We start from the raw sequence: 288,358 nt of genomic DNA, 5'->3' as shown, positions 1-288,358 counted from the left end.
AATTCATCTTGCAAGTAAATTGGCTCACAGATGTTATTAGCTCTGTCCACTAAAGTTGTTATGACTCCTCTCTTCTGCCTAGGATGATGATTAGAATTCTTATGTAGGTAACGATCAGTGTGTGTGTCTTTCCTGTATACCTTGTGCCTTGTACCAACGAAGTGACAATCGATTACCTGTAATCGAGAGAGATGGCACTAGCCAGAGATAGTTTTAAAGTCGAAAGCACGTGACGAGAAGTGGCGCCATCTAAGCGCTCTACGAGGTGCATTCAAGTTCTAAGGCCTCCGATTTTTTTTTTCCGGACGGCAAAGAGATAGAAACATGCGCATTGTTTTAAAATGAGGCTGCGATCATTGTCAATACGTCCCAGAGATAGCAGCACCGTACGGCAGATGGAATTTTACCGCCAGCGGCGAGAATGAGAACTGTTTTAAATACTTAAAATGGCGACGTTTTCCTTACTTGAACAGTGTGCAATCATTCGTTTTCTGAATTTTCGTGGTGTGAAACCAATTGAAATTCATCGACAGTTGAAGGAGACATGTGGTGATGGAGTTATGGATGTGTCGAAAGCGCGTTCGTGGGTGCGACAGTTTAATAAAGGCAGAACATCGTGTGACAACAAACCGAAACAACCTCGGGCTCACACAAGCCGGTCTGACGACATGATCGAGAAAGTGGAGAGAATGTTTTGGGGGATCGCCGAATGACTGTTGAACAGATCGCCTCCAGAGTTGGCATTTCTGTGGGTTCTGTCCACACAATCCTGCATGACGACCTGAAAATGCGAAAAGTGTCATCCAGGTGGGTGCCACAAATGCTGACGGACGACCACATGGCTGCCCGTGTGGCATGTTGCCAAGCAATGTTGACGCACAACGACAGCATGAATGGGACTTTCTTTTTGTCGTTTGTGACAATGGATGAGACGTGGATGCCATTTTTCAATCCAGAAACAAAGCGCCAGTCAGCTCAATGGAAGCACACAGATTCACCGCCACCAAAAAAATTTCGGGTAACCGCCAGTGCTGAAAAAATGATGGTGTCCATGTTCTGGGACAGCGAGGGCGTAATCCTTACCCATTGCATTCCAAAGGGCACTACGGTAACAGGTGCATCCTACGAAAATGTTTTGAAGAACAAATTCCTTCCTGCACTGCAACAAAAACGTCCAGGAAGGGCTGCGCGTGTGCTGTTTCACCAAGACAACGCACTCGCACATCGAGCTAACTTTACGCAACAGTTTCTTCGTGATGACAACTTTGAAGTGATTCCTCATGCTCCCTACTCACCTGACCTGGCTCCTAGTGACTTTTGGCTTTTTCCAACAATGAAAGACACTCTCCGTGGCCGCACATTCACCAGCCGTGCTGCTATTACCTCAGCGATTTTCAATGGTCAAAACAGGCTCCTAAAGAAGCCTTCGCCGCTGCCATGGAATCAATGCGTCAGCGTTGTGAAAAATGTGTACGTCTGCAGGGCGATTACGTCGAGTAGTAACGCCAGTTTCATCGATTTCGGGAGAGTAGTTAATTAGAAAAAAAATCAGAGGCCTTAGAACTTGAATGCACCTCGTATATAAGCGGGACCACCAGCGCCTAGCAGCCAGTCGCCGACTCACCTCAGAAGATGTTTCCCGCAGTAGGCAACGAAACGTCAGGAAGGAGAAGAAGTTTTATATATGGACTACGGCAATTCAGCCTGGAAGTTTTAATTAATGAGTGATGTAGAATGTTAGTAAACTTTTTTATTTAAAAGCTCTAAGAGTTTTCACGTAGAACATTCGGAGGCATTGCTTATCAAGACGCCCTCACAGTTTTAAGTATAGATTGTCAGTATTTTCATTGAGTATTAAATCTGGCTGTCGCTTTTGGTTTCTCTATATTTTAATGAATGCATGACATTTAGATTTAAGTCCTTTCATGACTTGTTATTGTGTACGCTTTATTCGTATGTTATTTTGTCTCTCGTTACGTGCAGAAGGGTTGCAACAGCTGAGTTAATGGAATTCTTTAATCGAGAGGCTGCCAAATATTTACAGAGTCAAATATCAAAGGCTCTCTCTGTGCCACGTTTTTATGCTCTTTTTAGATCAAAATACTGGCTTGTAAAATAGTCCGTTTTGCCGCGTTGGCACGTCGAATTACGTCGCCAATAAAGTCAAACGCTGACGAGGAAAATGTTTGCTACCAGTGGAAATGGAGTCGGCTAACCTCCAGCGGAACGCAAATGCAAAACCGCCGTCTATCAAACTCGGAACTCGGTCGCGGCCGTGGGCGCTACGTCGGCGTTGCGAAGAGTCTGAGTAGGGGAGGGAGGGAGAGAGTGTGGTGGAGGGGCTGACAGCGTGTCGGGCCGGGCAGGGGGCGCTGTCGAGCCGTCCGGCGCCGCTGTTTAAGCATGCGCTAAACTCGCTACCAGGGGCGCCGCACCAGCAGCTCCAGCCCCGCACTGCATAAAAATGTCACTCACTCCCCTGCACGTTAGACGCTGGGCCGCAGATAAAGTTGTGGAATCACACGGCCGTGTCTCTCCGGCGCAGGAACAAAGACGTCCCACTCACTGCTTTGCACCGTTCAACTTCCCATACTACCGGTCGTACATCCGCTCCAGACTCCTGACACGTGCGACGCAATTAATAATCAACCCATCCAAAAACTTCATTAATCAAAGAGATCAAAGTCAGTGCGAACTCTTGTCTGTATCGACCTAGAATTAGCACTCCACACAGCAGGTACATGGCGCAGGCGGGCCGTGAGCTAGGGATGGGAAAAACCGTCCAGTTAAAACCAATACCGGTATTTGTTCTGAATAACCGATATTTTTCGGTATTTGTTTGGTCTCGGTTATAAATGCTTTTGTTATTTTTTTACTAATAACCTGGTAAAACAACCGAAATATCATTTAGCCATAGCAGCAGGCTAAATTTTTTCGTTTTTAAATAAACCTTTTTTAAAGAACTGCAGTGTCGCGGAATAGTAAAGAGTTGGAAACGTGGAATATTGTCAAAGTTTCGTTGCCTATGCCGAGAGCTAGAGGCAGTAGGTTAGCCAAGAGGTAGGAGGATTGCACATATATCTGAATGTGTGGTCACGCAGGGGCAATGGCCTGGTTACACACAACAGGCGAGAGAGAATTGCTTAGCACGCGGGGTTGTGTTAGACGGAGACTTTAGTAGAGTGCAAGACAGAGGTATACCGTCAGCTGTACTGCATTTCACAACTTCCAGTAAGTCTGCCATAACAACACGTACCTCTGTCAAAAATGGCTCAAATGGCTCTGAGCACTATGGGACTTAACATCTGTGGTCATCAGTCCCCTAGAACTTAGAACTACTTAAACCTAACTAACCTAAGGACATAACACACATCCATGCCCGAAGCAGGATTCGAACCTGCGACCGTAGCAGTCACGCGGTTCCGGACTGAGCGCCTAGGACCGCTAGACCACCGCGGCCGGCGTACCTCTGTCGCAAGAACACCTAAGGGGCGAGTACGACAGATGAATCAGCAGTATAAGTGGAACGAATGCGTTCATTACAAACGAGCATGACGTCAGGACGTCGCTCTTGCTTCCTTTAAAAACGACAGCTTTGATAGAAACAAGGCACTCACAGTTAGACTTGCAGTTGTGTACTGGGTCGCTGCGTAGCGCTCAGCTCGGTGATCGACACGTTAATCTTTCTTAAGGAGATGTTGCAGTAAGGGCAGCCGATCCAGCAGCAGATGGGAGGGGACAGTACCAGCTCTGGTCCTCTCTGTTGCCGCTGTCAGTCATCAACCCAGGACTAGCAGACATCGCGGCAGACTCACTCGCTGCCAATACTGACCACATCAGGGAGCCGTCGTCGAGATCGTGCGGGGCCTAGGCCCTGTGCATCCGCCATCACAACTGGGTGAGCCGACGACGCTGGGGGACTGCAGCCCATTCCCCACCACGGGCGAGCCACCAGGAGGAGCATGGAAGAAGACAGGGTGGGATAGAGTACACTCGGCACTACGAGAACGTCTCTCGTGCCGACAGCGCCAGGACTCCAACCCGGAGCCTCATATGCACAGCGGCCTGCTGTCCACAAATGAGCCAGCCGGCCAGCCAGGCGCCACCAGCCACGCACAGCTGAAGTACGAAGTAAGGACATTCCTTCGCTACGTCACAGCACGCAGCGCTGCGCTAGCAAGACTGTGCGGCCCAGAGCTGGTGTCATCGCTACGAGTCAGCGAGGACTTGGGGAAGGTCATTGATATCACCAACCCACATTGTACTCAGCAGGAATAAAGGTGTTATGAATTAATAATGTTTCTTTGGCGTTTCTGATGCGTCCTCAGTCATTTCCTAGCATCCTGACAACTGGAGAGGTCACCGCTCGGCCTCCAGTCCACCGTAGGCGACCGGGACCACCGGGGCGCCTACAGAACGAGTAATTTTTATTTGTAACATTTGCATTGCTTTGAAATATTGCGTTATTATGTAATACAGGGAAAAGCGGTCACTGCTATTTTAATAGCAATGTCGACAGAAACGAAGCAACAAATATATTTCATAGAACTGGTACAGCATTGCTGGCCAATGGTGTACCTGTTACCATGTGGTATGGCCTATTAGATGGTACTTGTGTGCATTCAATGTGCAAGACTTGCCCCATCTGTCTATATGGCAGGTTCTCGCTATCGTTGTTATGATGACGACGAACGAGTCGTCGCCATTGTTGACTGGTGGCCAATGCTAAATAGAAAAATATAAATCACAGCAGGTTTGTCAGTGACATTGATAAGGTGCTGGCTGCATGGTCTGGATCTAAATAATTAGAAGTCGTTGGTTAAAAATAATATATATTGTACTTAACTGGTTGTACAGGATTCTTGTTGGCCGCATACATATAATTATAAACAGATAGCTATTGAAGCCTCACTTAGGCTATACGTTACTAAGCGCCTTGTTAGAGGTTACTTCCTATCAGCTGAGGACTATGCTATTTTACTACTTGACGTCCCGAGCAAAAGTGGACGAGAGCTCGCTAGAAATTTGATACAAGCTGCGGAGTGGCGCTGGCGGCGCTGGTCGCGACTAGCGAGTCCAACGATAGATACTGATACGGACCGCGGTCGATAACTGCAACCCATAACAAGTGTGGTATCGAACGTTGATACCACAATAGTCATCAGAAATCAGTTGTATCCCTAGTCTGGAAGTATTTTACGAAGTGCGGTAGCAATAAAGTACAATGCTCTACTTTCGCTAAAAGATTAAAAACGAAAAAAGCTACAACAAATTTACGATATAATATAAGGAGAAAACTGGACAGTTCATTCATGGTTTGCAATAAAAATAAAAAGTGGCTGCTCTGCTACTTAGGTCTACATAACAAGGCGTTTATCTGCCTGTAGCCCTTGAAAACGGGCAAATTAAGTCAAAATAGAGTTCTTTAAGCTCTGTTCAAAAATGGTTCAAATGGCTCTGAGCACTATGGGACTTAACAGCTGAGGTCATCAGTCCCCTAGAACTTAGAACCACTTAAACCTAACTAACCTAAGGACATCACACACACCCATGCCCGAGGCAGGATTCTAACCTGTGACCGTAGCGGTCGCGCGGTTCCAGACTGAAGCGCCTAGAACCGCTCGACCACTTCGGCCAGCCAACCTCTGTTGTCACCCGTTAGTACTGACTTTTCGTAAAGTCCAAATAGTCATAAGATCCCCGATGACAACACGATTTTCGAGCAGAGTTTCAAAAAAATTAGAATCAGTAGCAGAAAACTGATGGTTTCACTGTAGTAGTCAAACATTTATCACTTGCTGAGAGAAGCAGCGAATGGTGGAAGGACAAAGTTTTTTTTTATTTGCCTATTTAATTTAATATTTTAATTCTATGTATCTTGAAATTGAGCGTCTCAACATTTTTCAATCTTCGTTCGATATCTCTGTTCAGTTACAGGAAATAATAGAAATAAAAAACCGAAAAATCTGTCGTTTCAGAAACCGGTTATTTTGAGAGTTTTTAATAATCCGACTAGGCAACGGCCTTGCCGCAGTGGATACACCGGTGCCCGTGAGATCACCGAAGTTAAGCGGTGTTGGGCGTGGCCGGCACTTGGATGGGTGACCATCCAGCCGCCATGCGCTGTTGCCATTTTTCGGGGTGCACTCAGCCTCGTGATGCCCATTGAGGAGCTACTCGACCGAATAAAAGCGGCTTCGGTCAAGAATACCATCATAACGAGCTGGAGAGCAGTGTGCTGACCCCACGCCCCTCCTATCTGCATCCTCAGCTGAGGATGACACGGCGGTCGGATGGTCCCGGTAGGCCACTCGTGGCCTGAAGACGGAGTGAGTGCTTTAATAATCCGACTAAACCGGCGCTGAAATAAACAGATATAACCGCAGACCGGTTGCTTCAGCGATAACGTTCGTAGCGTGAGCGACGCACACTCAGGTGGCGCTGTCAGACAGGCTCTGGACGGCCGTGCTACCGCTGTCGAACCGCCGAATTCCTTGTTGCGGCGAACAGCAAGCGGAGTGCAAAAGCTTTGAAATACAGTAAGTTTGCGTTTTCCCAAGTGCAGAAATTCACAGCGTGCTGCGGAATAAATACTCTTGCGTCTTCCGCTGTCCGATGTGGGTCGCAGGACGCTGCGTGTGACGTTTTCCTAGCCGCAGGGCGGTGCGCATCAAACGTGAAAAGTGAAAGTGGTGTTTTTCATAATATTCCACTGTACGTAATAGAGTGATACGAGAACTACCTTCTGACGCCTTTTTTTACTACAAAGAAAATTTTGTGCTTCTGAAATAGAGAAATATTTTATCTTTTAAGGAAAATTGATTTTCTGCGCTACTGCACATCTATCACGCCAGATACCCTAAACTACGTGAAGTATAAAAACATAATTTTATAGTGGCCTTCAGCAGTATATGTCAATACCTTCTGCATACTTTCTAGCAACTAGTCATTAATAATGAAATAATAAATTAAAGTCTCACTTATGGAGCAGTACTTCTACCAAACCAATGTCCTAAATGTAGTAAACGACAACATTTCCCTTTTACATTTTTGTCAGGGATGACAGCGAGAAAAAGATCGAGAAACACTTGAATTTATTTCTACAGTTTGTTGGATGTCGGTAGATGCTACAGTTTCTCCTAGGCGACAGCAACACCGTGTGGTTCATTGGGACGATGTGAGTTCCAGCGCACGGGAGGAACATTTTGCTAGGTGGGGGGCACTAGCGGAGACAGCGAAAGCCAAACATGCGTCGCAGCGCTCGATCTAAAAATAAAAAAAAATAAAAAAAACTATTACTAAAAGTACACGGGAGTAAGCATCGCAAAACACGAAAGTTTTCAGGAGGCATGAATATTATCTACTCCATATTTAACTGGTGTTTGGAGTGACATCTCGTAGCAATTATGGGAGAATATCATGAGGTAAGTGATCTCTCTACTACCGATGTAAGTATTCCGTGCAAGCCATGGGTGTACGTACGTGTGTCATTGGATATATATTTCAATTTGTAGCATTTCACATAGTGTCAGTGACTTATGTTTGAAGGCCATAAAGAAAATAAAATGAAAGAAAAATGTCTCATGTAAACGTGTGACATCACTACTGTTGTAAAGCTTTGTATGCATTGCTTCATTCTTGAGACTCACTGTTGTGATTCTTATCACAGACCTTTTATTTCAGACTTCGTTGCCCTGACACTCAAAGAATCGTATTCAGACGTATGTTTGAATAAAGGAAAGCAGCAGTGCCAGCAGGTGATCACGCGCTAATGTGATATAGCAGATTGTAAATGTCGCCATTTTTCTTAGAACGCAAGCCAAAAGTCGCACAAAAATTACCCCATTGTTTTTCGAATACATCAGACGTAACCATGGTCTGATGTGACGTCATCCCTGCCAGCATTCAGAGTGCTACGTTGTTCACAGCACCAGGTGAGAATTTTTCTTTGAAATTGCATGTAAAGTATTGTGCAAGCAACATCACTGATTCTGTAGTTGATCTACTAAAGAGGTTATTTTTCAATAATAGCTTAGGAGGAGATAGTGAGAGTTACCTACTCCAAATTTAAATTTAACAGGGAGAGGGCGTGGGACAGGAATCCCCAATTTGACTCAAACTATGTGGCTAGAAGCTGGTAGATGCATGTTCCAAGTACCTAGAATATTTCACTCGAGTGGGATGTAGCAGATCCAATGGCCTTGCCACAGTGGTAACATCGGTTCCCTTCAGATCACTGAAGTTAAGCATTGTCGGACTCGGCTAGCACTTGGATGGGTGACCATCCGGTCTGCCGAGCGCTGCTGGCAAGCGAGGTGCACTCAGCCCTTGTGAGGCAAACTGAGGAGCTACTTGATTCAGAAGTAGCGGCTCCGGTCTCATAAATTGACATACGGCCAGGAGAGCAGTGTGCTGACCACATGCCCCTCCATCTCGGCATCCAGTGACGCGTATGGTCTAAGGATGACACGGCGGCCGGTCGGTTCCGTTTGGGCCTTTATGACCTGTTCAGGAGAAGTTTAGTTTTTTAGGCGGTAGGAAAAAGAAAAATGCTCTCTAAAGTTTTACAAGTAGAATATGAGAGATTTTTTGCAGTTTTTCGCTTATCGGTGCCATGGTGCAGAGGACAAGTGCATAGACTGGCAGCTCGTCGGCTCGGATGCAAATTCCGCTGCTACCATCTTTTTATATTTTATTTTGTGCCTCACAGTGTTTAAGTATTAGTTACAAGATTCTGAATATAGAAAACTGATTTCGCAACATTAAGTCGCGCCTATCATGTTGATAGATCATGGAACACAATTTGACTATTTTTGCAGCAATGTAGGACACGTAAAATTTTGCATGAGCCGCCAATAAAAAGCACAAAGGAGAAACCTGAAAGCTGCATCATTTGCTGCGTTGCTGAAAAATTTTCTTTATGTAGGCAAAGCAAAGCTGGATCCCGTGGTGAAACACTTTACTTTATGCACAAAAAACTGAAAAGCGCCGATTTTGGAATCGCATGTTGTTCACTGTACAATTGTTCTGAGACAATTGCAATCGACTGGACGTCACTTAGGTGACTTGTGTATCCACAATCATTTATCCAACCAATGAAGGTGGACCTATAGTGTAACGAGGAATCAAAACCACGTTTCGTTTCTGGCGAATGTCTGCATCATCGAGAGATAGTCTGACAAAAAAGGTCTAAGTGGGATTAACTCCCACAACCTTTCACTAACCACGAAGGTAGTTTATCGCTAGATCACCAGACCCAATATGCAACTTGTTTAAGCTTTGTTGTTCTGACGAGTCGCTTCTGCTTTCTAGAGTTGTAGCGGCTGGAACACTAGGTGGCAATGACATTGTTTTCACAGCGGCTTGTATTTCAATTCATGATAGTTCAGACAATTTCCAAACCTTGGTTCAAATGGCTCTGAGCGCTATGGGACTTAACTTCTGAGGCCAGCCGGAGTGGCCGAGCGGTTCTAGGCGCTACAGTCTGGAGCCGCGCGACCGCTACGGTCGCAGGTTCGAATCCTGCCTCGGGCATGAATGTGTGTGTTGTCCTTAGGTTAGTTAGGTTTAAGTAGTTCTAAGATCTAGGGGACTAATGACCACAGCAGTTAAGTCCCATAGTGCTCAGAGCCATTTGAACCATTTTTTGAACTTAACTTCTGAGGTCATCAGTCCCCTAGAACTTAGAACTACTTAAACCGAACTAACCTAAGGACAACACACACATCCATGCCCGAGGCAGGATTCGAACCTGCGACCGTAGCGGTAGCGCGGTTCCAGACTGTAGCGCCTAGAACCGCTCGGCCATCCCGGCCGGCTCCAAACCTTCATCGTGAATTCGTGAACCTATTAGTCAAAACCTGTTACTTAGATTAGTCCGAATATACAGACCGAAGAGAGAAAGCGACTACAATGTATAGATACAGGGAAGATACTGCATCTCTACAGCCAGAACTTCCGTGTCGGCGAATTTTATTACGTGGTCCCACTTGCTATGTCGGGAATATACCGTATAACATGCTCATGCGGAAAAGTTTATGTCGGAATGACTGGACAATCAATTAACACCAGGTTCAAATAGAATACGTGACATTGCAGGTTGGGGCAGGTGGAGAAATCGGCCGTGGCAGAGCACGCACTGAGTGAGACCGACCACGTAATAAAATTCGCCGACACGGAAGTTCTGGCTGTAGAGAAGCACTATCACAAGCGCTTGTTCAGAGAAGCTGTAGAAATACAAAAACACGCGAACAGTTTCAACAAGAAAGAGGAAAGCCTTAAGGTAAATGGATCCTGGCTTCCCGTACTGCAGCGAACGACCGTCGCAGGTAGCAAGAGGAGAACCGCACCGGAAATGACCGCGGAGAAGCCCTCGGACGGTGGCGCGCTAGCACCGCGAGCTCGGAGGTTTTTTTCCCACGGCACGAGCCTTGGCACTTTTTTCCCCTCTGCTCTTCGAATTGCTACCCTCATTCGCGTTTCGTCCACTATCTATCAGCTGATGGTCCGTGTTAATGCGAAGTCTTACCCAGACGCATGGATAACATCACAGCCCAGCATCCTGTGATCCACTTACTAGATAACTAACATGTTGACGGAGGTGACAGTAGAACTTTTGGTTTGGTCACCACGTTGGTGCGGGCGTGGAGGGGCCCCATCTCTCTTCTTTAGTTCGGCTCCAGTTCACCACCGGCAATAGAGGGTGATGCTTTGTCAATGCCAGCCACTCTTGCTGGCGAAACGTCTCTAAAATAATTAGATGAACGTCGGCCGAAGAACCCGAGACAGAAGCCAATAGGCAGTTTGTCAAAAAATGGCCACGAAAGCCTTAACAATTGGTGACTGGTTATTTTTCCTCCTTCGTGTAAGAAAACAGCCTGTGTCCTTATACACTAAAGGACTCAGTAAGTAGCACCAATGACACTGTATAAATCTGGCATTGTTTCAGTGTAAAATTATGGTGTCTACAAATCTGACAAACACGAGACATGCAAATGTGGATACATACACTACGGTCCTATACGCCAGTGGTTAGACGCTGGCTGCCCCAGTTGACGCTGGGCCAAAGCAAGGTGCGGCGGAGCGGTCGCTGTCAGCAAGGCGTGACTGACACCTGCCGATAGCCCGCGAGCGAGCGACGCTATGCACGCCGGAGGCTCGGCGCAGCGCGGCGTCTGCGCCTCTGCTGTGCCATAATTAACCAGCCAAGTCAGCCTGCCGACAAGTGCCTGACGGACAGACGGCGGACATGCGGCGATCCGAGCGTTCTCGTCGGAAGGCACCGGCCAGTGGGATACGGCGGCGTTGCACGCATCCGAACCAGCCCCCAAAGCTGTACATCAGCGTGAAGCGTCTGGTATCGAAACCGGTCAAGACATGGATGAAAATTCGCCTGCCGCCGTTGGATAAGCAGCTGCAGCAGCAAGTCGTATACTCCTAGCTCACTCATTTGTTACATAGTTTAATTCTTAATTTCTTTGCGTGTTTTTGGTACTTGCATTGTTTAATTCATAAATTTCGGGCGTATTATAGTATTTGAGAGTTGTAGCATCGCGTTTTAGTACCTGAATAGTGTAAATTCGCGTAGTCGTCTGTCAACTGTTTTTGTTTTGAACGGCCAGTGTCGGTTGGTCACAGTCAGTGTGCTCCCTGCCGCCGTTGGATAAGCAGCTGCAGCAGCAAGTCGTATACTCCTAGCTCACTCATTTGTTACATAGTTTAATTCTTAATTTCTTTGCGTGTTTTTGGTACTTGCATTGTTTAATTCATAAATTTCGGGCGTATTATAGTATTTGAGAGTTGTAGCATCACGTTTTAGTACTCGAATAGTGTTAAATCGCGTAGTCTCCTTCCGCTGCCGAGCAGTGTGTCAGCAGTGCACAAGTGGCAGCATTACTGCATTTACTAGGCAATCTTGTATTTTAATAACCGCTTCAATTTTGTGTCGTTTTGTTTGCGCTCTCTGTAGATTAGTTCAGACGTTCTTTGCACAGTTTTTAGCATGGATAGGGACTGCAACTGCTGTGTTCGGATGCAGGCTGAGTTGGCATCCCTTCGCTCCCAGCTTCAGGCAGTGTTGGCTTCGGTCACACAGCTTGAGGCTGTTGCCAATGGGCATCACTGTGGGGGTCCGGATGGGGGTTTGTCGGGGACGGCCAGCTCGTCCCACGCATCCCCCGATCGGACTACGACTGTGGTTGCCCGGGATACTGCCCGCATTGAGGCTGATCCCTCACCTGTGGTAGAGTGGGAGGTCGTCTCAAGGTGTGGCAGGGGGCGAAAGACATTCCGGAGGGCTGAACGGAAGGCCTCTCCAGTTTGTCTGACGAACCGGTTTCAGGCTCTGTCTCAGGCTGATACTGATCTTCAGCCTGACATGGCTGCTTGTCCTGTTCCAGAGGTTGCCCCTCAGTCTGCAAGATCCGGGCAGTCGCAGAGGGTGGGCTTACTGGTAGTTGGGAGCTCCAACGTCAGGCGCGTAATGGGGCCCCTTAGGGATATGGCAGCAAGGGAGGGGAAGAAAACCAAAGTGCACTCCGTGTGCATACCGGGGGGAGTCATTCCAGATGTGGAAAGGGTCCTTCCGGATGCCATGAAGGGTACAGGGTGCACCCATCTGCAGGTGGTCGCTCATGTCGGCACCAATGATGTGTGTCGCTATGGATCGGAGGAAATCCTCTCTGGCTTCCGGCGGCTATCTGATTTGGTGAAGACTGCCAGTCTCGCTAGCGGGATGAAAGCAGAGCTCACCATCTGCAGCATCGTCGACAGGACTGACTGCGGACCTTTGGTACAGAGCCGAGTGGAGGGTCTGAATCAGAGGTTGAGACGGTTCTGCGACCATGTGGGCTGCAGATTCCTCGACTTGCGCCATAGGGTGGTGGGGTTTCGGGTTCCGCTGGATAGGTCAGGAGTCCACTACACGCAACAAGCGGCTACACGGGTAGCAGGGGTTGTGTGGCGTGGGCTGGGCGGTTTTTTAGGTTAGATGGCCTCGGGCAAGTGCAGAAAGGGCAACAGCCTCAACGGGTGCGGGGCAAAGTCAGGACATGCGGGGACCAAGCAGCAATCGGTATTGTAATTGTAAACTGTCGAAGCTGCGTTGGTAAAGTACCGGAACTTCAAGCGCTGATAGAAAGCACCGAAGCTGAAATCGTTATAGGTACAGAAAGCTGGCTGAAGCCAGAGATAAATTCTGCCGAAATTTTTACAAAGGCACAGACGGTGTTTAGAAAGGATAGATTGCATGCAACCGGTGGCGGAGTGTTCGTCGCTGTTAGTAGTAGTTTATCCTGTAGTGAAGTAGAAGTGGATAGTTCCTGTGAATTATTATGGGTGGAGGTTACACTCAACAACCGAGCAAGGTTAATAATTGGCTCCTTTTACCGACCCCCCGACTCAGCAGCATTAGTGGCAGAACAACTGAGAGAAAATTTGGAATACATTTCACATAAATTTTCTCAGCATGTTATGGTCTTAGGTGGAGATTTCAATTTACCAGATATAGACTGGGACACTCAGATGTTTAGGACGGGTGGTAGGGACAGAGCATCGAGTGACATTATACTGAGTGCACTATCCGAAAATTACCTCGAGCAATTAAACAGAGAACCGACTCGTGGAGATAACATCTTGGACCTACTGATAACAAACAGACCCGAACTTTTCGACTCTGTAAGTGCAGAACAGGGAATCAGTGATCATAAGGCCGTTGCAGCATCCCTGAATATGGAAGTTAATAGGAATATAAAAAAAGGGAGGAAGGTTTATCTGTTTAGCAAGAGTAATAGAAGGCAGATTTCAGACTACCTAACAGATCAAAACGAAAATTTCTGTTCCGACACTGACAATGTTGAGTGTTTATGGAAAAAGTTCAAGGCAACCGTTAAATGCGTTTTAGACAGGTACGTGCCGAGCAAAACTGTGAGGGACGGGAAAAACCCACCGTGGTACAACAACAAAGTTAGGAAACTACTGCGAAAGCAAAGAGAGCTTCACTCCAAGTTTAAACGCAGCCAAAACCTCTCAGACAAACAGAAGCTAAACGATGTCAAAGTTAGCGTAAGGAGGGCTATGCGTGAAGCGTTCAGTGAATTCGAAAGTAAAATACTAGGTACCGACTTGACAGAAAATCCTAGGAAGTTCTGGTCTTACGTTAAATCAGTAAGTGGCTCGAAACATCATGTCCAGACACTCTGGGATGATGATGGCATTGAAACAGAGGATGACAAGCGTAAAGCTGAAATACTAAACACCTTTTTCCAAAGCTGTTTCACAGAGGAAGACCGCACTGCAGTTCCTTCTCTAAATCCTCGCACCAACGAAAAAATGGCTCACATTGAAATAAGTGTCCAAGGAATAGAAAAGCAACTGGAATCACTCAACAGAGGAAAGTCCACTGGACCTGACGGGATACCAATTCGATTCTACACAGAGTACGCGAAAGAACTTGCCCCCCTTCTAACAGCCGTGTACCGCAAGTCTCTAGAGGAACAGAAGGTTCCAAATGATTGGAAAAGAGCACAGGTAGTCCCAGTCTTCAAGAAGGGTCGTCGAGCAGATGCGCAAAACTATAGACCTATCTCTCTGACGTCGATCTGTTGTAGAATTTTAGAACATGTCTTTTGCTCGAGTATCATGTCGTTTTTGGAAACTCAGAATCTACTATGTAGGAATCAACATGGATTCCGGAAACAGCGATCGTGTGAAACCCAACTCGCATTATTTGTTCATGAAACCCAGAAAATATTAGATACAGGCTCCCAGGTAGATGCCATTTTCCTTGACTTCCGGAAGGCGTTCGATACAGTTCCGCACTGTCGTCTGATAAACAAAGTAAGAGCCTACGGAATATCAGACCAGCTGTGTGGCTGGATTGAAGAGTTTTTAGCAAACAGAACACAGCATGTTGTTCTCAATGGAGAGACATCTACAGACCTTAAAGTAACCTCTGGCGTGCCACAGGGGAGTGTTATGGGACCATTGCTTTTCACAATATATATAAATGACCTAGTAGATAGTGTCGGAAGTTCCATGCGGCTTTTCGCGGATGATGCTGTAGTATACAGAGAAGTTGCAGCATTAGAAAATTGTAGCGAAATGCAGGAAGATCTGCAGCGGATAGGCACTTGGTGCAGGGAGTGGCAACTGACCCTTAACATAGACAAATGTAATGTATTGCGAATACATAGAAAGAAGGATCCTTTATTGTATGATTATATGATAGCGGAACAAACACTGGTAGCAGTTACTTCTGTAAAATATCTGGGAGTATGCGTGCGGAACGATTTGAAGTGGAATGATCATATAAAATTAATTGTTGGTAAGGCGGGTACCAGGTTGAGATTCATTGGGAGAGTCCTTAGAAAATGTAGTCCATCAACAAAGGAGGTGGCTTACAAAACACTCGTTCGACCTATACTTGAGTATTGCTCATCAGTGTGGGATCCGTACCAGATCGGGTTGACGGAGGAGATAGAGAAGATCCAAAGAAGAGCGGCGCGTTTCGTCACAGGGTTATTTGGTAACCGTGATAGCGTTACGGAGATGTTTAACAAACTCAAGTGGCAGACTCTGCAAGAGAGGCGCTCTGCATCGCGGTGTAGCTTGCTCGCCAGGTTTCGAGAGGGTGCGTTTCTGGATGAGGTATCGAATATATTGCTTCCCCCTACTTATACCTCCCGAGGAGATCACGAATGTAAAATTAGAGAGATTAGAGCGCGCACAGAGGCTTTCAGACAGTCGTTCTTCCCGCGAACCATACGCGACTGGAACAGGAAAGGGAGATAATGACAGTGGCACGTAAAGTGCCCTCCGCCACACACCGTTGGGTGGCTTGCGGAGTATAAATGTAAATGTAGATGTAGAAAAACTGTGATGGTCACAGAAGTTTTCCTGCCGTAGCTAGACCCTTAATGGTTAAATATACACAACTGGCCATTAAAATTGCCACACCACGAAGATGACGTGCTACAGACGCGCAATTTAACCGACAGGAATAAGATGCTGTCATATACAAATGATTAGCTTTTCAGAGCATTCACACAAGGTTGGCGCCGCTGGCGACACCTACAACGTGCTGACACGAGGAAAGTTTCCAACCGATTTCTCATACAAAAACAGCAGTTGACCGGCGTTGCCTGCAAAACGTTGTTGTGATGCCTTGTGTAAGGAGGAGAATTGCGTAACATCACGTTTCCGACTTTGATAAAGGTCGGATTGTAGCCTATCGCGACTGCGGTTTATCGTATCGCGACATTGCTGCTCGCGTTGGTCGAAATCCAATGACTGTTAGCAGAATATGGAATTGGTGGGTTCAGGAGGGTAATACGGAACGCCGTGCTGGATCCAACGGCCTCGTATAACTAACAGTAGAGATGACAGGCATCTTATCCGCATGGCTGTAACGGATCGTGGAGATACGTCTCGATCTCTGCGTCAACAGATGGGGACGTTTGCGAGACAACAACCATCTGTACGAACAGTTCGACGACGTTTGCAGCAGCATGGGCTATCAGCTCGGAGACCATGGCTGTGGTACCCTTGACGCTGCATCACAGAGAGGAGCGCCTGCGATGGTGTACTCAACGACGAACCTAGGTCCAGAATGGCAAAACGTCATTTTTTCAGATGAATCCAGGTTCTGTTTACAGCATCATCATGGTCGCATCCGTGTCTGGCGACATCGCGATGAACCCACATTGGAAGCGCGTATTCGTCATCGCCATACTGGTGTATCACCCGGCGTGATGATATGCGGCGCCACTGTTTACACGTCTCGGTCACCTCTTGTTCGCATTGACGGCACTTTGAACAGTGGACGTTAGATTTCAGATGTGTTACGACCCGTGGCTCTACCCTTCATTCGATCCCTGCGAAACCCTACATTTCAGCAGGATAACGCACAACCGCACGTTGCAGGTCCTGTACGGGCCTTTCTGGATACAGAAAATGTTGGGCTGCTGCCCTGGCGAGCACATTCTCCAGATCTCTCCAGAAAACGTCTGGTCAATGGTGGCCGAGCAACTGGACCGTTACAATACGCCAGTCACTACTCTTGATGAACTGTGGTATCGTATTGAAGCTGCATGGGCAGCTGTACCTGTACACGCCATCCAAGCTCTGTTTGACTCAATGCCCAGGCGTATCAAGGCCGGTATTACGGCCAGAGGTGGTTGTTCTGGGTACTGATTTCTCAGGATCTATGCACCCAAATTGCGTGAAAATGTAATCACATGTCAGTTCTAGTATAATATATTTGTCCAATAAATATCCGTTTATCATCTGCATTTCTTCTTGGTGTAGCAATTTTAATGGCCAGTAGTGTATGAGTTGTGTTGTTTTGGGAACTCTTGATCATAATGATCCCATTTTTTTATTTTATTTATTTTTGTTAATTTAGGCTTTGAATAGTTCGTCCACAAGGGACGGCATTATAAGGGTTGCGACTGTTGATAAATACAAATAAAATAGTTTATGCGTCATTCATTTGTTTATTTTGCCACTACTGCGTTTCGGCGGTTCACACCATCATCTTCAGGCGGAGAATTGTTCATTTACAAGGCGGTGTTGGTGAAGAATACAGATCAAGGGCAGTGTAGGTTATTTTGCGTCTTTTAAGGGATGGTGGAGTTGAAAACGTCTGCATGCTGTTGTCTGAAGTATGTCCTCTTCACTTCTCATTACATTTACATTAAATGTAATGTGCAGCGGAGAGGACATAAATCAGGCAACAATGTGCAAACCTTTTACAACTATACTGGCCGTCAAAAGACGCAAAATAACCTACACTGCACTTGGTCTGTGATTGTGAGAAGACGTCTGTACTCTTCACCAACGCCAGCCATTTAAATAAACGCCGCGCGTAGTGGCCGCGCAGTTACAGGCACCATGTCACGGATTGGGCGGCCCCTCCCGCCGAAGGTTCGAGTCTTCCCTCGAGGATTTATGCGTGTGTGTGTGTGTGTGTTTGTTTTTAGCATATGTTCGTTTAAGTTAGTTTAATTAGTGTGCAAGTCTAGCGACCGATGACCTCACCAGTTCAGTCCATTAGGAATCCACACAAATTTGAACATTTGTAAATAAACAATTCTCCGCTTGAAGATGATGGTGTTAACCATCGAAATGCGTAGTGGAGAAATAAACAAGTGACTGACGCAGAAACTGTTTTATTTGAATTTAAGTTTTGGCCTGGCGGGTTTCGTTGTGTTTTTATACGATTTTAACATTTTCTATAGATCTATTCGCTTTCTCTATTCCAAATTCTTGTGAAAAAAGCTAATAAATGAAAATAATGTGCCACTGTAATTTCTTTTCTTGACCCAATAAAAAAATTCAAACTAAATTGGATAATATTACATCAAGAAGAATATCAGAAAACTAAAGAGAATTCAAAATAGGATTTCGCTTAGTAAAAGTTTGTAGTTCAGTTATTGAAACTTGAACACCATAAAAAGAAAATTATCTGCATATAATCAAACGCGTTAATTAAGTCATTAGTACGGTAGATACCGTTCGCACGTACTGAATAACATTATTGTTTTAAGGCTTCAATTTGTTCTCATTTAGATCACAATACCGAGCATTTCACGTGAACCACTTCAGAGACGGTGTTGGAACACTCATACCAGTAAAGGTTGTTTCATTAGCTGTTAATATTATTTGAAAAACTGCGATCAGTCAAGATATTCTCATATTGGGTCAAAGTGTCTCTGCAGGAGATTTTTTTATGTCTTTTGGTTCAGAGACACGAACGAAAGGTCTGTAAGGATGTCGTGCCTTCTGAATTATTTTTCATTCTTCCCAAAAGAGCGGTCTGGAGGTAGAAATGAATGGCCTACAATTGGGAAAATTATCTTTTATTTCTGTGACAACAAGAATCCCGCGAATACGGAGATTAGTGCAAAAGATTGGAGTTGTCAATGTACAAATGAAATTTTATGACTTCAAAGAATGTAAAATACAAGAAATTATTTTGCCTACTGATATGGTCACATTGTTGCGTAATCTAACAACGCAAGATTCCAGACAAAAGAGCTGCGACTTGAAGACTGTTCCTCATTCCTTGACGTGAGTGCTCTGCCTGCAAGACTCGCATGACCGAGAATTCAGTGCTTTGTAACACGAGGACATGGCTGATTTTGAAACGTATTTTTGTTTCAGCTGATTGTGATATACTTCTACCTTAAATTGATAACTTTAACTCATTTTCCTAAATTTGGTGACTTGGACAGGATTCATAGTAGAACTTCATATGTGATGGGCGCTGCTTCGTGGAGGGTATTTCCTATCAGTGTTAGCGGTTTCTTGTGCTACTCCGATACACGCCAGAAAAATATTTAAGGAAACGTAAGCCGAAGATCCAGAGACGAAAGCCAACAAGTAGAGTTGCACTCTACCAAAAGTACGGTTCGGCAATTTTGATGTACTGGATAAATGATGTAGGAGACGGTAGGATTACGGTAGTATTGGTAAGAAAAGAAACGTAAATGAATGTGTAATTGAGAAATTGGGAGCCGACGATATCTCTCTCTCTCTCTCTCTCTCTCTCTCTCTTATGTAACCGAAACAATTACTTTGATGCAACTACTGTCTGCGTGCATAAATATAAAATTATATATAATTATTGTTGTTATGTTGTTCTCAATGGAATGTTTTTATGAGGATAAAAGGGAAGAGTTTCCACTTACTATCGATAAGTGTGAAAGTTTTTTATGAGTAACAGAAACATGTTTTATAGATCATCGACGAAGCAATGTTTTATGTATTTTTGTTCTGCTTTTTTTTTATTTTACTTTTTTGTTGAGGAAATTGTGTTTTCTAGCTCTATATGATAAATCTTTATTGTTTTGTTTGTGCTTCAACACCCTTCTGTACCTCGTTAGAAATCAACAGTTTTCCAATAGAACCTGAATTAAACATTGACAGTTTCAGTTTTACTACAGACATTGTTTATTTTTAAGTAACGGACGGGTTACCCAGGGCTTTATATATTCTCGCGTAATTTTTAGACAGTTCATCGCTTCCGGTTTTTAGGGGAATCTAGCAAATCACTGATTGTATACATAAAGAAAGCGATGGGTATGATGTAACGCCCGAGACGTATGCAACATATCTAACATAAGGTAAGACGAGTACGACCTTAAGTGACCAAAGCTATGTATTCTATTGTATTTTTTACCAGTTGCTGGCTGGTTAATGAATTAGCGTTTTTAATTGGAAATAACTGTGAAGTCATAATTGGTAGTTAATGAAATTCCTTTACGCGGCTGCCGAGCAGAGACCATCAAGCATATCTGAAATAAACTTTCTAGGAAATATAAAAGTAAATGTCCTTAGTTGTATTTTCTTTTCTGTGGGAAACTTCACCTCTTGTTTCTACTGCGATAGTCGCCTCGAATGCAGCCGCCGTAGAAGTTACTAATAGTTGACCGTGTCGCGTAATGAACGAAACTTATATTTCCATGCGGCGATATGAACCGTTTGCCAAATAAATGGAGAGGCACTGTGTTTCACTTCATTTTTATTTGAACCCAAAATACAAATTATTCAGAAAACTGTTACAACGCTTCCTCTCTTCATCAAAATATACCACAGACTACTCTTTCTGCCCCCTTAAAAAAAAATGACAGTTACATCTCTTTAATGTAACAGCATCTCTGCTACAGCCCATCGCTTCCTTTTTTATCTCTTTGGAAACATTAAACCTAACTAACCGAAGACAGCACACAACACGCAGTCATCACGAGGCAGAGAAAATCCTTGATCCCGCCGGGAATCGAACCCGGGAACCCGGGCGTGGGAAGCGAGAACGCTACCGCACGACCACGAGCTGCGGACGTGAATGCCCGGTCAACGCCAGCTTGTGTAGTGCTAACAGTAAATTTCAGAGGCGGTGTTATTATGGTGTGGTCATGTTTTTCATGGAGGGGACTTGCGCCCCTTGTTCTTTTACGTGCCACTATCACAGCATAGGCTTACATAGATGTTTTAAGCGCCTTCTTGTTTCCCACTGTTGAAGAGCAATTCGAAGATGGCGATTGCATCTTTCGAGCACCTGTTCATAATGCACGGCCTGTGTCGGAGTGGTTACACGACAATACAATCCATGTAATGGACTGGCCTGCACAGAGTCCTGACCTGAATCCTGTAGAACGCCTTTGGGACGTTTTGGAACTCCGACTTCGTGCCAGGCCTCACCGACGGACATCGATACCTCTCCTCAGAGCAGCACCCCGTGAAGAATTGGCTGCCATTCCCCAAGAAACCTTGCAGCATCTGACTGAACGTATACCTGTGAGAGTGGAAGCTATCATCAAGGCTAAAGGTGAGCCAACACCATACTGAATTCTAGCATTACCGATGGAGGGCGCCATGAACTTGTGAGTCATTTTCAGCCAGTAGTCCGAATACTTTTGATCCCACTGTGTACTCTATCAAGCCATGCAGTTTAATTTCGTCTCGTCTTCCCTTTCTGGGTGCTTCCCTTTTGTCATGCAACATACACAGTAAAGAAAAGTTGGCGCACTCGGACTTCGTAGCACGGTTCCTGACATACTAGCAATACAGAATTTCGCTCTGCGCATATTTCGGGCAGTAAATGGACGTTAAAGACAGGCAGTCTGACAACTCTACAATCACATGTACGATAGCTGCCTCTGTCAGGACAGAGCTGTAGTGCTGGCATACGGTGTAGTAGATAGCGTTTTGCATTAATGTTCAGGAGGTCCAGCGTTCGATTTTGGGTCGATGCTTATTTGTTTTTATCGGCTAAATACAGTCTGCGTGACACGATATCTGGCGTCTTAGTCGTCATACAGCGATTACAATGGATCTTCTACAAAACATTTGCAGTTACGTACTACAAACACATAAATAGAAGTACAATCGTTTTCACTTGTCATCTTTAAAAGAAGCCTTTTGCACCTCGTGGACACAAATTATTTCCCACCACTGCATCTACTAGATTCCAAACCTGTCTTAAATGTACCCTTCCCCACCTGTCCCATTGAAATTATTTGCAAAGCACATTGCTAGATCTACTGGTGACGTAAGGCTCGAACGAAATGTAATGGACCTGAACGTGGCAAGAATAATAGTTGGAACTAATCGACGGGGACACTGTATTAGGGTACGCATAAAACAGATCTGGAATCTAGTAGATGCAATGGTACGAAACAATTCACGTCCGCGATGTGCAAAAGGCATCTTTCAAGGCTTACCCATGAAAACGATTATACTTCCATTTCTGTGTTCATAGTACGAAATGCAAATGTTTCAAGAAGACTCACTGCAATCGCTACATGACGATGAAGACGCCAGATGCCGTACTACGCAGACTGTATTTAGGAAATAAAAACAGACGAGCCTCGACCCAGAATCGAACCCTCGCCCTCCCGTATGCTAATTGAAAATGCTATCCACTACATCAACCGCACAGTACTACTCCGGCATGCTGACAGAGATAGTTAATACAGATGTGATTACAATGTCACCAGACTGCCAATCTTTAACGTTCATTCACTGCCAAAAACATGTGCAGGACGAAATTTTGAGAAAGACAATTTTGTATTACTATCATGTGAGGAACCACACTGCGAAGTCCGAGTGCGCGAAGTTTTCTTCACCCTGTATATTGTCAATTTATTACCACAGGTCATTCACGTTCGTACGCAACACACTCAAATGGGACATGACTAGGCGCGGTGTGGACGGGATTCGGTACTGGTGGAGGTGACGGGAATCTGTTTTATTTTCCCATCTTTCATCGTCGTTCTTATCTTATCATCATATATCAACTGGAGTCCGGTAAGTTTTTGTCTCACTAAATATGTGGAAACTAGGCCTCTGGCGTATTAAGTTACAGGGTGTTTCAAAAATGACCGGTATATTTGAAACGGCAATAAAAACTAAACGAGCAGCGATAGAAATACACCGTTTGTTGCAATATGCTTGGGACAACAGTACATTTTCAGGCGGACAAACTTTCGAAATTACAGTAGTTACAATTTTCAACAACAGATGGCGCTGCAAGTGATGTGAAAGATATAGAAGACAACGCAGTCTGTGGGTGCGCCATTCTGTACGTCGTCTTTCTGCTGTAAGCGTGTGCTGTTCACAACGTGCAAGTGTGCTGTAGACAACATGGTTTATTCCTTAGAACAGAGGATTTTTCTGGTGTTGGAATTCCACCGCCTAGAACGCAGTGTTGTTGCAACAAGACGAAGTTTTCAACGGAGGTTTAATGTAACCAAAGGACCGAAAAGCGATACAATAAAGGATCTGTTTGAAAAATTTCAACGGACTGGGAACGTGACGGATGAACGTGCTGGAAAGGTAGGGCGACCGCGTACGGCAACCACAGAGGGCAACGCGCAGCTAGTGCAGCAGGTGATCCAACAGCGGCCTCGGGTTTCCGTTCGCCGTGTTGCAGCTGCGGTCCAAATGACGCCAACGTCCACGTATCGTCTCATGCGCCAGAGTTTACACCTCTATCCATACAAAATTCAAACGCGGCAACCCCTCAGTGCCGCTACCATTGCTGCACGAGAGACATTCGCTAACGATATAGTGCACAGGACTGATGACGGCGATATGCATGTGGGCAGCATTTGGTTTACTGACGAAGCTTATTTTTACCTGGACGGCTTCGTCAATAAACAGAACTGGCGCATATGGGGAACCGAAAAGCCCCATGTTGCAGTCCCATCGTCCCTGCATCCTCAAAAAGTACTGGTCTGGGCCGCCATTTCTTCCAAAGGAATCATTGGCCCATTTTTCAGATCCGAAACGATTACTGCATCACGCTATCTGGACATTCTTCGTGAATTTGTGGCGGTACAAACTGCCTTAGACGACACTGCGAACACCTTGTGGTTTATGCAAGATGGTGCCCGGCCACATCGCACGGCCGACGTCTTTAATTTCCTGAATGAATATTTCGATGATCGTGTGATTGCTTTGGGCTATCCGAAACATACAGGAGGCGGCGTGGATTGGCCTCCCTATTCGCCAGACATGAACCCCTGTGACTTCTTTCTGTGGGGACACTTGAAAGACCAGGTGTACCGCCAGAATCCAGAAACAATTGAACAGCTGAAGCAGTACATCTCATCTGCATGTGATGCCATTCCGCCAGACACGTTGTCAAAGGTTTCGGGTAATTTCATTCAGAGACTACGCCATATTATTGCTACGCATGGTGGATATGTGGAAAATATCGTACTATAGAGTTTCCCAGACCGCAGCGCCATCTGTTGTTGACAATTGTAACTACTGTAATTTCGAAAGTTTGTCTGCCTGAAAATGTACTGTTGTCCCAAGCATATTGCAACGAACAGTGTATTTCTATCGCTGCTCGTTTAGTTTTTATTGCCGTTTCAAATATACCGGTCATTTTTGAAACACCCTGTATGTGATGTGAGACACGTGTATGGTTGTGAAGCGGTCTTTGAATGTAGTGTTTATGGTCTTTGGCGATTTGGGTATCGCGATGTGCGGTCAGCCCAGCTGTTATCAGAATTTGATGGAGTCGGCAGCAGACAGCATGCAAAATCGCAGAGTGCTGCAGGCTAGAAAGGGACTGTCACAAAGCCGATTCACTTGGTTCATTTTGTTTTTTTAGAATCGGTCGTATTTGTATCCTAAACTTTACCCAGTCCAATTTTCTAAAATTTGTATTGACTTGTGAATTATCAGCGCTATAGTGTGTGTATAAAAAGAGGAAGCCCGCATCTCGTGGTCGTGCGGTAGCGTTCTCGCTTCCCACGCCCGGGTTCCCGGGTTCGATTCCCGGCGGGGTCAGGGATTTTCTCTGCCTCTTGATGGCTGGGTGTTGTGTGCTGTCCTTAGGTTAGTTAGGTTTAAGTAGTTCTAAGTTCTAGGGGACTGATGACCATAGATGTTAAGTCCCATAGTGCTCAGAGCCATTTGAACCATTTTGAAAAAGAGGAAGAAATCAAAGCTCATCAAAGTAGTCAGAGCATATGGACTAATCTATTCATGTCTGATGATTAATGTTATTAATGTTGAAACAATGCAGGCACATCACACGATTTTTTTTGCGGAGGTACCTTGTTTTAGTTGTTAATGGATTTACTTAATTGTTCAGATCTATAGAGTGCGTGACATGGACTCTGTACTTTCCAGGGTGAGCTTAGGTCAGCTGATGTTTTGTCAAATTTATAATTTTTAATAGTCCATTTCTCAGTAGTTCGATATAGGTATGTGCTAAAAGCAGTTTTTATTTACTTGGCGTGTTCTTTGTTGTGACTAAGTGGGTCTCATGTTTAATGGCGATATAATAGAAAAATGAACGTCTATAGTATTTTGTAGTTTTATTTGAAATCACTAAATACGGTTCTCGTATCCTCTGGTTATTCACACTGGTCATGCATTTAGACCTGCATGTAACATTCCACTTTAACCACGTTCATTAAGCCAGCCAGTGTGGCCGAGCGGTTCTAGGCGCCTTAGTCAGGAACCACGCGACCGCTACGGTCGCAGGTTCGAATCCTGCCTCGGGCATGGATGTGTGTGATGTCCTTAGGTTAGTTAGGTTTCAGCAGTTCTAAGTTCTAGGGGACTGATGACCTCAGATGTTAAGTTCCTTAGTGCTCAGAGCCAAGTTTATTAAGAGTAGGATAAAAAGACAAGTGTGCACTTCAGAGCAAAAACGGCAGTGAGCCCATAGCAGCACCACATGAAATGTCTAAACTGATTACAAGTGTAGCGTATGTGTTGGTTTCATTGGTGCACAATTTATCCTCCGGCCCTTACTGTACGTAATGCGGTTTGCCGCGTTTAAACGTAGATTTAGATGGAATCAACAGTGTTAGTACTTCCTCGTTGGTAGTACAGGGAACATTCTTAATCATGTAGTTACTTGGCTCCTCTTGACTAAATTACCTAAATAAATCTCGAACGGAATAATTGACAGAGTTTTTCTCTTCCCGTTGTCAAATTTGGAGGAGATGTTGTTACAGTCTTGACCTATTTTTGCCCTTTGGTAATGATCCACTTGATTTAGTTTATTGAACCATAAAAACTGAACACTATCAGACAGTGTAAGACTATTCTCTGTTATCAACGTGGTTTAAATAATTTAGAAATTATACTTTTGCTTTTCAGAGAGACAACGCTCTTGTTCATGAACCGAAGACTGTAACTAAGACATGAAGAAACGGGGCTTTATGAAGGCGGACGACTGTCCTGAATTCATAGCACACTTCAACCGACCATCTCAACGGAAAAGTTGCCGCCACAACTGATCCAGTGCAAACTGTCCCACAACTTCAGATATGTTCAATATATCACAGGGTCGTCTTAGGCAGAATAGCGATATGCCCTCCTCGAATGGTAAACAAATAAGAAGCCCGAATGTGGGGGAGTGTACATTAACAGTGAAATTCTACATCTGTCTATAGAGTGTTTCTGGGGTTCACATCAGATAATAAGAATTGATTTTCCAGTGAGTTTATACATAATAAAGGCTATTTAATCACTGTATTATTCATTTAGTGTGACACAAAAGAAGTACAAAATGTTTTAAGCGGACTGTAGCGAACAATATTTCGTTCTGTATGCACCAGCTTTTCCAGAGAGCCTCAACAAGAGAAGAAGCGTTTCATTGTGGAGCATTTCCCATTGTTTCCAGTGTCCAGAAGACAGAATAACTGATCGCAAGGTACTGACACGAAATATTTATAGGAGAACACAAAAGCTGTTAGAAAGCGACTTCGTGGATGACCAGTTTGAATTCGGGAGAACCGCAGGAACTCGTTAGTCAATACTGGTTCTGCGTCTTAGAAAACAGAAGAAAGGAAAACCTACGTTTATAGCACTTGTAGATTTAGAGAAACATTTGACAATGTTGAACGCAATACACTCTTTGAAATTTTGAAGGTGGCAGGGAGCTAACTCTGACGGTAGTTATTATTTTTGAAGGACATGACAGGGAAGCGATAGTTGAGAAGCGAGAGAGGGTCACAGTCTTTCAACAGTATTATACAGTGTCTACATTGAGTAAACCATAGTGAAATTTTGGATAAGGATATTAAGTTCAGAAAGAAGAATTAAAAACTTGGAGGTTAGTCGACCATGTGGAAATTCTGTCAGAAATTACAAAGGACTTAGAAAGTGAGCAGAATGGTATGGGTAGTGTCTCGAAGAAAGGTTATATAAAGAACATCTACAAAACAAAGGTAATTGTCTGTAGCCGGATTAAACCAGGAATTAAATTATGCAGTGAGACACGAAAAGTACAGTGGTATGCAAAACTTAAGGACGAAAGTAACTTTCAAATGATGTGCCTCTAGATCGACGAAACTTGCACCATAGCACAGCATAATACAGGAGATAACTGAAAGAAATCCGCAATGAGACGAACAAAGACTATCGTCACACTGAAGCCAGCGCGGTTTATAATTATCCGCTGGGCCTTACCGAAGATGGGATACGATTCTTGATAAGTGTGTGATCACTACAGCCGGCAGTGTATGCTCTGCAACGTACTCACACGGCGGCCACAAGGTTGGTAAGGAACTCTTGCGGTAGGGTAGACCATTCCTCCACCAGCGCGGCTAACAACTGCTGGATGGCGTTCTGTGTATGTGAACGTGCTGCATTGGATGTCCCCTCTGCATCCCACAGGCGCTCGATGGGATTTAAGTCGGGGGAAAGGGGACGCCAGTCCCTGCTCCACTTGTGCAGTGCGGTGTGGTCGCGATTTGTCGTCCATAAAAGCGAAGTCAGCGTCGAATGCACCCTTGAAAGCAGTACAGTGAATTTACAATTAAATCAATACAATGAAATGAATACCCTTAGCTGCATACAGGCGTTGATATACGCCAACGGGAACAGTTGAAAATGTGTACCCCGACTGGGTCTCGAACCCGGGATCTACTTACATGGCAGACGCTCTATCTATCTGAGCCACCGAGGACACAGAGCATAGTGCGACTGCAGGGATTTATCTCTGTCACTCCTCCCGTGAGACCAACATTGCCAACTTATTGTCCCGCACTATATTCGCAGCGCCCCTGCCCATTACACTCATTACTCGCGTCCTTGCCGATTCCCGTAAGAGTTCGGGAAATGTGTATGCATCCGCATATAGTGAAGGCTCACCGGCCATTTGACCATCTTCTGTGCGGATGCACACACATTGCCTGAATTCTTACGGGAATCGGCAAAGCCGCGAGTATTGAGTGTAATGGGCAGGGGCACTATGAATATAGTGCGGGACAATTAGTTGGGAATGTGGGTCTCACGGGAGGTGTGCCAGAGATAAATCCCTGCAGTTGCCCTATCCTCTGTTTCCTTGGTGGCTCAGATGGATAGAGTGTCTGCCATGTAAGCAGGAGCTCCTGTGTTCGAGTCCCAGTCGCGGCGCACATTTTCAACTTTTCCTGTCGACGTTTATCAACGCCTGCATGCAGCTAAGGGTATTCATTTCATTGTATTGATTTAATTTTAAATTCATTCTAATGAGCTGCACGTTCGCTGATGGTATCTGTTCTTTCGGACTCATATATAGAGCAGTACAGTGTCACGAAAACGCTGACCGGTGAGTGTACTGTGTTCAGATGATGATGATTTTTGGTTTATGGGGCGCTCAACTGCGCGGTTATCAACGCCCGTACAAATTTCCAACCTTTGCTCAGTCCAATATCGTCACTATCATGAACGATGATGAAATAACGAGGACAGCACAAACACCCAGTCATCTTGAGGCAAGTGAAAATCCCTGACCACGCCGGGAATCGAGTCCAGGACCCCGTTCTTGGGAAGCGAGAACGCGACGGCGAGACCACGAGCTGCGGACCCGTGTTCAGAGATGTGGATTTCAGTATGATCATGTAGCATTATGCCTCCCTACAACATAACATCTGGACACTGTTGCATTACGTAGTCTCACTTCTCGCCATACGAGTGTACGTCCAGGGTCACTACTCGACTGGAATCGTCCGAGGAAAGAACGCACCACCACTACTAGTTGGTCCAGTCCCTGTGTTCTTTACACCACCGAAAACGGTGTCGCCAATGTGCGGGTGTTAACGGAACACAACGTGGGAGTCGTCGGGCAAAGAGACCACCAACATGGAGCCGCCGCTGCATCGTGAAGCGCTAGATTGCGTACGGTGCAAACCCGTTAAATGCCGTTGCAGCTGCGCCCGCTGTTTGACCTCAGTCCTTTCTTCTCTCTTGCAGAATGCAGCGGCGATATGGAGTTGTAGCTGACCGAGGTCGACCACCGCCTCTCCTTCGGGTAGCAGTGCGTGCAGTTCGGGACGCTCCCCGAGACAATGAAAGAATACTGTGAGCAATACCAAACTCCTGGGCGACACTCGTCTTCTAGTTTCGTCGTTCTTTCAGTTTCTAGACGATTGTTCACCTTCTGACATCGTCCAGATGTTGTCTCCGCGCCATGTTGTAGTGAGAACACCACTACAGCACACTGTAACTGCTCACTGACTAACCTCGCTGTCTTTTTCTGTTCCTTCAACTGCCTCGTGTTGTGAGCCGAGATACATCTGGCATTATAGTCACTCTGACCTCTCCCCATGTGGCGTCCAGCTTTCTGTGCACGACTGGGAGACCTCTAGCAACGAGCTTGGGCACTTTCTGTCACTTCCAACGAGGAGTTAATGTACACTACTGGCCTTTAAAATTGCTACACCAAGAAGAAATGCAGATGGTAAACTGGTTTTCATGTGACAAATATATTATACGCGAACTGACATGTGATTACATTTTCATGCAATTTGGGTGCATAGATCCTGAGAAATCAGTACCCAGAACAACCACCTCTGGCCGTAATAACGGCCTTGCTACGCCTGGGCAATGAATCAAACACAGCTTGGATGGCGTGTACAGCTACAGCTGCCCATCAACACGATACCACAGTTCATCTAGAGTAGTGACTGGCGTATTCTGACGAGCCAGTTGCTCGGCCACCATTGACCAGACGTTTTCAGTTGCTGAGAGATCTAGAGAATGTGCGGGCCAGGGCAGCAGTCGAACATTTTCTGTATCCAGAAAGGCCCGTACAGGACCTGCAACATGCGGTCGTGCGTTATCCTGCTAAAATGTAGGGTTTCACAGGGATCGAATGAAGGGTAGAGCCACAGGTCGTAACACATCTGAAATGTAACGTCCACTGTTCAAAGTGCTGTGAATGCGAACAAGAGGTGACCGAGACGTGTAACCAGTGGCACCCCATACCATCACGCCGGGTGATACGCCAGTATGGCAATGACGAATACACGCTTCCAATGTGCGTTCACCGCGATGTCGCCAAACACGGATGCGACCATCATGATGCTGTAAACAGAACCTGGATTCATCTGAAGAAATGAAGTTTTGCCATTCGTGCACCCAGGTTCGTCGTTGAGTACACCATCGCAGGCGCTCCTGTCTGTGATGTAGCGTCAAGGGTAACCGCAGCCACGGACTCCCAGCTGATAGTCCATGCTGTTGCAAACGTCGTCGAACTGTTCGTGCAGATGGTTTTTGTCTTGCAAACGTCCCCATCTGTTGACTCAGGGATCGAGACGTAGCTCCACGATCCGTTACAGCCATGCGGATAAGATGCCTGTCATCTCTACTGCTAGTAATACGAGACCGTTGGATGCAGCACGGCGTTCCGTATTACCCTCCTGAACCCACCGATTCGATATTCTGCTAACAGTCATTGGATCTTGACCAACGCGAGGAGCAATGTCGCGATACGATAAACCGCAATCGCGATAGGCTACAATCCGACCTTTATCAAAGTCGGAAACGTGATGGTACGCACTTCTCCTCCTTACACGAGGCATCACAACAGCGTTTCACCAGGCAACGCCGGTCAACTGCTGTTTGTGTATGAGAAATCGGTTGGAAACTTTCCTCATGTCAGACACGTTGTAGGTGTCGCCACCGGCGCGAAGCCTGTGTGAATGCTCTGAAAAACTAATCATTTGCATATCACAGCATCTTCTTCCTGTAGATTAAATTTCGCTTCTGTAGTACGTCATCTTCGTGGTGTAGCAATTTTAATGGCCAGTAGTTTATTATGTCACAGTATCCGTTGTTTTGCAGAGCGGTGTACTAGATGACTTTTATTATTTGGGCAGTGAAATAACGGATGCTGGCATAGGTAGAGAGGATACAAAATGACAAGAAAAGCTGTTCTTAAAAAGAGTAATATTTTAACATCAAACATAAGTTTGTGAAGGAATGTTTCTGCAAGTACTCTGTGTTGTACAAAGTTAAACTTGGAGATAAGCAGTTCAGACCAGAAGAGAATAGAAGCTTTTGAAGCACGGTGCTGCAGAAGAATGCTGAAGACTGGACTGGTGGATCGAACAGCTAATGAAACTTAGTGGATCAGAAGGGAAGAGGAATTTATGGCACAACCTAAGTAAGAGAAGGTTCAGTTAATGGGGCGCATCCTGAAGCACCAAGGCATCGGCAGTCTGGTAATGGACGGACCCTTGGCGGTTAAAGATCTAGACGGAGACCGAGGCAGGAACATATTAAGGAGGTTCAAATAGAAAAAGAGGCTTGCACAGAAAAGACTGGACCGAAGACAACAACAGCGTGGGAGCAAAAGAGACGGTGAGTAAACTGGTGACACCGCAAAGTAGTCGTCATGTCGGTTTGCCCAGAACACGCCACGCGGCTCCTTTTAACGTGCGTAACACTCCAGACGCGAAATCACCGTCAGTAGCGAAGGGCGGACGTGTGATATATTGACGCCCTAACAGATAAGCGCACTCCTACAGGTGTCTGGCCGTTAATAGCACAATAGTGCATGTACGTAGTTGTAGCGGATGGGTCCCCAGGCACCTGTCCGATCAGCGGCCGCGTGCACGGCGGACCATTTGCGCGCAGTGTTTAGCCAATCAGGTGCACGAATGAGCTACCTTCGTTGAAGTGCGACTGCAGACAAGTGCAGAGTACATCGAAAGGTTCCAACGGAGCCAGAAAAAGCGGTAAGAAAGGAGTACTTTCATTTCTGACACACAACTTTATTTTCTGTAACTGCATGATACATTTGCTATACGTAGTTTCTAAAACGGGCTTTGCTATTGCCTCTTAATTCTGTTTATATATATATAACAAAGCATACTTCAGGAATTTAATTTTATTAAAATCATTCTACTATATGTCCATAAAGTCTCCCCATCAGTTCAAAACATTACAACATGGAAATTGTTAGAGACAAAGAATATGCTTTGTTGTAAAACGTTTAGAAGCTCTCAAAGTTTTTTCCCTTTGTCCTTCGTTGCAGATTTGAACTGAAGTTCATTAAAATGGGATGTCAGACCAGAAGGTGAAATGTGTCAGCTGATATGCAGAATCCAAATCTGTGACAACAGTACAGTGAAATTAACGAGATCAGTATTGGAGGCCAACAGCGACACAAACCAGCATAATGAGGTAGTTAAAGACTTTAAAAAGACAGGCAGTGTCAAAGACTTTCATCGGAGCGAACGTCACCCCGTGTCTCAAGCACGTGGTGATAGAGCTGCAGTTCAGCGCAGCCCCCATAAGTCAGTTCGTCGGCAGCAGCAAGACCAACTGTCCATAAAGTGTTACATAACCGGTTATGCCCTTAAGCATACAAAGTGCAACTTGTGCAAAAATGTTCCAGTTAAGCGATCGTCTTCTGTGGTATACATTCGCGTAATCCACGCTGACCTCCACAGACGCTGATTATGACTGTTTTCAAATGTATCAAAGTCCAACATTTCAGCATATTTGAATCGCCACACAAAAAGCTTGAACATATCCGTGATACCCGATGCTTAATGATTGCTGTAGCTTGATGCACGGCGGCATGGGAAGCCCATCTATCTTCGGAGAGAAAATCATAAAGGAAAATGTTTATTTCGACATGCTCTAACAGTTCCTAGGGCAACGGCCTTGGCACAGTGGATACACCGGTTCCCGTCAGATCACCGAGGTTAAGCGCTGTCGGGCGTGGCCGGCACTTGGATGGGTGACCATCAGGGCCGCCATGCGCTGTTGCCATTTTTCGGGGTGCACTCAGCCTCGTGATGCCAATTGAGGAGCTACTCGACCGAACAGTAACGGCTCTAAGAAAACCATCATAACGACCGGGAGAGCGGTGTACTGACCACACGCTCCTCCTAGGCGCATCATCAACTGAGGATGACACGGCGGTCGGATGGTCCCGATGGGCCACTTGTGGCCTGAAGACGAAGTGCTTTAACAGTTCCTGCTACCATAGATCGAAGAGATGCAGCCGTCCATCATGTCCCTGCTTGGAGGTGCACGCCCGCACTGCAGTTTGAAACGTGTATGATGTGGTAAATCACACATTTCCGGAGAGACGAATGTTCCGTAATAATTCCATCGCATGGTCCCTGCGTTCTCACTATGTCACGCAGTTAGACTAGTTTTTTAGTGTGCAAAATACCAATCAATGACATTGCTTACTCTTTGCGCACGAATGGTTCAAATGTCTCTGAGCACTATGGGACTCAACTGCTGTGGTCATAAGTCCCCTAGAACTTAGAACTACTTAAACCTAATTAACCTAAGGACATCACACACATCCATGCCCGAAGCAGGATTCGAACCTGCGACCGTAGCGGTCGTGCGGTTCCAGACTCTAGCGCCTTTAACCGCTCGGCCACTCCGGCCGGCTTTCCGCACGAATTAACGAAGCAGTCAGAGCTGTTGATGCTGCAATGCTAAACTGTAAATCGACAGAAATCGAACGTCGCCTCGATGAAGTGCGAGTGGGGTGCACACTGAAACTTTGGCATAACAAGGAAAACCTTTGAGAGCTGCTACAGATTTCACAGCAAACCACTATTCACTATCTGTAATAGATTCCCCGTTATGGTTTTTTGAAATGATACTGGGATTTCAGTGAACCCCTCTATTACTTCCATCTATCCATTTGGGCGCTTACCTCCATGAGATGAGTGACCAACCCTATCATAAGAAAGCGAGCTTCTAACGTCTGAAACTGCTTCCTATTTGATTCAAAGTGGAATACACGTCTTAATTAACCACTCTAATGAAGCATCTACCAAACTGAGGCTATCGAAGTTTCGAGTAATTCACGCAGTTACGTAAAAAATCAGATATCTACCTAATCATTGATTCTAATCCAACTTTTACCTCTAATTTTAGGTCCAACAGATGAATCATTGCAAAGATAAATGCGAGAAAACAAAATCATTAACTGCATATTTTTGTCTATACGTGAAATTCTTCAACAGTGCTCACAGGTACAATGTTCTACATATTTATAATCCGTACAAGACTCAAGTCAGCATTTTTCTTATTTATGACACTGTATTCAGTTGTCATTAAAATCACATCCTCATCTTTGACAAATGCATATTTTTGTGGAAGCAGTTTTCTGAGGAGCTTTGAGCTATCTCGTTTTTGTACAACAAGATTTCTTCTGTTCCACAGTCACGTTTTCTTTCTCTCTCTCTCTCTCTCTCTCTCTTCCCTTCACTTTTCCTTCTCGTCGTTACACTTCTGTTTCTGTTAGACAACATTCTTCATTGGTGATGCAGAGAAGATTTCCAACTTTTGGGCCTTCTGCCTCTGTCAGTCAACTGACGACACTTTTGACAGATATCAGAAGTAGGCGTCTGCGCTTGGACGCTTCTTGCACTAAGTTCTAGCACTCGTGCAGAAGTTCATGGCTTTCTTCCCTGTATCACTGTATCGAGTCGTGTTACTGCTACTCGATGATATAAACTGCAGCTTCGTAACACGAGGAGAAAAATCCTCTATCGAATAAACATTAGAATTTTGTGAGAATATCCCCTTTACTTCTAATGCTTATACTGTCTTCTGCGCCGTTACTGTCCCGCAGTAGATGCTTCTCAATAAACCATAGCAGAAGTGAATACTCGTGTTCCAAAGTTCACAAGTTGACGAATGTATCGTCACACTGCATGACAGACAGGCAAATGGTTCAAATAGCTCTGAGCACTATGGGACTTAACATCTGTGGACATCAGTTCCCTAGAACTTAGAAATACTTAAACATAACTAACCTAAAGACATCACACACATCCATGCCCGAGACAGGATTCGAACCTGCGACCGTAGCAGTCGCGCGATTCCGGACTGAAGCGCCTAGAACCACGCGGCCACCGCGGCCGACTGACAGAGAGGCAACTGCTACTGCGTGGACTTGTACAATTAGCAGCTAATACAGTAAATTAAACTGCAGTTGCTGGTTAAAACCCCTTAAATTACGAATGTTAACTGCCATTATAACAAAAATTATTTTGTTATCTGAATAACTAGAAGGACTAGAGGAGTAATGACGAACTTTTGCCCTTATGACGCTACACACTGCTGCAATAGCTATCCAATACCTATTTTCTGCCAAGTGCTGTCAACATAGAAAAACATAAAGTACTTTCTCTTACACAACAGATATTCCTGAACGAATTTCGGTTTTTAAGATAATTCTCATTTATTGTTCCGTCTCAGTTGCAGACTGTGCAGTTGCATAAATATGCAACTGAGACGGAACAATAAATGAGAATTATCTTAAGTATCTATACAGTCGCTGAATCTCTCAAGTAGATTATATCGATTTAAGCGAATTTTCCCCTATCATAAATAAGAGTTATGATATAAATTGATAACAGTATATAAAACACGTGCTAATAAAGTTGGGAAAGTGGGGAGGCTACTTTGAAGCTTAATTCTCCATTCCAAGATTTTCACGATGCCAAGTGCAGCCTATCTTAGTCTTTTTGAAATCTGTGCTGTTGAAGCGTCAATTAACTCAGAGTTTTAATTGTTTTCGCTTATGTTCGGCACGTGTCTGACATATACTGTCTCCCCAAACAGCCAAGTTGTGCGGGCATAGGGCACTCAATTTTATATGTCGAATAGGTGTATGCCGGCCGCGGTGGCCGTGCGGTTCTGGCGCTGCAGTCCGGAACCGCGGGACTGCTACGGTCGCAGGTTCGAATCCTGCCTCGGGCATGGGTGTGTGTGATGTCCTTGGGTTGGTTGGGTTTGAGTAGTTCTAAGTTCTAGGGGACTTATGACCTAAGATGTTGAGTCCCATAGTGCTCAGAGCCATTTGAACCATTTTTGAGTAGGTGTATCCAAAGCGGAAATACGAGGACTGAAACTTTAATAGCGGCAACTATTTATTTACAGCTCGAACAAAATAGATACGTGTTTCAAAGTTTTACTGACCTTTAGAGTAGTCAGCAGCATTGTGTATAACCCGTTGCCAGCGATGTGGAAGTCGTAGGATACTCTTAGCAGTGCCAGTTGTGTTGACAGCTCGAGCGTCGCGGTCTATTGCCCGACGAAGCGAATGCCGTGAAGTGTTTCCTTCAGTTTAGAAATCGAGTTGAACTTACGAAGGCTTAAGTCAGGGGAGTGCAGTAGGTGGTATAGGAGTTAGCAGCCCAATCAGTCAAACAAATCAGTAATAGCTTGCACTGTAGGTGCTTGAGCATTGTCAAAAATGGTTCAAATTGCTCTGAGCACTATGGGACTTAACATATGAGGTCATCAGTCCCCTAGACTTAGAACTACGTAAACCTAACCAACCTGAGGACATCACACACATCCATGTCCGAGGTAGGACTCGAACCTGCGGCCGTAGCAGCAGCGCGGCTCCGGACTGAAGCGCTTAGAACCGCTCGGTCACAGCGGCTGGATTGAGCATTGTCCTGCAAAATGATGGTCAGGTCCTGCAGAAAGTGTCATCACTTCTGTCTCTATGCTGTTCATTTTTGGAACACAACCTACGACCAGCTCTGTCTCAATTTCCCGTATACAGAAAAAACACCACACTAGTACATCCATCCAAAAAAAAAAAAAAAAAACCTCAAACAACCCTGTGACACAAAAACAAGCCTGTCTCTGATACAAGCTACACAGGTTGATTAAAACTGAAGTTCAACGTCCTTCATCTAGCGATGGGTAAACTCGAGAACTGGAACACTCTTCTGAAGAACCAAAAGGAGTCGAATATATAATCAAAAACTGTTGACTGTTATGAGTACAGCGTAATTGCTAGGGACCCGCATCCAACTGATCCGTCAGTCCTCGGTTCTCCGATGTGTATCCAACATACTTGTATCAATAAGGCCAGATTTGATGCCATATGCTGTCTGAAATTGTATGGGATTACTTTAATTTTGTTTTTCTAAATATATCTTTCAGTTTATCGTTCTTTTTTCTAGAAAAAGTGAAAGTTGCCAGGATTACCGTAGTAAGAGGCAGCTGGAAAAGGAACGGAAACGAATATACTTACGATAATCGAAAACTTTTACGAGAATAGCCAGCAACTGGTCCAGATTGCGGCCGAAGCGAGCTGGTCGTCAAGGCGTAATGGGAGGTCTCCACACCCACGCCTCCGCGTTTCCCAGCTGAGAGCCATTCCTGGCTGTCACCCCCTTACCTATTTCGAAAAAAATTCCATTTTTATACACGTGCATAACAATAGAATAAGCTACTCAGCATAACGCCCGAAACTGCATCATTACTCAAGTATGCCTAGAAAACTTGAGAGATCAGGACAGAAGTCCTTATCTATAAACATTTATACAAAATAAACAGCCATACAGGAAAAATTGTTATTCTCAGGTACGTAAAACAACCAGAATTTCTCAAAATGTCAGTGGAAAATACCTATCATAAAATTAATGATTTTTAACCAGTATGCTACGTACGGCGTATCTGCCGATTATAGACAAAATAGAAATAATACGGAAGAAGCTTTCGAAGAACCAGTTGCGACATCAGTTGTAGAAACTGAGGAAGAACATATGATGTCCTTGAGAACTGGGGTAGGTGGAAATAGGAGAAATAAAAGAAAAAAGACAGTTTATCTGCTTCGTAAGCACTGCTAACATTAGAACTACAATAGAAATGCTCATGAACGGAACGTGATATACACGAAATATAGCTGAAAAATAAGTTATTAATGAGAAATACCTCAAAGATTAATTGTTTAACTAATAACACTGCATCGCTTGATTACTTTCCAGATGCGCTATTGAGATGACACAGTGGTGAAAAATTCGTTTGTGGCAGGCAGGGTTAAATCCTGTCCAGCTCTAGTGTTTTGTGTTCTTCTGCACTGAAGGCTGTAGACAGAATAGTTACTCAAAATAGTCATAAGCGGATCCTGCCCCCATCCTTTTTCAGCTGATTCAGTGCTCCGTCTCTAATCACGCCGACGTGGACGGGACTACGCTTTCTCTCTCTTTCTCTCATTATTAACGCCGAATGCAGATGCCATATTGTTCTGCTTTCAAAATACAAGGGAGTACAGTGCATCGTCCATTCTGTTGCCACATAGGATCTAGTCTAACCGTATTGTCCAGGGTTCTCTTAATCATTTTCGTGAATCCTTCAAATTTTTCAAATTTAATTTTTTTCTTTACGCTTCCCCTCCCCTTCTCTGCCCCCGTCCCCTAGTTTGACTCCATCCCATTAAAAGTTGTGTCTGAACACACAGTGCACTGAACACTCCCAATGATGGGCCTCCACAGCCGACGCCCCATGCATGCGCCAATGTTGACACCATGATATCGGCAACTACGAAGGAAATGAGCACGTGACCATCGGCACTGTACGTTGGCGCAGTGGTAGAGCGTTCCATGGTCTGATTAACCCCGATATCTTCATCGAGCCGATGGGAGGAAGCGAATCCGTCATCTTCCAAGGGAACAGCTCCTTGACACCTGTACGGCAGGAAGGAAACTAGCTAGAGGCGACTCCATTATGCTCTGGAGAACATTTACGTGGGCATCCATGAGTCCAGTGGAGATCGCACAAGGTATCATGACGGCCAAGAAGTATCGTACACCGATTGCAGACAACGTACACCCCTTCATGACTGTCATGTTTCCCGACGGCAGTGGCGTTTTTCAGCAAGGTGCCAACTCCCTCCAGCGATCTACCAAGGATCCATGCCACGACGCGTCGCCGCTGTTATCCGTGCCAAAGGTGGACATATCGTCTATTAGGTAGGACGCCATAGCGTTCTGGCTGATCAGTGTATACGGATATAAAGGCACAAACTGCTACATTTTCGTACAAAGCATATTTTCTGTGCAATATACGAGGTGCATTCAAGTTCTAAGACCTCCGATTTTTTTTCTCCGGACTGGAAAGAGATAGAAACATGCGCGTTGTTTTAAAATGAGGCCGCGTTCATTGTCAATACGTCTCAGAGATGGCAGCACCGTACGGCAGATGGAATTTTCCCGCCAGCGGCGAGAATGAGAACTGTTTTAAATACTTAAAGTGGCGACGTTTTCCTTGCTCGAACAGCGTGCAATCATTCGTTTTCTGAATTTGCGTGGTGTGAAACCAATTGAAATTCATCGACATTTGAAGGAGACATGTGGTGATGGAGTTATGGATGTGTCGAAAGTGCGTTAGTGGGTGCGACAGATTAATGAAGGCAGAACATCGTGTGACAACAAACCGAAACAACCTCGGGCTCGCACAAGCCGGTCTGACGACATGATCAAGAAAGTGGAGAGAATTGTTTTGGGGGATCGCCGAATGACTGCTGAACAGATCGCCTCCAGAGTTGGCATTTCTGTGGGTTCTGTGCACACAATCCTGCATGACGACCTGAAAATGCGAAAATTGTCATCCAGGTGGGTGCCACGAATGCTGACGGACGACCACATGGCTGCCCGTGTGGCATGTTGCCAAGCAATGTTGACGCGCAACGACAGCATGAATGGGACTTTCTTTTCGTCGGTTGTGACAATGGATGAGACGTGGATGCCATTTTTAAATCCAGAAACAAAGCGCCAGTCACCTCAATTGAAGCACACAGATTCACCGCCACCAAAAAAATTTCGGGTAACCGCCAGGGCTGAAAAAATGATGGTGTCCATGTTCTGGGACAGCGAGGGCGTAATCCTTACCCATTGCGTTCCAAAGGGCACTACGGTAACAGGTGCATCCTACGAAAATGTTTTGAAGAACAAATTCCTTCCTGCACTGCAACAAAAACGTCCGGGAAGGGCTGCACGTGTGCTGTTTCACCAAGACAACGCACCCGCACATCGAGTTAACGTTACGCAACAGTTTCTTCGTGATAACAACTTTGAAGTGATTCCTTATGCTCCCTACTCACCTGACCTGGCTCCTAGTGACTTTTGGCTTTTTCCAACAATGAAAGACACTCTCCGTGGCCGCACATTCACCAGCCATGCATCTATTGCCTCAGCGATTTTGCAGAGGTTAAAACAGACTCCTAAAGAAGCCTTCGCCGCTGCCATGGAATCATGGCGTCAGCGTTGTGAAAAATGTGTACGTCTGCAGGGCGATTACGTCGAGAAGTAACGCCAGTGTAATCGATTTCGGGTGAGTAGTTAATTAGAAAAAAAATCGGAGGCCTTATAACTTGAATGCACCTCGTAGAAGTAAAGCAGAATTATTGATTTATCAATTCACACCATGTCTGAAACTTAATGAAATTAAAAACATAAGCCCCATATTTAAAAGGATCTCAGAATCACAGGATCAGCGCTTTCAACACATGCTGAACAGTGAGCAAATTAGTGATAAAGCACCTACAGATTTTTCCCTACGCTCCTAAGGAAATAAACATCGCTTTATAAAGGTGAATGTCTTTGCTAAAAGACAGCAGAAGGTGACTGAGGGAGTCATTAAAAATTTCTGATCGTTCACTATCGGATTTGAGACACGAAAATAAGATGGTTTACATCAGCGTTCAGCTCAGAATGACACTCTCACGCTGGGTAATTCATAAAGGTCCAAGTCTGTCCTTATAAAACACCATCTTGGAGGATTTTGTGGTTGTAACACCACAAAATAACCACCTTCAGTTTGTTGGAACACGTTTCACATTTCTTGCTAGCGATGTTGACCCTAGCTCTTGATCGTCTGTAAGTTGTCTTTATACGGTAATTTCAAATCAAGAAATGCTCCTATAGTAACAGCTTTCTTTGTTAAAGCGCCAACTTCCTTATTACAGCGGACACCAGCGTGGGAATTCACCCACAGGAGGTGGATCGTAGGCACCCTCCGTTTACTACGAACATATCTCTGTACCACATACAAAATATAACGTTTGGTGGTTGTATTCTACCTCCGGTGTTGAATATTTTAAGGAATCTGGGAGCCAGACACAGGCAATATCTTCAAAAATAGAGTTAAACATATAAACTTGACAGGTTCGATAAGTGCCACTGTCTCCGCCGTAAAAACATGTGCGCTTGTAGGCAGTTTAAAGACTTTGTTGACTAGAATCTGAGGACATAGAAAAGCGCATAGAGTATACTCTTCTTGTGGTATTTTGGAGCCACCGGTATATAGGGTGTTTCACTAAATGTGTTGGCCTCTGTAAGATACGAAGTAATAGGTGAGGGAAATATTTAGTGCGGTAGGTCACCATAAGAAATGTTACACTGTCTGCGGAACTATGAACATAGTTTATTGTACTATTATCCAAGGAGCTACAGCAAAAAGATACAATTTTTTAAATGGAACAATAGTTGTTTCTATCATGCACTGGAATCAATTTAAATTACATTCCTAACATTTTTAGTTTGTGAGCTACAACCCTTCAAAATTTCAGGGGCAGATACCACACACGCTGCGCATAACACAACGCGCCTTCTAAATGTGGTGCGGCCGAGTTGTGACGTCTCCGGTGTCACGGAACGAGAAACTTCCTCGATGCGCTTTCGAACTGCCGACTGTCACCGCACACGGCCGTTTACCCGACAGTTCGTGCCACACAATTGAACGGGGGCTCAATATAACACAGTTACTGACATCGGATGAAGATGGCATACACGAACAACGAGTACGTTGACATGTTTCTGATGCTCGGCGAGTGCCGACACGATGCCAGTGAAGCAGCCATGGCGTTCGCCGTGAGATATCCTAGGCGAAGAGCTCCGGCAGCCATTACGCTCTTACGTGCCGAACAACGACTTCGGGAATCAGGTAGCTTGGTAATGTGCTGCAGTAACAGACGAAGAACTGCAAGAAGTGAGGAGATGGAGGTGTTTGTTATAGCTGCAATACACCACGATCCTCATGTGAGCTTATGAGCCGTTGCTGCAGTCGCTGGTATCAGTCTCACATCTGTGTGACGTATAGTACACGGCCACAGGTTTCACCCGTACCGCCTGTCACTGACCCAGGAACTACATGGAAACGATTTCCGTGCGAGAGTTACATTCTGTGAATGGGCCATGCGTAATTTCACGCTGGAGTCTTTACAAGCTTTTATGTTCTCTGATGAGTCCACGTTCACAAATTATGGTGCAGTGAATCGCCATAACGTGCACTACTGGTCCGCAGACAATCCTCGGTGGGTACGACCTGTCGACCGTCAACATAGGTGGTCTGGTAATGTATGGTGTGGAATACTTTGGGATGAAATCATCGGTCAACACTACTTCCCAGGTACACTGACAGGTGAGTTATATCGCGCTTTTATAGCCGACAGTTTGGGTGGTCTCCTTGAACATGTGTGTCTGCACACGAGAGTCAATATATGGATGCAGCACGATGGTCACCCAGCCCATTCTGCGCGTGCTATTGTGGAAGACCTAAACAACAAGTTTGCAGGAAGGTGGTTGGGGCGCCATGATTCTCATTCATGACCCGCAAGGTCGCCCGATTTAACACCATTAGATTTATTTTTGTGGGGATATCTAAAGGATCCTGTTTATGTCACTGAGCCCACATCCACAGATGATCTAAAACGGCGCATCGAGGACGAGTGTTGCTCTGTGACACCGGTGATGCCGGCCGAAGTGGCCGTGCGGTTCTGGCGCTGCAGTCTGGAACCGCGAGACCGCTACGGTCGCAGGTTCGAATCCTGCCTCGGGCATGGATGTGTGTGATGTCCTTAGGTTAGTTAGGTTTAACTAGTTCTAAGTTCTAGGGGACTAATGACCTCAGAAGTTGAGTCCCATAGTGCTCAGAGCCATTTGAACCATTTGAACACCGGTGATGTTACGTCTCGTCCGCAGATTCTTTAGAAGGTGCATTGCATTGTGCATTCAGGAACATGAACACACATTTGAACATCTCATTTAAATCAACTTCCCACCGCCAGAACATCCATCACCCACCACACAGCCATGTATTATGTACAGCGTGTGGTATGTGCTCCTGAAACTTTGAAGGACTGTTGCTCCCAAACTAAATCCCATCTAAAAAATTGTATCTTTTTGCTGTAACTCTTTGGATAAGAACACAATAAACTATGTTCATAGCTCCGCAGACAGTGTAACGTTTCTTATGGTGACCTACCGCAATAAATATTTCCGTCGCCTATTACTTCGTAACTTACAGAAGCAAACACATTTAGTAAAACACCCTGTATATATACAGACAAAATAAGGCCAGTAAGCTCCAACGGGACTAATAAATCCGCATAGAGGTTAACGCTTAGTATAAGACTGTAATCTGGAAGGTAAGTATGTCAAGGTCGAATCAAATAAAGGCACATGCGAAGAGAATAACGCCACAGCAGACGAAGTGGCGAAGCTGGTACCGACAGCGGGAATTTTATTTCTTCTTTCGGAATCGGCTAGTAATCGGTAAATGCAGTCTCTACTTTTAATGGCTGAACTATCCACGGAGGTCATGCCTCCAATGTAAACATCTAACGTTCAAAGGCATCTCCCATGCCTCCATGAAAAGGGCGTAAGTGGTCGTCCAACGCATGGTTCCAAGACAGGTACGAATGAACCTTTATTGAAGAGCGTATAATTTTTCGATATAAACCTTAAGCACCGTGTGATACAGTCCAGGCGAGATCGAATAATCCGTCGATACATGGTGGGTAATATACTCTGATGCGCTCCCCACACACGCGAATGAGTGAGCGAATGATATTTAAACGCTCTTCTCACTTAGTAACTGTAGATCGAATATAAGGTTCCTAGCTTAACCATAAGTCAAATGGAAAATATGGGAATTGTAAGTCCGCCTTGGTGCGAAACACTTTTGTTGTTTATTTACGTAATACAATTTTCATAGCCTTCTCGCAATATACGATACATTTCTCGCGTCACACGCGAACAGCAAGATGGCGTAATGTTTTGGATTATGCGCGAAGTGTGAAAGCTATGTTTTTCTGTGCGTAAAAGTAGCTGCAAGCCGTCCAACGCCGGTGAGTACACGTGAAACTAGGTAACAGCCTAGCACACACCAAAACTGCGTCCACAACACTATCACAATCCCAATTGTATAATGCTGCGGTACGTTACGTTCACATTTTTGTTTTTGTTTATTAACAGCCATCCAAACAGTTGCTGATGACATGATGCATGCCGAGAAAAACGACAACAGAAAAACAGAAAATATGCTGCGAACAGCGACAACAATCTTAAACTCATGCTGTAATGTATAATAAATAAAGTATTATGAAAGTATTCACAGAAAACGATATTTGAAAAACAAACACTACACATGTAGTAATGTTTTACGGTTTTTATACCTATGCTATTTTCTGCAGGTTTTAGATTTAAAGAACCAATGATGATGGCGATATTTGTTGCTCAAACTAGTTTGTGGAATAAATAAATAACAAAAGTATTTTGCATCAAGGTGGACTCACAATTTCCATATTGTTGTTTTTGTATGCAAACACAGACCAAATGGAAGAGTTCCAAGATAAAATTATCATAAGTCAAATATCACACTCAGGAATCAGCGTGAGATTTTATCCGGAAAGCATAGTTTCCACACGTTGCGTGGACGCCAATGCGGCCAGCGTTCGATTTGCAGGAAGGGATGACCAACGTTTTTTCAGCAGCTATATCCAGTCCGTTGGCAGACAACCACTCATCGACGTGTTCATGTTAGTGAGTAACACCATTTTGGTCTGAAGATACAAGTCTGCAGCTGAATAAACACACATGCATCATCTGCTTACTGCAATATGTTAGTCGGGAGTGTGAGTACACAGAATATATAAGTGGGGACTTAAAATTGCACCCTGTGCCGAGCCGTGGGAGATAAGAAAAGACACGAGCAAGTTCCCTTTTGTTCTTTGAGTAACCGAGGTACTGATACAGTAAATCATCCTCGACAGAATACAGAGTTCCGCCATATCGTCCAAGAGAAAGGTATCTAAACGTGATCTTAAGCTCTCTTAACGTCAAGAAAAACGGCGACGATATTTTTTTTAATACAAATTGTCCAAGGTCCCTCTGCCTTACCGTATTTACTCCGAGGCATCAATTATTATTTTGAAAGCACCATTCCCGTCTCCTTTTGACGATTCACACCAGCGTTTTGCTATATTGAGGACAACTTGTTCGGTCGATAATTCGAGACCATATTTCAATATTTCCCACTTTTCAGAACTGGGGTTATACCTTGCGTCTTCCATGTTTCCATGACGTCCTCTTGGGTTCAGTACTGATTAAAAATGAATAGGAGCAAATGTTTCTCCCCCACGGGTAGATTCGCAAGCATAGAATAATGAATGAAATCAACTCCAGGACAGCTTTACTCGATGGTTTTATCGCATTATTTAGTTATTCTTTAGAGACGGGACGAAGCAGGACATGATAAAAATCATCTTCAATAGGAAACGGAGCATTCTGGAATTGGACAGTGGAAGGAGCGAGCCTCTAGGTAAATTCCTCTATCCAGGAGTGGTAGTAGGAGCGGGGGAATGCAGTCGGTTGTTTCGAAAAGCCTTTGTTTCATTCCAGATGACATACACATTGCCTTGTTGAGCAAAGAACAGAACTTAACCGAACTATCATTTTTTGATTTTTTCAGGAATTTTTCAACATACGCCTTTGCTTTTCGCATTTCCAAAAAGTTATTCCAGTTAGATTTCTGGTGAAAAGGTTTCAAAGTAAGTCGGCGTTTTGCAAATTCTCTAGAGCGTTCGGTTCTCTACCAAGGAGAGGACTGTTGCTTGATGACAGTGAACTCCCTTTTTTTTTCTTCGAAATGCAGACACCTGGCGCGACTTCCATAGAGGAAGATAAAGTGTGATACGCGTCTTTGTCCTTTTTAGTATTGCCGCTAACTTTCGAGATCCCAGTCTAACTGGGTCTTTATATTTGTCCCATTTGACTCCCACAATTTTTCATTTACTATTGGTGTACTATAATTGTGTAGTATCAGCGTCTATGTTAATGTAGAACACCGTCGGGGTGTCTCACTGAGTCTGTTTTAATACGCTAATTAGAATTGTTAGCAAAACAGGGGCAGTGAAGTGTGTCATCTATTGCTGAACGTCTACGGAAGACTGGAAGAATCTACAGTAGAGATTCCATCGTTGACTATCACGAGCGTATTGTCTTCAGTAGCATCCATCAAAGCACGGTAGATTCTGTCTCTTTCTCCTCCACGTGCTATAAGACGGGAATTCGGGTCTCCCCCTATTGTAAAATGAGGCCGAAGCTGGCTTATTACGCATCTCACATCATCTGCCACAATACTACAGTGGTGAGGTTTATGTATTGAAACAACTGCCGACCAAAGTGGCCGTGCGGTTCTAGGCGCTGCAGTCTGGAACCGCGAGACCGCTACGGTCGCAGGTTCGAATCCTGCCTCGGGCATGGATGTGTGTATGTCCTTAGGTTAGTTAGGTTTAACTAGTTCTAAGTTCTAGGGGACTAATGACCTCAGAAGTTGAGTCCCATAGTGCTCAGAGCCATTTGAACCATTTTTTTGAAACAACTGTCGGGTATTGTGAACAGATTGTATTCACACAGCAAACAGTTTGATGTCGTCGTTTCTTACATGGAGCGAGTATGGTCCACCTTTCGCATAACATGACTGTATCAGGCTGACTTATGAATAGTTCTCTTTGCAAGCTTTGTGTTGGAGTTAGCTGAGCGTGCGTTCCACTATAATATATATTTTTTGACTTCGTAATTTATCAGAGAGGGAATGAAAGATACTTATGACAGGATTCCGTACGCCAGTATCGTTCATAACACTGTTTTGCCGCATATTCTGAATTACAGTCCCGGTAATATTTATTATCTTATCGATCAGTTCAGTGTGAACTGAAAACTGTCGTTGATTTGGCACTGTGGAGATCGATCCTTTTGGCACCAAGCTAAAAGGGGTTCTGGCTTATCGGTGGGGCCGCATGTTGCGTGGGATATAGCAGGCTTGCTATTGAGACCACTCACGTACGTTACTGTGTTTACCTACTTCCGCCTGCCGCCTGCGGTGTTTGCCTGCCGAGGCACATCCGCACAATGAGTTTCCTTCCCTGCTCCCTACAGTTGACCCTGAATGCTGCTGCTGATCACTACATGAGTGGCGCTTGTGCATTAAGTGCCTGAGTAGATAGGAGCGTGTTGTCTGAAAGACATTCCCTCCAAGCCTAGGTATTTATTTATGGTTGCTATTTACCAGTTTGTCCTATCGTTTTAGTATTTTATTTATGTTCATTGACGGGCAAGATTGCCGGAGTTTATTTATTTATTTGATTTTCTGTTTTGTTTGTTTTATTTACTTGTTGTTTATTTTGTCTTATTTATTTATGCTTGCTTTTCATTATTTTCATTATCCTGTTTTATTTTTATTATTTCTGTATATTTTTACTTTTGTTGTATTTACTTTTTTTCCTACTTGTGCTTTTAGTCTATGACTAGAATTTTATTTTCTTGCACATAAATAATGTGTAGTAGTACTGACAAAGTCCAATGATTATTTAATTTTCGGATCGTTCTGACTGAATGCTTTTGTAATGACTTTGAATCTGTCTAAAAGCTCCTGTACCGCTGTGGCTTCATGTAAGTCGGCAGTCGGTAATCTGTGGTCCACATGAAGTCCTCTCTCTACAGTGCTCGGTTTTGCACTGTTTGTAGTTGTTTCAGATGGATTTTCGCCGCTTCTCTCCACATAGGGAACGCATACTCTACTATTGGCCTTATCATGCGACGGTAAATGCAGATTCCTAGTTCGTCTGACAGTCCACGACTTTTATTTAATAGTGGCCAAGAATACGCCTAACCTCGTACTCACTTATCTTCTGAGGCTCTCTGCGTGAGTCTGCCATGGGAGACGTTTGTCCGTGATGACTCCTAGATAGTTCACATTTGGCCTCCACTACAGATTCCTCCCTTGAAATGTTAGTACTGGTGTTCGGCGTCGTAGAGATAGTCTTTTTCCTAGTTTTTTGTGAAAGTGTTTGCCTGCCTTTTTTCCTGTATTCAACGTGATTCTCCAAAATGCTTGCTGCGGGTAGCGGCTGGAAAAGTTGTGTGTTGTGATAGTCAGGAGCTCTAAGCTTTGCTGGAGCTGTTACGATCGGCGCAGGCAAGAAATGTTGATATCCCCAGTGATGGACGTATAGGCTGGCGTGTGAGCAGTGTTCAGAGCATACCTGAAGTCAGTGTTATTGAGTGTTGCTAGTTCTTGAGCTCATCACCGGGTACCCTCGTGATGACTGGGTGTTGTGTGTTGTCCTTAGGTTAGTTATGTTTAAGTAGTTCTAAGTTCTAGGGGACTGATGACCATAGCTGTTAAGTCCCATAGTGCTCAGAGCCATTTGAACCATTTGAACCATCACCGGGTACGATATTCAGAGCAGAGCCGATCTCTGCATGGGTGTTGTCTGCCACAGTAAGCACAAACAGCAATAGCTCAGGCGCTGTATTCAACAGACTGGGACCCACTACTTTTAAGGCATCTTTTCTTATGCCGGCATTGTTTGCTGATTTGCCCGTAACGTAGGCATTTTAAGCACTGACAGACAGTTGGCACATAAAGATCTACACGACTCTACTTCCATGAATAGACAGAGATTTCGGTAGAGTCTGAGAGTCAATTTGTTCATCACCATGCAGTACGTAGCCCTTAGTGATCACCTATAATAGGGAAGACAGGCTGGACAACTACCAAGATCTCCATTTCGTCAAGTTCAGTATTAACTTTTCTTATTACTCCCTGTTTGTGAACAACGAAAGAATGTATGTAAACTTCTATTCTTTTAGATTTAATACATCACTGTTTGCTAAGAAATTAGCCTTATCTTGAAATTTCAGTTCAGCCTTCTCTTCGCTTTTGTCGACAGACGAGATATTAATTGTAGCATTCTTGAATTCTCGCAATGAAAGGCACACAAGTTTCTCAAGGGCCACAAGGTGCAGACGGCCATGTTTTTGTCCAAACGGTCAACATAAACTACGTAGAGACCACGATTTGTAAGCTTCTAGAATTTACGAGACTACTGAGAAGGTATCGTCCTCATGAGAGAAGTATTGACAATATTTTGTTGGTTAGGAGCAGAACCAGGAGCTACTGTTATACGGTGAGCAATTACATTTGCATCAGTAACAGCAGATGAAACTTGGTTAGCTTCTGCACTGAAGGTAAGGGAACTCGTCGAGTCCAGACTGACAACACTTGGCCGCTTATTTCTCGTGCTAGCGAAGCACTAGGAATTCTGTTCTGACAACTCCATCTTCTTTTCTTCCAGATTCAGCCCGAACGACCGCTAAAGAATTACTGATGGCATCCATCGTGTTGTCCAATGTGGTTCACGGAGGCGCTGAGAAGGGAATTTTATGTTGATGAAGTAGCTGGGGAGCCGGTTACTGTAGATGCTGATCATCAGGGGCGACGAAATCTCCACCCCGTCGCCATGTACCCAAACATACGTGGCGGGCATTGTCGCCACCGAAAGGAAAGTAAAATTTTATAGACAACTGTACCAAACTAAAAATCAGTGTTCCCACTGTATAAAGAAAACTCATTTATCACACGGAAGTAGCACGTCTTAAGATTTCTGTGTCCGCGATCTAACAGCGTGACAGAACTAGTCACACGATTCGTGACGTAAATGTAACGAGAAAACCACATTTTTCTGTTAATAATCTTTAGTCTCTTTTTTGTGTCCTGGAAAATTATCGTGACACACAGATACAAGAGGAAGAACATATTGCTTCTGTTTCCATTTTTTATGACAGCAGTCCACTATGATATTTATGCCTCTATAAGCTAGATTATTTAAAAACCATCTGTTAATAATCTAGCTGTAGATTGTTGGCGAAATCTTCATTTTCATACCACTGTAAAGAATCTGCGTTAATTAACCCACCACTCAAGTCAAACCTGATAAAAACTAGTCCCGTTTTATTAGCAACTGTACGATTCCATTACTGACCATTTCTGTGTGTGTTCTGTTCTTACTGGAGCCTAATTCATATCTTCGTCTGATGACGCCGCCTCGCAGTTCAGTGCATTCATAATTTTTATTTTTGATTCAGAAGACAACTAAGGTAATTCGCCAGCCTACTGTTGCCAAACACAGGCTCATAAACAAACAAACGACTATGTTTGATGAAACGGATTGTATTTACCGACTGTGATTCTGTCAGCAGAAAAGCCTTTGAGATAAGGACGCGCAACAATAGCTTTGACTGGGACAGCAATTATATCCTTAGCGAAGCGTGAGAACGCGCTCTTGACGCCAAATTCTGCAGATAAATACCGTGAATTGCCCACCATCTAACGAAATCAGCACTGCTACCTATGTTCCTCCAGCATAGACAGTGACACAACATATGGTAGCATATGGTTGTTTCGTGACTTCGTTACGTCTCCATGACTTTTTTTTTCAGCTCAAAGTACCACACTGTCTACAGGTAAGTCCTGGCTATGACGACAGAGGAAGTCGTTGTAAGCACAAGTAATCCGTGAAACACTTACCGAAAAATAAAAATTACTCGAACAGCCGCAATATCTGTACTTTTTAAAATTAAATATCAAATATTAGACAAATGACCGACGGAAGATGCCAGAAAGATTAAACCTAATCATACAGTAGTTTCGCGTATGCTATTAATATTCATACAGAGTAAGGCAGCTAAAACAGGCCATCTAAATATATCCAGAATTAATAAACATACCGAGATGCGGTTTCCGCCAAGTTTTAGTCGACGACATGACGAATTTCCTAACGTTCGCAAATAATTTTTATAGTGAATAGTAGCCAAATCATGTACCGACTTTGTGTTTTTCTAATGAAACTATGTATTTATTCTGCGGCATTTGAGGGAAGCTTCTAGGAGAACTTTAACTACATAACACTAATCAGACTTGATCAAATCGGTTCAAGATAACAGCGCAGGAAACCTCCGTCCCGCCGTCTAGAGAAGACCTTCCACAAACGTCTATCCTATTATATCGGATTTTATCAAGCACGTAACTCAGGTACTCTGCAATTAACGGCAACACAGGTCAGTGTTATAAGACATTTCATGCCTTTGGAAGTCGTCGGTGTTTCATAATAGACCACTTGTTTAATTTTTCACCGTAAATGAAAGTATAGAAATGGTAAGTTTGGTGCGCATGTAGACCATTTTGTTCTTCTTGAAGAACCGTTCCAATGCTCTCCTCTTATGACAGTCACTACATGTGCGGAATGGGAGGGGCATCCGTTGTATTGGTACCACACTGATTTTCTCACGTCCAGTTGTTTGTCTTTCAATAACTAAGGCAGCGGCAAACACTACGAACTAGAGGTATTTGAGTGTATTTAGATCCCCATCAATAAAACGGGGACCAATGATGATGGGCTTGGAAAACATGTCCAAACTCCGATAGACCAAGAGCGTTGTTTTCATCCACTTCTTTGAGTCATGTAGATTTTCAAATAACTGTTAGTGCAATTGTGAAGATTGACTTGTCCATGAATTACAAATCTTGCTTCTGCCTTAACAAAAATTTTGCATAGGTATCCACATCACTTTGCATTTTTCGTAGATAACATTTGGAGAACTGTAACCAAATTTGAAAGTCAGTGCCATGAAGCTGTAGATGCAGGGAAATGTGAAAAGGATGAAATGCGATGAAATGTAGTGTTAGCAGGAAACTAGTTCGGTTGATCCCTCTCGTACTTTAGAGATGCCTCTTAGTGACATTTGCACTGTGTATTATTGCTGATAAAAAGTTAGTTTCATTTATTTCATCAGTTACTCTTCTTTTTCGTTGATTTATTTTATTTGCCACATTTGTTTACAATCTTTACAAAGAAAGATTGTGAATTTTTGGCACGATTTGGATATTCTACAGCATACAACAGCACTGCCGCTCTTACCCGAGGGCGTGCTGATGAGCAAGGCCTGCGAATGTTTTACGTGAAAACTCTTAAAGGTTTTGAAATTAAAAATAAGTTATTACCATTCTACATATTTATATTTCTTCTTCATGACTATATATTTATTTCTCAACGTAGTCACATTGGTGCCGAATACACGTCTCCCAGCGAGAGACCATTTCGATGCTACCGTAACTGTAGAACGCTTGACTTTATTGACGGAGCCATAACCTCATCTCTTCCTGCACAGTTTCATCATTATCAAACTGAAATACTCGAGGGCGTTTTCTGTTTAGGAACCAGATGAAAATCGGATGAGCTCAAGTGGGGACTGTATGGAGGATGATCGATGAGAGTGAACCCAAGGCGTAAAAAAATGAAACACCATCAGCCGTCGTTTTGATGTGTTTATATTACGTTGCAACCAGTTTCGGTGACTCGGTACATAATCTTCAGCCCGGTATGCATAAACAGTAATGACAGCATCATCATCTTACCAACCACCCAAATACAATGACAGAGTAAAAAATAAATAAAAATAAAGGGCAAAACTATATAAGTGAATTTACAGTAATTACTTGATAAAAACCGACAAACACATCCATTGCCACATACCTAAAATTGAATTATATCTGGTATACCACGAACTCTTTCCACTTTAGACGTTGTAAAAATGTATTATTTATTAATAAGAATCATTAATTAAATATTCTATGATCAAAGACTGATTAGTTAAATGACACACTAAACTGCAAAATCCTGATGTAACCTACCAAACTACAAAAATAATTGTTGAAAATGATAGATGTATGAAAGAAACTGCAATAACTCCAGAAATAAGTAAATAAAAGAAATATACATCTTTGTGCAAGTAGTCCTTGCAAGGACAGTATCAACAAACTCCAACTGTAAATATAAGTAAAGCTATAAAAATGACAGTATAAGTATATCTATATGTCACATCGATGTTATAAAATGCTCAGCTAAAAACCATATATGGCCATATTTATGTCATATCCGTAAAATGAATGTCCATATCGTGTCAAAAGACCAAATTTAGCAATTCACCTATGTCATAAAATCTACAGATTATATGAAAAAACCCCACAAGGTATTATTAAGGGTGAAGAACATTTACATATCAATGCGTCCTTATATCAAGTACTGCCATAAAACAAAAATATCATACATGAAAAACTAACTGTGTAAGTGTCAGAAACTAATAATATACATCCACATAGCATATAGTATCTGTAGATCATATGATACGTTACCAATAATATTAGTGAAAAAGAGATTCATACGAATGCAACATTATATCGAAGAATTAGATATAGATTAAAATCCACATTGTACCTAATTCTGTGTAAATAATCCATTAACTAGTGTTATCGATACAAAAAGCTCAACAGCCACAAAGCACAAAAAATATACATGACTTGTCCATATACTATGTTTCGAATACAAATAGAGCCTGGATATGTGAAGATAATATTTACGTCGTAGCACAAAAATATGGATTACCTATATGAAACCTACATAGACCACTGCGTAATGTTGCATATGGTGTAACAGTGCAACACAACCACTTATACCAAACTCAGTGCGACTTGTTTAACCAGGTAAATAACTAGACAGTACTATAAAGTCAGAAAATCTCCCAGTCATTAAGGTTACACATCAATAGACAAACCAAAATAGAGGACAGATATGGTAGATATTCTGTAATAATTGTGCCCACTGGAAGGCACACCGTCAACATCTACGTTATACCTTACCAAAAATAAGTGGTACTAGCCTGTATGTAACGTGTAATGTTAATGCCTCTTGCATTTGCTGACGTTATAGCATATCACTGTGTGGTTGTTTACTTGATTACACAAGTCGCACTGAGTTTGGTATAAGTGGCAATATAAAATGTTACACTATTTGCAACATTACTCAGTCATGAGTGGGGCTTTTACACAGAAACTCCATGTTTTTGTTGTTTTATGAAATGGATATTTTCTTCACACGTCCAGACTGTATCTAATCGTACACAGTGCAGGATACGTGGATAGGTCATATTTATTTAGTTTCTGTTGCCCACTTTACCTAAACATGAACCAGCTAGTGATTTATACGTATTCTATACACTATTCGGGAGAATACACTATTTTATTGTATCAAAAACACACATCTGCCCATGCTTGTTAGCAATGATTCATCACTCTGTATATTTTTCAGCGTGTTATATAAGTTGGAAGTAGTCGGTTTGATGACGCACGATCGCTCGCCATTAACCACATTTATAAGTCTCTAAGTTCCCCACTATGTGTTTCAGTATGAAATTTAGCCCAACTTTTCCTCCCACTCCACAAAAAAATCTACGTATTACCAAAAATATGTACTCACAAACTATTATTCATCTTAAACTCGTAAGCTAACCTTTGACTAAGCAGAACCTAAATTGAAGTGAACTGTAACTGAACTGAATACAATTTGTCTTTGTATTGGATGCGCAATTATCTGGCCCTTACCAAAATTTGCACTTATCTCGCGTCTTGACAACATTGTTGCGATCTTTTCGAAAGCACAACAGCAGATAGCAAGTAGCAAATTTCCAAACAGTATTCAAACTGTTGCATACCATATGGTGCAATGTGGTAATGCGTAATGATATACCTTCTTTAAACAGTGGGACGGGGAGAGTAACTAATCCTATGAAATGATATTCCAAGACAACGATTTTAGAATGATGTGCGTATTCAAAAAGACAGAGTAAAATTTCGCGTTATCTTCACACATAACATTGGTCTGAACAATACTATGGTTAACAAGTGAACAATGATTTGAAAATCGTGCAATGTTAACGGAGAATTTCTATAAAAACCAGACAGCTTAACCAGTTGATTCTTAATGCGTGACTCAGGGTGGTCTCCCTTTCAGCTCTGAGCACGTTAACTAGCTGACGATAATCATTCCGACAAAAGTGCTGCGCGGTATTGCAGTCTTACCTCATACTTCTTCTCTTCTAAACGAGTAACTTTATTCAAAATTTATATTATTTTCGCATTCCAATATATACACGTAAGTATGTATGTATTAAACTAGAAACGACGGAGAGGCTTCGTCCCGCCGTAGCGCCCAGTGGTTCACAACCCCACAACAGGCCACAGCAGTCCACCCACCCCACCGCCGCCCCACAGCGAACCCAGGGTTATTGTGCGGTCCGGTCCCCAGTGGACCCCATCTCCCTCGGAAACGTCTCATACCAGATGAGTGTAAGCTCAAAAGTTTACGTGGGGTGTACGCGCAGCAATCAGTGTAACTGAGGCGGAATAAGGGGTAACCAGCCCGCATTCATCGAGGTAGATGGAAAACCGCCTGAAAACCCATCCACAGGCAGGCCGGCACACCGGACCTCGACACTAATCCGCCGGGCAGTTTCGTATCGGGGACCGGCACGCCTTCCCACCCGGGAAGCAGCGCGTCAGATCGCTTGGCTAGCCGGGCGGGCTTCCAATATACACAAGATATCATAATTGCTGTCCTTTACAATAAATGTTTCTGCATCTGACAGATAAAATCACAAGTCAACACAGCACCAATACACACCTCCATAACCTACCACACTTCAACTAAGAATGTAGCTGATGGCGCAGAGGCAAAGACCGTGCCACAACAAGACCAAAGATTGTTTAACAGTAGAGTAACTTGCTCCCTAACTGACGTGCACATCCTTAATTAACAAAAATCAAAATTAAATTTCCATTTTGCGAGTAGAGCTTGCAATTATAATGTCTTTAACGAAGTCTGATAAATATTGTTATCATCGTGCAAATTATTTCATTGAAACGTAGCATTAACAAGGTTTGTGTCACCTTGCTCCTCGCTTAACGACGACGGTTTGTGACATTGAACTATCCATCAGCATAGTATTCGATGCAGAAAAACCAGGCACCAATGGAGCAAGTATTTCACTTAAAGATAAATGACATCATTCTGGATTATACACATTTTTGCGTATTAATCATACACCACTGCCGACTATATAGTGCTGAGTCCCTTCGTTTTATTTTACTTTACTGCTTAAAACTTTAACACGAAACAATCAACTTAAACGGAGAGTCAGCAATATAAGATCCGTTGCAGACAAAACTTGGCCTGTAACTGAACACGTTGAGTCATAGCAAACAGAGTCGCACGTTACGGACCGTGCTGCTGTAAATTTACAGCCTCTCTCAGCGGGTGGCGGAAGCTACTGGAGAGATTGGCTTATAACGTAATAGACGAGATTACAGTGAGATGGTAACAGTTTCATTGCCTGTGGTCCGCTGTGGGCCCATTCGTATTTGCGGCGAACAAGTTCGGCCCAGTCGGCGGCGGTCTGAGTTATGGTATCAGATAACAGCGGATGTACGAGTTTTAGCAGGACCCGTGGTCGGCGCTGCCGGTCTTACAGTGTGCGCCACAAAGCCGTTTAATACAATCTCCTGCTGGGAAATCGTTGAGAACGCTGCAGACATTACTGAATAAAATGCTCCATAGCACAAAATGTTGGCACAATCGAAATATTTACAACAAAACTGTTTCTGTCACAATTATGACTCAGAAATATTACTCCTATTAACCTCATGCTCCAAAGCTTGAACGTATCAACCAGCTGTGGATAACGATTCTTTCGCAATGCTGTCGTAGACGTAATGAATGTAAGTATTGAAATTGTGGGGACAACCTCACAAGTAACAGTGAGTCTAGGCTTACCACCTTAGAGAAATACGATAACTGCCTTGTAAATTTATTTCTACAGGATGATTTATCATCGCTATTTTGTCGAAAACTGGCATTCAGCCGCAAATAGAAATATAAACCCTTTAGTGACCAGTGGGAACTATAGATCCCACTTATTTGTTTTCGCTATAAGTTCAGTGGTAATCCGTGTTCCCACTTCTAACTTGTGCTACAATCTCTGTTAGAGTGTGCTAACTATGTGTAGATTGTCAACGGTTAGGCGAAAGCTGTTGTATTTCTACCTTATGAGTCAATCAATGCAGAAGCACAGTTCCCACGTGAAAACGAGTCACTGTTTCGACCGCTACAGCGTTTTTTGGTTAGTGTGCTTTTCTTTTGCGTGTGAACTGACTTGTGTTGTATTTATCTACTTTTATATTTATGAGGGAGATAGTATTCGTGTATATTTGCTGGATTTGACTGAAAATTACATAAATATTACAAGGTAAGTTAGTGGAAGCAGAAGTGAAGTATTCTGCCCATTGGCTGTGGCAGAGTATTATAAAATAATGGAAGGAGTGGATGGATTCGATCAGCTGCGTGAAACGTTATGCTGTAGGCCGTCGTTCATGGAAGTGGTGGCACAAACTGCTTTCTTTCTTGTGGGTTTGGCAGTTGTCAATTCCTACGTTATGTGGAAGCTACAGAAGACAGAAGCAGACCAGCTAACATTTAGACTGCACTTGACAAGGCAGCTTATCTCTGGCTTCTCAAGCCGCAAGAGAAGAGGAAGGCCTGTTCATTTTCAAACACCAAAAAAAGTTGTGTCTGGAGTATCAGATGTAGTTTGTCTGGAGAAAGTTGGAACTCATTTCCCTACAAAAGGTACAAAAAACAGAAGATTCCGCCAATGTAGCACCAAGAACAAAGAAAAGAGAACAAAAATAACGTGCAGCAACTGTAATGTACCTTTGTGTGTAGCACCACACTTCTCTAAGTTCCATAGTACATCACCTTAGTGAACTCAAAGGACAGTATGAACTAATACAAATATAAATGTAATGTTTAAAATGTTTTCCTACTAAAAAATAAAGGAAATACATTTTTTTTAAATTAGCAAGTGAAGTTACTCCAGAGTACGGCGTGAACAATAGTTCCCACTAATTTTTTTATGCTCGTAGGCTAAACTCTCACTTTCAAGATTTAAACTATGATTTTATGAACAGTTTCTTAACCAAATAAAGTGTTCATAAAAGTCTACAACTTCTGGAAATAATTTGGTCACTAAAGGGTTCAAAAAGGTAGGAAGATTTTTCTGTTTAGCAAAAGTGACAAAAAGCAGATTTCAGAGTACCTGATAGTTCAACACAAAAGTTTTGTCTCAAGTACAGATAGTGTTGAGGATCACTGGACAAAGTTCAAAACCATCGTACAATATGTGTTAGATGAGTATGTGCCAAGCAAGATCGTAAGAGATGGAAAAGAGCCACCGTGGTACAGGAACCGAGTTAGAAAACTGCTGTGGAAGCAAAGGGAACTTCACAGAAAACATAAACATAGCCAAAGCCTTGCAGACAAACAAAAATTACGCGAAGCAAAATGTAGTGTGAGGAGGGCTATGCGAGAGGCGTCCAAAGAATTCGAAAATAAAGTTCTATGTACTGACTTGGCAGAAAATCCTAAGAAATTTTGGTCTATGTCAAAGCGGTAGGTGGATCAAAACAAAATGTCCAGACACTCTGTGACCAAAATTGTACTGAAACAGAGGATGACAGACTAAAGGCCGAAATACTAAATGTCTTTTTCCAAAGCTGTTTCACAGAGGAAGACTGCAGTGTAGTTCCTTCTCTAGATTGTCGCACAGATGACAAAATGGTAGATATCGAAATAGACGACAGAGGGATAGAGAAACAATTAAAATCGCTCAAAAGAGGAAAGGCCGCTGGACCTGATGGGATACCAATTCGATTTTACACAGAGTTCGCGAAGGAACTTGCCCCCTTCTTGCAGCGGTGTACCGTAGGTCTCTAGAAGAACGTAGCGTTCCAAAGGATTGGAAAAGGGCACAGGTCATCCCCGTTTTCAAAAAGGGACGTCGAACAGATGTGCAGAACTATAGACCTATGTCTCTAACGTCTATCAGTTGTAGAATTTTGGAACACGTATTATGTACGAGTATAATGACTTTTCTGGAGACTAGAAATCTACTCTGTAGGAATCAGCATGGGTTTCGAAAAAGACGATCGTGTGAAACGCAGTTCGTGCTATTCGTCCACGAGACTGAGAGGGCCATAGACACGGGTTCCCAGGTAGATGCCATGTTTCTTGACTCCCGCAAGGCGTTCGATACAGTTCCCCACAATCGTTTAATGAAGAAAGTAAGAGCATATGGACTATCAGACCAATTGTGTGATTGGATTGAAGAGTTCCTAGATAACAGAAAGCAGCATGTCAATCTCAATGGAGAGTAGTCTTCCGAAGTAAGAGTGATTTCAGGTGTGCCGCAGGGGAGTGTCATAGGACCGTTGCTATTCACTATATACATAAATGACCTTGTGGATGACGTCGTAAGTTCACTGAGGCTATTTGCGGATGATGCTGTGGTATATCGAGAGGTTGTAACAATGGAAAATTGTACTGAAATGCAGGAGGATCCGCAGGGAATTGACGCATGGTGCAGGGAATGGCAATTGAATCTCAATGTAGACAAGAGTAATGTGCTGCGAATACATAGAAAGAAAGATCCCTTATCATTTAGCTACAATATAGCAGGTCAGCAAGCAGTTAATTCCATAAATTATCTGGGAGTACGCATTAGGAGTGGTTTAAAATGGAATGATCATATAAAGTTGATCGTCGGTAAAGCAGATGCCAGACTGAGATTCATTGGAAGAGTCCTAAGGAAATGGAATCCGAAAACAAAGGAAGTAGGTTACAGTACGCTTGTTCGCCCACTGCTTGAATACTGCTCAGCAGTGTGGGATCCGTGGCAGATAGGGTTAATAGAAGAGATAGAGAGGATCCAACGGAGAGCAGCGCGCTTCGTTACAGGATCGTTTGGTAGTCACGAAAGCGTTACAGAGATGATAGATAAACTCCAGTGGAAGACTCTGCAGGAGAGACGCTCAGTAGCTCGGTACGGGCTTTTGTTGAAGTTTCGAGAACATACCGTCACCGAGGTGTCAAGCATTATATTGCTCCCTTCTACGTATATCTCGCGAAGAGACCATGAGGATAAAATAAGAGAGATTAGAGCCAACACAGAGGCATACCGACAATCCTTCTTTCCACGAACAATACGAGACTGGAATAGAAGGGAGAACCGATAGAGATACTCAAGGTACCCTCCGCCACACACCGTCAGGTGCCTTGCGGAGTATGGATGTAGATGTAGATGTAGCTGTTTACAAAATATAGGTTGACTCTTGCAGAGAAGATAAAGCAACCAGCCACATTTTATAACGAAGTTTATTTATTCAAATAGTGCCGTTGACTGTTTCGAACGGACAGGTTCACCATCAGGCGGCTTGCTCACGTTAAGATATATTTTACATTAGCTTTCATTTTTTTTCTGCCAAATGATGAAATTTCCTCGGGATGGTGGTGCCGTTGAAAAATCCGTGTCATTACGTTCCATGTGGAGAAACTTACTGGTGTGTGAGTAGCGCCTTAGATTATGTGTATCGATTTATATAAGGAAAGTGCTTCATACAGTCTTCGCTGCTGCATGAACAAAATCAGTTATGCTGGAACGTAAAGGCGTGAAATTTTCATCCCCAAAGAAATTTCATGATTTGAGAGAACAAGAAGAGAAAGCTAATGTAAAATGTATCTTAACTCATTTTACTAAGGTTTGAAGCTCCTCTTTTCTTTCTTCCGTGTTTGCGATTTAAAAACTGGGTAGTTTTGGATATCAACCTTATGCAAACACAATTAGTTTATTTTTTATATATACCCAGACATGTTTCGACACCAATGTGTCATCTTCTGTGGGTCAATTTTGTTTATTACTGTAATGTACAATATCACATTTGTAATAGTTTAACTGCTGGAGGCCTAAAAAATCACTATTTGCAATTTGCTTCGTTTTGTTTGGACACTCACCTTAAAATTACATCGCTAACTGAACTGTATTATTATACATCGATTTTAGTGTTCGTTTTCGTCGATTTTTTTGACAGCATTTCATCTACAATCTAGCCATGAAGAAAATTATTACGTATTTGTGGAGAGCTGTTTCGAGGGTAGAGGATATGTACGTTTCTGTACTTACATTTTCCGTATCTTAACGTCAATAAGCCGTCTGGTGATGAACCTGTCGGTTCGAAACCGGTAACGGTGCTATTTAAATAAATAAACAACGTTGTAAAAACTGGCTGGTTGCTGTTATCTTCTCTGTAAGAGTCAACCTATATTCTTATTAACGTTTAAAAGCATCCGAAGCGACGTAGACGCAGTAGCGACAATTTAATGCAACACACATAGGGCCGCAAATGTCCCAAACGTGGATGACAACTGTGGACCACATGACGTCACCAGATGACGTACCTCGCCGCACGTGCAGCGGTTGGGCTGCTCGATCCTACCCTCGCCGGTAGAGGCCAGTGCAACACATTGCTGCGCAACGGTGCGAATTTCTAACACCTTTTACAAATGTGAGTTGTTGTAAATGTAGAAGTTGCAGAATTATTGCCCTCGTTGTAACCAAGCAAAAGCTGTTCTTATATGTTTTTCTTTTCTTTTGGCCTTTCGTTTTTTGGATACAGACATTATTTACTAATAAAAACTGGTAACGATGAAATTCAAAAGCTTATACTTGTTTCATTGTGACGCATCACGGCCCTTTTTTGATGTACTGTACATTGCAATAAACCAGCGGAGACCACCAGACCAGTAAATAAAATGATCTTACTTCAATGTAAACACAAAAATGACTAACGCAATGTAAAAGCACTGCCTGTAAGACGCAAGACTCGAACCCTCAGCACCATGCGTCAAAATCGTGTACGTAGGTCCGGAGGCACACCGACTTGAACACTTGCTTTGGGTTGGAATGATCAGGTGCGGCAGACCGACGCCCACTAGAAAGACAATACGCGGCGCGTACGTCACATTACGTGAGATTGCAGGTCTTGCGAGTTCCAGCAGCTGTCTCCGGCGAGGAGGGAGCATCTATTTGAGGCGAGTTTAGTAATACTTGACTGCGTGTTTAAATGTAAACAAGTTCTCGATAGCACACGACAAAATTGAGACCTTTGTGGATACCTTTCAAATTACATATTAATTTCTCGTGTGCCTTGCTCGGAGCCGGCGTTTGCGAAGTGTGGTGGACAAGCCTACTAGTGTGACGTCACAAGTTCCTTGCAGGGCCCGTATACCTCGTTGGACAGACCGACAGGGTCAACCGCTGCACGTGCGCCGGGGTACATTATCTGGTCTGGTGACGGAACGTGCTCACCATTTGTCAACCATTTTTGGAGTATTTCCCGACTTTTACGGCCCCATTTATCCTATATCAAATTACTTGTCTTACTACGTCGCCTCGGTGCTTTTTAAACATTAATAGGAATAGTTCTGTATATTTCAGAATCAGATGACATAAATGGTCTCACAACCAGTTTCGACTTGCCACCAAGAGCTCATCAGATGATCTGTTTGAAAGAGAAAAGAGGGAATAGCAAACTACTAGGATAAGAAACAATAAACCAAACTAATTTCTATACCAGTGGTGTCTCGCCGTGAAGGCTAATACCATCATTCAGTGCAAAGCACTCTTCGTTCAAATTCGTGCGGACTTCGCGTAATGCGACGAGCAAAAATGAGGAAAAAGCTAGGGGACACTACTTAGGTAGTTTGTGACAAACGTGAATTTGGACTGAGGGGGGTTGAGGGTGACGCGGGGAAGGGGGGAGTGCTTCGGTAGTCCGTGTAGTTGTGTCAAAACACTGTGCCAAGACGGCGCATATGGATAATGCATCTGCGTAATATCCAGGAGTACCTGAGTTCGAATTCCACCCTTAGTACAAATTTTCATTTTTCGACAATGCATTCTTTGCCGGGCGGTGTGGCCGAGTGGTTCTAGGCGCTTCCGTCTCGAACCGCGCGACGGCTACGGTCGCATGTTCGAATCCTGCCTCGGGCATGGATGTGTGTGATGTCCTTAGGTTAGTTAGGTTTCAGTAGTTCTAAGGGACTAATGACCTCAGATGTTAAGTCCCATAGTGCTCAGAACTACTTGAACCATTCTGAATGCATTCTTTCATTGCCCGATTCCGGCAGTTCGGAATGTCTCCTTTCTGAACACAACTAACTTCCATACCTATCTCTACGTATAGTCAGAAGCCGTTTATTCGAATAGGGTGGAACCATAGCGCATCCGCATAATCCGGAAGTCCAAAATATGGCTTGGATTAAATAGTATAAACACAAACTTCATATTTTTACCGATTAAAGGCATGAACTGTATGTTATTTTCGCATAAATGTTGACCGGATACTGGAAAACGGACAATGAGTTTTTTTGCACTGAAATAATCAATAATTTCTTTTTGAGCCAGATTCGTATGTCATTTGTGCTGAGCAACCTCATATAGGCGTTTCGCCAGCAATATTTCGGCCAAAGTTGTCGCCACAGTTTATTTCCGTGCCTCGTAGAGTACGACCGCGCCTACAACTGCGCTCTATAAGATGCGCAACTGGTCGCGTTCAGATTAATTTGTGTTTATCTGTGTTAGTTGGCTCATGTGTTAGTGTTCCACTTCTTCAGTGTGCTAACATGTTATGGGGAAGTTGGTACCGCTAAAAGTGAACTGCTCCTGTCAGCTGGCCGTTGTGGCCGAGCGGTTCTAGGCGCTTCAGTCTGGAACCACGCTGCTGCTACGGTCGCAGGTTCGAATCCTCCCTCAGGCATGCATGCATGTGATGTCCTTTAGTTAGTTAGGTTTAATTAGTTCCAAGTCTAGGGGACTGATGACCTCAGATGTTAAGTCCCATACTGATTAGAGCCAATTGAACCATTTTGCTCCTGTCAATTCCGCACCAGGCCATAGACAACTCCAGACCAACAAGGGACGCACTGGTTGATGTCCTAGTAGTGGCACATCAGGAACAAATAGTGTGGAAATGACAGAAATCTTTGGTGATGACATCGAAAACGTCGACACAGTTATATCAAGAGCTCTAACAGAGAAGCGTGCCAAGATTCATGAAGGAGTAGGAAGCAGCAATCACAAAATAATGAAAACGGCGGATTGTCCTGAGGCAACTTGACAACAAACAGCGAGCATAGCGGCGGCTACATCCGTCAGTGACAATCAACAGCTTTACCAAAAAAAAAAAAAAGATAGGAAGCAATATGGAACATTTCTATGTACAGTATAGTGTTAGCCCTTACACTGTATTCATTGAACGTGTGCAAAAAGAGAAAACCGTTTGGAGGTTACGTCCACTGTCCACAGGTCGGCTAATATCTGAGTCCGCACGTCACTAACAGCGTTACGGAAATTGCATCACCTGACCGTAACCGCGTTAAAATCGAATTAAAGGCCGCAGCAGCTGCTAATTATATCGTTCAACATGATGTTTTCGCGCATGAGGGTCTTGAAGTATATCTCCCAAATTGCCATACCAGACTCTAGGGAATATTAAAAGATGCAGTGACTCAAATTTCGGAAACAGAAATTTACACTCCTGGAAATGGAAAAAAGAACACATTGACACCGGTGTGTCAGACCCACCATACTTGCTCCGGACACTGCGAGAGCACTGTACAAGCAATGATAAAACGCACGGCACAGCGGACACACCAGGAACCGCGGTGTTGGCCGTCGAATGGCGCTAGCTGCGCAGCATTTGTGCACCGCCGCCGTCAGTGTCAGCTAGTTTGCCGTGGCATACGGAACTCCATCGCAGTCTTTAACACTGGTAGCATGCCGCGACAGCGTGGACGTGAACCGTATGTGCAGTTGACGGACTTTGAGCGAGGGCGTATAGTGGGCATGCGGGAGGCCGGGTGGACGTACCGCCGAATTGCTCAACACGTGGGGCGTGAGGTCTCCACAGTACATCGATGTTGTCGCCAGTGGTCGGCGGAAGGTGCACGTGCCCGTCGACCTGGGACCGGACCGCAGCGACGCACGGATACACGCCAAGACCGTAGGATCCTACGCAGTGCCGTAGGGGACCGCACCGCCACTTCCCAGCAAATTAGGGACACTGTTGCTCCTGGGGTATCGGCGAGGACCATTCGCAACCGTCTCCATGAAGCTGGGCTACGGTCCCGCACACCGTTAGGCCGTCTTCCGCTCACGCCCCAACATCGTGGAGCCCGCCTCCAGTGGTGTCGCGACAGGCGTGAATGGAGGGACGAATGGAGACGTGTCGTCTTCAGCGATGAGAGTCGCTTCTGCCTTGGTGCCAATGATGGTCGTATGCGTGTTTGGCGCCGTGCAGGTGAGCGCCACAATCAGGACTGCATACGACCGAGGCACACAGGGCCAACACCCGGCATCATGGTGTGGGGAGCGATATCCTACACTGGCCGTACACCACTGGTGATCGTCGAGGGGACACTGAATAGTGCACGGTACATCCAAACCGTCATCGAACCCATCGTTCTACCATTCCTAGACCGGCAAGGGAACTTGCTGTTCCAACAGGACAATGCACGTCCGCATGTATCCCGTGCCACCCAACGTGCTCTAGAAGGTGTAAGTCAACTACCCTGGCCAGCAAGATCTCCGGATCTGTCCCCCATTGAGCATGTTTGGGACTGGATGAAGCGTCGTCTCACGCGGTCTGCACGTCCAGCACGAACGCTGGTCCAACTGAGGCGACAGGTGGAAATGGCATGGCAAGCCGTTCCACAGGACTACATCCAGCATCTCTACGATCGTCTCCATGGGCGAATAATAGCCTGCATTGCTGCGAAAGGTGGATATACACTGTACTAGTGCCGACATTGTGCATGCTCTGTTGCCTGTGTCTATGTGCCTGTGGTTCTGTCAGTGTGATCATGTGATGTATCTGACCCCAGGAATGTGTCAATAAAGTTTCCCCTTCCTGGGACAATGAATTCACGGTGTTCTTATTTCAATTTCCAGGAGTGTATATATATTCTCGTATATGGTGTGCGCTGTTCTGTTGAACCGTACGTGAAACCTGTTCTGTTTTGCTTGAACTGCCTACCGTCCACTCACCTTAGTAAACAATGTAGTATTGAACGCTGTACTCACTGCTCTGGACCTCACGATATTCACTAGTATGACAAAAAACACCTTCTCTTACATGCATGGTTTGGATGGCTTCTATCTGATTCTAGGGAGGTTCGCAACTCAACATCGTGACGTATGCAGACGTATTCACAGGAAACTTGACGCCATCCTAGACGCACGTACATTCGCAGCCTAATAATGCTCATCGATTGATATATGCAGACAACACGACACCACATAATGAAATCAACAATTTCCCCGCACGGAAGACGCTTCAGCACACACCTCATGTTTTACCGATGTCGGCGTCATACACCAGTGAACGGCTTACAAATCTTAATACTTCAGGAGTCAATAATGAAGCAAACGGGGCTCAGGCGTAGACAATAGCGAAATAACAGAGCACTTCGTGGGAAAAAGTTACTGCGGTACTAAGTAATATGTTCAAAACTTACGGATGGCAAACGGAGTTGAAACAATTCCTATCGGAAACAATCCATATCCAGCGCCGCCCCACACCCTTCAGGTGAGTTAAATTGTTCAAGATCATAATTGTTCAAGATAATAATCAATGTAAGACAGATAAATAGACGCCCATACGTAGGCTCGGTCCCCAGTAACGCAAATGAATTCGTTGGAGAATCGCTAGTGGGTATGGGATTGCACAAAGACAAGATTTGTGCAATACCTGAAACAAGGCTACTGCCAAATGAACTGTTTTTTGTTTCCTGTATTTAATACAATTAAAGCTGACAGACGATGGATATTGGCCAAGTGCACTTTCCAGAAGAAAAGATATTCGTATAAAATTCAAACAGATGTGATGCAAGAGATGAAACTTAAAGCTGCTGCATCTACATTATAAACGAACGGAAATGAAACAAACATAACGTATGTTTGCAGATCGCAAAGAGAAACCGTAATGGGACAACAGCTGAGGATGTTGATTAATTCGATAGTACATCCGCAGACAATATTTGATTACAATACTCATCGCCTTTATGCGGGCTCAGACCGAGAAACCAACGTCAGTAGAATGATAGCAAGGATTGCCGACGACAGTAACATAATCGTTTTAAATGAGAGTTCCCTTACGATGATAAAAGCACCATATCAACGATTGAGCGCTGTATATGGAACGTTTCGTATCAGCTAGTTTAACATTAGACTTGAGGAGATCTGATCATCTACCCAACACACTTACACGTGACTCAGGAGTGATATGAGGTGTCATATGGCCAGCCTGCTAATGGAATGTTCGGAAAGGTGGCAGAAGCCGGAACACAATTATGCTTTCGGAGGAGTTAAAGAAGTTTTCGGGAAACAAGAACAGACTTCACGAATTTTACAGCTTGTATTGAAAAAGCTACAACGGTGTCTGTCCTGAAAAAAAAACCTTTGTTCCAAAAACTGAAGCATTACCAGTATAGTGAGAGGAGGAAAGTAATAATGCATTATTGAAGCGAAGGAACGCTCTAAATCTGTACAGAAGACACTGCTCGGAAGGGAATTACGGAAGGTTAAATACACTGTAAGACAGGAAAAAATACGAAGCACGAAGGGATTATCCGAATGGGAAAGAAATTGATAGGTGTGATGTTCATATACACCTAAACAAATGATTACAATTTCAGAAAAATTGGATAATTTATTCAAGATAAAGAGGTTTACAAATTCAGTAAGTCAATAATACGTTGAGCCACCTCTGGCTCTAATGCAAGCACTTACTCGGCCTCGTATTGATTTATCGTTGCTGGATGCCCTCGTGAGGGATATCGTACGAAATTCTGTCCTATTGGCGCGTCATATCGTCAAAATCCCGAGCTCGCTGGAGGGGACTGCCTTTATTGCTACAAACGTTTTCAATTGGGGAGAGAACCGGCGACCTTTCTGGCCGAGATAAGGTTTGTCAAGCAAGAAACCAAGCAGTAGAAACTCTCGCCGAGCGCGGGCGGTCATTATCCTGATCAGGATGGCCTGCCACGAAGGGCTACAAAACGGGACGTAGAATATCGTCAACCTACCGCTTTGATGCAAGTGCGCCGCGGATGACAGCCATAGGTCTCCTGCTATGGAGTGAAATGGTACCACAGGGCACCGCTTTTTTTTGTCTTAGACTGTTATATTGTTAATACTTCTAATCATTTTCCCTCAGTAGCTACTACAATTAGATTTATCACACGTATAAAAAAAGTTCCATCTACTGCAACTCGATGTTTTATTTGTGTCTACCAAGTGTGTTTCACCTATGCATGCTAGGCATCTTCAAAGGTCTATAATATAAAGAACATAATTTAATTATACATTTTGGTGGGAGATCTGGGAAGAATCGGTATGCCAATCAGGCACATTCGCCTTGAGCGTTGAGACAATCAACCCACCTGCGCACCGGGTTCAACATAACTATTTGGAAAACACAGTGTCCTGCTGAGTGAAGAAGTCCGTAACTTCCTGCTACACCTCCTCTCCGGCAGTAGCCACAGACGCTTTGAAGCCTTTTTGAGGGACCGAAGGCGTGATGGGGAGATATCAGGACTATAGAGCGGGTACTCCAGCGTATCACACTCGAGTTGGCGTAACTTTTGCGTCATGACATTTGCGATATGGGAATCTGTTTTATCATGAAGCAGCAGCACCCCTTATCGCACCGATAAACAATAATGGTTTTCAAGAGACATGTTGCCCATTCTTCGTTCCCCGCTGGATGTCTATCGGTGTTTGTTCTTCGGGAGCCAAGAAAAAAGTAACAGTATGTTGGTCGCATTTGGAAACATTTGGTAATGAAATGAAATGTGTGGCTAGAGCCTCCGTTCGGCGAGACCAGTCGCCTGGTGCAACTCTTTTTAGCTGAAGCCACTTCGGCGACTTGGGCGTCGATGGGGATGAGATGGTGGTGACGAACACAACACAATACCCAGTCCCTGAGTGGAGAAAATCCCAGAACCAGCTGGGAATCGAACCTGGGCTACTTGGCATGCCATTCCTTCACACTGCCCACTTTTTTTTCTGATCTCATCATGTTCGTTGCATCTGCTCGAGGTGGACGTCCCATGACACCCGTTCAAGTTCATCGTTGATCCGTTCACTCAGTTTCTTTATTACAGCTAACCCCCTGACCGAACACGCTGAGCTACCGTGCCGGCAACCACTCAGCTATCTAGGCGGACACACATTTGGTAATAACGGCGCCATAGTTCATATGTCCGCCATTTGTCACATGTAAGTCCGAACACAGTAATCCCTAACCTGCATGTCGGTCCTTCAAATATCAACACTTCGGAGTCGCGCCGTATATACGATGCAGTAACGCCCTCAAACGGAACTCTTTTGACCGCTACTCATAATTTAACTACACACATAAAAAAAATTCCATCTCCTCGATTCCGAGAGTTCCGGAACCTGTACAAAAAATTGGAATAGAGATGAACATAAACATCATTTCCGCCCTTTTTATTGCTCATGAAAACCACCAGTTGCATCTTTTACCACCATACAGCGAGACCTTCAGAGGTTGTAGTCTAGATTTCTGTACATACCGGGACTTCTTACACCCAATATCACGTCCTCTTGCACTGATGCAAGCCTGTATTCGTCCTGGCATTCTGTCCACAAGCTCATCAAGGCACTGTTGGTCCAGATTATCACACTCCTCAACGGCGATTCGGCATAGGTCCCTCAGAGTGGTTGGTGTGTCACGTCGTCCATAAACAGCCATTTTCAATCTATCCCAGACATACTGGATGCGGTTGATATCTGGAGAAAATACTGGCCACTCTAGTCGAGGGATGTCGTTATCCTGAAGGAAGTCATTCACAAGATGTGCACAGTGGGGGCGCGAATTGACGTCCATGAAGACGAATGCCTCACCAATATGCTACCGATTGGTTACACTATCGGTTGTAGGATGGCGTTCACGCATCTTAGAGACGTTACGGCGCCTTCCATGACCACCAGCGGCGTACATCGTCCCCCACATAATGCCACCCCAAAACAGCATGGAACCTCCACCTCGCTGCACTCGCTGGACAATGTGTCTAAGGCGTTCAGCCTGACCGGATTGCCTCCAAACACGTCTCCGACGATTGTCTGGTTGAAGGCATATGCGACACTCGTTGGTGAAGAGAACGTGATGCCAGTCCTGAGCGGTCCATTAGGCATGTTGTTGGGCCCATCTGTACCGCGCTGCATGGTGTAGTGGTTGTAAAGATGGACGTCGCCATGGACATCGGGAGTGAAGTTGCGCGTCATGCAGCCTACTGCGCACAGTTTTAGTCGTAACACGACGTCCTGTGGCTGCACGAAAAGCATTATTCAACATGGTGGAGTTGCTGTCAGGTTTCCTCCGAGCCATAATCCGTAGGCAGCGGTCATCCACTGCAGGAGTAGCCCTTGGGCGACCTGAGGGAGTCATGTTATCGACAGTTCCTGTCTCTCTGTATCTCCTCCACGTCCGAACAATATCGCTTTGGTTCACTCCGAGAGCATTCGGGAGGACGACGGTTCAATCCCGCGTCCGGCCATCCTGATTTAGGTTTTCCGTGATTTCCCTAAATCACTCCAGGCACATTCCGGGATGGTTCCTCTGAAAGGGTACGGCCGACTTCCTTCCCAATCCTTCCCTAATCCGATGAGACCGATGACCACGCTGTCTGGTCTCCTTCCCCAAACCAACCAACCAACCAATCACTCCGAGACTCCTGGACACTTCCCTTGTTGAGGCCCTTCGGGGCACGAAATAACAATATGGACGCGATCGAACCGCGATATTGACCGTCTAGGCATGATTGAACAACAGACGAGCAGCGTGCTTCCTTCCTGCCGGTCGTTGTGGCCGAGCGGTTCTAGGAGCTTAAATTTGGAACCGCGGGACCGCTACGATCGCAGGTTCGAATCCTGTCTCGGTTATGGATGTGTGTGATGTCCTTAGATTAGTTAGGTTTAAGTAGTTCTAAGTTCTAGTGGATTGATGACCTCAGATGTTAAGTCCCATAGTGCTCAGAGCCATTTGAACCATTTTGAACCTCCTTCCTGGTGGAATGACTGGAACTGTTCGGCTGTCGGACCCCCTCCGTCTAATATGCGCTGCTTTTGCATGGTTGTTTACATCTTCGGGTGGTTCATAATGGTTCAAATGGCTCTGAGCACTATGGGACTTAACTTCTGAGGTCATCAGTCCCCTAGAACTTAGAACTACTTAAACCTAACTAACCTAAGGACACCACACACATCCATGACCGAGGCAGGATTCGAACCTGCGACCGTAGCGGTCGCGCGGTTCCAGACGGAAGCGCCTAGAACCGCTCGGCCATCGTAGCAGGCAAAACACTAAACTCACAAGTAAGTCATCAAACAACGTGTAAACTCCCAGTGCTAATTTGTTCCCCTTAGATGTCACGCAGATGACCGAAAAAGACTAGATATTAAGTTGCTGTCACTATTGATTGTTTCGTAGAATTTTTATTACGTACTTGACATGACTGAATGCATCCCAGTAACTCATTTTAAAGTCAGCAAACTCTTAATAACTGCTAGAGAGTTCGTGGTATCAAGAGCCGTCGAGTGATAGACTAAAACAGAAGCTGACACAAAAGGAAGGTGCGAACACGAAGCCCTTCAGGCCCCCGAAGCATTGAAAGTCCTCGAAGTAGATGGAACAGCTTCGCAGAATTTCCGCTCAGCAAGTTTCTCACAGGCTTTGGTATCTTTCCACGAACAGAGGCACCGCCTGAGATGCAGATGAGGGTGGACAGAATCGGAACCAATCACTGGTATTGTGTACCACGGACAGCGCCTGGCTCTCTCCACGGGTTCACAGCGGCCTACCTCCAGCAATCGTTACGAGTATTCGTATTTCAGAGACGCAGCGTACTTCACATACACTGAAGCAACACAGATCGACTTCCGAGAAACTACTTCTGCACCTTTCAGTGAGTAGCTCTGCACGTCAGCACACAACAGTGCAGTTATCTCAGTGCTTCTTTGTTAGGGTTCCACATCGTGAAGCGCAGGGGTCCCCAAACTATTTCGTCGAACGGAACACTTTTAAAACCCTGGTACGTTAATGGAATATCTTGCTTATTTTTCAGGTTACTACAGTGTTTAAAAATGAGAAAAACTGTTTTATTCCTTGATTACTTCAATGTTAAATCATAACCAATAACAGAGAAATAATTAAAAATTTAAAAATTAGTATCATCAAAATGTCGATAAAAAGCGCCGTGTTATTAATAGTTTTTCATGGAGCACTTATTAATATCCCGCTGAACATCTAGGTTCTTCACAACAGTATGGTGTAGTGTAATGTTTTGTCAGTGTAAAACTAGATTTTCGTACGAATTTTAAAGAAAATTCTGAAATAAAGGACATCTTATCTATACAATAAAAAACACTGTGTACTGTTTTCAAGACCATGATATTCTGAACTTAAGGCAGTCAAGCTTGGTTCACCACAGGGTTTTGTCTTGTATCGCTTGTTCTTGCTAATAAACAAAAACTAAGCTCACTGGTGAAAAAATTAGCCACCCCTACAGAGATGATTACACGTATCATGTAAAACCGTGTAATTCCGGCCTTGGACTTGATAACCGCCTGGATTGGATTAGAAAGGAGTCAGCAATGGCGTGCAGGTACGTCGCACCCAAGTTTAGCCACTCGTTGACGAGCTGACCGCGCAGTTCCACCAAACTGCTGCGATGCTGATGTCGGCATTTTTCCCGCAGATTTTCTATGCGGTTCAATTCAGGTGATTTTACAGGACAGTCGAGTTGGAATATTGTGGGGAAGTGTTCAGAAACCAGTCACATATTCTTGCAGCCCGATGAACTTCCCTGTTGTCGTCTTTTCGCGCCTGTGTGCACAGTAGCCTCTTGCGAGATGACCAATTCCTAATATTCAGTGAATGCAGTTCCCGTCCCAATATTCACTCGCTAACGTATCCACACGACACGTGGCCGGTACTTGAAAAATTGTCATGATGATCTCTCCATTGGCAAAAGATTCCGGAATAGTTCCCCATTCGGAGGTCTGGTAGGAGACTGCCAAGGGGGAGGTGGCCATGAGAAAAAGATCGAATAGTCAACGAATGGATAAAGTTCTTTGAGAGGGAGCGCGCAATGACAGAAGTATGAACGTGGTAGGAAAATTAGAAAATCTGAAGTTCAGTCTAGATATAGTAGGGGTCTGTGAAGTGAAGTGGAAAGAAGACAAGGATTTCTGGTCAGATGTGTATAGAGTAATATCAACAGAAGCAAAAAATGGTAAAACGGGAGTAGAATTCGTTATGAATAGGAAGGTAGGGCATAGAGTGTGTTACTGTGAACATTTAATTTCAATGATAAGATTGTTCTTATCAGAATTTATCAGAATCGACAGCTAACCAACAGTGACATCGATAGTTCGGGTATACTGTAGGGGAAAGGGTAGAAGAAAAGGTTACTGGAGAATGTGTGCTTGTAATAAGGTATGAGAGGGGAGAAAGACTAATTGAGTTCGGTAGTAAATTTCGGCAAGTACTCTGTTCAAGAATCACAAGAGGAGGAGGAAGTATACTTGGGAAAGACTAGGTGGTACGGGAAGATTTCAGTTACATTACATCATGATCAGACAGAGATTCCGAAATCAGATACCAGATTGTAAGGCGTATCCTGGAGCAGATACAGAATCACATCACAATATAGTAGTGATGAAGAGTAGGATGAAGCTTAAGAGATTAGTCAGGAAGAATCAATACGCAAAGAAGTGGGATACGGAAGTGCTAAGGAATGACAAGATACGCTTGAAGTTCTCTAAGGCTATAGATACAGCAATACGGAATAGCTCAGTAGGCAGTACAGCTGAAGAGGATTGGACGTCTCTAAAAATGGCAATCACAGATGTTGGAAAGAAAAACATAGGTAGAAAGAAGGTAATTGCGAAGAAACGATGGGTTTTTCAGTTGGTCCATGAAAGGAGGAAGTACAAAAATGTTCAGGGAAACTCAGGAATACAGAAATGCTAGTCGCTGAGGAATGAACTAAATAGGCAGTACTGGAAAGCTAAGACGAAACGGCTGCATGAAATGTGTGAAGAAATCGAAAAAAAAAATTATTGGAAAGACAGATTCAGCATACAGCAAAGTCAAAACAATCTTCGGTGACATTAAAAGCAATGGGATTCTATTGTTAAATGCAGAGGAGAGAGTGGCTAGGCAGAAAGAATACATTGAAAACCTCTATGAGGGCGAAGATTTGTCTGATGTGATAGAAGCAAAAAGAGGTATCGATGTATAAGAGATAGAGGATCCAGTGTTAGAATCAGAATTTAAAAGAGCTTTGGAGGGCTTAAATCAAATAAAGCGGAAGGGATCGATAACATGCCATCACAATTACTAAAATCATTGGGGGAAGTGGCAACAACACAACTATTCACTTTGGTCGGTAGAATGTATGAGCCTGGCGACGTACCATCTGACATTCGGAAAAATATCATCCATGCAATTCCGAAGACTGCAAGAGCTGACAAGTGCGAGAATTATCGAGAAGAATGGAAAAAAACTGAGGATGTGCTAGATGACAATCAGTTTGGGTATAGGAAAGGTAAAGGCACGAGAGAGCAACTCTGAATGGCCGGCCACTGTGGCCGAGCGATTCTAGGCGCAGGTTCGAATCCTGCCACGGGCATGGATGTGTGTGATGTCCTTAGGTTAGTCAGGTTTAAGTAGTTCTAAGTCTAGGGGACTGATGATATCAGGTGTTAAGTCCCATAGTGCTTAGTGCCATTTGACCCAGCTCTGAATGAAATGAACAGAGTATGGATTCAGAGTAAATCGTAGAAAGGCGAAAGTAATGAGAAGTAGCAGAAATGAGAACAGCGAGAAACTTTAAATCAGGACTGATGATCACGAAGTAGATGAATTTAAGGAATTTCGCTACGTAGGCAGTGAAATAACCAATGACGGACGGAGCGAGGAGAACATCAAAATTAGACTAGAAATGGCACAAAAGGCATTCCTGACCAAGAGAATCTATTGCTATCAAACATATGTCTTAATTTTAGGAAAAAGTTTCTAATAATATACCTCTGGAGTACAGCATTGTATGGCAACGAAACATGGACTGTGGGAAAAACGGAAAAGAAGAAACTCGAAACATTTGAGATGTGATGCTACAGACGAATGTTGAAAATTAGGTGGACTGTTAAGGTAAGGAATGAGTAGGTTCTGGGCAGAATCGGAGGGGAAATGAATATGTGGTTCAAAGTGGTTCAAATGGCTCTAAGCACTTTGGGACTTAACAGCTGAGGTCATCAGTCCCCTAGACTTAGAACTACTTAAACCTAACTAACCTAAGGGCATCACACACATCAATGCCTAAGGCAGAATTCGAACCTGCGACCGTAGCAGTAGCGCGGTTCCGGATTGAAGGTCCTAGAACCACTCGGTCACGGCGGCCGGCAATATGTGGAAAACACTGATAAGTAAAAGGGACAGGATGGTAGGACATCTGTTAAGACATGAAGGAATGAGTTCCATGGTACTAGAGAGAGCTGTAGAGAGCAAAAACTGTAGAGAAAGACAGAGATCGGAATACATCCAGCAAATAACTGAGGACGTACGTTGCAAGTGCTACTCTGAGATGAAGAGTTTGGCACTGGAGAGGAGTTCGTGGCGGGGCGCATCAAACCAGTCAGAAGACTGATGAAGAAAAACAAAAGGTTGTGGTGGACGTTTCATTCGCTGCCTGTAGCAATTGCTGTCGGGTTTGGAAGCGACTTTGATTCACAAGCCGGGAAACGCGTAATCGGTCCTCTGCGTCAGGATCTCTTTCCGACAACAATTCGGTATTCGTGCTTCATGGCCGCGGGTGTTACATCGCTGCTGGTACACACGAACTAACACCAACAAATCCACCAACTTCACACACCGTATGGCAGAGCACGATTGCCCCCTTTTCCCACTCTGCCGTGTCCTTCATTTACTTATGTTTACATACAACGACCACTTGAAGCATAAATGTGCAGCGAGTGAGAGCCGGTGGGCACACGGCATCAGGCGTGCAGTCTGATGTGCCTGCTGGCGGTCTCGCGACGGTCAACGTGTTACGTAACATGTGGTGTGCCCAAGGGCAAAGTAGTTACTCACTGAACTAGAAGAATAGTATCTACATCTACATCTACATCCATACTGCGCAAGCCACCTGACGGTGTGTGGTGGAGGGTACTTTGAGTACCTCTATCGGTTCTCCCTTCTATTCCAGTCTCGTACTGTTCGTGGAGAGAAGGATTGTCGGTATGCCTCTGTGTGGGCTCTAATCTCTCTGATTTTATCCTCATGGTCTCTTCGCGAGATATACGTAGGAGGGAGCAATATACTGCTTGACTCCTCGGTGAAGGTATGTTCTCGAAACTTCTACAAAAGCCCGTACCGAGCTACTGACGATCTCTCTTGCAGAGTCTACCACTGGAGTTTAACTATCATCTCCGTAACGCTTTCGCAATTACTAAATGATCCTGTAACGAAGCGGGCTGCTCTCCGTTGGATCTTCTCCATCTCTTCTATCAACCCTATCTGGTACGGATCCCACACTGCTGAGCAGTATTCAAGCAGTGGGCGAACAAGTGTACTGTAACCTACTTCCTTCGTTTTCGGATTGCATTTCCTTAGGACTCTTCCAATGAATCTCAGTCTGGCATCTGCTTTACCGACGATCAACTTTATATGATCATTCCGTTTTAAATCACTCCTAATGCCTACTCACAAATCATTTATGGAATTAACTGCTTCCAGTTGCTGACCTGATATATTGTAGGTAAATGATAAAGGAACTTTCTTTCTATGTACTCGCAGCAAATTACACTTTTCTACACTGAGAGTCAATTGCCATTCCCTGCACCATGCGTCAATTCGTTGCAGATCCTCCTGCATTTCAGTGCAATTTTCCATTGTTACAACCTCTCGATATACTACAGCATCATCCGCAAAAAGCCTCAGTGAACTTACGATGTTATCCACAAGGTCATTTACATATATTGTGAATAGCAACGGTCCTACGACACTCTCCTGCGGCACACCTGAAATCACTCTTACTTCGGAAGACTTCTCTCCATTGAGAATGACATGCTGCATTAGTATTAGTTGCAATCTCAGAATTTTCCCGGATGACATAGTTATCTATAAGGAAATTACGTCCAGTAAAAACTGCAGTAATATTCGTTCAGATCTGGCAGAATGTAAGTCTGGAGCGAACACTGTTAAATTGCTCTTATCATAGAAAAATCTAAAGTTATACACTTCATGAAGCGTAAAAGCGTCCTATGTGTTGACTGCAAAGTTGACGAGTCATAGATACAGCCATTTATAAGAATATTTGACAGTAAACTGTGTGTGAATGTGAATTGAAATGACAAAATAGACTTAGTGTGGGCACATTAAACAGTGAAACAGTGGGAAACTGGATTTAAGTCTTCAGTAGAGATTACACAGAACAGACAAAACTCAAAAATAAGATAAATCAAGAATGAATAAAATTAGATGTACCACTGTAACATGTTCGACATCGGACAAGCAAAACGAAAATTCGGAACAAGATACAAAGAACATAAAACAAATGCGAAAACCTTTCCACACTTAGTACGCAACTTAAAAAAATTCGAAACTTTACAACAGACATAAGCATTAACCATTCCTTTCTTCACAGAGCCGAAAAAGAAAGCTACTTCAACATCTCAGGGGAAACACAAATCTGGATGTATTTGGCAAAAAATTCTAATAACGTTTAAAACGAACAAACAGAAATGAGGAATAAAAATATATACTGAGAACTTTTATGAACTTCTTATAGATTTTCATATAAAAGCTAAACACCACCAGAACAGAACTTGAAGGCCCATAAAAGATGTAAATTTAATAAAGACCATTTCTGAGACACATAATCGATACTATAACAGTCTTGAAAGACATGACAAAACAAAGGTAGATCATAACTAACAAGTAACATTTAAGATCTCATACCACAAGCTAAAATTACATATATATGCCGATAACAGCTTCATTGTATCCAGGTGCCGCTTCAGAATGAGCCACCGCTGGAAACCGGTAGTGGTAAATGAAAAATAAAAAACAGCTCTAGTGGATTATTATTACAATAGTATGCATTTGATACAAATATACGTCTCTTGCATGAATACTATCGGCGGAACCCACTTCATTTTGGACTAAAAGGAGATATCTATTATATACAATGATGCGAATGGTCACAGCCATGTTTGAGTGTCATGTGAGTATAACAGAAGTATTGAAAATTCGTAACTTAGTGACACTTCAAGAAAGAGCAGCGTATTTAGCAATATCATAATTAGAAATCTCCACGAGCGCCATTTACGGCAGAAAATACGAACATTCTCCAACACCTACGTATCTATGGTGTCGAGATCGTGTAGGTAAAATTCGGAGACAGTCCTCATAAATATGTACAATCAACCATTCTTTTCACGCTCCACTTGTGAGTGGAAAGAGAACAAACCCTAATGTATGACGAAGTAGCCAAGGCTGGTCGTCCCAAATACATTCAAAACGAGTAAATATGTCGAAGTGACTTTTTCCCTGAGTTACAGCGGACTATATGGTAAATTTTATTACGTTCGCAAGTAATTTTTAATGTTTATAGGTACCGACAGGTTGCAACATTTAAAAAAATTACATCCACTGCAAACTGAAAGGGTAAACAAGACGGAAATGTAACACAGGATATATAGAGGTAATATGCTTCAAAAATACTACTGGTAACACAATAAGAAATGATAAATCGCCATAGGAACACATTTGGAATATTCTCAGTTCAATCGATTTTAATAACTATGTACTTAAATCAGCAATGAAATGCTATTTTGTATTTCCTGTAGGGATTGCTACCAAAGCTGCGGATAGGGAACTAAATATTTGTGCAGGTCTATAAATACCATTTAGACAGAACAGGAGAGTTTATAGATACACATACGTATAGACATATAGGTAAGCATACACGCAGGCTGCACATACTGACATATCCTGCTCACAATGGCAACTGCCCATCGCGCCCTCCTTAAATTTAGTGGTAAGAGGGCCTCGTGGACAGTCCGTCAGAAACTGAACACAGATTAAGTATGAAAACAGGGAGAACGTGTACTAGACTATGCAAAAAAGTAAAATATAAACAATAAACGTGCAATATAGAGTAACTAGAAAGAGATACGGCGTTGTTAGACTGCCAAGCGGGTGAGCTATGTTCAAGGCTCCCTCGGGCCAGCTTTTCTGCCCCACTATTTGCTCTATTTAAATTTGTGTCCGTGTCGTGGTTAAACGTCCGTTTGCAACGGCGAGATGCAAGGAAGGGACCTATAATGAAACTTGATTCTGCACAACTATTCTGTTAGTAGCGAAAAGGGACTGGCTCTCGAATGGGAACCGCAAACGTTTGATGACATGGTGACAAGTTGGCAGCCCTGCAGCCAAGCGACAGCTCGAGTTTTGGTGTTCTCGTAAAGGTAAGTCATTTTAGATTATGAAACATATAGTTTACTACTGATTACGTGGTAAATAGGTGTATTAGTGTGCCTTTTAAGTGTACCATTAAAGATTTAATTTTTTTTACGTAATGCAGCAGAAAACGCGAAAACATCGTACAGTCGTATTTTCTGTTTACGTTTTGGCGCAACAAATCTATAGAATTTAGTTGTTCTTTGCTCTCTCCAGCAATTTAACTGTAGCTTACCTCTTCATTATTTAACTAGCATTTCCGGAAAGTGGCGTAAAGTTTATGTTGTTGTTTCAGAAACTTTGCGCTGTTGTTTTATTTACACACAGTTGCGTATAGTCCAAATTTGTAGAACCATATTTTCGTATTTATCTGTAATTTAACTGACTTATTATTAACAAACTATTACGTTTATTATGAGTGAAAAGTGCTTGACTTGCCGTAGAGTTGTTAGGTCGGGGCTTTGGTGTGATGGGTGCTGTAGTTTTTCCATGTGGGTGACTGTAGTGGCGTGGGAATAGGGGAAGTAAATGAGACTCATCAGTGGTTTTGTAGGATTTGTACTAGAGATAGGAAGATACTAGAACAGGAGGGGAAAATTGTCACCCTTCAGGCTGAGTTAGACAAGGCCAGGGGAGATCTTGACAGGTTAAGGAAGGAGAAAGGTAAAGAGAGGTGGGAAGTGGCAACAGGCAACAGGAGGAACAGGCCTAGAACTTTGTCTGATAGCTTAGTGGTGAATGTGGAAAATAGATTTGACCTGTTGCTTCAGTTAGAAACTGGTGAGCCTCAAGCAGTTGTAGGTGTAGACAGGGCACAACAAACTTTCAGCAGCAAATTGAAAAGTAAGAAAGTAGGGAAATCAGTAAAGAGAAAGAAAGTGTTGTTGTTAGGTAGTTCCCATGGAAGAGGTGTTGGCCAACTTTTGCAGGATGAACTAGGATGAGAATACCAGGTCACCAATTTTTTGAACCTAGTGCTGGTCTGGAACAGGTGACAGAGGATTTAGGATCACTTTGCAAAGATTTCACTAAGGAAGACACCGTGGTTATAGTGGGTGAGGCAGGTAATAGTATTGACAGAGATCTTGTGTACAGTATAGAGCGTGACCTGGGAAAGATTGCATCATCATCGAAGCATACTAGTGCTGAGTTTGTATCTGTTCTTGGGTGCCATGACCGACCTCATTTGAGCTCCTCTGTCAAGAGAGTTAATTTGGAGTTGGAACGGTTGCTTATGTCGGGTGCAGGGTCACACGTAGGGGGATATTACTAGGCATGACCTTCACCTCAACAGGAAGAGGAAGGGTAAAGTGGCTGGGAAAATAGCAGGAAAGTTAAAGGGGAGAGGCACTGACATTAGTGATAAAATACCAGTGGTTAAAGGGTTCAGAAAATACCTTTTTTTAGGGTAGTGAGGACAGAAAGAAATCAAATTTTAAGAGAGTTTAAGACTGAGACAAACCTTCAGTTTGAGAAATAAACCAAAGAACATAATTCTAGCTTATTACATTAACATAAACAGCCATTGGTTAAGAATTTTCAACAGTCAGCAGATATTTAAACTCTACCCAATTTTAACTCAGCCAATGTTAAATGTCAGCTATCTTTATTGCACCAAAATATTCGAGGACTGAGAAATGAAATTAATGAATTAATTATCTGCATAGATGAATTAGAGTCTTCAAAGTCAGCTGACATAATCTGCCTCTCTGAACATCACGTGACCACTGGTATAGAACTTTTAAGTGTTACAGGGTTTAGGTTATCATCTCACTTTTGTAGATCAGAAATGGAGAAAGGAGGAGTCGCCACATTCATCAGGAACTGTCATAAATTTAAGAACATAGACATTCATAAATTGTGCCTAGAACAGCATATGGAAGCATGTGCAACAGAAGTAGAATTTCACAAAAAATCCTTCATAATAGTAAGTGTATATCGAGCAGCTGCAGGTAACTTTAATCTGTTCGTAAACCACCTTGAAGCTGTACTGGCCCATTTAACAACCAAAAACAAAGAAACAGTGGTTGCTGGTGATTTAAATGTAGATTTCCTTAAAGACTCTCCAAATAAGAACTTATCTGAGTTAGTAACACTATCATTCAACTTCATTATCGCTCTAAAGTTCCCCACTAGGGAAGCAAATTGCTCACAAATAGCCATTGATAATATCTTTATAGAAAAGTCCAATGAAGAAACTTATATTACAAAACCAATAGTCAATGGCCTCTCAGATCATGACATGCAGTTCCTTCTGTTAAATGTTAACACTGAGTAGGATATAAAATCTGTTAAATCTGAGATCAAGAGGGTAATCAATAAGCCAAAAATTGATTATTTTAGGACACTCCTCAAAGACTTTCACTGGACTGATGTTTACAGTGCTCATGGTATGAATGAAAAATAAAACACTTTTGGTAATAAAGTGCTTACCTTATTCGAACACTGTTTTCCCCAAAAACTTACCAAGGTTAGAGCAAAGTCTACAAAAAAGTCATGGATTACTCAAGGAATAGGGGTATCTTGTAAAACAAAAAGAAAACTGTATCTGTCAGTCCGAAACAGTTCTGATGTTGATGCTATAGCACATTACAAGAAATACTGCAAAATATTAAAGACTATAATACGGACATCAAAGCAAATATATTACAAGGAAAAGATAGTCATATTAGATAACAAAATAAAGACAATATGGGATATAGTGAAGGAGGAGACCAGTAGAACCAGACATGAAGAGTGACAAATAGCATTAAGAGTAAATGATACATCGGTGACAGATGTATATAGTGTTGCAGAACTATTTAACAAATATTTCATAACTGTTACTGAAAATATGGAGTTGTCAAGTTCTGTAGATGCTGCTATGGATTACCTCAGACCAGACATTTCAAGTAACTTCCACAATATGAATTGACCCTCACTACCCCAGCAGAAATAATGTCCATCACAAAATCTTTAAAATCAAAAACATCTAGTGGGTATGATGAATTATCAACAAAGCTAATTAAAGAATGTGATTCTGAGTTAAGTAACATATTGAGCTATCTGTGTAACCAGTCGTTTATCAGTGGAATATTTCCTGAATGGTTAAAATATGCTGAAGTTAAGCCAATGTTTAAGAAGGGAGATAAAGAAATAGCATCAAATTTCCGTCCAATTTCACTTTTTCCAGAATTCTCAAAAATTTTAGAAAAAGTAATGTACAATCGGCTTTATAACCATCTTATCTCAAATAACATACTGTCAAAGTCATAGTTCGGATTTCTGAGGGGTTCTGATATTGAGAAGGCTATCTACACTTACAGTGAAAATGTGCTTAATTCATTAGACAAAAAATTGCAGGCAACTGGTATATTTTATGATCTGTCAAAGGCATTTAACTGTGTAAATCACGATATCCTTTTAAGTAAATTAGAATATTATAGTGTAACAGAAAATACTGCAAAATGGTTCAAATCTTATATCTCTGGCAGGAAATAAAGGGTGTTATTAGGAAAGAGACATATATAGAGCTATCAGGCATCATCCAACTGGGAACTAATTACATGTGGGGTCCCACAAGGTTCCATTTTAGGGCCCTTACTTTTTCTTGTGTATATCAATGACCTTTCATCAGTAACATTACCAGATGCCAAGTTCGTTTAGTTTGTCGATGATACAAACATTGCAATAAATAGCAAATCAAGTGTAATCTTAGAAATATCAGCTAATAAAATATTTGTGGACATTAATCACTGGTTCCTAGCCAATTCCTTGTCACTAAACTTTGAAAAAACACGCTACATGCAGTTCAGAACTTGTAAGGGGTGTCCCACGAATATATGCCTAACATATGATGACAAGCAGATAGAAGAAGTGGTCAGTGTTAAATTCTTGGAATTACAGCTTGATAATAAACTCAACTGGGAAAAGCACACCACAGAACTGCTGAAGCGTCTTAACAAATCTCTATACACCCAGCTCTTTAGCCAATAAGTTTGAAAATACGTAAGGATAAATTAGTATAAAAAGTTAAACATTTGCATATGTTTTAAAATTAGTAAATAGATGTATTTATTTTATTGCGTAAATATAAAATTAAACTCAATACATCCTCGTTTGCTAATGTAAACGAGAAAACAGGTAAAAATAAAAAAAAAGATTAAAAGATGTTTTGGACAGTTGACGATCTTAAAATGAAGCGCTGCAGTTTCACTAAAAGTTAAATCGTGTGCACCATGGAAGAATGTTTAGGCGAGGGAAATCTATAGGCCTTCTGAGAGAATGAAAGATTTTAGCATGTTGGTCCAAGCAGAGGGATCCGCTGAGTTATAACCACGGAGTTGAGTGTAGGCCTTGGAGTGCACGGTAGTAAACAGATACGGGGTAGAAGAGTGGGATGTTGGCAGGGATACAGCATGAAGAGAAAATGAGATATACAAAGGTACAGAGAAAATGGGGAGAGAAGTCTGGTGGAATACTAAGAAAACGTTATATCTGGGCTGATTTCATTGTCTGGACGAAGGAGAAGGTTTTAAGTTTCATTTAAAGAGAATACGGAGTGTGTATAGGTGCAGAGTTGGTGGAAAGCCTCGCTATAAGCGCGGCAGTATACCAGCATTGGAAGTTAGAGGGGAAATAACAAGGTTGTTAGAGTTTAGTTATTGGCATGGAACGTTCAGTTTAGGCCTTTCTGTTTTTCACAGAACATGGAGTTCTGTAATAGTGGTTTTTAAAACTCACTAAGAGGTATGGTAAGTTTCTCAATGTTGGTGGAACAAACCCGGTAACATAAGGATATGTGTCTTTGTATTGTCACGGTACTTCTGCTCATTAAAATCCCACTTGTCGTTGGAGTGTTCCCAGTAGGAGCTTCCCGACGTTCCCAGTGGCGCATCCATTTCCTGTTCGTTGGCAGCGGTGAAGTCCGTAGCGTTGCGTGTGCGCAGCACAGGCGCCACCTGAATAATAAGCCAGTCACATCGACTCGCACTTCGCCGCCGAACAAACGAACTCGTTTCCACCTGCGTGACGCAAGATTCTGTGACACAGGACAGTCATCTTCGATAATCTTGTTAGGGAATGAGCAATCCAATTTAACTTGACACAGAGAGCGACAACACTAGAAAGAGTAATTGAAGAAGTTAATTACAGTAAGCAGAAACTATGACCCCAGATGTAGTTTTTCCCTTTTACTTGTCTGCTAATGACGGGCAATCGTACCTCTATAGTCTGGTTGTTACGTTACGTTTAATCTGCGGTCAGGCACACTCCTTACAGTCGCAGTCGCCAGTTTGACCAAAGGAGGAAAGTTGTGTGCGTCTGAGGTCGGTCTGCGTATCACGTAAAAGATTAAACGTAAATACGAGGGTTGTGGTTAAAATGGTTCAAATGGCTCTGAGCACTATGGGACTTAACTTCTAAGGTCATCAGTTCCCTAGAACTTAGCACTACTTAAACCTAAATAACCTAAGGACATCACACACATCCATGCCCGAGGCAGGTTTCGAACCTGCGACCGCAGCGGTCGCGCGGCTCCAGACTGTAGCGCCTAGAACCGCTCGGCCACCCCGGCAGGCACGAGGATTGTCCAGAAAGGAAGTTCCGACCGGTAGCTGAATGGAAACCACAGTGAAAATCGAAAACATTTTATTTGAAATAGTTAGCTACACTTTCCAGATACTTCTCTACATAGTCGCCACTCCGACTTAGACATTTGTCGGAGCGTTGCACCCAATTTCCAACACCATCGTCATAAAAGGCAGCCGCCTGTGCTTTCCGATAATTCTCTACGCTGGTCTATAGCGTATAGCCCGCTCCCGAGTGTTGTCTTCGTACTCAGCGTCTCATGTGAACAGAGATGATACTCAGGACGAGCCAATTAGGGCTGTGTTGTGGGTGATTGAACACTTCCCAACGAAAAGGCTGCAGGAGCGTCTTCACTGCACCTGCACAGTGTGGCTGAGAATTGCCATGAAGAAGGAAGTGCGTGGCAGTTGTGTTAGGTGGGCTGCATTCATTAAGGCGAAGCCTCTGAGCGGGCCCTCCGACTTGGCGGGAGACATCGTTGTTCTAGGCACCTTTACTCACTCACAGTGCGATTTCAACTGGAAAGAGCGTCTTGATGCGATCGACGGTCATTCTAGAGACACTGCCCAACACACCTGTGCAAAACTTCATAGGGTTTTCACTGTGGTGTCCATTTCGCGACCGATCGGAACTTGCTTTCTAGACAACTGTCGTAAATGAACAGTTTTCACAGTGAAAAATCTGGTTCTGTTCTATTCGAGGAGAAAATAAGTTGATCCTGGGGTTGCTCGGTATTTCTAAATAAAATAAAAGACAAGGGATAATGTAAGAGCCCGCATCTCGTGGTCGTGCGGTAGCGTTCTCGCTTCCCACGCCCAGGTTCCCGGGTTCGATTCCCGGCGGGGTCAGGGATTTTCTCTGCCTCGTGATGGCTGGGTGTTGTGTGCTGTCCTTAGGTTAGTTAGGTTTAAGTAGTTCTAAGTTCTAGGGGACTGATGACCATAGATGTTAAGTCCCATAGTGCTCAGAGCCATTTGAACCATTTTGATAATGTAAGAAACGCTATGTAATGACTGCTAAATGTTGATCGATGCGTTTGTATGTGGTTATTTTCATGAGTAAATAACTATTAATGAAAAAGTGTATCGAAATTCCGCCTTATGCAAGACGCCACTCGCCTAGTTCTGTTTTACCCAAACATTTTTCGGTGCTTTCTGTGCTATTTTCAGTGTGTAAGCCTATCTTCTTGCTGCACTGAACAACACAGTGTGGCATAAGAGTCACACTTGATGGCGTTCACAACGCAATAGCCTATCACTGCCTTTCTATCTTAGCACATTTCCCTAATATTTTAAGAAAATTTGAACGTCAACATTAACAAATATTATATCACTAGAAAGTCATTAAATACCCTGTATGCATATCTTAAACAAAACACGTATTTATTTGAGGATCTACGTTGATACAACAGGTAAGTGCATTACCCGTGGAAAAACGTACGCAACTTTCTATCTCCTACCATTTTTTAAAAGCTGCTTTCAGTATTTTGACCGTTCACGAAATGAAAGTGGTTCAAGTTTAAGGCGAACCATGCTGTAGAATAAGAGCCCTCACTGAACCTTGAGACTTTGACCAACCAGTTCACTATTTACGTGATGTAGCATTTATATCCTAGTAATCATGTAGCTAATATGCACAAGCTGCCATAATATAAGATAAATTTGAAACAAAATAAGCATGTACTAGATATCTCACGAAAGAGTTCAGAAAGTTTGTAGAAATAGTACAGATCAGAAATCTAGTGATGAAGTATCAGCTACATAAGACAAACACCTCTTTGATCCCGGTTTTGGGTCGAAATATGCTACACTAGCAATGGGATTACGCCGTAGATCACGCGCGCAGCAGCGAAATTGGTACCCCAATTAAGTGGCCGAAAATAAATCGTCTGCCGGTAAATACGAACGTGTTCTCATATTTTTACCAGACAATGTCAGTTTGTTATATGAAATTAAACTATTAGCGTTCCACTATAACATATACATTAGATTATTAGAAATTTCTTTTCTGATAATGTAGCGCTGGAGGAGAATTAATTTGGGGACATATTACGATATTTTGGTATTTTTACACGTTACTCACGTTTTGTTAGAGTTCCGTTTTCGTCCCCAAGTCTGACACCATCTCCGCAAGGAACAGTTTCAAATGCGCGACTTATCCCCTCCCCATCGTGCCGTACATATATTGGTCATTTATGTAAATGTAAACAACGATATGGCACGTTGCTATGCAATGAACTCGCGATAGTCTCGTGTTTCTTACTGAGTTCCAACGTTATTATTGTACAGTTGTGTTTTTCTGTGATTGCGTTGGTTGCTTTAAAAGAGAGCGTGTGCTGTGTTTTATTCGTATTTTAGTTGTGAAGTACAAAGTTCTACAGTAGTTTCATGTGGGTGCTTTAATCGGGTAGCTAAAAGCTGACATAAAGCGTTCGGTAGACTTTAATTCATTCATTCATTTATTGTGTTTCGTAGATCCTATACAACGGAGAACCTTAAGAAATGCGGAACGGATCAAAGTATACAATAAGAAGAAAAGCAGCTGTTGGCATTGATGGAAGCATACAGTAAGGGAAAGAAGCAGCTGTCGCAAAGGTATTCTATAAACGGAAACTGCAATTAACTATCATGAATGCGTTCTTGTAACTGCTAAATTTACGAATTAAAACTAGTTATAATAAGTTAAAGTCCATTAAAAAAAGTTTAATTCTCAGTTCATTACATAGCTACCGTTTACTTGTTACTTCATATTTGTTTGCCCATGATTACACTAATGTTTATCGAAGTACAGTGGTCGTCTACATGTTGTATGAAGAGAACTTTGCAAAAAAATAAGGTTGTTCGGTTTCATTCTAGTAACAGAACTTTCTTGTTCCTACTACAAGACAATTAAATATTTTTCAGGAAAGACCTGTAAGATGCAGTTTCAATTTTGTTTTCAATGTGCAGAAATGTCAGTCTTTCCTACTTAACATCTGTTGTCCATGGTTAAAGACTCTTGTACCAAAAAAACAATCTGTACTCTATACTGGAAGCTGACACGTACATAGCAATTGAATCGCTCGTTTTTGAAAAACACTAAATCCAGTTTTGAAAGTTTTGAAATAACGACAAAAAAATTTCAGCTTTTGTAATGTGAGACGTAATTGTTTGAAGTGTAAAGTGCACACATGTCGTTATAATAAAGTCAAAATAGTATTTGTCCGTAAGTTACTAAGCTTTTACTGGCAAAATAGGTAAACGGGCTTAGTTTCTTTCAACATGAAACGAACAGAACCAGTAAGCGATCAATGACATTCACATTCGTGGTTTATTTACATTATTTCTAAACGAATATATTCATAAGCAAGCATGAAAATAAAAGATAACATCAACAGTTTAAATATTAATTTCTTCTTACAAATCATGGAATTGCTTATTATATTCTTATCCCGTATTTGTATATAACCCCCCTATCCATAAAACAGCTGCACTATAATCATCGATACTGAACAACAAAACTGTTATTAAAACGAGCCACACTGTTAGGAAAGGCAGGTAACGCGTTTTCATTGTCACAGACGTTCTAGCAGTCCATCAGAGAATGCTTTACTGCCTCAGAAGTCGTGACATAACGATGAACGTCCTTGAGATCACCCTGTTTCGTTGATTTGATTGCTACTCGTCCTTGCTCACATGGAATGTATGATGGACTGTGCTCCCAATGAAGGGACGAACTGGAACTCGGAGAACGACACAGGAGCAGACAGCACCTTCGCACTTCTAGGAACGTCCTATCCTGATGATCCATCACTTAGAGTTATTTACCTATAATGCTTAGGTAGCCACGCATCCACATCAATAATGTCAGGTCCCTCCACCATTTTTATTGTAACATAGCTTTTTTCATTACCAATGATTGGACAATTTTCTTGGAATGTGGATTCTGTCGAATGACTTAAATTTTTTCTTGAAAACTCCAAAATCCCTATCGCTAGGCTGGAAGGAATGACCTCTAATAGGGAAGCGGTGAATAAGTTCCTCTAATCGTATATCTTCGACCAAACACATGCAGAAACGAGTAAAGAGGTGATTATTATTTTGGCCCGGACACGCGTCCGAGTGCAAGTGAAGTTTCTTCGTGCCTGATTTAGTTCCACTGGCGAGATAGTCCAGTATGAATGTTCGCACTTCACTGGCCTCTTTCTTGGCCTGCGCCTCATATACACATACACTTTGGAACTATTGTCTTGGAGGTTGTGTGTCGTAAATAAATGTACCCACAGCTGCATCGTGTAGAATATTTCCTGAACAGGTATATGAGGTAGAGGCAACGGTCTTGCCGCAGTGGATACACCGGTTCCCGTGAGATCACTGAAGTTAAGCGCTGTCTGTCGTGGCCGACACTTGGATGGGCGACCATCCAGTCCGCCATGCGCTGTTGCCATTTTTCGGGGTGAACTCAGCCTCGTGAAGCCAATTGAGGAGCTAATCGACCGAATGGTAGCGGCTCCGGTGAAAGAAAACCATCTTAACGACCGGGAGAGCGGTGTGCTGACCACACGCCCCTCCTATCCGCATCCTCAACTGAGGATGACACGGCGGTCGGATGGTCCCGATGGGCCACTTGTGGCCTGAAGACGGAGTGTATATGAGGAGGAGGAGGAGGAGGATATTGCTGTTTAACGCCCCGTCGACAACGAAGCCATTAGAGACGGAGCACAAGCTCGGATTAGGGAAGGATGGGGAAGGAAGGCGGCCGTGCCATTTCAAGGGAACCATCCCAGCATTTGACTGGAGTGATCTAGGGAAATCACGGAAAACCTAAATCAGGATGGCCGGACGCGGGATTGAACCGTCGTCCTCCCGAATGCGAGTCCAGTGTGCTAACCACTGCGCCACCTCGCTCGGTAGTGTATATGAGGTAGAGGTAAATTTTGCATGTAGTAGCACAGACTGTACCATCGGGCTGGCAGGATTCTGAGCAGGTTTTCTCAGACGAATAAAATTTGCGACTTCTGCGCTTGAGAATACTTAGCTCACTTGCTGCTACTAATTTAAGATTTTATGGTAAGTGTGGAGACTTTGTTTTGACTTGAAGTTCTTCGCAGGTGTTACACACGTCTATTCGGTGTCTACAGAATCTGTAGCCAAAGTTCTTATCGAGATAATCAACATAAAATGTATATTTTATTTCAAGGTTAGAATGTTCCTCTCAAAATAATTCATGCATTTTTATGATTCAGCCTTGAACCAAAGTAATTTGCTTCTTTACTCCGTAATGAGATATTTTGACAGGAAGCTTGAGAATGCGGCCCCGAAGTTCAGTTCAGATTTCACGTGATAAAGCATGCGTCTTCTGATCGAATCCACTCTTGTCCACCAGGCCTTCGGCTTTAGCAATCCTAAGTACACGCTTCTTCGTTATTCAGTGTAAGATAACGAATACATTCATACAGCCTGCAGACGCCCCTGATGACTAATTACGAAATATATGTACGCAGATTCACGTTCTAATATTGATCGTTCTCCGTGTTGACTAACAGCCACAGAACTTCGCCTTTTAATGGGTTACCATTCAATCAGTCTCTGTACTTGGATATCCTGTTCATTGTTGGTTTCATAATTGTAAAAGGCACTAAATATCTCCAGCCTCTCTTCTTCTTGAAATATGTTGAACTAGTGACGATTACACCTGAAATAAACACACAAACTACCTAGATAAAATCGTTGTGAGTTAACACAACTTCAGTATCAACAATCGTTCCAGTCCCTTTTATGGAAGTGAAATGGCTGAGTTGATGATACTTAGATAAAAACGATAATTTCCATCATAACTGTCGGGAGATCCGATGCTTTTCTGAGGAACTGCCTTTGCTAGATAGCTTTTATATGCAGTACGTTTTGCCCTTGATTGCTTTACTATTGTTCCAGGCGTAATTTTCTTCTTTGCGTTAACGTTTCTTTCCTGCCACAACATGCAAAATCACATGAAAACGAATTTGTCGAAAAAGTGCCTTTCGATAGCGTCAGAATCAATTATTTCAGTGTCTTCTTGGTGGGAAATATATGTGTGTGGGGCGAGGGGGGATGGAGAGGGAGTGGTAAAAATCGTAGAGGGAGACCAAGGAATGAATACAATAAGCAGGTTAAAGTGGATGTAGATGGCACTAGTTATACAAAGATGAAGTGGTTTTCAGAGGATGGATTAGCGTGGAGACATGCATCAAACCAGGCGTCGGACTGAAGACAATAGCAACAACCTGGTTGTTGTGCAAAACACACTTAATGTGAAGCTGATCTTTTCATTTTCTTATAACAACAACAATAACATTTCAAAATGACGACTACCTAGTTGATATCGATTGCTGCGTTCTGAAATTCTTTTGTAATTGTTGTAGCAAGAAAATAAAAAAGACGATTTTGTCAATCTCTATTTCGCCATTGAGTGTATGGTTGGTAGAATCCTTGAACAGGTCCTTGCAAGATATTACTCTTCATAATATTGTTATTACTAATTGTTGCTGACTAAATAGCGTATATTTTTCTGCATTGCCCGAAAAGTAAACCTTAAAACGTAGTTGGAAGCACAAGTATGATTAAAAAGTTAGCATCAGTGTCTCTAAGGCAACACAATGTTAGATACTTCTAAGTACAATACACGTTGAACTTAATTTGGCTCTAAGCACTATAGAACTTAACATCTGAGGTCATCAGTCCCCTAGACTTAGAACTACTTAAACCTAACTAACCTAAGGACATCACACACATCCATGCCCGCGGCAGGATTCGAACCTTCGACCGTAGCAGCCGCGTGGTTCCAGACTGAAGCGCGTAGAACCGCTCGGCCACAGCAGCCGGCCGAACTTAGTTGATCGTCATATTGAATTGATTTCTGGTAGGCAATTGGTCCTGAAGGAATTTCTCATATTGAGTTTCATTTAACACGTCACAGTTAATATCTGATTTCAGTAACTGGAGGACATTCTTATTTGTTTGAAACTGTACGACATAAGTGTTTACGATATTAAGACTTAAGATGTTGGCTATGAACCAGCCTTTTTAACAATAAATCTTCATTCTGTATAGGACAACTTCACGTCTTCAGCTACACCCATCTATTTAACACTTCTTGGACTAGCACTCTGCCCTGTGACACACAGCTTCCTTTTCACAATGTAATTACACAATAATCAGATTTTTGTAATTTTTTATATTATATTATGGTACGTGAAGTTGAGAATTCAAATATCGGTCAACCAAAGCAGTTAGATGCAACTCTCAAACATTCTAGAGAAAATCGACTTTGTAGTTTTCCGAGTGTCTTTAACAACCTAAAGCAAGGTCGATTTTTCAACAAGCAGCATTGGCGTCTAGTAGAACGCTTGCCTTCCATGTGGAGGGTGGGTGGAGCTGGGAGGGGGCGGGGGCGTGCTAAATTCAAGATACATAAATATGAGAAAAACTGTAGCGTTCGAGACTGGTAATCGCTGGAGTCATTAAATGTAACACTTTCATTTTTTATGAAAATGCACGTCTTCTTATTTGTAATTACGTGTCGCACACAAAATTCATTTTTCTTTGCAAATACAAATTTTTAATTACCAATCTTTTATAAAAGTTTCTTAATAAAGACCTATAAATTAAAGAAACATTACGAATTAATTTTTTTCAGTTGTATGTACATTTCAGAAATCGAAATTCAGCTGCCCGCCTTGTTAGCTCAAGTACCCAGATGTTGAAAATGCCACACCATAACTCAAGGGACCTGAGTGACTGCAATATCACACGCGCTGTTTGGATCCTCCCACCTGAACTTAGTTTCCATAAACTCCGGAGATGGGCACTTGCATTCCGACACCCTCCTACATTAATCTCTGTTAACGTATCTCCACTCTATCTTTTTAAATTTTAGGTTTATATACAGATGAGGAGGGGCAAAACAATTTGAAAAGCTTGTAACGGTGTTGCAGGGTACATTTATCTGAGAAACAATTGTTAAGAAAAAATTCTGTACCTTGCACCGTTTTCGAGTTGCAGGCGCAAATTCAAGTGGCACGTGGACCGTTGCATAAATAAACTTGTTTTAGGTTATTAAAGAAACCCGTAAAACCTCTAAGTCGATTTTCTGGAAAATGTTTGGGAATTGCATTGTTCTTCATGCACCATGAAGTTAAAAAAAAAAAAAAGCCGATCGCTGTGTGGTCACCACTTCAGACTGGAAGACGCGCAACTTTGTGGTGCCTGTGGCGTACTGAGTACAGATCGCTAAATTTTAATTGACCGTATTTTATACCTTGAGAGGACGGCATAAGACGGTTTATTAGCAGAGCTCCCCTCAATTTTAAGTGACGATGAGATGACTCTGGCCCAATTATTGAGACTTTCTGTTATGTGCAACGTCCTACATAAAGTGTTGGGCACGAGACTTCAGTGCTTCAAGTTAGTCTGTAAGTGATCAGTCAACCAACATTTCCGTACTCGCTGTTACGTGGTATTTCGGGTCTATTAAATCACATTTCAATAGTTCTCCTTAAGACACAGTCGGAGTTAACGGTTTCCAGTTTTGTACCGTAAAGAGTAACTCTTTGTCGTAGTATAAGAAAGAGTCAGGTAGAACAAATGCGATCTTTACTAGGTTTTTGGCATGTGTGCATTTTATACAAGAGCGTGACACGAGGGTAATCCCAAAAATAAGGTCTCCTATTTTTTATAAGTACATAGACCTGTTTATTTCTACAATGGCTTACATCAGTTTACAGCTTGAACATTTAGCTGTTTTTCGTCAAATGGTTCAAATGGCTCTGAGCACTATGGGACTCAACTGCTGTGGTCATAAGTCCCCTAGAACTTAGAAATACTTAAACCTAACCAACCTAAGGACATCACACACATCCATGCCCGAGGCAGGATTCGAACCTGCGACCGTAGCGGTCGTGCGGTTCCAGACTGTAGCGCCTTTAACCGCTCGGCCACTCCGGCCGGCTGTTTTTCGTCATAATCAACATTTCTGTCTATGCATTTTTGTAGACGCTGTGGCAGTTTTTGTATGCCCATGTCATACCAGCTCGCCGCCGTGCTGTTCAGAAGGTTATGAACCTCTTCCTTCACCTCGTCTTCGGAGCTGAATCGCTTTCCGGTAATTGTTCTTTTAACCTAGGGAACAGGTGATAGCCACTGGGCGCCAAGTCAGGACTACCGGGTGGGTGAGTGATTATGTTCCACTGACACTGTTGCAGGAAAGCAGCGGTTTGCCGTGCGATGTGTGGGCGAGCGTTGTCATGGAGAATGTGTACGCCCTTGCTCAACATTCCTCTTCTCCGGTTCTGAATTGCCCGTTTGAGTTTTTTCAGAGTCTCACAGTACCTGTCAGCGTTAATTGTGGTTCCAGCGATTCAGCTCCGACGACGAGGTGAAAAAGAGGTTGATAACTTCCTGAACAGCATGGCGGCGAGCTAGTATGACATGGGCATACAAAAACTGTCACAGCACCTACAAAAATGAATCGACAGATATGGTGATTATGTCCAAAAATAGCTAAATGTTCAAGCAGTAAACTTATCGTAAACCATTGCAGAAATAAACAGGTCTACGTACTTATAAAAAAATAGGAGACCTGACTTTTGTGATAACCTCGTTCAGAGTAGTGTTTTCGAATATTTTATACGTAAACTTCTGAAGCTTTTTAACCAACACAGACGTTATTAACATTCTTCATCTTCGTTCTTTATGTGTACAAATTTGTTTCTCCATACAGTCACCCTGGCCACGAACCCAACGAGAGACGGCTTTGTTGATACCGTCACTGAAGAATGTTGCCGCAACTTCAACTTTACTGCCACCGTTTCATCACTGTTAAAACGAAATCTTCGAATATGTTCTTTAATTTTTGGAAAGAGATAAAAATCGAATGGGACCAAGTTGGGACTGTATGAAGGACTACCAACGACGGTGAACGAAAAGCGTTGGATTATTGCAGATGTCACACCACTTGTGCGCGGTGTAGCATTGTCATGCTGAAGGAGAGGATGCCCTATGTGTCGACGAGATCTTCGAATTCGAAACTCGTTTGCACCACGTTGCTTCTCACGCACCGACATGACGTTACGCACTGCCATTTTACGCGTTATAATTCAGAGCTCTCTGGCGGCGGAGGACTGCAGACGCTCGTGTGTAGACACAAAGAATAAAGGCACAGAGTGATAACAACGTTTACCTCATTTAAGAAGCTTTGAGAGTTCAAATAAAAAATTCAGAGGCATTTATTTTCAGCACGTCCTTGTATACTTTAACAAGATCATGTGGTATTTGTAGGGGCGCTAATGACGGCGATGTTGAGGGGTCTGAACAGCAACAACAGCCTTAACCAAACGGGCGAAACGCGCCACTCTTCGTTGTATCCTCACCATCTTTACTATTAAGGGGGGTAGGACGTCAAACGGACCGACTTGGAGCAGGAAAGGCACCACAGAACATTTTAAATTCCACTGTCTATACTTTTACAAAAAAATTCATAAAACTTTGTCAGCATGACCAGGAAGGATTCAGAATTCACACTCATAGCAGTGGAAGTTCGAAAACATAACGAAATAATTTTTTTTTACATGTGAAATTTCATCATTTTTTTCACTTACTGATGGCAGTGTTTGTTGTTATAGGTACACTTTTCTTCATAAGTAAGAGAGATTCTTGGATGAATTGTGCACAGCATACAAACCATAATTAAAGATGTATGAAACTCTAGATTTTTCGAAATCTGTTAATAACTGTGGTAAAAATTGAGGTAATTAACTATAAAATTTGTGTTTTTCCTAAAGATGAAGTTTAAAATATAACAGTCCATGCGTTTTTTCGTAAATTAAATAAATTCTAGAGTTTCATACACCTGTGAGTATGGTATGTATGATGTGCAAAATTCATCGAAGAATCTCTCTAACTTATGAAGAAAAGTGTACCTACAGCAACAAATGCAGCCATTAGAAATTGAAAAAATGATGAAATTTCACACGTAAAAAAAATTGATTTTGTTATGTTTTCGAACTTCCACTGCAATGAGTGTGAATCCTGAGTCCTTCCTGGTGATGCTGACAAAGTTTTATGAATTTATTTGTAAAAGTATGGACACTGGAAATTAAAATGTCCTGTGATGCCTCTCCTGCACAAAGTCAGGCCGTTTGACGTCCTACCCCCATTAATCCTACCCGGTAATGGTTCCAGACTAAAAGGCATTATTTAAGAATCGAGTGAACAAGTATTGTGGATGAATTTGGTCCTTTATTAGTATCCTACGGTCAATAGCAAATACCTTACAATTTTTTAACACTAGACTGAAAAATGAACCCATATTCTCGTAGTGCTTTATGTCAGTGTGACTTTTTTTCCCCTCGAACGTCCTGCCACAGTCGCCAGTCGTCAACAGCACACGAGGAATGCACCTGTCGCCGCCAGTGAGGCTGGGAAGGTGCGCCCCAGCGCTGTGGAGGCTCCCCTCCGATCCCTCCCCCCGCGGGGGTGGTTTGTGAGTGCTTTCCTGCAAAACCGCGATACGACACAGCGGCGCAGCGCAGCGATTTCCGAGTCGACGTGTTGTCACGTAGCCGGCGGGGCGAGGAGCGCCGGCACGCCGGGCCAGATCAATGGGACGTGGGCCGTCCCCCGCGGCCGACAAGGCAGCGGGACGGTACAGCCGCGGCTTCGGGCTGCGCAGGTATTGAAAAATAGCACTGCCGGCTGCCTCACCCCAGAGAGCGTGTCTGATCGCCTATTTGTCTGCTTTGACATAACGGAAAGATATCCGCTAGGTATTCCTTCTCAGTTCAAGATAGCACATCACCATAAAAATCTGTGTTCCCCAAGGGTCGGTGCTAGGGCCACTGCTGTTTCTTATTTATACAGGCTGTTACAAAAAGGTACGGCCAAACTTTCAGGAAACATTCCTCACACACAAAGAAAGAAATTATGTTATGTGGACATGTGTCCGGAAACGATTACTTTCCATGTTAGAGCTCATTTTATTACTTCTCTTCAAATCACATTAATCATGGAATGGAAACACACAGCAACAGAACGTACCAGTGTGACTTCAAACACTTTGTTACAGGAAATGTTCAAAATGTCCTCCGTTAGCGAGGATACATGCATCCACCGTCCGTCGCATGGAATCCCTGATGCGCTGATGCAGCCCTGGAGAATGGCGTATTGTATCACAGCCGTCCGCAATACGAGCACGAAGAGTCTCTACATTTGGTACCGGGGTTGCGTAGACAAGAGCTTTCAAATGCCCTCATAAATGAAAGTCAAGAGGGTTGAGGTCAGGAGAGCGTGGAGGCCATGGAATTGGTCCGCCTCTACCAATCCATCGGTCACCGAATCTGTTGCTGAGAAGCGCACGAACACTTCGACTGAAATGTGCAGGAGCTCCAGCGTGCATGAACCACATGTTGTGTCGTACTTGTAAAGGCACATGTTCTAGCAGCACAGGTAGAGTATCCCGTATGAAATCATGATAACGCGCTCCATTGAGCGTAGGTGGAAGAACATGGGGCCCAATCAAGACATCACCAACAATGCCTGTCCAAACGTTCACAGAAAATATGTGTTGATGACGTGATTACACAATTGCGTGCAAATTCTCGTCAGCCCACACATGTTGATTGTGAAAATTTACAATTTGATCACGTTGGAATGAAGCCTCATCCGTAAAGAGAACATTTGCTCTGAAATGACGATTGACACATTGTTGGATGAACCATTCGCAGAAGTGTACCCGTGGAGGCCAATCAGCTGCTGATAGTGCCTGCACACGCTGTACATGGTACGGAAACAACTGGTTCTCCCATAGCACTCTCCATACAGTGACGTGGTCAACGTTACCTTGTACAGCAGAAACTTCTCTGACGCTGACATTAGGGTTATCGTCAACTGCACGAAGAATTGCCTCGTCCATTGCAGGTGTCCTCGTCGTTCTAGGTCTTCCCCAGTCGCGAGTCATAGGCTGGAATGTTCCGTGCTCCCTAAGACGCCGACCAATTGCTTCGAACGTCGTCCTGTCGGGACACCTTCGTCCTGGAAATCTGTCTCGATACAAACGTACCGCGCCACGGCTATTGCCCCGTGCTAATCCTTACATCAAATGGGCATGTGCCAACTCTGCATTTGTAAACATTGCACTGACTGCAAAACCACGTTGGTGATGAACACCAACCCGTTGATGCTACGTACTGATGTGCTTCATGCTAGTACTGTAGAGCAGTGAGTCGCATGTCAACACAAGCACCGAAGTCAACATAACCTTCCTTCAATTGGGCCAACTGGCGGTGAATCGAGGAAGTACAGTACATACTGACGAAACTAAAATGAGCTTTAACATGGAAATTAAGCGTTTACGGACACATGCCCACGTAACATCTTTTCTTTATTTGTGTGTGAAGAATGTTTCCTGAAAGTTGGGCCGTACCTTTTTGTAACACCCTGTATAAATGATATGCCTTCTAGTATTACAGGTGATTCAAAAATATTTCTGTTTGCTGATGACAAAAGCTTGGTAGTGAAGGATCTTGGGTGTAAAATTGAAACAGTATCAAGTAATGTAGTTCATGAAATAAGTTCGTGGCTTGTGGAAAATAATTTGATGCTAAATCATAGTAAGACTCAGGTTTTACAGTTTCTAACTCACAATTCAACAAGAACCGATATTTTTATCAGACGCAATGGGCATATTATAAGCGAGACGGAACAGTTCAAGATCCTAGGCGTTCGGATAGATAGTAAGCTGTTGTGGAAAGCCCATGTTCAGGATCTTGTTCAGAAACTAAATGCTGCTTTATTTACCATTAGAACAGTATCTGAAATAAGTGACAGTTCAACACGAAAAGTAGTCTACTTCGCATATTTTCATACGCTAATGTCATATGGTATTATTTTTTGGGGTAATTATTCTGATTCAAAAAGGGTATTTTTGGCTCAAAAACGGGCTATTCGAGCTATGTGTGGTGTAAGTTCGAGAACCTCTTGTCGACTCCTATTCAGTAGTCTGGGAATTCTGACATTGCCCTCACAGTATATATTTTCTTTAATGTCGTTTGTTGTTAGCAATATTAGCTTATTCCCAAATGTTAGCAGCTTTCACTCAGTTAATACTAGGCAGAAATCAAATCTGCATGTGGAATGCACTTCCTTGATTCTTGTGCAGAAAGGAATACAGCATTCTGCTGCATCCATTTTCAATAAGCTGCCACAGTAACTCAAAAATCTTAGCAGTAGCCTAAACACTTTTAAGTCTAAACTGAAGAGTTTCCTCATGGCTCACTCCTTGAAGAGCTGAAAAATTAAGCAAATTCCAGTGTTACATTGTTGATTTTCTTTATTTAAACTTACGAATTGTCGCCTGAATATGTTACTTATATTTCATTTTATCTGTTTCTACTCTCGTGTTATAATTTCATGTATTGACTCGTTCCATGACCATGGAGACTTCTCCTTAATTTGGTCCCACGGAACAATAAATAAATAAATAAATAAATAAAAATCTGTGGAACCTTCGTATGTTCAGTCACTTCGCTATACCTCGCAGAATATGTTTTACTTTCACGCGTACGACTGGCGTTCAATAACTAATGCAACACACTTTTTTCTGGGCCAGTTTCGGTCGAAAAAACGAGGAATTGTGGGACATCGTGGTAATATTCTCGCTTCACCCCCTATAGTTTCAAAAAGTTCCTGTGAGTGGCAGCGCTATACATAGGCTTCGAAGAGGTATCTGTAACGCAAGTGCGTTCCAAGCAGAGAGCTTTCATTCAATTTATTTTTACGGAAAACCACAGTATCGCAGATATCCATTGGAGCCTGCACATTGGAACGACCGAAAGCTCCACAGGATTGGAAGAAGGTCCAGATCATAGCAATCTATAAAAAGGGTAGAAAATCGGATACACATAATTAGCGGCCAATTTCACTGACGTCGATTTGTTGTAGAATCATGGAACATATTTTGGTTCAGACATGTTGACCCTTCTAGACTCTGAGAAACCAGCACTATTTTAGGAAACAGTGATCATGCGAGACACAAGTGGCCCTCTTTGTGCATGATATACAACAGGCTCTAGATACCAGCTCCCAGGTTGATGCCTCGACTTTCAAAAGGCGTTCGACTCAGATCCGCACTGTCGCTTGCTCCAAAAAGTGCCCGTTTACGGTCTATCCTATGACATATGTTGTTGGATAGAAAGTTTTCTAACAGACAGGGAGCAGTATGTCGTCCTGAATGGGGTGACTTCAACAGAAACAAGCGTAATTCCAGGACTGCCCCAGGGCAGCGTAATAGTTCCGCTGCTTTTTATGATTTACATAAACGATCTGGTTGATGGTATTGACAGCGGCATCAGACTGTTTGCCGATGATGCTGTAGTCTACAGGAAAGTAGTATCACACGAAAGTTGTGAAAAAATCAATGAGGATTTGCAGAAAATAAATGCGTGGTGTAATGAGTGGCAATTATCTCTCAATATTAATAAGCGTAACCTACTGCGTATAACAAGTCTAAAATCCCCATTAATGTATGAGTACAAAATAGATGATCAGTCTTTGGGAGCGGTAACATCAGTCAAGTATCTGGGTGTGACTATTCGAAATGATCTCAAGTGGAATGACCAGATTACACAAGTAACGGGTAAGGGGAACTCTAGATTGCGGTTTATTGGTAGAATCCTGAAGCGATGCAGTCCTTCAACAAAGGAAATACCTTACAATACGTTAGTTCATCCAGTCTTAGAGTATTGTTCGTCTGTATGGGACCCTTACCAGTTGGGTCTGACTCAAGAGATTGACAAGGTCCAAAGAAGAGCGTCAAGATTTGTTACTGGTACATTTACCCATCGCGAGAGCGTTACAAGTCTCGTAGAAAGTTTGAACTGGGACATATTTGCAGATAGACGACACGCTAAGCAGAAGGAGCTGCTCACTAAATTCCGAAATCTAATCTTCACCATGGATGTAGAGCATATATTATTACCGCCAACTTTCAAATCGCGTAATGATCATCATTCAAAGATAAGGGAAATAAGAGCTTGTACTGAGGCGTTCAGACAGTAGTTTTTCCCTCGCGGGATTGCGAGAGGAACAGAGGGGTGCAAATATGACTTTGGCGCAAATTGTGCCCCCCGCCACATACCGCTTGGTAGCTAGCGGATTATATATGTAGATATGTCTACGGAGACCTGGCAATGAACAAAAGCACGGTGATCCGTTGGGCGAGACGTCTGTCATGATCGCAACAATGTCCCGCAAACCTGTCCGATCTTCCGCGCGCCCGAAGTGATCGGTGGATCAGAAACACGTCGCTGCTCAAATGGACGTCTCCATTGATAGTGCTGACACACTCGTCCACCAGTTGGGGTACTCAAAGATACGAGCCCACTAGGCTTCTTGTCCCTGATAGAAGACCATAAAGAGGAATGAAGGACTATCTGTGAAGACTTATTTGCGCATTACAAGGCTGATCGTGACAATTTTTTCTCATACATCGTCACATACAATGAAACATGGATTCATCGCTTGCAACCAGAAAAAATAACGGCAATCCATGGTGAGACCTGGTAGTCAAGGAAGACAGAATTCGATTACGATTGTGGACTGGGCCCGAATCAGTTACTGTTGGTTTGCTTTTGGAATTTCACACACTTATTTTAAGACGATAATTCCAGACTCAGCAATTAACAAAAAAATCACACCTAAATGAGAGGGAAGGAACAACTGTGTAATTAATAGTACTTTGAGTACGTTACAATTTAGCAGATGAGCATAAAATACAAACACAGAAAATGTTTTGAAAATTAGAATTTTAAGGCAAGTAACCACAGTTTCGGCTTGGCTTTTAACGCCAAGAATGGCAATTATTAAGAAATTCAGAAACACACAGTAAAACAGCAAATATAATAACAAAAGTTAATTCAAACGACAAGCAACTGATCACCAAACAGGTGAGACAAATGATGGTAACTAGGTAATATAATAATAAAATAATAGCGATAATAATAAAACACAAGGGCCAGTCACAGACGGTGCTCCAGGAATTGACCTCTGAGTAGGTCAGGCCAAAAACTCTTTCGCGAGCGATGAGAAAAGTAGCCAAGAGTTGCTTTTCACATCACAAAATGGTAACTAAGGTTAGTGGCAGTCTAACGAGTAATTAATGATAATCTTGGTGACGCTACCTGACTTCCAAAAAAACCAAATGCAAAGATGTAAAAATACGTCAAAGCCAGAACCGGCGGTCTGGACTCTGCCCGCAGTTTAATGTGCTTAGAGCGCCTGTAACAAGAAAGGAATCATTACCACCAAGGTAGAAGAATCGCCAACCAACCTACAATCAAGCAAGCTGTCAAACTTACACGCCTCACCGGACAGCAGCGGCAAGGCGAGAAAACGTACACTGCCGTCATGTACACTAACCGCCAGGGTAGGTAACTGGGGCGTTAGTGGCCACCAGGCAGGAAAATACCGCTGGTTAAACTTAACAAATTGTAACAAGCTGAAGGTAGTACATAGTGATTAGAAGCGTAGGAAAGCTCATCAGATCCGCCTTCCCCAAGCACTCCACTCGCTGCTCTTCGCCTCTGCGACACCACGAGCAGCAACACGAACCCAAGTCACTGGAGAATCGCGAGATTTCACAATGGTGGAGGTTTCTCTACTCGAATTGAAATGCACTCAAAACTTGCGCGATCCGGTTTCGACAAGGTCGTGCCGCCAAATTTACTACATACCGATAACGCCGCTGCTGCCACAACGGACAGGCAGCGCTTGCGAAACCAAATGGCGCCAGTCGACACAAGAAGAAGACAAAAAACCGCAGCCCTGTCATCTAAACGATAGAGTCTGGCCTCCAACAGAGGACAGAAACCTACAAGAGCACCAATCCGAGCAGCAGCACGGCTCACATGGAGTGGCACCACGCCACCTCTCCTCTGAAGAAAAAGTTCAAAGACGTACCCTCAGCCAGTAAAGACATGGCGACAGTCTTCTGGTACTCGGAAGGGGCTATTCTCTTTGATGCCCTCCCTCTCCGTGCAACGATCATCTATGAAATACGAGTATAGTGTGCTACCCTCAGGAAATTGAAGAAGCGACTTCACCGGGTTCGTCGTCACAAAAATAGAAACAAACTACTCCTTACTCCACAACAGCGTAAAGCCTCACACAAGTCTGCGCACCCGAGAGGAGCTCAAGAATCTTCACTGGCCTGTTCTCCCTCAGCCACCCTACAGCCAGGGTGTCGGCCTTCCGACATCCATCTGTTTCGCCCACAGGAGGTTCACTCCGAGGGAAGCAGTATGTGGATGATGGGGAGATTATTGATGTAGCAGACGATGGTTCCGACGTCGACCAGTAGAGTGGTACCATGCAGGCACACAGGTCGTTGAAATGGCTCTGAGTCCGCAGCTCGTGGTCGTGAGGTAGCGTTCTCGCTTCCCACGCCCGGGTTCGATTCCCGGCGGGGTCAGGGATTTTCTCTGCCTCGTGATGACTGGGTGTTGTGTGACGTCCTTAGGTTAGTTAGGTTTAAGTAGTTCTAAGTTCTAGGGGACTGATGACCATAGACGTTAAGTCCCATAGTGCTCAGAGACATTTGAACCATTTTTTGAAATGGCTCTGAGCACTATGGGACTTACCATCTGAGGTCATTAGTCCCCTAGACTTAGAACTACTTAAACCTAACTAACCTAAGGACATCACACACATCCATGCCCGAGGCAGGATTCGAACCTGCGACCATAGCAGCAGCGCGGTTCCAGACTGCAGCGCCTAGAACCACTGGGCCTCAACGGCCGGCTATACAGGTCGTCCCAGTAAGGTGGCGTAAGGTCGTCGCACTCAACGAACGTTATGCTCAGAAATAGGGTTATAAAAAGTACCTGCTTTCAAGAAAAAAGTATATTGCATTACATATTGAACGCCCTTCGTTAATGTAACAAATGAACGTTAAATAACTGAAAAATGAATTTTCTTAACTCTACGACTTTCTCAGGTCATGCCCTGAAACATGATCCTTTCTCCTTCATAAACGCTCCACATCAACCCTCTTCCGCTTTCCGTCACGTTTCTCAAGTCCGTTAAGTCGTAATCAACCCTTATTTGATTCTCAAAGTACTTCCCTATCCCAAGGTTCCAACCCATAAAATCGTCCCCCCTTGTAAGACCTCCCTCGTGCGTCTACCCACTACCACCCCTCCATTCACACTACCCGTAAATCTTACGAAATCGAAGTTAGTGCCACTTGCGATAACACACATGTTACTTATCAGTTAACTTGTTTCCGTTACCCAGCGTTTTAAATTAGCGTTGTCGTCACTAAATTGGTTGAACAAATGACAGGGGATAAAAAGCCGCCCGCCTTGTCAACGCCCAGAACCCAGATGCTGATTACAGCATAACTCAAAAGACCGGAATGCCTGTTACACCACAAGCGCTATTTTGATCCTCCCACCCGATCTTTGTTTCCCTGATTTCTAGAGAAGGGAACTTCTCCTTCAATATATCCTTTCACCCCCGTACCTTCCTTCACTTAATCTTTGTAAATTTTTTGTCACAAGAAGTGTGAAAAGCTTGTAAGGATGTTGCAGGGTAGGTTTGCTGAGAAGTAATTGTTAAGAAAAAATTTTATACTTTGCGCCTTTTCCGAATTAATTAGTATTGAAGTCAGCCAGTCATGCCGTTGCGCTCAAATTCAAGCGATCCCTCAAAGACGGAGAACGACTGACATAAATTATATCTTGAAGGTCGCTTGAATCTGCGCGTGCAACGTCCTCATTGGCCAACTTCAATGCTAATTTACTCGGACAAGGTGCAATGTTTAGAATCTTTTTTCTTAACAGTTATTTCCTGCAACACCCTTAAAATATATATACTGCACCGCAAATATTGTGGAAATGGAAAGTGCTATTAATGTTTGGTTTTCACAAAATGGATTAGTGCTCAGGGGCTCGTATTGTTAGCCAATAAACGAATTGTAATAACACTTACAAAAAGTATTTTTTATGCAGCCATACTCTTTTTTAAATAGAACAATGCCTGTTGACATTAAAAGATTAGAGTAGGGTAAATGACAATGTCAGTGGTGCTTGTTGCCGGATACTACTGCGAGTAATTTACGAGATATCACGTTTTGAAAAGTTTCCACACCGACGTTTGTTTGTGCCATTCGACTTGCGTAGTTTCTAAGTACGATGCTGTTATGTTTCCTTACAGTGTGCTTGTGCGTTCCTTGAGTGCATTGCGACTGGCTACTCAGTCAGTGTGTGACAGTCCAAACAATCCAGAAGTGGACGATGGGATTTAGCAGTGCAGAAAAAGCCAATATTCTCATGGTGTATGGAGAGTGAGGGAGTATGCACTTCGTTCTTCTGCTGTGTATGCGGCAAGATACCCCCATAGACGTCAACCATCTCGGAAATTATTTATCAACTACTTCAGCCAATTACGAGGGAGTGGTAGTGTGACAGCTAGACAACTTAACAGAAGTTGCAGTTGATCCGCACGTTAGCTTCCACTCAGTTGCACGAGGAGGTGGCATGAACCAGGCAAGTGTCATACGCATTCTCGATCCCTATCACATCTCTCTACCAAGAGCTGCATGGACACTACTATGAGAATCGTTTCAACTTCTGTGTACGGGCATTAAGATGTATCATGTATCTTGTTTAGTAACGAAGCTATATTTATCAGTGGCCGAGCGGTTGTAGGAGCTTAAGTCCGGCACCGTGCTGCTGCTACGGTCGCAGGTTCGAATCCTACCTCAGGCATGGATGTTTGTGGTGCTTTAGGTTAGTTATGTTTAAGTAGTTCTAAGTCTAGGGGACTGATGACCTCAGATGGTAAGTCCCATAGTGCTGGGAGCCATTTGAACAACATTTATCAGTCATGGCCAGGTAAACCACCGAAACATGCACTGTTGGTCTGATGACAATACCCGTTGGCTTCGTCCTGTGGAACGCCAGCGTCCGTGGAGTGTAGCCGTGTGTTGTGGCATAGTGAACTATCGCCTCATAGGCCCGATTTTCATAGACGGAACTCTGAACGAGCACAAGTTTCGCAGCCTCTTAGCAAACCATCTTCCACTTACGCTAGAAGACGTTCCCCGGCACACTAGGAGGAACTTGTGGTACCATGTGTGCAGCAGTCGATCCATATCAGCCTGAAAGCGTGCACTGTCGCTGCAGGTAGTCATTTTGAACACAACCTGTGATGGTGAGTTGTCTTGTTACTGGCCAGAATCGACGTAAATGGTGTACACATTTGTGTTGCTCCTTAGAGTGTGCTGCCACAGATATTCTACAAGTGTCGGTCAATTGTCTCTTCACTAACCAGAATGCACATAACTAGTGTATGCATTTGTGTCGTTCTTTATTGTGTGCTACCACAGGTGTAGTACAAGTGTTGTCGTGGGAACTTCTCAAAATACAGTATCTCATATACAACTCGTACTAATATCCTTCAACAGACACCCCTGACATTCTAATTTACACTAATTTTAGTTTCTTAATGTCGATAGGCACTGTTCCATTAAAAAGCGCACGTTTTCACAAAAAATACAGTTTCTAAGTATTATTACAATCTGTTGATTGGATAACAGTACGAGCCTCTAACTACCAACCCATTCTGTGAAAACCACACATCGGAAACAGTGGACCTAGGGATGTTTAGGAATGTGGAAATCTCGCGTAGAGACGTATGACACAAGTGACACCCAATCATCACGTTCGAAGTCCGTGAGTTCTGCAGAGCGCCCCATTCTGCACTCTCAAGATGTCTAATGACTACTGAGGTCGCTGATATGGAGTACCTGGCAGTAGGTGGCAGCACAATGCACCGAATATGAAAAACGTATGTTTTTGGGGGTGTCCGGATAATTTTGATCAAATAGTGTAAATCGGCTCGTACTGCCGAGTTGATTGTAAATTTGATTCCATCTTGTAATTGCTACAATAACACCACACACGCTCTAAACCTGTGAAGTTTGGTTTCGTTTCCTCCCCTCCCCCCCCCCCCTTTACTGGTTAAAAAAAATGGCTCTGAGCACTATGCGACTTAACTTCTGAGGTCATCAGTCGCCTAGAACTTAGAACTAATTAAACCTAACTAACCTAAGGACATCACACACATCCATGCCCGAGGCAGGATTCGAACCTGCGACCGTAGCGGTCGCCCGGCTCCAGACTGTAGCGACTAGAACCGCACGGCCACTCCGGCCGGCCCTTACTGGTTACTTCACACTTTTTATCAGACAGTGCATACATTATTTGTTGAGATTTTTTTGCCCTTGTATTCAATGTAAACTGTGGTATACAGTTTGGTAAGAAACATAGTTTAACACAGTAGTGTCTTTAATATCCGCTCACAACATTGTTGTTGTTGACAACAGAACTAATTTTGCAACTCACTACTTTGTAAGATATCCCTTCTGCTTTACAATCGCTTCCAACCCTCGTGCATTTTAGCAACGATTTTTGCAGTGTTCTCAGGACTAATTCGTTCCTATTATCCTTTCACCTTCCATATCAGATCTTCTAGCAAATTCATTGTATTTCCCTTGGCCATTGTATCGCTTTCGTCCAATAAATTATCTCTTGGGATATAGTCTGGATACTGAGGTGTGTCTCAGTAACTGAGGGACAGATATTAGAACCCATTCTTTTACAAAACACGATGTCCGCTGCGGACCATTATCTTGGAAAAAATATACGTTTAATATGACGCCCGTTTTTCCTGCGCTCCTATGCATATTTCGCTTCAGAGTGTTGCGATGCCCCTCCTTGTTTAACACGCTGTCAATGAAAGTAATTTTTCCACACCAGATGACGAAGTACAGCCCCATTCCAGAATATCTCCGCCACCCTCCACCGTGTTTTGCAAATATTCAGGATACGGCTCGTCCCTTGGATTTCGGTACACCACAGCTCCTCTGTTTGTTGAAAATATGTTGAATTTCCTACCATCACCAAACATAACACGATCCACCAGTCCAACGTTTTGTTAACATGGGTCCTTGGGTACCAGAGCCCTTTGCCTCGGTGCACTTGTTCACGTGTGGCTTTTTGGGGTACCTTTGTACTTTAATCTACTTACCACACTCCTACAGCAGCTGGACTGCAATTTTAGGAGGACCGAACAGATGATTTTGCTTAATCTTTCTTATGATTAATAGTCCATCTCTACCATTTAACTTCTTTAGCTGCCATTTTAGAGGAACATATTATATGCGATACTCTTTTTCAAGTCACCTTATAATATCCCCAACTGTAATTCCGGATATACTCGGCAAACTAGCAACAGCTCTATGACTACAGGTATACCTACGGTGAAAGATGAAAAGTTTTACTGTTCAAACACCGTGTTAGTTCCATTAAGCGACAATGCACCTTGTAGACTACGCAGCAGAGCACAACAGTGACAAGTGAATCGACAGGTATAAACAGGGTACACCACATCACAGTCATCGCGCATTTATGCTGGGGAACTTATGACATGCTCTTACGTGAGCGAATATTAAAATGTCATTACCTTAGGACACTTTTATATTTATTTTTTTAAAATAATCCGAACAAGCGCGACTAGGACTAGCACACCGAGAGCTCCGTGCAAAATTAGGTATATAGATGGTTCATCCATGCCGGTAAACGAGAATTTCACGATTTTGCGTGTTATTGATAACGATACTGGCAAGATATCGAAAAATGTGACATAAATGGGCGTATCTTTTGACTGCCTCTACGTAGAATCTTAAATGTTTTACACCGCCAAGAGGCCACAGACTTTAGTATGTAACATAAATTTCAAACTGATATGTCTATACGTTCTTGAAAAAATGGGGTTCTGGACGGAGAGACATAATCGCAATAATATGTCAAAAAATATTTGTTTCTCGTGATATAATTGAAATTCAACAATTTACGGATTTTTTTCGTTTACTTCTACTATAAAATCTCAGTTCTTGCCAAATTTCATGATTCTAGCCCAACGGGAAGTACCGTCTAGGTCTTGAGGAATGAGTTTGCGGGCATCAGAATATGTGACTTAAATGGCCGTATCTTTTGACTGCATTGATTTGGAAGCTTAAAGTTTTTACGTCGCCAAGGGAACATAAACCTTAGAATGTGATAGAAACTTATAATTGATACTTCTGCCTTTTCGTGATAGAAAGGGGTCTTAAAAAATGGACAAACGGACTGTCGGATAGCGAATGACAAAAAAATGTTTTTTTCGTGTGATATAATTACAAATAAACAATTTTCGGATCTTTTTTCCCTTACCCTCTACTTCCTGCCCAATGTCATTATTTCAGGTCAACGGGAAAAAATGGTTCAAATGGCTCTGAGCACTATGCGACTTAACTTCTGAGGTCATCAGTCGCCTAGAACTTAGAACTAATTAAACCTAACTAACCTAAGGACATCTCACACATCCATGCCCGAGGCAGGATTCGAACCTGCGACCGTAGCGGTCACGCGGTTCCAGACTGAAGCGCCTTTAACCGCACGGCCACACCGGCCGGCGGTCAACGGTAAGTATAGGGTTCTATGTGTTTGCGAGTACCAAAACACGTGCCATAAATCGCCGTACTTCTTAATATGCGACATAAATTGCAACTTGTAAGTTTACCTGTTCCTGAGAAAAATGTTTCTTAACAGTCGGATAGACAGGCAAATAGACAGACAGACAGACCAGAAACATAGACGGGGAACAAAGTGATCCTGTAAGGGTTTCGTTTCTACCGACTGAGATACGGAAGTCTAAAAACAGTTTATTAGCATTCCACTGTGCTTCAATGACGATTTGGTATTTAACAGCTCTCTCTCGCTGTCTCTCTCTCCTTCTTTCTGTCTCTCTCTCCCCCCTCTCCCTCTCTACTGCTCCACTGTTTCGGAACATTTTGTGTATCCATCATGCGGAATCACTCAACTGACACAGAAAATTACTAAAAACAGTGCTTGACCGAATGTTAATGATACTCGTTGTGCTCTTCCAATCTGTGAATAGCTGTGAAGTTCATGACAGAGGTTAGTTCCCATTGTAGCCGTAATTACTGAACAGTCACCGGAAGCAGCGATATTCATTGAATGTCTGTGATCGTGGGTATGGGCCGTTTTAAAGTGGCCAGATCACATAAAGGAGTCGTAGAAGAGGCAGATGCAGATTCGTGGAAGAATCCTCAGTAATTTTAGCCCAGCCATGAAGGTGGTAGCTTACAAAACATTCGTTCGACCGGTACATGAGTATTGTTCGTCCGTCTGGGACTGCGCCTTTCGTCACAGGTTCCTCTAGTACCACGCATAAGTGATACGGATATGCTCCTCCATCTCCAGTGGCAGACTTTACAAAAGAGGCGTTGAGTATCACGGAGTGATTTATTGTTTAAATTTCAAAGCCGTGTAATCCTGGGAGAGTCACCCAATATATTACTTCCTCCTACTCGTACTTTGCGAACAGATCATGAAGATAAAATCTGAGAGGTTAAAGTTCACATGGAGGCTTACCAACAACCGTTCTTCCCGCACTAGGAAAGTAGAGAAGTGACAGAACACGAAGTAACCCCTTTACACACAATAAAACATCTAGATGTAGGCGTAGACGTATCATACACTACAGTTCTTTCGCTTTCCATTCGGGGATGACATCCGAGAATAATGACTGCTTAAATGTTCCTGTGAGTGCTGTGGTTAGTCTAATCTTGTTCTCGTGGTCACTACGATAGCGATACGTAGGTGGCTATATTATGTTCTTAGACTCCCCACTTTACACTTTTCTTTGAAACTTTGTAAGTAGGCTTTCGCGGGATAATTGACGTCATCTAGTTTAGAAATTACCACATTTTCGTGTCGCTTGCCTGCGAGTTAATGATCCCTGTGACCATTCGTGCCACCAATCTCTGTAAATGTCCAATACCCGCTGTTAGTGCTATCTGGTAAGGGTGCTACACAGTTGAGCAATAGAGAGGTTGTGTCCTACGAACGTTTTGTACGGAGTCTCATTTGTAGACTCATTGCATGTTCCCAGTATCCTGCCTGTGAACCGAAGCCTACCTTTAACTTCGACTGAGTCATGCTATCGGCGTTTTGCGCCCATACAATCATTGCACCCCGACATACCGGATGGTTATAATTAAAAAGTGCAGCTACTCACAGAGATCCACTGCGGCCTGTAATTGTAGTATAGCAGCGGAACTAGGTAAATATTCTAATACGTTAATGCGGGACCGATTTAAGTTGGAAAAAATTAGTTCCAATTTTGCCCAAAAGGTGCAAATCTGGCGCAAGAAAGACGTATAAAAATGTTTCCATATGTAATGGATTAGGAATGGGACATCGGCAGAAAATATGAAACAAGCGAGGAAAGTGTAATATTGATTTTATTATTTACCGCCGCTTACACTATTTGTTCAATATACTGGAGACAAATGTTCAAATGTGTGTGAAATCTTATGGGACTTAACTGCTAAGGTCATCAGTCCCTAAGCTTACACACTACTTAACCTAAATTATCCTAAGGACAAACACACATACCCATGCCCGAGGAAGGACTCGAACCTCCGCCGGGACCAGATACTGGAGGCGTCGACGGGATGGTGTACAGCGCAAGATTTTCACCTGGTGGGCACAATTCGAACTAATTTATTTCCATCGTTAATGGGTGCAACATTAATACGTTAGCTTATCTACCAAGTTTCGCTGTCATACGATAATTACAGCCGACGCTGGACCTCCGTGGGTGCTGCACTTTAATTATAGCCACCCAGTATTAGTATGAGGTGACTGATTCTAATTGTAACTGCTGTTATATTCCTAGAATACCATGTTGCTGGAGTTTGTAAAGTGTGCAAGACTACATTCCTGAAAAATTAAAGCAACTTTCCAGTCTTGGCACCGTTTTGAAATAATGATTTATCAGAGCATTTGAGAATCTTTTTGTCAGATAGTACGTAATTATAGATAAACGCGTTATCTGCAAATAGTCTGAGGTTACTATTGATGTTATCTACCATGTCACCAACATACAACATTAACTGCAAAGTTCCCAACGCACTTACCAGGGGTAGAGAAAAAGTCACTTCAACATCTGTTCACGACGCCCCATCAAAAATAACGTGTTTCGTCTTCTCTACTAAGACATCTTCAGCCGAGCGATAAATTGTCTTTTTATTTATTTTATTTATTTACACGTCAAGTTCCGTAGTACCAAATTGAGGAGCAAATCTCCAAGGTCATGGAACGCGTCAGTACATGAAATTACAACATAAAAGTAATAACATATAAAAATAAAATGTTTATAAACCTGAAAAAAGTAAATCCATAAGTTTAAGTAAACGCAATCAACAATACAACAAGAATCAAATCATTTTTTCAAGAAACTCCTCGACAGAATAGAGGCAGTGACTCATGAGGAAACTCTTCAGTTTCGATTTGAAAGCGCCTGGATTACAACTAAGATTTTTTAATTCGAGTGGTAGTTTATTGAAAATGAATGCAGCAGTATACAGCGCACCTTTCTGCACAAGAGTTAAGGAGGTCCGATCCAAATACAGGTTTGATTTCTGCCGAGTATTAACTGAGTGAAGGCTGCATATTCTTCGAGATAAGCTAATATTGTTAACAAGACAGTAAGGAATATAATTATATATTGAGAGGCCAATGTCAAAATACCCAGCCTCTTGAACAGGGGTCGACAAGAGGTTCGTGAACTTACACCACTTGCTGCCCGAAACGCCCGTTTCTGAGCCAAAAATATCCTTTTAGAATGGGATGAGTTACCCCAAAATACACTCCTGGAAACTGAAATAAGAACACCTTGAATTCATTGTCCCAGGAAGGGGAAACTTTATTGACACATTCCTGGGGTCAGATACATCACATGATCACACTGACAGAACCACAGGCACATAGACACAGGCAACAGAGCATGCACAATGTCGGCACTAGTACAGTGTATATCCACCTTTCGCAGCAATGCAGGCTGCTATTCTCCCATGGAGACGATCGTAGAGATGCTGGATGTAGTCCTGTGGAACGGCTTGCCATGCCATTTCCACCTGGCGCCTCAGTTGGACCAGCGTTCGTGCTGGACGTGCAGACCGCGTGAGACGACGCTTCATCCAGTCCCAAACATGCTCAATGGGGGACAGATCCGGAGATCTTGCTGGCCAGGGTAGTTGACTTACACCTTCTAGAACACGTTGGGTAGCACGGGATACATGCGGACGTGCATTGTCCTGTTGGAACAGCAAGTTCCCTTGCCGGTCTAGGAATGGTAGAACGATGGGTTCGATGACGGTTTGGATGTACCGTGCACTATTCAGTGTCCCCTCGACGATCACCAGTGGTGTACGGCCAGTGTAGGAGATCGCTCCCCACACCATGATGCCGGGTGTTGGCCCTGTGTGCCTCGGTCGTATGCAGTCCTGATTGTGGCGCTCACCTGCACGGCGCCAAACACGCATACGACCATCATTGGCATCAAGGCAGAAGCGACTCTCATCGCTGAAGACGACACGTCTCCATTCGTCCCTCCATTCACGCCTGTCGCGACACCACTGGAGGCGGGCTGCACGATGTTGGGGCGTGAGCGGAAGACGGCCTAACGGTGTGCGGGACCGTAGCCCAGCTTCATGGAGACGGTTGCGAATGGTCCTCGCCGATACCCCAGGAGCAACAGTGTCCCTAATTTGCTGGGAAGTGGCGGTGCGGTCCCCTACGGCACTGCGTAGGATCCTACGGTCTTGGCGTGCATCCGTGCGTCGCTGCGGTCCGGTCCCACGTCGACGGGCACGTGCACCTTCCGCCGACCACTGGCGACAACATCGATGTACTGTGGAGACCTCACGCCCCACGTGTTGAGCAATTCGGCGGTACGTCCACCCGGCCTCCCACATGCCCACTATACGCCCTCGCTCAAAGTCCGTCAACTGCACATACGGTTCACGTCCACGCTGTCGCGGCATGCTACCAGTGTTAAAGACTGCGATGGAGCTCCGTATGCCACGGCAAACTGGCTGACACTGACGGCGGCCGTGCACAAATGCTGCGCAGCTAGCGCCATTCGACGGCCAACACCGCGGTTCCTGGTGTGTCCGCTGTGCCGTGCGTGTGATCATTGCTTGTACAGCCCTCTCGTAGTGTCTGGAGCAAGTATGGTGGGTCTGACACACCGGTGTCAATGTGTTCTTTTTTCCGTTTCCAGGAGTGTATATTAACATACGACGTAAGAGAATGAAAATAAGCAAAGTAGACTAATTTTCGTGTCGAACGATCATTCACTTCAGATCTGGATTCACGCTGGTTGGCATTTAGGAGGCTAAGCCTTTTCGAAATAGAACATTATGTTGAACTCAGATTATGTTCTAAGATGGATGTCAATCACACTGGTCCGTAGCTTTTTGGATCACTTCTATTTCGCTTCTTTTAGAGTGTTTTGACTTGTGCTTTATTTCAACCAGATTTTTTATGGTCCATGGAACTACGAAATATTATGGCTTAAACAGGGCTAACTTAGCATCAAATTCTGTATATAATGTGATAGACATTCTATAGGACTCTGTGACCTTGTTAAATATTAATGATTTCATCTGTTCCTCAGCGCCACTGACACTAATATCTGTGCCACTCGTCGTTACAGTGGCGCGACTACTGAACTGGAGCAGTACTACTGTTTCCATCTTTGTAAAATAACATTTTAAGACGTAGTTCATTCAGACTTGTGGCGTGTCGGTGCCATGGATCGGCCCAGCCGAGCTTCCCGTGTACCTGGTCCAGCCATTAATTATCTCGACTATAACAAAAGGCTTTGCAGAACCATATTTGTAATGGAACTGCCACTAAAGTTTTCTAAGCAGACCTGCGAGCTTGCGGCTTAAAATTCGTTCTCGTAAGTGCTTTACGTTGTTAGTCTCAAAAGTTCTCGGAATGGAATAGAAATAAACGACGTAACTCAGCAAACTTTTTATTTTCCAATGTAGCCTCCGAGTACACTAATGCACTTCGTCTAGTGACGTTCCAGCGCCTTGATCCCATCCCGAAAATTAGGTTCCTTCGGGTCTGCAAAATACCCATCAACTTCGGCTATCAGGTCTTCGTTTTAAGAGAATCTTCGCCCACTGAGAAAAATTTTGATATTGGGGAAGTGATGGAAGTCTGATGTAGATAAATCAGGCGAGTGAGGTAGGTGTGGCAACAGTTAATATCGTAGTTCATTTAATTTTTGCCATGGCAAAGGCACTTCTGTTTAGGTGCGCTTTGTCTTTACGAAATATGACTTCCTTCCCCTGTGAAAAATGGGCGGTTCTCAACTTTCTTTTGCTGTAGTTGATCCAGAAGATTAGCGTAGTGTTGGCCAGTGAGAAGATAATCTTATCAGCAGAATAACATCCCAGAAAACTGACCCGATGACCTTTCCAGCGGCTCAATTGCCTTTCCTTTCTTTGATGGTGGTGAATCAACATGCTTCTACTGCTTTGACTGTCGATTTGTCTCTGGAGCATATTAAGGGACCCAAATTTCATCTGTGGTCGCAATCCGGCGCAAAAAATATTGTTGATTGCTTCGAAAACGGGTCAAAAATTGCTCGGACATTTTCATTCTGAAGCAGAACCCATCTTGTAGTTTCTGGAGTAATGGCACGTCTTGGCCGACCGCTACGCTATCATCATCTAAGTTGTCCGTACCAGATTTAAACTCGTTACTCCACTTGGCAATAGTTGAATATAAAGGAAGAGAGTCCCTCATTGTGCAATACAAATCGGCATGAATTTCCTTTGCTTTCATATCATTCTGTATGGGATACTTAATCACTGTTTGAATATAGATTGTTTCCAGCTTCACTAATCACTACACGGGATTAGCAGAAACGTCCGCAGTCATAACACTGACGCGATACGTGCATACAAAGGACACGGGAACTTCGCTGCACTAGCAGTGATATCTAGTGGTGACTCCACGAACTTTGGAAACTGTCCTCGTATTTTCAGCGCCCGTCGTTAGAATTCTATAAAACCTTGAAACCCACAGTCAGGAGTTCCTCAGTACCTGTTTGCGTGACTTGGAACTTCTTTCCAAGCTACTCAGGACCACGTTCTCCATGCTGTAATTACCGGTCCGCTTAAACCCAAATGTAGATTTTCGTAATGTTCCTTCTAAAAATGATGGATTCTCGGCCCACAGTACATGCTTCTGAAACATGTGGTGTAAATCTGGAAATATCATCTATACGCTCCACAAATATTTCTACCCTGAAACCAGGTAAAAGTCCAATAAACTTTAGCAGATAGTCTTATGTAGTAGAAGCAAGCCATCATCTAAGATATTCACTTGAAATCATAATCTGCTGGCCACTTGTATGATTTTAGCATTTTGTTGCGGCTGGGAATTGAAGCCATCTTAGCTGCCCGGATTTATTTGAGGTTAAGAAACCAACAGCGACCCATCCGAGAGATCGATACTGAGATAACTGAGCAAAGTCAAAGATGAAATTTGCTCACTGGCGGTATACGCCCATTCTTTATAATTGATTTTTCATAATACTTCTCCTTCATTTGATTTCACTTACTGCTTATTGGTGTGTAGTAGTGCAATACTGTAACTGATGGACAACTAGATAATACAATATTGATAAAATTTTCTTTATTACAACCCTCGTAAATTTCAGTGGAATATTGGTCATGGTACATGACTATGTTGTACCTTGGAGTATGTTTTCACAGTTTGGGAAACCTTAATTTTCCAAACTAATTTTTTCAATATTTTTTGAAAAGGGCTACATCACATAAAATTGAATGGCATAATTTTAAATGGATTAAAAAAATATAATAAACTTCTGTTACCTACCTGGCTAGCCTCAACACTATACTGCACTTTTTAAAGAGCAAAAGATATTCATTTTTACGCTCTTCTTAAAGAAATGCTTTTGTCGACCAGCGAAAACTTGATGAATAATATTAGTGCCCTTGTTTCCTTCAATTTTGTCTATATAAGGATTTGTAAATGTTTTATGCAAAATATATTTTAATTATCGAGTCAGCTTTGGACTCTCCGTGGTCTAGAAATGTTTTGTGGCCTTTCAAAGTCACCAGCATCCCCACGATTATTCTTAATTAAATAATGTCCCGTTGACTGCTTAATTCACACCTGAGTGTAGACTTGAGTACGATACTTCCGAAACTTCACGGAAAGGAAGTTCTTTCTTTGGCTTCAATATACTCGAGGCACTAGCAGATAAATCAGATATATCACCGCAAGCTTAACCGTTCCAGTGGTTCCGGTGGTTTATACCTGAAACTACCTTCACAAGAAACCACCGATGCTATTGCAAGACAGAGACGAGGTACAACGAGGCAGTCCTACGAATGTAATGCATTATAGGAGTCACAATGTTCAGCGCAACAGTCAGCTTGAAGATTGTGCTATGTGGCTGTGGGAGATTGACACGGTTTTCTTTAAAAATAATAGTGGTCAAATTGAAAGAGATCATTGACAGTGAAACAAAGTATGCCTAAAGTAATTGTAACCTAAAACGTTTGTACTACTGCCGTCACGAGTGGTTTCAAAATGAAACTATGTAATTTTTATGTAAGTTTATTAGATTTCGAGCCCATTTTCGCTTGTTATTTAGGTCTGTAAATTAGTTTGGGCATTGTGAGTTCCTGTGAGTTCCGAGATGCGGGTCCGGAGCTCATGGTCTAGTGGCTAGCGTTGCTGCTTCTGGATCACGGGGTCCTGGGTTCGATTCCTGGCCAGGTCCGGGAGTTTCTCCGTCCATGGATTTTCACAAATGACACATGACTGGGTGCCACAGTTTGTAGGGATATGAAATAGGATGATCATACAGGCTCAGTCATAGGTAAGCTAGTAGGTAAAACAAGGGTCTGTGTCTGTGTTCTCCCCAACATCTCATCATCTTCGACAAGTGGCGTTACTGGAACCGGAAACAATGGGAACTTGTACGGGCGCTGATGATCACGATGTTGAGCGCCGCACAAATCAACATCATCGTCATAATCGAGATGTGGGACTGTGTCCAGAAAACATGCGAAATTACTTTCAAATATACCTCATGAAGTGATGAGTGGTTGAAAACTGTGTGTTCCAGTGGTTCCAAAGTGAATCACAACTTTAAAACAATTGATTACTCACTTTTTGCCAGTTTCTTCTTCTATTCGTTGCTTACTATCACGGTAAAGATCAATTTTGTGAAAAGTTGTAACATTATTCTTTTTATATTCTTGGGACTCAAAGGGTTAAATGAACATACGAACTGACCTAGTTAATGCAAGCCGATTGAATTGTAGAACAAATGGTTTGTCAGCTGCCTTTAACTGAAAGCAATGAACTCACCGAAATTAACTGAAAGTGACAACTACATAAGAACTGGCGTACATGTAATTTTTCCTAACTTGTTCCACTAATGCCCCAATTAGGACGATCTACAATACAAATTTCTCTATTTGCAAGCCTTTAATTAGAATGAAGCGTTAAATTATTTTCGTCAAGCTGATTACATACATTTATATTAGTAGGATTTCTCCGGACGGCGGTCATTCCGCTGCCACGCTAAATTCCCCGGCACGTTTGTGGCAGCCTCGCGTGAATTAACCACTCGACCTGCGACGGCGCAAAGTTTCGAGGGCTAGACATCAACCCGGCTGCAGAAACATTCTGCTCCCTCTCACGTAGCCCTCGAGTGAGCATCGTAACGGCGGGCTAAGAGAAATGAAGTCGCGTGCCGAATCGCTTCTCCCGAGCGCGCCCCGTGGCCGGAATAGGAAGCAGCGCGCACCTCTCACCTCTCCGGGCACAAATACAGCCGTCAATGGCGACCCGACAGCGGACGCAGAGCAACCCAACCACCAGCCCGTGCTCCGCTTCATCCCAACTGCCTCACTTCACAGTGGCGCAGCGTTTCCGAAAACTTCACACTCCTTCTGAGATGCCTAACGCAAGTGTTAGTGGATGAAAGGCAAAATTTAGAGATAGATGTAGCCAGACATGCGCTACCGACCTTATACAGGCTTCTGCAGTCTACTTTTTTATTGAACTCCCCCCCACCCCTCCTAGTACAAAATGGCCATTGTTTTTATCTTAACTACGTAGCAGAAAGCAGGGTATTTCATACCTACCACAAACAATAGCCCCTTAGAACGTGAAACAATCAGTCGTGGGTACCACAGGGTTTTACTTTGGGTCCACATTTGTTTCTGATCCACATAAATATTCTCCCGCTCCCACTGTCAAGAGTTGCAAATGTGATCCTTTTCACAAATGACACATGACTGAGTGCAACAGTTTGTAGGGATATCAAATAGGATGCTCATACAGGTTCAGTCATGGGTAAACTAGTAGGTGGTACACTGTGGTTCGTTGCTCGGATATTGAGGAAACTCAATGAGTCTACAAAAGCTTTCATACAAATCATTTGAGCGTCTCATTTTAGAATGTTACTCAGCTGTGAGGGGGACATACCGAACAGCAGTAATGGAGAATACTGAACGTATACAGAGATGAGGAGCACCAATGGTCACAGGTTTTTCCCACTCTGAGGAGAGTGACACCTGAGCTAGTGGACACTTGAAGACAGACAAAAATTAGCCAGTCAAATCCTACTTACAAAATGTCAACAACCATTATTAACTGAATAATGTAGCGATACTCTTTGGCTCCCGACATATCGCTCCCTTATGGACCATGAAGACAAAATTACACTAGTTACTGGTGGCACAGATGCGTTTAAACAGCCATACTCCTGTGCTCCATACGAAGAATCCTAACATTTGGTACCATGCTAAGTACCTTCTGTCATGCATCGTGTGTATAGAGATGTGTATGATACAAGTGAAAGAGTAAAAAAATAGTACTGAAAAGGCAGAAAATAAAATAATTAATTCTAGAGGATCATCTTTCTTGCAATACGACAACTTTTGTTTTGCTTAATCCCCGAACCATATTGAAAACAACCACCAACCACACCAGGGGCGTAGAAACAGACCTATAGATCTTTAAAGATAGCAATAATCTATATCATGTATTAACGATAGAACAAAGATACAACATCCAAAAAACCGTCATCCAAGCCAAAATAGTAATCAATGACAGTACTACGCAAGCGAACTGTCAAAGAACACGTAATGAACTCGAGTATGCGCACGAGCACAACACACACGCACACAAACACACACACACACACACACACACACACACACACACACACGCCACAGATTTCGCCCATTAGCACAATAAAATGTAAGTGAACACTGTTATAATTCCGCAGCTCAATCTAAAAAAGAGTACACACACCATGAAATTTTCCAATCCAAATCATCACGAAATTTTGCCGATGCGCAAAGGTCATTTCAAACATAAAAACAACACAATCAGCAGGCAAATTATTACTAAATCCAGCTGAAGACATGTAAACTACATCGGCAAGGCTCATTACACACAGTTCAGTACTTCTCAAATTATCTCACATGTTGTTCTAAAGCAGCCCACCCAAATAATGAAATACGAGAAGGAAGCAAGGTTTAGTTTTAGGGATTCCAGACTGTTCACGTCATTAGTTAAAAATCCCACCCTCTGGAAGAAGCGCTTCACTTAAACTACATTTGCAATATCATGTTACCACTGTTGGTGATTTAAAAATGAAGAATCTAGTTTATAGAGCATATTTCCATTCATTGATTAGTTAGTTACTACGTTAAATGTAGTGTTAGTCCTAGAACATCCTGCACACACCTCTTCAATAAATAGGGTATTTGGGATACTGTTTGTCACTGCAGATATTTATTAATGTTCTTCACCGTTACCGATATTTCTTTCTTCTGTAGAAAAAAGTGTAAAGTATAAATACATTACTGGGACAAAAAGGTACTACGTTTGCATATTGAAAAATGTAGCTGAAGTGAAGTGCTTTTTTCAGAGAGTGATATTTTCAAGTAATGACGTGAACAGTCTGTAATCCCTAAAACTAAACCTTACTTACTTCAATTGATTAATATAATAGAAAGGAGTTAAAGAGAAACAGCTGGCCAGAAGATAATTAAAATATTTTGTAAAATGTGGTGGACTTTAAGACTAAATTAGGCAACTTAATGTTGCTCAACTCCTTCTATTCCATTGCAGAGCTTCTACACAGAAATTCTTAAAATTAAAGCTATGGGTTACTTTGAAATACTATGAAGACTATAATGTAATATTTCATAATGTCAACTCATTTCATTGTTGCTTTTTGTAATATGTACTGCAGTTTCAGGTCACACAAATTGTATCATTAATGGTTTCTACTTATTACCATATCATCATCAGATGATCTGTTAAAAAGTAAAGAAAAAGGAGATAATAAAATACTAGGAATCTAAGTGATAATGAAACTAATTTCCATGTAGAGCTCTACGTACTTGAATATATTACAAATTACCTTTTTAACTGAGAAGACTCGGTGAGGCACTGATGATGTAAAGGTATCTGTGTTCTGATTGATGGCAGTGAAATCCACAGTTACCTATGTTGTTATAAAAAAATATGGTAAATTTTAAATCGCGAACGTAAGATTAAAATATTGACAATATACTCGTCAAATCTGATTGTGAAGGAAAGCGTTGTCAATGTGGAAGCTAGTAAAAAATTATTTAACCTAGATGTGAGTTAAAAGCAGGACAGACGATAACCGCCTGTATACGCATATAGCAAAGTAATAGCTAGCGGTCGAAACTGTACACACAACTGAGAAATAAACTCTTAGACAAATGTGAGTCCGCAGCTCGTGGTCTTGCAGTAGCGTTCTCGCTTCCCGCGAACTGGGTACCGGGTTTGATCCCTATCGGGGTCAGAGATTTTCTCTGCCTCGAGATGACTGGGTGTTGTGTGTCTTTCATCATCATTGACTCGCAAGTCGCCGAAGTGGCGTCAGCTAAAAAGAGGACTTGCAATTTCGGCGGCCGAACACCCCGCAATGGGTCTTCCGGCCAACAATGCCGTACGATCATTTCATTTTCAGACAAATGCGAGTCGACTGATACAGGAGTCCCTGGAAAACAAAAAGGCAACGAACAGGGAGAGAAACAGACATCATAAAAGATTATAAGATACAGCATTCCTTGGAAGCATAATGACAAGTATCAAGACGTTGATCTAGACAATTTGCTTTATTCTCTCATTTTTGTTTAAGTGAAACCAAAGGCTGCTTTATTACTACCTGCGTTTCAACGTTCTTTGCCACGGACATCAAAAGATCGATTTATCTCTGTACGATTTCGGAGAACACCAAATTTTGTATGCATACGTTTTTAAGTATTTATTATAAACTACTCTTTCTTTGTGTCGTATTGTGTACCGACACTGATTGTTATTAAGGAAGCCTAATCATTTCAGGCGTCTATCCTCTATGATATATATATATATATATATATATATATATATATATATATATATATATATATATATACACTCCTGGAAATTGAAATAAGAACACCGTGAATTCATTGTCCCAGGAAGGGGAAACTTTATTGACACATTCCTGGGGTCAGATACATCACATGATCACACTGACAGAACCACAGGCACATAGACACAGGCAACAGAGCATGCACAATGTCGCCACTAGTACAGTGTATATCCACCTTTCGCAGCAATGCAGGCTGCTATTCTCCCATGGAGACGATCGCAGAGATGCTGGATGTAGTCCTGTAGAACGGCTTGCCATGCCATTTCCACCTGGCGCCTCAGTTGGACCAGCGTTCGTGCTGGACGTGCAGACCGCGTGAGACGACGCTTCATCCAGTCCCAAACATGCTCAATGGGGGACAGATCCGTTGATCTTGCTGGCCAGGGTAGTTGACTTACACCTTCTAGAGCACGTTGGGCGGCACGGGATACATGCGGACGTGCATTGTCCTGTTGGAACAGCAAGTTCCCTTGCCGGTCTAGGAATGGTAGAACGATGGGTTCGATGACGGTTTGGATGTACCGTGCACTATTCAGTGTCCCCTCGACGATCACCAGTGGTGTACGGCCAGTGTAGGAGATCGCTCCCCACAGCATGATGCCGGGTGTTGGCCCTGTGTGCCTCGGTCGTATGCAGTCCTGATTGTGGCGCTCACCTGCACGGCGCCAAACACGCATACGACCATCATTGGCACCAAGGCAGAAGCGACTCTCATCGCTGAAGACGACACGTCTCCATTCGTCCCTCCATTCACGCCTGTCGCGACACCACTGGAGGCGGGCTGCACGATGTTGAGGCGTGAGCGGAAGACGGCCTAACTGTGTGCGGGACAGTAGCCCAGCTTCATGGAGACGGTTGCGAATGGTCCTCGCCGATACCCCAGGAGCAACAGTGTCCCTAATTTGCTGGGAAGTGGCGGTGCGGTCCCCTACGGCACTGCGTAGGATCCTACGGTCTTGGCGTGCATCCGTGCGATGCTGCGGTCCGGTCCCAGGTCGACGGGCACGTGCACCTTCCGCCGACCACTGGCGACAACATCGATGTACTGTGGAGACCTCACGCCCCACGTGTTGAGCAATTCGGCGGTACGTCCACCCGGCCTCCCGCATGCCCACTATACGCCCTCGCTCAAAGTCCGTCAACTGCACATACGGTTCACGTCCACGCTGTCGCGGCATGCTACCAGTGTTAAAGACTGCGATGGAGCTCCGTATGCCACGGCAAACTGGCTGACACTGACGGCGGCGGTGCACAAATGCTGCGCAGCTAGCGCCATTCGACGGCCAACACCGCGGTTCCTGGTGTGTCCGCTGTGCCGTGCGTATGATCATTGCTTGTACAGCCCTCTCGCAGTGTCCGGAGCAAGTATGGTGGGTCTGACACACCGGTGTCAATGTGTTCTTTTTTCCATTTCCAGGAGTGTATATTTCTTTTTGTGTTTTACTTTTATGATCCATACTGTTCCTCTACTTCTTAGTGAATTGCTTCTGTAAAATAATGACGTATTTTGCTTCATAACCGTTAGTCACAGCCACTTGTTTTAAAATACAAAGTTCAGAAATGTACTCTACCCGATTTAGAGATACACTGTGTAATTTGTGTATCATATCCCGTAAATTTCATTGCGTTGGACTCCAAGACGTATAGTCTTAACTTCTTTCCACCTCCTAGAGGACACTCTTCGCGGGACCCTTCAACTACGACTGATATAATCTAAAGATGTAAAAACTCAATCTTTTTTCATTTGTTCCTTTACTATGACCGTCATCCAAAATATGTCAGCAGGCAATAACAGGCTCACTTTATAATTTCATTCCGTAATTAACCATCCTGCTGGTCCTGTTACGCACGCTTGTCAAAGCGAATAAAAAGAAACAGAGAGCGACTGCACTGAATTTCATCCTGGGCGTTGATGCAGATGTGATCTCTACTGGTTTCGCTGTAATTCGAACTGTAAATCCCTTAACTATTCTCGTTGCTAGCAGCACGAAAGGAAGTACGCTAGATTTATGAATCTACTAGCTGAATGCCAGGCGTTGCCTGCCTGTGTATTTATTCCTATCTTCCATTAGCCCACCTCCTGCTGCCCCCTCTCTCTGTCCATTTCCTCCTCACACTCTCTTCCCATCTCTTCATCTACATCTACATCCATACTCCGCAAGCCACCTGACGGTGTGTGGCGGAGGGTACCTTGAGTACCTCTATCGGTTCTCCCTTCTATACCAGTCTCGTATCGTTCGTTGAAAGAAAGATTGTCGGTATGCCTCTGTGTGGGCTCTAATCTCTCTGATTTTATCCTCATGGTCTCTTCGCGAGATATACGTAGGGAGGAGCAATGTACTGCTTGACTCCTCGGTGAAGGTATTTTCTCGTAACTTCAACAAAAGCCCGAACCGAGCTACTGAGCGTCTCTCCTGCAGAGTCTTCCACTGGAGTTTATCTATCATCTCCGTAACGCTTTCGCGAATACTCCGTTGGATCTTCTCTATCTCTTCTACCAACGCTATCTAGTACAAATCCCACATCGGTTCAAAAATGGTTCAAATGGCTCGGAGCACTATGGGACTCAACTGCTGTGGTCATAAGTCCCCTAGAACTTAGAACTACTGAAACCTAACTAACCTAAGGGCAGCACACAACACCCAGCCATCACGAGGCAGAGAAAATCCCTAACCCCGCCGGGAATCGAACCCGGGAACCCGGGCGTGGGAAGCGAGAACGCTACCGCACGACCACGAGATGCGGGCCCCACATCGGTGAGCAGTATTCAAGCAGTGGGCGAACAAGTGTACTGTAACCTACTTCCTTTGTTTCCGGACTGCATTTCCTTAGGATCCTTCCAATGAATCTCAGCCTGGCATCTGCTTTACCGACGATCATCTTTATATGATAATTCCATTTTAAATCACTCCTAATGTCTACTCCCAGATAATTTGTGGAATTAACTGCTTCCAGTTGCTGACCTGATATATTGTAGCTAAATGATAAAGGATCTGTCTTTCTATGTACTCGCAGCAAATTACACTTGTCTACATTGAGAGTCAATTGCCATTCTCTGCACCATGCGTCAATTCGTTGCAGATCGTTCTGCATTTCAGTACAATTTTCCATTGTTACAACCTCTCGATATACTACAGCATCATCCGCAAAAAGCCTCAGTGAACTTACGATGTTATCCACAAGGTCTTTTATATATATTGTGAATAGCAGTGGTTCTACGACACTCCCCTGCGGCACACCTGGAATCACTCTTACTTCGGAAGACTTCTCTCCATTGAGAATGACATGCAGCGTTCTGTTATCTAGGAACTCTTCAATCCAATCACACAATTGGTCTGATAGTACATATGCTCTTACTTTCTTCATGAAACGACTGTGGGGAACTGTATCACACGCCTTGCTGAAGTAAAGAAACACGGCATCTACCTGGGAATCCGTGTCTATGGCCCTCTGAGTCTCGTGGACGAATAGCGCGAGCTGGGTTTCACACGATCATCTTTTTCGAAACCCATGCTGATTCCTACAGAGTAGTTTTCTAGTCTCCAGAAAAGTCATTATACTTGAACATAATACGTGTTCCAAAATTCTACAACTGATCGACGTTAGAGACATAGGTCTACAGTTCTGCATATGTGTTCGACGTCTCGGGGAAACGGGGATGACCTGTGCACTTTACCAATCTTTTGGGACGCTACGCTCTTCTACAGGCCAACGGTACACTGCTCTTTGTCCACCTTCTCCTCTTTCCTTTCTCTGTCCATCTCCACCTCTCTCTTCTAGCTGCTCATCTCCTCCTCTTCCCTTTGGGTCCATTCCCCCTGCCGCTCTCTGTCAGTCCATTTTGCCCCCATTCCTATTTGTATCCATTTCTTCGTTTCCCCCTCTCGGTCTGTCCATATCCTCCTACCCCCTTCTCACACCGCTTTATCATCTTTTTTCCAAAACCACTACGAGGCTGACAGTTATAACACCAACAGTACTTATACAGTACACATAGTAAATGATGTGTGTATCAAGTTTGGCTGAAATCGATCCAAGGGTTTTGCAGGAGCTTTCTACTCGTGGCTTTGCCGGTGTACGCATATGTTACATATATTTTGCATGTATTTATCTTATTTCACCCGTATTTACACACATGCTTCACTTATACCTCTAGCGAATTTCACCCTGAAGTTTCGTTTTCATGCAGCTTCTTCTATATGACGTCATATGTCCTCAGATGGGTGTTGCACAATGATATTATTTTGCACGTACATCTAGCAGTATATGTTGATACTGTTGAAACGCGTACGTTTCATATTCAGCGATGGCGAGCCATGAGAGAATCTCTGACCAGAGAGTTATTTATCGTTGCTAGTCTGCGCTTGACTGCGCGAGAGTTCAGTTCAGTTGCGAATGGAGTCGCGAGTGGAACGCAGTTGTGAGTTAGCTGTTGTGTGAGGAGTCGGCGGGCGTCGACATGGACTCTGGTCAAGATTTAGGACGAGGTGTATTTTTTAAATAAGGTAATGAAGCAGCATTGCGCTCATCTGATAATATAATGTAAATTAACTGTAACTAATTTGTTCAAGAATCGCTCCAATAATAATTTCTTTTTTAAAGCAACCATTTTTAACAAAGAATCCTTTTTTGAAATAATATTTCCGTTGCATTTCCTTAAAGAAAAGTTTCCCTTAAATTAAAAAAAAAATATATTTGCGATGCATTTCCTCCAAGCTATGGCGAAAAATAAGAGCAGATGCAGTTTTACTGAGGTAAGAATTTGAGTTTAATCAGGGCCTAAAGATCGACATTAAAAAAAAAAAAGTGTAACCTCCCAGAGAAATTTTGTAAAATGACAATAATTGAATGTTAACGAGAATAGAACCTAGTGTAACCTCCCCAAAAAAAATGAAAGTCAATTTAATAAGAAATGAAATCTCATTGACAACGAAAATGTAAATAGACCGAAACGTCACGCATGATGCGGCAGTTTTTCAACATCTCAGTGTTTATGGCGTCATATCTCCAGAAGTCCCTCTCGTAGAACGATATATTTTTGCAGTTGCAAGTACAGTCAGTAGTATACGGAATACTAACTGCGAAATCTGTTCCAAATACAGTTAGCAGTAACGAAATAATAAATGAGAAGGTCAAGCCTGAGATGGCAGTTTTACTGCATGAACGGTGAAAATGTAGTAAGCGACAAATTACCGGATAGTTTTGTTTACAGTGCAGATGGTCACAGTGTGAGCTGTAATTATCTTATGGCAGCGAAAATTTGTAGATATGGTCATGCGTTAATGCGGAACCGATTTACGGTTGAAAAAATTAGTTCCAATTTTCGCCACTAGGTGAAAATATGCGCTGTACAGCATCTCGTCGACGTCTCTGGTGCTTATATTGTAAAAATTGCGTGAGCGGTGGTTAATAATATGCCTTTCTCACTTGTTCGGTCTTTCCTGCCCATGTCCCGTACCTAATCCGTTACACAAGGAAACGTTTGTATACGTCTTTCATCCATTCACCTGGTGGGGAAATTTGGAACTAAATTTTTTCCAGCATAAATCTGTTCCGCATTAACGCATTAGTATATCTACCAAGTTTCGCTGCCATACGATAATTACAGTCCACATCAGATCTCTGTGAGAAGCTGAAATTTAGTCATAACTGGCCAGTATTGTCCTTCATCGGTTTTGTGGGGGGTGTCAGTGAGAAAATGTCTTTTAAAGTTACATGCTGGTCACGAAGTGCTCTCCATAGCTGATGCTGGCTATTTGCGCGCCATGATCTACAACGCTTTTTTACCTACACTACAACGCCTTTGAGTTGTAGGTCAGTGTTAAATCCGCACAGATTCTTTCCGGACAATAAGTGATATATGAACCAAGTTTTGTTAGAATCGAGCCAGCGCTTTAGGAGGAGGTGCAGAACATACATACAAACACGCACTTTTGTAATATGTATGGATTCCACGTACTCACACGGATTGAGTCCACCATTTGTTTTGTGTGTTAATACTCGCGCAACTAACAGCACCGTCATCCTCATACGTTCAGCAGAGACGCTGGCCCCGTTTTTTTAATGTACTTCCGGGTATAATGGCGATAGTTGGTCTTTGCGCCGCAGCGGGAACGAAGGCGGCTTGAAAAGCCGCGGCGAGCTGCTTGTGTACACAGGGCGCGGCTTTGCGTGAGAGCGGCTGTGTGTGGAAGCCGCGCCGGCCGGCGACGCGAGCGGCCCGCCGCCTCTTCCTCAGCACCCGGCGCACAAGCTGGCCGCCAAAAATACTCCGCTTTACCCAGGAAAAGCGTTCAAAATCTATCGCTTCGTTGCGGGTCGAAGAAGAGCATTAACCTCTGTTGTTGTTGTGGTCTTCAGTCTTCTGTATCGAAGATATTGCTGATTTCGCTTATATTTTTTAACTTTACACCTAACACATACAGCACTGCAACCCAAACTTCTATAGTAACTCTAATCATAAGTATGGAGGTAAGTCAGGGCTCCTTTGGGAGTGGATAATAATTTGGCCTGCGCATTTCAGTGAAGAAATAATGAGAATAAAAAGAGTGCGAAATTGCTAGGTTCAGACTGTAGTACATAAAGAACACTCCACCATACACTGTACGGTAGTTTGCAAAGTACAGATATTGTTGTTGTTGTTGTGGTCTTCAGTCCAGAGACTGGTTTGATGCAACTCTCCATGCTACTCTATCCTGAGCAAGCTTTTTCGTCTCCGAGTAACTACTGCACCCTACATCCTTCTTAATATGTTTCGTGTATTCATCTCTTGATCTCCCTCTACAATTTTTACCCTCCACGCTTCCATCCAGCACTAAATTGGTGATCCCTTGATGCCTCAGAACGTGTCCTACCAATCGATCCCTTCTTGTAGTCAAGTTGTACAAAAAATTGCTCTTCTCCCCAATTCTATTCAGTACCTCCTCATTAATTACGTGATCTACCCATCTAATCTTCAGCATTCTTCTGTACCACCACACTTCCAAAACTTCTATTTCTTCTTATCTAAACTATTTATCGTCCATGTTTCACTTCCATAGATGCCTACACCCCATATAGATACTTTCAGAAAAGACTTCCTGACATTTAAATCTATACACGATGTTAACAAATTCCTCTTCATCAGAAACACTTTCTTTGGCATAGCCAGTCTACATTTTATATGCTCTCTACTTTGACCATTTGCTCCCCGAATAGCAAAACTCGTCTACTACTTTAAGTGTTCCATTTCCTAATCCATTTTCCCTCAACATCACCTGATTTAATTCGGCTACATTTTATTATTCTCCTTTTACTTTTGTTGATGTTCATCTTATATCCTCCTTTCGAGACACTGTCCGTTCCGTTTAACTGCTCTTCCCAAGTCCTTTGCTGTCTCTGACAGAATTAAATGTCATCGGCAAACCTCAAAGTTTTTATTTCTTCTCCGTGTATTTTAATTCCTACTCCAAATGTTTCTTTTGTTTCCTTTACTGCTTGCTCAATATACAGATTGAATAAGATCGAGGTTAGGCTAGAACCCTGCGTTTCTACCTTTGCAACCATTGCTTCCCTTTCATGCCCCTCGACTCTTTATAACTGCAACCTGATTTCTGTACAAATCATAAATAGCCTTTCACTCCCTGTGTTAACCTCTAAAACTGACAATTGGGACAGGACTTAGAAGAGGTATCAGAATTTATTTCTGTGGGAATCTAGGTCAAAAAGAACTTCCTGATACACTAAAACTGAGTGCGAACCGGGTCCAGAACCCGAACCCGTACCTTTGGCGACCATTGCTCATACCGACTGAGCTATCTAGGGTTCAGGGACGATTGACGAACCGCCGTCGCACCTTTACTTCCGCCACTGCCTCTACATCTACATGGAAACATAAAAAACGTGCGGTTCTAGGCGCTACAGTCTGGACCCGCGCGACCGCAGGTTTGAATCCTGCCTCGGGCATGGATGTGTGTGATGTCCTTATGTTAGTTAGGTTTAAGTAGTTCTAAGTTCTAGGTGACTGATGACCTCAGCAGTTCAGTCCCATAGTGCTCAGAGCCAGTTGAACCATTTTGATAAATACAAGTCCTGTATGGTTTTGAAGGGAATCTTATACCAATCTTTCTGTAAAATAGTGGCAAGTTCAGATACTGTTGATGGAGATGAATACCGATCATGCACCCTTCTCTCCAAAGTAGACCACAAGGGCTCAATAATATTGCCATCTGACGACTGTGATGACCAGGTGAAGTGCGACAATTCGTCCCCGTGCTCACCAAACCAGTCCTGGATGGAGCTAACTATGTCAACAGGGGTGCTGCCGTCATGGGACACGGCATCACCATTGTGAAAGAAACATTGTACCGTAGGATGGACCTCTGTTTTTTGTTTCTTATCATCAGTCTTCTGACTGGTTTGATGCGGTCCGCCACGAACTCCTCTCCTGCGCTAACCTCTTCATTTCAGAGTAGCACTTGTAACCGACGTCCTCAATTATTTGCTGGATGTATTCCAATCTCTGTCTTCCTGCAGGTTTTGCCCTCTACAGCTGCCTCTAGCACCATCGAAGTCATTCCCTCATGTCTTAACAGATGTCCTATCATCCTGTCCCTTCTCCTTATCAGTGTTTTCCACATATTCCTTTCCTCTCCGATTCTGCGCAGAACCTCTTCATTCCTTACCTTAATTTTCGACATTCGTGTGTAGAATCACATCTCAAATGCTTGTCTTTGTTCCGTTTTTCCTCACAGTCCATGTTTCACTACCATACAACGTTGTACTCCAGAGGTACATTCTCAGAAATTTTTTCCTAAAATTAATGCCTATGTTTTATACCAATGGACTTCTCTTGACCAGAAACGCCCTTTGTGCCATTTCTAGTCTGATTTTGCTCCGTCCGTCATTGATTATTTCACTGCCTATGTAGCAAAATTCCTTCATCTACTTCGTGGCCATCAAACCTAATGTTAAGTTTTTCGTTGTTCTCATTCCTACTACTTCTTATTACCTTCGTCTTTCTTCAATTTACTATCAATCCATACTCTGTACTCATTAGACTGCTCATTCCATTCAGCAGATCATGTAATACTTCTTCACTTTCACTCAGGATAGCAACGTCATCAGCGAATTGTATCATTTATATCCTTTCACCTGAATTTTAATTCCACTCCAGAACCTTTCTTTTATTTCCATCATTGATTCCTCGATGCAGGGATTGAACAGTAGGGGCGAAAGGCTACATCTTTGTCTTACACCCTTTTTAATACGAACATTTCGTTCTTGGTCGTCCACTCCTATTGTGGTGTCACCGCCAGACACCACACTTGCTAGGTGGTAGCTTTAAATCGGCCGCGGTCCATTAGTACATGTCGGACCCGCGTGTCGCCACAGTCAGTATTTGCAGGGTGGTGGTGGTTAGTGTTTAACGTCCCGTCGACAACGAGGTCATTGGAGACGGAGCGCAAGCTCGGGTTAGGGAAGGATTGGGAAGGAAATCGGCCGTGCCCTTTCAAAGGAAGCATCCCAGCATTTGCCTGAAACGATTTAGGGAAATCACGGAAAACCTAAATCAGGATGGCTGGAGACGGGATTGAACCGTCATCCTCCCGAATGCGAGTCCAGTGTGCTAACCACTGCGCCACCTCGCTCGGTAGTATTTGCAGACCGAGCGCCACCACACGGCAGGTCTAGAGAGACGTACTAGCACTCGCCCCAGTTGTACGACGACGACTTTGCTAGCAACTACACTGACGAAGCCTTTCTCTCATTTGCCGAGAGACAGTTAGAATAGCCTTCAGCTAAGTCCATGGCTACGACCTAGCAAGGCGCCATTAACCATATCTAGAGAGAGTCTCCCTTGTATCATCAAGAATACTGTATACAAATGATGGATTAAAAGTTAAGTATCACATCAGCTACGTACTTTTCTTTATAGCATTCATTACATATCCTGTTCCAGACTTCACGCCAGTCGGCGTGAGTTGACGCGTGCCCTTTCGGTATCCCCGCCTTGTGTCTAGACACAACACCTATCATTACCCATTGGCTGTTGTATATATTGTACATGACCCGTCATTCTGTAGTATCATTGCCACAGATACAACACAAGGTTGGCAGCCCGTCGTCTGCCGAGCACAGCGCACTCTAGCGGGCTGTGCAGCTCGACGGAACTGGAGGTTCCCTCGTTCACTTCTTAGCTAGATTCAACCTAGGCAGACGCACTTTCGTAATCGGCCCTCAGCCAGTTCTGTAATGCTTGCATTGATTCTCTGAAGAGGGCCCATCAGGCTTAGTCCCCGAGAATATGTTGTATTAGTTCGTGGTATTCCATGTTACGAGATTATCAGTTCATAGCCGCAGCTGCAGTCCTACAAACTACTGAAGATAAGTAATTTCATTGTACTGTGTGTTTCTTGAATAATAATCCTTCTCTCTAACAGTGTGCCGTACCGCATATTATTGCAAACTAGACTCCTTCAGCTCCTATCAACTCGGCCTCCCACTTATTTGCATTTAGGAACGAGCTGAAAACACCCACGCGTTTTGTACCTCTAAACAGTGAGACACAATACTTTCCCTGTAGCTTACCTCTACTTTTTTCAGAATTTCGAATATCTTGCACCATTTTACATTGTGGAACGCTTTTTCCGGGTCGACAAATCCTATGAACCTGTCTTTATTTTTCTTTAGTCTTGCTTCCATTGTTAACCGCAATGTCAGAATTGCATCTCTCGTGCCTTTACCTTTCCTAAGCCCAAACTGATCGTCATCTATCAGATCTTCAATTTTCTTTTCCATTCTTGTGTATATAATCTCTTGTAATCAACTTGGATGCATGAGCTGTTAAGCTGATTGCGCGATAATTCTCGCACTTGTCAGTTTTGCCGTCTTCGGAATTGTGTGGATGATGTTTTACCGAACGTCAGATGGTATGTCGCCAGGCTCATACATTCAACACACCAACATGAATGGTTGTGTTGTTGCCACTTGCCCAAATGATTTTAGAAATTCTGATGGAATGTTATCTATGCCTTCTGCCTTATTTGATCCTAAGTCCTCCAAAGCTCTTTTAAATTCTGTTTCTAATACTGTTCCCCCTATCTCTTCTAAATCGACTCCTCTTTCTTTTTCTATCACATGAGACAGATCTTCCCCCTCATAGACGATTGAAATATATTCTTTCCACCTATCCGCTCTCTCCTCTGCAACAGTGGAATTCCCGTTGCACTGTTAATGTTATCACCCTTGCTTTTAATGTCACCGAATGTCGTTTTGACTTTCCTGTATGTATGATTTGTTCACATTTTTCATGCAGCCATTTCGTCTTTGCTTTCGAGTACTTCCTATTTATTTCATTCCTTAGCGACTGGTATTTCTGTAGTCCTGAGTTTCCAGGAACATTTTTTTACTTGCTCCTTTCGTCGATCAACTGAAGTATTTCTTCTGTTACCCATGATTTCTTCGCAGTTACCTTCTTTGTACCTACGTTTTGCTTCCCAATTTCTGTGATAGCCCTTTTTAGAGATGTCCATTACTCTTCAATTGTACTGCCTGCTGAGCTATTCCTTACTGCTGTATCTATACCCTAAGAGAACTTCAACCGTACCTCGTCATTCCTTACTACTTCCGAATCCCACTTGTTTGCGTATTGATTCTTTATGACTAATGTCTTAAAAGTTCAGCCTATTCTTCATCGCTACTATATTGTTATCTGAGTCTGTACCTGCTCCCGGGTACGCCTTGCAATCCAGTATCCGATTTCGGAACCTCTGTCTGACGATGATGTAATATAACTGAAATCTTCCCGTATCACCTGGCCTTTTCCAAGTGTACCTCTTCCCTAACAGAGTATTCGCTATTACTTGCTGAAACTTGTAACAGAACTCAATTAGTCTTTCTCCTCTCTCATTCCCTGGCCCAAGCCCATATTCTTCTGTAACGTTTTCTTCTACTCCTTCCCCTACAACTGCATTCCAGTTCCCCATGACTATTAGATTTTCATATCCTTTTACATACTGTATTACCTTTATTACCAGCGCGGAACGTTACAAGGCAGCCTACACGGCGCGGCTACCCCGCGGGGCATTAAAATGTGTATTCCTTATATTTCAATAATAGTAACATTCAGCCTTACAGTACCACATATCGACTGTCTTTCTGCAGTGCTGTTTCTAGAGTGGAGATTATCATCTTAAGAATTTAATGACACTGCGGTACGTCTAGACTATTTTAAAGAGTTGAGCTTTATCCAGTAAACATGCTAGAAAATTCCTGTTTAAAGGAACTAAATATATTTATTAAATTGAAGAACGTCTAGTTTCGACTGTTCAGCTGATATCGTTATCTTCAGCCAATTTAACCAGCATCTGCACCCTGTAACACAGCAGTTATTAGCTGGAGCAACTTAGTTTACCTGCGCATTTGCTCATCGTCTATTGGTTATCGGTTTTTTGGCCGTACATCCGCAACGGTGCGTTTCCGAGCTATTGGTATCTGAAAAATTTTTGTCGGCTCGATACGTTATGAGGTAGTTCTTCTTCGCCGTGTAACCGGACCTGGTATTGCAAAACAGAAGCAAAAAATATAAAATTAAAAGGAAACAGTAAAACAGGATATATCACTCATTTATGGACCTAAAGAAAGACTTCGATAATGTGAAGTAGAATCAACAATTTGAAATTTTTGGGCGTAAAAAGGAGAAATAGAAAATTTTTTCTCTAGTGTTTACATAAACCCTCCAGGGTTAACGAAAGTGAAACATAAAAAAACATTAAAATGACATTGAGTAGGATAAAAAGTATGGCTGTAGTTTATCGCCACAGTTGTTTTAACTTGTAACTCGAAAATGTAATGTCTGCGACGGTAGAAAAATTTCAGATGATGAACTATACGTGTAAGAGCACCAATTTTGGAGTTAGTTGAACGCAGGGCTGGACGGGGTTGGACAAGGAACACCGCGAGAAATGGGTGCTTGTACATGAATGCAGATGCTGGGCAAGTTTGCTGGCTGCGCCTTTGTACTTGACCACTAACGGCACCTGTGCAACGTCATAAATACATTGCAAGTTTCAGTCCTGGCCAAAACAGTCTCTGTATGGTTGTGAGTGCATTATGTCGGAGCTAAGTGGCTTCCCTGGGCCAGTTGTTGGCAGTCGTATGGTGGGTGCTGTCGTAATCAAGGCAGACGAAGTATTTGGTGTTTCAACAGGCACCGTGTCGAAGATTTATGCCGCATACAGTGAAAGCGGAGAAACATCATACGCTGAGTCATAATGCGGACGAAATTGTGTGTTGAGTCGTCGTGACAGAAGCTTACCGAAGATGGTTGTGAAGAAAAATGGAGGACACCAGCTGCAAAAATCACTGCAGAAATGAATACCGCAGTCGCAAACTCTGTCAGCACCAAAATAACGCGAAGGGGGCTCTATAAGAAGAAAGTTTCAGGGCGACAGAATTTCAGAACCACCCACCATTTGGTCGGATGTGTCTTGCTTCGCTCTGTTTCCAACGTCTTGTCGAATTTACGCCCCAAGGGTGAAACAAGGCGGGTGTTCGGTGATGATATGGGAAGCTATACAGGGTGGTCCACTGATCATGACCGCGCCAAATATCTCACGAAATAAACGCCAAACGAAAACACTACAAAGAATGGAACTTGTCTAGCTTGAAGGGGGAAACCAGATGGCGCTATGGTTGGCCCGCTAGATGGCGCTGCCATAGGTCAAACGGATAGCAACTGCGTTTTTTTTTTAAAGGAACCCCCCTTTTTATTACATATTCGTGTAGTACGTAAAGAATTATGAATGTTTTAGTTGGACCACTTTTTTCGCTTTGTGATAGATGGCGCTGTAATAGTCACAAACATATGGCTCACAATTTTAGACGAACAGTTGGTAACAGGTAGGTTTTTTAAACTAAAATACAGAACGTAGGTACGTTTGAACATTTTATTTCGATTGTTCCAATGTGGTACATGTACCTTTGTGAACTTATCACTTCTGAGAACGCATGCTGTTACAGCGTGATTACCTGTAAATACCACATTAATGCAATAGATGCTCAAAATGATGTCCGTCAACTTCAATGGATTTGGAAATATGTGTAACGACATTCCTCTCAACAGAGAGTAGTTCGCCTTCCGTAATGTTCGCATATGTATTGACAATGCGCTGAAGCATGTTGTCAGGCGTTGTCGGTGGATCACGATAGCAAATATCCTTCAACTTTCCACACAGAAACAAATCCGGGGACATCAGATCCGGTGAACGTGCGGGCCATGGTATGGTGCTTCGACGACCAATCCACCTGTCATGAAATATGCTATTCAATGCCGCTTCAACCGCACGCGAGCTATGTGCCGAACAACCATCATGTTGGAAGTACATTGCCATTCTGTCATGCAGTGAAACATCTCGTAGTAACATCGGTAAAACATTACGTAGGAAATCAGCATACAGTTCACCATTTAGATTGCCATCAATAAAATGGGGGCCAATTATCCTACCTCCCATAATGCCGCACCATACATGAACCCGCCAAGGTTGCTGATGTTCCACTTGTCGCAGCCATCGTGGATTTTCCGTTGACCAATAGTGCATATTATTCCGGTTTACATTACCGCTGTTGGTGAATGGCGCTTCGTCGCTAAATAGAACGCGTGCACAAAATCTGTCATCGTCCCGTAATTTCTCTTGTGCACAGTGGCAGAACTGTACACGACGTTCAGAGTCGTCGCCATGCAATTCCTAGTGCATAGAAATATGGTACGGGTGCAATCGATGTCGATGTAGCATTCTCAACACCGACGTTTTTGAGATTCCCGATTCTCACACAATTTGTCTGCTACTGATGGGCGGATTAGCCGCGACTGCAGCTAAAACACCTACTCGGGCATCATCATTTGTTGCAGGTCGTGGTTGACGTTTCACATGTGGCTGAACACTTCCTGTTTCCTTAAATAACGTAACTATCCGGTGAACGGTCCGGACACTTTGATGATGTCGTCCAGGATACCGAGCAGCATACATATCACACGCCCGTTGGGCATTTTGATCACAATAGCCATACATCAACACGATATCGACCTTTTCCGCGATTGGTAAACGGTCCATTTTAACACGGGTAATGTATCACGAAGCAAATACCGTTCGGACTGGCGGAATGTTACGTGATACCACGTACTTACACGTTTGTGACTATTACAGCGCCATCTATCACAAAGCTAAAAAAATGGTCCAACTAAAATATTCATAATTTTTTGCGTACTACACGAATACGTAATAAAAATGGGGGTTCCTATTTTTAAAAAAACCAGTTGATATCCGATTGTCCTATGGCATCGCCATCTAGCGGGCCATCCATAGTGCCATCTGGTTTCATCCCTTCAAGCTAGAAAATTTTCGTTCTTTGTAGTTGTTTCGTTTGATGCTTACTTCGTGAGATATTTGGCACAGTCACTATCAATGGACCACCCTGTAGAAGGTATTCCACGTGCCCATGATTTCTCTGCAACGTCGCATTACCGCCATCAATTATGTGAATATTTTGGTTACTCGGGTCAATCCCTTGGCACAATGATTATTCTATATTGGTGATGCTTATTCCAAGGCGACAGGTCTACTATTCACATCACTAGCATTGTCCAGGACTGCTTGGGTGATCATGTGAATGCATTGTCGCATCTCTCCTGGACACACAGTCACCAGACCTCATTATTACTGATCCTTTGTGGTCTTATTTCGAAGCAAGGGTGCGTAATCGCTACCCATTTCCATCATCGTTATCTGAGCGTGACACTATTTTGCAGGTAGACTAGTATAAGACTCACTTGCTTCATGCAGGACCCGTATTCATCAGTTCCGAGACGACTGGGAGCTTTTTTTAATGCCAACTGTTTTACTACAGCCTATTAAGTATGGTAATGTGATATTGGTAGATAGATAGATATTCAGCGAGCACAGGCCCTGCAGATTCTAAAAATAACCCTGCAGATTCTAAAAATGACCCCAAAAAATTTTGGTCGTACGTAAAATCTATGAACACTACAAATAATTCAATACCTTCTCTTGCTGAGAGTACGGGTAATGTTACTGATGACGATAAACAGGAGGCCGAAATTCTAAACCTTGCTTTCAAAACCTCGTTTATGATAGAGAACTGCAGCACCATTCCCCCTTTCAATTATCGAACAAACGAAAGGATAGCTGACATAGTGTTTAGTGTATCTGGGATTGTAAAACAGTTAAGATCCTTAGACGCCAGAAAGGCATCTGGCCCAGACGGTATCCCCGTAAGATTTTATGTTGACTATGCTACAAATATAGCACCATTCTTATCCGTCATCTATCACAGATCATTGGAACGGCGGAAAGTTCCACGGGACTGGAAGAAGGCCCAGGTCATAGCAATCTATGAAAAGGGTAGAAAATCAGATGCACATAATTACCGGCTAATTTCACTGACATCGATTTGTTGTAGAATCGTGGAACATATTTTGTGTTCAGACATAATGACCTTTCTAGACTCTGAGAAGCCCATCTGCAGAAACCAGCACGCTTTTAGGAAACAGCAGTCATGCGAGACACAGCTGGCCCTCTTTGTGCATGATATACAACGGGCTCTAGATACCGGCTCCCAGGTTGATGCCATATTTCTCAACTTTTGAAAGGCGTTCGACTCAGTTCCACACTGTCGCTTGCTACAAAAAGTGCGCTTTTACGGTCTCTCCAATGACCTATGCGGTTGGATAGAAAGTTTTCTAACAGACACGGAGCAGTATGTCGTCCTGAACGGGGTAACTTCAACAGAAACAAGCGTAACTTCAGGTGTGCCCAAGGTCAGCGTAATAGGTCCTCTGCTTTTTCGATTTACATAAACGATCTGGTTGATGGTATTGACAGCGACCTTCGACTGTTTGCCGATGATGCTGTAGTGTACAGGAAAGTAGTATCACACGATAGTTGTGAACAAATCAATGAGGATTTGCAGAAAATAGATGCGTGGTGTAATGACTGGCAGTTATCTCTCAATATTAGTAAGTGGAGCCTACTGCGTATAACAAGGCGAAAATGCCCATTAATGTCATTAATGTATGAGTACAAAATAAATGATCAGTCTTTGGAAGCGGTAACATCAGTCAAGTATCTGGGTGTGACTACTCGAAATGGTTTCAAATGGAATGGTCAGATTACACAAGTAACGCGTGAGGCGAACTCTAGATTGCGGTTTATTGGTAGAATCCTGAAGCGATTCAGTCCTTCGACAAAGGAAATAGCTTATAATACGTTAGTTCGTCCAGTCTTATTGTTCGTCTGTATGGGACCCTTACCAGTTGGGTCTGATTCAAGAGATTGAGAAGGTCCAAAGAAGAGCGAAAAGATTCGTGACGGGGACATTTAGCCATCGCGAGAGCGTTACAAATCTGATAGAAAGTTTGAAGTGGGACACACTTGCAGATAGACGACGCACTAAACAGAAGGGGCTGCTCTCTAAATTCCGAAATCCAATCTTCACCGAGGATGTAGAGCATATTATTACCACCATTATTTTTCCCTCGCGCGATCCGTCAGTGGAATAAAGGGGGGGGGGGATATGACTTTGGCGCGAATTCTCCCCTCCGCCACACACCGCTTGGTGGCTAGCGGAGTATATATGTAGATGTAGATGTAGACCACACGCTGCTTCCACAAATTGCCTCCATTCCGCCCTGTTTCGTGCCCGGTTCCTCCAGGTGTCTTCAATTCCCAAGGCTGCTGGGTCCTTCGCCAGGTCGTCCATCCAGCGCTGCCTTGGTCGTCCACGGGGAGTTTGGTTTCCCCGCTAGTGCCATCTTCACCTGTCTTCCATCTGCCATACGGGCTACATGGCCCACCGATTGTATTCTTTTGCTCTTTATCTTCTGTAGGATACTTGGTTGTCGTATGAGAAGGTAGATTTCCTCGTTTTTCCTCCTCCATTCTCCGTTATCTGAAACTGGTCCCCATATCTCTCTCATTACTCTTCTTTCAAATATTAATAGCTTTTCCCTTTCTCGCTTTGTGATGCTCCATGTTTCTGAACCATACGTTACTGCTGGGCATGTCACTGTGTTGTACATTTTTATCTTAGTGTTCACTGAAGTCGATTTAGAGCCAAGCGTCTCTCTGAGGGAATGCATGCATTTCATTCTTTGCCCGCCGGAGTGGCCTAGCGGTTCTAGGCGCTTCAGTCTGGAACCGCGCGACCGCTACGGTCGCAGCTTCGAATCCTGCTTTGGGCATGGATGTGTGTGATGTCCGTAGGTTGGTTAGGTTTAAGTAGTTCTAAGTTCTAGGGGACTGATGACCTCAGAAGTTAAGTCCCATAGTGCTCGGAGCCATTTGATTTTGCTATTCTTTCTTTGCTGTCCATTTTTATGTTGTCCGTGGTAAATCAAGATCCCAAGTACTTGAACTGGTGTACTCTCTTGAACCTCTTGCCATCTAACTCAAGAAATCCTTCCTGCTCTTGTCTTCTTCGGGCAACGACCTCGCCGCAGTGGATACACCGGTTCCCGTGAGATCACCGAAGTTAAGCGCTGTCGGGCGTGCCCGGCACTTGGATGGGTGACCTTCCAGCCGCCATGCGCTGTTGCAATTTTTCGTGGTGCACTCAGACTCTTGATGCCAATTGAGGAGCTACTCGACCGAATAGTAGCGGCTCCGGTCTAAGAAAACCATCATAACGACCGGGAGAGTGGTGTGCTGACCACACGCCTCTCCTATCCACATCCTCATCTGAGGATGACACGGCGGTCGGATGGTGCCGATGGGCCACTTGTGGCCTGAAGACGGAGTGCTTTGCTTGTCTTCTTCCCAACTGCATGAACTCTGTTTTGTCTCGATTCACTTTGAGACCTACCTTCGGTGCATAATTGTCCATTTTCTGGTACATTTCTTTCAAGTCGTGCTTTGATTCACTTAGTAGTACTATGTCATCTGCATATGCGAGACAATTGAAGTGACCGCCCATCTCTACTCCAGCCCACTCCTGTTGCCTACACTCTTTTATTACTTTCTGTAAGATGACATTGAACAGAACACACGAGAGTACATCCCCTTGCCTGAGGCCTGTCTCAGTCTCGAATATTTCTGATGTGGCTCCTCGGAAACGTACTGCTGTCTTTGACCCTTCCATACATGCTTGCACCATTCTCACTAGCTTCTCAGCGATTCTGAAGTCACGCATTGTATTGTATAGGCTATTCCTGTGGATGCTGTCATATGCACGTTGAAAATCGACAAACAGGCGGTAGATATCTTTATCGTATTTCCAGAGTTTTTCAAATAATTGTCTTTGTGTGAAAATGTGATCTATTGTCGATCGGTTTGGTCGAAAGCCAGCTAGGTACTCCTGTATGTTGTTCTCTATGAATGGTTGCAATTTCCAGAGGGTAATAATGGACAGCACCTTATACGTTACATTCAACAAGCTGATTCCTCTGTAGTTACCGCATTTCATTTTGCTTCCCTTCTTGTATATTGGGCATACTATAACCAGTTTCCAGTCTTCTGGCAGTGTCTCCTTCTCCCATATCAACTGGATCAGTTTATAAATATTTCTAACTGTAAGCTCTCACCTCCTTCCTTGATTAATTCTGATGTTATTCTATCCTCCCCTGGCGCTTTGTTGTTTCAGAGTCCTTTGATTGCGATCTTCAAGTCTTGCTCCCTAACTTCCCATTCTTCTTCATCTTTCCCCTCCTCCATAGTGTTTGCAGGTAATGTCTCATCTTGGTCTGGGCGATTCAACGGTTCTGAGAAGTATTCTTTCCATCTTTCTACAATTCTTTCCTTGTCGTTTATCAAGTTGCCGTTCTTATCTCTAACGAAAAAAGTTGGACTCTGAAATCCACGTTTCCGATATTTTATGTATTGGAAGAATTACCTTGAGTTCTTGTTTTGGCTCTGTGCCTCAAGTTGTTCTAGCAAACTGGTTAGATATATTCTCTGCTCTTAGGATTCGCTTTGTCTCCCGTCTGATATTGATAAAACGTTCCCTTTTCTGCTCATTCTCCATTTCAGCTAAACACTTCTCCCTCATCTCCCTTCTCTTTTCTGTAGCCTTTCGGCATGTATCGTTGAACCATCTCCTGCTCTTCTTTATCTTCTTTTTTCCCAATATATCCTCCGCTACACTTAGTACCGTGGACTTTATTTCTTTCCACCTTTCCTCCACGTTGTGATATTGGTATTTCCTATTTTTGTCCACTTCTTGTATGTTCAACGGTGAAAAGTATAAATACTTTTGCAGACCTGTTGAATAGGGCAACGTGGTACTTAGCAATAATGTGAATTAAGGTCAAAGAAACTAAAGAAAGTAAGGTGGATAAGGATTTAGCGTCCAGTCGAAGACAGTGTCATTAGAAAAGGAACACATATTGGACAGGACAGGATTGGGTAAGGAGATCGGCCGTGTCATTTCTAAAGTAGCCATCACGCTATTTTCCATAAACGACGAAAAAAAAGAATAACCCTGGATGGCCGGACAGAGATCTGAAAGCGCTCATCCCAAATGCGATTTCGGTTCCATAACTACTGGGCCACATAGGGCGGTAACAATACTCTGATAAATTAGGTTTCCAGTAGCAGAAACGAGTTCCTTAATATCAAAATTTGATTAATGTAATAACAGAATAGGTGAGAGAAACTGCGATACATCACGCGCTTCCACCTACTTCAACAGGGATCATTCCAGTCAGATAACCGTTTTAGATCATTTGTATTTTATTCAGAGTTTGTTTAAAGCTCATATCTTTGCTGCGATATCACATTCAACTAGAATGGAAGTGGTAACCGGTAGAGAAAGGACGCGTCTGATAATCGGTGCTAGTTTGTGTGGATCATTACCAGCTGAATAATAGAGCAGAGCTTTCATTTACAGTTACGCTGTTCCGCGTATTTGTTTCAACATTATACATGTGAATTATTAGTGCTTCGTTCGCGTGCCGAGATTAGCCGACGTGATCGTCCTGCATTATTAATTATGGGGAGGAAGTGTATTTCGTAAGCATACAGCGGCGACAGCTTTCATTTACGGAACTGACGAACAGAATACAAAATCTTGTATCTAGGAAGCCATACCACATTGCTTTTATGACATTTATTTTATCTGGGAATCGATCTGTATGCTAAAATATATGTTTTTAATTTTTAACTTATGTTTGTTATCTGTGATGTCGCGTGGTGCCATGCGCTATTACACTCAGGATGAGTTGTCACGACTTGCACTGTAGATAGCTACACAGTACTATTTTCGGCCATCGTAGCTACGTTCGAGAACCGTGACTGTGTGGGATGATTATTTATTTGTAATTTTTGCTAGCAGTCACTTTTATTTGCTTAATGTTGCATGTAACATAACACAGAGCGTTTCGAACATGTTCTGTTCATCATCAGGCGTTTATACGTACATACAGAGAAATGCTACTTAAAAACAAATCGTCTTAAACTAAATTAACTTATAACTTTTTGTCCATTGTCCGTTACTGTAGTGGCTGGAGTGGCATTCGGAGGGGGGAGGAGGGTGGTGGATGGCCATCCACTGCTCCCTCCCACCCTCCACCCCACCCCTAAATGACACACCAGCCATCACACCAGCAACAGCAGAGGAACTTTTTACAAGGGAGAGAGGGGATGGATAGTTATTACGAAGTGTGGGACATACCATCGAGGGTGCTGGGCAGACATAAAAAGATTAACACGAAAAATAAATAAATCAAGGAACACATCAAACCAGTGGAGAAAATATTTGCTTTAATAAATCAAAAATGTGAAAATTGATCGGTATACACCTACTGTGAGCAGAAAATAGACGTGAGGGTGAATTTAGGAATGTTCTGTTGTTTTTATATGGCTACAAGTTTTCGTTGCAAAGAAATTAGCTGCAACTATATTACGTCATACGTCATCGGAAGAAACGAGGGAAAAACTGAAATCATATGCTTCTTCGAAAACCAGGTGAAGAATATGACAAGAAGTAACTGGCGCTATACGAGACTGAGAAACTGAAGATTATCTGTATATACACTACTGGCCATTAAAATTACTACACCACGAAGTTGACGTGCTACAGGCGCGAAATTTAACCGACAGGAAGACGGTGCTGTGATATGCAAATGATTAGCTTTCCAGAGCATTCACACAAGGTTGACACTGGTGGCGACACCTACAACGTGCTGACATGAGGAAAGTTTCCAACCGATTTCTCATACACAAACAGCAGTTGATCGACGTTGCCTAGTGAAACGTTGTTGTGGTGCCTCGTGTAAGGAGGAGAAATGCGTACCATCACGATTCCGACTTTGATAAAGGTCGGATTCTAGCCCACCGCGACTGCCGTTTATCGTGTCGCGCCCGCATCTCATTGTCGTGCGGTAGCGTTCTCGCTTCACACGCCCGGGTTCCCGGGTTCGATTCCCGGCGGGGTCAGGGATTTTCTCTGCCTCGTGATGTCTGGGTGTTGTGTGCTGTACTTAGGTTAGTTAGGTTTAAGTAGTGCTAAGTTCTAGGGGACTGATGACCATAGATGTTAAGTCCCATAGTGCTCAGAGCCAGTTGAACCATTTTTTTTATCGTGTCGCGACATTGCTGCTCGCGCTGGTCGAGATCCAATGACTGTTAGCAGGATACGGAATCGGTGGCCGTGCTGTATCCCATCGGCCACGTATCACTAGCAGTCGATATGACAGGCATCTTATCCGCATGGCTGTAACGGATCGTGCAACCACGTCTCGATCCCTGAGTCAACAGATGGGGACGTTTGCAAGACAACAACCATCTGCACAAACAGTTCGACGACGTTTGCAACAGCATGGACTATCAGCTCGGAGACCATGGTTGCGGTTACCTTTGACGCTGCATCGCAGACAGGAGCGCCTGCGATGGTGTACTCAACGGCATACCTGGGTGCACGAATGAGAAAAACGTCATTTTTTCGGATGAATCCAGGATCTGTTTTCAGGATCATGAGGGTCGCATCCGTGTTTGGCGATATCGCGGTGAACGCACATTGCAAGCGAGTCTTCGTCATCGCCATACTGGCGTATCACCCTGCGTGATGGTATGGGGTGCCATTGGTTATACGACTCGGTCACCTCTTGTTCGCATTGACGGCACTTTGAACAGTGGACGTTACATTTCTGATGTGTTACGACCCGTGGCTCTACCCTTCATTCGATCCCTGCGAAACCCTACATTTCAGCAGGATAATGCACGACCGCATGTTGCAGGTCCTGTCGGGCCTTTCTGTATACAGAAAATGTTCGACTGCTGCCCTGGCCAGCACCTTCTGTAGATCTCTCACCTATTGAAAATGTCTGGTCAATGGTGACCGAGCAACTGGCTCGTCACAACAAGCCAGTCAGTACTCTTGATGCACTGTGGTATCGTGTTGAAGCTGCATGGGCAGCTGTACCTGTACACGCCATCCAAGCTCTGTTTGACTCAATGCCCAGGCGTATCAAAGCCATTATTACGGCCAGAGGTGGTTGTTCTGGGTACTGATTTCTCAGGATCTATGCACCCAAATTGCGTGAAAATGTAATCACATGTCAGTTCTAGTATAATATATTTGTCGAATGAATACCCGTTTATCATCTGCATTTCTTCTTTGTATAGTTATTTTAATGGCCAGTAGTGCATTTTCGCTCTGTGTCAGACATTCTACCTTGCTTCGACTAGGCACCATGCATTAGACAAAAAGCGACCGTCTTGTAAAACTCAGTTTTCATGTACATTGCGCAATAGAGTCATAGAATCACTTCTTCGTAACCGCATGATTCCCACCCATTGCGACTCTAAGTTTAAAATCTGGCTCAAAGATGCGAACTACCTTCCTCTGTAATTGAGCAAACGCATGGGGAAAAATGGTCTCTTCGACATTCTCCGATTCCGGATGGCTTACTGTCAGGTGCAATAGCAGCACTCTGGTGGCGGAAGAGTAGAAGCGAAGCCTGCCTGCAGGCGCACTGGGGGTCTCATCTCGGGTTCTGTCTCGACAGGCGCATTTTTAAAATTTTTGTAAAGGAGGCTGGGTGGCACTGAGGATTTTGCCGGACTGAGGGACTTAGAGATACGTTTCGCCATTTTATTCACGCATGTCTCAATGTCACATCCGACGCTGATCACGCCGCAGAAGGACACCAAAGTAGGACCGCTGAAAAAGCATAAGCAATCTTTTCTTCTTCTGATCAGGTCCACATTTCTCCGAATGGTTTTGAGCGACCCCTATTGGCTCCAGCCTGTACACGAGAGCAAAAACGGCGGTCTTTTCGTGCCGATTCTGAGCGGCGGTTTGTCCGGCATGTTTTCCTCTTCCGCTCATAAGAAAACCACGTGATCGCAACGCTGGGCGTCGCGGTTCCGACCTCCATCGCAGAGGCGTCAAAGGAAGCTGTGAAATGTGGGTAAGAGGTGCTGTGGCGACCTCCCCACCGTGTGACGCGTCCACGGTGGCGTTGGGTAGTATTGTGGTGAAATTTGGTGTCAATTTAGCACCCACTTTACACGTCACATGAACTTCTGAGCTGCGGCTTTTTCCGCCTGTCGAACCCTGCTGCAGACAAATGCAGACTGAGTAATCGGAGGTCTGTACACTCGTTATAATACCTCGCGCGTTCAGGTATCACTGCGCGAGTGTGATTCGCGAGGAGAAAAGGTTCTACGTTAGCAGCGATCTCATTGACTGCGTTACATATTAATACGCGGATCGGCAGAAGCAGAATTTGGTCCGTCTCTAAGGCAGCGCCATCTCGTTGGGCGGAGACGGACGAGCGCTGCGCCTGCGCTGTTGTGCTTAGCGGGGCGCGCTCTAGTGGGAAAGTTGTGTACGCGCTGACTACACGGAACTACACTCCTGGAAATTGAAATAAGAACACCGTGAATTCATTGTCCCAGGAAGGGGAAACTTTATTGACACATTCCTGGGGTCAGATACATCACATGATCACACTGACAGAACCACAGGCACATAGACACAGGCAACAGAGCATGCACAATGTCGGCACTAGTACAGTGTACATCCACCCTTCGCAGCAATGCAGGCTGCTATTCTCCCATGGAGACGATCGTAGAGATGCTGGATGTAGTCCTGTGGAACGGCTTGCCATGCCATTTCCACCTGGCGCCTCAGTTGGACCAGCGTTCGTGCTGGACGTGCAGACCGCGTGAGACGACGCTTCATCCAGTCCCAAACATGCTCAATGGGGGACAGATCCGGAGATCTTGCTGGCCAGGATAGTTGACTTACACCTTCTAGAGCACGTTGGGTGGCACGGGATACATGCGGACGTGCATTGTCCTGTTGGAACAGCAAGTTCCCTTGCCGGTCTAGGAATGGTAGAACGATGGGTTCGATGACGGTTTGGATGTACCGTGCACTATTCAGTGTCCCCTCGACGATGACCAGTGGTGTACGGCCAGTGTAGGAGATCGCTCCCCACACCATGATGCCCGGTGTTGGCCCTGTGTGCCTCGGTCGTATGCAGTCCTGATTGTGGCGCTCACCTGCACGGCGCCAAACACGCATACGACCATCATTGGCACCAAAGCAGAAGCGACTCTCATCGCTGAAGACGACACGTCTCCATTCGTCCCTCCATTCACGCCTGTCGCGACACCACTGGAGGCGGGCTGCACGATGTTGGGGCGTGAGCGGAAGACGGCCTAACGGTGTGCGGGACCGTAGCCCAGCTTCATGGAGACGGTTGCGAATGGTCCTCGCCGATATCCCAGGAGCAACAGTGTCCCTAATTTGCTGGGAAGTGGCGGTGAGGTCCCCTACGGCACTGCGTAGGATCCTACGGTCTTGGCGTGCATCCGTGCGTCGCTGCGGTCCGGTCCCAGGTCGACGGGCACGTGCACCTTCCGCCGACCACTGGCGACAACATCGATGTACTGTGGAGACCTCACGCCCCACGTGTTGAGCAATTCGGCGGTACGTCCACCCGGCCTCCCGCATGCCCACTATACGCCCTCGCTCAAAGTCCGTCAACTGCACATACGGTTCACGTCCACGCTGTCGCGGCATGCTACCAGTGTTAAAGACTGCGATGGAGCTCCGTATGCCACGGCAAACTGGCTGACACTGACGGCGGCGGTGCACAAATGCTGCGCAGCTAGCGCCATTCGACGGCCAACACCGCGGTTCCTGGTGTGTCCGCTGTGCCGTGCGTGTGATCATTGCTTGTACAGCCCTCTCGCAGTGTCCAGAGCAAGTATGGTGGGCCTGACACACCGGTGTCAATGTGTTCTTTTTTCCATTTCCAGGAGTGTATGTACACAACAGGGGCGCTAGTGCGACGTATTCTTGAGTACCACTCGAGTGTTTGGTATCCATGAAACCTTCCTGTCGAATAAAATAATTTAAATAATTTAACTTACTTTCCATCTAATGAAAGAAAGAAAGAGAACTGATCTTTTTGTGCTTTGCAGCTTTCCTGTCTGGACTTGCTTTTGACAACGTGTCTGACCTGATAGTCTTTAGCGTACGCTTTGTGCCTTTATTGGTAACAATACTATTGTGACTGATCAAAAGAAGATTATTTCGACGTGAACACACAAGCTTACGCCATGGCCCTTAGTACTGGTTGTCTATGCAGTGAATCTGAATACATACATATTTATTTTCCTTACCTTTTATTTTCCTGGGTCGCCTCTGGATAACGTCATCTGACTGCATGTCTGCATATACTCACTCTGATCTATTGTTGATAATTATTTGGGTTGGCATTACTAGGAATGCATATATGTGAGCATAACTTTTGTTATTATTCATTTGAATTGTTTTATTGAAATTACTGCCGCAAAATACAGTGTCATTATTAAATAAAAAAAAGTTGAGAAAACTCAGCAAAAGTTAAATCTTGTGATTACTGGGTACAATGAAAAATAATACGGTTTGACTGAGATAAACTGATCTATTCTGAAAATGATTGAATATAAATTTTTAACTCTTTATAATGATTCAATTTATAAAACTTTAGTTTGGGGATCGTTTACATAAAACAGATTAAAAATGTAACAACGAACTTACAGTATGCAGTTAGCGCTTAAATACCTTTGATGTCTTCATGACGTCGATTTTTAATTATTCATAAATAGTTACCAATTATACAATTATAGTATTCTTCACGTAATATGTACACTACTGGCCATTAAAATTGTTACACCACGAAGATGACGTGCTACAGACGCGAAATTTAACCGACAGGAAGAAGATACTGTGATATGAAAATGATTAGTTTTTCAGAGCATTCACACAAGCCTGGCGCCGGTTGCGACACCTACAACGTGCTGACATGAGGAAAGTTTCCAACCGATTTCTCATACACAAACAGCGGTTGACCGGCGGTGAAACGTTGTATTGATGCCTCGTGGAAGGAGGAGAAATACGTACCATTACGTTTCCGACTTTGATAAAGGTAGGATTGTAGCCTATCGCGATTGCGGTTTATCGTAGCGCGACATTGCTGCTCGCGTTGGTCGACATCCAATGACTGTTAGCAGAATATGGAATCGGTGGGTTCAGGAGGGTAATACGGAACGCCGTGCTGGATCCGAACTGCCTCGTATCACTAGCAATCGAGATGACAGGCATCTTATCCGCATGGCTGTAACGGATAGTGCAGGCACGTCTCGATTCCTGAGTCAACAAACTGGGGACGTTTGCAAGACAACAACCATCTGCACAAACAGTTCGACGACGTTTGCAGCAGCATGGACTATCAGTTCGGAGACCATGGCTGCGGTTACCTTTGACGCTGCATCACAGACAGGAGCGCCTGCAATGGTGTACTCAACGACGAACCTGGGTGCACAAATGGCAAAACGTCATTTTTTTCGGATGAATCCAGGTTCTGTTTACAGCATCATGATGGTCGCATCCGTGTTTGGCGACATCGCGGTGAACGCACATTGGAAGCGTGTATTCGTCATCGCTATACTGGCGTATCACCCGGCGTGATGGTATGGGGTGCCATTGGTTACACGTCTCTGTCACCTCTTGTTCGTATTGATGGCACTTTTAACAGTGGACGTTTCATTTCAGATGTGATACGACCCGTGGCTCTACCCTTCATTCGATCCCTGCGAAACCCTACATTTTAGCAGGATAATGCACGACCGTATGTTGCAGGTCCTGTACGGGCATTTCTGGGTACAGAAAATGTTCGACTGCTGCCCTGGCCAGCACATTCTCCAGATCTCTCACCAATTGAAAACGTCTGGTCAATGGTGGCCGAGCAACTGGCTCGTCACAATACGCCAGTCACTACTCTTGATGAACTGTGGTGTAGTGTTGAAGCTGCATGGGCAGCTGTACCTGTACACACCATCCAAGCTCTGTTCGACTCAATGCCCAGGCGTATCAAGGCCGTTATTACGGCCAGAGGTGGTTGTTCTGGGTACTGATTTCTCAGGATCTATGGACCCTAATTGCGTGAAAATGTAATCTCATGTAAGTTCTAGTATAATATACTTGTCCAATGAATACCCGTTTATCACCTGCATTTCTTATTGGTGTAGCAATTTTAATGGCCAGTAGTGTAGCTGGTGCCAAGCAGCCATACCGCTCTGTCTCTACACAGAACTTCGCTACACAAAGGTTGACTCAAGAGTGTTCTGTCGACAATGCTGCGCGCTTCTCGCCGCGCTCCCTATGTAGCATTGCGCGGGCTCTCCCGCCAACAAAGAGCTTGGTGCAGATACTTCACTGTCACCATCGATATGCAACAAACTTAAATAAATTTTACAAAATAATTTTCTTACCATTTTCCTTGCACACTATAATTCGATTTTCTATTGACATATTTCATCCGTACCAGGTCGAATTAAAGGAAGACATGGAAGCAATTTGGAGGAGGGCTCTTAGGTTTGTTACCGGTAGCATCGAACAACATGCAAGTGCAAAAGAGATGCTTCGAGAACTCAAACGAGAATCCCTGGAGGGGAGGCGTCTTCCTTTCCGAAGAACACTATTGAGAAAATTCAGAGAAACGGCATTTGAAGCTGACTGCATAACGATTCTAGTGGTGCCAACCTACATTTCTCGTAACAACCACGAAGACAAAATTCGAGAAATTAGGGCTTATACGGAGGCAAATAGACAGTTTTTCTTCTCTCGCTCTATTTACGAGTGGAACAGGAAAGGAAATGGCTATTAGTCGTACGGGGTATCCTCCTACACTCGCAGTACAAGTGGATTGCGGAGTATCTATAGATGCAGATTTAGAACCTGGAATGATGCTCTCGGGTGCTATATATATTTTTCTCTTTTCATAGCACGCCCCCTTTGGTTGTCGTCCGCAACACCCTTACAACACAATGGTACGTCGCCCATATTCTAAGCCCCGTTTTGTTGCTCTTCATGGCAAGCCATCCTGCGCTTGCATTTCAGCAAGACAATGCCCGCAGGCACAAGGCGAGAGTTTGTATTGCTGGTCTCCTCGCTTTCCAAACCCTGCCTTGGCCAGTACGGTTGCCGGATCTCTCTCCAGTTGAGAATATTTGGAGCATTATGGGCAGGGCCCTCCAACCTGCTTGGGATTTTGAGGATATAACATACCCTTGAACAGAATTGCACAAGATAGCCCCCAGGAGGACATACAATAACTCTGACAATCAGTACGAAGCCAAATAACTGCTTGCGTGAGGACCAGATATGGAGCAACGCGGTACTGACTTACTAAAGTTATCAACTTCTTTCTTTGGACTAAATCATACAATTTTTCTGAAATTGTAATATTTTTTGTCTGTTCATGTACATCACATACACTAATTTCCGTTCCATTCGGAATGTGTAAGTAGGCTGTTTAGGTTTTTATGTTGGTAACGACATGTAGCACTCCGTATAAAAATCGCTGAGTGCGCTATGTGCAGTCTGTGGCTGGTTGGACTCGTTGTTGGAAGTTATTCGCCAGTGTAGTGTTGGGCGGTTGGATGTGAACAGCTCGTAGCGTTGGGCAGTTGTAGGTGAACCGTCAGCAGTGGTGGATATGGGGAGAGAGATGCCAGAGTTCTGAGATGTTAATATGAGCGGACGATCTGGACGTGTGTCCGTCAGAGAAAGGAAATTTGTTAAACTGGATGACTTTTGGACACTATTAAGGTAAATACACGGTTTGTTCTCCATCAAAATCTTTCATTTGCTAACTATATGCCTATCAGTAGTTACTGCCTTCAGTACTTAGAATATTTTATTTAGCTGGTAGTATCGGTGCTCGCTGTGTTGCAGTAGTTCGAGTAACGAAGATTTTTGTGAGGTAAGTGATCCACGAAGGATATAGGTTATTGTTAGTCAGGGCTAATCCTTTGTAGGGAATATTAAAAGTCGTATTGCGTTGCGCTGAAATACTGTGTGTCAGTCTAGAAATGATCAGAATAAGTAAAGAGAAAACAGTCTCAGTACGTTGAGTTTCACTCTGTAGTTTGTAAGTCAAGTAACGTACAAGTTTTACCAGCACAGTCATTCTTTACATTCAAAGGGGAAGTTTCACATGTATTTTGATAATGAGGTGCAACAAATGTCTTTTTAAGCCTCCGTATTTCATATACACTCCTGGGTATGGAAAAAAGAACACATTGACACCGGTGTGTCAGGCCCACCATACTTGCTCCGGACACTGCGAGAGGGCTGTACAAGCAATGATCACACGCACGGCACAGCGGACACACCAGGAACCGCGGTGTTGGCCGTCGAATGGCGCTAGCTGCGCAGCATTTGTGCACCGCCGCCGTCAGCGTCAGCCAGTTTGCCGTGGCATACGGAGCTCCATCGCAGTCTTTAACACTGGTAGCATGCCGCGACAGCGTGGACGTGAACCGTATGTGCAGTTGACGGACTTTGAGCGAGGGCGTATATTGGGCATGCGGGAGGCCGGGTGGACGTACCGCCGAATTGCTCAACACGTGGGGCGTGAGGTCTCCACAGTACATCGATGTTGTCGCCAGTGGTCGGCGGAAGGTGCACGTGCCCGTCGACCTGGGACCGGACCGCAGCGACGCACGGATGCACGCCAAGACCGTAGGATCCTACGCAGTGCCGTAGGGGACCGCACCGCCACTTCCCAGCAAATTAGGGACACTGTTGCTCCTGGGATATCGGCGAGGACCATTCGCAACCGTCTCCATGAAGCTGGGCTACGGTCCCGCACACCGTTAGGCCGTCTTCCGCTCACGCCCCAACATCGTGCAGCCCGCCTCCAGTGGTGTCGCGACAGGCGTGAATGGAGGGACGAATGGAGACGTGTCGTCTTCAGCGATGAGAGTCGCTTCTGCCTTGGTGCCAATGATGGTAGTATGCGTGTTTGGCGCCGTGCAGGTGAGCGCCACAATCAGGACTGCATACGACCGAGGCACACAGGGCCAACACCCGGCATCATGGTGTGGGGAGCGATCTCCTACACTGGCCGTACACCACTGGTCATCGTCGAGGGGACACTGAATAGTGCACGGTACATCCAAACCGTCATCGAACCCATCGTTCTACCATTCCTAGACCGGCAAGGGAACTTGCTGTTCCAACAGGACAATGCACGTCCGCATGTATCCCGTGCCACCCAACGTGCTCTAGAAGGTGTAAGTCAACTACCCTGGCCAGCAAGATCTCCGGATCTGTCCCCCATTGAGCATGTTTGGGACTGGATGAAGCGTCGTCTCACGCGGTCTGCACGTCCAGCACGAACGCTGGTCCAACTGAGGCGCCAGGTGGAAATGGCATGGCAAGCCGTTCCACAGGACTACATCCAGCATCTCTACGATCGTCTCCATGGGAGAACAGCAGCCTGCATTGCTGCGAAGGGTGGATATAGACTGTACTAGTGCCGACATTGTGCATGCTCTGTTGCCTGTGTCTATGTGCCTGTGGTTCTGTCAGTGTGATCATGTGATGTATCTGACCCCAGGAATGTGTCAATAAAGTTTCCCCTTCCTGGGACAATGAATTCACGGTGTTCTTATTTCAATTTCCAGGAGTGTAATTGATTGTGTCTCCTCCGAATTAAGAAAAAACAAAAAAAGAGATATTGTGAGGAAAGTGGGAGTGTGTCATTGTCATAGAGCACCAGGTACACACACAAAGGCGCGCGCGCGCGCCTTGAAATGGAGAGAGAGAGAGAGAGAGAAGTAGGCAACAAACACGGGAAAAATGCACGAGTTGCTCTTTCCTGCATGGCATCACATAGGAGTCAGTGTCATGGGTGAATAACACTTTCACAAATGGAATACGCTACGTGAGCCGGCGCCGTGTTGGGGGACGAGGGCCCGGCGCGAGTGCTGGCAAAGAATATGGCAATACGTGCCGGCAGTTAAAGTAGTGCACAAGAGCGAGTGCGCCTTTGATCTGCGGCCGCAGTTACTTCCGCGGAACGCCAAACGAAGTGGCTGACTCTGTTATATTAAATTCGACAGACTGGGTTCAGACAGACAGCAATCATTGCAGAAGTTCCACCGCGCCCGAGTACTTGAAGGTGCGAGATGAAATGGCAAAAAGTTGCCTGCGCAGCTTCTAGCCGGAGAGTATTGGGGGGATGGGGAAACGATGAGGACGACTAAGAAACGTCGCAGCAGCCGGTAGTTCATACTGTAGTAATTACATTGATGTTTCCGAACGTAAATTTTCTTACGGTTATTGCATTACACTAGAAGTAAGGCAGCTGGGATTTCAGTGCAGTTATATTGAGTGCTGCGGATCGTCGCTCGCCCTGGGATAGAAATCGGATATTTTATTACCTTCCTGCCTGATGAAAAAATGAAGTAGTGCGTGGATCATTTATCAAAATGTACCTCGAGGAGCTGCGGTACTACTCTGCGCAAATCTTGTCAGCCTCGACCCGTAATTAACGAGTGCTGCGCAGAACAATTTGACATCTAAAACAGAAAGCACAAACTGTGTATGATCTACGCTATTGACAGAGACTTAAATCCATGAAGATGTGGCGTGGTTTCTTGGTAATTGGCTTTCACATGGTTTCACAATAAATTATTAATTTGCAACTATTACTGTTCTGCGTCATTTGTTGATGATTTTTATAACAAATGTATGCTTACAGGAAATTAAAAGCAATAAATCCTACCATTAATTTATTATTGAATATTAAGGCACACTTTCCGTTATTACAGGTATTTACTTTATCGACAATTTAGTAATATTTGAAATATGTGGCAAAGTTCTTTTTGTGATTATTTATAGTCAACAATGTGTCTTTTAAACTACTTGCATTGTTACCTCAGTTGGAGTTATATTCATTGTTTTCCATTGTTATAAAATTTGGTGTACTCGAAATAGGACACTGGGACTTGGTGTTATCATTTCAGTTATTTGTATTGCTGCACGTTCGAATATGAAACTCTGCTACTGCGGATGTATTTTCTTGTTAGAACGTGGTAATTTTACCATATTTTGTTTCTGAGGTAAGTAACGACCCCTCTTTTATAAATATATATTACAGGATATGAAGTTACTTTGAAATTTACAGCGTATTATGTAAGTATATTTACTAATACGTTACCCATTAGTAAATAATACAGTTCCAGATGCACAGAGGTATTTATACATTCCCTTTCCTGTAGTTTGTGATAATGTATTATTCTTTCATTTCACTTTATTTTATTACATTTTATTTCATTTTATATAGATTATAATGGCCTTCAGACGAGATAGATACCTCAATAACGGAGAAATAGAAGAAATAATAAACAGTGACGCATTCTATAATGTGGTGTCAGATGATCAGGACCATATTGATATCACCGTATGTCCTCCTGAAGTAGACTGTATGACCAACGAAGAAGAAGGTCCAGACGATGTTACTGGAACCGTGGAAGTCTCAGACAAACCAGGGGCTATTGAATTACATTATGTTGCATCAGAGAATAACGAAGAAACTGTATGTAAAACTTCCCTGCCAAGTACATCCCAAGTTTCCAGAAGTAAATCGAAGAATGGCCCTCGTAAATGTCTGGCTCTTCTACAGACTAGTAAGTGGGAAAAATGCACTGGATTTACTGGATTTCAGACGTGCTGTTAGTTACATACCTGAAATTAGACACTGGAAGACCGAATATTGGATGTCCAATGGAATACCCATAAAGTCAATTGAGAGTGATACCAGACATCAGGTTTGATGGAATTGGCCATATGATTGACAAAACAAGCATGCAAAGAAGATGTGAAAGAGCTAAATGCAACGGGAAACCAAAAACATATTGTGTTAAATGCCGTGTAACACTGTGTGTGAAGTGTTGTGTAACATTTTACATGAAATAAATAGTTAAGACTTGAATACAGTTTAGTATGCTATATGATTCTGTCAGATCCCAGTGTCTTATTTTGAGGAGGGCCCTTATATCAGCATGTATAAATGTTCTTTGGCTATTTTTGTACTTATTGTGGTTCATACACTATGTAAATTATAATTAAGGAATAAAAAATTCAATTTTTGTTTAAATTAATTTGGGACTTAATGTATAAGTATAGCTGTGAGTCCGTAACTTTAAAGCTGCCCTCAAGCAGCCCTGATTTCCCGCAGCCATTGTACGAACACTAAGATGGTTAGGACCGCGGAAGACTGTCATTTAGATCTGGGACTAAAAACCCGCTGATTTTGAGCATGAGCACTCGCGTCTAGTCACGCACTCGCTCGCGGGCAGAGAAGTTGCGACGTGTTGGGGAGAGCGGGAAATGCGCGGTGATCATATGGTCGCTACAGCACGGGAGCAGAACAACTCTAAATTTGCTGGAGGCTCAATTTTGACAGCGGTGTCACCTAATAACAATGGTGAGCAGGCATTGTGTAACAGCGATGGCGTTTTCACGTATCAATGCGCGGAGCGAGGAATCTTATTATCGTACAAAAAAGATGACTTCTAAAAACGTATATAATATGGTAAGAAACTGAATATTTTCAGAAAGACACTAAACGTTTTACCGCTCCAGACAATATCGAAACGGAAAATACGAAGTACCTGAGACTGTACAAGAGATTTTAAAACTTAAAATGGAGCTCTCTGAAGAGGAAGAAGAAAACAGAGAAAAGAATCAAGTGAGCGTACCGTTTAGATGAGCTACAAAACTGCATCACTCTTAACAAAGACAGCGTCCTATCACGGATGGTAGTTGCACCTGAATCTTTACGTCGACTTCAAGTAGAACAATTTCACGTGGTGCCGTTATCAAACATGTCAGTCAAGCGTCCCACACAGGTTATGGCAGACAACGTTCAGAGATAGCTTGAAAAACTTTTGTAAAGAGAGTGTTGCTTATTCTGTAGCGCTGTATGGACATGTGGATATCGCAGGCACACAGCTGTGACATTCATTGCAGCCTTGTAGAAAGTGTGGAAAATGTGTTTGCCATCGAATTTATTAGTTTATGTGTCTACAGATGTAGCGCCATTCATGTTCGAGGAAAAAATCAGAAATCGTAGCCCAATTTAACGGAAAAAAGAAAAAGCTTCCAGTACTCTATTTGCGCTGATCTGCAGCTTGATCCAACTGATTTGTAAATCGGCAAGAAACACAAAGACGGTCTAGATTTCTCCTATCATTTCCCTCAGGATCGATTTCCTCTTTTACACAAGTCTCCACACCTCTCCCCATCTCATTCCCTGTGCTTGGTTATTCCCCTGAGAAGCAACAGACAGCAGGCATTCTGCGACTTTCGTATGCATTTTATATTGGCTGTCATCCAGTCATCTGCCCCATGTGGAAGGCAATCGTTCCTGATTGGCTATAAAATATCTTTCTCTTCTTAGAGATACTCGTTCTTATAGTTTTCTTGTTGTAAATCACTAACAGTTTACTGGGGAAGGGACTGGATGGTTATAATTAAAGTGCAGCTGCTCACAGCGGTCCAGTATGGGTTGTAATTATCGTATGACAGCGAAACCTGGTAGATATTCTAATGCGTCAATGCGGAAGCGATTTACACTCGGAAAAAATTAGTTCCAATTTTCGCCACCAGGTACAAATCTGGAGCTGTGAATGCAAGAAAAACGTATAAAAAGGTTTCCATACATAGAGATTAGGAATGGGACATGTGCAGAAAAGGTCAAACAGGTGACAAAGGCATTGCGTTTATTTTATTATTAACCACGGCTACACAGTTTGTTCAATATGAGCACCAGAGGTGTTGATGAGTTGCTGTACAGCGCCCGATTTCCACCTGGTGGCCCAACTGGAACTAATTTTTTCCGATGTAAACCATTCCACATTAACGTATTAGCAAAGCCATCAAATTTCGCTGCCATACAATAATCACAGCCCACACTGGACGTCTGTCAGTAACTGCACTTTAATTATAACCACCCGGTAGTAAATCGCACACCTGATTGTTAGGCCTCGCTAGTTCAGTGAAATCTAATGCCCCAGGGCCAGCGAATTCTAAAGGACGCCTAGCGTCGCTTGGAAGCGTCACCGAATATTTTGTCCCCGACGAAAGTTATTCCCCATTACCTGATATATCACCTCTAGACATTTGTCGCAAAGACTTTGAAACGTCCTCTATATAAGTATTTTCTTCAATATTATTTCAGTTCCTCGCCCACCCCGAGCGATTGCTATTATTACAATGCTGCATTTGACAGCTATTATAAATAACACAACAGGGAAGAGTCAACATTAATTTATCCTTTGTAGTAGTTTTATACCATATTAAGAAATAAGCAACCAGCCACTTTTCTTATGTATTTTTATTTATGCAATGTGTAATACATATGTAAATCTTCATTTAACACATCACTAAAAACATCGATGCATACAGCATCCAAATTGCTCTCACAGTTTCTAATAGTGTTTTAATTGAAGATTCAGGTATGTATTACTCCAACTGAAGATACGCGAAAGTCCGAAACGCGTGTTGGCATAAATGACAATACATAAAGAAAGGTGCTGGTTGCCGTATTTGTTAAAGTGTGCCATGAGTTCGTAATGTTCAAGTTGTCACCAATCTGAAAGTTCGTTAGAACACCACAGTGCTCTAGTGGCAGAGCCCTATCGAGGTGATCCTCTCAGGAATGGCCGATTAAACTGCAAGTAATCCATTAATAGTCCTGGTCATCAGTTACGGACGTGCCGATATTTCTTTCATGTAAATTAATTTTTAGTAAACGATTGTTCATACGATTAATTATCGATTGCAAATTTTCGTTTCAAGATCCCTTGGCAGTAAATGCCGTCATTAGCACGTTAAACAGTGTTATTCAGCAGATGCAGGTACAGAAAAAGAACCGAAGTCGAAGAATCACATATTCAGTTACCGGCTTCCGCAGATGTTTTGTGGAGCATTCCTGAGGCTTCGGTTTCAATACACCAGCTGTATAGCTCTACTAAAGTCAGGACCAGTTTAAGGTCGAAGCGACACAAGCCACTGCAAAGGGCGCAGATCGGCGAGGGCTGCCAGGGGGGACCAAGCGCAAGATTTGTATTAGGTGCGCATCACAGTTAGTAGCGAAAACTAAAACGGATGAAAGTGGACAAGGGAAAAAGGAGGAGGATGGGCGCCACATGATAAGTCGCTTGTGTACAAAAATGTTGCAGAAACGGCCCTGGCCACAGTAAAAGTACAAAGAATGCAGTCGCTGAAGTTCAACTGTATTTACCCCAACCCGTAATCAGTCGAAAAACAACTTCTCTGCGTCCGCAGCTCATGGTCGTGTGGTAGCGTTCTCGCTTCCCGCGCCCGGGTTCCCGGGTTCGATTCCCGGCGGGGTCAGGGATTTTCTCTGCCTCGTGATGACTGGGTGTTGTGTGCTGTCCTTAGGTTAGTTAGGTTTAAGTAGTTCTAAGTTCTAGGGGACTGATGACCATAGATGTTAAGTCCCATAGTACTCAGAGCCATTTGAACCAGTTGAACCAACTTCTCTGCAACTCTGGAAAGACAATAAGGCAGCATATCCTGTTCCACATAGTGTGGTTTGTAAATATTGGGATAGTGACTACCTCTGTTCCTTCTGCTTGTTATCTAATGCAGGATACACAGCAACAGATTGGCATTCGAGACTCACTGGAAAACTATTACATAAATTAGTGCTCCTCGATTCGCATACTGAAAAATTTTCGTGTTGTAAGCATATTCATTACCGTATATGTGTTGAAAACAACTGTATTAATTAGCTTTACTTGTAAATGTGAAATAGGTATATGTTTCTGGTAAAAATAAAAATGGTAATTACGTATTTCATAGAACAGAGCAACTACTGTTATTTCCAAAAAGAAAAATATTAGGTGATAACATAGTTTTACTTTTTGTAGAACACTTTTTTCATAAGAAAGTCATTTTAGAGGAATGCGTTACAGATTAAAAATACCTACGATAATATTAAGAGAAAAATCGATTATTAGTATACAACTAATCGATACAATTATTTCAGCTCATTTAAATAATTGAAAAATGCCATTTAATCGACTCATTTAAAATCGCCCATCCCTGGATCGTGCGCCCCTGACAGAACTGCCTAAGATGCGTCTCTGCCCTCTCCTCCTCCCCCTGTAGACCACTTTTCTGCAATTTTTTCTACGCGGGTTTACCAAAATATAAAATATCGTAGCTAGGGTTAGTAAAAATGGAGCATTATTGAAAATTAATATTCAAATCGACTACATGATATAAAGTATTGCACGCAGCAAATTAAACGTATGACTGTAGCAAATAAATGACAAGTTGTATGGACTTTCCAAACGAATTGAAAGTATAACAAATTCTACAAAATTGTTGATAACAAATTCTATTTATCTTACTGTTTATGGCAGCTACTGCACATTGGTGTTGGTATGAGAAATAACAAAAAATACATTTGATTGGCTCCTGATAAATTATTAATAGTGGATAAATAATTAATTATAAATAAAAGAAAAGAGACTATAATGAGAATGTGTCCTTCTCCACGAATTACGTTTTTATTTTAACTTTACTTTGCATTTCCTTTGCTTTATGCGAAATTCATTGAATGATCGTTACTGCGCGTGAACAATGCTAGACCATATGTAAGTTTACAGTAGGGTACAACTCATATGAATATAGCTGTCAATAGGCGCAACTACTGTAATATTATTTTTCCATCACAGAAGACTTATTCTTAATTTCGTTTTTTGATTGACAAAGCAGATCGTACCAACCAAAACTTGTGAGCAGCAAAAATACTGATAAGGTGCAAGTAAATTACATAGCCCATCCACCTTTTTCCCTTGTCTCCTCTACCATCACGTCCCATTCTAATGGCGAGTCAGTAGCAAGAGGCAGAAATCGGAAGCTCTACGTCAAACAGCGTATCTACTTTAGCATCCGCTCATCGACCATGAAGATCCTACAATACTGTAGCGAAATAGCGACAAGAATTCCTTTGTTGGAGGTGAGCTAACCGGGTAGACGGTTGCTGTGTGAACCAAGCGCACTGTTTCCACGTAATGTTAGACTTCGGATTCTGCGGTTGGAGTTTCTTTATGGTGCTACCGAGGCGAAACGACACCGTAGAAAAGACTCTGTGATAAGAACGCGTGTTTACAACCGCGGGCTTAGAGAAGGGTTTCTTCTCGTAGACAGAAGATAGGGACACAAGGGGTAGGTAATCCAGCGTACCTCTTTCTTTAATGTACATTTAAAACTACGGTGTAGTTTTGCATTTTCTTACATTAAAAAAGCATTGGCAGAAGCTATAAGAGATAGAAAAAACACAAGGACTGGCTGAGGATTGAGCCCCGTACTTTTGAATTTGTAGTATGGGCCAACCCTCTAAGCCACTGAGCAACACTAAAGAGTTCTCAGTGAAATCTAATAGTTTAAAGAATAGAACTGTGAATTCATAAGGGTGTGTTGATGCGTAATGGCACTGAACTAAATGAGACAAAGTTGTTGTTGATTTTCTCTAAACTGGTTTTGTTCACTCGTCATCAACAGATAACTGGTACCTTTGTGTGTTTCTGTTTGCTGGAAGCATCACAGTATGGGCAGAGGATGGAAATGATTAGTAATCAATGGAAACGGCAGGAGTATTCTGGAAAGGAAAGATGAAGGAGAGAAATACTTATCTCTCGCATGTAAGAGAGTACGGATTGGATTTCGGAGTAAAGGATTGGGTCTGGGTGAATTCATTACCTGAGGAGGAAAGTCGATCAAAGCTTCATTGTAAACGGACACAAAGTAAATAGAACTACAGAATAGATTAACGTGATGATAATGGAATCCGACAGTATTGAATTTTGAGATCATGGTCGAAACGCAGGGATCACTGGTGTTATGTTTACAATAGTTCCAGGAAATTCATGAACTCTATGTCAACAAGGAGACAGCGTACTAAGAAACGCTACAGAAATATTTATATTGACAGATCAAAAAGTGAGATTCAGTGCAGCTGATTAAATATGTAACTTATACCAGCTACGACCAGCTACGATAAACTGAAAGACCAACCTAGGAAAACAGAAAAGCCAATCAGAGAAGTAATATCAGCTACACAAACGCGAAGAATGTGTTGGGGAAAAAGTAAAAATAAGAAAGGGAAGCTTAGGATTAATGTCCCGGGGACGACGAGATCATTAGAGACGGAGCAGAAGATCGTCTTGGAGAAAGTGGAAAGGCAATTCGGACGTGTCTCCTTGAAAGCAACCGTTCGAGTAGGTACCTTCAGGTGACAAAATCGAGTTTCAGCATAACAATAAAATAAAAGTCATCTACTGTTTGCGAATAGCAATGCATAAACTTCATCAGTTTATTATGCAATTCCAAGCCTTCCACCCGCGGGACTGCTACGGTCGCAGGTTCGAATCCTGCCTCGGGCATGGATGTGTGTGATGTCCTTAGGTTAGTTAGGTTTAAGTGGTTCTAAGTTTTAGGAGACTGATGACCTGAGATGTTAAGTCCCATAATGCTCCGAGCCATTTGAACCAAGCCTTTCACGAGTTAAGAGATGACAAATATTAATACCAATAAGTCCGGGGAAAAACGTTACACACGGTAATTCCAAAAGTATAATAGTGGTACATGTATTTACCAATATTAGTTGAACGGTTCAGCGGAAAGCCTAAATTTCCATAGCCTGACGGGAACTGGAACTCCAGTCCTCCAGAATGCGAGTCCAGACATGAAGGCCGCTTAAGCGTAAGGAAGGCTGATTTGGAAAATATTTTGTAAATCTAGAAGGAGGCATAGGCACGCATTAACATCTTCGCCAAATTAGTAATAGTTGCACCTTTTCTACGTACGTACCGTACATTAATTAGAGTCCTTTTTATGAGTAGACGATGGAGGGGCAAAATGGTTCAAATGGCTCTGAGCACTATGGGACTTAACTTCTGAGGTCATCAGTCCCCTAGAACTTAGACCTACTTAAATCTAACTAACCTAAGAACATCACACTCATCCATGCCCGAGGCAGGATTCGAACCTGCTACCGTAGCGGTCGCGCAGTTCCAGACTATAGCGCCTAGAACCGCTCGGCCACTCTGACCGGGGCAATGTGATATTTAAAAAAAAAAAATGACAGAACGTACTGAACACGGTAAAACAAGCAATCACGGCGAGGTGAAAAGCTAAATCGCAAGACAGAACGAGAAGAACAGGGACGTAATGAGAATAACTAAAAATCTAACGAAGCTACATTCGGCCCTTTGTAAGGATATCAAATTCCGTATCGGTAAAGTAGTGGGGAGAAGCTATGCAAACCAAATATTCACTGATTACGTGGCATCGTCACACGTTTGAAGCTCCAGCTGAATTTCAAGACTACAAGAGACGGTGAAAGATGTATAACTCAAAATTGCCATCTGGGCCAACGAATAACCATTATGTTGTTTCTAATAGGAAAGCGCCGACGCATATTAAAGAACAAATATTCTCACCGCATCACCAGGAGTTAATGGTATAGTCGAAACTAGAAGCGTTATATCTCTTGCGATTAGTTTCCTGCGGAACATATAACTATATGACCCACAATGTACATATCGGGGTGTCCCAGCAGATATGACAGGGACGATCATTCGAATCAAAAACGTCTAGAAAACATGGGTCTAAAATGCGTAACTTCAGAGCTATGAGCACTTTGTCTTCCACACTGTAAAACAAATTTCTTCTACTGCAGACCTCTTCTTTCCATATCTTGAGAGTTTGTAGTATACACTGAAACAAGAAAAAAATGTCCAGTAAACAAGGGCCCTAAAGTGCACACCTTAAGAGATATGAATACCAGTTCATCTTGGCTACTGTGAAACAAGTGCATATCGCTCTTAAGGTATGCATTTCAGAGCCAGTGTTTACTAGCTTCCTCCTTCGGTCCCCCTCCTAAGAACCGCCAGGCGCATTTTCTCTGATATTTCAGCGGATAATTGCTGTTTCGTTTTTGCCTTGTGTACCTGAAATCAGCATATACATACGATAGAGTATACCACAGATTTTGGCCTATTCGCCTGATCTTTATGCAATTAAGAAACAGTCTAACAGTTGTAGAGTTAATTCCGTCTTCTCTCCACCCAGTCCACACCAGTGGGCTAGAGTCGATTCGATGTGGGTGATACAGGGCCCAAATTTCTTCACATGCTCAATGACAAAACGCAATATCACGCTATCACAGGTTGCACTCGAGATAGCCTTTGAGGGGCAAGTGCTGCTGTGGGCATCGAGAACATGATGCAAGAGCGTCAGGGCCAACTAAAATTCGACGGCCACATGTAAGGCTAGCCACAGTGCCTCTTGACACTTTGTACATACTCGTATTATTGTGTATGAACATCATATCATAGTTATTATGTTATCGACTTGAGCATAGACCTTAATCAGTTGTTCTCCCTATTTGCTATTTCCTGAAGCCGAGTCATGCCAACTGCCGCTAGTCAGTAGGAATCATTCTCTTTTCTTCCATTACCCGTATCTGTATCGAATCCCGCCAGCCTGAGCTGCCTATGTTGTTATGAAGCTATCTGGGCAAAAAAAAGAACTGGAAGAGGCAGACGAGGTGCAGGTTCATAGGTCAGGTTGATCAAAGGAAAAGGAAAAAAGAAGAAAAGATGTAGTCTTACGAGCTGAAGGTCCAGTTCACAGTTGGGTCCTTAGAGATAGAGCATAACTCAGCTAGGCAAAAATAGTCATGAACATTACAATTCATTCAAAGTAATTTCAGCTAACAACGGAAAGTCTTATTGTGGGTGGATTCAAGGGAATTTGAAACTTGCTCCTTCTGAATATGAGGGCAGTGTGTCAACCATTGGTGAACCTCCACCAGTAAACAACTACACAGGGACCCCTTAATCTGATCAACGGATCGGCATCAGCAGTTTCCTCAGGCCTTGCTCTCCATAACAGACTTTCTAGGTCTAGATTTAAACTTTCTATTTCTCACAGTGTTGGGAAATAAATACCGGAAAGGACGCACATGACAGAACGCATACGATGTGGATCATCAGTATCACTAGACAAAGATGCTTTATCCAAGCAATTACGATAGACCGTGATTAATTTCTGGTCCTAGCATAAAATTCGCAAGTGGAGTGTGTCGTTATGTCACGTTGTAATAGTGGTCACCGCTCAAAACATTTCTAATTTTTGAAGGACAGTTGTGCTATGACGCAAATGCTCCTCCAGCTCATCAAGTATCTTCATTTTGTCATCTCGTCAAATAAACTGCGATTTCCTTGGCTCGTGAATTAATCAATAAAGCGAGACAAGTATTTCGTCCTGTTCCTTAGAAGGTTAGAAGCAACGAGAAAGGGGTCAGTGATTAAGACATTGGACATGTATTTGAGACAACCAGATATTAATTTCTCGTCTAGTTACCTGATTTGAACTCCCGAGAGTATCCAGAATCCCTTCAGGCGGAAATTGAAATGGGTTCTTCAAAGAGACTGTGACCGATTTCGTCCTCCATCCGTGTCCAACTGAGCAGGTGTTCATAGGCTGCCCATTGCCTCTTGCGCCGGCACGAGTAATGTTTCGTTAGCGCAGCATATACTTTTCACGGATGTGCGTTGAGAATTCGACAGAGGACGGCGGCCCAGACTGTCGCAACTGCTGGCAGCGATTGGCCTATTGTGGGCAGCGTGCCCTCCCGCTGGAACAGCACACCTGCCGATTCGGTTGTCTTTCGTCATGACGGTCAGTGTGCCGTTTGTCGGTATGCGGTTCCCCCTTACGCACGTTATCTGGCTCTAAGTACGAGGGTAATCCCAAAACTAAGGTCTCCTATTTTTTATAAGTACATAGACCTGTTTATTTCTACAATGGCTTACATCAGTTTACAGCTTGAATATTTAGCTATTTCTCGACATAATCACCATTTATGTCGATGCATTTTTGTAGACGCTGTGGCAGTTTTTGTATGCCCATGTCATACCAGCTCGCCGCCGTACTGTTCAGAAAGTTACGAACTGGCGTGATTTTTGCTTGGCCTCACGTGTGGAGTGATATGCCCACGTTTCGTCAACCGTGATAATTGAATCCAGAAAGTTGTCCTGTTCGGCTGCTAGGCGGTGAAGAAATGCGCGGAAGCATCAACTCGTTGCCGCATGTCGTCCTCAGTCAGCATGCGTGGCAACCATCTTGAGGACACCTTCCGGTAGTTCTACGTTTCCGTTAAAATTCTGTGAGCGATGCTTCGGGAAGCCTCAGGAACCAAAGTGCAGAGATCATCCATGGTGATCCGCCGATCTTCACGCATGCTTTGCTCATACTTCAACATTGTTTCCTCAGAAATTGACAGTCTCCCGCTTCTTTGTTCGTCGTGAATTTCGGTCCGACCATCCGCAAACTCTCTACACTACTTACGAACATTTTTGACATCCACGCACGACTCACCATACAATTCCGTCAATTGGCGATGGATTTCAATCGGCGCAGTGCCCTTTGCGTTCAAAAACCGAATAACTGCACGCAGTTCGCACTTGGCGGTAACATCCAACGGGAACTCCATTCTCAACGGCTGCCAAGTCGAGACTGAGCGCCTCAACGCGGTGTGCGCATGTTTACACACAGCACGTGAAGCACTCTTCATAATAGTGCGACCAACTGTCACACAAACAGAGTTCTGTACTTATAAAAAAATGGGAGAACTTACTTTTGGGATTACCCTCGTAATTTTAAGCCGAATGACTTAAGTACACACTCTGTGGTAGTCGATATCAGTGACCGTACCCTCTATGACTTTAATCTATGCTTTTGAAAATATGCTAGTGTAGCTCATAATATCTTCCAGAGCGTCCAGAGCTGTGTGAGGTGGTTTCATTACCGCAAGTGCCTAGGTTACAAACAACTGTAACGATGCTACTGGCATTAGCTTGCTGCGAATATATTCCTGACAATAATTTTGGGTTCGAATTTCACATACTTTTCAAAACAGTAAACACAGTCGTCTACGAAATGTGTCTTGTACACTCAAAGACAAAGAAACACGACGAATCACGAAGGAATTATCCAAATGAGTCAGAAATTTGTAGAAGTGATGTACATGTATGGACAGTTTCTTAAGAACTGAATGACATGTTCAAGGTAAAGAGCTTCACAAACTGGGCAAGTCACTAAAGCGTTGGACCGCCTCTGGCCCTTATACAAGTAGTTATTCGGCTTGGTGCTGCCTGATAGAGTTGTACTCCCTCCTAAGGGAAATCATGACAAATTCTGTCCAATTGGCGCTTTAAAGCGACTAAATTCCGAGAGCATTGGGGACTCTGCTCGTAATGCCCCACACATTCTGAATTGGTGAGAGGTCCGCTAACAGTGCTATCCAAGGCGGTTTGGGAATCATAAAACCACGCGGTATCAACTCTTGCCGTGTGCGAGTGTAAGTCCAGGATCGCTTTTTATTAACGGCAAAATATCTTCGAACGAGAAAATTACATTCAGACATAGCCTAAAGTGAAGTTTTCATTTTATTTTGCTGTGAATCAAGTATTGTTTCCACTTAAGTTGCAGGACCGTGTGTTACTTAGCTTCAAACAAACGTGGTTTTAGCAGAAATGTGCCACTTCACGTACTCCTCGACACTCGTTGGCAGCCACTCCGTCCGTTGCTTGAAGGCGAAGGCCTTTCACGTAACGCCGAGGTTACGCAACCTCTGTGATCTCCCCATACCGCTGACTGCGTCTTCCTAAATATGTTGCAAACAGACCACAACACTCCAAACAATGGTCCGTAAAAAAGACTGATCAGTGCCGCTAAAGAAATCTTTTATCATTTAACCTAATCTTACAAACTGCCTGGAGACAGGAAGTCGAGTTTTTTTTTAAAAAAAAAAGCAAACGAAGCCTTTTTATGGTCAACAACATCCGTAATATAGAAAATATTACACACCTGTTCCTACGTTTAATTACGTATTTAGTTCTGCTATTAAACTAAATATTTATTGCTGTCATATTTACTCATCTCGCCACAGCCCTGATGATACAACCACGTGAATGTATGGTAGATGAATCAGGGAAGCCCTTTGCTGGGTTCCAAGAGATAAGATGGAACTGAAAAGATAACGAACGGAAAGTGGAAGATGACATAACGAAACATACAGCAGCAACACGGATGCGAACAACCTAAGACTGTAACGGCTGGAGAAGTCTGGAAGAGTCCTATTGCACCAGTGGATGTTGTGTATGTGTTGGAACCCTTTGGCTCATCTGGAACAAAATATTCCAATTTATTTGACAGACACAGGTTATTCCAAATTTTGAAAAGAATTTGAGCGAACATAGACGGAGCTACATCGCTGACTTTGCATCTGAACAGTGTTAATGCCCATGTACATAACGTGTTGTCGAGATATGACGTGTTTATTTAATAATTTTTCAGTAGAAGTGTAATTAGAATCGGAAATGTACAGTTATTTTATTGTTCTGCAACTAATATCACGAAGCGAATCATTTCAGTACAGTCTGAGCGCCCGGTTAACTTGATATTATTTATTATTATTAAAAGTATGAAAACATGCAGAAGAAAGTAGCAACTCATTAGGCCCAAGGAAGGCTAAACTTTTGGCCCTGTCGATTCCGTATGGCGAATATCTTTTCTACAACGGCAAAGGCGCAGAAGGCAGACACTGCGCACAGAGTTGAGATGGGGTTGGCATAACATTAACTGTAAAGTTACTGACCATGTACTGTAATTCCACAGGATACTCCTAGAAACCATTCAGTTGCTCTGTAAGAATGAACGCACATTCCGCACTATGTGTCATGTGGAACTAAGCTCGCACGTCTCTTTTACAGGTTCCCCAATCCAGAAGATATCTAGACACGAGCTGACAGCGTGTTCTTTGTAATCCTTTGACACATATATATATCGAGACCTCCTAAGTCAAATATGACCATACGGAATTTCAGACAAAATAGGAGATTGTATCAATTAGAAGACATCTTCGGAATATAGAGAAGTGATTAGAATTTTATGGAAGTGGCTATAGGTGACCTAGATTTGGTACAAGAACATGCATTTGATACTCAAAGTAAACAAAGAGAATGCCACGAGCGAAAACAAGAGATTTTTCTCCCTTCCCTTCAGTCTTTTGACAGCTTTGATGTGGCCTGCCATAACTTCATCTCCTGCACGAACCTTTTCATTTCAGAGTAGCACTTAAATCCAATGTCTTCCATTTACTTGCTGAATATATTTCTGAATATATAGTCTTCGTGTATAGTTTTATGCCCTCTATGGCTTCCGCTGATGAACAAGTTGTTGCCTGATGTCTTAGCGTATACACAGTAATCCTTTCCTTTCTTCTACTCAGCGTTTTCTATACTGGGTGTTAGGGGTACAAGTGCAGATAGTGTGATCATTGGTACCTTAATATGTTTCCACTTCAGTGTGCTAGTTGTCTTTTTCTCAGATTCTAAGAGCCTTCCCGCAAACATTTTACATATCTTAGTACCTGATTTTTCTGCACGATCGTAGCTGCGCTGTGAAACTAACTAGGCCTCTCAGTATAGATTAACGATGATGTGTCTAAACATCCACAATTCAATACTTGACCTGCTGCCCAGGGGGAAATAAGCTTTAGTGGCTTGCACATATTAGTTATTGAATGTATAAAACAATTTTTAGCAATATCGAAGTTAATCACAACTGGCAAATGACTATGACAATTCGTCTTGGGCGAATGCAGGTGGAATGACCGCATAAATCTAATGAGATAAAAGCGGCTGGAGTAAGATCAGGGGCGGATCCAGGATCTCGGTCAGGGGGCAAACTTTTTGGTACCTGCCTTCCAAAAAATTAATTCGAAATAAAAGCATTAATACTCTATACAAGCGCGCGCGCTCACACACACACACACACACACACACATATATATATATATATATATATATATATATATATATATTCTGTTTTTAGTTTAATTGTGTATCGCTATGTGTTAAGTGTGTTTAATGAAATAACTTACTGCATTACCTAAAAAATATTCTTCAAATACGACACGTGCACTTGAAAAATTCTGTGTTTGTCTGCTAATGTAAAATAATCTATAAAAGTGGTAATGTTCATTTGTTTCCATTCTTAAATCTTCGAAATTAGTTCACCAATTGCTTTCATTTGACAGAATGTTGCTATCGAATTCGCACATGTGTTTATACGCAGCAATGACGATACGACTGCGAAAAGTTATAATAGGGTATTTGGCGGTGTTCAGGAAATCATCTTATATTGTTAATTACGTCATTTTATGCTCATAATAAGCTGTTTTTCCTCATGAATGTAAATATTAACAATAAGAAATTTGTTTCTTTCTTCTTGTAAAAAAATAAGAAATAAAATAAAAATGCAAAAGTAGAAATAAAATGAAAATTAATATTAAATATGTATATTCACAATACTGCTCTTAAATATTAAATTCTAATCTCCTTCTACGCCCACTTTTTGAAAATCTTGTAATTACTTTTTCTACGTCTATAGGAATCTGGTAATGAATATGCATAAGTGCAAGACCATGGAGGCGGTTTTCATTCATCTATGTTCGTAAATAAGCAGTTCTTCCTTTTACTCCGGCAGTTTCCTTGGCTATTTGCAAACACCAGTTTGTTTCTTCAACATTTGACTTCCGAAATAGACACTGGACTCGCATTCGGGAGGACGACGATTCAGTCCCGCGTCCGGCCATCCTGATTTAGGTTTTCCGTGATTTCCCTAAATCGCTCCAGGAAAAATTCCGGGATGGTTCCTTTGAAAGGGCACGGCCGCCTTCCTTCCCCATCCTTCCCTAATCTGATGAGACCGATGACCTCGCTGTCTGGTCTCCTTCCCCAAACAACCCAACCCATCTTCCGAAATAAGCAAAAAGTTTAGAGCAAAGCCACAACTCGGGTAAGTTCTAACTCTGTTATGAAGTTCATGCCTTTTTCAGATTGCAATAGAAGCATACGCTTAGTACCTCAGAATAAATTATATTGATGAGGAAAACGCATCTTCCTCAGTCTTTTCTAGATTTCTGTACATGTTTGAATCTGCTGACCGTAACTTTTATATTCTTACTGTATGAGAGAATGGATTGTGAATGAATCCACAGACGTTATTTTCGTGTACATTATTACATTTGGCTAATAAATGTTTGTTCACATTCCGCATCAAAAGTGAGACGAAAGCCAAAATGGGGGAGAAGCGTTCATCCAGATCGATAACGTGCAATTGCAGAATAAAAGGGACTGTCGTAAGGTTCTCACTATTTACAACTAATGAGAATATTTTCAAGTATTCCTTCGCTGTTCATGGCTTAATTATCAACACCATCTCTTTGCAAATTGCCACTAGAAACAAAATCTTACATACGCACTGCAGGGAAAGTGCTAAAAAAGGGACACAGATCGCTCATGCCTCAGCAAATATTATCATTTTATTCGTAAGTATAGTTGTTTCTTCTGTAGTTTATTCGCTAAATGGAAGATATTTCAAGGTCTCATTTTGAATTGTTACATCAAACTGCGTGCCATTGTTTACATCTTCGACTTCAAGTAAAACATACTAGATAGGCCGACGTAATCAGCCCTAAAGCAGTTGGAAAAAGAAAGATCGGTCACGAACCAAGGGGGGCGGGGGGGTAATTGCCCCCATTGCTCCCCCCCCCCCCCCCCCCCCCTGGATCCGCCCTTGAGTCAGATGCCATAAAGCGATTCATTTGAACATTCTAACGAAGCATAATTTAACCACGACGGAGATCGTTGACGAAGCGCTCCCCACATGGATTTTGGATCATTGTTCTCACTCTTAGCCAATGGCCTTGACCTAGCGTTAACACCGGTTCAAGTCAGATCACCGCAGTTAAGCGCTGTCGGGCTGGGCTGGCACTTGGGTGGGTGCCGACCGGCCTGCCGAGCGCTGTTGGCAAGCGGGGTGCACTCAGCCCTTGTGAGGCAAACTGAGGAGCTACTTGACCGAGAAGTGGAGGCTCCGGTCACGAACATGACAACGACTGGGAGAGCGGTGTGCTGATCACATGCCCACCGAATCCGCATCCAGTGACGGTCCTGGGCTGAGAGGATGACGCAACGGTCGGTCGGTACCGTTGGGTCTTCCAAGGTCCGATCGGACGGCGTTTAGTTGACCACTTTCATTTGAAGTACAGTATAAAGATGATTCAGAGAAGAGCTGTGCGATCCGTTACAGATTTGCTTATTGAGCGCCCCTCTTACAGCCACCTATATTATGTAAGTTTGGGTCACAAGTTAAGCATTAGTTTCAAGATTGCAAGAACTTTTGTTCCAAAATGAGGCAACAAATGAATACATTCATCTTGATATTGAAGCGCATCAAAAAATCGTTCAAATGGCTCTGAGCACTATGGGTCTTAACATCTGAGGTCATCAGTACCCTAGGACTTAGAACTACTTAAACCTAACTAACCTAAGGACATCACATACATCCACGCCCGAGGTAGGATTCGAACCTGCGACCGTAGCGGTCGCGCGGTTCCAGACTGAAGCGCCTAGAAACGCTCGGCCGCACTGAAGCTCGTCTAGCCGGCCGCTGTGGCCGAGCTGTTCTAGGCGCTTCAGTCCAGTACCGCGCGATCGCTACGGTCGCAGGTTCGAATCCTGCCTCGGGCATGGATATGTGTGATGTCTGTAGGTTAGTTAGATTGAAGTAGTTCTAAGTTCTAGGGGACTGATGACTTCAGATGCTAAGTCCCATAGTGCTCAGAGCCATCTGAACGATTCTGAAGCTCGTCTGTGCATGTTTGCTTACAAATAGATTTATTTTTGGAGATGGTCCGCTTTGAGCATAACACAATTTTTCTTTTTCTTTTCATTTCCCAGGCATGTTTCCCTGAAGTTTCACCATCCTCAGTCGGTTTCTTAATCTCTTCCTATAACACAGGAAAAAACGCTCTTTACTACTTGTATACACATAAGTTTGAGTTTTCGAGATAGTATTTACATATTTGAAAAACAGGTAAAGTTTTCTATGTATACTTTGTGGATTTCCTGGAATTTTATGTTATTTAATGCAGTTGTTTTGTTTCACAATTTGTCATCTGCAACCATATAGAACGGTTATTTACTTCGAAATTTTACGACATGGCATGTTACATTTATGTCTACCATTAACTAATACTATGCAGAAGATTATATATATATGTATATATATATATATATATATATATATATGTGTGTGTGTGTGTGTGTGTGTGTGTGTGTGTGTGTGTGTGTGTGTGTGTGTGTGTGTGTGTTTGGAAAACGGGGCGTTTGCGGTGTTTATGGGATGGTGTTACCTGATAATTCTTTGAGGGCAGAGAGCAGTATTCCATTGCAGAAAACTGTGTATTAATTATTTAATTAATTAATCTGCGTATCAAATGAACGTTCTTGTACCAAATCTTGGTCATCTACAGGCACTTTTCCTTCAGTTACGGCTTTTTGTATTTGATGGTTATCTTAAATGATTGTATGTTGTGGGGCACTGTTACTGCGAATTTTCTAGTCAGTGTTGATGTTGGTTAGACTGCTTTTCATGTCCATAAGGTGTTCAGTAAATGCAGATTGACAGCTGTACTTTTCAATGCTCTTCTATGTTCTGTGTATCCGGTATTAAAGTTCATACTTATGTGTCCTATGTAAATTGGTCTACAGTCCTGGCATGTCGTTTGGTAAACACCATACCTGTTATCAGAATCAGATTTTCACTCTGCAGCAGAGTGTGCGCTGATCTTCAACTTATTGGCAGATTAAAACTGTTTGCCGGACCGAGACTCGAACTCGACACCTTTGCCTCTCTCGGGCAAGTGCTCTACCGACTGAACTGCCCAAGCACGACTCACGCCCCATCCTCACAGTTTCAGTTCTGCCAGTGCCTCGTCTCCTACCTTTCAGACTTTACAGAAGCTCTTGTGCGAACCTTGCAGAGCTAGCACTCCTGGAAGAAAGGATACTGCGGAGACATGGATTAGCCACAGTCTGGGGAATGTTTCCAGAATGAGATTTTCACCCTGCAGCATCATCCCTTGAAAAGAAAATACGGAGTAAAACGTATTTAAATTTGTGGTCCCTGTGCTTTTCTTAGAACTTGTTTAATGAAGCCCCTCTGGGAATTTTATACCGTTTTCAACGGGTAGGAGCGTCGGTGAGGTATGAGGTAGCAGAATAGGACACAGAATGGTTGCCAGGCAGATTCCAATCAATACTGTCTACGGGAATTCTGAGACAAGTTCTATTTCCACGAAATGTAGCGAAAGTAAATCAAAAATAAGAATTGTAGCAGACTGTAGAAGAGGAGCAGTTCTCACAACTCCTACAACTATGCAACAGAGACTGATATCGGTCAAAAGGTGTTCTGTATATTCTATGCCTTGATAAATATCACTCTTTCCACAATTCTCTATATCAGGAGTCACACCACAGTAATTTTAAACACACTTTGAAATACTTCCAATTCAGTCTTCAGTAAGAAAATTTTTATATAGAGAGTTACGGTAACTGAGTTTTAAAACTCTTCAAAAAATGCTTTGCTAGCACTCCATCCGATCCACTCGAGAGCAGCATATAACTTATAATGCAGCTGCTATCGAGGCGCCACGTATTTCCTTTGAAAGAGGAATAAAGTTCTGGATGGTGTGCTACTCAACGCGCAGCTAGGTCTCATGAAACGCATTTTCACTCCGGAATTTTCGGTTACGTTTATGAAATAGCCCAGAAATGCGATCGGAAAAAAGCACAAATCATTCCATTTTCATGGACGGTGGTTGGATAAATGAGAGTAATTATAGGCCCATGTCGGTGGCGCCAATCTGTTGTAGAATTATAGCGCTTGTTTATTGCTGACATATTATGCTGCTTTTGGACAACGAAAAATTCCTCTCTAAAAATTAACATTTATTTCGCAAACAGAGATCTTGTTAAATACAGGCCGCTCAGTTTGTCGATGAAATCCAGGGAGACATATACTGTGGCGCCCACGCTGACGCCGTGTTCCTTGACTTCCTGGAGGTATTTGATGTAGTCCCCCTTCTTAGCCGAAAAAATGGCCCAGAGCACTATGGGACTTAACATCTGAGGTCATCAGTCCACTAGAACTTAGAACTACTTAAACCTAACTAACCTAAGGACATCACACACATCCATGCCCGAGGCAGGATTCGAACCTGCGGCCGTAGCGGTCGCGCGGTTCCAGACTGAAACGTCTAGAACCGCTCGGCCACACCGACCGGCCCTTCTTAGCTGAACAAAATCTACAATGTAGAGGTAATTTCAGAACTACCACAAGGGAGATTACTAAGGCAGCTTCTGATAACTGTGTGTGTATGTGTGCGTGTGTGCGCTCGCGTGTGTGTGAATGTGTGCTGGCGAGGGCGTTCGCGCACTCGCTCACGTGCGTGTGTGTGTGTGTGTGTGTGTGTGTGTGTGTGACTGAGTGATCTAGCGGAGAACGTTCGAAGCTCAGACTGCGTGAGACGATTCGTGGACGGTGCTGCTATCTCTAGGTCAAAAGACTGTAGCGAACTGCAGGACGAGTTGCAGAACGACTACTATTGGTCCAGGGAGGGCAAAGAGTAAACGGAGGGGTCCATTATTGTTCGATCACGGCATTGACGACAGGTCACTGGGAGCAGTAACTACCGTAAAATACCTGTCAAAAGTCTGAGCCATGCCGGCCAGTTTTGTAGCCGGCTGCCCCAGGTTTCTCCGCTGCGGATCCACGGCGTGATGTGCTCCCACATATTCTCAACTGGGTTTAAATCCAGGAAGTTTGCTGGCCAAGGGAGAACGATAAACTCATCCTGGCAATCTTCGGATTACACACTTACAAACAAGCAGTGTGCTGCGTTGCATTGTTCTGTTAGTAGATGCTGTAGTGCCGAGGATAAAAGAACTGCCTGCAGATGTGGACATGGTCCCAAGAATAGAATCATACTTGTGTTGATGCATTGAGCCTGCCAGAAAGACGAGATCCCCTGGTATATGCCACGAAAAGATTCCTCCAGGCGACAACGCTCACTACAACCGCATGGATCCTTTCGACCATTGTTGCTGAATGTTTCTTTCGGGCGTTTCACGTCGTACACGCCAACGGGCATCATTATGATGGAGCATAAAATATGATTCATCAGAATAGGCCACCTGCCCCAACTCAGTGGACATCCAGTTGGGATACTGACATCTAAATTCCAGCCTTCTTCGTCGATGATCAGCATGGGTGCATGAACCAGGCGCTTGCTGCGAGTCCCAAACACAGCGACGTTCGCTGAACTGTCATTGAGCAGCAGGAGGAAGAGGAGATTAGTGTTTAACGTCCTGTCGACAACGATGTCATTAGAGACGGAGCACAAGCTCTGATTATGTATGGATGGGGAAGTAAATTAGCCGTGCTCTTTCAAATAAACCATCTCGGTATTTGTTTGAGGAGCCTTAAGGAAATCAAAGTAAACCTAAATCACGATAGCCGGACGCGGGTTTGAACTGTAGTCCTCCCGAATGCGAGTCCAGTCTGCTAGCCACTTCGCAGTTTCACTTGGTTGCCGTCGATGAGACACTGTTAACAACACTTGCACATCTAATCGTCCATGTCCATCCACACAGCTATCATTTAGCCCCGTCATCTATGACCCACACTGCAGCTGCCTCAGCATCAGTTTTTGATAGCACCATTTTATCATGCACTGTACACTTTAAACATGGCAACACGTTGTAATGGTTTTTTATTTACGTGACCATTACGGCACTGCAACCCCAATTCTCGATACCAGTAATATCGTACTACTTTTCTGCGAAGTAACAGACATATTTTTGTGACAATATTCACATTTGGTTTTATTAATGTATAGGTACTCCGATATGTCGATATATTACAGTGATATGGTTCTTTTGTGTATTCATTTCTGTGAGACTGTCATAATCTTTGACTTACTTGTAACCGTTTTGGCGCGAATACGCATAGAGCAGTCTTTGTTTCACTTTGCAGAAGTTATTTCGCTTTGTAAAACAACAGTCAAGTCTTGTGTTTGGTTAAAGTGGAAATTAAATATATGAAGATTGATACAAAACTGTTTTCTTGATGGTGTGACAGTTAAGAAGAAGTATATGTGACGTTACAAGAAGTTTAATAAAAATGTGGATCGTGAACACCAAGTCAAAAATTATTTCTACCATATCATTGTTCTGATCTGGGATTGTTTGATCATTAAGAATTTCCTGAAAAACGCATTTTCTAGGTCTTCAAATATTGCTAAAATACAGATCTGGACCTTCCAGCAGTCAAAGTGGAATCACCATAGAATCAACAAGATGAGCCACAACAACTTCGATGAAATCTACGTGGGAATCCATTCAAGATAAGTGCCAAAATTAATGACTCTTTTACAGTGACTTCATTACTTCCATTCTGACGATACCATCCACAGTCAGTAGCTTTGTTGTTGCCCGATAAAGCGAACATATGCTGCATGAGCAACAATATTAATCTGATTTCTAACCTACTTTGCAAGTGGTGGTATTGTTAGAACGTGAACATTTAAGAAACTTAGGTGTTTTGTAAATACTTCACCCTTGGCCCGAAAGCCAATGATTATGCCCTTTTGGGCGTCAGATAAACGGCTCCGTTTCCGCATTTAGGGCAACGATTGCACTGTTTCCCGCGTTCCCCCGACACGATCTGTGTACCCTCCACTGATAATTCTGCCACCTGTCGCCTGTGAGTGGTTACTGCGCGTTGGCGTCGCACATAGACGGTAGTGGTCACATTGTTGCGCCGCGCGGAGTGGCCGCGCGGTTTGGGGCGTCATGTCACGGACTGCGCGGCCCCTCCCGCCGGAGGTTCGAGTCCTCCCTCGGGCATGGGTGTGTGTGTTGTTCTTAGCATAAGTTAGTTTAAATAGTGTGTAAGTCTAGAGAGCGATGACCTAAGCAGTTTGGTCCCTTAGGAATTCCCACACATTTGAACACATTGTTGCAACTGGACAGTGTAAAACGATGGGAAAAGGTGCCAGGCTGACAGTCATTTGGAAAAGCTTAAGGAAATGTATCTAATCCACGGAAGAAGTGGCTTACAAAGCACTTTTAAGATCGGTTGTTGAGTACTGTTCTTCTCTCTTGGACCCTTACCAAGTTGTATTGATACGATACATGCAGGGTTAAAAGTATTTAAACCGACAAACTCTGGGAGGTTGTAGGGGACATCAAAACAAATATTTTTCCCTAACGTCATTTTTTCCTATGAGGAGTATTTAAACCGGTAGAGTAAGATTTATCTGGCGACAAATTAATTAAACCAACAAAAAAGTCCAGAGGGGACATATCTGGGGATCGAGCAGGCCATGGTACAGGACCACATACGCCAATCCACGTTTCTGCGAGCCGTCGGTTCAGGAATCGACGCTCACGACGACTGAAATGTGCCGGCGCCCCGTCATGTTGGAACCACATGCGTTGTCTTGTAGGGATCGGGACGTTTTCCAGCAATTCTGGCAATGCTCTGGCGAGAAAATTGTAATAGTGCCTGCCATTAATGCCTAGGTAGCAGATACGGCCCAGTTAAGCAGTCCCCACCAACACCGACCAACACATTAAGGAAGAACCGCACTTGATGAGCGCTAGTAACTGTGGCTTGTGGGTTATCCTCACTCCAAACATGCGAATTGTGCATGTTGAAGACCCCATCACGACCTAACGTTGCTTCATCGGTAAACAACACAGAGGATGGAAATGTAGGATGCATTTCACAGTGTCCCAGGCGCCACTGCGAAAACTGTGCTCTGGGTGGATCATCAACTGGTTCCAGGTTGTGGACATGCTGTAAGTTAAATGGACGTAACAATTGCTCTCGAAGGGCTGTTCTTACATTCGTCTGATTCGTTCCCATGTTACGTGCAATTGCACCCGGTCTCACGCAGACGTTGGTACACAGCAGCAAAGGTCGCATGATGCTGGATACGGTTATTAGCATATTGTTGTTGATAAAACCGCTGTGCAGCTCGCCCGTTGTGGTGCGCTACGTAGTACGCACCAAGCATGTCAGTGTACTCACTCCAGGTGTATCGCTCCATTAGTAAACAGAGACAATGCACTACTACACTGGTGGACAGCAGTTGACTACAACTGAAGAGCGTAATATGTCCTCTAACAACTGAAGATCGTAATACGGCCTCTAACAACTGAAGAGCGTAATACGGCTTCCACCGGTTCAAATACTCCTCATAGGAAAAAATGACATTAGGGAAAAATATTTGTTTTGATGTCCCTTACAACCTCTCAGAGTTTGTCGGTTTAAATACTTTTCACCCTGTAGAGGAGAGCGGCGCATTTTGATCCGGGATCGTCAGATGGCACAACATTACTGATACGTTAAACAAAGTGAGACGCTATGCCTCACGGAGAGGTTTACCGATAAAATTTCGTCAACATATAAACTTTCTTCAAAATACGTCTCGCGTAATGACCACGACGAGAAAATCAGCTATATTACAGCTCATATGGTGGTTTATCGACAGTCCTTATTCCCACACGTCATTCGTGACTGCAACATGGAAGACTGGGAAAGCTAGATGTAGCTTAAGAAAACACGTACTCTGTTAATTTTAAAGCCTCTTATGACGTTGAAATATGTGAAAACCTGCGCCTGAAGCGCCTGAGGGAGGAGCGGGAGGGGGATTGTCCTATATATACATGGCGCCGCCGCACCACCGGTCAGTTCATCAGTGCACCTGATGATGGCAACGTGGTTGATTGCCGAAATATTGCGTCCTATGCACACTCATACCAAGCTGTTCACCCGAGATTTATTTCGTCATAAAATACGCCTGGAGAAATTGAAGAATCACAGGTGAAAACAGATTACTTACGTGTTTGATGTGTGAAGTGATATCTGAAGTGAAAAATATTACCTGGCTCATCCTTTACGACAAGAATAGTAGTGGAACCAATATTGCACCCTGAGGCGCGCCATATACGTGAAAGGGGCCCGGCCTCGTGCAAGAAGAAGACTGTGACAGTGACGTGGCTTCGTTTAATCAGAAGGGCCGGCTGGCTCGAAGGCGACACAAAATACGAGGCAGCTGCCAGGGAGGGGGTTATGTATGGCCTCTACCCGAGGGACCGATGGTCAACGGGAAGCGGAGTGCACCCTGCGGCGCAAGAGCAAAGTTCACGGCCGGCCGCCCCAGGGAGTGTGACGTCACGCCGCCCACAGCCGCCGGTCGGCAGCCGAGAGGGCGGTGCACGCGTCTCACCTGAGGGCGCTCACGGTGAACGCTGCGGATTACCCAATACGTCCGGCACGAGAAGGAAGGGCAGTCATGAAATTTTAATTACAACACTGAAAAACTCGAGCTGCGAACACGAGGCTTGGTGACGGTGTTAATCCTTCTCCACATATTTACTCTTGAATGCGACACAATTTTGCCCAGAGACCTTGGTTGTAGAAGTTTGCATTTTGGCTGTTCAAGGAGCGTTCCACCTCCAAAATCACATCGTCGCTATTGTGGAGAAGCCTGGCAAGAAAGGGTTTTCTGCATCCAAGGAAACTGGGTGCCATAAGAAGACAACAGGGAGGGAAGTAGGATTTCACAGCCGAAAGAAGTAACGTATCTGGCGATGCCCTCTATATAATAAGCTGGTTCGTTGTCATGGATCTGAAACACTCCGTGACCGCCATGTTTGGTATTGACAACTTCCCACAACTCGTATGGGCATTTCGTTAGCATATTACGAGGGGCAGTCAAATAAAACCCGAAAACGCGCCATACTATGACCTCGGAATGGTTCCACTCAAAAGTAATCATCATACGTGTTAAGACATATATCCCATTAGGAGATTAGATGGTCGGCCGCTGTCGGATCCACAGCAACACCACCCACTCTTGTATTTCCTCGTCCGACTCAAACCGACGTCCACGTATGTCGATCGGCAATGTAGGGGCAAGCGTTATCGTGCAATAGTGTGGTTCCGTCTGACAGCATTTCTGGGCGTTTGGAGCTGATGACGGGTCACATTTTCTGTAAAGTGTCTTCTTAGCGCTGTGCACTGATTATGGTTCGACGCTCGAGAAACTCAAAAATGGTTCAAATGGCTCTGAGCACTATGGGACTTAACATCTTAGGTCATCAGTCCCTTAGGACTTAGAACTACTTAAACCTAGCTAACCTAAGAACATCACACAACACCCAGCCATCACGAGGCCGAGAAAATCCCCGACCCCGCCGGGAATCGAACCCGGGAACCCGGGCGTGGGAAGCGAGAACGTTACCGCACGACCACGAGATGCGGGCTCGAGAAACTCAATGAGGGTCCCTGAAATCGAAGAAGAAGTTCATCGTGAACTTACCTTTCTCTGCCTCGTGATGACTGGGTGTTGTGTGATGTCTTTAGGTTAGTTAGGTTTAAGTAGTTCTAAGTTCTAGGGGACTGATGACCATAGATGTTAAGTCCCACAGTGCTCAGAGCCATTTGAACCATTTTGTCGTGAACTTACCGGAACTTGTATTAACAGCTTTGGATTTCTTTGCCGTTTGCCCTCAGACTGTCGGAATCGGACGAAAGCTTCGGTCCAGCGATTTGGTTGGGAAACACTGCAACATCCTCCGTACAACACCCCTTACTGTGTGATTTTCACATCTTTAGGCACCTGAAGAAAGACACGCATGGACGTCGGTTTCAATCGGACGAGGAACTGCGAGAGTGGGTCCGGTTGTGGACCCGTCAGTGGCTGACCGCGTTCTACGAGACAGGAATTGATCGTGTCGTCCAGAACCGCGCTGCTGCGACGGTCGCAGGTTCGAATTATGCCTCGGGCATGGGTGTGTGTGATGTCCTTAGGTTAAGTTAGGTTTAAGTGTCCGCCCGGTTGGCCGTGCGGTCTAACGCACGGCTTTCCGGGCGGGAAGGAGCGCCTGGTCCCCGGCACGAATCCGCCCGGCGGATTTGTGTCGAGGTCCGGTGAACCGGCCAGTCTGCGGGTGGTTTTTAGGCGGTTTGCCATCTGCCTCGGCGAATGCGGGCTGGTTCTCCTTATTCCGCCTCAGTTAACTATGTCGGCGATTGCTGCGCAAACAAGTTCTCCACGTCCACGTACACCACCATTACTCTACCACGCAAACATAGGGGTTACACTCGTCTGGTGTGAGACGTTCGCTGGGGGGTGGGGGGTGGGGATGTCCACCGGGGGCTGAACCACACAATAACCCTGGGTTCGGTGTGGGGCGGCGGAGGGGTGAAGTGGACTGCGGTAGACGTCGTGGGGTTGTGGACCACTGCGGCTGCAGCGGGGACAGAACCTCTCCGTCGTTTCTAGGTCCCTGGTTAACACACAATACAATACAATAGGTTAAAGTAGTTCTAAGTCTAGGGGACTGATGACCTCAGATCTTGTGTCCCATAATGCTTACAAGGGAACCTCCCCACCGCACCCCCCTCAGATTTAGTTATAAGTTGGCACAGTGGACAGGACTTGAAGAACTGAACACAGATCAATGGAAAAAACAGGAAGAAGTTGTGTGGAACTACGAAAAAAATAAGCAAAATATAAAAACTGAGTAGTCCATGCCCAAGATAGGCAACATCAAGGATAACACTCGCTGAGGAGCGTCGTGGTCCCGTGGTTAGCGTGAGCCGCTGCATTTTTTGGGAGTGATAATCACATCCACAAGAAAACCTAAATCAGGCACGGTAGACGAATATTTTTACCCATTCGCCAAGTGTACAAGTTAGGTGGGTGGACAACAATTCCTGTCATGTGACGCACATGCCGTCATCATTGTCGTATAGAATATATCAGACGCGTTTTCCTGTGGAGGAATCGGTTGACCTATGATCTTGCGATCAAATGTTTTCGGTTCCCATTGAAGAGGCACGTGCTTTCGTCTACTAATCGCACGGTTTTGCGGTGCGGTCGCAAAACACAGACACTAAACTTATTACAGTGAGGTCGCAAAACACCGACACTAAACTTATTACAGTGAACAGAGACGTCAATGAACGAACGGACAGATCATAACTTTGCGAAAATAAAGAAGTTAAACTTTTCACTCTAGGGAGGACTTGAACCAAGGACCTCTCGATCCGTAGCTGCTCACGCTGACCACGGGACCACGCCACTCCTGAGCTCACGCCATCCTTGATGTTGCTTAACTTCCCCATGGACAACTTAGTTGTATATTTTGCTTAATTTTTTCATAGTTCCACGCAACTTCTTCCTGTTTTCTCCATTGATCTGTGTTCAGTTTTTCAAAGCCTATCCACTGTGCCAACTTATAACTAAATGTGAGGGGGCTGCGATGGGGAGGTTCCCTTGTTAGAGCCATTTGAACTATTTTGATTGTGTCGTCTTCGAGTGGGATACATGTCTAGAGCGTGTGATGATTACTTCTGAATGGAACCATTCGCAGGCTCCGATGTGGCAGGTGTTCGGTTTTCGTTTGACTGTCCCATATACTATAACGGTTTGCCCCTTACAAGAATCACGTGTTAGCAGCACACCATGGCAGTTTCAAAAACACTCAACATCTCTTTGGCCGATGATGGTTGTATCTTTGTGTTTTTCGAGGATAGTGAATCCCTGTACAGCATTGCTTGCTTACTCCTGTGCTTCCGGGTCAAACTGATATACCCAGCACTCGTCCACGGTGACAGCTGCTAAAGAAGTAATCTGGATTGGCCTGACACAACTGCAACATTTTCTATGGTGTCTCGGCTCGGCGGGTGTTTTCAGATGGCTGTGAACAGTCACGGAATCTGACGGGCCGCGACCGTTATCATGTTCAATGTTCGGGCGTAATGTCAAACGCCGTCGCGTCGGCCAGGAACGATACAGCAGAGAGGGCTGTGAGACGACGTCAGCCAATAGGACGCTGATGCTCCCCCCATTAGGACGACACCGAAACAGGAGCGGCCTCTACTCGAAGAGAATATAAGCGCTGCTCCGCTTGGCCGCGGTGCGATTTTACGAACGTGTTGGCCGGTCGCACACCGCCCAATCCGGACGCTGGGCCGCAAACTGCCACTCAGCGTCACCACCCGCTGGCCACACCTGCTCGCTGCATAGCTAGCACTGCAGAACTGTGCTGAGGAGACACCCAAGAAGACGACCTACATGTGAAGATGCATTACATCGGCATGCATGGGAGGCAAAGCAATAACTGCTGCGAACTCCATCACACATCGGAGGACAAGTTATCTCCGTGCAGATCCACGCGAGGCCGCGGTGGGAGTTGAAAACGAGCCGTTCTCCGAACGCTACAGCAGTGAATTATGAACTGTACTGTTTTGCTTCCATTGGAATTATACAAGTATATACCGAAGGACACTGACTATTTTCATGTACCTCTTTGCTTGCGATATTCATTCATTTGTCGTGTGACTAGAGCCTCCCGTCGGGTAGACCGTTCGCGGGTGCAAGTCTTTCGATTGGATGCCACTTCGGCGACTTGCTCGTCGATGGGGATGAAATGATGATGATGATTAGGACAACACAACACCCAGTCTCTGAGCGGAGAAAAACTCCGACCCAGCAGGGAATCGAACCGGAACCTTAGTACTGACATTCTGTCGTGCTGACCACTCAGCTACCGGGGGCGGACTTTGCTTGCTTTGTGAATACGCAAAGTTAAATGTTGTCGTTTATCTTACTGTAATAAAAATCTATTAATACTATTTCGTTGAACTGTTGTTTAGCCATCCGAGATAGCAGGCTTCCTAAGCACCCTATATTAGACGAGTGGGCAGAACACAACATTCAAAATGTTGTGCAAGATGTTGAAAATTGGGCCATGGCTGAGTTTCACTTTTTCGACTATCGCCTCGATTGTGATTCGCCGGTCCTCGAGCGTCACGGCCTCCATTTCTCTTGCGATTCTCGTTTCCGCACGGAGAAATGGTCTGCCAATTCCTTCTCCGCCATTTAGACTTGTTCGACCACACCGGAAGCGTTTGCGCCGACTAATTGCTGTCGTATTGTGGTGCATTGTTGGGGCACACTTCCACAACTCAGCATGGATTGTTGCAGTCGTCCCTCGTCAGATGCAGAAAACGAATTACCACACGATACTCGTGTGATTAATGGTCCCTGTTGCGGGCTTTTAAATAATAAAATGAAATGGTGTGGTGGCCCTCAACTATGCACCAATAGACACAGAGTTGAAATACACTCCTGGAAATTGAAATAAGAACACCGTGAATTCATTGTCCCAGGAAGGGGAAACTTTATTGACACATTCCTGGGGTCAGATACATCACATGATCACACTGACAGAACCACAGGCACATAGACACAGGCAACAGAGCATGCACAATGTCGGCACTAGTACAGTGTATATCCACCTTTCGCAGCAATGCACGCTGCTATTCTCCCATGGAGACGATCGTAGAGATGCTGGATGTAGTCCTGTGGAACGGCTTGCCATGCCATTTCCACCTGGCGCCTCAGTTGGACCAGCGTTCGTGCTGGACGTGCAGACCGCGTGAGACGACGCTTCATCCAGTCCCAAACATGCTCAATGGGGGACAGATCCGGAGATCTTGCTGGCCAGGGTAGTTGACGATCACCAGTGGTGTACGGCCAGTGTAGGAGATCGCTCCCCACACCATGATGCCGGGTGTTGGCCCTGTGTGCCTCGGTCGTATGCAGTCCTGATTGTGGCGCTCACCTGCACGGCGCCAAACACGCATACGACCATCATTGGCACCAAGGCAGAAGCGACTCTCATCGCTGAAGACGACACGTATCCATTCGTCCCTCCATTCACGCCTGTCGCGACACCACTGGAGGCGGGCTGCACGATGTTGGGGCGTGAGCGGAAGACGGCCTAACGGTGTGCGGGACCGTAGCCCTGCTTCATGGAGACGGTTGCGAATGGTCCTCGCCGATACCCCAGGAGCAACAGTGTCCCTAATTTGCTGGGAAGTGGCGGTGCGGTTCCCTACGGCACTGCGTAGGATCCTACGGTCTTGGCGTGCATCCGTGCGTCGCTGCGGTCCGGTCCCAGGTCGACGGGCACGTGCACCTTCCGCCGACCACTGGCGACAACATCGATGTACTGTGGAGACCTCACGCCCCACATGTTGAGCAATTCGGCGGTACGTCCACCCGGCCTCCCGCATGCCCACTATACGCCCTCGCTCAAAGTCCGTCAACTGCACATACGGTTCACGTCCACGCTGTCGCGGCATGCTACCAGTGTTAAAGACCGCGATGGAGCTCCGTATGCCACGGCAAACTAGCTGACACCGACGGCGGCGGTGCACAAATGCTGCGCAGCTAGCGCCATTCGACGGCCAACACCGCAGTTCCTGGTGTGTCCGCTGTGCCGTGCGTGTGATCATTGCTTGTACAGCCCTCTCGCAGTGTCCGGAGCAAGTATGGTGGGTCTGACACACCGGTGTCAATGTGTTCTTTTTTCCATTTCCAGGAGTGTATTAAGAGTTTTGGCTAGTTTCGTTGTCTAGGGGCTGGGATACGTAGTTGCCGCATTACTTGCCAAATACTGCTGAGTCTACAGTATACAATATGAATATACACATGAATCGAATGGTCGAAGGTTCCTATCACTCGGCAATTGCGAATGTAACGTAGAAATTTATAAATAAAAGATTACAATTAAATAAAATCTGCAGGTACTGTTTTTAACGACTTTAAATGATGAGTACGATAGTAGAAGTACTTTTGATAATGAGGTATATTTCTGCAAAACACTTACTGGTGTCGGTGGTCCAGCAATTAAATAAAATATAAGTTGAATAACAGGGAAATAATAGATTCCTACTGCACATAATTAGTTATGAACAACAACATGGCTCGCAAGATATTCACTTCTAAACGCATACTACGTCTTCACTGTGGAAGCCACGGAAATCTCACAGCTGCACAAGTCGGTACTCCGAAGTATTTCTATCTGCCGCGACCAAGCGCAAACCGCTCCACATGTCTCTGCCACGACCGTGCACTCCTGTCCTGTGTGACTGTCCCTCGTGCTGCATTGTCCCGAACTTCCCACCCATTCACTTGAGTAGTCGCCTCCCTTAGTAATGTGCGCTGTGATTGGAGATAGCGTTTCCGTCATGTCTCCAAGCCAACGCACACTCACAACACATATTGAAAAAACATTCAAAATACTCGATTTACATTTAAATAACTCTAAACTAAATAAATATTCCTACAGCTGGACTATAAACACGCTCTAACACACATTATTAAATACATAAACAATTAAATAAACATATCTCAAAAGAATAGAACAGAAGTAAGTCAGTAGCCTAATGTCTCTGTGCTTTCTAAAACACAGTAACTAATTGACCAATTTCTTCATGAATAGTACGTATCGGATATAAACAAAGACAGAGATGAATAAATATATTTATAAGCGTGCTGCTACCGTTTTTTCATGTCACTGTGGAGCAGTTATGACCTGACGCGATCGATAGTAATCGGCCACTTTGACCTGCAATAACTCACGTACTATTCAAGTTACATGCCTGTAATTTATACCAATTTAGGTTTACACTAATAGCTTTTTGGAGACACGTCGATCGACAAAATCGGATGAACCGTTTAGATTTTGGAAATTCGTTGCTGTGTGTTACTTGTATAATTTATCGTCAGATACTAAACTTTAAACTAATGAAGATATTGAAAATCTGATTACACCATCAGAATCGCAAATAATAATAATGTAAATGTTTCTTTTTGAGGTATCATGATTCCTCTGACTACTATTAATTTCTATATGAACTGTGAAATGTCTGCCATTAAGGTTTCACAAACTCCGTCATCTTTGGCACTCCGTGCATGTCTCCTTCACTGACACAGCATCACCATGGAATTCCCAGCCACGCGGCCGATCGACACCGGCTAACGTTCGCCACCATGTGGCCGCCGACGAGCCGAGGCTGGCCCGCCGAGAGACCCCGGCGCGGCCCCATCAACTCCGAATTTAGAATATTCCCAGGGAGCCACAACTCGTCCGTTACCTCATACTGTCATTATTTTTGGCACATCTAGCAGCGTGCTGGGATACCGTGATATAACGCTGTCGATTATCTATACAGTTTGTTGTACACGATTCAGTCACGTTAATGTGACCACCACCTCTACTCTATGTTAACGTGCATTAGCCATTCACGGTCCGCTGCACTAGCAATGGAGGTTATATAAAGCGCATCAGCATCAGGGGGACACGAAAAACAGTGCACATGTTGTCGTGATGGAGAAACTGAGCGATTTATCTGACTTCTAAAACCGCATGCACTGGCTTTCAGGCCGAGGCTGGAAGTATTTCAGAAGCTGGTAAGTTTGTAAACTGTTCGCATGCCACCGTGGTTAAAGAATACTGTACATAGAAAAACTGCGCTACTCAAAACGAGGGTCCACAGATGACAGCGGCGAACGACGGCTGCGGAGGTATGTACGGGCGAATAGACGTCCAACTGTTGAGCAACTGCCCAGATGAACCACGGGACCACCAACAGTGTCTCCTGAACGACCGTTCACCGAACGTTGCTGTGTGTGAGCCTCCGAAACAGTTGCCTGGTTCATGCCCGCATCCTGAGTGCTTTTCATAGATGACGAAGGCTGGAATTTGTACGCCAGTACCGCAGCCGGAGGTTAGTCGAGTGGTGGCAGGTAGCTTTTCCAGATGAATCACTTTTCATGCTCCATAGGACAGATGGCTGCTGGCGTGTACGGCGCGAAACATCTGAAAGCAAACATCGTGCAACCCTGGGGGGAGCGGTATGGTCTGGGGAATTTTTTGTGGCATTCTCTGAGTGACCTCGTCATTCTGGAAGGAACACTGGATCAACACAGTACGCATTTATCTTTGGAGACTATGTCCTCCCCTATTGTAGTTTGTCTAACCTTGTATTGCTGACAACTACCAGTGGGACGAAGCAACTTCTACTCACACAGCTCGCAGAGTGCGTGCGTGGTTCGAAGAGCTCCAGGATGAGTTTATCGTGCTCCCGTGGCCAACAAACTCACTGGATTTAAACTCGATCGAGATTCTGTGGAACCACTTAGATCGGGCTGTACGCGCCATGGATCCTGAACTGAGAGACTTAGCGCAGTTGGCCACGGCAGTGGAGTCGGAATGGCTGCACATCTCTGTCGGTACATTGCAGAACCTCAGTGACAAGTCTCACAACGGACCGTGCTGCAAAAGGCGGCTATTCAGGCTTTTGACACGTGGTCACACTGAGGCTTGATAGTGTATACCTGCCATTCCTTCTGCAGATTGTCATGTTTTCTGATATTGTAGTCTTCTTTTCCTTGCTTTAGACATGTTCAAACACTAGAATGAGATTTTCACTCTGCAGCGGAGTGTGCGCTGATATGAAACTTCCTGGCAGATTAAAACTGTGTGCCGGACCGAGACTCGAACTCGGGACCTTTGCCTTTCGCGGGCAAGTGCTCTACCACTTGCACTTGCCCGCGAAAGGCAAAGGTCCCGAGTTCGAGTCTCGGTCCGGCACACAGTTGTAATCTTCCAGGAACTTTCATGTTAAAACACTCATTTCTTTTGGTTCTTATCAATGTTTTCCATATATTCCTTTCTTCACCGATTCTGTGGAGAAGCTCCTCATTACTTATCTTCCTCGTTCACCTAATTTTCAACATCCTTCTGTACCACCACATCTCAAACGCCTTGATTGTCGTCTTTCCCGGTGTTCTCACGTGCATGATTCGCTATCATACAATGCTACGTTATAAACGTACGTTCTCACAAATTTATTTTTCAAGTTAACACCTATGTTTGCCACTGTCTGATTTTTCTTGGCATGGAATGTCCTCTTCCCATGTACGAATCTGCTTTTTATGCCGTCCTTTCTTCGTATGACATTTTTATTTTGCTTCCAAAGGAACAAATTTCCTTAACTTGGCCTAATTTGTAATTTCACCAATTATGACGTTACGTTTAACGCTAACCTCATTTCTACTATTCCTCATTCGTTTTGTCCTTCTTCAGTTTATTCTTAATTCATATTCAGTACTCATTCGAGTGATTACGCCCATCAAGGGTCCTGTACTTATACTTCACTTTGAAGATAGCAATGTCATAAGTGAATTTTATCACTTTTCAAGTAGTAAAGCAGTTTTGCTATTTGGGGAGCAAAATAACTGATGACGGTCGAAGTAGAGAGGATATCAAATGTAGACTGGCAATGGCATGGAAAGCGTTTCTAAAGAAGAGAAATTTGTTAACATCGAGTATAGATTAAAGTGTCAGGAAGTCGTTTCTGAAAGTGTTTGTATGGAGCGTAGCCATGTATGGAAGTGAAACATGGACGATAACTAGTTTGGACAAGAAGAGAATATAAGCTTTCGAAATGTGGTGCCATAGAAGAATGCTGAAGATTAGATTGGTAGATCACATAACTAATGAGGAGGTATTGGATTGGGGAGAAGAGAAGTTTGTGGCACAACTTGACCAGAAGAAGGGATCGGTTGGTAGGACATGTTCTGAGGCAGCAAGGGATCACCAATTTAGTATTGGAGGGCAGCGTGGAGGGTAAAAATCGTAGAGGGAGACCAAGATATGAATACACTAAACAGAGTCAGAAGGATGTAGGTTGCAGTAGGTACTGGGAGATGAAGAAGCTTGCACAGGATAGAGTAGCATGGAGAGCTACATCAAACCAGTCCCAGGACTGAAGACCACAACAACAACAACAATCACTTTTCAACTTTTCTTTTATTTCCGTCATTGCTTCTTCCATTGAAAGGTAGGAACGAAAGACTGCACTCCTACTTTACACATTTTTTAATCCGCGTATTTAATTCTTGGTCTTCTATTCCGCTTGTTCCTTCGTGGTTCTTGTACATATTGTATATTACCCGTCTTTCCCTGTAGCCTACTCCAATTTCTCTCTGATTTTCAAACCGCTTGCACCATTTCACATGGTCGAACGCTTTTTCTAGGTCGATCAAATTCAATGAATGTGTCTTGACTTTCTTATGTCTTGTTTCCGTTATCAGTCTCCATTCCTGAGTTGCCTCTCTGCTGTCTTTAACTTTTCTAAAACTGTCATCTAGCAGCCCCTCGATTTTTTTCTGTTCTTCTGTACGTTATTCTTTTTAGTAACTTGAATGCACAAGACGTTCAACGATTGTGCGTCAGTTCTCATTCTTATCCGCTCTTGCTATCTTCGCGTATGTGGATAATATTTCTCCGAAAGCCTCATAGACTCTCCTCACCAGATTGAATAGTCGTTCGGTTTCAGCTTCCGCCAATAAGTTTAGAAGTTCAATTGCAATGTTATCTATCCCCTTCTGCCTTATTTTATCGCAAGTCTTCTAAGGTTCTGTAATACTGGAGTCTCTACGTCTTCCACATTAACTTCTGTTTCTTCTTCTATCACGTCATCAGATAAATCCTGCCCCTCGTAGAAGCTTACAATGTACTTTTTCCACGTATCAGTTCTCTCTTGCGCGTTTAACAGCGGAATTACGATTACGTTCTTGATGTTGAAGCCCTTGATTTTAATTTCACAAAAAAGGGAGGAGGATTAGATTTTAACTTTCCGTCGACATCGAAGTCATTAGAGACGGAACACAGGCTCGGAATGTTGTAATGATGGGGAACGAAATCGACCGTACCCTTTCAAAGAACCCATGCCAGCATTTGCCTGCAGCGATTTAGGGCGATCACGGAAAACCTAAACATGGATTTCCGGACCCGAATTCGAATCGCCGTCCTTCCGAATACGAGTCCAGTGTGATAACCACCATGATAGCTTTATCGGTAAATTCAGCAAAGGTTGTTTCGATTTTTCTTTATGTTGAATCAGTCCTTCCAACGACCATTTCTTATTCGATTTCTTCACAAACTTTCTGCTGCCATTTCGCCCGGCTTCCCTGCACTTCGTATTTATTTCATTCCTAAGTGACTTGTATTTCTCCTCTCCTGCCCTCTCTGAACACTTTTGTACTGCCTTCTGTCGTCGATCAATTGTAGTATTTCGTCTGTTATCCAAAGTTTCTTCGCAACTTCTGTGATTACCTTTTCTAGAGATGTCTATTGCTCTTCAAGTGAACTTCGAACGCATCTTACATTTCTCATTGCTTCTGTGGTGTCACCGCCAGACACCACACTTGCTAGGTGGTAACCTTTAAATCGGCCGCGGTCCGCTAGTATACGACGGACCCGCGTGTCGCCACTGTCAGTGATTGCAGACCGAGCGCCGCCACACGGCAGGTCTAGAGAGACGTCCTAGCACTCAGCCCCAGTTGTACAGCCGACTTTGCTAGCGATGCTACACTGACAAAATACGCTCTCATTTGCCGAGACGATAGTTAGCATAGCCTTCAGCTACGTCATTTGCTACAACCTAGCAAGGCGCCATTACCAGTTTATATTGAGATTGTAAAACATGTACCGTCAAGAGCGATGTATACCAATTATGGATTAAAGTTAAGTATTCCAGCAGCAACGTACCTTATTGGCTATATTAATTACATTGTCCTGTTCCAGACCTCACGCCAGTCTGCGTGAGCTTAAACGCGTGCATTTCGGCCTCCTCTAGCAACACGGTGTTGGCTCTTCTGCCAACACATCAGCTTCAGTGCCCCACTTCATTCCACAGTGATTGTTCCGGAATACGCTCTTAAACTACAGTCTATTCTTCATCCTTACTAAACTGTTATTCGAATCTATCTATGATCTGCTACTGGGGACGTCTTACAATCTGATATCTGACTTCGGAATCTCATTCTAGCCATGATATAATCCTGGTGGGATCTTCCAGAGCCTCCGAATATTTTTCGAGTTTACCACTTCCTCTTGTGATTTTTGAACAGTGAATTCGCTATTACTCTCTCTAATTTATTGTAGAGCTCAGTTATACCTCTCCTGTCTCATTCCTACTAACAAGCCCAAATTTTCCGGTAGCTCTTTCTTTTATTCTCTCCCCTACTACTGCTTTCCAGTACCGCATGATTATCAGGTTCTTATTTCTCTTCACATACTGAGTTACCGATTCACCCTCCTCGCATACTTTCCTTACGTATTAAGCTTCTGCTTGTGACACCGGAATAAGTGGGCTGCTCCATTTCACTTCGGACAGTAGGAAACCTTGATTTTTTTAAGTTAATGTCTTTTACAAACTCGGAGCTTTGTTTCTTAGGGATCAAATTTACCGTAATTTAATAAAATCACATAATTCTGAGAGTCATAGCTCAGAAACAATTCAAAGTAAAATTCTTAAATGAAATTGTATAGTTTGAAGTGGTATGAATGTGGCAATTTTAGAAGTTCAATTTATGTAATTTCCATCATGTTTCATAGTTTTTCTGAAAACCACAATTTTCAATGGAATATTAATTATGCTATATTTCAGAGTTTTAAGAAACGGACGTCTATGTTTGAACTTATATATAAACTGTAAATGTTCCTAAAACCAAATCTCCGAAATTTTTGACCGAACGACACAACGTTGCATTGGCACACGTTCATGTTTCATATACCTATTTTTAATATATATAATATATAGTTTTTGTAAGTAGAGAAACGTTGTTACAAAAGAAATCTTGTATATAACAGGTACCTACAAAGACTCCCGTATTAGAATGCATTGTTGTGTCAAAATTTCAAAGCAATCGGTCAAGAACTTCAGGCACAATTTTATTTTGAACAAACGAAAATTTGCATTTTTATTCAACACCATTTTATGCTGTTTTTGGTATTATCCTACATTTGTCTGGCCAGAAATCTTTATCTTCTTTCCATTTCACTTCACTAACCACCACTATATCTAGACTGAGCCTTCCCATTTCCCTTTTCGGTTTTTCTTGTGCCATATCGCATTCTAATGCCTGACATTCTACGCTCCGACTTGCACAACGTTACTCTTTCGTCGGTTATTCAATCTTTTTCTCATGATTACCTTCCTCGTGGGAGTCCGTTCCTCAGGACGCAAGAAGGGGACTAATTTTGGATCTTTTCCCAGTGAGGAGATTATCATGAAATTTTTTTCAGTTACGCGCCACATGTGCTGTGGATACACGTAGCGTGTCTTTAATGCCGTGGTTTCAATTGCCTTCTGCATCCTTATGCCGTTGGTCATTGCTGAGACTTCCACCTTTTGGGGCAGTGTCTCATCTCCAAAGGAAGAGCTTGCTCTGAAGTCTGTCCACTCCTCCACCCTCTTTGACAAGGGTGTTGGCAGAACGAGAATGATTGCTTATACGGATGTCTTCGGCTACCATTGGTGATGATTTTTAGTCAAAATTTAAGCCTTGGCTGGACTCGAACCCGAGATTGTTTGATTACTAGTCAAAGGCGCTACCCCTAGAACATAAAAGAGATGCAAGAGCTGAAATACAATTGTCACTGTAATAGCACCAAGTGACCCTCCGTGTTCAGGTGTAGCCTTCCCATCCGAGTGGCACATGAACAGTATAATACGACGTGCCCCTACTACTCCTCAGACACTAATGATACAAGTTTGGAAGTTAGCTCGAGACAATGACGTACAGTCTCTAACGGGTGTCCTTAAACTTTAGGGTCATCATATATAGATAATAGAGAATCGTTAACTCTGTATTCTGAGACAAGGAACCAATGATCTGAAGCCAGTCGTCAGTTTTTTGTTGACACAAACAATTTACGCTTTATAACAACAACTTAACTGGTGAAAGTAACGAATGTAAACCGCAATGCATAATTTTTTTACCGGTTCTACCAAATATCCTTTTGTCTGCTTTTTTGAGAGAGAGTCAGACAGACAGACAGACAGATAGGATCCTAACAACAAGTCACTCTTCCGTTTCTGTTAGCGTGACATACATCAACGTTTTGATGTAACCCCATAGGAAAAGATCCATTGTGCACGCAACGTACAACCATTCGTTGGTTTCTAAGGAAGCGCCGCCAACAGCATTGACGAAACAGAAGCAGTTTACAAAAAATGGTTCAAATGGCTCTGAGCACTGTGGGACTTAACATCTGAAGTCATCACTCTCCTAGAACTTAGAACTACTTAAACCTAAGTAACCTAAGGACATCACACACCTCCATCTCCGACGCAGGATTCGAACCTGCGACCGTAGAGGTCACGCGACTCCAGACTGAAGCTTCTAGAACTGCTCGGTCACAGCGGCCGGCGGTCTTTGCTCATTCAAGACTTCTAATCCCCTGAAACACTGACTTCCGGCCATTGACTCCTCATCTCGTAGAACTCAGTTTAGTAACACGTACAGCAAAATTTGGATGCTGAAGGTTTGGGACGGCGTGTGTAACTAGAACGGGCTGTCTCCAGGTCGAGCATTACCACTCAAGCAGGCGTGTGCGATCTCAATCAGATGCGACTAGTGCTACAAGTTATTGATGTGTGATTCGAATGACGTATCAGACAAAAGCATACCCTGTGAAAATGACTGTAACTGTCGTAATGATGCAGATGACTTTATCAGAACCCAGCTGTTCGCCGCTACAATGTGAAACGCAGGGGAGGAAGAGACACGTATAGTGATAAATCTACTTTGCTGGTGCGAAACAGAAACTGAAATAGAATGAATCTTTCACCATTCAGTGTTTGCCGCGCCAGAACTGGAAGCGGGAAACTTGTTTTTGACTGACTCAGCTACTTCTTTTGAAACTAAAATGTTTTATTGTTCTGAAAAATCTACAAACTGCAACGCTGCAGAAATGTTGATGCAAATCTTAACCGGTATCAACACATCCTTCAAATTATTTACATTAAGTAAGCAACTAATTGATTATAAGGTTAACAAAATCAAAAGCAGTAATATAAAAATTCAAATTTACTGTAAACAGTGCTCCGTCTCAACTGCATTCTCATATCTAGTCTCAGCTGTGCTATCAATTTTCTTCTTTCAATTTTTACATGATTTTGCCGCTGCTCGAATACGAACTCCCCGTTATAAATTTCAGTTCTAAACCTGTTTCGAGAATCCTATCGCGACTTACTATCCCCCTTCATATCTTTGCTTCTACCAGTACCTGCCTTCCATTATACAGATATAAAGCTGTGACGGGGGGTAGTAAGCCGTGCCTGAATATCTCAGTCGTAAGAGCACTGCTCGAGAAAGGGAAGGTTTTGGTTTCACTCCCAATCCGGCAAACAGTTCTGAGGTGTCAGTAAGTGTTAGAAACCGACAGTCCTCGCAGTACGCGATAACAGCTGAATTCAGTTTTCGACACCACTTGAAGTGGACAGGATACGCGATCATGCTGTTTCTTTTATATTACCATTAATATTGTTGTTATTATGTCTTTCCCCTACCTTAGTGTAATTCCGTCTTGGTGTTCTTCAGCCTGTATTATTTTAAAATTTAACAGGAATTACTTATTTATAAAGATAAGAACACCAAGACTAAGGTACAGTAACAGGACGCTTTCAATGATAAAAAAAACACAGTTGATGGTGTATACAGTGGAGCAATGTCGATGACGTACTCTGTTGCCGGCCGGAGTGGCCGAGCGGTTCGAGGCGCTAGAGTCTGGAACCGCGCGACCGCTACGGTCGCAGGTTCGAATCCTGCCTCGGGCATGGATGTGTGAGATGTCCTTAGGTTACTTAGGTTTAAGTAGTTCTAAGTTCTAGGGGACTGATGATCTCAGAATTTAAGTCACATAGTGCTCAGAGCCATTTGAACCATTTGAACGTACTCTGTTAAGTTAAAAAGTGGTTGCATCAGAACAGGTATAGAGACGGCATTTTGCCAAGGGAGTGGCTCTTGCATATTCTCAAGTATGTAGTCAGAGCACAAGTGCCCATAATTGGATGGTACGAAGAGTGTAGGAATGGGAGATGGATTTAGGTAATAGGGTCGTAGACTTTGGAGAAGATAGCCATCACTTCTCAATGATCTGAAGATTCGCTTGGGACGACACGTAGTTCGGATTGCCTTTTCTTCGTAGGTTTATCGTGCTTGTTTAGGAACACGCAAGTCGCCGAAGTGGCGTCTGATTGAGAGACTTACACCACGCCGTTTATCCCCACGGATTATTATAATCGCGGCACATTTAAGGCCAACACTCATGCCTGACATGTGAACTCAACCTACAACCTCCACTCTGCGAAGCAACGATGTGACCTTGCAGCAGTGGACGTCTGTATATGTGAAGTAGTTGGTAAAGAAGTCCCCTAAGGACTAAGTCGCATACATCAGGATGTCTATGTCCACATCCACTGGGCGCCTTTCCATGTTGTGCCTTAACCGTAATGTACGGTACATGACTGTAACGAAAGTTTGTAGAGAGTAGTGTTATTGTTTAAGGTTCTGATGGTTGAAAAAAGATAGAAGAAGGTGAAAGCAGGCGTCTTCGCCTAGTCTGATGCCATTAAATAGCACTAAGGAGAGGAAGGCGTAAAGGAAGGAATGCTCGTAAAGCGGATACGGAAAAGATACGGAAACGTGGAAAGCCGTTAGACAACGCTAGTGCTTCGCCGAGGGTACGCATCTGCAGTCTCTTTTCTTCGGAAAGCACTCTGCGTGCTGGAATGCAGGGCATGCCTTGCCCGGCACCCTGGTACGCAGCTGGTGTGCCGGAACTTCGGACTCACTCGACTGCAGCATTTCTGTTCCCCGACGCACCATTCCGTTGTCCTCTTCCGCGCAGTCGATCGACCTGCTTTAAGAATCCACCAATACTCAGTGCGCACTGTCGTCCGTTGGAGTCGACTGGCTGGCTGTACAGCCCCATTTGGAATTCCATTCAGATATCAATCGGAAGGTCACAAAATTCACTATTACAGTTTCATGAAAAATAGCTTCGACGAAGTCAGTTAAATTTTCAGTGTTTACATCAATAATTATTGTAAATACTTTCTTCGCCTGTGTAGAGGACGGCCTTTTGTATGGGCCGGCAGATAGTACGAGCCACGTAGTGTTTCTCGGGTTTGTTTGGAATAAAACGCAGACATCACTCCGCCATTTTCTACACCTTGAGTGATGTAGCTGTTTTTGAGTGTCGAAGATGGAAAATGGTGTAATTTTCGCCATCGGTTTATACTTTTGAAAGTAAAAACTAATACTGACATACCATTATTAAAGTTAAAGTAGTCCAATGTAGATTGCATAGTAATAATGAAAAGCGATTTCTGTTTATGCTATGTTTTAATGCACAATGTTCGTCGAGTAGTTTGGAGCATGCCAAAATCGGGTGGTATGGGCCATGTAAGCAATTTTGTTTCTGTTTCTACACTCCTGGAAATTGAAATAAGAACACCGTGAATTCATTGTCCCAGGAAGGGGAAACTTTATTGACACATTTCTGGGGTCAGATACATCACATGATCACACTGACAGAACCACAGGCACATAGACACAGGCAACAGAGCATGCACAATGTCGGCACTAGTACAGTGTATATCCACCTTTCGCAGCAATGCACGCTGCTATTCTCCCATGGAGACGATCGTAGAGATGCTGGATGTAGTCCTGTGGAACGGCTTGCCATGCCATTTCCACCTGGCGCCTCAGTTGGACCAGCGTTCGTGCTGGACGTGCAGACCGCGTGAGACGACGCTTCATCCAGTCCCAAACATGCTCAATGGGGGACAGATCCGGAGATCTTGCTGGCCAGGGTAGTTGACTTACACCTTCTAGAGCACGTTGGGTGGCATGGGATACATGCGGACGTGCATTGTCCTGTTGGAACAGCAAGTTCCCTTGCCGGTCTAGGAATGGTAGAACGATGGGTTCGATGACGGTTTGGATGTACCGTGCACTATTCAGTGTCCCCTCGACGATCATCAGTGGTGTACGGCCAGTGTAGGAGATCGCTCCCGACACCATGATGCTGGGTGTTGGCCCTGTGTGCCTCGGTCGTATGCAGTGCTGATTGTGGCGCTCACCTGCACGGCGCCAAACACGCGTACGACCATCATTGGCACCAAGGCAGAAGCGACTCTCATCGCTGAAGACGACACGTCTCCATTCGTCCCTCCATTCACGCCTGTCGCGACACCACTGGAGGCGGGCTGCACGATGTTGGGGCGTGAGCGGAAGACGGCCTAACGGTGTGCGGGACCGTAGCCCAGCTTCATGGAGACGGTTGCGAATGGTCCTCGCCGATACCCCAGGAGCAACAGTGTCCCTAATTTGCTGGGAAGTGGCGGTGCGGTCCCCTACGGCACTGCGTAGGATCCTACGGTCTTGGCGTGCATCCGTGCGTCGCTGCGGTCCGGTTCCAGGTCGACGGGCACGTGCACCTTCCGCCGACCACTGGCGACAACATTGATGTACCGTGGAGACCTCACGCCCCACGTGTTGAGCAATTCGGCGGTACGTCCACCCGACCTCCCGCATGCCCACTATACGCCCTCGCTCAAAGTCCGTCAACTGCACATACGGTTCACGTCCACACTGTCGCGGCATGCTACCAGTGTTAAAGACTGCGATGGAGCTCCGTATGCCACGGCAAACTGGCTGACACTGACGGCGGCGGTGCACAAATGCTGCGCAGCTAGCGCCATTCGACGGCCAACACCGCGGTTCCTGGTGTGCCCGCTGTGCCGTGCGTGTGATCATTGCTTGTACAGCCCTCTCGCAGTGTCCGGAGCAAGTATGGTGGGTCTGACACACCGGTGTCAATGTGTTCTTTTTTCCATTTCCAGGAGTGTAGGACATGATGCCAAGGTTGCAGAAAAAACGTGTCGGTGATGTACGAGAGAAGTGGCCCAGAACTGCAATGAAGAGAACAGTTTCAAGTGTTTTGAAAGGCGAAATGGTCCAAAGAGCTGCTGCAGGTCTTTTTAATGTTCCTAGAACTACACTGCAAAGCTGATTTAAATCCGTTGTAGTTAGAGTTATAAAACTACCGCAGGTTTCGGTAGACTATGATAAGTGAGCCTTATACCCAAATTACCTATACGTCAGGTGTGTTGTATACTTATCGGGCGTTACCTCAAAATGATCGCCTTTTCACGTACCCGATCAGTGTCTCACCAGATTCCCCTAAAAACCGAAAGCGGTGAACCGTCTAGAAACAGAGTGAGGACGTACGCTGATCGGCCAGTACATTATGACCACCTGCTTCTTAATAGCTGGTATCTCGACCTTTGGCATGGATAACAGAGAGCTGGCCGTTGTGGCCCAGCGGTTCTAAGCGCTTCAGTCCGGAACCGCGCTGCTGCTACGGTCGCAGGTTCGAATCCTGCGTCGGGCATGGATGTGTGTGATGTCCTTAGGTTAGTTAGGTTTAAGTAGTTCTAAGTCTAGGGGCCTGATGACCTCAGATGTTAAGTCCCATGGTGCTCAGAGCCATTTGAACCATTTTTTGATAACAGCGATGATGCATCGTGGCATGGAAGCAATAAGGCCTTGATAGACCACTGGAGGGAGTTGTCACCACATCTGCACACACAAGTCACCTAATTCGAGTAAATTCAGGGGATAGGGGTTGGGGTGGGACTGGGGCATTGAACTCTGACACCACATTCAACCACATCCCTGATGTGTTCAATCGGGTTCAGACCTGACGAGTTTGGGGGCCAAGACATCAAATGGAACTCGCCACTGTGTTCCTCGACCACTGCATCACTGTCCTGGCCTCGTGACATGGTGCATTATGTCGCTGAAAAATGCCCACTGCCCACTGCCACTTCTTCAAGAAGGGTGCATATGGTCCGCAACCACTGTAGACGCTCATTGGCCGTCACGGTTCTTCGCACGCGCTCTACTGCACCATAGATGCCCAGGTGAATGTTCCCCAGCGCATAATGGAGCCGCGGGCGTCCCGCAGTACATGTGTCAAGGAGCTGTTCCCTGGAAGACGATGGATTCGCACTCTTCTATCGCCATTATGAAGAAGGTATCCAAATTCGTCAGACTATGCAACGCTCTGCCACTGCGCCGACGTCCAGTGCCGATGATCACGCGCGCATTTCAGTCATAGTTGCCGATGTCATGGTGTTAACATTGGCTCATGCATGGGTCTTCGGCTACAGAGGCCCATAGTTAGGAGTGTTCAGTGCACTGTGTGTTCAGACACACTTATACTCTGTCCAGCATTAAGGTGAGATGTTAGTTCCGCCACAGCTCGTCACCTGTCCTGTTTTACCAGTCTGCCCAGCCTACGACGTACGACATCTGTTAATGGAGTGGCCGCCCAACCGCACGACATCTGAACGTGGTTTCACCTTGGTTTGGCCACTTGAAGACACTCACCACAGAATTCCTTGAACACCCGGTAAGTCGTGCAGTTTCCGAAATGCTCGTGCCGAGCCTCTGGGCCATCAAAACCTACCCTCGGTCAAACTCAGATAGATGGTGCGCCTTTCCCATTCTACACACGGACAGCTCGCTCACTGAAACTACATGCACCGTTCATGTGTTTGACTAGCAGTCATTCGTTGTCAGGTGACGCTTCTATCGCCTGGACGGGTTTATGGTTCAAATGGTTCAAATGGCTCTGAGCACTATGGGACTTAACTTCTGAGGTCATCAGTCGCCTAGAACTTAGAACTACTTAAAAGCTAACTAACCTAAGGACATCACACACATCCATGTCCGAGGCAGGATTCGAACCTGCGACCGTAGCGGTCGCGCTGTTCCAGACTGTAGCGCCTAGAACCGCTCGGTCACTCCGGCCGGCGACGGGTTTATATCGTGGGTAAGTCGGCGGTTGTAATGTTCTGGCTGATCAGTGTATAAACAGCCAGCTAACCTACGGAACATTTTTCTGCTACATAGTTATCCTCCAGTTACTTGGAAATAAACAGATTTATATCAAAGCTGAAATTGTCAATGTTTAGTTCAGATTTTCTTCGAAATTTGTTGATTTGTAATGTAGATGCTTTGCAGTAAATAAGAAATCAAAAATGAAGAAGACGATATAGACTTATCATACAGCACTAAAAAACGCAACCTCCTCAACAAAAGGCAAAATAAAAACATAAAAACGGAAAACAATAATATCTCAAACATCGCTTAATACTTAGTCGATCTCACATAAAACTTGTTTCTGTTGTTCATAAACAACCTTCACCTTTATCAATAATAACAGGAAACTCTTACCTTCTTATCTTTGACCATGATGACGAACGTTCTGTTGATCAAAAAGTAACAACAAGAATTATAAATATTTTTTATGTTTGTACATGTAACTGTACTTCAATTGCTTTGGTTACATAAAAGTACGGAAGTTACGCGATCAACTAATTATTATTACCTATAAAACGTAATTCGCGTTCTATAAGGACATAAAAAAATACGCAGTGACGTTCAGTTTTAATTATGTGTAAAGCACAACAACCAAACAAACAAAAAATAACAAATAGAAGACATCGGCTCGAAGTTCCTCTCTTACACATTCACATATCTTTCTTTCCCAACAAATGCTACCAACACTACCGATAATCCTATAATTTACTGCTTCAGTTATGTCATGTACCAAAACTACAGAACCTATCTGTAGGGAATCTAAGACATCTCATATTTGGGTTTCTCAAATAAAGATCTGAAGAACATTACGAAGAAATACTTGTAGCTCACTTGAGAGATTTAGATTCCAGGTTAATGTCGCTAGCTATGATTGAGTTGCAAAAGTTGGCTTACGATTTGGCAGAACATTTGAAATTGCCTCACAGGCTCAGCGGAGGAAAGAAATAGGCAGGTAAATATTTCTATCAAAACCGTGTGAAGAACCACCTAGGACTGTCTCAGAGAAAACATCAGTCCACAAGTGTAATGCGTTATGTCAGGGCGAAAGTTTCTTTGACCAACTATTTTTTTATTATCTTGTACCCTTGATATGTAAACAGATTGATTTCTTTGTGAACCACAAAAAGATTTTCACTGTTTAAAATCCTGTATTTTGTTGCATGTCCCTTACTACCCGGCACTTTTCTTAACCGCCTCAAGTATTAGTCTTGGAAAATCTTTTCTTGCTATATATCGTTTTGGTTACAAATATATATTTCATCATTTATACCAAGACCAATGTCCAATCAAATGTTTTATGCAGTTATATCTTATTTCAAAATAACAACAAGACTTTTATACTAATTTTGGCCCACGTAGCGCACACTATACGCCGTTCCCCTACTGATGGCTCTCGGTATCAACAAACTTCAGCAGCATGATGTTTGTTTCTTGCCCCCAAGCAGAAATATTTCAAACAATTTCGCTCGCCCCCCTCCCCCCTCCCTATACTGTTCAATTTTTGGCGATACCGATTCGAGAGGGCATCAGAATTTGTGGTCATGCCGGGCTTTAAATCCTGCTGATAGCATCAATCTCAAAAAGTTGATTGCAATATTTTGAAACCCTAAGTGAAACAGTAAAATGATTACCCAAATACCGGAAGTAATACGAGAATCGTTGATAAATAAACAAAAGGTTATGGGAATCCCCTTTCTATAGGCCCCAGATCGTGTAGGATTGGTTTACAATGATAAGTTCGGACAGTTGGCGAATGAGGCCGGTGTTTCTGGCTATGTAAGGAACGTCAGTCCACCATCCTAGCCGGCCGCTGTGGCCGAGCGGTTCTAGGCGCTTCAGTCCGGAACCGCACTGCTGTTACGGTCGAAGGTTCGAATCTTGCCTCGGGCATGGATGTGTGTGATGTCCTTAGGTTAGTTAGGCTTAAGTAGTTCTAAGTCTAGGGGACTGATGACCTCAGATGTTAAGTCCTATACTGGTTAGAGCCATTTGAACCATTTTTTCCACCATCATACTGTTTCAGGTTATGGATAGGGGAGCTGGCCGAGACGGATGATTTGCTCCGTTCGGTGCACCATAAAGGTAAATAACGACGCTGCGATCTGACCAGTAATCGGAAGCTCCCCTGGTTTCCAAAATTTCAGGCGAATGCATATCTACCACGTTTCAAGTCCTTCCCACTTAAATCGAACAGGCATCAAGGTTAACCCTTCCGCGACTATCGGAAGAAAGTGGCATGAATTGCCAACCACTTGCTCTTTTCCTGCAATTTCTTCGAAGCACAGACAAACCGCTTACTGCGAAACCTTATGAAAATGATGATGTCCCTTCCATCAAGGACGTGTTTATGTGAAATTTGGTGTACTGTCTATGGTTTGGTAAACACTAATCTCCAGCCGTATGTTCCCCTGTTTCTGCTAAGTTCTGTTTTATATTGTATTTTGTCTATAACCGATACTATTTCAAGATTCTTGGGCTGAAAGTATTGCTTCTAAGTGGAACTGCAAAATAATTTTAAATCATTGTTCACAGTGTTTATGATGTGTACGGTTTTTATTTTTACGAAGCTGTCGACAGTATGGTTCAATAAACCGAAGCCAAATTTTAAAATATGAAAAGGAATCCGCTAGGAGTACGACCAGAGCAGACTGCAAGTGCGACTACTCGGCCGGCCGTGTAACTCGTCACAAATCGACTGTCTGTCCCGCGAGGCCCCTAGCTAGCTTGTCTGGCTCCAGCGACAGCTGTGTCAGCACAGGTGCCCGGCGTCCTCGTAACTGTTTACGCCTGCCATTAAAGAGCGGGACACACGTCGCTAGTGCTTGCTGCGAGTTCGCTCACAGCTGCCGTAGCTCCAGCAGTTCTTGTGTCGTCTACCGTCTCCGATATTGTTTGCAAAAAAAAGGTTGCTGTGGTTTGCTCAAAACTCTTAAACATATCTCTATCAAAATACATTACTGGCCATTAAAATTGCTACACCACGAAGATAATGTGCTACAGACGCGAAATTTAACCGACAGGAAGAAGGTGCTGTGATATGCAAATCATTAGCTTTTCAGGGCATTCACACAAGGTTGGCGCCGGTGGCGACACCGGCAACGTGCTGAAATAAAGAAAGTTTCCAACCGATTTCTCATACACAAACAGCAGTTGACCAGCGTTGCCTGGTGAAACGTTGTTGTGATGCCTCGTGTAAGGAGGAGAAATGCGTACCATCACGTTTCAGACTTTGATAAAGGTCGCATTGTAGCCTATCGCGTTTGCGGTTTATCGTATCGTGACATTGCTGCTCGCGTTGGTCGAGATCCAATGACTGTTAATAGAACATGGAATCGATGGGTTCAGGAGTGTTATACGGAACGCCGTGCTGGATCCTAACGGCCTCGTATCGCTAGCATCCCGAGATGACACGCATCTTATCCGCATCGCTGAAACGGATCGTGCAGCCACGTCCCGATCACTGAGTCAACAGATGGGGACGTTTGCAAGAAAACAACCATCTGCACGAACAGTTCGACGACGTTTGCAGCAGCAAGACGATGGATTCGCACTCTTCTATCGCCATTATGAAGAAGGTATCCAAATTCGTCAGACTATGCAACGCTCTGCCACTGCGTCAACGTCCAGTGCCGATGATCACGCGCGCATTTCAGTCATAGTTACCGATGTCATTGGCTCACGCATGGGTCTTCGGTTACAGAGGCTGCGGTTACCCTTGACGCTGCATCGCAGACAGGAGCGCCTGCGATGGTGTACTCAACGACGAACAAGGGTGCACGAATGGCAAAACGTCATTTTCTCGGATGAATCCAGGTTCTGTTTACAGCATCATGATGGTCGCATCCGTGATGGCGACATCACGGTGAACGTACATTGGAAGCGTGTATTCGTCGTCGCCATACTGGCGTATCACCCGGCGTGATGGTATGGGGTGCTATTGGTTATACGTCTCGGCTACCTCTTGTTTGCATTGACGGCACTTTGAACAGTGGACGTTACATTTCAGATGTGTTACGACCCGTGGCTCTACCCTTTATTTGATCCCTGCGAAACCCTGCATTTCAGCAGGATAATGCACGACCGCATGTTGCAGGTCCTGTACGGGCCCTTCTGGATACAGAAAATGTTCGACTGCTGCCCTGGCCAGCACATTCTCCAGATCTCTCACCAATTGAAAACGTCTGGTCAATGGTGATCGAGCAACTGGCTCGTCACAATACGCCAGTCACCACTCTTGATGAACTGTGGTATCGTGTTGAAGCCGCAAGGGCAGCTGTACCTGTACACGCCATCCAAGCTCTGCTTGACTCAATTCCCAGGCGTATCAAGACCGTTATTACGTCCAGAGGTGGTTGTTCTGGGTATTGATTCCTCAGGATCTATGCACCCAAATTTCGTGAAAGTATACTCACGTGTCAGTTCTAGTATAATATATTTGTCCAATGAATAGTCCGCCGCTCGTGGTCTCGCGGTTGCGTTCTCGCTTCCCGAGCACGGGGTCCCGGGTTCGATTCCCGGCGGGGTCAGGGATTTTCACCTGCCTCGAGATGACTGGGTGTTTGTGTTGTCCTCATCATTTCATCATCATCCAGGAAAATGGCGAAATGGGACTGAGCAAAGGTTGGGAAATTGTACGGGCGCTGATGACCACGCAGTTGAGCGCCCCACAAACCAAACATCATCATCATCATCCAATTAATACCCGTTTATCATCTGCATTTCTTCTTTATGTAGCAATTTTAATGGCCAGTAGTGTATTTAGGTCCACTTACGTGTTAGTTTATTGATTGTTGCGCAGAAGACTCGGGTTTACTGTTTGATACACCCTGGCCATATCGTTGTGGGGGAGCTGCGATACACCGGGGAACTTATGTTTTTGCGGCTTTTCTCGATAACGGACAAAGATACCGAGAAAACAGGAAGACGGCCTTCTAAATAAATTCCTAGAGAATATACCGTTAATATTTGTGCAGTTTTCTGCGGTTAGATACTTACATATTCGCTGCTGACGGCGAAGAAATGGCGAAAAAAGTTTTTCCTGTGTTTTCTCAACAACCGCCCATGAACTAAATGGTGCCTCCATAAGCCCCTTACGACCGTACCGTAGACAACACTTAATGCAAAAAGAACCAACCGATTTGTACCATTTGCCTTAACTGGAAGAAGCGTGTAGTATTCACATTTTGACACTGTACAGTAGGACAGTTACAGTTAGCCGATTCCTCTGTTGGATGTACAAATGGTCCCTAGCCCACGGGCTTCCCAAAACACCTTCTAACACCAATAGAGCACAATGAGCCCCGGAAAAACCCCGTCTTTATATGTGTCGTTTTGGAACGTACCGGTAGTGCATGCAGTCGCATACATCCGATACCGCGGCATCACCAACGTCCTTGAAAAAGTGATCCACGGATGAATAAGTCAGCGACAGCTACTAGCCCTACATTGATTGAGGGGAGCAGCTGACCAGAAACAGAGCTTCAGCGCCAGGGGGTTCAGTTTTCCGTCACAAAACCTCTCATTCCTAGCGTTCATCCTGTCGCTGTTTTTCGTAATTTGGCATATTTATTTTATTTCCACATTTGGCCGGATACCCTTCTTGTAGCCACAGTCGTCAATTAACCCAAGTACGGAAAGTGGTCTGTTTCTGAGTTATGTAAACTTTTGCTATGTATGTATTTTGTCTGGATGTGTATCGAATTGTCTGAGGCGTAGATCAGGAACCGCCCCAGCATTGCTTGAATGCGCGTCGTTATGGCTCACCACCCTGTCTCACACGCTAGCTGTGAATTTCACAGTAATTTAACTAGTATCTGCAGAATTCAACAACGGACCTCTTAGAAAGCGATAACCTCATCAGCAAACAGTCTGAGAATTAATGCAGTCGCCACCATAGCGATCCGCAACATGATGGCACACAGTTCCAAATCATCGAAGTTATTGCTTATGCCTCGGATTGAAATATAATTTCTTCTGTCTGTCGTGTCGAACGTAGACGTTAGGTTCACCAAGCAGACTGCTGCTTCTCATGAAGATTAGTCTGTAGTCCTGCGGGGGCCATCATGCGCATTTCTTTCCCCTCTTTTTTATTCCATACTCATTCGTAGCGACACCAACGCATACTGCACGGCCAAAAGAAATCTGCGTTATCCGCATGACCCAGATGCACTTTTGCTGGAGGGAAATCACAGCAGAGCAGCACCTATAAAAATTTAATAAACTTCCTTGGATTCGATGTGTTAGGATTGATGAAATAATTTCGTTATTCTTTTATATGAAACAAAGTAATATCCCTTAGAGTGCTGCTTACTTCACACTCTTTCTTCTGTGTAGATGCATGTAAGAGCGCCGTGATTCTAGCTTGAAGTTAATTACGAATAATAATGACTCATTATTTATTGAATATGAATTTTAAATATCACCAAATATTTGTACAAGTGTCTTACATGTATCGGTAGCTTAATTCCTCTGGGAAGTGGAAGTTTGGACACTTGACGATTACGCGTCATCAGCGTGCTTTCATACGCATATTTGCATCCTTCCTCCTACCACTTGCAGTCTAAACTGTTTGTTATACGAAGTCTGGTTTTCTTGCTGTGAGCCGTGACGTATTTCATCGCATTGTACGGCATTTTAACACCGTCAGACGTCACCCAACTTATTAGTCTTATACAGCGATCTCGTAAAGGAAAAAATAATGGTAACAACGCTCAGAATCAGCTTCAGCAAGGAGTTTCTTCAGATCCTCTCTTAACCACAAACTAAACACGATCGTTTCGACTCCAGCTACAGCCTTTGTGATTTGTCCCACCTCAGAAGAATTACTATTCTGAGACACAATGCCGTCTAGGATTCGATCGTTGTGATTATGTTCTTTACGCGATGAAGATTCTCGTACCTTATCAAGAACCCAATGAAAGATTTAAGGATTATCACCAGTATCTCTTTATCGAGTATAGGACTTTCTAACCATAATGTAAGAATATAGCTTCAGCTAAGATGCGGTTTCAGAATTGGAATTCGAAAAACTTTGAACCATGCCAGTCCGGATTTTGAATTGGGGCCTCGATATGAGTTAGCTCAGTGTGAATTCCTGTGGACTGTGAATGTCTGCGGACATATTTGCTCCTCTTGCTCCGTAGGGGGTACTTTGCCATAGGTTGTAGGTACCACCGCTGAGACTACACCGTTATAAATCGCTCAAGAAAGCGTAGTTGAAAGACTTATTACTATCTGTTGATGACTACTAAAATTTAGAATATTATTTTGTTGTACGAAATAAACTGTTGTCAGATATTTCAAGTCCTTCTTGCAATCATTTTGGGAAACGTGTCTTGCTGCTACGCTGCTATCCTTTGCCTGAGGATCCCCTGCAAGGGAACACCTCAATGACGTCGCCACAAGCACCAGGGTTTTACAGCTGTTCGTCCTCAAAAGTGAGTATTTCTCCTACCAAGGGGAGTCCGGGAATTTTGGTTCTCGGGTCTTGATGATATTCACATGTTCGTCACTAAACAACTTTCGACAGCCGTTCCATATTTTAGACCTACACTCTGTTGTTTTTGAGAAAACTGGCATAATAGATTTCTATGTCAGTCAGATCCTAATAACATGATAGCGAGAAACTTTTTTGGGCTGCTAGCCGCGGCATCATGCTGGAGATTTGCAGGTGTCGTCTCAAGCCCGTCCCACATCCCGATCCAGACCGAACTTTTTTTTTTCCTGTTAAAAACACAAGATTCTCGTAAATACTTCCACAAACTTTGAAGGATGATTCTGTTGAGTCGTTGTGCACGACTCGTTTAACTACAATATACTGATTACACAGGACACAAATACAATATAAGACAAAAATCAACACATCACAAATGAATTGTCCGAATGGAAAGAAAACCGTTAAATGTGTAGTACATGCACTGACAAACGATTACAATTCAGAAAAATTTGATTTATTCAAGAGAAAGATTTTCGCAAATCGAACAAGTCAATAATGCGTTGGTCCATCTCTGGCCGTTATGCAAGTAGTTATACGGCTTGGCATTGATCGATAGAGTTATTGGATGTCCTCCAGAGGGATATCGTGCCAAATTCTGTCCAACTGGCGCGTTAGGTCGTCAAAATACCGAGATAGTTGGGGGGTCTGCCCATAATGTTCCAGACGTGCTCAGCTAGGGAGATCCGACGGCCTTGCTGGCCAAGGTAGACTTTGGCAAGCAAGAAGACAAGCGGTAGGAACTCTCGGTGTGTGCGAGAGGGCATTGTCTTGCTGTAATGTAAGCCCGGTATGGCTTGCCATGAAGGGAAACAAAACGGGTCGTAGAATGTCGTAGACGTGCCGCTGTGTTGTAAGCGTGCCGCGGATGACAACCAAACAGGTCCTGCTATGAAAAGAAATGGCACCCCAGACCATCCCTCCTGGTTGTTGCCCACCATACTGCTCGACATCCGGGGGCGATGGCATGAGGTGCCATTTCTTTTCACAGCATCTCCAGGCGTAGTCGACCATAGGCTGTATGCGAGAATCCGGCCGGCTCAGTTCACCTGTCGTGCGGGTGGGCCGCGTGGTCTTAGGGCGTCTTGTCACGGTCCACGCGGCTTTCTCTGTCGGAGGTTCGAGTCTTCCCTCGGGCACGGGTCCTTAGCGTAAGATAGATTAAGTAGTGCCTAGGAATAGAGACCGATGATCTCAGCATTTTGGTCCCATAAGACCTTAGCACAAATTTCGGAATTTTCAGTTCACCTCGCAAAGTCTGTCGAAGTGGTGGTCGTGCTCGTAAAAGCCGCATCGCAAGATCTGAGGGTCGCCTGCCGCTGTGACCGTGCGATTCGAGGCGCTCCAGTCCGGAACTGCGCTGCTGCTACGGTCGCAGGTTCGAATCCTGCCTCAGTCATGAATGTGTGTGATGTCCTTAGCTTAGTTAGGTTTAAATAGATCCAAGTCTAGGGGACTGATGACCGCAAATGTTAAGTCCCATAGTGCTTAGAGCAATTTGAACTATTTGATCTGAGGGTCGATCGGCACCTATATTCTGAGCCGGGAGGAACTGGCTGAAGCCACGCTGTCTTACACGGTGTTAGGAGACGTGTTCTCAGCTTACAACACTGATCTCCGTGAGAACGCCTTGATCCGCGCGCCGCTGGAGGTGGGGCCACGCAAATCCAGTCGCGCGTACCGATATCGGAATCGATGGACACAGCAGATTCCTTACATCAGAGTATTTACGTCTCTACGTCACAAGCCAAATTACGGTGTGTGGTGGAGGATATTTCTGGTATCACACCCTTCGCTTCCTTCACTTCCCTCTTCCATGGTGAACGGTGGACGGGAAGAATGTTCATCAGCAAACCTCCGTTGTTGTTGTTGTTGCTGTGGTCTTCAGTCCTGAGACTGGTTTGATGCAGCTCTAAATGCTACTCTATCCTGTGCAAGCTTCCTCATCTCCCAGTACCTACTGCAGCCTACATCCTTCTGAATCTGCTTAGTGTATTCATCTCTTGGTCTCCCTCTACGATTTTTACCCTCCACCCTGCCCTCCAGTATTAAATTGGTGATCCCTTGATGCCTCAGAACATGTCCTACCATTCGGTCCCTTCTTCTTGTCAAGTTGTGGCACAAACTTCTCTTCTACCCAATTCTATTCAATACCTACTCATTAGTTATGTGATCCACCCACCTTATCTTCAGCATTCTTCTGTAGCACCACATTTCGAAAGCTTCTATTCTCTTCTTGTCTAAACTATTTATCGTCCATGTTTCACTTCCACACATGGCTACACTCCATACAAATACTTTCAGAAACGACTTCCTGACACTTAAATCTATACTCGATGTTACCAAATTTCTCTTCTTCAAAAACGCTTTTCTTGCCATTGCCAGTCTACATTTTATATCCTCTCTACTTCGACCATCATCAGTTATTTTGCTCCCCAAATAGCAAAACTCCTTTACTACTTTAAGTGTCTCATTTCCTAATCTAATTCCCTCAGCATCACCCGACTTAATTCGACTCCATTCCATTATCTTCGTTTTGCTTTTGTTGATGTTCATCTTATATCCTCCTTTCAAGGTACTGTCCATTCCGTTCAACTGCTCTTCCAAGTCCTTTGTTGTCTCTGACAGAATTACAATGTCATCGGCGAACCTCAAAGTTTTTATTTCTTCTCCATGGATTTTAATACCTACTCCGAATTTTTCTTTTGTTTCCTTTACTGCTTGCTCAATATACAGATTGAATAACATCGGGGAGAGGCTACAACTCTGTCTCACTCCCTTCCCAATCGCTGATTCCCTTTCATGTCCCTCGACTCTTATAACTGCCATCTGGTTTCTGTACAAATTGTAAATAGCCTTTCGCTCCCTGTATTTTACCCCTGCCACCTTTAGAATTTGAAAGAGAGTATTCCAGTCAACATTGTCAAAAGCTTTCTCTAGGTCTACAAATACTAGAAACGCAGGTTTGCCTTTCCTTAATCTTTCTTCTAAAATAAGTCGTAGGGTCACTATTGCCTCACGTGTGCCAACATTTCTACGGAATCCAAACTGATCTTCCCCGAGGTCGGCTTCTACCAGATTTTCCATTCGTCTGTAAAGAATTCGCGTTATCATTTTGCAGCTGTGACTTATTAAACTGATAGTTCGGTTATTTTCACATCTGTCAGCACCTGCTTTCTTTGGAGTTGGAATTATTATATTCTTCTTGATGTCTGAGGGTATTTCACCTGTCTCATACATCTTGCTCACCAGATGGTAGAGTTTTGTCAGGGCTGGCTCTCCCAAGGCTATCAGTAGTTCTAATGGAATGTTGTCTACTCCCGGGGCCTTGTTTCGACTCAGGTCATTCAGTGCTCTGTCAAACTCTTCACGCAGTATCGTATCTCCCATTTCATCTTCATGTACATCCTCTTCCATTTCCATAATATTGTCCTCAAGAACATCGCCCCTGTATAGACCCTCTATATACTCCTTCCACCTTTCTGCTTTCCCTTCTTTGAATATCAAGAGCTCAGATGGAAACCCAGTTCTAAACCTCCGTGTGACCTTTAAATTCTATGATTTTCTCATAGTGATCATTTCGCGGGACATATGCGGGAGGAAGTTATATGTTGCCCTACTCATCCTCGAAAGTATGCTCTCGTAATTTCAACAGTAATCTTCTCCGTGATTCTCAATGCCTCTCTCGTGTGTCTGCCACTGGAGCACCGCACCGCTCTCGCGCCAACTAATCGATCCCATGGCGAAACGCGCCTCTTTTCGTTGAATATTCTATAGATTGTAAGGTCACAGACTCCCTGATGATCCAAAACATTTTGACCACTGCTCACGGGGACGTTGGACGCTGACTGGTGCCGTTGCGGTCACGCGACGTTGTAATAAAAGTACGAGGTGTATTCAAGTTCTAAGGCCTCCGATTTTTTTTTTCTCCAGACTGAAAAGAGATAGAAACATGCGCATTGTTTTAAAATGAGGCCGCGTTCACTGTCAATACGTCCCAGAGATGGCAGCACCGTACGGCAGATGGAATTTTACCGCCAGCGGCGAGAATGAGAACTGTTTTAAATACTTAAAATGGCGACGTTTTCCTTACTTCAACAGCGTGCAATCATTCGTTTTCTGAATTTGCGTGGTGTGAAACCAATTGAAATTCATCGACAGTTGAAGGAGACATGTGGTGATGGAGTTATGGATGTGTCGAAAGTGCGTTCGTGGGTGCGACAGTTTAATGAAGGCAGAACATCATGTGACAACAAACCGAAACAACCTTGGGCTCGCACAAGCCAGTCTGACTATATGATCGAGAAAGTGGAGAGAATTGTTTTGGGGGATCGCCGAATGACTGTTGAACAGATCACCTCCAGAGTTGGCATTTCTGTGGGTTCTATGCACACAATCCTGCATGACGACCTGAAAATGCGAAAAGTGTCATCCAGGTGGGTGCCACGAATGCTGATGGACGACCACATGGCTGCCCGTGTGGCATGTTGCCAAGCAATGTTGACGTGCAACGACAGCATAATGGGACTTCCTTTTCGTTGGTTGTGGCAATGAATGAGACGTGGATGCCATTTTTCAATCCAGAAACAAACGCCAGTCAGCTCAATGGAAGCACACAGATTCACCGCCACCAAAAAAATTTCGGGTAACCGCCAGTGCTGAAAAAATGATGGTGTCCATGTTCTGGGACAGCGAGGGCGTAATCCTTACCCATTGCGTTCCAAAGGGCACTACGGTAACAGGTGCATCCTACGAAAATGTTTTGAAGAACAAATTCCTTCCTGCACTGCAACAAAAACGTCCGGGAAGGGCTGCGCGTGTGCTGTTTCACCAAGACAACGCACCCGCACATCGAGCTAACGTTACGCAACAGTTTCTTCGTGATAACAACTTTGAAGTGATTCCTCATGCTCCCTACTCACCTGACCTGGCTCCTAGTGACTTTTGGCTTTTTCCAACAATGAAAGACACTCTCCGTGGCCGCACATTCACCAGCCGTGCTGCTATTGTCTCAGCGATTTTCCGATGGTCAAAACAGACTCCTAAAGAAGCCTTCGCTGCTGCCATGGAATCATGGCGTCAGCGTTGTGAAAAATGTGTACGTCTGCAGGGCGATTACGTCGAGAAGTAACGCCAGTTTCATCGATTTCGAGTGTGTAGTTAATTAGAAAAAAAATCGGAGGACTTAGTACTTGAATGCACCTCGTATGTAAGGGGTTCAAATGGTTCAAATGGCTCTGAGCACTATGGGACTCAACTGCTGTGGTCATAAGTCCGCTAGAACTTAGAACTACTTAAACCTAACTAACCTAAGGACATCACACACATCCATGCCCGAGGCAGGATTCGAACCTGCGACCGTAGTGGTCGTGCGGTTCCAGACTGTAGCGCCTTTAACCGCGCGGCCACTCCGGCCGGCGTATGTAAGGGGAACTGACACGGACAGAGGATCACCCTAGCGAAGGTATGGGCTGCAAATGGCAAAATCCATTAAAATAATCGACTTTGACAAAGGGAAGATTATTATTACGGAGAGCCTAGGAACGAATATCTACAAAACAGTAAGCTGGTTGAATGTTCACGGCTACTGTCGTGAGCATCTAGAGACAGAGGCGGAAGGACAGTGAAACTACCACTAAGCGCTAAATGGTTGGACGTCCACGACTCTTCACAGAATGTGGGGTTCGCAAGCTTTTCTACCCTGTAAAGTAGGAAAGATGTGTGGCATCTCTGCCGAAATAGCATAATGCTGGTGCATGAACAGTTGTTTTGGAGCACACGGTCCATTGTACATTGTTGAAAATAGAGCTCTTCAGCAGACAACCTCTATGTGTTTACATGCTGATCCAACGACGACGTCCATTACGATTGCAGTGAGCACGAGACTATTGGGATTTGACCAACGATCAACAGAAACGTGTCGGCTCTTCGGGTGTATCACATCTTTCCTACACTAGGTCGCTGGACGTCTCCGCAAATGCCGTCACCGAGGTGAACGGCGGCTCGAATCGTGCAGCGCGCCACGGACGCAGGCTGGTGGGAGCAGTATTATGCTATGAGAGACGTTTTCCTGCGCATGCATCGGACCTGTGGTGGAAATCGAAGACACGTTGACAGTTACGAACTACCTGCATCCCTTCATGCTTGTTGTTTTCACCTACGGCGATGTCACCTTTCAGCAGTATAATTGTCCGTTTCTCGGAGTCAGAACCGGGCTACAGTGGTGTGGCGAGTGTTATAGTGAACTCACGTGGACGTCTCGGGGACCAAATTCGCCTGATGTAAGTCCTATTGAACCCGTCTGGGTCGCTATCGTGCGCCATTACCGCATACGCAAATCAGCGACCCGTTATTTTTGCGGATTGCATGACCTGTGCATAGATATTTAACGCCACACACCTCCATAAACCTACCAACAAACTTTCGGATCCCTGATACGTAGAATAAGTGATATATTTCGTGCCAAAGACGGACAAACAAGCTATTAAGCAGGTAGTCATAATTTTTTGGTTCATCAGTGTGTAGGAATATGTCGATAACTTCTTCGGTTCTTAATTTTTAACGAAAGAACATTTTGCGAAGTTCTCTTATCAGGGAATCAAAATGAATCTTTAAACTTTTCTTCGATTGGTTCTGCAGGCATGCGCTCGTCAGGTCATTGCCTCCCGCACCCTTTAAAACACACTGGAGCACTGTCATGTGCAAGTGTATTTGCAGGGCCAACTGAAGAGCCAAAGAAACGTACACCGTCTAATATCGTGAAGAGCCCTAGCGAGCACGCAGAAGTGTCACAACACGACGTGGCATGGACTCGACTAATGTTTGAAGTAGTGCTCGAGTGAATACACCTGGCTTATGTTGGGAATGCTGATTATGTAGCACAAACACATGATCCAGTCATTATTAAAAATAAACTTTCGTTAAAGTTCGTGAGTTGATTACAATTTGGGTCATCAAATTGTGAAGTAAGAAGCTTTCAGCTCCCCGTTATTGAACTCGCCCGCCAAGGCTATTCTAGTCATTAGGACTTTAGTGAGACAGTAAATGTCTATGTCGATAGTCTTTAAACTACAGAATATCGAGCTAACAGGTGAAACGAATAATTTCTGGGCGAAATTTCACCTACATTCGTTTTCCGCAATTAGCTATCTGCTGTGTCGGCTTCTCATAAGCTGTAGGAGCCTTGCGGCGATAGTCACCTTGCTAATACTTTCCAGTCCAAGCTATTGAACTGCACCCGATGTCTTCAACCACGCAAATACTCCACGTTGATGACGACGACCCATAATTTTAGAATGACAATTTCAGTTCAGTGTAATCCCGAAAGTAGTGGGAACAGATATATCGATACATACAACGTTGTTCCCTCTAGCGAAGCCAACAGATATCTGACGACTAGGTAAACCAACCTTAGAACTGAAACTGTTCCTTCTGCAGAACTGCTCAATTCCATACGCAATTTTTAATTGAAAAAAACTGGTATCATGGGAACTTACGAAAGCTAAAATGTTGACTTTCATAGTTAATTTTATTTTACAGCAGAATCCTCTGTAATGTAAAAGACGAATACGTGTATCTGAACCATCAGATTTAAATATTTCACACTATAGTATTTACTAATTCTTAAATGGCTGCGCTAGGCCTACAAAGTGAATGAGTGATGGGTGGGGTAAATTACCTAAGAAGTTGACCTTACGTGTTTTCGGGTCCACTGTAGATGTTTGAAGCTAGGTGATAAGTGATGGTAAGCAAAATGACCATTCATTTGGTGCATTGATAAGTCTTAACATTTTTATCCCCTAAGGTATTGAGTCAAAACTGAATTTTTACTTTTTACTTTATTTTAATGTTATTTCAATGTTCTTGCATAAGGTCGTACAAGAATGTGGAGCTTCTTGTAGTGTTGAAAGGACGTCTACATCCGTTTACGACGTTCAAGAGGTTTTATTTTTGCTGTAGTTGCTTGGCCGTTTACGCCATTATCAAGAACAAATAATTGATGCCATGTCACGGTGTATATATAGCGAAGAAGCATCAAGGTTACCCCTCTTTACAGCCTAGAGATGTGCCATGACAAACCACCGTTTATTGGAGATCGATAATGGCGAAAACACTGAAACTGCATCAGCAAAAATGAAACCATTAACAGCCATATACGGAATATGACGTCTTTTCAACACTATATAGAGGCTTTAGGGCTATTTGACAAGAATTTAACGTTTTCTAATTGCGATTTTTTTCTAAAAATGGGACGATGAGTGTACTAAACACTAGTATGAAGCCTCAGTATTTGTCTCAACCATGTTACCTCTGCTTCGATTCCAAAATAGGTCAAATATGATTGGTGTTGTGTGTGTGTGTTTGAGGTTTACGGGCGCTAAACAGCGTGGTCATCAGCGACCAGATGATTGGTGTTAAAAAATATCTATTCGCATATCAAAAACCGACAGTCGCTCGCTACGAGCATGCAAAATACTCATGCCTTTTGTATCCACTACTTGCCCAAAAACTTTTTCCCGATTATGTCTACTGGCTCCGACAATAATTTGGACGCATTTAGACTCACTCGTTTCATTACTTTGTAAAAAAAAGTGCGTGGGACATCGAGTCAACCGAATAACTCTCTCTTCTCAACGTGACGCTACCACGACAGTGCCATAAAGGCAAACAGTGGTACAATAAATGTTAATTAACCTACGAAAAGAACAAATTACGTAGTCACTAATCTCATTAATTTGTCGCGTCATTTGTAAATTGGTTGTCATAATGTGTGTTTTTCAATTTCTATGTAAAATAAGGCTACAAATATCTTATTATTCTCAAACATTGATCTACGTTGCTGTGTAATTAAACTCCTTGATCATGTTAAGTTAATTATTATGCCGGTGTGGGGAGGGGGGGGGACGGAAAGGGGGTGAGGAGTGTCTGTTGTGAAATGGGCATCCTTTCAGTTAAGTTTTTGCATTTTGAATGTGACTTCAAGTTTTCAGAATGGTAATATGTTTATGTTTTGCAGTGATTTTGCGCAACAAAGCTAGGGCATTTCACGAAAGGACTTCACAGTCCATGTCTCATAAACCTTAGTGGCGTAAATATACAAGATACTGAAACACTCGAAACTTGTAATGGATTTTAAATGTATACATACATATTTTGTTATTCAGTGGTATGGTGTATTTGTAATTTGGTTTTAAGAATCTAGATATTAACCTCAAATCCAGTTTCCAATACTTTCATGCTTGTGAAATACTTTCGATTAGATATAAGTGACTTAAAAAGTGTAGGAAATATTCATTATTTGTTTGTACTTTTTCATCTTCTGGCCTCTTTGTACCACTTTTCATCCGGTTTGCAATCATTTTTGCATATCTATTAGATGTACATCATTCTCATGTTGTCTGCATGTTTTCTTCCCTCTGCCCGCTGCATATAATGTTAACTGACATTCTTCTTTTTCAGGTACTACCCCACAGTCAGTGAGTTACAGCTGAAACATATTTTGGGACAATTAATTTGCCATAGCTCCTTCTCCTTTTTGAGTATTTTATATTGAGTGGCGAACGACAGCTGCAGCGAACACCAATGTCATCGTAAGGTTTCTACACTGAAATAGGAGAGAAGTATGCAACACACCGATTAAACTCAACTTCCAGTTAACTTCCGTAATATTTCAATGATGCCCTTCATTGACAGATTTCTAAGGTGAATAAGGTAGTTATGGAATACTGTCTAAACAATGCGAGGGCAATTATTTATAATTACAGATCTGATATTTTCTCGATAATGAGAAAAACAAATAAGTCTATATTGTCCTGATTTCTGACCATTAGATTCATCGAGTGATGTAGTGGAAATGTGTTACCTTTATTTAAAATGTTTGTGTAGAATATGTGAATAGTGTTATCAATTTTGTGGCTAATGTAATTCTCCTTGTCTAAACTGTGAAGTTCAAATGCCAAATATGCTATTTTAAAATATACTCTGACATAATTCCTCTATCAGAACTACACAAGTTACAGTATTTCAATGATCGAACTAGTGCCGTAGATCAAGAAGGCAGCAAAAGAGTTTGAGTTGTTGAACTTTTTTTTATGTTTTGAGCTAGTAACCACAACTATAGTGAGCGTGATCAAAGTATTCGATTCCTACAGAGTTTAAGTTACATGCTTCCTAATTATACTAGTGAAATAAAAGAGACCGACTCAGGGGTTCCTACCGATAGATTTATGCAACCTGCAACATACTCAAAACTCGCGCGCGTGATTTTCATATTCCCTCACTCACTATGCACACCAAATTATTGTATGAAGTATAAGTTAGTAAAATTTTTTACTGGGACACATTTTCGCTGGAGGCGACGGTTTTCGAGTTATCCAAGAATATCGCCTTTGAAGGACATTTTTGTACGTTTTTCTTCAATAATTTGAAAAGTACGTCCTCTAGCGAAAACTTATCCAAGTACAAAATTCAGCTCAGTTTAATTTTTTACAGAAATGGGGTGTTCATTTTTCTGTATGACTAATATTTTACGCATAAAGAGCGAGAATGTGTGAAAATGTAGTATGTTTAATTATAAGGCGTTGTGGGTTGCATAGAACCCTTTGGTAGGGGCAGTCGTATCAGGTTTTACTCGTATATTCGTTTCATATATTGAAGAGATAATTTTCACTTCTCTAAGTCTCTCTCAATACTAACGCTCTCGTACCTTCAACGAACACAGGTGTTCGATTTTTAAACTGCAGAGAGTGGTCAGACACTACAATTGATTTTAAGAATCCACAGTGAGTGGATAGACAACTTCAGGTGATACGTTCGTAACAAGACATCGGGTATATTTTTCTCTTGTACTTTTTGATATTTTTATAGCTGTTTATGTTTAAGAGTGAGTGTGCATTTTTGCCTCTTCTGAGATTTTTAGCTCTGACTATGACTCAGTAAGAGTGGAAAGCGATTAATTGTCATAAATCTGCCAAAAATGATATAAAAGAGTGTTCACTATATTGACAGCGTCATCCAGTCTGATAACGTAAAATTTTAGTTAATAAGTTAGCGAACAGTGGAGGAGTGCGATGTTTATACGGGGAAATAAGGAGAAGAAGAAGAATATATGAAGAGTTGGAGAGGTACGAATTAATTTGTTCTTATTTTGTTTCGAGTTTGGAGTTACATCTGTAGTGTGCGCCCTAGGCAGTAGAATCAATATTGTACTTATCCAACCCTAAAGTAAAAACGTGAAATAGGTGTTTAGGAAATATGCTCCAACAGAGTTTCGCTATCAGAATTACACAAGCTGTAGAATTTAAGAAGTCGAAACTGAGTCGGTGATCCAGGAGCCTGTAAATGAGTTGGAAACATTAAACATTATTTGTTTTTATTTTGCGTGCTGCAGCTGTAGCGAGCGCCGCCGCAAGTAAGCTGCTCCTCTACGCATTGCGTTAGCGGACAGAGGAGCAGCGTAATATTTCGACGGATAAATAGTGATCTTACGACAAGAAGGATGCAGGAGAGTTGGGAAGGCAGAAAGGACCGTGCTCTTGCTTTATTTGGGGTGAGGGAAGACAGACAGCCGTGGTTGGTGCGTGCCGCGGCCGGCAGTCGCCGGGCACGGGGGCCAGCGGCGGCGGCGGCGGCGGCGCCGGCAGCGCAGTCGCGGGAAGCGGCGGTACTCACGCACGAAGATGTTGGAGACGAGCGTGGCGGGAAGGCAGACGACGACCACGAGCAGGTCGGCAGCGGCCAGGTTCGCGATGAAGAGGTTGGTGACGGTGCGCATGCGCGGCGACCGCCACACGACCGCGATGACGCAGCAGTTGCCGACGAGCCCGAGCAGGAAGACGAGCGAGTAGGCGGCGCAGTAGACGGCCGTCATGGCGGCCGAGTGCCGGTACACGAGGTCGTCGGGCAGCATGGGCCAGGGCCCGGCGGCCGCGGCCATCACGGCCGAGGAGGCGTTGGGCGGCCCGCCCCCGCCGCCCCCGGCCGCCGCGGCCGCGCCCGGCCCGCCCCCGGCAGCGGCCGCCGTCGCGTTGTGTCGCGCCGCTGCCACGACGGCGCCGCCGGCTGAAGGCCCGCTGACGCTGCCGTCCATCGCGAGAGGCGGCGCGCCCGGCACTGAAGCCCGCCGCCCGCCGCTCCCGGAGGCCGAGCCACCGCCGCCGCCGCTGCCGCCGCCCCCGCGCACGCGCAGCGCCGCCTCGGCCCGGGCGGGCGGCCGCTACGCGCCGGGGCTGCGGTACGCAAGCCCGCCGAGGTTGTCACAGCGCAGTTACCGAGCACGCACCGACCCGCGCCACGGAAACTGCGTAACGCCACTCCCTGCACAACTGAAACTTCCTACGATATCTCTTTTAAAAAAAAAAAAAAAAAAATTCATTGCTGCTAGCCCGACGACCTAACTTCACGTAACCGAATCTCCGAAAAGCATATGACTCAGTATCACACCCATGTTTACTAACGAAGGACAGTCATAAAGGGAGTCGAGCGGATATCGAGGATATCTTGCTAGGGAGGATGCGACGAGTTATCTCGGATGGAAAATCATAGATAGGGTAGAACCAATTTGAGGCGTGCCCTAAGAAAAACTGTCGGCATCCTTGCTGCTCATGTTATATACACTACTGGCCATTAAAATTGCTACACCACGAAGATGACGTGCTATAGACGCGAAATTTAACCGACTGGAATAAGATACTGTGATATGCAAATGATTAGCTTTTCAGAGCATTCACACAAGGTTGGCGCCTGTGGCGACACCAAATTGTGCTGACATGAGGAAATTTCCCACGGATTTCTCATACACAAACAGCAGTTGACCGGAGTTGCCTGGTGAAACGTTGTTGTGAGGCCTCGTGTAAGGAGGAGAAATGCGTACCATCACGTTTCCGACTTTGATAAAGGTCGGATTGTAGCCTATCGCGATTGCGGTTTATCGTATCGCGACATTGCTCGCGTTGGTCGAGATCCAATGACTGTTAGCAGAATATGGAATCGGTGGGTTCAGGAGGGTAATATGGAACGCCGTGCTGGATTCCAACGGCCTCGTATTACTAGCACTCGAGATGACAGGCATCTTATCCGCATGGCTGTAACGGATCGTGCAGCCACGTCTCGATCCCTGAGTCAACAGATGGGGACGACTGCAAGACAACAACCATCTGCATCAACACTTCGACGACGTTGGCAGCAGCATGGACTATCAGCACGGAGACCATGGCTGCGGTTACCCTTGACGCTGCATCACATACAGCAGAGCCTGCGATGGTGTACGCAACGACGAACCTGGGAGCACGAATGGCAAAACGTCATTTTTTCGGATGAATCCAGGTTCTGTTTACAGCATCATGATGGTCGCATCCGTGTTTGGCGACATCGCAGTGAACGCACATTGGAAGCGTGTATTCGTCATCGCCATACTGGCGTATCACCCGGCGTGATGGTATGGGGTGCCATTGGTTACACGACTCGGTGACCTCTTGTTCGCACTGATAGCACTTTGAACAGTGGACGTTATATTTCAGATGTGTTACGACCCGTGGCTCTACTCATCATTCGATGCCTGCGAAACACTACATTTCAGCAGGATAATGCACGACCGTATGTTGCAGTTCCTGTATGGGCCTTGCTGGATACAGTAAATGTTCGACTGCTGCCCTGGCGAGCACATTCTCCAGATCTCTCACCAATTGAAAACGTCTGGTCAATGATGGTCCAGCAAATGGCTCTCACAATACGCCAGTCACTACTCTTGATGAACTGTGGTATCGTGTTGAAGCTGCATGGGCAGCTGTACCTGTAGTCGCCATCCAAGTTCTGTTTGACTCAATGCCCAGGCGTATCAAGGCCGTTATTACGGCCAGAGGTAATTGTTCTGGGTACTGATTTCTCAGGATCTATGCACCCAATTTGCGTGAATATGTTATCACATGTCAGTTCTGGTATATTATATTTGACCAATGAATACCCGTTTATCATCTGCATTTCTTCTTGGTGTAGCAATTTTAATGGCCAGTAGTGTAGTAACGACCTGATCGACAATATTATCAGTAACATCAGATTTCCCGCTGTCTAAAGAAAGTTGAACAAATATTCAGGTAGCTCTTCCTAACACTTCAACGTTGTGCTAAAATCGGCAACTCCCTTTAAATATTTTGAAATGTAAAATTGCGCACTACACAAAAAGGAGAAAACCTAGAACCCTATAAGTATAATATCAATACGCCACAGTTGGGACCGGCCAACACGTACAAATACCTGAGTGTCACAATTTCTAAGGATGTCCAAAGGAACAGCCACATACGCTCAGTCGCAGGTAAAACAGGTGGTAGACTTCTGTTCACAAGTAGGATACTAGGAAGGTGAAATCAGTCAACAAAAAGAGGAGACTATAGTTGTGGTCTGCCAAAACTATGATTCGGTAGTTTAGGTACACTATATAAATGATTTAGTAAATGATAGGATTACCGGTAGTGTTCGTGGCATTGGTAGAGAAAGAAACATAAACGACTGCGTAAGAGAGAAACTAGGAGGAGGCGACTTCTCTTTGATTTTTTTTTCTTTGTTTGTCTGGTTGTTTGTTTTGCACATAATTAGAAGCGCACCTCATGTAGTGTTAGTTCACTGTGTTTTTTATGGCCATACAGAATATGAATTCCATTTTATAACTATAAAAAATAGTTGATGCCGTCGTCGTTGTTGTGGTCTCCAGTCCATAGACTGGTTTGATGCAGCTCTCCATGCTATTCTATCCTGTGCAAGCTAATTCATCTCCCAGTACCTACTGCAATCTACATCCTTCTGAATCTGCTTAGTGTATTCATCTCTTGGTCTCCTTCTCACGATTTTTACCCTCCACGTTGCCGTAATCAAATCAATTAGTTGTTGATGCAAGTACAGTTTACATGCACAAACATAAAAAATATATAATAAATTGCTGTTTTTTGGCCTGTGCGGCTGGTCCCGGCGGAGGTTCGAGTCCTCACTAGGGCATGGGTGTGTATGTTTGTCCTCAGGATAATTGAGGTTAAGTAGTGTGTAAGCTTAGAGACTGATGACCTTAGCAGTTAAGTCCCATAATATTTCACACACATTTGAACATTTTTTTTTGTTATTTGGCAATTAATAGAACGTGACCAAAGGCAGGGGTTTACAGTTGTTAACGAAAATGCCGAAGTTGTTTATGAAGAATAGAAACATGTTTTACATAATTTCGACGAAGTAGTGATGGGATGTTTGATATATATTCGTTTTGTGTATTTTTTATTTTACCTTCTTGTTGAGGAAATAGCGTTTTCTAGCACTATTTGATAAGTCTGCATTGCTTTCTTTATTTTTACTACAGCGTGCTTCTGTTTCACGCTACAAACCAAAAACTTCCGAATAAAACATGAATTACAACATTGACAATTTCATTTTTGCTATAAATCTGTTTATTTTTTAGTAACAGACGGGAGGATAACTATGAAGAACAAAAATCTCGCATAAGTTATGCTGCTCTTTATATATCCCCACTCAGGTTCTAGAAGATTCACAATTTCCGGTTTCTAAGAGAATCCAATAACACACTGGCCGCATGCGTAAAGAAAGCGATCGTTATAAGGTAACACGCAGTATGTATGTGAATACCTTACACACAGGTAACGTGAGTACGACCTTAACTGACCAAAGCTACTAGTAAAACTACCGTAATCTGCATTTTATTAGGATAGTCTACTGTAGCTTACGACGGTTTTACGACTTTAATAAAATGGAGCACGAGCCCGGAATGTTTCAAGGATGGGGAAAGAAATCGGCCATGCCCTTCAAAGGAACGATCCTGGCATTTGCCTGGAGCGATTTAGGGAAATGACGCGAAAAGTGAAACTGGGTGGCCGGAGAAGGTTCTGCACCTTCGTCTTCCCGAATGCGAGCCCAGTGTGCTAACCACCTCACTCGGTCTCTACAAAAGGGACTGCTTAGAAAACAGTCTGTGACCCATCCTAGAAAAATGGTTCAAATGGTTCTGAGCACTATGGGACTCAACTGCTGTGGTCATAAGTCCGCTAGAACTTAGAATTACTTAAACCTAACTAACCTAAGGACATCACACACATCCATGCCCGAGGCAGGATTCGAACCTGCGACCGTAGCGGTCGCGCGGTTCCAGACTGTAGCGCCTTTAACCGCGCGGCCACTCCGGCCGGCGACCCATCCTAGAACAGTGCTCCAGTGAATAAGGTCAGTACCAAATGAAACTAACTATGGAAATTGAACGTAGGCAGAGGAGTGAGGCTCGAATGCACACGCAGCTTTTGGTCAACCCATGGGCGAGCGTCACACAGATGCTGAAAGCGGAACCGACGAACTTTTAATTACGTACGCCAACAATCGCCAGAAAACTAGATACAAAAGTTCATGAACCAGCTTTAAGTAAGGCAGCTAGGAATATTCATCTACCCACTACCTATCGCCCCAGTAGCTATCGCGCAAATGAGATGGTTCAAAAAACTGGTTCAAATGGCTCTGAGCACTATGGGACTTAACTTCTGAGGTCATCAGTCCCTTAGAACTTAGAACTACTTAAACCTAAGTAACCTAAGGACATCACACACATCCATGCCCGAGGCAGGATTCGAACCTGCGTCCGTAGCGGTCGCGCGGTTCCAGATTGTAGCGCCTAGAACCGCTCGGCCACCACAGCCTGCACGCAAATAAGATGAAATGATCGAATGGCGTCATTGGTCGCTAGACCACGTCCGGCGTTATTCGATCGCCTGGTGCGCTAAGAAAATTTCCTATCCGATTGGGAATCGAAATCAGGCCCCACCGATCACAGTCAGCAAAGGTAACGACTACACCACGACGTGGGGGCGGATATGCAGCGCTAAGACAACGTTAGACTTATTACTGCGCGCACAGAGGCGTTTAAGCAGTCAGCTTCCAGCGCTCCATACCTGAACGGAACAGAAAGAAGCCCTACAAATCGTTACAGTGGGAAGTATATCCACATATTTTTCACAGTGTTTTAGCGAGAACAGATGTAGACGAATTTATACGCGCTCGAAATACGCCAGGAGATAATGAGAGTGGGCTGGGTTGCTCAATGATTAGGACGTGAAACTACGTGTGCTACCCACTGCTAGCAAAAACCACTCCTCCGACCCACTCCCTCAGTCTCTCTCGCTCTCTTCTATAGCTCTAGAATAACACTCAACAGGCCATCAACTTTCCAGCACCTGTACTACAAAGTTCTTGAATACGGAGACTGCAAGCGTACAAGTACGTTTCAAGATTGTATCGAAAATACAAGCAATACTCACAGCCTGTGTTACCAACTAGCGTACCACTGCAATACGACGATGTCATAAAATGATGACAATGTAAAAATGTCGAGTTGAAAGAAGGCCAGGAAGTTAGCAGATGACACATGAGAATATGATATCTACGTTAATAAACGTTACCAGTAGGATGAGTAAACGTGTTTGCATGGAACACAAAACGTTAATGATAACATAATCGAACAGCAGACGTAGTTTGAAACATTTTGGATGCAGCTGACGAGAAAAAAAAAATGCTTCAAATGGCTCTAAGCACTAAGGGACTTAACATCTGAGGTCATCAGTCCCCTAGACTTAGAACTACTTAAACCTATCCTAAGGATATCACACACATCCATGCCCGAGGCAGGATTCGAACCTGCGACCGTAGCAGCAGCGCAGTTCCAGACTGAAGCGCCTAGAACCGCTCGGCCAGCTGGCGCGGCACACACCATACTATAATATCAAAACGATGTCACACCTGATAGTACCGATTACACATCCATTGCACACGTCTGAGTGCTAAAACTTATGACAACTTACAATCCGAATGGTATATGGTGCTTTACCATAAAGTTGTAGACATGTGGAGTGTTTTGTTGTGTCCTCGTCGACACTGTAGTGTCTTGTACCATAGCGATCAAGGGAGAGAGTGTTGTTTGGTGGCTGGTATGCTCTTTCTACAACACAACTGCACACATGTATTAACACGGTTCGTTATTAAAATGAACAGCCGGCCGCGGTGGTCTAGCTGTTCAGGCGCTCAGTCCGGAACCGCGCGATTGCTACGGTCGCAGGTTCGAATCCTGCCTCGGGCATGGATGTGTGTGATGTCCTTAGGTTAGTTAGGTTTAAGTAGTTCTAAGTTCTAGGGGACTGATGACCAAAGAAGTTAAGTCCCATAGTGCTCAGAGCCATTTCAACCATTTTATTAAAATGAACAGGAAACTACTTATCTTAAGAGAGTCCACGTGTTTTGGTACAAATTCTTCTGTAATTGTCCACGTTAGCATCACCGCTGGTGAAATACAAGTCCCGCTGTGCGGTGAATGACAGTCCCCAACTGGAATGCGAGTTGGTGCTCCAGTGACTGAATCGCTGACCTTGTGACTGAGACAGAGATAGCGACTGGTACTGAGCTAGTAAGTGAAAGGCTGAGCTAGTGGCTGAGTGACGGAGGTAGTGACAGACTCCTAGTGATCGCCGGCGATCTAAATACTTGCGGTCGAGAGGCGTTGGAGGCATGTTGCTTGCGAGTCTGTCTTTGGCCTCTCTCTTGATAGGTGCGCTTGATCCAGTGCCTACTATCGATCTTCTTGCTACATCTTTGCCGAGCGGTGTGCTGGTGACAGTTTACGCCAGCACGTTCCTGCCCCCTAAAATGCCACACCGTTGTCGTCTAGAGAGGATTCGATCGACAACGGGTAGGGAGGCAGGACGCTGGACATAGAAATGAGCCGGGAGCTATGACTATGGAGAACAGCGTACTCTCGACCGTGCCTAGCCTTCTGGTTTGCGAATCAACGGGAACATCCTCCGGAAAACTGCTGCCGGGGCACACGTCCGGGCCTGGGGACGTGTCGTGGGACGATGATGGTGCGGGGGCGAGGGTGCATTGTCCATCCGCTCCTCCTGGGGTGCCATGGTGACACCAGTGAGCAGCTGCGAAGGCCGCGCGGGCCCGTGAAACCGTGAATCTGGGGGAGGAAAAGCAGCAGAGTCACAGAGCAAATGACACACACGAATTTGGTTGTTGTTGGTGGTGGCGCAGCAAATCATCGGGACCTGCATTCACGTACATAAAAGAGACAATGCCTGCCTCGATCACGCCTCTTTCCCAGACTCTGCGGCTGCCAAAACCCTGAAAAGAGCGAGACCGCCCTGCGGAAAGCGATTCTTGCGGACCATTTGGTGTAGCAAGTGTAGCAGCGTCCGATGGCGGCGGCCATACAGAAGTTCCGCCGGTAACGGTCCGTCTCATGGGTGGGAGCGATAGGAGGCGAGAAAGAGTCGCAGCGTCTGTTCCCGTGTGTGGGTCGTGCAAAAGCTTTGCCATCTATTGCTTAAAAGTGTGCACGAAGCGTTCTGCTCCTCCGTTGGACTGGGGGTGAAACGGAGCACTTGTTAGAAAATGGTTCAAATGGCTCTGAGCACTATGGGACTTAACATATGAGGTCATCAGTCCCCTAGAACCTAGAACTACTTAAACCTAACTAACCTAAGGACATCACACACATCCGTGCCCGAGGCAGGATTCGAACCTGCGACTGTAGCGGTCGCGCCGTTCCAAACTGAAGCGCCTAGAACCGCTCGGTCACGGCGGCCGGCGCACTTGTTAGATTACGAATGCCATATCGTTCACAAAACTGTTAAAAATCACGTGAAGTTAACTGTGGTCTGTTGTCTCACACAAGTACTTCTGTCAAACCTTCTATGCAAAATATAGAGGGTAACGCTTGAATGGTGCTACGTGGTGTGGTAGAAGCCATAGGCACGGCAAATGGGACCTTCCTAAAAGAGTCTACCACTGTGAGCTAATGAGTGTTCCCAAATGGTCCTGCAAAGTCCATGTGCGCTCGTTGCCATGGCGATTGAGTGTTAGGCCATGCTGAGAATGTCTGCGGATGGGCTTGCGTGCATGGGCGACACTGCGACATCATCTGTTCAATGTGGGCGTCCATGCCCTGCGAAGTACAGTGCCGTCGTGCGAACTGTTTAGTGCTAACAATTCCCCAATGTTATTGGTGGAGCAATCGCAACACAACCTTTTGCAATACTTTGGGAACAAGCACAAGCGATTGTCCACTGTCATTTTGAACTAGAATCACACCTTGTTGAACTGAAAGGATACGTCGATTTGCAAAATATCGGCACACAACTGAGTTATGGATACTGTTCAATGAAGAGGCCGAGACGTGCGAATGTAATTTGGGTCTGCTTCCATAGCCTGTGCATATTTTCTGTAGTGCAAGGGATAAGGTACCAGCAATTCAGAGTCCTGCTTATCGATATGGCAACAAGATGCAGCAGATGCGTTAAAATCAGAGTCTGGGCCAATCGGAAGGCGACGAAGGGTGTCTGCATGGCCATAGGTTGTACACAATTTCATATTGATGCAGCGAAAGCAACAAGGCATAATGTTACAATTTTTGAGTAGTTCGTATACGAACCGCCTTTGACGGGTGAAACAAGGACTGCAAAGGCTTGTGATCTTCCACAAAAAGGACTTGCAACTATACAAATAGTGATGGAATTTTGTCACAACATACACAATAGCGAGAATTTGTTTTTCTGTTTGAGAATAATTGCACTGAGTTTGAGTGAGCAATTTCGACGCAAAAGCAGTGGTTCTGTCTTGTGCACCAATTTGGTGCAAAAGCACAGCGCCGAGTCCGTAGGAAGAAGCATCGACTTGCAAAACTGCTGAATTGGTAAGATCAAAATGCTCTAAACATCTGCCACTAAGCGATGCGTTTTTGAGTTTTTGAAATGCATCTTGACAGTCTTTAGCCCACACAAAATGTACATTTTAGCGACGCAAGCGATGCAATGGTGTCGCGACCTGAGTGGCATTCGGTATGAACCGAATGTAGTGTGTTATCTTGCCTAGTGCTGACTGCAGTTGAGACACATTGCGAGAGAGACGTGGCGCCATCAAGTTAGTAGACTGTTCTGTCTGGCGCCATTAGTTCAAGGGTAGTACCGGCTATCCATCTTGCGGCCTTGTTGCCAATAATGAAGAAGAGTTGGTATCTGTGGGTTGCGTCCTCACAAGGGAACCTCCCCATCGCACTCACCTCAGATTTAGTTATAAGTTGGCACAGTGGATAGGTCTTGAGAAACTGAACACAGATCAATCGAGAAAACAGGAAGAAGTTGTGTGCAACTACAAAAAAACAAGCAAAATATACAAACTGAGTAGTCCATGCGCAACATAGGCAATATCAAGGCTCAAGTGAGCTGAAGGGCGTCGTGGTCCCGTGGTAGCGTGAGTAGGTGCGGAACGATAGGTCCTTGGTTCAAGTCTTCCCTCGAGTGAAAACTTTAATTTTTTATTTTCAGTTTATGTGACAAACTCTTAGGTTTTCATCAATTTTTGGGAGTGATTATCACATCCACAAGAAAACTGAAATCGGAGAAGGTAGAAGAGTATTTTTACCCATTCGCCAAGTGTACAAGTTAGGTGGGTCGACAACATATTCCTGTCATGTAACGCACATGCCGCCACCAGTGTCGTATAGAATATATCAGACGCGTTTTCCTGTGGAGGAATCGGTTGACCTATGACCTTGCGATCACATGTTTTCGGTTCCCACTGGACAGGCACGTTCTTTCGTCTACTAATCGCACGGTTTACCGATGCGGTCGCAAAACACAGACACTAAACTTATTACAGTGAACAGAGACGTCAATGAACGAACGGACAGATCATAACTTTGCGAAAATAAAAAATTAAACTTTTCACTGGAGGGAAGACTTGAACCAAGGACCTATGGTACCGCAAATGCTCACGCTAACCACGGGACCACGGCGCTCCTGAGGTCACAGCGTCCTTTATGTTAATTATGTTGCACATCAACTACTCAGTTTGTATATTTTTGCTTATTTTTTTCGTAGTTGCACACAACTTCCTCCTGTTTTCTCGATTGATCTGTGTTCAGTTTTTCAAGAGTTTTAGAAACTCCTCTCGTTTCGTTCTTTTTGCCCTTGCCAGAAGACGTCGAAGCACCAAGGGTACCGTCCACATTGACAAGTGATTTGTAAACCAGCAATCGCCGGCGACGACGATAACAACGTTTACGCATCATTGTAAGAAGCAGTGCCTCAGTGGCTATTCACTCAAACCGAGTGAATGCGCTAGACAGAACAGTGTGCTGTTTATACCATCAGTCCTGGCGCACGCAGCTGATGTGGAGTCTTATCAGCTCCCGCTATTGCGCAATTTTGATTTTCGAGCTGACTGTAGCTTTCGTTGCCTGTAACAATGCAGGTAGATCAGGTTTGGAATCCTTTGAAACCAGAGAAATTTTAGCTTTCCGTACTATACCTGTTTCTGAGATTATGATTGCTAGTGAGGGTTCTTACCTTCTTCCTCACGGGAGTTTGTCTTTGTCTTGTCGTAGACGTTGTAAGATAAATTCCGACTGTAGTGTTCACTTATGGGTAAAGGCAAGTGGTCCTTCTTCTTTGGAAGATTGTCGCATTGCCGGTGATTGTACTTTATATAATCATTGAAAGTAGTGTTCTCAACAAACGGCCCTTTTCAGGGCCACAATAAGTTAAAACCTCAAAAGTCCTTCTCAGACGCACAGCCGAAGGCAATCCTAGAAAGTGTGCCAACTTATATCTAAATCTGACGGGGGTGGGATGGGGAGATTCCCTTGTCAGAAGCTCTTTGCTTGCCTATATACAAACGGGTTTGCTGGCCCGCGAAAGGGGGCACCAAATTTGTGGATTAGCAGTAGCGTGGCACAAGAGGTGGTCACGAGGTCCGAGCGGCCGAAGCCACGAGCTGCGCAAGGAGGGCCTGCGCAGAGCGAAGATACCGGAGTACTTCACCGGAGTCAGTGTCGACTACAAGCAGCAGGCCGACATCCCGTCGGTTGGTTGGCAACGTTTGTGTCGGACGACCACTCGCAGCGTGGCTGCCCCCTTCTACCTGGCAGTAATCGCCACCATTCAGTAACCGCTGCGTCCGCCCCTTGTAGCTGAGTGGTCAGCGCGACGGAATGTCATTCCTAACGGCCCGGGTTCGATTCCCGGCTGGGTCGGAGATTTTCTCCGCTCAGGGCTTGGGTGTTGTGTTGTCCTTATCATCATTTCATCCCCATCGACACGCAAGTCGCCGAAGTGGCGTCAACTCGAAAGACTTGCATCAGGTGAACGGTCTCCCCGACGGGAGGCCCTAGCCACACGGCATTTCCATTTCAGTAACCGCTGCGACGCACCGTGGGTCCATGGAGCTGCTTGCTGTAAAGGGGAGTAACATTCTGTAATCCTCGTGCTGATTGGTGTCATTGTCTACCCGATCTCCTAATCATTTCCTGGTTTGAACCCAAACCTCCGTGTTTTACTCGGTGGGCTCCATGGTCTTAAATATAAGCCGTAGTATTGTACTAAGACACTGGCTGTCGTTTAAAAAGTGGCCCCGTTACTATAATGCCTCTCTTTATTATTTTCTAGTATGTACCCGACCTCCGAGTTTTACTCGGTCGGCTCTTAGATCGAAAATGTAGACCGTAGGATTGTACCAGACACTAGTTGTCATTTGAAAATTTGTTCTGTGTGTAATATTGCTCTTCCTTTCTAGCTTATACCTGATCTTTAATGTTTTAATGTATCAGCTCCTGGTCGGAAATACAGTCGAAATAATTGAGCGAGGCACATGTTAACGTTAGACAGACAGTGGTCTTGCGGTTATATTCAGATGTTAACCGGTTTAACTCTTTGATTGTAATTGTATTTGAGATAATCGAACTACCTGTTGTACTAAGCTGTCCGTTTGTGTCTTTGAAAGACCGGGTCATTATTGATATATTTTTAACTGGATCTTGTGATTCCGCTGAGAGAGTTCTCTTGTAATAAGTGCTCATGCGTAATATTTTAAATCGTTCCTTCTGAGTGGCCTTCATAACTGGAAAGCAGTTTAACTTTTGACATATTAACAGCCAACTGTTAGCAAGGCTTTAGTAAGAATAAGATTGTCAAAAGGGACTGGTTGGGATCCAGTCGCACCTTGTTACTGATTGAAATGGAAAGGTTGCTCGCTTTGAAGCAAGCCTTATTGTCACAATTGTTTCCTAATTTGCCTAACCTTTAAGCATAGGTACGCATCTTAACCTCGAACCTTTCGACATACAGTTTCCAAATAAAAAAATTATGTCATTTGCTTCATTAATTAAAACGCTCCTGTCATGAATATTTCTTATGTTTTCATGGGTTTGCAGAAGGGCATTTAATAAGAGAAACTGTGTCCAGCGCGGTATAAACACCGCTGTTTCATCCGATAACGGACGGGCAGCAGGTCCGGGCCATTGTAATTGTCATTTTGTTCTTGTTTTGATTTCTCTTGTAAAAGCTTATTCACTTCAGAAATTTGTTAATTTGTAAAGAAAACAAATTTATGGTTATGTATTGTTAAATAAATATGTTGTGTGAAAAGAAAGTTACGTTGTTGGGTCTTCCCTTCCACGTTTTCCTTAATACTAGTAGATACCACGTATTAGCGAGGAAGAGGCAGGTCACGGATTGCAAGCAAATGAGATTGGAGGGAGTGCACCCCCTGACTGTTTATCACGTGACGTAAGTACTGCAGTTCAGTTTGAAGAAAGCCACACTTTTCGAGGCTGTACTTGAGTCCTGCTTCTGGTGTACGACCCGAGACGACAAAATGGTCAATGCAGTTTGAACAAAACGGCACTTTTGAATTCAGCTGTTCTAAGTCATGATGAAAACCTGCGGGTGCGGAAGCACTGCCGAAGGGCAAACGCAAATACTTGAACAGTTCCAAGAGTGTATTTACAACAAACATCTTCTGTGATTTTTCATTCAATGGAATTTGCAAATAGGCATCACACAAATCTGTCTTAGAAAAGAAACATCCTGCACCAAGCCTGTCCACGAGTTTCTCAGGGCGAGGTAAGGGATAAGTGTCAACTTCTTTAGACTTCTACAACTATATCTACACGGATACTCTGCAAATCACATTTAAGTTCCTGGCAGAGTCTACTTGGCCAGTCTACTTGACCGTAGACTTGACGTCAACACAAATGCGAAGGCGACCAGAATGCTTAGGCAACAAAACGAGGACTTTCCCAATGACTAGCTTGAATGGGAGCAATTACACCATTATCTAGCAATGCTTTCAATTCACTGGCTATTTTGTCTCTTAAAGCAACTGGAACGGTGTGGGCCTGAAAGAAACGTAAGCTGTGCATTGTCTTTCGATGTAACATGTGCTACAAAGTTATTAGCATTTCCCATTCCTTCTGAAAATAGTTCAGGAAATTCTTTAAGCGAGCTCGTGAGGCGCTCGGGGTAACCGCGCGGTCAGGGGCGCCTTCTCACGGTCTGAGCCGCTCCCCCCGTCGGAGGTTCGAGTCCTCCCTCGGTCATGGGGTCATGGGTGTGTGTTGTCCGTAGCATAAGTTAGTTTATGTTAGATTAGGTAACGTGTAGGCTTAGGGACCGATGACCTCAGCAGTTTGGTCCCATAAGACGTTACCACAAATTTCCAAGCTAGTGACACTGTCTTTTGGATCACAAGCCGATGTGGAAAAGCACATTATCGTGGATGCTAAGGCCAAACAAACCAAAGGCATCTAACCGGAAAACTTTTTCACTGTCTCTTGATTTCAACACAGTAAAATTCACTGTTCTAAGGTGAGATTAAGTGCCAGGCAAACTATACTGTCCAAGCACTGCAATTTCCTGTCGGTTGTAAGCAGTGAGGCGCTTGCTAGATTTAGAAAGGCGTGATGAACTCAACTGTTCGTACGTGGCACGATTTAGCAAAGTTACTGGGACACATGAGTCTAACTGAAAGTTCACACGACAACCAGCATTTCGTAGTGAGACAAATAATTTATTTGAACATCGTTGCACAGAACTAGGGAGAGAAGTGGGCACAACCTTAATCTTACTTTTGTCAGAACCTGTTGCAGGTTTAGAAAACACAGTATGCCCGAACCTGTTTTTTTTTCTGGGAGTGGGCAAAATTGGTGTTTTTGTCCCGTTGCAAACAAACGGCTTCGACATAGCCTTTCTTTCCACACGTCTAACACGTTGCGTTACGTGACGGGATATCCTGTCTTTTATAGAGAGCAAAACATCTAGAGCAAGACCTCACTGCCGGCCGGAGTGGCCGAGCGGTTCTAGGCGCTTCAGTCTGGAACCGCGCGACCGCTGCGGTCGCAGGTTCGAATCCTGCCTCGGGCATGGCTGTGTGTGATGTCCTTAGGTTAGTTAGGTTTAAGTAGTTCTAAGTTCTGGGGGACTGATGACCTCAGCAGTTAAGTCCCATAGTGCTCAGAGCCATTTGAGCCAAGACCTCACTAACCTCATAGGTCTGTTTACATGTTTACTTGGCTGTCCGCGCGGCTGTGTACGCGCTCTCTGTGGTGGCTACTGGAGTTGGTCGCGATCAGGGGGCGACTGGACCCGACAAATCGGGGCCTGGTTAAGCTTATCGGCTGCTATGGTACCCGAATCATATTGCTCTAATATTTTCAATACTTGGGAAAGTGGTGGATCAGAGTATTTTAGGATCTGCTCCCGTATTCTACTATCAGGGACATTGAATGTTATTGCATTAAATCACAGTAAGTGTCGCCAGAACTTCATTTCAGTTTACACTTCCTAGTCGTGCCCGTTAATTCAGTGTACCACTGGCGGTACGTCTGTTCCGGGTTTTTCTGCAAGCGAAAAATCTGATGTCTAGATGCAGCTAGTTGGACATACCGGTCATAATATTGAATTAATGCAGTGATTAGTTGGTCATAGCTGAGTTCGTCGAGCTGGGAATAGTTATTGTATGAACCAGAACACTGGAAACCCCGCAATCGAAAGAGAGTATTGTAGTTTTACAATACCTTGAACACATGAACTTCTCAAAGTCCTTGGAACTAAGTGAGATATTCAATCCATTCCTTTTCTGAGTCGTTAAATTGCCGGAACGGTGGTATGCTGGTCGGCGGCACTTGTGTTGTTGGTTGGCTGGCCGACGCAGCTTGTGCAGCCAGTAGTTGTACCGTCGTCAGCAAAGCAACAATTTGTTGGTTCTGAAACTGAAGAGCTTGCGTCAGCTCCAACACACTGGCCTCCTGAGGTTGAGGTGCGGGGGCAGGGGGCGGAGGGGGCGGGGTAACCATGGTTTACGCAAATACATTATAGCAAAAAAAACAAGCAAAGCCTCTCAAAAGAGAAATTTCATTTGTTATGCGGTACCCCTCCTGGAATACATGTAAGAATACAACAACAAATTAGCAAAGCGATCACCCCTGCAAGCTAAAACAAGAGAAGCAAGCAAAATCTTTGGCCAAGATGATTAACTTCGATCAGCACTGAATTATCCCATCCTCGTCGCCACTATTGTGTTCTCATCGCCACTGTACAGTCTTGTACCATAGCGATCAAGGGAGAGGATGTCGTTTGGTGGCAAGTATCCTGTTTCTACAACACAGCTGCACACATGTATCAACAGGGTTCCTTATTTACAAGAGCGGGGCCATGTGTTGTGGTACAAGCTCTTCGATAATAGTCCACGCTAGCCTCAACCGCTGGTGAAGTGCAAGTCCCACCAGGCGATGGATGACAGTCCCCACCTGGAGTGCGAGTTGGAGCGCCAGTGACTGAGTGCCTGAGCTAGTGATTGAGCTAGTGACTGAGACAGAGCAAGTGACTGGGACTGAGCTAGTAACTGAGTGACTGAGCTAGTGACTGAGACTCCTAGTCATCGGCGTCGATCTAAATACTTGCGGTCGAGAGGGCGTCGGTGGCAAGTTGCTTGCGAGTCTTTGGCCTATCTCCTGATAGGAGCGCTTGATCCACCGCGTACTACCGATCTTCTTGCTACATCTTTTCCGACCGTTGTGCTGGCGACAGCTTACGCCCGCAAATGGAGCTTCAACTTTAACTGTCAATCCTGTTAGCTAACATAAATCCAAGAGAATATACATAACCTCCATATATAAAAGAAGATATTTCACATGATTGTAGTACCTATATATGAATAAAAATCAGTTCCCGCATGTATGAAAGATCATCACTTCAGAATGACTGGAGGAATTTGTTTGAATTTTGTTGTTGTTGTGTTCGTAATTGTCAGTACAAAGTGTTTTGTGAGAGAAAATGTTTGGAAAATCCACGGGATGAGTCGAAAATGAAAATCTCACTTAAAGAAATGTGACAGTTGGTTTGACAGTTCTGTCACAAGTTCTAATAAAAAAAAATTAACGTTTAGTTTCACAGTTCTGTTGACGCGTGTGCTCATAAAAACAACAAATCCCCATTCAATAATGATTTTTGCGAAAAAGAATACAACTGAAAGCGTTATTTCAGTGTGTTATCTGTGCTGAGGATATGTTTGGTGCGTTGCAAAGATTGAATTGATGCCAGTTCGTAGTAATTTCGTGTGTAATAAAACATTCCATTGATTTTAGATCGTTATTTATTTCTTTGGAAAAAACGCCACCAGTTAGGCGCCAAATTTCGTCGGTGTTCACACAACGCAGGCCTTCTACAAGACCATCGAGGCAGTGAGACTGAGCAAGCGTATATACAACGTTTGGGGCCAAATCATATCAGAATTTCTCAAGAGCGATTCATCATGACTTCGGAACTAGTTTTTGTGGTGTCACCGCCAGACACCACACTTGCTAGGTCGTAGCCTTTAAATCGGCCGCGGTCCGCTAGTATACGTCGGACCCGCGTGTCGCCACTGTCAGTGATTGCAGATCGAGCGCCGCCACACGGCAGGTCTAGAGAGACTTCCTAGCACTCGCCCAGTTGTACAGCCGACTTTGCTAGCGATGGTTCACTGACAAATTACGCTCTCATTTGCCGAGACGATAGTTAGCATTGCCTTCAGCTACGTCATTTGCTAGGACCTAGCAAGGCGCCATTATCATTTGCTATTTATCTGGTGATGCACGTACTGTCAGACCGATGTTCACCAATTATTGATTAAAGTTAAGTATTCCAACAGCTACGACCTTTTTTGCTAAAGCCTAACTTCCTTAAATGTTCCAGACCTCACGACAGCCTGCGTGAGCTTAACGCGTGCCTTTCGGCTACCAATCATAGTGGCTTGGCTGTCTTGCCAAGTCACAACAGTTTTATTAATTGATAAACAATTCAAACTCATGTAAGTAAATGAATATTTAAATCCATCCCGAAACAGCCTCATTTTATGTAGAAGCTTGATAGTAAAAAGTGCCCATAAGAAAAGACAATTGTTTGGAAGGATATAGTACTCACCGGTAAGTTACGTGAAACCGTGGTGTGCAATCGGCGGAAAGCATAGCGTGCGATGCATGGAAGCTTGACGGGGCGCTAAAGCAGCGTCGTCAACATCACTCCGAACAGAGAGGGTAGGGCGTAGGGCGCGAAGGCGATCGCCCGTGGAAGATTTGAGAGTGCTGCAGAAATATTGACGTAACTAACGGTTTTAATGTAATACTGGGGACATAAGTTCACTGTGACTTTTGAATTAGAAAATTATCGAATAAGTTTCTTAACGAAGCGTTGAACAGAATGAAATAATGTGGTGTACTCAGTGGTAAGGTTGTATAACAATAGGTGTCAAAAACAAATTGGAAATAATGAGTAATAACTGAATGTTCAAATGTGTGTGAGTACTTAAAGGACCAAACTACGGAGGTCATCAGTTTCTAGACTTACACACTACTTAAACTGACCTATGCTAAGAACAACACACACACCCATGCCCGAGGGAGGATTCGAACCTCCGGCGGCAGAGGCCGCACTTCCTCTCTACCACGTCGTGCCCCAGTCCCTTGGTGGACTGAGGCACCCCGCAACGCAATTGGCGCACGTAGACGTGCTCTCTGCGTTTTTAACCGACACCCTATGCTAGCAAATTGCATTCATTATAAACAGATGCGTGCAAAGTGTCGTCGCGTTCTTCGAGATAGCAAAAGAGCTAGCTGGATTTCATTCACTAGTTCATTCAACAGTTTCACACCTTGCCCTGTCGTGTAGGCCAACCATCGACGGCTCTCTGGAACAAAGATCCAATTTCCGGCCTGACAGTGGCTGACGATGTCATTGTGGGCCCTATTGCTATCTCCAACACCTTGGGCCGCCATTCTGCGGAAGTTTCGAGCTCTTCCCACTATCACCCTGCCTTCCTCCATCGGAAACGAGCGGAGGCGGCTCGTTCGATACCCTTCCCTTCTCCGAATCGTGAGTGCGACAATGCTGTTTTTCCTATGAGGGAGCTCGATCATGCTCTCAGTTCATCCCGATCCTCCGCCCCGGGGCCGGACGCCATCCACATTCAGATGTTGCAGCATCTTTCTCTTGCGGGCAAGCACTTTCTGCTTAACACGTACAACCGCATCTGGGCAGAGGCACATTTCCTGGACCCATATCTAAGCCCGATAAGGACAGAAACCTTCTTTCTGGCTACCGCTCGATCTCTCCTAACAGCTGCGTTTGCAAGGTGATGGAATGTGTTATTCATTCCCGGATGGTGTTGTGGCTCGAGTCTCGACATTTACTAACGAATGCACAATGTGGATTTCGAGCGCGGCCTTCTGCAGTTGACCATCTTGTTACCTTGTCCACCCATGTCACGAATGGTTTTCTGCGGAAATCCCAGACTGTGGCCGTGTTTTTAAATTTGGAGACGGCCTGCAACACCTGCTGAAGAACTAGTATCCTCTGTACCTTTTTTTGACATTTTTATGCAGCGACAACAACTGATATTGTTTATACAAGAATATACAGCTTACAGTTGCAGGTTAACTTTATCGTTTACCTAGGTTTCAGCGCGAGTAATAACGTCTTCTTCACAACATAAAATATTATTTAAATATTTGCCTAAAACAAGCCATGTTTTAAGTCAACTTTATAAAACTTGATGCATAACCATAAGGTTTTGTCACTTCTATTAATCAAGCTGTAGCAAAATCACATCACTTTAAGCCCGTTGTACGGGCCTCGTCGTGTGAGTCACACGACCACTCGCCTAAACCGGGAAATGCCGGTTCGAGTCCCATTCCGGCTCAAATTTCCATTGTCGTCATTTCCTCATACAGCTGACGGTTGTTCGTATTCGCAACTGTGAATACATTTCTCGTACTTGTGAAATGAGCCGTGGGCTTGCCTAGAGTTAGAGGGATTGTAGCGGAACTCAGCGCGGGAGCAATCAAATATACGCGCAACTGCGCATTTACCAAAATAAATTGGACAGTACAAAATAATAAAGATCTGTATATACTCATGTGAACTGATAGATACATGACTGTTACAGAATGACTATAGTGCATCGCTATAGAGTAACATACTCTTAGACATGACCAAGTTTCAGAAATCTGCCTGTATACTAGGCAAAGTTCAAGTCTGTATTTAATTCAAGTCAAATAAAAATAAAAGGTGTACAAAACTTATAATATCTAGAGTATAAAAGAAATTTCTGTTACTTTTGTTACAAAAATATATTTTGTGTTTGATGTACATTTATGTGTGTATCTTTTTCGTGTCTGTAGCGTGTTGGTACAGCTTTTCCTAAGAAACTAATGTTACACTGCGCTTGTTGCAGGAAACGTGGTACGACTGCACTGTAGAGTGCTAATAAGCAGATATGGAGACGGAAGATGAGAAAGCTGAACTGCACTCGCGGACTGCAGGCGTAACAAATGGAACAGCCGTGCCAGCCAGCGTCTGACGACCGTCGACGTCATCACCGCCCTGTCTGACGTCACACCAGCCACCCTGTGTGACCCGCAGCGCAGTTAGCTGTGCGCAGCTCTCTCAAAGTACTGACCGTTCCCCAGTCTATAATCCAAACAACACCGTTCAAACATCATGCTAACGCAACGCGTATGTACCTCCCAGTGCTAGTAATAAAACTGAAAATTTTCCCAAGCATAAGTTATTAACTGCTAAAACAAAGACAAAATGATTTAAATGTATGAAATATTATGATTCTATCTGAATGTGATAGTACGAAAAGACGCTCATCTTAGAACTATTTCATGAATTGCTTTGTTTGGGTAGCTCAGCGTGTTCGTCAGAGGGTTAACTGCCCTCTGTAATAAAAGAACTGAGTTACGATCGACGATGAACTAGAACAAGCGTCATGGGACATCAGTGGCGAACAAATAGAATGAACAGCAACGGACAAAATGAGGTAAAAAAAAAAAGATGGTAGGGCACTTACCCGAAAAGGCAAAGGTCCCGAGTTCGAGTCTCGCTCCGGCACACCGTTTTAATCTGCCAGCAAGTTTCAATTGCATATGTGTTTCTAAATCTCCTTCCTACAATTTAAAAATGTGTATATTATAATTTCTCATGTATGTTAATATTGTAATCATTACTTGAATGATTCCTTACAGTAATTATCGTAGTCATTCAAGGGTGCCGGCCGTGGTGGCCGAGCGGTTCTAGGCGTTACAGTCTGGAACCACGCGACCGCTAATGTCGCAGGTTCGAATCCTGCCTCGGGAATGGACTTGTGTGATGTCCTTCGGTTAGTTAGGTTTAAGTAGTTCTAAGTTGTAGGCGACTGATGACCTCAGAAGTTAGTCCCATAGTGCTCAAAGCCAATTGAACCGTTCAAGGGTACAAATGTATGACCCACATTCAGTGTGTGCTTTTTTTTTTTTTACAGTCTTCTGTATGTAAAGTTTAAAATGTATTTAATGAGAAAGAGGACCAAACGGTCCGCCAGTGATAGTTAACTTACTGTAATAAGATCGCTTATAAATAAAGGCGCAGCCTTCGTTGTTTTTCTGCGAACAGCGAGGAAAAACCTTGCTTCCGCCATCTTTCTTGTTCCCGCTACAGTATGAGCCATTGTCAGCTGACGCAAATGGGACGAATGTTGTTGCTCGAAAATACAGCAGAAATATTAGCCCCAATTAAAAAATAATGCGAGCGGTCTTAGGCGCTGCAGTCATGGACAGTGCGGCTGGTCCCGGCGGAGGTTCGAGTCCTCCCTCGGGCATGGGTGTGTGTGTTTGTCCTTAGGGTAATTTAGGTTAAGTAGTGTGTAAGCTTAGGGACTGATGAACTTAGCAGTTAAGTCCCATAAGATTTCACACACATTTGAAAATTTTGAACAAAAAACAATGTGACTAAGGATTTCTGTACATGAAACGTACGAGAGGCATCTGTACCAAGTATTTCACAGTTTGAATCCGCAGCTATGAAGATCAGCACGCAAATATTTCGAATACAAAGTGATCAGAAGTTTTTTCTTTCAACTATCTGATCAAGAGATTAATGAACAGGCTTTCAGCTTTGACCACCAACTTTCAGCAGCCAATAATGATTGGCGAAAGCCTGACAATTGCATTAAGATAAGCTACTTAGTCAAATTATAAATAAACTATGTGCTGTGTATGTACTTTAAACGTGTAATGTGACTGGCGTTTGACATTTTTCGTGATTCCTTGAAACTTTTTTATTACAAATAAGCGGTGGCGTAATTTGTTTTGTGTAAAGTTATGCAAATAACAATTTTCTACGCCTTCTTAGCCGCAAAACACGAATCTAATAGTGACACGGCAAAAAATGAATATTGTTTTGCTAAATTGAATAACAGAAATATGTAGCATGGAAGTGAAATAAATTATTTCAGGTTACTAACCCCAATTTATTTTCGTGATGGCTGGGTGTTGTGTGCTGTCCTTAGGTTAGTTAGGTTTAAGTAGTTCTAAGTTCTAGGGGACTTATGACCACAGCAGTTGAGTCCCATAGTGCTCAGAGCCATTTGAACCAATTTATTTGAAAAAACACTTCTACAAATCTAAAAACTTTCTTTAAGTTCTTGTTAGTTCAGCCCTTATCCATTTCGAGGTGCTAAAACAGAGGTGGTAAATATTGTGGCAGAAATACCAAGAGCTCTGTGATCACTATACCAGTCGTCAGGACTCGCATCCGGGAGGACGACGGTTTAATCCCGCGTCCGGTCATCCTGATACAAGCTTTCCGTGATTTCTCTAAATCGCTGCAGGCAAATACCGTGATGGTTCCTTTGAAAGTGCACGGCCGACTTCCTTTCCCGTCCATCCCTAATCCAATGAGCCCGATGACCTCGCTGTCTGGTCTCCTCCCCCATCAGCCCAACCCAACCAGTCGTCAGGTATGTCGTAACCAGCTAAACAACACTTTTCCAGTATTGCAAAGGAAATTCTGAACAAACTTCAGATTTCACTCTACGTTGACACAGTAACAGACGTAAAATATAGATCTGCAGTGATTTCTGTAGGAACGTATGGAAGAGACAGTGATGCTGGAGTATGTAACTCAGCATATTAATACTGCAATCCGTGTCTCTCGTAGAGTTGTTCTGTAAATATTTGGCAGCTCAAATATTTACAGTATGTGGTTACCATACTGTGTAACTCATCTCAACAGAGTGTTCATTACACCTGATTCAGAACCAGAAATGCTTGATTCTTGTGGACTTAACCAGATGATATATCACTCTAACAGTTGACGGACACTGCTGTTTAGTGACACATGTATTTGCTCTTGAACTACACAACTTTTAGCGGAGATGGCGAAGTTATTCAACCAGAATCTTATTACTCTTTTGTGTAGTTTCTTCTATCTATGCACTGCATCTCATAGTATATTTGTGATGTCTTACCAAAGTACTCTATCTTGAAATACTTACACATATATCCCAGTATGTCAGCCACATTAAATTCTTAATTAAGCACATTGAAAGACCAAGAAGTTCAAAAATATGTGTGTGAAATCTTATGGGACTTAACTGCTAAGGTCATCAGTCCCTAAGCTTACACATTACTTAACCTAAATAATAATAAAATGGGCTGTCGGCAAGTGCCAGAGATAAATCCTGGCAGTTTGGAAGCAAATACACGCATCAATGGGAAACACAGAAGCGGTAGTAACCACATACAGCCTTGAACTGTGGTAAGGACAAACACACACACACCCATGCCCAAGGGAGGACTCGAACCTCCGCCGGGATCAGCCGCATAGTCCATGAGTGTAGCGCCCAAGATGTTTTGCTGCTGTTTTATAGTTGGGGACATAATTCACCAGCAGCCAATGTTAATGTCAAGTAAAGTGTTTCAATTAACCTAAATAGTTTTCTTATACTCCGCTCATGTGCAGTGTTAAGACATTTCTTAAGCAGAACACTTCTTGTTGGCCTCCCTGCAGATCGACTTACCTACCATATATGACAAAAATCCAACATGTGGCATGACAGCAGACTTCCGAGAAATCTTTGTAACATTAATTTCACAAAACTTCATTAATGCAAATAATAATAAAATGGGCTGACGGCAAGTGCCAGAGATAAATCCTGGCAGTTTGGAAGCAAATACACGCATCAATGGGAAAGACAGAAGCGGTAGTAACCACATACAGCCTTGAACTGTGGTAATTGCTCGGTAGGGTGTAAGATATGACTATAGAAAATAAACTTTTTTCTATTATTTTTTTTACTCGAAGTAAAAAAAGATAGCACTTATCCACCCCACAGCATATAATTTGTCTAGTGGATCTATCTGCGTCTTATAAAGCACCAGAGAATGCATAAAGTTCGCGTCTTCACATTTAGGCCTTGATCTAGCTTTCCATTTTTTTCTTTTTTTTGCGCTTTAGTTCAATGGGCTATAACTAACTAATTTCCTTTTCTTTGCTGGCTATGCAAGTGTTGGCGCTGGCAGTGGTGGTGGTGGTGGTGGTGGTGGTGGTGGTGGTGTTGCGCCATCCAGAGGCAATCTTCTTGCTTTCAACATAAATGAGGACTGCGACTACGATTACACTACCAGCGAAATCTATTTCTGACGCTTCAGTGTGATTGTTGTCTCCATTTGATGATTGTGCGAATGGACTTTCAAATAACATATTTCTGCAAATCCTCCTGAGTGTTATAACATCTTTCAAGAAAATTAAAGAGTCGGCGTAGCTCCATTAGCTACTCCTCACAGTTGCTGCATCACCTTCAATTCCCTTCGAAACGTACCCCTTAATGTCTTGACATCGTTCTCTGAAAACAGATAAGTGGGTCTGTAATCAAAAGTTTCCTTTTAACTTTGGAATAATATGACCCATTAGGAAAGGTAAAGGTGCCAGAGAGGCAGTTATGGAGTTGCGCTTGATAATGGAAGCAAGACAAGAAAAATCAAGACACACTTATAGAATTTTTCAACCCACACACAAGCGTCCGGCAATCTAAAGTGGTGCAAGATGTTCGAAATTCTGAGATAAATATGAGTAAGTACAGAGCAAGACGAGTGATATACAAAATTTATAAAAACCAAGAGGGAAAGATAAGAGTGGAAGAGTGGAAGACCAAGAACGACGTGGTCGGATTAAAAAGGGTATAAGACAAAGAAGTAGTCTTTCGCCCCTACATCTACATCTACATTTATACTCCGCAAGCCACCCAACGGTGTGTGGCGGAGGGCACTTTACGTGCCATTGTCATTACCTCCCTTTCCTGTTCCAGTCGCGTACGGTTCGCGGGAAGAACGACTGTCTGCGCGCTCTAATCTCTCTAATTTTACATTCGTGATCTCCTCGGGAGGTATAAGTAGGGGGAAGCAATATATTCGATACCTCATCCAGAAACGCACCCTCTCGAAACCTGGCGAGCAAGCTACACCGCGATGCAGAGCGCCTCTCTTGCAGAGTCCGCCACTTGAGTTTGTTAAACATCTCCGTAACGCTATCACGGTTACCAAATAACCCTGTGACGAAACGCGCCGCTCTTCTTTGAATCTTCTCTATCTCCTCCGTCAACCCGATCTGGTACGGATCCCACACTGATGAGCAATACTCAAGTATAGGTCGAACGAGTGTTTTGTAAGCCACCTCCTTTGTTGATGGACTACATTTTCTAAGGACTCTCCCAATGAATCTCAACCTGGTACCCGCCTTACCAACAATTAATTTTATATGATCATTCCACTTCAAATCGTTCCGCACGCATACTCCCAGATATTTTACAGAAGTAACTGCTACCAGTGTTTGTTCCGCTATCATATAATCATACAATAAAGGATCCTTCCTTCTATGTATTCGCAATACATTACATTTGTCTATGTTAAGGGTCAGTTGCCATTCCCTGCACCAAGTGCCTATCCGCTGCAGATCTTCCTGCATTTTGCTACAATTTTCTAACGCTGCAACTTCTCTGTATACTACAGCATCATCCGCGAAAAGCCGCATGGAACTTCCGACACTATCTACTAGGTCATTTATATATATTGTGAAAAGCAATGGTCCCATAACACTCCCCTGTGGCACACCAGAGGTTACTTTAACGTCTGTTCAGTCTATGCATCGAAGAAGCAACGATGGAAATAAAAGGGCAAGAGTGGGATTAAAATTCAAAGTGAAAGGATAACAATGATAAGATTTGCTGCTGACATTGCTACTCTCAGTAAAAGTGAAGGAGAATCTCTGTTGAATGAAACGAACAGTCTAATGAGTACAGAATACACATTGAGAGTAAACCGAAGAAACACGAAATTAATAAGAAGTGGCAGACATGAGAATACCGAAAAACTTAGCATTGAGATTGGTGATCACGAAGTAGACGAAGTTAAGAAATTCTGCTGCCTTAAAAGCAAAATAATCCATGACGGACGAAGCAAGGAGAACATTAGAAGCAGATTAGCTCAGGCAAAGAGCGCTTTCCTGCCCAAGAGAAATTTACTTGGATCAAACACAGGCCTTAATTTGAGGAAGAAATTTCTGAGAATGTACGTTTTCAGCACAGCACTGTATGATAGTGGGACAAAAAGGAATTGAAGCGTTGTGATGTGGTGCTGCAGAAGAACGTAGGAAATTAGAAGGACTGATAAGGTAATGAATGAGGAGATTCTCCGCAGATTCTCTGAAGAAAGGAACATATGGAAAACAGCGACAAGAAGACTGGATAGAACGATAGGACGTGTATTAAGACATCAGGGAACAACCTTCAAATAACTGAGGACGTGCGGTGAAAGTACTACTCTGGGATGAAGCTGTTAGTGCACAAGAGGAATTCGTGGCGGGCCGCATCAAACCAGCTAGAAGACTGCTGATTAAAACAAATGAGCCATTAGTTATGTTAAGATGAAAACAGGAATACGTAAGCCAACAAACTTGCCGCAGTGGTAACACCGGTTCCCGTCAGATCACCGAAGTTAAGCACTTTTGAGTTGGGCTAGCACTTGGATGGGTGACCATCCGGTCTGCCGAGCGTTGTTGGCAAGCGGGGTGCACTCAGCCCTTTGAGACAAACTAAGGAGCTACTTGATTGAGAAGTAGTGGCTCCGGTCTCGTAAACTGACATACGGTCAGGAGAGCGGTGTGCTGACCACATGCCCCTCCATATCCGCATCCAGTGACGCCTGTGGGCTGAGGATGACACGGCGGCCGAACGGTACCGTTGGGCCTTCATGGCCTGTTCGGACGGAGGAGAGGAATACGTAAACCACTATCGCATACCTGGAAACATTAGCAACAGCAAAAGAGAAAAAGTTTTCAGTTTCACCTAGGACACAGGCCTTAGCACTTGTGCAAGCCAGTGGTGAACGTCTTGGGATACCAATGTCAACCCATATCATCATGCTGTTTGTGCTCTTCAGAGTCTCCATACTCGAATACTTCCGTACGCATAACTGAGACATGTCTGAAAAGACGGCTACGTGGACTTTCCGACCTTATGGTTCTTACTGTTTTGTAGGTCCCGCCAACCAATTTTGCAGTGTTGGTTTCAAGACCAGAGCCACCCCCACTGCTGACTGATGGGTCCTTTACCGGCACCGGGTGCGTTCTCACTGTCAGTCAGGCACTGTCCTCACCGACAGCCTTCGTTTCCATATACACTCCTGGAAATGGAAAAAAGAACACATTGACACCGGTGTGTCAGACCCACCATACTTGCTCCGGACACTGCGAGAGGGCTGTACAAGCAATGATCACACGCACGGCACAGCGGACACACCAGGAACCGCGGTGTTGGCCGTCGAATGGCGCTAGCTGCGCAGCATTTGTACACCGCCGCCGTCAGTGTCAGCCAGTTTGCCGTGGCATACGGAGCTCCATCGCAGTCTTTAACACTGGTAGCATACCGCGACAGCGTGGACGTGAACCGTATGTGCAGTTGACGGACTTTGAGCGAGGGCGTATAGTGGGCATGCGGGAGGCCGGGTGGACGTACCGCCGAATTGCTCAACACGTGGGGCGTGAGGTCTCCACAGTACATCGATGTTGTCGCCAGTGGTCGGCGGAAGGTGCACGTGCCCGTCGACCTGGGACCGGACCGCAGCGACGCACGGATGCACGCCAAGAGCGTAGGATCCTACGCAGTGCCGCAGGGGACCGCACCGCCACTTCCCAGCAAATTAGGGACACTGTTGCTCCTGGGGTATCGGCGAGGACCATTCGCAACCGTCTCCATGAAGCTGGGCTACGGTTCCGCACACCGTTAGGCCGTCTTCCGCTCACGCCCCAACATCGTGCAGCCCGCCTCCAGTGGTGTCGCGACAGGCGTGAATGGAGGGACGAATGGAGACGTGTCGTCTTCAACGATGAGAGTCGCTTCTGCCTTGGTGCCAATGATGGTCGTATGCTTGTTTGGCGCCGTGCAGGTGAGCGCCACAATCAGGACTGCATACGACCGAGGCACACAGGGCCAACACCCGGCATCATGGTGTGGGGAGCGATCTCCTACACTGGCCGTACACCACTGGTGATCGTCGAGGGGACACTGAATAGTGCACGGTACATCCAAACCGTCATCGAACCCATCGTTCTACCATTCCTAGACCGGCAAGGGAACTTGCTGTTCCAACAAGACAATGCACGTCCGCATGTATCCCGTGCCACCCAACGTGCTCTAGAAGGTGTAAGTCAACTACCATAGCCAGCAAGATCTCCGGATCTGTCCCCCATTGAGCATGTTTGGGACTGGATGAAGCGTCGTCTCACGCGGTCTGCACGTCCAGCACGAACGCTGGTCCAACTGAGGCGCCAGGTGGAAATGGCATGGCAAGCCGTTCCACAGGACTACATCCAGCATCTCTACGATCGTCTCCATGGGAGAATAGCAGCCTGCATTGCTGCGAAAGGTGGATATACACTGTACTAGTGCCGACATTGTGCATGCTCTGTTGCCTGTGTCTATGTGCCTGTGGTTCTGTCAGTGTGATCATGTGATGTATCTGACCCCAGGAATGTGTCAAGAAAGTTTCCCCTTCCTGGGACAATGAATTCACGGTGTTCTTATTTCAATTTCCAGGAGTGTAGTTTCGAGTGCGCGAGTTATGTGAGTTCTACACAGCGCGAGTAAAGCAAATAATTACAACTAAAGGATGGTCATCACTACCGGATGCACAGAAAATGTGATGAACATGCAAACTGATTGAGCGTGAATTCCGAACGGAAAATGATCCGAGATCGTTTAAAAACTGCAAATGGCAGAATCCTTGCTGAACAGCAACGAGTGCATAACGGCAGGAAAAGAGTCCGCGAAGAAAATAGAAAAGAGTCCGCGAAGAAATGACCATTTTTCAACTTTTTAAAGACGAATTTCCACAGCTGAAGCATAAGGGTCTTGATTTCGTCAAAAAAATGTCAAATTATGATAATTCTGAGACTGCATTTTCTACACCAAGAAAGGAAGCTACTGGGACGGTCCATAACCCTGAAACTGGTTCGCAGATTCAACTGAGCGAGACATTTTGAAATTAAAGGAAGGTAACAGTTTTTTAAAACTGACAACGAGTCTCTTGGTCTCTTCCGAGCACATTATTCAGGTATTCGGTTGCTCTAGGAAGTGGAGGAATTCCCGTGTGAAAGTGAAACTGTTCTTATGAAGGGACATTTGACTGTTGTTCGAAACAATTCAAACAACTATACGCTATGCGCGTTCAAATCGACAGGGCAGAGAAGGTATTTCTTGTTTTTACCTTTGCTCCCAAACAAAAGTAAAAAATACATGACAAATACTTTCACCTGGACTGAAATAGAAGATGTCTCGATGACCATCAAAAACTGAAGTGCTAGACTTAACGATACGAAAACATGTTTCCCCGAAAAAACCGTTTCCGTTGTAATTTTCACTTCAACCAATGTCTTTGGAAGAAACTGCAATATCTAGAATTGACGGAGGAATACAGGAATGGAGAAGAAGCCTGTTTGTTTTGCTGCATGTGTGCTGCAGTGGCGCCTCGTAAAATTTTGCACAGAGCATAATTTAATCATGGCTAACACTTGGTTTAAAAATCATTAAATAAGGTCGTATATGTGGGAGAGGCCTAGATGTACCGGAAAGTTTCAGACTGATTGACCACGATTTATTGGTTTTCAATTGTAGATTAAAACTACAGAAATTGCAAAAAGATAGGAAATTAAGCATATGAGACCTGTAAAAGCGGAAAGAACCATTGACTCTTGAGATTTTTACAAGGAGCAATAGGTAACGATTGACTAGGACAGAGGAAAGGAATTCGATAGAAGGTGAATGACTAGTCTTCAGCACACCGCTCTCCTGGCCGTATGTCAGTTTACGAGACCGGAGCCTCTGTTTCTCAATCAAGTAGCTCCTTAGTTTGTCTCACAAGGGCTGAGTGAAACCAGTAAAGGAATAAATAGGTAAAAGGACAAGCCCTAATAGAAATCCTTGGATAACACAATAGATTGGCAAGAAGCACAAGATTGTTAATCAGCAATGGCTAAAGGAGAAATGTAACGATTTAGAAGCATATTTCACTGGGGGAAAACTAAAGGGGCCTGTGGAGAAAAGAGAAGCACCTCTATGAATGTAACGAGCCCAAATGGGAAACCAGTACTACGCAAAGAAAGGGAAACTGAAAGGTGGAGGGAGTATGTAGAGGATCTGTACAAGGGAGATGAACTTGAAGGCAATATTATGTAAATGGAAGAGAATGTATTTGAAGATGAGGTGGGAGATAAGATAGTGCGAGAAGAATTTCTCACAGCACTGAAAGAATTAAGTCGAAACATGGCCCCTGAAGTAGACGACACATCAGAACTACTGATATCTCATGTCGTTTGGAGAGCCAGCCATGATGAAACTCGTCCGTGTGGTGTGCAAGATGTTTGCGACAGTGGAAAAGACTTCAAGAAGAATGTAATAATTCCAATCTCAAAGAAATCAGTTGTTGACAGGTGTAAAATTTACCAAAGTATCAGTTTAGTAAGTCATGCTTGAAAAGTGCTAACATGAATTCTTTACAGAAGGATGGAAGAACTGGTGGAAGTCGACCTCGGGGAAGATCAGTTTGGATTCCAAAGAAACTCAGAGACAGGCGAGGTAACATTGACCCTACCATTTACCGTAGAGAATAGGCCAAACAAAGGCAAATCTTCATTTACAGCATTCCTAGACTTAGATAAATTTTTGACACTGTTGACTGGAAATTCTGAAGGTGGCAGGGGTAAAATAAAGGGAACGAACAACTTGTACAGAGCATACGGCAGTTATAAAAAGTTGAGGGGCGTGAAACTAAAACAGTGGTTGAGAAGAGAGTGAAACAGGCTTGTAGTCTATAGCCAATGTTATTCAGTCCGTACACTGAGCAAGAGTTAAAGGAAAGCAAAGAAATATTTGAAGTGAGAATTAAAGTTCAGGGAGAAGAAATAAAAACTTGAGGTTTGCCAATGACATTGCAATTCTGTCAGAGAAGCAAAGGATTTCGAAGAGTTGTTGAACGGAAAGGACAGCGTCTGGAAACGAGGATAAAAGATGAGCACAAACAAAAGAAAAACAATGATAAGGGAATGCTGAGGGAATTAGATTAGAAAACGAGATACAGAAAATAGAAGATAAGTTTTGCTATTTGGGCAGCAAAATAACTGATGGTGGCCGAAGTAGAGAGGATACAAAATGTAGAGTGGCACAGCAAGAAAAGCGACTTCCTTTGACGCTCGGAACACCGACAGATAAAATATTTGTGAGCGAAACAACACTCTGACGTCACGGGTCGCAAAGCGCACAGTCGGAAAGCCGATGATACGGAGTAGACCATATGGTGACATACTTAATTTTAGTGTTGTCGTTGGACGCATCATTGTCAGCGTGATACTCTCGGCTGCAGCTATGATCGCACTGCTGACAGTCAGTGGTGCTTCAAATTCCGTTGCACTTCCGAGTGGGTACTTGTCTTGCGGCAAACACGCCCATTTCCCGACTCGAAACCTGCATAACGCAGAGTAACACTCATACATTCCTTGACAATGGAAACGGAGCACTCAAAAATGGAGGGGGAAACGTAACGAAACTTCACGTTTTGAAGTGTTTGATTTTATTGAAGCGAATATGAAACAGAGTCAAATCTACAAAACACTTGGCAGTATGAGCCAGCTTATCAGTACGACGTTACACACCCCGTGGCCTCGATGCACGCACTGATTCGGTTGGAAAGGCTGTCATAAAGAGATTGTATCCTCTCCTGAAAAACTGGTCCACACCTGTTGTAGCCGGTTCTTGATATCCTGGATACAGAGTTGTCCTCCGAGCTGATCCCACACATATTCTACTGGGGACAGATCTGGGGTCACGGAAGAATCTTAGCCTCATTCAGACGCTTTATAAGGACACGTACCATGTGTGGACAAGCATTGCCTTGCTGAAAAAACGAGGTAACGAATGATGACGCAGGATATTCATGACGTACCGTTTACCATCGTTGTTCCCTCGATCACTACCAGTCGTGCACTGAAGTCGTACCCAATGGCTCTCCAAACCATGACGCCGGAATTAACTATGGTGTGTCTCCTCCGAATATTGGAAGAATGATACCTGTCTTCAGGTAGCCACTAGACCCGCCGACAATGGTCATCTGGGGTAGTGCAAAAGTGCGAGTCATCGCTGAGGAAAATGTGACGCTATTCATCAGACATCCTATGCTTCCCGGCCACGGCACCGATCTAAACGTAGGCGTTCGTGTAGTGACGTTAACGGCAACCTGCGCATGAGACGATAATTGTCTGTTTCGGTTGCTGTTAGTCTCCGACCATTGGTACGAGGTGGCACTGAAAGTTCCATGGAATTTTTTTCTCTCATGGCAAGCGCAGATGTGAAGGGGTTAGAATCTGCTCGGTCCACAACACGGCGATTCACCCCTGTGGTTACCTGGAACCTTGATAACGAGCAGTCCCGCCCTTACGTTCTGACACTCTCACATTCGAATGCCCTGCAAATCTGGATATTGCTCGATTCGACCAGCCAGCCAAATGGAGTCCCACAATGGGGCCCCTTTCAAATTATAAGTGCTGATAACGTTGCCTCATACGAGTACGCGGTATCTCCGTGTTCCTCACAGTGATCGCTCAACATCTGATGCTGTTCATAGCCCTTATAAACTTTACCAAGCCTGGTAACAGCATTAAACACAAACAACACTAATGCACTCTGGTTGGCCGTTCAGTTTGTTACAGATAACTGGAACTCGAATATTTACATACTTGTCGATTCTCTGCACTTGTAGGAAGATACAGTGACATCCGACCATGTCTTCTGGGTGCTGCACATTTTTTGTCAGGCAGTGTACATTTATAGTGTCACCGATTGGTTCAAATGGTTCAAATGGCTCTGAGCACTATTGGACTTAACATCTGACGTCATCAGTCCCCTAGATCTTAGAACTACTTAAACCTAACTAACCTAAGGACATCACACACATCCATGCCCCAGGCAGGATTCGAATCTGCGACCGTAGCAGTCGCGCTGTTCCAGACTGAAGCACCTAAACCGCTTGGCCACAGCGGCCGGCTGTCATCAATTAAGTAAGATACCTGTGGAGTTAGATGTACAGAAAACATAAGTAACACAGTGCTGGACAAAACTTTTTTGATTCACGGTAATTTGTCACTAGAGGTGCTTCTGGTATTGAAGACAAAAGATCCACTACCGTAAGTGTGACAGGATATAAACTACATTGTGTAAGTTTGGTACACTGTCAAAAGGTTGTACAGGTACTTGAATTACGTAACCATTACGGCACCTCAACTCGACCTCTCGATACCAGCAGTATACACCGAGCGGGGTGGCGCAGTGGTTAGACACGGGACTCGCATTCGGGAGGATGACGGTTCAATCCCAAGTCCGGCCATTCTGATTTAGGTTTTCCGTGATTTCCCTATATCGCTCCAGGCAAATTCCGGGATGGTTCCTTTGAAAGGGTACGGCCGACTTCCTTCCCCGTCCTTCCCTAATCCGATGAGACCGATGACTTCGCTGTCTGGTCTCCTTCCCCAAACCAACCAACCACCCAACCAGCAATATTCTACTGTGTTTCTGTAAAATAGTTAACATATTTCTGTGACAACATTCAGATTTGATTTCATTAATGTTGAGGTACTTTGATACGTCGATATATTTATATTGCAATGATATTATTCTTATGTGTATTCTTTTTTTTGTCACTATGATTTTTGACGTACTTGTAACTCTGATTTTTGGGCGCGTAAGCGGCTATTAGAGAGTCAAGTCTTGGTCGTCATGTTGAAAAGACGCGAATTGTAGTCAGTTTATGAAATGTGAACTTTAACAGTGAGGAAGATATTTTCAAGTATGTTTGATATTGTGAAGTGATGTTGCAACAAAAGTAATAAAAAAGGAGTGGAACTTAAATTCACAGTGCTGATAATTTTTTTACATCACCATTGTCCTAACTTGCAAAAATTTAATCTTCAAGAATGGTTTATGAAACACATCTATAAAACTTTTGAATATCGCAGAATAACACCTAGGCCTCTTTGCATCCGAGCTTGGAAACATCACTACCTAGATTTTCGGCGATTGAACCATGAGTTCACAACGAGACCAGCGTGGGAAACACGAAAAGATGAGTGCCCAGTTTATCCATTATTTCATGAAATGACTTTATTAACTGTGCTCTAATGACACCTGCCACATAATATAACTTTGTTGTTGCCCGAAAATGCAATATTTAGCAGCATGAGCAACACTACAATCATAATTAATTTTTGACCGTTGTTGTGGTAGGGTTGTTAGAAGGTGTCAAGTCACAACTGCATTACTGTAATTTCCTTCACTACAGTGTTCTGTCGCGCAGTTTCACAATGGTAATACACTCCTGGAAATGGAAAAAAGAACACATTGACACCGGTGTGTCAGACCCACCATACTTGCTCCGGACACTGCGAGAGGGCTGTACAAGCAATGATCACACGCACGGCACAGCGGACACACCAGGAACCGCGGTGTTGGCCGTCGAATGGCGCTAGCTGCGCAGCATTTGTACACCGCCGCCGTCAGTGTCAGCCAGTTTGCCGTGGCATACGGAGCTCCATCGCAGTCTTTAACACTGGTAGCATACCGCGACAGCGTGGACGTGAACCGTATGTGCAGTTGACGGACTTTGAGCGAGGGCGTATAGTGGGCATGCGGGAGGCCGGGTGGACGTACCGCCGAATTGCTCAACACGTGGGGCGTGAGGTCTCCACAGTACATCGATGTTGTCGCCAGTGGTCGGCGGAAGGTGCACGTGCCCGTCGACCTGGGACCGGACCGCAGCGACGCACGGATGCACGCCAAGACCGTAGGATCCTACGCAGTGCCGTAGGGGACCGCACCGCCACTTCCCAGCAAATTAGGGACACTGTTGCTCCTGGGGTATCGGCGAGGACCATTCGCAGCCGTCTCCATGAAGCTGGGCTACGGTCCCGCACACCGTTAGGCCGTCTTCCGCTCACGCCCCAACATCGTGCAGCCCGCCTCCAGTGGTGTCGCGACAGGCGTGAATGGAGGGACGAATGGAGACGTGTCGTCTTCAGCGATGAGAGTCGCTTCTGCCTTGGTGCCAATGATGGTCGTATGCGTGTTTGGCGCCGTGCAGGTGAGCGCCACAATCAGGACTGCATGCGACCGAGGCACACAGGGCCAACACCCGGCATCATGGTGTGGGGAGCGATCTCCTACACTGGCCGTACACCACTGGTGATCGTCGAGGGGACACTGAATAGTGCACGGTACATCCAAACCGTCATCGAACCCATCGTTCTATCATTCCTAGACCGGCAAGGGAACTTGCTGTTCCAACAGGACAATGCACGTCCGCATGTACCCCGTGCCACCCAACGTGCTCTAGAAGGTGTAAGTCAACTACCCTGGCCAGCAAGATCTCCGGATCTGTCCCCCATTGAGCATGTTTGGGACTGGATGAAACGTCGTCTCACGCGGTCTGCACGTCCAGCACGAACGCTGGTCCAACTGAGGCGCCAGGTGGAAATGGCATGGCAAGCCGTTCCACAGGACTACATCCAGCATCTCTACGATCGTCTCCATGGGAGAATAGCAGCCTGCATTGCTGCGAAAGGTGGATATACACTGTACTAGTGCCGACATTGTGCATGCTCTGTTGCCTGTGTCTATGTGCCTGTGGTTCTGTCAGTGTGATCATGTGATGTATCTGACCTCAGGAATTTGTCAATAAAGTTTCCCCTTCCTGGGACAATGAATTCACGGTGTTCTTATTTCAATTTCCAGGAGTGTAGTTTTCGTTTATTTACAGAACGTCCTGCGACGTCTTGATAGTCGCAGAACAACGCGAAAGTTTCAGATGCTATACATACCATTACTGAGAGACATAATGACTAATGAACGCTTTGTATTGCACATACAGCTCTCTCGTTACTCTGATTACAAGACATTCCGTAAATGAACGATGCCTGTTATGATTGTGGAAAACGTGCGAGAGTCTACATCACCATACTGTAGTAGCTTCTTTATAGGCTGTGGTCATTGTGTGTTCTCCTTTTCGATACTGACTTCGTCTTGTGGAATTGGAGAGCAGTTTGTTTAATTTCCCACATGTCGCTCGGTTCTCTGTGTGTCGTCCATAAATTTAATTGCACTATAAACTCCACCAGGCTAGAGGGTGAGCTATGAATATCGGAAGTCTGGTTGATACGTGACTTAATTGTATTGAGGCGGGTGTCGTCGTAAGTACATAAACCAAGACAGAGCGGTACACAGATGATGATGAGGTACAGTGAAAGGTTTCAGGTCGTCTGTGTGTTGCCAAAGCCAACTCGTGATATGTCATGAGGATGGTTATAATTCTTGCTATATCCCTTGTTTTATGCACACTGGATTTCCATTTGCGGCTTATTACCAGGACGGAGCGGCTGACAGCGGATGGGCGGTACTGGGGAGATCTTACATTTCCATCACATGGAGTGCTGGACGAAACCATTTACATATTGTATGAGCTGCTATTCGAACTCGAAGTTGCTTCAAAAGGTACTGTTTTCTTTTCAGTACCTTACCCATCGTTAAGTTTGACACGGAAGCAAACATAGCGTTAGGCCTTCCTCCGCGTTTGTTGTTACCCTGGTTGCAGTCGCCTTCCCGCGGAACGTACATTAATGATGACCTGTAGAGTACAGTCGTGTTCAATTATTGCGGTACGTTTGTCTTGGCGTGTCGCATCCCGCAGCTCGTCACTCGCACATCGCCATAAGCTACGTTTTCCTAGCTGTGGGAATTTTCCGCAACGTGCTGCGTTAAACGCATGCGGGACCGCGCTCCCCACTCGCACAGTGCAAACACACCAGACCGTTCTACTAGGATGCGAACAACGCACTGCCGTTGCAGGCTCTATCTGCGGCAAACGCTTGCGTGCTTCTGGAGCAGTTAGTACCGCTCGTTGCAGCGATTTGCTTAGTTACAGGAGAATATAACAGCTATACTCCGCTCATACATAGACCCACAACAACATAAATCAAAAATGAATCCCTCATGAGTAAAAGATTACTACAGGAACACGATAAAAAAAGACATGACCGACAGACTTTTTCAAAATTTATCAACAAACTAGTGGATCTTGAAGCTGAGGACGAAACCGCGAAAAAATTTAAACCAAAGCCAAAAAACAAACTTGCGACTCAGTAAAGCATTTGGAAACCATAAACCGGAGAGATCAAGTATACGACAACAAAAATGGTTCAAATGGCACTGAGCACTATGGGACTTAACTTCTAAGGTCATCAGTCCCCTAGAACTTAGAACTACTTAAACCTAACTAACCTGAGGACATCATCCACATCCATGCCCGAGGAGGGATTCGAACCTGCGACCGTAGCGGTCGCGCGGTTCCACACCGTAGCGCCTAGAACCGCTCGGCCACACCGGCCGGTTATACGACAACAACTCGACGTCTCGGTACGAAAACTGCAGCACCACAGCTTTATCTTGCCGTCGTGCTTGTGTTGACAGTCAGCAAGGCCCTACATACACTATGTGATCAAAAGTATCCGGACACCCCCAAAAACATATGTTTTTAATATCAGGTGCATTGTGTTGCCACTACTTCTAGCCACTCCATATCAGCGATCTCAGTAGTCATTAGACATCGTGAGAGAGTAGAATGGGGCGCTTCGCGGAACTCACGGACTTCGAACGTGGTCAGGCGATTGAGTGTCACCTGTGTCATACGTCTCTATGCAAGATTTCCACACTCCTAAACATCCCTAGATGCACTGTTTCCAGTGTGATAGTGAGGTGGAAACGTGAAGGGACACGTACAGCACAAACGTGTACAGGCTGACCTCGTGTAATAGCGAGACATCTATCAAGGCCATCACACAGGAATACCAAACTGCATCAGGAGCCATTGCAAGTGCTATGACAGTTAGGCGTGAGGTGAGAAAACGTGGATTTCATGGTCGAATGGCTACTTATAAGCCGCACATCACGCCGGTAAGTGCCAAACGACGCCTCTCTTAGTGTAAGGAGAGTAAACACTGGACGACTGAGCAGCCGAAAAACGTTGTGTGGAGTGACAAAGCATGGTACACAATGTGGCGATCCGGTGCCAGCGTGTGGATTCGCCCAGTGAACGTCATCTGCCAGCGTATGTAGAGCCAACAGTTAAACTCGGAGGCGGTGGTGTTATGGTGTGGTCGTGTTTTTCATGGAGAGGGCTTACGCCCCTGGTTGTTTTGCTTGGCACTATCACAGCACAGGCCTACATTGATGTTTTAAGCGCCTTCTTGCTTCCCGCTGTTGAAGAACAATTCGACGATGACGATTGGATCTTTCAACACGATTGAGCACCTGTTCATAATGCACGGCCTGTGGCGGAGTGGTTGCAGGACAATAACATCCCTATAATGGACTGGCCTGCACAGAGTCCTGACCTGAACCCTATAGAACACCTTTGGGATGTTTTGGAACGCCGACTTCGTGCCAGGCCTCACCGACCGACATCGATACCTCTCCTCAGTGGAGCACTCCGTGAATAATGGGCTGCCATTCCCCAAGAAGCATTCCAACATCTGATTGAACGTATGCCTGCGAGAGTGGAAGCTGTATCAAGGCTAAGGGTAGGCCAACACCATACTGAATTCCAGCATTACCGATGGAGAGCGCCAAGAAAAAGTAATTTTCAGCCAGGTGTCCGTATACTTTTGATCACATAGTGTATTACGACAATAATGTCACTACTACAGACTTCGTTACCTGGAACAAGTGAATGATGCCATATACTAGTATTTTCTTTCTTTCTGCTGTAATATATTTCAATCAAACTACAGAACCAATACATTTGTCCCATTCCCTGCCTTCGGAGACAGTCAACTACGTGTACATACATCTTCATTAGTACCGAAGGAAATCGATCCAGTAAGGTCAATATTTTCGTTATACGTAGCAGAATTTCTTCAAATCAGCATTTTTTCTGCTGCAATAGCCCAGCAGCACAAATATCAATCAATACTACGTCAAGTCGCCTGAGCTTTTCTGCTGGTGTAATTGGTTTCCCCTCTCGGTTACAGGAATTTCTTCTCATATTGTCTTCAGTTGATGAAAGAAGATCGAAACTGATTGGGTGTGAATCTGAGAAACGTCCTAAACTTGTCCGTATCGTCGAGCAAATGTTTTCTTTCTAAAATGTTATACGCTCCTTCTTCTTCACTACGTAAGAACGTTGTCTCCTTGAAGGTTCCTGAGTACTCTTCTGAATAATATACATTCTTCCTCCTCTAATTTCCTCGTACTTGCAGAGGACTGAAATTAACAGTATTTTAGATTGAGAAATGCGCTGCATGATTGCCTTTGCTGTCTCCGCTTTTGCTACAGCCGCCCTCCACTGTCCCACTGCCAGCAAAATTTTCCTCGCAGAGCTCTCGAATGCACGTCGCGCCAGTGGAACACGCAATGCTACTCTCGTCTAGGAGAAACTTCCAACAAATTGTGAACATGTAGTCGACTCTTTCTGAAACTTTTTCGCGCTTTCACAACCATAAAAAAATGTGAAAGAAAAAAGTTTGTCACTTACTATCTTTCGGTTGTTGATTTGCTACAAATTCCGTGTTACACGCGAGAATTTATTACTTGACTCTTAATGACACTATTGCCCAGAAAGTTTGCAGATGTTATCGACATATACTGCTGAAAGCAACCATAAAATTGTTGTATTACTACACGTAGTTTAGGACAGGCGTGATAAGAGTATCGTGAAAAATCAGCTCTCTTAAAAGTAGCAGAAAGTTTTCATTGATTAAAAATAGATGTTAGAAGGTAGTTCTCGTATCATTCTACGGTTCCCAAATTAAAAAAAAACACCACTTTCATTTTTTACGGTCTGTCGTTAACTACCCACGCCTAGTAGAACGTTTTATGCAGCGTCTTTACTGATATTTACGTACTGACGCCGTAAAGAGGTGCGAATAATGTGGATTATTTCGAGGCGTGTGGCTGGCGGATTCTTCCACTAGCAACAATTCACGCGTTTAAGTTCGCACCTCCATTGATTCGCGGTACGATTACCCCTGAAACAGTCTAAATTGATTGATTTATTAACCTTCCCTTGAAGAGAGTGATATTTACCTCCTCTTTCTTGAAGAAAAAGATGCACCGTCCAGCTTCGGATAAGGAATGCAGTATAACAGAATCATAAATAACGTCCTCGTGTTTTCCGAAGTTTTCAGGCTACAGTGTATCCAAGTATCATTTTCAGGATGAAACAATTTAGAAATGAAAGAAATTGTATCACTTTTCAGAACATACATTGTAAAAACTTTTACACAAATATATAGTGTTGTCTGACATACACACAATTAGACGACCCATAATCTCAGACGGGGAGAGACAGATAGTTGAAGAGTGAAGAATTTTATATCGGCTTAAGGAAATATTAGAATACAAATATACATATGCTCATCTTTATTTTGGTATATATCTGTTTTTGGCTCGGGCATGTTTATATTGCATCTTTGCCCCTCACAGTGTTCCGATATCAAAATAAGATCTAGCACAACTGCCCCCTACTGTATACTGGCATTGTCCATGATTACTGGACGATAGTATACAGTAATAGTGCATTTTACAAACACACATAACATAAACAATCAAATTTCATACTGAAGCACCATTAACTACTTTTTGGCTTGGCTGGGGATCAAATCCCATTATTTGCGGTCAAGTTTGTACTCGTATTTTTTTTGTCCCCTTTATGTGTCAGCATTATTTATGTTACAATTAATCTACGCTAACTTTTCGAAACTTCAAAGGTTCCGTTTATGAGAGATCATGACTCGACAAAGAGCGTGTTTGAATTAGAGTCTCTTACTCCATTACTGAGGTCTAACCACCACCCATACTTTGCGCTGCCACATCTTCACACGTTAAGCGGTGTTGGCCGTGCACGTACCTTACGGTACCATCGGTGTAACTTCAGTGAACAGTTTAGCTTCGGGTCTATAACTTTGTAGGCGATGACGAACTGCACGTCGTTACAGTATCCAGAGGTACCTTCCGTTGGATAAGTACACGTTGATGTGTGTTTGGCTAAAAAGTTCGATGCCGCGAAGGAGAATCCATGAGGTTCCGCGCATGGTTGCATAGATCACATCGTCCATCACATATTATTTCAGTGTCGAAAGACCATACCGTATCATCGGCATCACATCGAGAGCTCACCATATTCCAGGCAAGTCCATAAATTACACGTTTTAATTCCTGCTGCGTAGTAAAGTTTGGCGTCCAACGCCACTATAAAGAGCGTTTAGAAAGTTTTCGTCGTTGTAGGCACGCGGAAGTTTCATCACAGCATCACACGAGCTCGTATTCCGTATTCAGCACACGCTAAACATATAATGTGTGGGCATTTTTGCTTGAAGTACCTTTTAATTTCATACATGTTAAACATGATTTTTATGCACAGTTTTCCTTAGGGATCTTTGTACAAGTGCATAAAATTTTACGTGATTTACATGAATAAATTAAAATATGACGTAAATTTGCTCCTTATAACTACACATAAAAGTCATTTTAATATTAGCTGACACACGAGGTCTAATACGTTTCACTTATATACACTCCTGGAAATTGAAATAAGAACACCGTGAATTCATTGTCCCAGGAAGGGGAAACTTTATTGACACATTTCTGGGGTCTGATACATCACATGATCACACTGACAGAACCACAGGCACATAGACACAGGCAACAGAGCATGCACAATGTCGGCACTAGTACAGTGTATATCCACCTTTCGCAGCAATGCAGGCTGCTATTCTCCCATGGAGACGATCGTAGAGATGCTGGATGTGGTCCTGTGGAACGGCTTGCCATGCCATTTCCACCTGGCGCCTCAGTTGGACCAGCGTTCGTGCTGGACGTGCAGACCGCGTCAGACGACGCTTCATCCAGTCCCAAACATGCTCAATGGGGGACAGATCCGGAGATCTTGCTGGCCAGGGTAGTTGACTTACACCTTCTAGAGCACGTTGGGTGGCACGGGATACATGCGGACGTGCATTGTCCTGTTAGAACAGCAAGTTCCCTTGCCGGTCTAGGAATGGTAGAACGATGGGTTCGATGACGGTTTGGAGGTACCGTGCACTATTCAGTGTTCCCTCGACGATCACCAGTTGTGTACGGCCAGTGTAGGAGATCGCTCCCCACACCATGATGCCGGGTGTTGGCCCTGTGTGCCTCGGTCGTATGCAGTCCTGATTGTGGCGCTCACCTGCACGGCGCCAAACACGCATACGACCATCATTGGCACCAAGGCAGAAGCGACTCTCATCGCTGAAGACGACACGTCTCCATTCGTCCCTCCATTCACGCCTGTCGCGACACCACTGGAGGCGGGCTGCACGATGTTGGGGCGTGAGCGGAAGACGGCCTAACGGTGTGCGGGACCGTAGCCCAGCTTCATGGAGACGGTTGCGAATGGTCCTCGCCGATACCCCAGGAGCAACAGTGTCCCTAATTTGCTGGGAAGTGGCGGTGCGGTCCCCTACGGCACTGCGTAGGATCCTACGGTCTTGGCGTGCATCTGTGCGTCGCTGCGGTCCGGTCCCAGGTCGACGGGCACGTGCACCTTCCGCCGACCACTGGCGACAACATCGATGTACTGTGGAGACCTCACGCCCCACGTGTTGAGCAATTCGGCGGTACGTCCACCCGGCCTCCCGCATCCCCACTATACGCCCTCGCTCAAAGTCCGTCAACTGCACATACGGTTCACGTCCACGCTGTCGCGGCATGCTACCAGTGTTAAAGACTGCGATGGAGCTCCGTATGCCACGGCAAACTGGATGACACTGACGGCGGCGGTGCACAAATGCTGCGCAGCTAGCGCCATTCGACGGCCAACACCGCGGTTCCTGGTGTGTGCGCTGTGCCGTGCGTGTGATCAGTGCTTGTACAGCCCTCTCGCAGTGTCCGGAGCAAGTATGGTGGGTCTGACACACCGGTGTCAATGTGTTCTTTTTTCCATTTCCAGGAGTGTAGAAGCTTATACATTTTCATTCGGTATGCTAATGTTTTTAATTTCTGATTTTGTGACTCATTCTCAGAATTCAAACTTTTTCTGCAAGAGTGCAAATATTAACAGCATGTCTATCACGTCAATTTATATTTTCCGCCTCTTACGTATTCATACAATGAATGTCCATGAAAGTAAAGGTATTTTCCCAGAGGAGGCACAGTGTCATTTCCCCCCTCTCGTAGCATATTCAGGGCATGAGCATGTATCTAGTAGAATTATTCATTCTTTCATGGTATATACAGATTTCCTATACTATAGTGCTTAGTTTATTTTACATGTAGCAACGTAGATTTTTGTGTATATACTGTAAATAGTAGTCGAATGTGGAGGTATCTTCCCATAGTTAGTTCAATTTCTTCCCTTCCACGTAAATATTTCCTTATCTTATTTCTATTTTTTATATTGGTCTTATTCCTATAACGTAGACCTCTGTATTTGCTTTAGTGATCAGTTTATACTCATAATCTTTCGGTTATATTCTATTTGGTGTAGAGGAACTAATGTTAGCTGACCATATGGCTTGCTAAGCAGCGCGTTGGACTCGTTTTGCCCTCGTTCATATGCCGAGGTCAGCTTCCTGCGATGCAACTTTCTGCGGCATTTCCGCGTTGCGTCTTGTCATAATGCTACATCATTAATTTCTCACTACTCAATTTATCAGTTTGCCATTGGAAGGTGTATGTAATTTAGTATTAGATTCGTATCATAGCGATTCGATTCAGCCTATTTATTTCACAACGTCCTTTAGTCAGTGGACAAAACCTTAAATAACTAATGACTTGTTGTTGTTGTTGTTGTTGTTGTGGTCTTCAGTCCAGAGACTGGTTTGATGCAGCTCCCCACGCTACTCTATCCTGTGCAAGCTTCGTCATCTCCCAGTAGCTACTGTAACCTACATCCTTCTGTATCTGTTCAGTGTATTCATCTCTTGGCCTCCTTCTACGATTTTTTCCCTCCACCCTGCCCTCCAAAGCTATATTTGTGATCCCTTGATGCCTCAGGACATGTCCTACCAACCGGTCCCTTCTTCTTGTCAAGTTGTGCCACAAATTCATCTTCTGTCCAATTCTATTCAATACCTTCTCATTAGTTATGTGATCTAACCAACTAATCTCTAGCATTCTTCTGTAGCACCACATTTCAAAAGCTTCTATTCTCTTCTTGTCCAAACTATTCATCGTCCATGTTTCACTTCCATACATGGCTACATTCCATACAAATACTTTCAGAAACGACTTCCTGACACTTAAATCTATACTCGATGTTAACAAATTTCTCTTCTTCAGAAACGCTTTCCTTGCCACTGCCAGTCTCCATTTTATATCCTCTCTACTTCGACCATCATCAGTTGTTTTGCTCCCCAAATAGCAAAACTCCTTTACTACTTTAAGTGTCTCATTTCCTAATCTAATTCCCTCAGCATCACCCAACTTAATTCGACTACATTCCATTATCCTCGTTTTGCTTTTGTTGATGTTCATCTTATATCCTCCCTTCAAGACACTGTCCATTCCATTCAACTGCTCTTCGAAGTCCTTTGCTGTCTCTGACAGAATTAATTTGTCATCGGCGAACCTCTAAGTTTTTATTTCTTCTACATGGATTTTAATACCTACTCCGAATTTTTCTTTTGTTTCCTTTACCGCTTGCTCAATATACAGATTGAATAAAATCGGGGAGAGGCTACAATCCTGTCTTACTCCTTTCCCAACCACTGCTTCCCTTTCATGTCCCTCGACTCTTATAACTGCCATCTGGTTTCTGTACAAATTGTAAATAGCCTTTCGCTCCCTGTATTTTACCCCTGCCACCTTTAGAATTTGAAAGAGAGTATTCCAGTCAACATTGTCAAAAGCTTTCTCGAAGTCTACAAATGCTAGAAACGTAGGTTTGGCTTTCCTTAATCTTTCTTCTAAGATAAGTCGTAGGGTCACTATTGCCTCACGTGTTCCAACATTTCTACGGAATCCAAACCGATCTTCCCCGAGGTCGGCTTCTACAAGTTTTTCCATTCTCTGTAAAGAATTCGTGTTAGTGTTTTGCAGCCATGGCTTATTAAACTGATAGTTCGGTAATTTTCACATCTGTCAACATCTGCTTTCTTTGGGATTGGAATTATTATGATCTTCTTGAAGTCTGAGGGTATTTCGCCTGTCTCATACATCTTGCTCACCAGATGGTATAGTTTTGTCAGGACTGGCTCTCCCAAGGCCGTCAGTAGTTCTAATGGAATGTTGTCTACTCCGGGGGCCTTGTTTCGACTCAGGTCTTTCAGTGCTCTGTCAAACTCTTCACGCAGTATCGTATCTCCCATTTCATCTTCATCTACATCCTCTTCCATTTCCATAATATTGTTCTCAAGTAGTTCGCCCTTGTGTAGAACCTCTATATACTCCTTCCACCTTTCTGCTTTCTGTTTTCCCTACTTTGCTTAGAACTGGGTTTCCATCTGAATTCTTGATACTCATACAAGTGGTTCTCTTCTCTGCAAAGGTCTCTTACATTTTCCTGTAGGCAGTATCTATCTTACTCCTAGAGAGATAAACGGCTACATCCTTATATTTGTCCTCTAGTCATCCCTTCTTAGCCACTTTGCACTTCCTGTCGATCTCATTTTTGTATTCCTTTTTGCATGCTTCATTTACTGGATTTTTATATTTTCTCCAATTTTCATCAATTAAATTCAATATTTCTTCTGTTACCCAAGGATTTCTACTAGCCCTCGTCTTTTTACCTACTTGATCCTCTGCTGCCTTCACTACTTCATCCCTCAAAGCTACCCATTCTTCTTCTACTGTACTTCTTTCCCCCATTTCTGTCAATTGTTCCCTTATACTCTCCCTGAATCTCTGTACAACCTCTGGTTTAGTCAGTTTATCCAGGTCCCATCTCTTTAAATTCCCACCTTTTTGCAGTTTCTTCAGTTTTAATCTACAGTTCATAACTAATAGATTGTGGTCAGAGTCTACATCTGCCCTTGGAAATGTCTTACAATTTAAAACCTGGTTCCTAAATCTCTGTCTTACCATTATATAATCTATCTGATACCTTCTAGTATCTCCAGGGTTCTTCCATGTATACAACCTTCTTTTATGATTCTTGAACCAAGTGTTAGCTACGATTAAGTTATGCTCTGTGCAAAATTTTACCAGACTGCTTCTTCTTTCATTTCTTACCCCCAATCCATATTCACCTACTATGTTTCCATCTCTCCCTTTTCCTACTCTCGAATTCCAGTCACCCATGACTATTATATTTTCGTCTCCCTTCACTACCTGAATAATTTCTTTTATCTCATCATACATTTCATCAATTTCTTCATCATCTGCAGAGCTAGTTGGCATATAAACTTGTACTACTGTAGTAGGTGTGGGCTTCGTATCTATCTTGGCCACAATAATGCGTTCAATATGCTGTTTGTAGTAGCTTACCCGCATTCCTATTTTCCTATTCATTATTAAACCTACTCCTGCATTACCCCTATTTGACTTTGTGTTTATAACCCTGTGGACACCTGACCAGAAGTCTTGTTCCTGCTGCCACCGAACTTCACTAATTCCCACTATATCTAACTTTAACCTATCCATTTCCCTTTTTAAATTTTCTAACCTACCTGCCCGATTAAGGGATCTGACATTCCACGCTCCGATCCGTAGAACGCCAGTTTTCTTTCTCCTGATAACGACATCCTCTTGAGTAGTCCCCGCCCGGAGATCCGAATGGGGGACTATTTTACCTCCGGAATATTTTACCCAAGAAGACGCCATCATCATTTAACCATACAGTAAAGCTGCATGCCCTCGGAAAAAATTACGACTGTAGTTTCCCCTTGCTTTCAGCCATTCGCAGTACCAGCACAGTAAGGTCATTTTGGTTAGTGTTACAAGGCCAGGTCAGTCAATCAACTACTGAAAAGGCTGCTGCCACTCTTCAGGAACCACACGTTTGTCTGGCCTCTCAACAGATACCCCCCCGTTGTGGTTGCACCTACGGTACGGCCATCTGTATCGCTGACGCACGCAAGCCTTCCCACCAACGACAAGGTCCATGGTTCATGGGGGGAGGACTAATGACTTACCTTATTTCTGTTTACACACATATAAATAACGAGACCAAAAGTTATCCTAAAACTAAGTGAACATCTTTCATAATTTATAGTGAAATTTTTCACTATACTTCAGCACAAAAGCTTCACGAATTAGTTTGTCAAACCCGTTCAGGCTACAAATTCCTTTAGATCCTTGTGTAGATAAAGGGCGTTGTCCTCTCCGTTTGTAGGGTAAGCTATTTTCTATGATCAAGGATGAGGACCTGTTAATTACAAATGGGCCAGTGTGTAAGGGCTGGCATTTGCGGTTAAGTTTTCCATGTTTGGTAGACTTTGGGTGCATTCGCAACAATACTCCTCTTCTGTATGGAATGTATAGTGTGCCCTAATCTTTTATCGTAAGACTTTTTTCTCTGTCCGGCTTTTTCTCCTAGATTAATCAAGACTTGCCGAAGTTTTTCTTCAAATGACATATCTACTTTGGGTACTCTAGGCAGTCGTTTTCCTACTCGTCCGTTTCTCATTTCTTAAACATTAATTTAGTGTGAAAACGTGTTAAAGTATTAGCAGTTTGTTAATGATTTGCTGAAATGGTGAAAGACACTCGATCCATTTTGTACGTTTCTGTGATGTGTAGCAGCGTGTAAGTCTATTACATTCTTTAAACACCCTTGTTATGGGGCTTCCTTTAGGGTGAAATCGTGATACCAGTACGACTTTTGTTCAATTTGTGGTCGTGAATTCCTTCCATCTGTTACCCGTGAAGTACGATGCATTATCGGTTAACAGCATCTGCGGCTTCCATACTCTCGGAAGACAGTAATTCTTCTAGCAATAGCACCGGCGATCATTAATCTCATTGCATACAACTTAACATACTTGGAAAAAAACATCATAAAAAGCAGTTACATGCTTAAAACCCATTTTTCCTTTTGAATAAAGACTGGCAGCGCCAAATAATACTAATTCTACAGGTTTTGTGGGACCCATTGGATGCATTTCAATTCGTTTGATATGCTGGAATATTTGGTCTCCTGACAAGTAATGCATTTTTTGAATTACTTCGAGAATTCCACACCGCGTTTTGGGGAAGTAGCAATACGAGTTTATCTTATCGCTGCGTTTAGAAATATCGTAGTGACCTCATACGTTGTGAGCGCAAATGATGAATAATTCATCTACAAATTTTTCAAGTAAACATACGCACCGCCATTGTTGGTTAGGTGTACATCGCTGAAACAGAACTCTTTCGTAAAAAAAAAAAAAAAAAATAAAATAAAAATAAAAATAAAAAAAACCGTTGTTATCGGCATCTCATTCACATATTTTGTGTCTTATTTTTTCTAGCGTAGATCTTCTTGCAATTATTTCAGGCTATTGCACATTTTACATAATAGGGTTGATGTGTTTTGTCATGCTTAAGTAGGACGCGGTTTTCAGAATTCTGTTTGGGGAGTTCTAAAAATTAATTTAACCTTTGGGGTAGCCTCGGCATGGCGTCAGTACCGTTAATTAAACATCGATACACTATCGATAAATCGATAGCGTCTGCACTATCGTCACTATCGGTGGTCTGATTTAACCATCGCTGGTCATATCGTATATCATGTAATTCTCCTTTAATTGGTGAGCGAAAAATTGTGGATCCTATTACCTCCACGGCCTGTGGAATCCAGGAGGAAAGTAGATTGCATAAAGATGTTTAATCAACATCAAATACGGTGCCGCCTTATCCAGTTTATGCTGTTCACACACGTGTGTTGTTAATAGATTGGCCGCTGTGGAGGAGGGGACGTGAGAGAAGGAATTTTTCTTGTTTGTCTTATAGTGATGACAACTCACGGTCGTGCGCACCTCGTACCGATCATGTACTTACAGTAAAAATTACACACGCAAATAACATGGATTCATTAATACACGTTCTACAATGGCCATCTGCAAGTGTGTGCGTATACTTACTTGTAACAAGGAATACAAATGTAAATATGGCTCTTGTAATACAACCCAGGTAGTAGAGGGAAAAATGACTTTTAAATATTTGTTAAGCGTTTTCGATTGTATTGTACAATGTATTTTACAATAAATGCGATTATTATCGTTATTAATGTAACAAACCCAATCTTGCACTCTTCTGTTTCTGAGTGCTCATTGTACTTACAAGTGTTCTCAATTATAGGTGTTAATGTATAAGGTGATTCGAAAACCCAAAACTACGACGCAGTCGTCACGCCCCTGTCTCACTTTCGCTTTTGTAGAACCTCAAATATGGTTCATAGGCTGGTCGCCTGCGTTGTGTTCGATTAGAGGAACTTGTTCCTTCAAGGACGCACTAGCACTCGCAAAACTGAATATAGTAAAAGTACAACCTGTCGAGTGTCAAGTTTTTTATTTGTATGTTGGCCGGACATAATCATTAAAATCTACAGCTGTATTTAAATGCTATTTACTTTCATAGTATTTCAGTGCGTATTCATAAGTAATTTGACTGAAATGTTAATGTTTCAATGGATGTGAGACAAAACTAATCTCCTCTTGCCAAGAGGTGAGTTGAATGTCCGGTGATGTTTCTGCAAAAGCTCCTAATCCAGTAAATATTTCTTAAGCTCTTGCCTGTTAATGCTGAAACCCCTTGCTGAAACTTGTAGAGGGGGTGAATTAGCTCACCATTGCTTTTATTATTTTTATTTTTTGAGTTTACAGTATTCTGCGACCTGATTAATAAGTTTTCGAGCGTCACAAGGAAGAATGAGTGCCGGTCAAACCGTCAGTGACAGAGCACCTCGAGATCCTGCTGCTGATAAGGTGAGTACACCGTTCGCTTGTCACGTATTTTTACGAGCTTCAAACAGAAGCGACTTCAATAATGGATAGGAACTGTGATTGCTGTGTACAGATGCGAGCTGAGTTGGTGGCCCTTCGCTCACAGTTCCAGGCTGTGTTGGTTTCCGTCACACTGCTTGAGGCTACTGCCACGGGGCATCACTGTGGGGAGGTCGGACGCGAGGATGCGAGGGACGTCGAGCACGTCCCACATATCACCCGATCGCTCCACTACTGTGGCTGCCCCGGGTACTGCCTACACTGAAGTTGACCCCTCACCCGTGGTCGAGTGGCAGATCATTTCAGAGTCTGGAAAACAGCGAAATGCTTTCCGAGGGGCCGATCGTAGGGCCTCCCCGGTTCGTTTGACGAACAGGTTTCGGGCGTTATATGTGGCTGACGAAGTCTCTGAACCGGATGCAGTCGTCCACCCTGTTCCAGAGGCAGCTTCTCGGCCCGCAATAGCTGGGCATTCACAAAGGGTGGGTTTGCTGGTAGTTGGGAGCTCCAACGTTAGGAGCGTAATGGGGCCCCTTAGGAACATGGCTGCCAAGGAGGGGAAGGAAGCCAGTGTGCACTTAATTTGTATACTAGGGGAGTCATTTCGGATGTGGAAATAGTGCTTCCGGAGGAGGAGGAGGAGGAGATTAGTGTTTAACGTCCCGTCGACAACGAGGTCATTAGAGACGGAGCGCAAGCTCGGGTGAGGGAAAGATGGGGAAGGAAATCGGCCGTGCCCTTTCAAAGGAACCATCCCGGCATTTGCCTGAAGCGATTTAGGGAAATCACGGAAAACCTAAACCAGGATGGCCGGAGAAGGGATTGAACCGTCGTCCTCCCGAATACGAGTCCAGTGTGCTAACCACTGCGCCACCTCGCTCGGTAATAGTGATTCCGGATGCCATGAAGAGTATACATGGTGCAACCAATTGCAGGTAGTGGCTCATGTCGGTACCAATGACGTGTGTCGCTGTGGATCAGAGGAGATTCTCTCTGGTTTCGGGCGGCTAGCAGAAATGGTAAAGACTACCAGTCTTGCTTGAGAGATCAAGGCGGAGCTCACCATCTGCAGCATCGTCGACAGATCGTTGTGGAGGGTCTGAATCAGTGGCTCAGGCGGTTCTGTGACCCTGTAGGCTGCAGATTCCTTGACTTACGCCATCGGGTGGTGGGTTTCCGGGTTCCCTTTAATAGATCAGGAGTACATTACACAAAGGAGGCGGCCACACGGGTAGCGGAGGCTGTATGGAAGGGACTGGACCGTTTTTTAGGTTAGAAGGTCTCAGGAAACCACAGAAAGGGCGTCCATATAAAAGGTAGCAGGTAAAAGACAATAAGATAATTGTAGAAACGATCGGTACTGTAAATTGCCGTAGCTGTGTTGAAGGCTCCAAGCCCTATTAGAAAGCACTGAAGCTAAAATAGTTATAGGTATGGACAGCTGGCTAAAGCAGGAAGTAAGTTCAGCCGAAATTTTTTCAAACTACTTAACAGAGTTCAGAAAGGATAGATTAAATACAGTTGGTTGTGGAGTATTTATTGCTGTCAGAAGTAGTGTAGTTTGTAGTGAAATTGAATTAGATAGTTCCTGCGAAATAGTATTGGTAGAGGTTATACTTGGCAATCGCACCAAACTATTAATTGGGTCGTTTTACCGACCCCCCGACTCATAAGATGTAATTGCTGAACAGTTCAAAGATAACTTGAGTCTCATTTCAAATAAGTACCCCACTCATACAATTATAGTCGGTCGCGACTTTAATCTATCCTCGATATGCTGGAGAAATTATATGCTTAAAGCCGGCGGCAGGCCCAAAACGTCATCCGAAATTTTACTGAATGCTTTCTGAGAAAATTATTTTCAACATTTAGTTCACGAGCCCACTCGAAGCGTAAATGGTTGCGAAAGCATACTTGACCTCTTAGCAACAAATAATACTGGACACAGGGGTTAGCGACCATAAGGCAGTTGCTGCTAGTCTGAATACCGAAGCACCCACAACCACCAAAAAGAAACGCAAAATACATCTATTTAAAAAGGCTGATAAAAATGCTCTTAACACCTTTTTGAGAGACACTCTCCACTCCTTCCGATCTGATCACGTAAGTGAAGGAAAGATGTGAAATGATTTCAAAAAGATAGTATCGACAGCAATTGAGAAATATATATACCACAAAAATTAATAAGTGATGGTACTGATCCACCATGGTACACAAAACGGGTCAGACTGCAACGGGTCGGTTGCAGAAACAACGAAAAAAAGCATGCCAAATTTAAGAGAACTCAGAATCCTCAAAATTGTCAAAGTTTTGCAGAAGTTTGAAAGATAGCGCGTACTACAACGCGAGTTGCTTTTAATAATTTCCACAATGAAACTCTGTCTCGGTATCTGACAGAAAACCCAAAGAGATTCTAGTCATACATAAAGCACACCGGAGGCAAGACGCAATGAATAGCCGCGCGGGGTAGCAGCTTGGTCTATGGCGTCCTGCACGGTTCGCGCGGCTCCCTTCCCTCAGAGGTTCGAGTCCTCCCTCGGGCATGGGTGTGTGTGTTGTCCTCAGCGTAAGTTAGTTTAAGTACTGTGTAAGTCTGGGGACCGATGACCGCAGCAGTTTATTCCCACAGAAGCCTATCAAATATTTCCAGTTTCCGCATTCAATACTTTCACTGCGCGATAACAATAGTGCAGTCACTGACGATCGTGCCACTAAAGCAGACATTAAACACGGTTTTCCGAAACTCCTTCCCCAGAGAAGGCGAAGTAAATATTCCTGAATTCCAACAAGAACAACTGCCAAGATAAGAAACATAGAAGTAGATATCCCCGGTGTAGCAAAGCAGCTTAAATCTCTTAATGACCGCAAGGCCTCCGTTCCAGATTGTATACCAATCAGGTTCCTTTCATAGTGCGCTGATACAATAGTTCCATATGTAGCAATTATATACAACCGCTCGCTCACAGAAAAAAATGGTTCAAATGGCTCTGAGCACTATGCGACTTAACTGCTGAGGTCATCAGTCGCCTAGAACTTAGAACTAATTAAACCTAACTAACCTAAGGACATCACACACACATCCATGCCCGAGGCAAGATTCGAACCTGCGACCGTAGCGGTCGCTCGGTTCCAGACTGTAGCGCCCAGAACCGCACGGCCACTCCGGCCGGCCCGCTCACAGACAAACCGGACCTAAAGACTGGAAAATTGCTCAAGTCACACCAATACCCAAAAAGTGAAATCGGAGTAATACGTTGAATTGCAGACCCATATTACTAACGTTGACTTGAAGTAAGGCTTTGGGACATATACTATTTTCGAACATTATGAATTACCTCGAAGAAAACGATTTACTGATACATAGCCAGCACGGTCGTTCTTGTGAAACACAACTACCTCTTTATACTCATAAAGTAATGACTGATATCGACAGTGGATGTCAAATTGATTCCATATTTTTATATCTCCAGAAGGATTTGACCCAGTTCCTCACAAACGACTTCTGATCAAATTGCGTACCTACGGAGCATCGTCTCCGTATTGTGACTGTATTCGCGATTTCCTGTCAGAAAGCTCACATTTTGTAATAATAGACGGAAAGTCATCGAGTAAAACAAAAGTAATATCCGGCGTCCCCAAGGAAGTGTTACAGGCCCTCTATTGTTCCTAATCTGTATTAACGAGATAGGAGACAATATGACTAGCCCTCTTAGATTTTTTGCAGATGATGCTGTCATTTACCATCTTTTAAAGTAAGATATCTGTATAGTGCGAAAAGTGACAGTTGACCCTGAATAAAGAAAAATGTGAAAGTAGTCACATGAGTACTAAAGGAAATCCGCTAAATTTCCATTACGCGGTAAGTCACACAAACCTGAAGGCTGTAAATTGAACTAAATACTTATGGATTACAAATGCAAGTAACATAAATTGGAACGATCACGTAGATAATGTTGTGGGTGGTGCTAACCAAAGACTGCGATTCATTGGCAGAATACTTAAAAGGTCCCATAGTGCTCGGAGCCATCTTTTTCTACTAAAAAGACTGCTTACACCATGCTTGTACCGCTCTATTCTGGGGTACTGCTGTGCGGTGTAGGATCCGCATCCTATGAGACTGACGGATGGCATCGAAAAAGTTCAAAGACGGGCAGCTCATTTTGAATTATCGCGAAATAGGGGAGATAGTGCCACAGACATGACACGTGAATTGGAGTGCCAATTATTAAAACAAAGGCGTTTTTCGTTGCGACGACATCTTCTAATGAAATTTCAATCACCAGTTTTCTCCTCCGAATGCGAAAACATTCTGTTGGCACATACCTTCATAGGGAGAAATGTTCATCACGATAAAATCAGAGAAATCGGGGCTCGTACAGAAAAATTTAAGTGCTCGTTTTTCCTGCGCGTCATTCGAGAGTGGAGCGGTGGAGAGACAGCTTGAAGGTGGTTCATTGAACCCTCTGCCAGGCACTTAATTGTGAATAGCAGAGTAATGACGTACATGTAGATGTGCCCCTAAAGCTTCTTGCTCTTCAGGATATCTTAGGAGGTGACCTCCATGTGCCAACAGAATATAAACATTCAGGGAATACGACCAATATGAAATAGTTTGTAAAGAAAGCATTGTGAAAAACTATATCATGGATTAGTAATAGAACTGGAAGGTGCAAGCGGTACAACCAAAAAAATCTAGAAACTCCATAAAAAATTATTTTCACAGAAGTCAGTTGTACGACGCCAGTTCAAAGGTAAAAAGGAAGATGATTATCTTGATGCACAAATGATCGCTGTCTATATGTTGCCATCTAGAACATCCAACCATCAAGGTTCATCCCTTAGTCAGCAGTAATAGGTTCCCAGATAAATCCACACTTAAATGTTCACTGATTCCAAAACTATACGAGGAGAATTGCGTTTCGGTTAATACGACCTATATTTACAAGGTGATATGATTAATCCTTTTTGGCAAAAAAATGCATATATATTGATTCTATTTTATAAGCACCAGAGGCTTTAATTCTGTTCCGATTCGCTAACATAACGGTAAGCACTTTCGTATAAATCGCACACCGAAGCACGTTGTTTATATACTCGAAAGATAGCAACAAAGTAGTTGAAACACCATGAGCAGTTGATTTTGCTATGTTGTATTAGTTTTGGTTCAGACCGTGTTGGGATTTGCTTTCGTTGCTCACTTGCTACTCTGTTATCGTACAAGCGTGAAATGCATCTCTCAGGTGTAAAACTCTGGGCGGTCCGCTGTAATTGACGATAGGAATTAACAATGATTGAGAAAGACGGAAACCATTTTTTGAGTGTTACAACGAACATATGGACAAGCAACGCAAATGAAGGTATGTTGGCGTTGATCTGCCATTTTATAATGGACGAAAAATTAGTCTCATCCATAGTAAAAGTGACAAAAGTTGCAAGTCGTCGCAACACTAAATCTATCAACATCTAAGCAACATTTTTTAAATGTTTTCTTCTTTATTTTGTCTCTGCCATGCTGAGTTTCGGTTGGTTCTTGTGATCGGTGCATATTAGTACAAGTCGAGTCGATATAGCTTGTAAAGTTTTTCTTGATAGCTTCATTTTCCCCTCCCTTCAACCCCTCCCCTCTTCCGCATTTGTCGATAGAAATCTGAAGCCGCCGTGTCGTTTGTGTTTTGTTTGCGGATACTGTCAACTTGAACAAATCATTGAATCATTGTCGTACAACAGCTGTAGTTTCTTTTCTTATTCACTACTACAAATAAACAAGACATTTGAACGTGATGTCTCTATAATGTGCTTTCTCAAAACATTGTTATTTCCGCGCGTTATTTAGAGCATACCGCAAACATTACACTTTAAAGTTACATTTAAAGTCTGTACGATAAGAGAGTGAGAAACGAAAGCAAACCCCAACACCGTCTGAACCAAAATTAATACAGTATAGCAAAATCATCTGTTCGTAGCGTTACAGTATATAAACAACGGGCCTTGGTGTGCGATTTATACGGAAGTGCTTCCCATCGTGTTAGCGAATAGGAAAAGAATCGGTGTATTATAGGAACTCACAGGCGTGATGCGTGAAGGTGCCAGTACTGCTGTCTCTCTCCTTACCTTTCCTTAGCCTTCATAACACTATGGTGCTCTTTATACCGCTCCGTGTGCTTCACTCGGTGAACGGCAAAACTCCCAAGAAACTTCTACAAGCTATACCCTTCACGTCCAATGTACACTCCTGGAAATGGAAAAAAGAACACATTGACACCGGTGTGTCAGACCCACCATACTTGCTCCGGACACTGCGAGAGGGCTGTACAAGCAATAATCACACGCACGGCACAGCGGACACACCAGGAACCGCGGTGTTGGCCGTCGAATGGCGCTAGCTGCGCAGCATTTGTGCACCGCCGCCGTCAGTGTCAGCCAGTTTGCCGTGGCATACGGAGCTCCATCGCAGTCTTTAACATTAGTAGCATGCCGCGACAGCGTGGACGTGAACCGTATGTGCAGTTGACGGACTTTGAGCGAGGGCGTATAGTGGGCATGCGGGAGGCCGGGTGGACGTACCGCCGAATTGCTCAACACGTGGGGCGTGAGGTCTCCACAGTACATCGATGTTGTCGCCAGTGGTCGGCGGAAGGTGCACGTGCCCGTCGACCTGGGACCGGACCGCAGCGACGCACGGATGCACGCCAAGACCGTAGGATCCTACGCAGTGCCGTAGGGGACCGCACCGCCACTTCCCAGCAAATTAGGGACACTGTTGCTCCTGGGGTATCGGTGAGGACCATTCGCAACCGTCTCCATGAAGCTGGGCTACGGTCCCGCACACCGTTAGGCCGTCTTCCGCTCACACCCCAACATTGTGCAGCCCGCCTCCAGTGGTGTCGCGACAGGCGTGAATGGAGGGACGAATGGAGACGTGTCGTCTTCAGCGATGAGAGTCGCTTCTGCCTTGGTGCCAATGATGGTCGTATGCGTGTTTGGCGCCGAGCAGGTGAGCGCCACAATCAGGACTGCATACGACCGAGGCACACAGGGCCACCACCCGGCATCATGGTGTGGGGAGCGATCTCCTACACTGGCCGTACACCACTGGTGATCGTCGAGGGGACACTGAATAGTTCACGGTACATCCAAACCGTCATCGAACCCATCGTTCTACCATTCCTAGACCGGCAAGGGAACTTGCTGTTCCAACAGGACAATGCACGTCCGCATGTATCCCGTGCCACCCAACGTGCTCTAGAAGGTGTAAGTCAACTACCCTGGCCAGCAAGATCTCCGGATCTGTCCCCCATTGAGCATGTTTGGGACTGGATGAAGCGTCGTCTCACGCGGTCTGCACGTCCAGCACGAACGCTGGTCCAACTGAGGCGCCAGGTGGAAATGGCATGGCAAGCCGTTCCACAGGACTACATCCAGCATCTCTACGATCGTCTCCATGGGAGAATAGCAGCCTGCATTGCTGCCAAAGGTGGATATACACTGTACTAGTGCCGACATTGTGCATGCTCTGTTGCCTGTGTCTATGTGCCTGTGGTTCTGTCAGTGTGATCATGTGATATATCTGACCCCAGGAATGTGTCAATAAAGTTTCCCCTTCCTGGGACAATGAATTCACGGTGTTCTTATTTCAATTTCCAGGAGTGTATTAAGCCGGCCGCGGTGGCCGTGCGGTTCTAGGCACTGCAGTCCGGAACCGCGGGACTGCTTCGGTCGCAGGTTCGAATACTGTATCGGGCATGGATGTGTGTGATGTCCTTAGGTTAGTTAGGTTTAAGTAGTTCTAAGTTCTAGGGGACTGATGACCTAAGATGTTAAGTCCCATAGTGCTCAGAGGGGATGAAATGATGGTCATCTGGATAACACAACATCCAGTCCCTGAGCGGAGAGAATCTCCGACCCAGCCAGGGATCGAACCCGGGTCCTTAGGATTGACATTCTATCGGACTGACCACTCAGCTACCGGGGGCGGACATTCCTCGTCGTGACCTTCTTCTTTTTCTTCTACTTCTTTTTCTTCTTCCTCTTCCTCCTTTTCCAGTGCTTCTAAGACGTTGAAGCTCAACTTAGCTTCGACAAGTAATATATGGTCCCAATTATTATGCGAATAATTTTTTATGTATGAAAATAACTTTTCAGATAAAAAGACATTGAAAAAAAGAAAGTTTTTGTGAATGTTGTGAAAAATTTCTCTGACATATTGGCAGTTGATTTAAACATTACTTTTTTCAGGTCATCAATCAAATCCTACCACACTGTAATATTCGTGATAAGACAAAAGTAGTGGTTACAGCCAACACTACAGTTACGATAAAAAAAACTGCTGAAGCCTTAAGGATTCGACATTCGTCCTGTTTTGGCCACAGCATCAACTTAACCGCACAAGATTGTTTCATAGCAGAATCATTTTCCGACATTTATTTGAAAACTAAAGCTATTGTAAATTTCTTTCATAACTTTACACTAGCCAATCACAAACTCTGCAGAGCTCAAAAAAGAGCAAACGACAAAGAACTGAAACCGATAGAGGAGGTGACGACTTGATGGAACAGCTCATACTACATGCCCAAAAGCATTTTAGAAGTAGGCTTGCGATTGCGATCGATAAAAGTTCAAAAGCAGTGCCTTCCCTCACAGCAGAAAATTTCTTAGCTATACAAGAGGTTTCTAAAGCTGCAGCAACAACAAAGATTTTTTTTTTTTTGGGGGGGGGGGGGGCGTCATACGTCACTGCTTCCGTAATCATACCTCTTACGCGAGGTAGTTCTGCGGAGTTGTCAGACATGGAAAGCACATTAACAACTAATGAGGCCGGCCGTTGTGGTCGATCGGTTCTAGGCACTTCAGTCTGGAACGGCGCGATCCCTACGGTCGCAGGTTCGAATCCTGCCTCGGGCATGGATCTGTGTGATGTCCTTAGGTTAGCTAGGTTTAAGTAACTTCCTGGCAGATTAAAACTGTATGCCTGACAGAGACTCGAAATCGGGACCTTTGCCTTTCGCGGGCAAGTGCTCTACCATCTGAGCTACCGAAGCACGACTCACGCCCCGTCCTCACAGCTTTACTTCTGCCAGTAAAGCTGTGAGGACCGGTCGTGAATCGTGCTTCGGTAGCTCAGATGGTAGAGCACTTGCCCGCGAAAGGCAAAGGTCCCGATTTCGAGTCTCGGTCGGGCACACAGTTTTAATCAGCCAGGAAGTTTCATATCAGCGCACACTCCGCTGCAGAGTGAAAATCTCATTCTAGGTTTAAGTAGTTCTAAGTTCTAGGGGACTGATGACCTCAAATATTAAGTCTCATAGTGATCAGAGCCATTTGAACCATTTGAACAACTAATGAGGCACGAAGAGTTCTCAATTCCTTTATTAAATCAGTCAAAGAAAGACTTGAAACCATTTGATACATGGACTGTTAATATGCTTGCGAGTTTACTAGATCCTCGATGTAAAAAACCTGGTTTGAGGACATTTCAAGAAGCTGACAACGCTGCACAATTTCTTCGGAAAGAGTATGCTACCATTATCGCATCAGCACTAAGAATGAGGCCTGGAACAAAAGAATCCATGAGCACTGCTAATACATCTACTGACACGTCTACCAGTTTGACACCAGACAATCCACTTTTTTCGCTCAATCAGCAATAGCGTAACGTCGATGTCGCTACATCAGTCAGCGATTACATAATTCACCTACGTCAATACTCCGAGAAACCTCTAACGGACAAGCATGCTTGTGTATTATAATACAGAGAAAAATCTAATAAGAGGGTTAGAACTTAAATAGTGGAAACTATTTATTCACAACCGATACAAAAGATTTACATATTCACACCTGTTACTATCCTTCAGAGTAGTCACCAGCATTGTCTAGAATCCGTTGCCAGCGATGTGGAAGGCGTAGTATACCGTTAGCAGAGCCTGTTCTGTTGATGGTGCGAATGGAGCGGTCTAGAGTTATGATGATTCTCGTGTACGACTGTGTTGGTGTTATCCTAACGCATTACGTTCCTCCACGGCAGACCGTCAATGCACAGTATTACTGTTCGTTTTTGGAGCATCACCTGAGACCAGCTTTGCGACAGAAGCGGCGACACTTTCTGCGCAACCAACCTACCATTTTGCACGACAATGCGCGGGTGCGTACAGCGCAAGCTGTGGCTGCTCTGTTCAGTCGATGGGACTGGGAAGTACTGTACCATCCACCATACCCCTCGGACATAAGTCATTGTGACCGCGATTTGATTCCGAAGATGAAGGAACCACTTCGTGGCATTCGCTTCAGAACTGTTCCAGAGATTCGACAGGCAGCAGACCGCTCCATTTGCACTATCAACAGAACATGCTCTGCTAACGTTATACTAAGCCTCCCACATCGCTTGCAACGGGTTCTACACAACGCTGGTGATTACTTTTAAGGACAGTAACAAGTGCAAACATTGTTGTTGTTTCCAGAATGAGATTTTCACTCTGCAACGGAATGTGCGCTGATATGAAACTTCCTGGAAGATTAAAACTGTGTGCCTGGCCGAGATTCGAACTCGGGGACTTTGCCTTTCCCGAACAAGTGCTCTACCAACTGAGCTACCCAAGCACGACTCACGCCCCGTCCTCACAGCTTTATTTCTGCCAGTACCTCGTCTCATACCTTCCAAACTTTACAGAAGCTCTCCTGCGAATCCTGCACTTGCCCGCGAAAGGCAAAGGTCCCGAGTTCGAGTCTCGGCCCGGCACACAGTTTTAATCTGCCAGGAAGTTTCATATCAGCGCACACTCCGCTGCAGACTGAAAATCTCATTCTGGAAACATCCCCCAGGCTGTGGCTAGCCATGTCTCCGCAATATCCTTTCTTTCAGGAGTGCTAGTTCTGCACGGTTCGCAGGAGAGCTTAAGTAAAATTACTTCAATTATCTACGCCTGGCACCGTCCTTTCCGCGGTCACCAGTTATAGTGGTGTTTAGGTACTGGCGCCGCAAGGAGGTGCGAATAATGTGGATTATTTCGAGGGTGTGGCTGGCGGATACTTTCAACAGCAAACAATTCACCCGTCTAAGTGCGCGCCTCCACAGTCTCCCACTACGATTACCACTGTGAGAGTCTAAATTAATAGATATATTAACCTTCCTTTGAACAGAGTGAAACTTATCTCCTCTTTCTTGGAGAAAAGGATGCGCCGTCTAACTCCGTGATAAGGAATGTAGTATAACACAGTCACAAGTAACTTCCACGTGATTTCTGATGGTTACAGGCTACGGTGTACTCAGGTATCATTTTCAGGACGAAGCAATTTAGAACTGAAAGAAACTGCCTCCCTTTCCAGAAGGTATATTGTAAAAACTTTTACACACGCAGGCGCACACACACACACACACACACACACACACACACACTGCTTCGAGATGAGTGGGTGTTGTTGTGTCGCCTTCATCATCATCATCATCATCATTCATCCCCATTACGGTCGGAGGAAGGCAATGGGAAACCACCTCCACTAGTAGGACCTTGCCTAGTAGGCGGTGCGGGTCTCCCGCATCGTCCTCTACGCTCCTCTGAGTATGGGACATCATCATCATCATCATCATATATATATATATATATATATATATATATATATATATATATATAATACGTCCACCCATAATCCCGGACGGGAAGAGACAGATAGATGAAGAGTGAATAATTTGATATCGGCTTAAGGAAACATTACAATACAGGCCTATATTCATCTTTATTTCGGTACATATCTCTTTTTGGCTCGGGCATGTATATATTGCATCTTTGCCCCGCATAGTGTTAATATACTTATTAAATAACATATACTTTATGGCTAAACTAACATAAGATCTATCACACGTCTTGTGGTCCGCATGGGATAGTGAGGACTAAGCGTATTCCGCAGCACGCTGCGATTAGTTTCCGGACGTAGGAAAGCGTAGCTTACCGGCCGATGCATTTAACCTGCACCTAAGCTGGCCTCCCAGCAACTGGGACCCACACCAGATGAGGATTCGCCTCACCTGCATCATTAACGTATCGTAACAACCGAACAGAACGTCGAATTCCCTGTATATGTGTTCCGTAAAAGCTATGACCAGGAGGCAAGTAGTGTAACTTCAAATTCCACTTCGTACAAACCAGAAAACCACCGAATCCTTAAAGAATCGAACACTCACGAGCACACAGGTTCAGACTTCTGGTTACTTATGAGTGAATATGCTAAATATTACATTAAGCATGAAAGCGACCAAGAGTTTTCTAAAGGTTTGTTGGAAGTCGTTAAATGCTCTCGTTCTCAAATAGAGTTTCTAACTGCAATATTTGCCTTGCCGTGTTAAATCTTTATCGTAAGTTTATACTTATTAATGAGTAAATTATAACAGAATTTTAAATGTTTCTCTAAAGAACACAAACCAACTTCTTGCGGTTTCACAACGCACAAGTGTGCCTAATTTACCGCAGTTATACAGCTGGGGAGAGAGGACCTACAGTTAAAATGGAATCCGAATCACTTGTCTTTTCTGGCGACTTCTCACATCGTTGAGAGCTGAAGACTAGATTACAGGGAAGACTGAAAAATTCGTCGTATGACCAAGGCTTGATCGCACGATCTCGCAAGTTAGAGGCACTTGCTTTACCATCTGACCGCCATAAACATGTATAAAGATAGTTAATGTGTAGGTTTCGCTGAGCGAATTTGGGAGTGTCAAAATATATGACATTTATGACCGTATCTTTTGATTGCATTGACTTGGAAGCTTAAATTACTTACTTAGTATTTGACAGACAGACAGATAGAAAAAAGATTACAAAGCGATCCTGCAAGGATACCCCGCGCGGCTCGAACAATTTGGGAACCGTATTCTGAGTTTGGATACCCAGAGGCCACTGGCATGAGCCTCAGTTGACAGCCATATTCTCCGGTCTGAACACATGTGACTCCATTTCGTGGGGCTTTATTAAAGATAAAGTGTACTGCAATAAACACAAAACCACTGCCGAGCTGGAAACACCCATTCAGGTGGTCGTCGACAGCATCGATGTTGCGACACTTCAGCGGGTCATAACCTAAATTCTAATATCTGTAGTGACGTTTACATGTTGAATAAATTGTGTGCACGTCTTAGTTTGCAAGTAACTTACATTTCTTTTCATGTAGTTCAATAATTGTCATCCTGTACATACACTACACAAGAAAGATAATAACCAAGACGTTAAGAACTACTAAGGAATTTCTTTTCTACAATTGCATACAAAATATTTTTTAAAATTTTACTAAACAGAGTAAAAACAGCGTCAGACACTCATTTAGTGAATGTGAAGGTAGTTTTAAGAAGGGCAAACTATGTTCTGAACACATATATTTGATACGAAGTCGTGATAGATTATTGAATTCAAAACATGTTGCAGTTAATGTTCGTTGGTTTCAAAAGGACCTTTTGATTCTGTTGAGAGAGAAACTATAGATAAAATCCGAGAATGTGCTGTCAAGCCTAAATCAGCAAATCTAATTCGTGAAACATTTATGGAAACAGTATCTAAAACGAAATTTATGGGAGAAATATCTCAGTCCTTCAAAATATACACGAGTGTACAGCAGGGTGATTGCCTATCTCCAGTTCAGTTCTGGGAAAAAGTAGTGGGATTTAATATAAGATTTCATCAATAAGGTTGGGAAAAGGAAACGAAAATACTGGAATAAACTGTCTCGCATTTCCAGATAACTTAGTTGTACTGTCTCAAAATGTGACATTTGAAGTAACAGAAATTACTCTTTCAGAAGAAATAGCCAGTAAGACGGTCTTAAGAATTTCTGTAGAATTTTAGCAACGTTAAAAATGTGGTGTCACCGCAAGACACCACACTTGCTAGGTGGTAGCTTTTAAATCGGCCGCGGTCCGCTAGTATACGACGGACCCGCGTGTCGCCACTGTCAGTAATTGCAGACCGAGCGCCACCACACGGCAGGTCTAGAGAGACGTACTAGCACTCGCCCCAGTTGTACAGCCGACGTTGCTAGCCATGGTTCACTGAGAATTACGCTCTCATTTGCCTAGACGATAGTTAGCATAGCCTTCAGCTACATTTGCTACGACCTAGCAAGGCGCCGTATTCAATTGATATTGAGATTCTCTTAATATATCATCAAGAGCAATGTTCTACAAATGTGGATTAAAGTTAAGTATTCCAGAAGCTTCGTACTTTTCTTTATAGCATTCATTACGTATCCTGTTTCAGACCTCACGCCAGCCTGCGTGAGTTAAGCGCGTGCCTTTTGGCTTCCTCTCATTGTGTCTAGGCTGTCTTGTCTAGACACAACATATTTGGCGACGAGTCTCAAAAAGGGTCTTCTTCTTCTTTCTACTTGCTTAATTTACTTGTGTCATGGCTTCGCCACATTCTCCAGATGTACTGTCCGAATTTTATCGCTTGCAGAATCAGCGGACGCAGGCCTTATTGGATGCCCTTGGACAGCTCGTCCACTGTCAACGTGCACTGCAAACCGACGCGGCAGCCGCCGCTCCACCGCTACAGCAGTCACAACACGCAGTTGCAACACCTTTTCGTCCGTTTCAAGCGGACGTGGAAAGCTGGACGGAGTGGTCACGCCAATTTGAATTCCATCTCGCCACCTACACAATTCAAGGTAACGAGCGGCAGCTTCATCTCCTTTCTTGTGTAGGTGTGTCCACCTACCGTGTGATAGTGAAATTGTTTCCCCAACGCGACGTAGCAACTCTGTCCTACGAAGAAATTTTGCCTGCTTTAGATGCCTATTTGAAGGAATCAGTCAATGTAGTTGCAAAAAGGTATACTTTCTTTCGTACCAAACGTACGGCCGGTCAGGCTAATCGGGAGTGGGTTGCAACTTTGCAAGGCCTTACAAGGGATTGTGCTTTTGAGTGTGAATGTGGCCTCCCTTATTCAGACACTATGTTGCGTGATGCAATTGCACAGAACGTTTCTGATGTTCGCATAAGGGAACAGAATTTGAAACTAGTCAATCCCTCCCTTCAACAAGTGATAGACATATTGGATCGGCAAGACACACTTGACTTTGCTCAGGAATCATTTGAAACTTCGCCAGCTGTGTGTCACATTAACCGGCCCGCCGGGCGAGTTGCACGGAACTGTAAACAGATCTCTCGCACGTCCGTGCAGCCACGTGTGCCGCGCAAACACGCAAATGCAGTGAAATCATGCCCGCGGTGTGCTACTAGACATTCGCGTGAGAATTGCCCGTCACGCCAAGCTATTTGCTTTTTCTGTAATAAAAAAGGACATGTTCAAAGTGTTTGCCTGAAAAAGCTCAGAACGGACACTCACAAACATTCAAGGCCCTTTGCTTCGCGCCGGAATCGAACCACAAATACTCGGGCTCGTGAACCTTCACTCTCTAACGGTGACTGTGTTCATCCCACTAAATGTGTGCGTCGATGTCGGCGGAAATTCCGTCAAGTCGCAAGTGCTTCTGTCCCAGAAACAGTTCACGTTGCACGAAACAGTCGCTCTTGTCGTCAGCAGGACAATAAACTTTTTGTAGATTTGGACTTTGACGGAAAAGTGATACCGTTCCAGCTCGATACCGGAGCTGCAATTTCACTACTCAATCACGACACGTACTAACAGCTGGGCAAACCTCCGTTGCATGCCACAAATGTTAAGCTAACTACATATTCAGGACAGCAGATCCCTGTGTTCGGACAGTGCAGCCTTCTTGCAACAGACAAGGGACAAACATAACTTGTGCCTTTTTACGTCCTTCGTTCTTCTTCTGCAGTGAACTTGTTTGGTTTAGATTTATTTCAATTGTTTAACTTGTCTATAGTCAATCAGGTCCTATCAGTGAACCAGACTGTGCCTTCAGCCAGTGTATCTCGTCAATGTGAAGAATTTGCAGACATTTTTGCACCGGGCCTTGGTTGCGCTAAGAACTATCAAGCACATTTGGAACTGGAAATAAACGCGCAACCGAAATTTTTCAGAGCGCGCAATGTTCCCCACGCATTGCGTGATGAGGTCGCAAGAACATTACACGATTTGGAATCACAAGGTGTAATTGAATGTGTGCAGGCTTCTCTTTGGGCATCACCCTTAGTAATTTTGCAGAAACCTTCAGGAAAATTGAGACATTGCGTGGACTTCAAGGCAACAGTGAATCCACAACTAGTGACTGCTACTTTTCCTTTACCCCGCCCGGAAGGTCTTTTTGACAAACTGTGCCCGGGTAAATATTTTTCAAAGTTGGACCTAGCAGATGCATACTTGCAAATACCGGTGGACGAAGAATACCAGCGCGTTTTGGTGGTTAACACGCATCTTGGATTGTACCGATTCAAAAGACTGCCGTTCGGGTGTGCATCCGCCACTGCATTGTTTCAGCAATATTTACAAACTGTTTGTGCGTCGGTCCCTACTGCAGCAAACTATCTGGACGATATTGTGATCTCCGGAAAGACGGAAGACGAACATTTAGCCAATCTCCGAACATTATTTCAGGTCTTGTGACAAAATGGTCTTCGCTTGCGGAAGGACAAATGTGTGTTTTTTGCTCGTGACTTGCCGTATCTGGGACATGTAATCAATGCCCAAGGCATACATCCCAGTCCAGAGCACCTCTGTGCCATACAAGACTTGCCTTCGCCGCAGAATTTGAAGCAGCTACAGAGTGTGCTGGGAAAAATTAATTATTACAACAAATATATCCCCCATGCCTCTTCCATTTCAGCTCC

At 44.0% G+C, this 288,358-nt stretch overlaps 2 protein-coding genes and 1 pseudogene across 2 annotated transcripts; 2 read left to right on the top strand and 1 right to left on the bottom strand.

The window, feature by feature from the left end:
• The first annotated feature begins 32,900 nt into the window (after positions 1–32,900).
• On the top strand, positions 32,901–33,018 carry LOC126098198 (5S ribosomal RNA; annotated as a pseudogene).
• A 78,566-nt stretch (positions 33,019–111,584) lies between these two features.
• Positions 111,585–221,885, bottom strand: LOC126161725 (neuropeptide SIFamide receptor-like; the record flags this gene model as incomplete). Its single annotated transcript, XM_049917800.1, has 2 exons — positions 221,648–221,885; positions 111,585–111,664 (listed from the first exon to the last, which is right to left on the bottom strand). Coding segments are annotated over exons 1-2 (318 nt in total), but the record flags the coding sequence as incomplete, so codon positions are not given.
• Positions 221,884–241,749, top strand: LOC126161651 (neural Wiskott-Aldrich syndrome protein-like). Its single transcript, XM_049917678.1, has 2 exons — positions 221,884–222,209; positions 241,641–241,749. Exons 1-2 carry the CDS (start codon positions 221,884–221,886, stop codon positions 241,747–241,749), a joined length of 435 nt encoding a protein of 144 aa, XP_049773635.1.
• Positions 241,750–288,358: the final 46,609 nt, after the last annotated feature.

This window comes from Schistocerca cancellata, chromosome 1 (genome assembly GCF_023864275.1).
Source record: "Schistocerca cancellata isolate TAMUIC-IGC-003103 chromosome 1, iqSchCanc2.1, whole genome shotgun sequence".
Taxonomy (NCBI): domain Eukaryota; kingdom Metazoa; phylum Arthropoda; class Insecta; order Orthoptera; family Acrididae; genus Schistocerca; species Schistocerca cancellata.
The sequence above is the reverse complement of the archived record's forward strand: the minus strand, read 5'-3'. Positions and strand labels throughout refer to the sequence as shown.

What these genes read in the sequence shown, in the direction of transcription:
- LOC126161651 (XM_049917678.1), top strand. Translation starts at nt 221,884, where the DNA reads ATGGGCCAGGGCCCGGCGGCCGCGGCCATCACGGCCGAGGAGGCGTTG. An exon ending in CGCTACGCGCCGGGGCTGCG is followed by an intron (nt 222,210 to 241,640) that starts GTACGCAAGCCC and finishes CGCGGACTGCAG; the next exon opens with GCGTAACAAATGGAACAGCC.